Raw genomic sequence first — 228,644 nt, forward strand, 5'->3', positions numbered from 1 at the left:
CTGTTGTCTCATAGTACAAAGGTTCAGGTTCCATGTGCAGAATCACTGATTTTTCATGTGACATAAACAAAGCTGTGAGCTGCTGCTTTTAGTCACTATTGAAATGGATGAAACCAAACAAGCGCAAAACCACTTTCCCCCACTAGATGGGGCCTTTCATCTATGAAAGATGCTCGATGGTAAGGCAGAGCAGCCCTAAGTTGGTATGGAGGGTTACAATGTTGTGAAAATGCTTTGTGGAAGTAGCTTGGCCTCTCTGGCCTTCTTCGTATGTTTCTGATGTCTCACTGTGTGCAGAAACGTGTCTGAGCAGACTTTCTGCTTTGGTCCATGTGCCTCCTGTGCAAAGACAAAAACTCATTCAGTCTAATATCTAGTGGCACCAGGCAATTACTTAGGGACCTTTCAGCAGATTGAACCTCCAGATGAGTCATCTACATCCCTCTTTGTCAACTCATCAGTCACCCTGCCCTCCCTTGGGGTCTGTGCAGCTTTATTCTACTCACTACACTCACTTTTGGCAACGTTCTGCCTTGGCTGATTTTCACAGTATCACACAGTATGAAAACTCTTGAAGTGGCTTCTCTGCAGCTGATTATGTTCCCTCACAATTACTCCGAGTTACTTTGAGTACAAAGCTGTGGATCACATGCAGCCAGCTGACACCAAACCGTACCCGTTTTTAACATTTGTGCAATGATGGAATCAGGTCATGGGTTCATTTTATTGTATGTCAAGTGAAATTTTCTGGGTGTTCAGGACATCCTATCAGTTGTTTTTTCAGTAACATTTAAAATATTTTGCTTTACAGTTACCAATAAAAAATAAAGTCTGTGCAGTTAAGTGCACACACAGGTTCAGTGTACTTATCTGAGACCTAGCTTGAAGGGTACAGTGTGGATTAATCCTAAGAAAACAGCAGGAAGAGGCTTGTCACAGATTGGTGCACTTTCACACTCTCACATTAATTGGCAGAGCCTGTATAGCTTCAAGGCTTCAGCGTCATTTTTGTGTTTTTTCTGGATGTGAGCTCGGAGCTCTTTGAAATTTGTTGCTACCACTGGACTGCACAAAGTGGTTGGTGTGAATTGGCTCAGTTTGCTTTAGAGCCTCAAACAAATTAGAAAAGTTTTATTTTCAGGGACAAACTGCTGCTTCAAAGGAGCTTCGAAATGTTCGTTTCACCCCTGAGAATCATCATGAAAGGTGCTCCTCAGAGGGCTCGAAATGTTTACTCTTGCTTCTCCGAAGGCAAGTAGAGTTTCATGCGCGCACACACAGACACATGCTTGATATTGAAATGTCAACATGTTGTCCTCTCCTGTGTTTAGATTTCTCTCCGCCTGCCTCCCCCCTCAGCGCCTTGTACCCATCTTTCCATGCGGAAGGCGACTCATTCGGCGAACTGGAGCCTGTTTCTGCGTGGGACTGGAGCATGGCCTGGATGGAGGAAGTGGAGGCCCAGTACTCAGAACACTATCCTGGCAGAAACACCAGACCCTTCAACAGTTAGGGACTCTGCTACAATGGTGACTGAACTACCACAGCTGAAGTTTAAGAGCTGCAGATACACCTCCCAAGACCAAGGGACAGACACTGATCCATTCACGTTCTCAGAAGTGTTGGTAACAGTTACGCGGTTGCGTTTATTCAGGTTTTTATTTTTGTTTCTGTCCTATCTGGTTTCATATAGCTCATACTGTATATGTTTGGGACACCTTCGCAGGCAGATGCATGCCTCTCTTATTTTAAATACTTCTCCCCACTTATCTCAGGGTAGCATCCTTGAAATGACTTCCACAGAGTCGAAGAAGTTCTCTTTTTTCCTTCTCTACATCCTTTCCGCTCATTAGAGAAACAATAATGAGATACTTCCCTCAGGATATTCTCACCCAGTGTGTTTTGAAAAGGCCAGAGAGATGCAAAGGCAGGATGCTAGATGGTCAGAAAGCAGTCATTAGGCAGAAATCCTGTGCTGGAGGTTCCCTCTCAGCACGTCTGTATTTTTTGCAGGACATTTTATTTGGTGCTGAAGTCGTATGAGACAGAGGATTTCACTGATCAAACATGTGTATGTATGTATGTATATATATATATATATATATATATATGTATATATATACACATATGTATATGTGTATATATATATATATACACATATGTATATGTGTATATATATATGTATATATATGCAGCATATTAAGCAAATGTTATTTAAAGAAATCCAAGACACTGCATGTCCTGAGTTTATTGTTGTTTTTATAAACCCTGTTTGCAATAAGCTGTAGGTCATAGATACAGAACTAGGAAAAAAAGTTAAAGTAATTAATCGAGTTAACCTTTTATCACCAAATACCTGGAACTGTAGTAAGATTTGAAGTATTTAAAATGAAAATGCTGCGTGCATAGTTTATCCTTTTATATATGCAGGTATTTCACTAATTCTAGCAGAAATGTACTTGTATTTTGAATTTTATTTTGTTCACATGACATTGCAGATGGTTTTATAGTTTGGTAGAAAGTAATTTTATTGATTGAAAGCCACAAGAATAAGTTGTGAAATAAAATCATTTTTCTACTCAACAATATTTCACTGAAGCTGCTTTTCCTTTGACATTAGTAGTAACAAATCAAGCTAAAATGATCTTCATATGCTCCTTAAATAGTATATTGATGAAATTGTATTAATACCAGTACCATTATTGATTCTGTTTATGGCTTCCCTCATTGATTCCTGTTCACAGACACATTACAAACACTAAAAGTCTTGCTGTGTGCATGTTCTCAGTCATATGACGACTCCGTGAATTGGTTCTTAGTCATCAGAAATTTGAGCAGCCTGAGTGTGAGTTGGCTAACTTCAGACTGCCCCTCTTTGGCCTGTGGGCTGGATTTTTAATTGACCTCCTGCTGTTCTTCATAGCTGTGCAGAGCAGGAAGGGTGATGTATAGAACTCATCTGTTTGGCTTGAGTAACCAATAATGCTGCTCTACCTGATATTGGCTTCTAATTACAAAGCCACTGGAGAGAATAATTAAAGCTTAATACGTCTGTGTTTAGACGGGAACAGGAAGAGTGTAATTTTTAACTCTCCCACACTCTTCCTGTGGTGTCTCCCTGGAGATTGTGGAGATTATGTTGCAGCATTTTGACTTGATGTTTCAGTCAAAGTTCAGCTTAGTTGACGAGGAATCGGATTCCCTCAACGACTTTGAGTTCTGGATGAGTCAATAGAGCCACAAATCACAGTATGCTCCTTTTATTTGCTTTTTCAAATGTAACCCACATCTGTGTTGCCCTGGTCAAATCAAACTGGGACTGCAGAAAGCTAAGAGCCGTTTTGCTGTCTGTTCCATTTCTAAGCTGCACAGTAGCAAGCGCGTCAGGATCAGAATTAATGTGTGGAGTATGAAGAAAAAAGTGTGGGGCATGAGGCACAGGGGTCATTTATAGTGTTTCCTTTATGCAAAGAATGGGGAAGGCTCTTTAGTTCCATCCTAAAATCTAAAAGGAAGAAGCTGGAGCTCTTCTCATGTCAGCCTGCTTGATTTACTGTCAGATAAAGTGCAGCAGAGCAGCAAGCTAAAGCAGGCTGAAAAAACAAGTAATTAAGACAAAAAGCAGACTTTCGAGGACCAAGCTTTAAACGGTGTTAAACTCACAAAGCACACATATGCAGGACTAGATTATGTGTGTGTGTGTGTGTGTGTGTGTGTGCTAGACTGCCAAAGGGATTATCCTTCATCTGTCTCCCTCTCTAAAGACCATATGTTTTCTACATGAAGCCCCCAGCTCCACTGAGCAGCGCAGGCACACATTTCCTGGTAGAACAGACCACACACTACTTACATAGTAATGAATCAAAGCCTACTGTATGTTTTCTTGTCTTATTAGCTCACATTCACACACACAGGCACACTGCCTTTGGGATTTGTGCATCACAGATTTTGGCCCATGTCAAAATACCAGCTTTATATAGCATGTCAGCAAACCAATGACCCATATTACACATGGCCTGTAACCATACACACACACACACATGTAGATTTACAGTATCCCTTCCCTGTAGTCTGTTATTTTATTTTAACAAATGGATAATTACCATTCTAAGACCAGACGTGTAGACACAGGCAGAGTATTATTTGCTGGATTTCTAATTGTTTTACTCTAGCTGCCTATCAAGCATCGTGGGATATGAGACTACCATTTGTGTCACACGTATTTGTATTACCAGATTATGTCTAAATCCTCAGTTTGAATCCATAGCCACATTTGGATCCAGTTACAGGACCGAGAGCTTAAACAATACAATGGAGCTTTATTGATTCATTTACAGTCATAAAAAAACAGCACAGTAAAAGAGAATGTACACACAACACAAATGGAACCTAACGTAAGGAGAAAATAGGCATAGCGATAATACTAGCACAGTAATCACCCAAAAGTACATTTTCAAATCATACAGCACACTCACCGCATATTGATTTGATAAGTTGCTTTCATAAGCAGCATGTGCCTGGGGCAACACACACCAGCTACAGCGTTTGCACGTGTGTGATGCAAACCTGCTCTCGCTGTCACACAGACAACAGCTCAGGTGGCAGCGACGCACTCATGCTGATTGACAGCAGAGGTTGGCTGTGGTGGTGCATGCTAAAGTGGTAATCATTCAATTAACTGGAAATCAATGGCAGCCATATGGGTGGTGTGTTTCAAGATTGCTCTGTCAGTCACACCGCTACACTCGTACACCCCATATGGAAAAGATATATATAAATCTTATAATTTGTATCTGTCTTGTGTGAAACTTGTATGAAAAGCATACAAGAGTGAAAACAGATATAAGATCCCTTGAAAAATTATATAAATGAAACTTGTATGTTTTGGATACTTACTAAAACAATATATGAAAGTGGCCACTTTCATGAGTAAATCATATAAGCCTTATATAATTCACTATATGAAGTAGGCCAAATCTGATGCAAGTCTTTTATAAGTTTTTTCTATTTCTTTTCCGTATAGGAAACTTTCAAAGCTGCTGTACAGTACAACAACAACACATGCATCCACATTTTCATATTTACTTGCTGCGTCCTCTAAAACCCTCATATTTCCATAATGTCATGTGAAAAATAGCTCACAGCTTTCATTCTTTTTCTTTCTTTTGTGCCATTTCCCATTTCTTGGTGTTTTGTCTGTCGTTTGCTTTTGTCTGGTACAGTGAGACTGTGAATATTAGGCTTCTAAACAGTTATATGGTTAAAAAATACATGGAGGTGAAATATTGATCATTTTGCAACTTCCCCTAAATGTTGAATATTCCCTCACATATACAAACAACACACACGTCCTACTTTCAGTGAACTACCAGCCTCCTTAATAGCTTCATTTGAACTCTTCTATTGCTGCATCCCATCAGCCAGCCAGTCACTAACATCCATCTCTGCTGTCACAAAGCAAATTAACATGGAAATTGGTGTGTTGTATTGTGGAAGATGGGAATGTGGCTTTTAACGACGCCATCCCCTTTCTTTTAATCCTTCCTCCTTCGGTCGGTGGTTCTGTGCTCTCGGGCAGCCGGCCCCTCTTCCTTCAGGCTCAGTGGGCGTTACAGCCCTGACACTGACCTAATGAATGAGTGAGGTGATTTATAGTAGAGGAGGAGAGAAAGAAGGGAAGGATGGGAGGATGGAGGGGAGTCTGGGGGAGTGGTAGAAGGTCAGTACATACTAGAAGGTCAGTAGCGTAAATCTTCTTCTTATCTGCGGCTGTCCTTTGCTCTCTGTTGTTTCTACAAGCTTGCTTGTGTAGGAACTAATGAAAGCTAACAAACTGCAAACAAAAGCATCCTGTGTGTTTGGAGGACAAATTTAGACAACCAAGTTTATCACTGAGGCAGCAAGTTTCCAATCATTTAAAAAATTCACTGTGTATGTGTGTATACACTGTACTTTAGCAGGAACCACCATATAGATACTTTGATATACTCATTACTCATTTTGGAATTTATTCAGGCATTTATATGGGCATGAATCTGCCTCATAGAGTTAGCGGTGGATCAGGTGACCTTGAATCCTCCCTTAGTTATGCTGCAATCGGTGTAGGCTGCTGGGGGATTCCCATGATGCATTGAGTATTTCTCCTTCAGTCACCTTTCTCACTCACTATGTGTTGATCATCCCAACGGCAGATGGCCCCTGCCCCTCCCTGAGCCTGGTTCTCCCAGAGGTTTCTTCCTGTTAAAAGGGAGTTTTTCCTTCCCACTGTCGCCAAAGTGCTTGCTCATAGGGGGTCATATGATTGTTGGGTTTTTCTCTGTATGTATTATTGTAGGGTCTACCTTACAATATAAAGCGCCTTGAGGCGACTGTTGTTGTGGTTTGGCGCTGTATAAATAAAAATTGAATTGAATTGAATTTTAATTTCATCAAGACTGCATGTATAAAACTAGAAAGCGAAAATTTCAGAAGAAATTTTAAGTGTGCCTATGCCGCTGGTAATCAGTGTAGTTTGCCATTCATACAGCTACAGAGAGCAAAACTCAGCAGAGCAGCCATTCTCCACCATGAACTATGGTAAAAACAAACACCGCTCGCGCCTCACAGATGACAGCTTACAGTTTTGGGTAAAGATGAAGTGACTTTGTACAGCCCCGATTTGCAGACGCTGTGCACATAGTTTCATGAGCAGAAGTCCCATTGTACCACGGCAGACCCGACAATGTTTGCATGAACACGCTTTGAAGCATTACGTTATGGACCACTTTTCACACATGGTTGGTGTACCCACACAGCCGGCTGTAGCTTTTCAACTCACAGCCTGACACACACCCAAAAAACAGCCGAGAGAGCACAGACTACGCCAGAGAGGCGTGATTGCAGATGCCGCTCAGGTGGGTCCACCTCCCCTGCAGCGGCACTGCAGACCACGCCCCGCCACACACATCAATCACGTAAAATAAATATTTATGCACTTTTGCATTCACTTTTTGTTTTTTGTTATTTTTACACAGTGTTCTGAATGATTAACAATGGTCTACAGCCAATCTTGTGTATTATTATACAAACTTTGGTTGTAAGATGCCCTACCTGGCCCCCTGGCAAAAGCTTTGCTAAATCCGCCCCTGCACAGTTACCAGCTGTCAGCTAAATAAAAAAGGAGCTTGGTGTTTATTTCTCTCAGAAACAGTTCATAACTTCCCTTCAACTCATTCATGTCACCTAAAAAAAGGTAAACCTGTTTCTCCATCACCAGTTCAGCTCTGATGATCCGGTAAGGTCATCTCCTGGTTTCCACCAGCCGCTTCTACAGCTGTGGCTCCAGCAAACATCAGCTGATACTGGAAATTAAAATCAAATGAATTCTAACAACAGCTGATCAAGCTTAAACGTGCTGCTGTTGTTTAGCGCAATAAACAAACAAGAGAGAAAAGCCGATCATTGATCAGTTTCATGACTGAAGTTTGAACAGGCGAGAGAATGACAGGGGAGGCTGTCATAAAGTTCAACATCAGTAACTTAGCGCGCACACAGCTGTATAGAAACTCCGTCGTGCTAGCTAGCACGCAGTACGAGTTATTATAACTGATTGTAAAAAGTCAGCACAACGAAAATAAACTACACCTAAACTCGGTTTATATCTGACCCAAATAGAGTGCAGTTCATAACTTCTTACCTGAAATTCAGTTCACCTCACGCTCTGACCGGCAGCCGCCTGCTTCTCCTGATCCACGATCTACCACCGGTCGATCGGCGGTCGCCTCGCCGCCTCGTATGTCTCGTTCCCTGCATGCTCTGTCTGACACACACCGGTGGATAGCTGCCCTCGGTTGTAGCTCCGTGTCAGCGACCACCAAACAACTCAGTTATTTTTTCCACATCGACCAGCATCTGGACAATCCACCGCCTTTCACTGTTTGTACCGTTACTAAAAAAAAAAACCCTCATCGGCTCATAAAAACGAAAAATAAGTCCAGCTATAACCCTGAGTCAAAAAGACAGCCAACTCCGGTTAGCTAGCTAGCTATATAGCTCTTTGCAGGCACCGAAACCATCAGAGCTAATATGGGATGTCTTGGTAACACGAGCAGATATTTGAAGTTTACATCTGGCCAATCCACCACCTTTCACTGTTTATACCGTTACTAAAATGAATAAATAAATAAATCATCGGTCCATTTAAACGAAAAATAAGTCCAGCTGTGACCACGAGACTTTACGAAGGACCGGGTGTGAAACCAGAGTAAGCCGCTCTCACTGTCATCCAGGCCGGCTGTAGCTTGTTAGCAAAGCCGCGCTAGCCACACTAGCCAGCTAGCCTCAAGCAGAAACGACATCGTCAGAACATTGTCGCTAATATGGGATGTTTTGACAAAACGAGCAGATATTTGAAGTTTACACACCTATATTCTCGCCTGAAAATATCTTAAAAGTTTATTTTGTGACCTAGAAACAGTATTAAGAGGAAAATAAAAACTAAGTGATGGCCGCCATTGTTTGACTCGGCAGAGGCGTGCTATGAATTGTGGGATATTGAGTTTTCCACCAAGCATTACCGTAACTTTTGAATGATTTGCGCAACCTTAAAAATTCCAATGGCTCCTGAAAGCAGCGACGCTGTGCGCACCGTTGATATTGTCATCATTACGGTAATCCAAATAAGGGTAGACAGGCCGTACTACTCCCGGCATACCACTAGAGAGAGCCAACACACCACAAATGAAGTTTGAAATTTGTATCAGTGGGACCAAAAGATGGAGCCAACACACCACAAATGAAGTCTGTTTCTATGGCGCCAAAAGAAGAATCTTTCTAAATTTGCACTAAAATATTAATATTTAAAAAACTATAAAAGTCATAAACACCAAAAGTGTATACCATACTAGTCCAGCTCCAGCCGCACAAAATGATCTAACATATGTAACCCTATTGTCAAAACTGTTTGGCGCGGGAAAATTTTCACTAAAATATTAATATTTAAAAAACTATAATAGTCATAAACACCAAAAGTCATAGCACACCATTCCTGATCCAGCCGCACAAAATGAGGTAACATATATGAAGCTTGTCTCAAAACTGCGAGGCGAGATTCGCTGCAAAATTTCAGGCGGAAACTGAATAATAATAATAACTAGAAAAATTTGCATTTCCTGCGAAAATGCTGTGTGGATGCCTTAACGCTGAAGCTGTCTGCTGAAAAGCTGAAAAAGCTGAAAAGTTGCAAAAAGTTGTATGGTGGTGAAAAAAAAAATGTTGTCCTGAGCAGGATTTGAACCTGGCCCTCCTGGTCTCAAGGTAGCAACTCATCTCACTGTGCCTAACTCACTCTGTCAAAGAAAGAGATGGAGAGACTGACAATTATGGTGGAATGAGCAGAAGCTGCTGAGAATTGTGCTGATAAGAGGTGAAAAGGCTGAAAATTTTGCAGAAAAGAGGTGAATCAGCAGAATTTCTGCAGAAAAGAGGCAAAGAAGCAGAAACTTGCGCTGAAAAGTGATGAATCAGCAGAGTTTCTGCTGAAAAGGGTTTTTTTTTTCTGAAAACAGCCAAAAAAGCTGGAATTTGTGCTGAAAAGGGGTGAAAAAATGAAAATTTTGCTGAAAAGGGGTGAAGAAGCTAAAGTATACCAAATCAAAGTATTTCTGCCAAAACATAGTGTTTCTGCCATATTGTGGTACTACTACATTACAACATGAATACGGATTAAAGATGAAAGAAACGGTCAACAAATTCCTCCACTACAAACCAGTCTGATACCACTTCTTTGCAGTGTTCACGTTTACTAAGGCACTACCCAAAAGGCGCCACGAGAGGGCACTCCAGCACAACAGATGACCTATGTACACTGATGCACTTAGTAACAGTCAGCCTCCTTGAATTGGCAGAAATAATGTGATTTAGTAGTAATACTATAACATAACAGATATACTGTGATGTTGCAGACATAGTATGTTTTTGTACTACTCATTTGTAGTGAAAAAAATTAGCAATATAAATTACAGGTCTGTGATAGTGTATCAATTTTTAGTGAAAAAAAAATATTGACCAAGGTGGGATTGAACCCACGACCTTTGGGGTGCAGAGCCGTGTCAATACTGATTGCGCCACCTGGCAAGGGGGCGGGCGGCCGAAAAACAAAGAGATCAGCAATCAGAAATAGATCGCGGTGAGAGGCGAAAAGCGCCGTTTTTTGGAGTTACAAAACGTCGTGTAACTCAAAAACTAGGTGGAATAGAAGCATAATTCTTGTACTGGGTGAATCAGCGGACTTTGGTGTACTTTGACTGCGATTTTCATAGCTCTTTGTACCTCCGTCACGGAGATATGACGAGAGAAGAAACGGCTTCATTTTCAGAGTTTGAAAACTGAGAGGACAGATTTCCACCCCTCAAACAAACGTAATTTATGGCTCAACAGTAAGATGACTGTAAAAACTGCTCCAACCCTGAGTGTCAGCAGTGTCTGAAGATGAATTGGCACAAGCCTCTCGTCTTACCTTTGCTTTGTTAAAATTATTTATGATTTATGATTTGGCAGAAACACTGGGACTTGGTAGAAATACTATGATTTACATGAAATACTTTGACTTAGCAGAAATTCTATAATCTTGCAAAAAGCACTACAGCATAGCAGAAGTTCTATCATTGAGCAGAATTACTAGGATTTAGCACAAACACTATGATTTGGCTCAAAAACCTTTATTTTGCAGTTATATTGTGATTTGGCAGAAATACTATGAGCAATAATAATATAACATAGCAGAAATACTGTTATTTGTGGAAATACTATGCTTTGGCACAAATACCATGATTTGGCAAAAATACTATGATTTAGCAGAAATACTATGATTGAGCAGAAGTACTTAAATGTAGTAGAAGTACTTTGATTTAGCACAAATACTATTATGGAGGAGTAATACTTTAACATGGGAGAAATATTGATACAGACACACAAACATACACATACACAGAGCCTAAAGGGAGCAGTGGCTTTTAAGACTCTGCGCTTGGTATATCTAGGTCAGTTAAATTGGCTGCACCTGCTGCACCTGGGGTGAAGAAGCTAAAGTATACCAAATCAAAGTATTTGTGCCAAAACATAGTATTTCTGCCATATTGTGGTATTTGTGCCACAAAAGTTACTACATTACAACATGAATACGGATTAAAGATGAAAGAAACTGGCAACAAATTCCTCCACTACAAACCAGTCTGATACCACTTCTTTGCAGTGTTCACGTTTACTAAGGCACTACCCAAAAGGCGCCACAAGAGGGCACTCCAACACAACAGATGACCTATGTACACTGATGCACTTAGTAACAGTCAGCCTCCTTGAATTGGGAGAAATACTGTGTCTTAAATATTATGGTTCTGCCCCAAAACCATGATTTGGCACAAATACCATGATTTTTCAAAAATACCATGATTTAGCAGAAATACTATGATTGAGCAGAAGTACTAAGATGCAGTAGAAGTACATTGATTTAGCAGAAATACTATTATGGAGGAGTAATACTTTAACATGGGAGAAATATTGATATACACACACACACACATACACAGAGAGCAAAGTGTACAGGGCTGTTAAGAGTCTGGGCATGGTATATCTAGGTCACCTAAATTGGCTGCACCTGCTGTAATCAGCACTTACACACAATTTAGCACAACTACTGAGATTTGGGTGAAATACTATGATTTAGAAGAAATACTATGACTTCGTCCAAACACAGTGTTTTGGTTCAAATAATATGATTTGCAAAAAATACTATGATTTGGCACAAGTACCATGATTTAGTACAAATACTACGATTTCGCTCAAATACTATGAAATTGCAGTAATACTATGATTTTGAAGGAATACTATGATTTGGTAGAAATACTATGCCTTAGTAGTAATACTATAACATAGCAGATATAATGTGATTTTGCAGACATAGTATGTTTTTGCACAAATACTACGATTTTGCTCAAATACTATGAAATTGCAGTAATACTATGATTTTGAAGGCATACTATGATTTGGTAGAAATACTATGCCTTAGTAGTAATATTATAACATAACAGATATACTGTGATTTTGCAGACATAGTGTGTTTTTGCACAAATACTACGATTTTGCTCAAATACTATGAAATTGCAGTAATACTATGATTTTGAAGGAATACTCTGATTTGGTAGAAATACTATGCCTTAGTAGTAATACTATAACATAGCAGTTATAATGTGATTTTGCAGACATAGTATGTTTTTGCACGAATACTACGATTTTGCTCAAATACTATGAAATTGCAGTAATACTATGATTTTGAAGGAATACTATGATTTGGTAGAAATACTATGCCTAAGTAGTAATACTATAACATAGCAGATATAATGTGATTTCTACAGACATAGTATGTTTTGGCACGGATACTATGATTTCACTCAAATACTATGAAATTGCAGTAATACTATGATTTTGAAGGAATACTATGATTTGGTAGAAATACTATGCCTTAGTAGTAATACTATAACATAGCAGATATAATGTGATTTTGCAGACATAGTATGTTTTTGCACAAATACTACGATGTCGCTCAAATACTATGAAATTGCAGTAATACTATGATTTTGAAGGAATACTATGATTTGGTAGAAACACTATGCCTTAGTAGTATTACTACAACATAACAGATATACTGTGATTTTGCAGACATAGTGTGTTTTTGCACAAATACTACGATTTTGCTCAAATACTATGAAATTGCAGTAATACTATGATTTTGAAGGCATACTATGATTTGGTAGAAATACTATGCCTTAGTAGTAATATTATAACATAACAGATATACTGTGATTTTGCAGACATAGTGTGTTTTTGCACAAATACTACGATTTTGCTCAAATACTATGAAATTGCAGTAATACTATGATTTTGAAGGAATACTCTGATTTGGTAGAAATACTATGCCTTAGTAGTAATACTATAACATAGCAGTTATAATGTGATTTTGCAGACATAGTATGTTTTTGCACGAATACTACGATTTTGCTCAAATACTATGAAATTGCAGTAATACTATGATTTTGAAGGAATACTATGATTTGGTAGAAATACTATGCCTAAGTAGTAATACTATAACATAGCAGATATAATGTGATTTCTACAGACATAGTATGTTTTGGCACGGATACTATGATTTCACTCAAATACTATGAAATTGCAGTAATACTATGATTTTGAAGGAATACTATGATTTGGTAGAAATACTATGCCTAAGTAGTAATACTATAACATAGCAGATATGATTTGATTTCTGCAGACATAGTATGTTTTGGCACGAATACTATGATTTCGCTCAAATACTATGAAATTGCAGTAATACTATGATTTTGAAGGAATACTATGATTTGGTAGAAATACTATGCCTTAGTACTAGTAAGTTTGTTTTTGCACAAATACTACAATTTGGCAGAAATACTATTTTGGGCACAAATACTATGATTTGCTATAAATGCTATGATTTGGCACATATACTATAATCACCAGATATACTATAACATAACAGAAAGTCTACGACTTAGTAGTAATACTATAACATAACAGAAATTTTAATTGGGCCCAAATAACATGATTTGGCACAAATACCATGATTTGGAAAAAAAATACCATGGTTTGGCACAAATACGATGATATGGCAGAAATACTATGATTGGGTTCAAATACTATGATTTGGCACAAGTTCTATGACTTAGTACAAATACTATGATTTGTCACAAATACTCTGATTTAGCAGAAATACTATGTTTTAACATAAATAATATCTTTTGACAGAAATTTCTGCTAAAAGGTACTATTTCTGCTTTTTAACAGAAATACAGTAATTTTGCATAAATACTATGATTTTGGATAAATACTATGATTTGGCAGATATACTGTGTTCAGCAAATGTACTATAACATAACAGACATTCCTCCACTTAGTAGTAATACTATAACATAAAATAAATATTATGGTTTTGCCCCAAAACCATGATTTGGCACAGACACCATGATTTTTCAAAAATACTATGATTTAGCAGAAATACTATGATTAAGCAGAAATACTATGATTGAGCAGAAGTACTAAGATGTAGCAGAAGTACTAATATTATGGAGGAGTAATACTTTAACATGGGAGAAATATTGATACACACACACACATACACAGAGAGCAAAGGGAGCAGTGGCTGTTAAGAGTCTGGGCTTGGCATATCTAGGTCAGCTAAATTGGCTGCACCTGCTGTAATCAGCACTTACACACACAGACACAGAGAGAGCTATGGGTTTTCTTCAGTGTATTTCTCACATTCAGGATTCCCCTCGAACAAATGGCTATAATTTCCTAACCGTAGGAACTAGAACGGTCATTCTAACACCGTTTTGTTCAGAAGAGATGGGGGAATCAGCAGGTCTTCATAATTCAGAGATAGAATATAAATTATTGAAGATATATGACTTGTAATACACTGTAACTGAGTAGAGGCAAAGCAAAACTGCCTTGACTTGCCCTCAAACAACGTTTTGTAACTCTAAATCTATATGGAGCATCAAAATCATTCTTTCACCGTAAGAAACAGCAGGCTTTGGTGAACAGTCATGGAAATTTTCACGTCTCTGTTGAAATCCATCAAAAAGATATGACGAGAGAAAAAAGTGCCTCATTTCCAGAGTTTGAAATCTGAAGAAATCTGAGCGAGGGACAAATTTCCTACCCTCAAACAAGTGTAATTCATGGCCAAACGGTAATAGGTGAGGAAAAGATTCTTGAATTGTGAGCATCAGGGATGTCTGAAGATATATTGGCACAAGCCTCATGTCTCAACTTTGTTTCATTAAGGAGATATGACGATTTGAAAATGCCTCTCATTAGAGAATTCCAGCGCTGATTTTGAAGAAACTCTCCATTGAGTTTCTATAGAGAGTTTTGAGACTTTATGTTACTTTGAGGAGATTTGCAAAAAATCTATAAGTCCCACAACCTTGATAGTGCCATTTTCTGAAAGCCAGCAAAAATACCTACGTTTTGATGTAAAATTTGTGGGGGTTGAGTGGAAATTGAGCGAGTAGCAAGAAGTTGTTCAGACATGAAGAGAAAATTCAGAAAGGACAAGTGCACACTCTGAGTTAATTGCATAGCAACCATAACAACGCATGTATTTTCTGAAAAATCACAATTTTGCACCTGAAAACTTAAAGAGGTATAAGATTAAAACGGTACAAGATCTGAAAAAGCTGAATCATACAGCAATAGCCCCATAATCTGAGAACATTTTAAAGTTTGAATGGAGTTTCTAGGTGAAAGTATGAGGAAGTAGTTAAGTTTCAAAAACAAGCAAGTTTTAGCAGAATTTCTGAAGATTTCCATTCATTTCAATGGGACAAAAAAAAGGAAAAAAGTGTAATATTTTAAAAAGTATAATAGTAATAAACACCAAAAGTCATAGCACACATTAGCAGAAATAGCAGAACAGTTTAGAGTTTGAACTGAGAAAATCGGCTGAAAACTGAGGAAGTAGTTAAACGGCAAAAAACGTACGGAAGCAACCAGAATAAAGTATAAAGAATAAAGAGAAACAGGAACTCAATAGTGTGGAAGCCCTTTGAGGGCATCCACACAATAATAATAATAATAACTAGAAAGCGAAAATTTCAGAAGAAATTTTAAGTGTGCCTATGCCGCTGGTAAACAGTGTAGTTTGCCATTCATACAGCTACAGAGAGCAAAACTCAGCAGAGCAGCCATTCTCCACCATGAACTATGGTAAAAACAAACACCGCTCGCACCTCACAGATGACAGCTTACAATTTTGGGTAAAGATGAAGTGACTTTGTACAGCCCCGATTTGCAGACGCTGTGCACATAGTTTCATGAGCAGAAGTCCCATTGTACCACGGCAGACCCGAAGATGTTTGCATGAACACGCTTTGAAGCATTACGTTATGGACCACTTTTCACACATAGTTGGTGTACCCACACAGCCGGCTGTAGCTTTTCAACTCACAGCCTGACACACACCCAAAAAACAGCCGAGAGAGCACAGACTACGCCAGAGAGGCGTGATTGCAGATGCCGCTCAGGTGGGTCCACCTCCCCTGCAGCGGCACTGCAGACCACGCCCCGCCACACACATCAATCACGTAAAATAAATATTTATGCACTTTTGCATTCACTTTTTGTTTTTTGTTATTTTTACACAGTGTTCTGAATGATTAACAATGGTCTACAGACAATCTTGTGTATTATTATACAAACTTTGGTTGTAAGATGCCCTACCTGGCCCCCTGGCAAAAGCTTTGCTAGATCCGCCCCTGCACAGTTACCAGCTGTCAGCTAAATAAAAAAGGAGCTTGGTGTTTATTTCTCTCAGAAACAGTTCATAACTTCCCTTCAACTCATTTATGTCACCTAAAAAAAAGGTAAACCTGTTTCTCCATCACCAGTTCAGCTCTGATGATTCGGTAAGGTCATCTCCTGGTTTCCACCAGCCGCTTCTACAGCTGTGGCTCCAGCAAACATCAGCTGATACTAGAAATTAAAATCAAATGAATTCTAACAACAGCTGATCAAGCTTAAACGTGCTGCTGTTGTTTAGCGCGATAAACAAACAAGAGAGAAAAGCCGATCATTGATCAGTTTCATGACTGAAGTTTGAACAGGCGAGAGAATGACAGGGGAGGCTGTCATAAAGTTCAACATCAGTAACTTAGCGCGCACACAGCTGTATAGAAACTCCGTCGTGCTAGCTAGCAGGCAGTACAAGTTATTATAACTGATTGTAAAAAGTCAGCACAACGAAAATAAACTACACCTAAACTCGGTTTATATCTGACCCAAATAGAGTGCAGTTCATAACTTCTTACCTGAAATTCAGTTCACCTCACGCTCTGACCGGCAGCCGCCTGCTTCTCCTGCCTTCGGTTTCCCTGATCCACGATCTACCACCGGTTGATCGGCGGTCGCCTCGCCGCCTCGTTCCCTGCATGCTCTGTCTGACACACACCGGTGGATAGCTGCCCTCGGTTGTAGCTCCGTGTCAGCGACCACCAAACAACTCAGTTATTTTTTCCACATCGACCAGCATCTGGACAATCCACCGCCTTTCACTGTTTGTACCGTTACTAAAAAAACCCCCTCATCGGCTCATAAAAACGAAAAATAAGTCCAGCTATGACCCTGAGTCAAAAAGACAGCCAGTTAGCTAGCTAGCTGTCTAGCTCTTTGCAGGCACCGAAACCATCAGAGCTAATATGGGATGTCTTGGTAACACGAGCACATATTTGAAGTTTACATCTGGCCAATCCACCACCTTTCACTGTTTATACCGTTACTAAAATGAATAAATAAATAAATCATTTATTTATTTAAAATAAGTCCAGCTGTGACCACGAGACTTTACGAAGGACCGGGTGTGAAACCAGAGTAAGCCGCTCTCACTGTCATCCAGGCCGGCTGTAGCTTGTTAGCAAAGCCGCGCTAGCCACACTAGCCAGCTAGCCTCAAGCAGAAACGACATCGTCAGAACATTGTCGCTAATATGGGATGTTTTGACAAAATGAGCAGATATTTGAAGTTTACACACCTATATTCTCGCCTGAAAATATCTTAAAAGTTTATTTTGTGACCTAGAAACAGTATTAAGAGGAAAATAAAAACTAAGTGATGGCCGCCATTGTTTGACTCGGCAGAGGCGTGCTATGAATTGTGGGATATTGAGTTTTCCACCAAGCATTACCGTAACTTTTGAATGATTTGCGCAACCTTAAAAATTCCAATGGCTCCTGAAAGCAGCGACGCTGTGCGCACCGTTGATATTGTCATCATTACGGTAATCCAAATAAGGGTAGACAGGCCGTACTACTCCCGGCATACCACTAGAGAGAGCCAACACACCACAAATGAAGTTTGAAATTTGTATCAGTGGGACCAAAAGATGGAGCCAACACACCACAAATGAAGTCTGTTTCTATGGCGCCAAAAGAAGAATCTTTCTAAATTTGCACTAAAATATTAATATTTAAAAAACTATAAAAGTCATAAACACCAAAAGTGTATACCATACTAGTCCAGCTCCAGCCGCACAAAATGATCTAACATATGTAACCCTATTGTCAAAACTGTTTGGCAGAGAAGCGCGGGAAAATTTTCACTAAAATATTAATATTTAAAAAACTATAATAGTCATAAACACCAAAAGTCATAGCACACCATTCCTGATCCAGCCGCACAAAATGAGGTAACATATATGAAGCTTGTCTCAAAACTGCGAGGCGAGATTCGCTGCAAAATTTCAGGCGGAAACTGAAGAATAATAATAATAATAATAATAATAATAATAATAATAATAATAAATCCGACGAATAGTAATATGTGTGCCTCTTGGCATAGGCACACATAATAACTAGAAAAAGTTTGCATTTCCTGCGAAAATGCTGTGTGGATGCCTTAACGCTGAAGCTGTCTGCTGAAAAGCTGAAAAAGATGAAAAGTTGCAAAAAGTTGTATGGTGGTGGAAAAAAAACAAAAAAAAAAAAACAAGTCACCCTGAGCAGGATTCGAACCTGGCCCTCCTGGACTGAGAGCAGCGATTTATCTCACTGACCCAAACTGATTCTCACAAAGAAGAGGTGGAGAGACTGACAATTCTGCTGAAATTAGCAGAAGCTGCTGAGAATTGTGCTGATGAGAGGTGAAAAGGCTGACAATTTTGCAGAAAAGAGATGAATCAGCAGAGTTTCTGCAGAAAAGAGGCAAAGAAGCAGAAACTTGCACTGAAAAGAGATGAATCAGCAGAGTTTCTGCTGAAAAGATTTTTTTTATGAAAACAGCCAAAAAAGCTGGAATTTGTGCTGAAAAGGGGTGAAAAAAATGAAAATTTTGCTGAAAAGGGGTGAAGAAGCTAAAGTATACCAAATCAAAGTATTTGTGCCAAAACATAGTATTTCTGCCATATTGTGGTATTTGTGCCACAAAAGTTACTACATTACAACATGAATACGGATTAAAGATGAAAGAAACTGGCAACAAATTCCTCCACTACAAACCAGTCTGATACCACTTCTTTGCAGTGTTCACGTTTACTAAGGCACTACCCAAAAGGCGCCACAAGAGGGCACTCCAACACAAGAGATGACCTATGTACACTGATGCACTTAGTAACAGTCAGCCTACTTAGCCACTAAGTAATACAGCAATATTACAGTGTACAAATTCACATAAATTTGCAGGGGGAACAAACAAAGCAGGAACAAGCCCAAAACAATCAAATAACTGGGATGCCATAGCTATCGCTAACTAGCACATACGCTAAAGGTAACTAAAACCAGTACACACAAGTAGCAGGGTAAACATGTTAAGCATGGAACATTAACTCACGTTTATGTGACACACACCATCCCCAACAAATACAGGATGGGCTATTTGCTCCCCTTCCCAGCAGCTCTCTCCTCAATCATTAGCCCAGGAACGAAGGAAGACCATCTAGCTCAGAAGTCCCATGAATTCCCTCACTGCTCAGAGGCTGCTGGGTAATGTAGCTAACACTAACACAGGTTTTTCTACAAGCACAAATACTATAACATAGCAGAAATACTGTGATTTTGTTGAAATACTATGCTTTAGGACAAATACTACGATTTGGCAGTAATACTATGTTTTAGGACATATACTATGATTTGGCTCAAATACTATGATATAGCAGCAATACTATGTTTTGGTACAAATGCTGCGCTTAGGCACAAATATTATGATTTGGCAGACACTATGATTTAGCAGAGATAATATGATTTGGCAGAAATACTAAACTTTGCCACAAATACTATAATTGAGTGCAAGTACTTTAAGATAACAGAAATACCATGATTTAGCAGAAATACAATGTTTTTGCAGAAACACTGTAATTTCACTCAAATACTTTGAAATAGCCGTAATACTATGATTTGGCAGAACATAACAGAAATTCTACGACTTAGTAGTAATACTATAACATAACAGAAATATTAATTGGGCACAAATACTATAATTTGGCACAAGTACTATGATTTGGCAGACACTATGATTTAGCAGAGATAATACTAAACTTTGGGACAAATACAATAATTGAGTACTTTAAGATGAGAGAAACACTATGATTTAGCAGAAATACAATGTTTTTGCAGAAACACTGTAATTTCACTCAAATACTATGAAATAGCAGTAATACTATGATTTGGCAGAAATACTATGTTTCAGTACAAATACTATGACTTAGAAGTAATACTATAACAAAAGGGATTCCTCAAAATACTATGAAATTGCAGTAATTCTATGATTTGCCAAAAATACAGTACTTCGTACAAATACAATGCTTTGGTACAAATACTATATTTTGATTTGAATACTATGATTTGCAACAAATACTATGATTTGGCACGAGTACCATGATTTAGTACAAATACTACGACTTGGCAGGAATACTGTGACTTAGTAGTAATACTATAACATAACAGATATACTGTGATTTTGCAGACATAGTATGTTTTTGCACGAATAATACAATTTCGCTCAAATACTTTGAAATTGCAGTAATACTATGATTTTGAAGGAATACTATGATTTGGTAGAAATGCTATGCCTTAATAGTAATACTATAACATAGCAGATATAATGTGATTTTGCAGACATAGTATGTTTTTGCACGAATACTACGATTTCGCTCAAATACTATGAAATTGCAGTAATACTATGATTTTGAAGGAATACTATGATTTTGAAGGAATACTATGATTTAGTAGAAATACTATGCCTTAGTAGTAATACTATAACATAGCAGATATAATGTGATTTCTGCAGACATAGTATGTTTTTGCACGAATACTACGATTTCGCTCAAATACTATGAAATTGCAGTAATACTATGATTTTGAAGGAATACTATGATTTGGTAGAAATACTATGCCTTAGTAGTAATACTATAACATAACAGATATACTGTGATTTTGCAGACATACTATGTTTTTGCACATATACTACGATTTTGCTCAAATACTACGAAATTGCAGTAATACTATGATTTTGAAGGAATACTACAATTTGGCAGAAATACTATGTTTGGGTACAAATACTATGATTTGCTATAAATACTATGATTTGGCAAAAATACTATGATTTAGTAGAAATACTATGTTTTAACATAAATAATATCTTTTGACAGAAATTTCTGCTAAAAGGTATTATTTCTGCTTTTTAGCAGAAATACTGTAATTTTGCATAAATACCATGATTTGTGATAAATACTATGATTTGGCAGATATACTGTATTCAGCAAATATACTATAACATAACAGACATTCCTCCACTTAATAGTAATACTATAACATAAAATAAATATTATGGTTTTGCCCCCAAACCATGATTTGGCACAAACAACATGATTTTTCAAAAACACTATGATTTAGCAGAAATACTATGATTGAGCAGAAGTACTAAGATGTAGTAGAAGTACTTTGATTTAGCACAAATACTATTATGGAGGAGTAATACTTTAACATGGGAGAAATATTGATACACACACACACATACACATAGAGCAAAGTGTACAGTGGCTGTTAAGAGTCTGGGCTTGGTATATCTAGGTCAGCTAAATTGGCTGCACCTGCTGTAATCAGCCCTTACACACACAGACAGAGAGAAGTATGAGTCTTCTTCAGTGTATTTCTCACATTCAGGATTCCCCTCGAACAAATGGCTATAATTTCCTAACCGTAGGGGCTAGAACGCTCATTCTGACACCGTTTTGTTCAGAAGACATGGGGGAATCTGCAGGTCTTCTTAATTCAGAGATAAAATATAAATTATTGAAGATATATGACTTGTAATACACTGTAACTGAGTAGAGGCAAAGCAAAACTGCCTTGACTTGCCCTCAAACAACGTTTTGTAACTCTAAATCTATATGGAGCATCAAAATCATTCTTTCACCGTAAGAAACAGCAGGCTTTGGTGAACAGTCATGGAAATTTTCAGGTCTCTGTTGAAATCCATCAAAAAGATATGACGAGAGAAAAAAGTGCCTCATTTCCAGAGTTTGAAATCTGAAGAAATCTGAGTGAGGGACAAATTTCCTCCCCTCAAACAAGTGTAATTCATGGCCAAACGGTAATAGGTGAGGAAAAAATTCTTGAGTTGTGAGCATCAGGGATTTCTGAAGATATATTGGCACAAGCCTCATGTCTCAACTTTGTTTCATTAAGGAGATATGACGATTTGAAAATGCCTGTCATTAGAGAATTCCAGCGCTGATTTTGAAGAAGCTCTCCGTTGAGTTTCTATGGAGAGTTTTGAGACTTTATGTTACTCTGAGGAGATTTGCAAAAGATCTGTAAGCCCCATAACAATGATAGTGACATTTTCTGAAAGCCAGCAAAAATACCTACGTTTCGATGTATAATTTGTGGGGGTTGAGTGGAAATTGAGCGAGTAGCAAGAAGTTGTTCGGACAAGTGGTGAAAATTCAGAAAGTTTCACTGTCCACTCTGAGTTAATTGCATAGCAACCATAACAACGCATGTATTTTCTGAAAAATCACAATTTTGCAACTGAAAACTTAAAGAGGTATAAAAGCTGAATCACACAGGAATAGCCTAATAATCTGAGAACATTTTAAAGTTTGAATGGAGTTTCTAGGTGAAAGTATGAGGAAGCAGTTAAGTTTCAAAACCAAGCAAGTTTTAGCAGAATTGTGGAAGTTTTCCATTCATTTCAATGGGACAAATTAAAGGAAAAAAGTGTAATATTTTAAAAAGTATAATAGTAATAAACACCAAAAGTCATAGCAGTCGTTAGCAGAAAGAGCAGAACAGTTTAGAGTTTGAACGGAGAAAATCGGCTGAAAACTGAGGGAGTAGTTAAGTGCCGAAAAACGTACGGAAGCAACTTTAAGAATACTAAAGAATAAAGAGAAACAGGAACTCTTGGCATAGGCACACATAATAAATCCGACGAATAGTAATATGTGTGCCTCTTGGCATAGGCACACATAAATAGGCACACATAATCAGTTCATTATGATACCACAAAATATGAAAAGTTTCAAGTTTCCACTTTTGTTAGCTCTGCCATGGCATGACCCAGCATGAACACATCTATGTTGCTGATGGTATTCAGCTAGCCATGAAAATGCTGTGTTTGATTAGAAGTCTCTACTTTTTTCTTTCACTAGCACATCATTCTCAAACTAAACTAAAAAGTATATTCCAAAGATCCAGAAATAAAACATTATTCATTATTTTTGGAGTAGTACATCCTATTCATGCTGCCGTTCATGGTTTATCAAGTATATTGTCTATGACCTTTGGTCACTTTCCTCAGTCTATACTTTTCACTGTCAACTTCCAACCTGATACTTTTCCATTCTGCCGGGGTCCTGGGTTTTTGGTTTGTGGACTTTGGATTCATTTATGTTATTATATAGATGTTCTATTTGATCTCAGCTATATACGTTTATACTTGTTGATCATGCCCCTTTATATCTTTGTTCACTGTTTCAGTTGCTGTATTCTGCTAAGTCTCTTGTTATTTTCTTAGCCTTCTCCTTGTGGCTTTCTGTGTCAAGATTGTGTATCACTCTGTCATCTCTGTTTATCTACCAGAGCTATTATAGTTTTATATCTTATTTTTGAAAAACAAATTATTTCATTTTGATTTTTTGGTTTCAGTTCAGTTTAGTTTCAGTTAGTCTCCAGAGTGGATTTTCCATAATGACTGGTGGATGGGGGGCATGACAAAGGATACACTGTGCAGGAGAGCCAGAGATGAATAATAATTAATGATAATGATTAAATGCATAGTGGTGAATAAACACATAATAATTGAAAAAGAAAGTGCATCATGGGAAGCCCCCAGCGGCCTATTGCCTATAATCAAAAAGGAAAGTTTTAAACCTAATCTTAAAAGCAGAGAGGGTGTCCGTCTCCTGGATGTAAACTGGGAGCTGGTTCCATAGAAGAGGGGCCTGAAAGCTGAAGGCCTCCCATTCTACTTTTACATACCCTGGGAAGCACAAGTCTGAGAGTGAAGTGCTCTCAGATGTGGTTGGTGATCTGATACACATGCCTACTGAAGACTACTGTGAGTAGAAGGATTTAAATATTACTGAGTCCCCCTTAGTCTTTGTCAGAGTGTCTGTTTTCATTCCCCATGTGTTTCCCTGTGCTTTAGATTCATTTACGATTCTCTTTTGGACTTTGTCGTTTATGCTTCTTTTTGGAATTCATTTTTTTCGCGTTGAACTCAACAGCAGCTCGCTTTTTGTTCTTTTCTTTTTTTTTCCTTTTTTTTTAGAATTTCTCATACAGCCCGTCTCACCGGACCTGATGCATTTCATCTGTAGTCGTTCTGTAAAGCTGCTCTGCTTTGCAAAATCAGGTCTAAATCTGATTTATGCAAGTCCTTCAGCACAATCTAAAACAGAAGCTTTAGCAATCTATATTTTGGTGAATCAAATCTGTTTTTATGTAACTGAGACCATCATGAAATAAAGCCTGTTGAGAATCCCATCTTAATAAGCATGGAAAAATCAATTTAGCACCTACAATATGTTCCCCTAAGGCTGTGTGCATTGCTCACAAGAATACACTGTAACTGTGTGTGGGTTATTGTAGTTTTTGCCAGTCAAACACCAACACAGTCATCAAGTTTAAGCTCATCCTGCATCTATCAGAAGATTTCTTAATGTATTCACTTGGTTTCCACCTCCAGCATCTTTATCTGTGGAAGTCAACAAAGCTGTGCTGCAGCATCTTATCGTGCTCCATTCAGGTAAGAGCTCTGAAAGAGGAAGCATACCCCTGGCTATTCATGTGTGTCTGAGCCTGCAAGCCATGATGCCAAGACACAGCGAGCATCTGTAGAGCAGTGGAGGGTAATGCATGCCTTGTCTCTGGTGGACAGAGGGGAGAGTGTGTTGAACTCTCCGAGAAGTGAATTTGGCCAATTTCATGCTCTTTGGCGAGTACACTACTCACCCAGGTGCAACGCACTGTGAAGCTGGAGAAAGAATGAGGCATTAGGAGAATAAGAAGCAAACAGAACTTCAGCAATAAGCAAGAGCTTTTGTTTATTTATTCATGTAGTTCTAGCTGGAAATGGTGGATGGGGAGTTAAAGACTGCATGCTTAGATGATGCATGTTTTTAGAAGTTTGCACCAGAGTAAATAATTTTCAGCCTTCGTTGTATTGATTATTTTCTGTATGTCAAAAGAATCTACTTGAATGTGCTGCACATCCAGGAAAATCCCATAAGAATGACAGTGAAATACCAGAGTATGGCTGGAAAACTAAGAAAATTACCTTTCCTATCTTTAAAAGGTCTTTTCAAGAATTCACACCATCAGACATGCCCCAGCAGTATGACTTTTTAGTAGCCCCTGAAAGAAGTCCATTGTGGCCTTATTTTCTTTTTTTTGTTTTTTTGCTGCAGTTGTCCCCTCAAAATCAGCTCCAACCCGTGTCTTATGGTATCAGACACCAACATTAGCAGCAGATGTCAGGAAGTCTCAGAAGGTGTAAGAGTGGTCTTCCATGGATGGCACTTGTCTTTCGTGCACATCCCCAAGAGTAGAAATGAGATGTGGGGAAACAGGAAACATTGTCCCAAATTGTTTGTCATGTGAGCAGCATGGACACAGAGCCTCACCCTAACAGGGGTCAGTTTTTTGCTTTTATGGTAAATGGACTGGTTCTTATACACTTATGGTCAAAAGTTTTAGAACACTCCAATTTTTCCAATTTTTTATTGAAAATTATGCAGTTTAATGTCACATTGCGCTCTGAACTGAACTTACAAATAAGCAACTGGAGTGAAAACAGAAATCAGTGAATCAATTTTTAGACCAAAATGTTTTCTAAACTTTTGACTCATCAAAGTAGCCACCTTTGGCAGATATAACAGCTGAACACACCTGTGGCATTCTTTCAACAATAGAAATCAAATATTCTTCAGAAAGTTCTTCCCATATCTGTTGCAGAAGTTTCCATAAATGTGGCACTTGTAGGTTGCTTTGCTTTCACTCTTCTGTCCAGTTCATCCCAAACCAGCTTGATGGGGTTTAAGTCTGGAGACGGTCTTGGGCACTCCATGTTTTCAAGCTTACCATCTTGTTCTTTTTTCCTGAGGTAGTTCTGGCATAGCTTAGACTTATGTTTTGGGTCATTATCTTGCTGTAGGATGAACCCCTGACCAACTACATGAGGGTATTGTGTGGTGCTGCAGAATGCTGTGGTAGCAGTTTTGGTTCAGGGTGCCTCTCACTCTGTAGAAGTCACCAACCCTGGATCCAGCAAAACAGCCCTAAACAATCACACTTCCTCCTCCATGTTTGACAGTTGATGCCACCCACTGAGGAGCCATCGTTTCGCCTACTCGATGGCGTACACAGATCTTGAATGATGAACCGAAGATTTCAAATTTTGATTAATCCGTCCATAATACCTTTTTCCCGTCTTCAGTAGTCCAATGGCAGTGTTTCATGGCCCAGGCAAGCTTCTTTGTCATATTCTGACGTCTTAGCATTGTCCTGTCAAACCTGGAGCTCAAAGTCTTCTCTTCACAGTTGAAACTGTTACTCTTACTATGACCACTATTAAGCTGTGCTTCAAGCTGTTGTGAGCCACCTATCACGCAAGCTGTTAACTCTCAGAAATGTCCTCTGATTCAGTTGTGGCTTTGAGTCTCCCAGACCTCTTCCTTTCGTCAAAGTTTGGCCCAGTTTCTGAGTGCCTTTTGATGGTGAAGGAAACTGCACTCACTGACATCTTGACTTTCTTTGCAATTTCTCTGTTGGAAAGACCTACATTTTTAAGTGTTATGATGGTCTGTCTCTCTTCCATTTTTATTTGCCTTTATCTCACCATTTTTGTAGCATCACACTACTTTCTGCAGTACAATACTGTTCAACTGATGCTTACGAGGGTATGGTACCATAGTGTGTTCCAACACACGAACACTGTAAGTAATCCAGAAAAGTTGGAACACCTGTAGGAAGTAGTAGCACCAGCTTTTAAGGCTTTGAATTGTTAACCCATTTTGTGTTCCCTGAAGGCCTTTTTGTATAATTCTGAAATGTACATTACTTTTCAGTTTTGAGTAACCTTACCTTTTTTTTTTTTTTAATCTCTGGCGGTTTACCACTTACACTTTTACAATTTCAAGCTGACTTGAACAACTTGAATTGCAATAAATTGAATTGCCTGTTTACATTCTGAGTCCAGTGTTCCTAAAAAGAATGATGATTCATAATTTAGCAGCCTATCCTCTTGTGCAAATACGATCACCTTAAAAAGTAAAATAAAAAACATGACAGTTCCCACAACACAAATACTTACACTTCAAAATCTGTAGTCCATAAACCAACGGGTAACATACATCCTATATACAGTTATGGGCAGGAGTTAGACTAACCAGGCATTTCATTAGGTACACTTGGCTAGTATCAGTTTGGATCCCTGTTTGCTTTCACAGCTGTGTTTAATATTCAGTGCATAGATTCAACAAGGTGCTTCAAACCTTCCTCAGAGGTTTCATCATAATATGTTCATGATAACATTAGAACACTTACTGCAGATTCATCATGATTTGAGTTGATGTGAACCTCCCATTCATTAACATCCCAGTAGTGCTAAATTGGATGGAAATCTAGTGACTGTGAAGCCCATTTGAGTAGTGAACTCATTATCACATTAAAGAAACCAGAAAATTGTGACTTTGGTACAGTGGTCGTAAAGGAAAGGCAACGTCAGCACCAACACACAGGTATGTTGTGGCATTCAAATGAGGCTCAACTGGTACTAACAAGCCCAAAGTATAAACCTGATATTAAGGCCAAATAAAAAGATTTGCACAAGGATTGTTGTTACAGTGAGTATCACAAGCTATTGTTATACGTTCATTCAGACCTGAGATTACAGGTTATGATGCGATGTAGTGATGTGGTAATACATTATATTTAAAAATGTTCTTTTAAAAGGTTTTATCCACAGAGCTGAATGTTGTTGAACTGAGTGGGAGGATTTAATTTGATTTACGTAAAAAATATCATAGAGCTCTTATAATCCCTGTGGAAAGTTACGATGCCAGTTTGCATAAAATTGTTTTTCTACTAAATAACTGATTAGTGTTCGAGGTTAGATTCCGATGTAGATCAGTTATGAAGCACGGTCATTAAATAAATAAATAATAGTGAAAACCTTTCAGAAACTGACTCGGTGTGCGACAGAACTTACCTTCACCTAAGGTAACTTTGTCATTCACTGCAACACAACACAAAAAATCCAACACACATGCATGCACACACACACACAGCTAAATGCAGACAAAAAGTCTTAATACCCTTGATATAGAGTTTTAAAAAAGCCACCAACTGAGGCAACTAATGGCAACTGTGGCATGGTTAAAAACGAACCAAATGCATGCACTGTCTTATGCTTTCTGAAAAAAGAATGAGTACAGGCAGAGGTCATCAAATGTATTTTACTGTACATTTACAAAACAACAAGAGTACAAAAAAGTCAGTCCACAGACATTTTTTGTTTGTTTGTTTGTTTGTTTGTTTTGGAGGGAGTATATTGACATTTCATCTGACAAACACAGCAAACAGCCTCTCAGACAGACAAGAGGGGAAGCAGAGGGATTACAATCAAACTTTCATAAAGCCTGTCTGTCTGTCTGTCTGTCTGCAGAGTGGAACACTTTGCAGCAGAGAAACCAGAGGAAACATAGAAAAATATGACATTCGTAGCGGACAACATGGCAGCAGGGATCCTGGTGGGGAAGCGCTGGGGGGCGGAGACGTCCATCTGGGAGTGAGACCCAGCTCGTTTTGGTTTTTCTGACCCCCCCACCCCTCATTCTCGACCAGAAAACACACTTTGTGCTTCATATTTTCTGTTGTTTTGCCATCACAACAAGAGTGCAACAGTAGTTAATGCTTTTCCAAAAAGTATACATTTTGAGAAAAAAAGTTGGCACATTCAAGAAGACGTTTGTGTTTTTTTAATCCTCATAAATACAATATACATCTTTTACCCCTGTATCCAGAGCTCACAAAATACAGACACAGGTATTTACAAACCAAAGGTGAGGAGTGATCTGAGTGGCTCATAAATATTCGGAGCAATACCAAAAGCAGAATGTAAAGTCTGTTTACAGCAATAACATAGGGTTTCAGGAACCTAGAGTCAAACCTAAGCTCCATGTCTTGTTCAGCTTATTGTCTCCACAGTGGTTAGATGGGCGGGGAGCAGGAGGGTGATCAAAGGTACACTGATAGAATTTCTTTATCTTAATTCCTGAAAGAGAGAAATATAACATCAGTAGCTTAAACAATCAGTCTCACAGAACGAGTTATCAGGACACCGTAGTACACAAATTATTCTAGCAGTAACTTGGTATAAAGGGCCAATTTAATCCATCCATGAAGATTGAATCAGTTTTTATCAAGACTGTTTAGCTGTCAGGGTGAAGAACTTCAGCCAATTTCCTCTTGATCTGAGCCACATTTCTGCAGTAATCACCTATCTTGCAAATTTTGAGTCAGCACCACTTAACAGGAAGTTAAGTGACTTGTTGACATTTCCACGATGTACCGGAGGATGCTGAAAACAGCTTCCAGCTAAAATCTGTTTCTGGAAGCTCTGCAGTAACACAAAACACATGCAAGTGTTGCAAATAATATGATGCAATGTTTAATACTCATCTTTTAATGTAAAAATTAAGCTTTCAGCTCCATGCTGATCACAGTGAAGTTGCTACTACAAACAGGAATTCCTCTCCAAGTGGATCTAAAATGCATTTCCTTATTTTGTTTAATCACATATACAGTATACTGCTACAGTTATGGATGTAAACCAAAAGCCCGCGGGGCAGCCAATCAGAAGAAAATTAGCTCAAAGGGCAGAGGGAGATAAAACAGCTTGTCTGAGGCAGTCTTTTATGTATGTAGTGCATTTTACTGACTGTCAATCAATTTATTTATAAGCACATTTAAAAACAGCACAGATTGACCAAAGTGCTGTACAAACAATCATGTGAACTATGCTTGAGCAGACTAGGTTCCCCATATTAAACACATATTAAAGCACTGCCAGTTGTTCCAGTTTCTGATGATCGTGTCATGTACTGCATTTTGATTGTCATTATTCTGCATTCAGTCCAGAAAGATTGTTTCAAAAGAATCAAAAGTGATGCTACTTAACAAAAATCTAATTAACTTCATACAAAGGTCAGGATGGATGGATTTCACAAAACACGCTATGAAATTAAAAGGAGATATAAAAAGTATGAAAAAAACTTCAGTGTCTCAAACGTTCATACACACCTCTCTAATGCCACTGTTACAGTGGCCTATTTAGTTCCTAGCCTCGGAGCATTTTTTAACAGGCTTGAAGACATCTGCTGCCCTTCCGTCGCCCATCCTAGACTGGCCGTCTGGATCAAAGGCCACATGATAAGCAGGCAATAACACCACATGAGGAAGAAGTAACCTAATCCAGGCTTCCTGTAACTTTAAGGAGGATTGTGCTTTCATGTGCCTGGGAAGGTGTGAAAAAGGTCAGTGTGGGTCAGTTAGGGGCATGTGGAGCAGGGGTGAGGTGTTCTTTAGTTCTCCACCGAGGGGGTGGAGGGGAATATAAGGGACCTTTGTGTGTGTGTGGCAAGAGAAAAGAGTGATTGTGCATGTGTGTCACTTTTACAAGTTGCTTTGCGACACTCATGTCTGATGTGCACTGAGAAGTGACCCGTGACAGGGCCATCCTTTCTCTGTTTCCTCACACATGCAGCTTTATAGTGATGCCTCGGGTTACAGCTGTAAGCTTAACAGCTACAGCATTAAAGGAATGCATCAAAGCTGCTGCACTAACCATGTCTCATAAACCACTGCGTATGTAGGTTAACACTGAATTTTGAAAGTAACCAGAGTCAAAGTTGTGGCTGAAAGCTATTTTATCCATTTAATTACATAGAAGAAAATATTTGCCCTGATCCTTTTCAGCATTGTGCCTGCATGAAATTAATTAACACAACCTTTTCAGTTTTTTCCATGCAGTTAACCAATCCAAAACACAGATTACAAACTGAATTTACATACAATTTGAATTTCACTTTAAAGAGCTCCCATCACTTTGGATTAAGCTCCTGTTGGGTTACCCAGCTTGCTGCCTACCTACAGTAATGTCAAACTTTGTAAGCACAAATTCCCTTCAGAGCCTTCCATTCAGCTGGCACAGCGTGCTCCACCATAAAAGACACTGGCACGTCGCAAGGGAGCCTGCAGGGGGTGCATTTAAAAGAGTGCTCCCATAGTTAAGTGTGCCCTCAGAAGTGCACTCCAGAGAGAGCAGTGGTTGTGTAGGCCTAACATTGTTTCTTACTGTAAAGGTTTTGAAGCAAATGGTAGTGGCAGATCTGTATGAATGGGCCTGAGAGAGTGACGGTGTGAGTGTGTGTGTGTGTGTGTGTGTGTGTGGGGGGGGGGGGGGGGGGGGGGGGGGGGTGTAGAAGCCCTCTCTGAAGTGCCTTCACATATCAGTAATGATATGTAGATTAAACTGAATCCCATGAAGAGGCTTTGTTCTCATATTCATGAATATATAAAATAATCAATTATTAAAACCATTAGAGGTGCACAAAACTCTATAACTGTTTGTTTTGCAGAATTTTACCTCATTGTGTTTCCTGGCTGAGTTGAGCCCCCGGGAGCCTGTGGAGCCTCTCGATGAGGAACTTCCTGTAGTTGAACAGTTACTGGACATCTGACCTCTGGAGAGGTAACCGGCCTTACTGCTGTACAGGATCATCTCCTCATCTGGAGAGACAGATGCAAATGGGAAAATAAAGGTGCATTTGGACATTTTGCAGCTGATCTGGACAACACTTTTTCAGATGTAGGCTACGTCTACACTAATCCAGATAAATTTGAAAACGGCGTTTTCGTCTAAGAACGCTCCACGTCCACACTATCGTTTTTAATCGTTTCCAAACAGTTGTTCATCCACACTGAAACGACTGAAACGCTTATGGTCCTCTATTGCGCATGCGTGAAACGTAAGATGATTCGACCTGCGGTAATTCTGTCTGCTGTTTATTTACTTTCCGGCTCTTTAAAACGCCGTGGCAAAATGTCGAGAAAAAGTTTTTTAAATGGACTAACAATGAGGTGGAGGTGTTGCTGTGAGTAACACAAAAGTGTTGCAAAAGTGAGTGAGAATTAAAGAATTTGAAGAAAAGCTATCTGGAGCTTGTACAAACTGATATTAATCTTTAATAGGGCTGTCAAAATTGAGAGCAAACAAAACAACTGCTGTATAACGCCCTCCGCAATCTTAGTTTAATTGGTCACATGACTGGATAATATGACTAAAATGCGTCATCGTTTCCGAAAGCCTGCGGTTACGCTGTCCACACTGCGACGCGAAAATGGCGTTTTCAAATGTATCCACTTTGGAGAGCGTTTTCAAAAAGCTCAGTTTTCCTTGACCATAAACGCCGTCTCAGTGTGGACAGAAGGCCAAACGGAGAGAAAACGATGCATTTTCAAACGAAAACGTATTAGTGTGGACATGGCCGTAATCTTATTGTTTTGTCTCTCAGCTTCACTTCACTCTCAGACCTCTGGTTTACTGCTGGTTTCTAGAGTATTCAGAATTAGAATAACAGGCAGAGCCTTCAGCTTTCAGGCCCTTCCTCCGTGGAACCAAGTCCCAGTTTGGATTCGAGAGACATACACCCTCTCTGCTTTTAAGATTAAGCTTTAGACTTCCATTTTTGATAAAGCTTATATACGGGCGTACAGGGACCCTAAGTCCCTGTACGCTGCAATAGGTCCAGACTGCTGGGGGTTTCCCATGATGCACTGAGTGTTTGTGTCTTCTTCACTCACAAATTTAACTCAGTATGTGTTTATTCACCACTCTGCATTTAATCATTAATCTTTAGCTCCCTTCCACAGCGTGTCTTTGTCCTGTCCACTCACCCCAAAAGGCCAATGCAAATGGCCGCCCCTCCCTGAGTCTCGTTCTGCTTGAGGCTTCCTGTAAATGGGAGTTTTTCCTTCCCACTGGTACCAAAGTGCTTGCTGATAGGGGGTCATCTGATTGTTGGGGTTTTCTCTATTTTCACTGGTCTTTACCTTAGGACAGGGGTGTCCAACTCCAGGCCTAGGGCCGGTGTCCTGCAGGTTTTAGATGTGTCCTTGATATAACACAGCTGATTTAAATGGCTAAATGACCTCCTCAACAGGTCTTGAAGTTCTCCAGAGGCCTGGTAATGACATAGTCATTTGATTCAGGTGTGTTGACCCAGGGTAATACCTAAAACCTGCAAGACACCGGCCTTCGAGGCCTGGAGTTGGACACCCCTGCCTTACTATATAAAGCACCTTGAGGCAACTGTTGTTGTGATTTGACGCTATATAATTAAACTGAAATTGAATTGAATACATTTCCATCCAAATGAATTCAATAACCACACATTTACCCAGATTTATTTTTGGAGTTGGGTATGGAAAAACAACACTGAGTTTTCACATGATATTCTGTGAGGGATACACACTGCAGGATTTTTAGATTCTCTGAGCCATGCCTTTTGTTTCTGACAATGGCCAGGAGAGCTGGCTTCACGGTTATTTTGCAAAGTCATTTATAAAGAATGACATGTTACAAACAGACCCGTTTCACTCTCCCGTGTAATACTGCAGTGCAGTAGTGGGCCATGGTGCATCATTATGTGGAAGAGGCTTCATCAGCCGAGTGCATAAGTGCTGCCTTTTCTTCCGCTTTCTTCTTCTGCAAGAAGCACAACATTTCCAAGAGAGCCCACACTCTCTGTCCTAAATTTGATTTGTCTAACCTTAAACTGCATTATGGCTGAAATACAACACACTTACTGTCAGTGTGTCTCTGTCCTGAGCCTTTTCGCTGCTGGCTATTAATGCTATATTCAGTCCTCTCCAGGGAGGACAGGGTGCCGTTTGTCACACAGTTGGCCTCCATGCACCCTTGGGGGTCCTGTAACCTGCCCTCTTCTGGGGGTGGTTCTGGAGGAGGGGGCAGGTCTAAAAAAAATGAGATACAGGGAAAGAGCATTTAAACTTTAAGAAAGAACTTTTTTTTTTTTTTCATTGTCAGGTTTCTGTTAAAAAACAGTTTTCTTGGTTTCCAAAAAATGACAGCTTTTTCTTATTTCTCTCTTTGTTTTCTTTGCTAATTGAGAAAAGTGAAGAGACTTACAGTCTTGATTTCTTGATGGAAATTGAAATGATTATTCACTTATTAAGATGAAAGGTCTTGTTCTTGTTCCTTCCAAGGTTATGGATTCACAGTAGACTGCAATTTCAGATTTTTATTTCCATTTCCAGTGATAATAATCATGCTTATCCAGTAAACATATTACAGTCTGTAAGCTGAGATTACAATTTCCATCCATAGTCAGGAATACCAGCCTCTCATCTTGCCTTTCTAACAGAGCTGTGGACAGTCACAGTATCTGTGATTCACATATTTGAATCTGCCCACCTCCTTGTATGTCTCTTCTGTAAGCTGAAGTCTTGGACGCTTTTTTTTTCACTCTTGATTTTTGGTTGGGTGGAGTACTTGTATCAGCGGGGGAGGAGCGACTGTGCACTGTGGGTGAAAAGGGATAAATAATCAATAGCAAGGAGACGATGCAGAAGGATTACTCACATGACAAACACTAAATCAACTTTAAATCAGCTTCCAGGGTGGGGGCTGCTACTCTGTATTCTGTATGCGTGTGCACGTCAGCCACTTTACCTGGTGTGGTCGTGCTGATGCTGTCTTCATTCAGAGCTGGGCCCTGGCTCTGGAGGCAGCGATGGGCAGGACTCTGGCACTGCAGCATGCCAACCTCTGATGAGCTGTGATGCTGTTGGCCGGAGAGGTTGGGGTTGGACTGGGTGAGCAGCGGGCTCGGTGCCTGGGGAACTGGCATGGGACCGCAGGGTAACCTTCTGCTTTGGGAAGTGAGGGCAACATGTTACTGGAGCAAAAAATAAACTGAAGCAGAAGCTAAATCTTGTAATGTTTAGGAGTGAGGTTCACTATACAGCTAAACACATGATTTTTGGCATGATTAATAATGTGATTTTATTGGTTTTGTCGTTTTATTCTGTCTGTCATATCTGACAACAGCACTCAATTTAGCTAGGCTGCTTATCTGTAATTGTGAATTCTACTGAGAAGTGAACGAAGCACTAAACAGTAAGCAGTAAAATGACTGTGATTAGCAGAGAAATCCCCTTCCATCGAAACAGTCAGAATGTGACATGATACCCCATCAGCACATTTGCTGAACTTAAACACATTGACACAGTGCAGTCAAATGGACACAACCTTTAGAAAATACAGTAAGTACGTACCGTGACAACTGCTGGCTGTTTGATTGGTTCTGACGGGGGAGGTCATGGTGGGCTTGGGGCTCCTCGTGCGGTGACGGAGTGAGCGTGGCGGTTGACTGGTGACTGTAGGAGGTGGCTGGAGAGGAAGCGTTGTTCCTCTGAGGGGGCGAAGGTCTGTCCTCGCAGCCTTCCATCAGGTATGTCCTCTCAGGGAGGGGTGGACACCATTCCTCATCCGATCTAGATACACAGTGAAGCAGATTACAGCTCAGCGAGGCCGTGTGCGGCTCTACACCTCGATGTGTTGCATAATTATTGTCGAAGGACAGCCTGTTTACTCAGTGATACCTTCAAATCCAACTAGCTAAGAGGCTATTTAAAGATTAATGATGTTCTTTCAAGTTAGGAGGCCTCGCCAACGGCAAAACTGCAGGAGGCTAAGCTTCCCATTGAGTGGTACTGAAGCTATGAGTTTTGCTATGAGGCTGCAGAGTGCAAGTGGTAAGGGTCAACATTGCTAATTGCGTTTCATGGGTGGGGAAAACAGCTAAATCACTCAAGGAGTTGACCAAGGCTGAGATAATTGAGTTGTTAAGGGCAGGGCCTTAAGAGCAATGCTGGCTTTTATACTTAATGCAGCTGTTAGAGGTGACACTAAGTCTAAGTGATGATACAACAGTGTCATACTAATTCAGAGAGATGTGCATCTGAGGAGGCAGGACTGTGACTCACCCTAGGTCCATGTTCTCTGGAAGTTCGTCATCTTGCTCACACTGCTTCAGCTCTTCTATGGGCGGAGGCGGGGGCAAGGACTCCATCCAGGTCAGAGATGGGGTCTTTACAGCCTTACCCATCACCTTCTGCTTGGGCTTACCTAAAAAAATGACATAAATAAATAAATGCAGCGATTCAATTGAAGGGGAGGTTCTGGCACAATGAGCTGATTCGTAATGACCGTATTTTGACACATACCCCAGCAGGCCTGTGGCTCACAAATAGCAACACGGAGGCAGCAAAGTGGGATTTGTAGCACGACTGAGTGCATGTCGGCCAAACTGCTTCCACGAATAAATATTAAAAACAAGGAGAGCACAAACCTCAGTTCACTCTCTAAGGGAGTAGTTTTGTATTTTGTACATTTTCATTTTGTTTTCTTATGAAGTTTGCAAAAAAGGCAGGTGTGAAATGTAAGAGTGACATCACTACATGCTTTTTGTCAATTTTCAACCAATATATCCAAATAAACAGATAAATAAAGTTGACTGTGATGGACCATTGGTGGACGTAAGGCAACTTTTCATGGATTGTTAGCACAAGCCCACTTTACACCCCTACAAATTTTTATCACTTTTCGATCTATCACGTTTGCAGATAGAACGATTGCTCTCTTTCGGTCTTGTTTTTGTGTTCCTTTGTCTTTCATTGTTACCCAAGTCCACTCTTACTTTCTTGCCCAGATTCAGCTTCATCCCCATTTTGATGTGTCTTCCTGTTTTACGTTGGTAATGGTTGTTCTCCGTGTCTCAAGTTTTCTTCGTCATCTCGTTATGTCTGTTGTTGCATCCCACCTGTTATCTCTCCCCTTGTTATTCTGTGAGTGTGTGTGTTGTTTCTGTCTTCCTCTGTTCATTGTTGCATTGTCCCTCATCCTTCACAGCTGTGTGTACCCTTGCTTTGTGCCTCCCTGCTTCGAGTTTCCCAGCTATTCTATTTCTCCTTGTGATTCTGTTAGCTTTTGATTCCCCTGCTCACCTTGGTTCTGTGTATTTTGGACTTTCAGAATTAAATGCTCATTTTCAATTTGCTCCTGCCTCTCTGTATTCAAGTCCACAAACAAGCTTTTACATAGCCCACAAAGGACAAAAACACTATTTTCTGATTAGTATTTTTCATTAGAAAAGCAGAACAATCTAAAATCTGAAGCGATTCTGAAGGCAGTTGCAGACTGTTTCAAATCTAATATCAATAATCCATCCATCCATCTTCATCCATCTTCATCCACTTTATTCGGGGCCGGGTCGCGGGGGCAGCAGCCTAAGCAGAGAAGCCCAGACCTCCCTCTCCCCAGCCACCTCCTCCAGCTTATCCGGGGGAACACCAAGGCGTTCCCCCGGATAAGCTGGAGCTGATTTCATATCACTCTGTTGTATATAGCATTTGTATTCTATTTTTATCCTATTGTATATTTTATTCTATTTTATTCTACTGTATATAGTATTCTATTTTTATTCTATTCTGTACAGTTGTGTACTGTATTTATTCTTATTTTATTTTATTCTAATTGTCCTTCATAACTTTTGCACTGTCCACTTCCTGCTGTGACAAAACAAATTTCCCACGTGTGGGACTAATAAAGGTCATCTTATCTTATCTTATCTTAACATGTGATGCGAATGACAAATAAAGCTCCTCCTCCTTGAATAAATGATGACAAAATATCCATGTAAAAGGAAGGAAGGTAAGGAAGGAAAGTAAGGAAACACTGGAATCTAAAGCCATATTTTTGGCATATTTTGGGTTTACATTTGACTGTTTCTTTCTTATTTCCTCTAAGTAATCAAAGCGACAGGAGACAGAGATGTGTATTTCAAATTCACAGAACTGAAATCCTTCCTCACCACTGCAGCGGTCCAGCTGGGCGTACTGAGCTCCAGATGGACCGGGCTGGGTAATCCAGTGGCCGTCGTCTTGCTGCTCACCGCCGTGGGGTGGAACTTGTGTCTGGTTGGTGAAAGGCATGATGGAGGTGGAAGCGTAAGGAGTGGTGGAGTTGTGCTGGGCATAGGTGAAACTGTGCAGGTCCTCGCTGGTGGCGTCAATCGTGCTGTAGATGGGACCTTCGGTGGAGCCTCCCATGCTGTACTTCTCAGTCTGATTCAGGTAGTTGGAGATGCCAGCTTCTACACAGGGACGGAGGTAGGATTTAGCAAAGCTCCTGCTTGTTGTAAACACAGCATCACAAAAACAGACATTCCTACCGTTGTAGTATCTCTCAGCTGTGTCGGGATTGGCCGGGCAGCAGTTGACGGCCTCTTTGCCATTGTGAACCAAGTTGGTGGTGGGCCAAGAGTCTGCCAGCCATGGGTAGTTGCCCATGTTGCCCCCAAGCACTCCTTGCCTACAGAGACACTCTGGCATTAGCTGAAGTCGTAGTAGGGCAGTACAACATCAAGTATAACTGTCCAGATGGAATTAAGTGGCAGAGAAAAAGCTGCATGCATGCACTGAGAAATGTAGTGTGAATTTAAAAAGATTCACATAATAAAATATCACAAAGTTCAGAGATATAATTCTAGAAATGTCTGTATGTCTTTGCTTAGCGACCCTATCCTACTAGTTCACACAGAAACAGCACTAGTAGGATATAAACCAGTTACCTTCCATTTAGTCCCGGTCCTTCTCCATGAGGGAAACCGACTGCAAGAGGAAGAGTGTGATGAGAAGAGGAACAGGGACTCACAAACGAATTATTCTGTTGTCCTTCTTACAGTATCCTTCAGTCTATATCCTATTCTAATAATGTAGAGTCAGCTGTTCTCATGTCCACCAAAAAAGCACAAATAAGTGCATCTATGTTTTTATTTTTTGTTTAGACTCAAAATTATGTGAGTTCATACATAAACCTATAGTCATGTATTAAAGCTTATACTATTGCAGTACAGAGAACAAAACCTAAATAGTAGGTATATAAAGATTATTAAGTATTCAAGCCCAAATTTAGCCTAGGGGGGAATTACACTGAAACTATTTGTAAGTTTTTCCTTTTATTTGGCTGTAAATATGCCAATGGCAGCATTCTGGATTCAACTTCCTTCACAAGTATCATCCCAGCTTCAGGTCATCTTCATCATCCTTCATCCTTACCTGCTGGTGTGTAGGCGAAGGAGGCCGTGTAGTGGCTCAGCTCCTTCCTCTTCTTGCGGCGGCAGTAGATCCAGACACTGAAACCCATCAGGATGACCCAGCAGGCTCCTCCAATGCCTGCGATGAACGCCGGCTGCTTGACCACATCTGTAATCTGTTCAGCTAGACTCACGCTGCTCTCCTCACCACCATTGGTCTTGTCACCACTGCCTCCGCTTCCACCTGCTAATGAGGGCTGTTCAGCTGGCAGCTCTACGGGAGAAAAACAAGACAAAAGATTATTGAACCATTTTATTTTTGGCTGGTTTGTTTAGTTTTCATACTCCAAAAAACAGCAATCAGTAAACCGTGTGTGTCTTTAATAAAGTGAAACTAAACTAAACTATTAACCGTGGACATAATTACCTCTTTCCTGAATAAACCTGATGCAGGTGATGATGACATAACCTGAGATGTAACATTAATTAGCATCTTCCAATAACTTCTAATAACAAGTTTTTGGATGTTTTAGGTATGTGATTGCTGGAGCCGCACTATGGACTTCAATATTTTCCTACGTCCTCTGGGATTAGTGTCTACTTATTCATCTACTTTCGCACCTTGGCCCACTTTTTATTCTCATTATTTTTGTGGACTCACTGATGAGGACGGGCACTGGCTGACTGCGAGTGCCAATCCCAGCGCTAGTCACTGCTGCCACCTCCACTTGGTAAAGCACTCCGGGCATCAGGCCCTTCAGCAACGTGGACAACGTGTTTCCATCCACTGTCTTGTTACTGTAGTATCGGGTCTGGTTGTCACCACCAGTGCTCATGCACCAAACCTGTTTGCATACAGAAAAATTTGCCATTAACTTTTTTTTAAATACTTCACATTTTAATTCAAAGATAAACTAGTTAACTACTGTCCTTTTTTGCTTAAAACTACATCAGAGTCAAATATTTTTCCTGTACCACATTCGAGCTTCTATATGTAAAGTTTTCTTTTCCCATTTACCCTGACTGAAGAAAACATCATACTCACAATCCACCAATTACCCGGTGTTTCCTTTATATCTATATCTTATGGGATTAGCAGTGATTTCATAAGAGAACCGTCTTAACATTTGGATCAGTGAGTACACATTTTGTGTGTAAGGCACTACTTAACTGTCAGCTATGATGTTTTCTTGTGTGAAGTGTCTGGGCAGCGAATGGAGAGTGGTTACTACACATTGCAGAGGTGCTCCTGGGCAGTCACAGTGCTGCCCCCACTTATAGCTTTATTTAATTCAATTCAGTTCAATTTTATTTATTTCTATAGCACTAAATCACAGCAGTCACTTCAAGGCACTTTGAGTGTGAGACATGTGACTTGACTAGGCTGAGGTTTGTTTACCCTGTACTCCTGGATGATGCCATTTTGCGTGTCACTGCGTGGCGGCTCCCAGGAGACACTGATGCTGGAGCTGTTGCCGAGCTTCACTGTTGACACTGTAACAGCTCTGGGAGGGGCACTGGGTACTGTGAGAGGTGGGAGGAACATTTATCTCATTTCATCAAGATGAGCAGAGTAGTTGAGCGCAGTAAATTATGAACATACGCCCATATAGATACATATACATATTAGGGCTGGGTATCATCACTGATTTCTAGAATCGATTCGATTCCGATTCACAAGGTCCCAAATCGATTCGATCCACAATTCGATTCAATTCGATTTGAAAGTCAGAAATATTATAATTCACATCATGCAACAGTACATTTTCATATTTTTATATCTATAAAAAGAAAGCTGACACTTGCGAGACTTTATCAAAGGTGTAAGCATCACAGCAGATGCCTTTGTGTCAAAGTAGCTGAGGATAACACACAGAAAAACATGAAGGCGACCTTCCTGGCCTGGGATTTTATAAAAATATTCTGCAGTAGATCAAAAACAAAAGAAAACCATTAATCAACATATGAACACTACCTGATGCTGCTGAAGTGAAGCAGAGCAAAGTTACAGAGGTTTTATTAGAGACACAGCTAAGCGTTTTGCAATTTTGCATAATTTTAAAAAGTTTAAATTTGTTCAGTAGCCTATTGAAAAGCAGAAATGAGGTTTTCTTTTCGGAATTAAGTAAAAGGAAAAAAAACAGCAGCCAACAGCGCTGTAAACAGCTGTAGACTTGTGCGTAATAAGCAAGCGAATAATGCAGAAAACAGATTTTTAGACGGGAAACTGTTCTTGAAGTACAGAGAGAGAGAGAGAGAGAGCTGTGCATGAAATGTGATTTTATCGTGGTGGCAGCAAAACAGCAAAAGTAAGAGGGAATTCATGACCATGTTTATGTGAAGCGTAGTTTGGATCTTCTTTTGCTGCTGGTTCAGTCAAATAGTTTGGAGAGAGATAAAACCTGCAGCTTCAGAATCTAGTGCAAAAAGGGCGGAAACACAAAGCGCGGACCCGCCGAAACATCAGAATCAGTGAGCTGTCGGCTTTCAGCCCCGACCGTGTCCGTGCCATCGGGTGAGAAAGGCGACATCTCACTGATTCTGATCCGTTGGCGGGTCCGTGCTTTGTTTTTATGTCTTTGTGCGGAATCCGTGTACCTGCTCTCATTTACTGTTTTAGCTGTTTGGTGGTTGTTGAAATTTTGTGAGGTTTAACCTGAGATTCTGGCGTTTCGGGCAAAGTAAATTTATACTAAAAAAAATAGATTCAGGATTTTAATGAATCGATATCACGTTATCCAAGCTAGAATCGATTTTAATCGATAAATCGATAATCAAAACCCACCCCTAATACATATGTATATGTATACAAAATAGAGCATATATACAGGACGGAAATACAACCTGCGCTTGAAAAGGAGTGGGAAAAAATAACACTTGTGTGCTCCTAACCCCTTCACATATTTATAGTTCAGTCATTATTAACAAATACATAAAGTAATAAAAGAGAAGAAACATGACTATTTAAGCTAATGATGTTCCTTATTCAGGCAGGTCAATCCATAAGTGCTCATGGCACTTCCTTGTGTTTTACTCTGGAGTTTGGATCAACCAATATAAACCCCTGGCTGCCAAAACTGCAGCACACAAATTTAATGAAAACAGGGATCAGTATAGATGAACTTAAATTCCAGAGGATATAAAATTAACCTCAAAATTAGATAACACAACGGAGATTCATGTGGTGTCATACAGGCTAATGAAAATGCCGTACAGGCCCTGCAGTGTCAAAGAAAACCAAGCCCAGTTTATTAGAAACACTTTTCTTTGAAGATTTCTTGATTACAGACTTGTTTCTTCATTTACCAGACTTATTACCTTCTTCTGGGGTCCGGAGTAGCAACGTTCTGCTATCTTTGCCCTGGAATTCATCAAAGTAGGGACGGATCTTTATTTCGTACTCGGTTCCTTTGAGCAAGCCGGTGAGGACGGTGCTGCGCTCCGAGGGGGAATTGATGTCCTGGAGGAGCCACATTCCCCCGCTGGGCCGGTAGGACAGACGGTAGCCCTGGACGTACTGAGACTGACGGTCGACCTGGAAAAAATTGAGGTCCGCATTGGGGGAAGATGAGTGAAGATGACGGAACAGTGAGATGGAGAGGAAATGGAAGATTATTTTTCTCTCTTTGCTAACCCCAAATGAATACTTGTTCCCCAAATAGCAGGGAAATATGTGCCACTCACGTTCCAGGATACTCTAATGGAAGCTGCTGTTAGCATCACGGGGTCCTGAAGCTGAACAGCTACCTCTCCCAGCTCCCTCTGCACTTGCTTGTGGTCCACTCCCTGACCTGTAGGGCTCACATCTGAGGGAAAACACACACATAGAGTGATGCTGTCAGCGCAATAACACGCAGTCACTGTTTCTAACAACTCCAGGTGTGAGTCTTGCTGTATTTGGTGAAAGGGGGGTGCAGGCTGACCTTGTGTTCTGACGGGCTCAGAGATGGGGCTTGGGTCACTCAGGCCGTAGGTGTTGACAGCACGGACGATGAACAGGTAGACGGTGTTGGGAAGAAGGCCGGTGATGGTGTGTGTCTCCATTTTAACCATGTCAGCTACAGTCTGCCATGTGCTCCCTGCTGATTGGCTGTAAAAGCACAGAAGATGAAAAAAAGTCAGATAAGCAGTGCGATATTTAGTGGCAGTATATTATTATAATCAAGAAAATGTACTCAAACTACCTAGTAGAGATGTGCACGACTAGTTGACTAGATGACTAACTGTTGCTTTTGTTGATGGTTGGTACCAGATGTACTAGTCATTTATTCTTAACATTTTAAATGATGCCCAATGTCGATAAATTGTTGCGTCCCAAATGTTACGCAGCCATCTATGACCAGCTGCCATAGAGCTACAGCCCTGGTATTGTTGTAGAAAACCTCCATAACCCAATTAATCTAGGTCTGATCTTTTTGTTAAGCCTATTATTGTTAGTTATTTTGAAAGCAGAGGAATAAGATCAAGCAGCGGAAATGAGCTTTCTCCGAAGGGTGGATGGGCTCTCCATTAGCGATAAGATGAGGAGCTGAGTCATTTGGGGGGGATGGATGATTTATTGTTTTGTTATTGTTTTAAATTTGAACTTTTATTGAGGTAAAACTTGTTATGAACTGTATAACAATGTGTATCATTCATAATGCATGGCACAGTGCGTCACTCTTTTCAGCTGTGATTGATTAGTTTTTTGGAAGTTAATTTTTCATATTTTAGTAACACTAAAATGTTATATTTAACTTTGTGTTTTTCTTCTTCTTCATTGTCTGCTTGGTGTATAACATGCAATGTTCATAATGCACAAGATGCCACAAAGTTAAGCAGCAAAGTGTGATTAATGATTGAGGAATGTGATTTATGGTTCCATATTTTCCTTATTTAGACACTTTTTGACATTATCCATTAAACCTTTGTCAAATCTAACTTGATATCTGTCTCTTAGTTTGACTACACAGTTACTCTCATGTTTTTCCTCGTTAAGTCGACAAAATTAGTCACTAGGAACATCCCTAATAACTAGTGATTTAATTCAATTTTATTTAGACAGCTCCAAATCACAACAGTCGCCTCAAGGTGCTATATATCGTAAGGTAGACCCTACAATAATACATACAGAGAAAAACCCAACAATCATATGACCCCCTATGAGCAAGCGCTTTGGCGACAGTGGGAAGGAAAAACTCCCTTTTAACAGGAAGAAACCTCCAGCAGAAGCAGGCTCAGGGAGGGGCGGGGCCATCTACTGCGACGGGATAGGGAGAGTCAAGGAAGACAGGACAAAAGACATGCTGTGGAAGAGAGACAGAGACTAATAACAACAATGATTGCATGCGGAGAGGTGTATAAACACATAGTGACTAAAGGAGAAATACGCATCATGGAATCCCCCAGCAGCCTACACCTATTGCAGCATAACTAAGGGAGTATTCAGGGTCACCTGATCCAGCCCTAACTGTATGCTTTAGCAAAAAGGAAAGTGTGGAGCTTAATCTTAAAAGTAGAGATAGTGTCTGTCTCCTGAATCCTCCTATAGTATAATTAGCTTGGATGTGCCTACTGCTCTTTGTCTCTCAGCATGATTACTCCAAAATTTCCAAACTGAATTGAATGAAAGCTCCACCTGAAAAGTGGAGCAGAGAAAATGATGAATCTCATGACACTGATGTGAAGATTCTCGCGAACTTGTGAAATACGTCAGAGACCTTGGCAGATGATACACTCTCTTAGTGCCCGTCCAGTTATCCATGCATTAATGTAAGCAGGGGTTAAAGTGCTAATAATTTTTTTGAAAAGGCTGCAACTAAAGATTATTCTGCAACCTAATTCATCTGATGATTATTTTCTGCTTTGTTGACAATTATCCAGGGAATAAAGACCACCAGGGTCTAACCAAAAGATTAAGAAAACAAAAGTAAATCATTAATAAAATCAATCATCAATTAAAAAGGGATTTTTAACCCACTTGTTCCACTTACTTGCTCACACTGAGTTTGCTCACTTACAAAGAAATGATCAGTCTCTAATTTTTACAGTAGGTTTTTTTTTTCACTAATTAAGAAAATATCAACTAAAGGAAAAACACATTATTCCCATATTTCTCCCACAGTATGAACTGAACTACAACAATAGGTAAAATAAACAACTGCTGTAAACTGATGACTAATATTCGATTTAATTATTGTATTGCATAGCATTTTCCACCATCTTAGACAGTGGCTAACAGTAGCTTAACCTTCATATTATTTTCACTATATGAACAATTTCTATATCTTCTATAACATGCTTTTTAATGTTACCGTGAGTAATTCACATTACTCAGTCATATTGTAAATCTCCTCATAATATGTTTGAAACCAAAACAGCAAAAATGTAGGGCTTATCAACAAGAAGGCAGAGTGACAAGCAGCTTCAAGCTGCTTTGTAATACTGACTTGATGTGCAACCTCATAATTAATCAATGCATGGGAAGCTCTCTGGGCAAGAGCATGATCTATTTTTGGTTTCCTCTAATATTCAATTCAATTTTATTTATATAGCGCCAACTCACAACAACAGTCGCCTCGAGGTGCTGATATTATTTATGAAACAATAGCAGATGTAAGCTGAAGTTTTGCAGCTCACACAACTTTGTGCTTGAGAGATCTTCTCCCAGTGATACTATTTGTTGTCCTGATGAATAATGTAATTGGGATTGCAAGAAGGCACAGCTGCTGACATAAAATGAGGGCATGTTGTTGGCCTTGTGGCACTGCCCCAGACAGATGCATTATTCCACCACCGCCAACCACAATTCCTCCTCCTGCTGCCTTTCTCTGTTCCTCTGTGAATTTACCATCACCTTGGCAGAGAGGCAGTCACAAAGGCCTCCTCAACCATGAACTACCTTTATGCTGAATTCTAACAATTAGACCAACGGGGAAGTGGCTTGAGAATACTGTGTGTTTGTGTGTGTGTGTGTGTGTGTGTATTCATATCTTTGTGGGGACCAAACATTGGAAGTTTACTATACTTGTGGGGACCAACAGCCCTTACAGAGACCAAAATCCCAGTCCTCACAAGTTTGAAGGCATTTTTGAGACTCAAAATGTGGTTTTAGTCTCAGGGTTATGGTTAGGTTTAGGGTTAGGAATTCATTTTTTATGGTTAGGGTTAGGGTAAGCAGCTAGGGAAAGCATTATGTCAATGAGATGTCCCCACAAGGATATGAATACACACACGTGTGTGTGTGTGTGTGTCTGGGAACAACACCCTGAGTACTGGATTTAAGGCAACTTTATGGTGGAAGAGAGTTCACACAGGTGTACAGAAGACAAAATCGATACAGCATCAGCAGGAAAATGGAAAGTGTACCTTTGTGCATTAAATAAACCCTATTACATACCACATATGGCATAAACAGACATACTAGTGCTCCTACAAACAAGCCTTAGGACCTCAGGCAAAGAAATGTTATTGTAAACATCCCAGTGGTCCCCTCCAGCTGCTTTAGAGAAAATCCGTTTGCTTTATTCTGAAATTTTCAGGCGTTGCCATGGGACACAGTGGTCATCTGGATCTGATTAAGCGCTGCCGGTGTCCCCATCTTTATCAAATTGGAAGGACATATTTCATTCGCCTATCTTCATCTAGAGGCTTCCTTCCGAACCACCCGTCCTGTTTAGCTAAATCTATTCTGGGTCTAATTAATCCAAGGCTGACCTCTGCTCAGGTGAAGATACCTGTAGGGTTCTGTGGAGGTCCACTCAGATTTAGATAAGCCACAAGAGAAAAGACAATATTATTTTAGGTTGTTAATCAAGGTGGTTTTTAGCGACTTATCAGCAACTTGTCATCAAATTAATAATATTATTATTTCCAGATTATTACTCAGTTTAAGTTGGAGTCACATTAAAGAAACTGTGGCTAGTATTTAGTATTTCTTGGTTCCAAAAGGAGCACGGCTTCTGCAGAAAAAACCCTAAAACTGTTAAATAAAGAAGACAAATGTAAATGGACTTGTACTTATATAGCACTTTTCTACTCTAACTGAGCACTCAAAGCATTTTTTAATTTCAAACTTCATTCACACAAACACAATGATAAAAACGCTCTTTTCTGAAATTCACACACCCACTGATTGATGCATCGGGGCCTACTTGAGATTTAGTATCTTGCACAAGTATACTTCGCTATACAGAGCCAGGTATCAAACCACCAACCTTCTGATTGGTAGATAACCCACTCTACATCCTGACACGCAACCACAGGTGAGAAGTGCAAAAAGTATAAGAGAAATGAAGAGCTCTGGATTAACATAGCAATGTCAACTTACCTGAAGGCCTCGATGATGTAGGAGGTGACAGCAGCTCCTCCCTCATGGGCATTGGGTTGCCAGGTCAGAGAGACACTGTTCTTGGACACATCCGTGACTATGGGCTTATGTGGCGGGCCCGGTAGCTGGAAGGGCTCAGTGGCCTGAGCTACCGACACGTCTGCACTCTCTGAATGGAAAGGGAAGCAAACAGGAAGAAGGAGGAGTAGCAGGAAAGGTGGAAGAGAATAGTGCACATTTAATTATAACAGCCGGCTTTAGTGCTACTGTTTCATTACGTCCTCTCTGTAGTCCCGCTAATGTTGACTGAGCATTAGCATCCTCATCGCCGCAGGTGGAGCTCCTCACTTCTAACAGACTTTGTGATTTTGCTGTTAGACCCGAGCCAACTGTTCTGACACTAATAGTCAAATAACAGACTTAGGTGTTATCAGAGTAGCTTGTTAAGTCGTTAAAGGCTTCATTTAATGTCATATAAACAAATCTTTTACTGCTTGAAATATTGTATGTGCCAATGCCTGCTCCACTGCAGAGAAAGTAAAAAAGGGCAGAGCCACACAAAGCACTTAAATAAATGGGGTGTTTTAAGACAGATGATATCTCACATTTGCACCCCAAATTTGGTCATCAGCATATTCTCACCTTTGCTTTACCTCTCTTGCCCTTTCTCATCACCCCAGGATTCACATGCATACAATTACTGACATTTAGATTTGCAGTTGGCTCAGGAACAGCAGGGGCTAAGTGCTTTAATTAGACCCAGCTACTTGTTTCATTTAAGCAATTACACAGACATGAGGAACACTACCTACACTCTGGCTTTTTACAGTGAAGTCACACATCCTACACTCAGTCACAGCTGATGAATTTTAAGTTACCCACATTTAATAAGGAGACATTTAACAAGTGACAATCAGCATTACTATTTTTAAACAGCACTGCATATACATAGACATTTTCTTTCTCGTCACATGGAGCATCTCTGTGTTATATGCAGCCACTTCATAGAGCTTCCATTTGCATGTATTTAAATCACACAGAGACAATTTACCTTTGACTGTGAGCACTCCACTCCAACTCGTCTCTCCGCTGGAGCTGCTAGCCAGGCAGGTGTAAACCCCAGAGTCCGTTTCCTGGCAACAGTAAAACGTGTATCATTAGTTTATTGTGCATGCATGTGAGAGTGTGATACTGTGGTAATGCACCCATTACCAGTGATTGAGACTAAATGTCATATCTCTCCAACCAGATTGTTTGCACAGAGAGTGCTGAGCAGTTGGAAGTTGGTGTGGATGCAAAGCTTTTGGAGCATGGAGAATTTATTAACGCAAAGCCAACCAGGTAACTATACCTTCAATGAACTTTCACAGTACAGAAAAATGTGCTTATTACTGTCAACTTGTAGCATCATGCAGCTCCCATTTGTGGATATATGTCTAAGAAAGATGCACCTTCTTTTAGCTTTGTGTATATACATGCCTAAAGACCTTTTGAAAAGTAGAATATAGAAAATTGCTACCTTCATCAATCTGCCGTACAGGTGGCTTTCTCTCATTCAGACCTGGGCCACTTAGTGCCACTCTTGTTTTTATTCAGGTACCAAGAGGAACATTGGAAACCTTTCGCCCCATGTTGCTGACTCATTGTGCTTGGACAAGCTGTTGTGGTGTGCCAACATAAAAGGAGATATGAAATATACTTAAATAAACTTATCTGAAGGCACTGTTTTCAAATTCCTGGCTCTCCGCCCTTATATTACTATAAGGATAAACTAGTTTAGTTCAACATTAGTTTATATTAGTGTTGCCACAGAACAATCTGTCATCAAAGACCTAAGAAATACTAAAGTGTGATTCATCCACTATTAAGAACAACTATAAAAAGCATCTAAGTCTGTTTTCAGCTACAGTCTCATTCTGGCAGAGACAGCCTGGAGGCTAGCTTTTCCCATGTGTTGTCTGTTACACTGGCTGATGATACCCAAGGCCAAGGCTGCCATTCTAGCAGACGTGCCACAGCACGTTTCCAATGAAAGCCATATTAAACTACCCAGAGCAGATGAAGAGGGCAGCAAGTGAGACACAGTAAAAGCGCAGACAAATAAATGAAGTTTCAAAATAAAAGACAGCTTCTGCCCTTTGACCAACATTCATACTAGTGATGTGTTGAAAATGCAACACGATTGTTACTGTAAGTGAGACAGCCGTTGCAACTTTTCCAAAATAAAGAGTACTGAGTGAGTCATAACTAGGGATGGGTATCGAAAACCGGTTCTTGTTGAGAACCGGTTCCCACTGTTTCAATTCCTTGGAATTGTTTGCCATTTTTGCAAACGATTCCCTTATCGATTCCAGTCGCCCCGAATGACGTCACCACGTTGCGGAGCGTCATTTACCTGGCAGGAAACATGGCGGCTCAAACGCTAAAAAGTTTGGTTATACTTTACGAGAACGGAAGACAACAGGGCAACTTGCAATACTTGCAAAGTAGATATTTCATTTAAGGGAGGAAACACTACGAATATGCAAAAGCATTTGCTCACAAAACACGCGATAACCTTAAATGAATGTTGTGTTTTTAATTCCGCTCCGGACTCGTGAATCTCAACCCAGCAGCAGCGGTAACGTTTGCACGTCCTCTCCCGTTAATGCAGCAGGTAAATAATCAACTAACAGTGCATATTATGTTAGCGAGATCTGCCTTATTACAAAACCTGCCATTACTGTGCGCTGCATTTAGGTGACCATGATGAGAGAGACAGACAGAGTCTGGCTGGCGCTCGCTGGCAGTTGTCGCTGCAGTCTACCGTTAGCGTCTCCTTTCAGGCCAGGATAGACGAATGTCACCGAGCAGTGACTAAGTTTGTGGTAAAAGGCTTGCACCTATTTGCCACAGCAGATGCCCCCGATTTTCGGTAAGTGAATGTGTTTAATTGTAGGCAGGGACATTACTGGATATTCTTGTGTAATTGCTACAGAATAATTTATGTTATACTTTGTTATTGCTACAGAAGAATATTTATTTTATTATTTTACATTTACAATTTTTTTTCCCCGGGGACCCTGTGACACACCATTGAAGAGCCATAGGCTGTGGATCTCTTAAGATCTCACTGTTGGGTTTGTAAGGCCATGCTACTCCTAAATTTCTAACTTGTTCAAAGAGAAGATATAAAACAAAGTTCTAAGCTAATCGACCTTAGTGTTCTCCTTTTTTTTAAAAAAAGAATTGATAAGAGAATCGATAAAGAATCGAATCGTTAAACAGAATCGAAAATGGAATCGGAATCGTGAAAATCTTATCAATACCCATCCCTAGTCATAACACCAACACATTCATATGTCATGAGATTCTTGGAAGGACGCTCATGTCTGAATGCTGGGATTCTTTTAATGACATCTACTTCTGACAGCAGCACAGAGTCACTGGTGTGTTGATTGATGGAACAACTCACAGATGAAGTTTAAAGGCACATGGGCCACATGGTAATTCAGATGGAGTTCATTAGTATTGTTTAGACCTATAGTGATCCTACAAGCTTTATCATCTACAGTTCAGTACCTTAAAAAAAATCAAATTTCTGTTAAGACACTTGAAATAATATTTACAATGTGTTTATCTTGTTCTGCTTTTATTCATCATAACAGTATATTAAAAATCTGTTTCTCCCAGGAATCACTTACACATGAGAATCTCCATTCTGATTAGGCTACCTCAACATAACATCTGTTTTAATTAACTTCTACTTCAGAGATGTTGTCAAATGCAGTTATTTTATTTTCCTCCATAAATGATAGAATCTCAGTGGACCTATCTGAAGTCAAAGCTAAAGTCAAGCTGGTGGCTTTTATGTTTCTCATCTAAGGAGGGGAGTTAAAGCAAAGGATCAAAGGACAGAATTTTAATGACCAGCTAGAGGTCTAGAAATGTCTGAGGCACCAGTCTTTCTACTCAACAGCTACTTAGCATTCTGGACAAGCTATGAGCAGATGTAATTAAGAAGTGTGTGATAAATGTGCCTGTGTGTGCGAGTGTGTGTATAGCTGAATACTATTAAGTTTTTGGAAAAGCAAGCCAAAAGCTAGGTGGGCTGTGAAATTGCTTACAAGAAGGAGCTGCTAGGGGGTCTTTCACTGTGACACTAAAGGTAGCAGCAGTTTGCAAGAGCAGTGCCTCTAAACGTGTTTTTTAATAACTTTAGCTTCATCGCTTCAGGTTGACCACTTATTCATTTCATTCATTCTGTTGAAAATCAACTCATCTTCAGTGTTAGTGTTAAACAGTGCTAAAACATGAAGAAAGGGGTGGGAACATTTACTGTGTGTGAGCCATAACATACTGAGATGTGTACTTAAGTAAACGGAGCACCTACCACTTGGCTAATCAAATAGCATACATGCTGGTAAATAACACAAAGTCCTTCTAGATCAGAGGAATCTACATCACCAGATGTCTTAAATTTCCTATTAGCTCTGACACCAGGATAGGTCTGTAGCACACTACTGATGTGAAGTGATTGGTGTAAGTAATAATATAGCTAATAATATAGCACTAGCAACTATTAAACCTATATAAAAAAAAAGAAGCATAAAAGCATGTTTCTCCGACTCTGTTTTCATCATAAAACCTACGACACAGAGCAAACACACAGCTCCAAAAATGACATGACATCTTTGTCTTGTTGATGTTGTTGTAGTTGTTACTGTGCCAAATTCCAGCTGGCTATTACGTCATGTTAGCGCTCTTGGTGAAGAAAGAGTGCTTATAATGTCAGGGGTTCTTGGGCTGCACCTCAGAAGCCAATTACCCTCTGCTCCCTTGAACTCCTTGGCGATTGTTACTGTATTGATGGGAAAGAGGTAATACGTGCTTTTATGTGAGAAAATATGTCAAACAAACTAACTGCATTAACACAGATTTAAAACTCCATGTGCCACAGCTCAGTTTGCAATAAATGATGAAGACAAAAGACTGTGGTTAATATAAGTTACGCCTACGAGGCCTCCTGGCTCTATACATAATTATTTCCAGCTCTGTGTGTGTGTGTCTGTGGTTGCAGTTAGTTTTTCAGCTGCTTGCTGCGAGATGTTTCAGTAGTTCATCAATTTACATGGCAATTGATAAATCCACTGCAAACACAATCAGCCTTCCCTTACTCACTTATTCTGCCAACTCAGCCCATTTTACTTGCAATGAAAACCTTATACATTATGCAGAGGATGTGGACAGCAGAACCTCTCACACCTAATGCCTCGCTGATCACTGTGCACACGCTCAGTCCCTCTCCCCTCCTGCTCAGGGTGACTCTTCTCTCCTCTTTCTAGAGGCCCTGACCTTGAGTTGACCTGTAGGCCGGCTGGTGCGTCTGTCTGAGGGGAAAAAGGGGGCCCCCAGATGGTAGCATTTGATCGGTGGATAGGGACTCGGCACAGAGGGTGGGTGGGGTAAATACAGTGGCTTGCAAAAGTATTCGGCCCCCTTGAACTTTTCCACATTTTGTCACATTACAGCCACAAACATGAATCAATTTTATTGGAATTCCACGTGAAAGACCAATACACAGTGGTGTACACGTGAGAAGTGGAACGAAAATCAGACATGATTCCAAACATTTTTTACAAATAAATAACTGCAAAGTGGGGTGTGCGTAATTATTCAGCCCCCTGAGTCAATACTTTGTAGAGCCACCTTTTTCTGCAATTACAGCTGCCAGTCTTTTAGGGTATGTCTCTACCAGCTTTGCACATCTAGAGACTGAAATTCTTGCCCATTCTTCTTTGCAAAACAGCTCCAGCTCAGTCAGATTAGATGGACAGCGTTTGTGAACAGCAGTTTTCAGATCTTGCCACAGATTCTCGATTGGATTTAGATCTGGACTTTGACTGGGCCATTCGAACACATGGATATGTTTTGTTTTAAACCATTCCATTGTTGCCCTGGCTTTATGTTTAGGGTCGTTGTCCTGCTGGAAGGTGAACCTCCGCCCCAGTCTCAAGTCTTTTGCAGACTCCAAGAGGTTTTCTTCCAAGATTGCCCTGTATTTGGCTCCATCCATCTTCCCATCAACTCTGACCAGCTTCCCTGTCCCTGCTGAAGAGAAGCACCCCCAGAGCATGATGCTGCCACCACCATATTTGACAGTGGGGATGGTGTGTTCAGAGTGATGTGCAGTGTTAGTTTCCACCACACATAGCGTTTTGCATTTTGGCCAAAAAGTTCCATTTTGGTCTCATCTGACCAGAGCACCTTCTTCCACATGTTTGCTGTGTCCCGCACATGGCTTGTGGCAAACTGCAAACGGGACTTCTTATGGTTTTCTGTTAACAATGGCTTTCTTCTTGCCACTCTTCCATAAAGGCCAACTTTGTGCAGTGCACGACTAATAGTTGTCCTATGGACAGATTCCCCCACCTGAGCTGTAGATCTCTGCAGCTTGTCCAGAGTCACCATGGGCCTCTTGGCTGCATTTCTGATCAGCGCTCTCCTTGTTCGGCCTGTGAGTTTAGGTGGACGGCCTTGTCTTGGTAGGTTTACAGTTGTGCCATACTCCTTCCATTTCTGAATGATCGCTTGAACAGTGCTTCGTGGGATGTTCAAGGCTTGGAAAATCTTTTTGTAGCCTAAGCCTGCTTTAAATTTCTCAATAACTTTATCCCTGACCTGTCTGGTGTCTAAATCCAATCGAGAATCTGTGGCAAGATCTGAAAACTGCTGTTCACAAACGCTGTCCATCTAATCTGACTGAGCTGGAGCTGTTTTGCAAAGAAGAATGGGCAAGGATTTCAGTCTCTAGATGTGCAAAGCTGGTAGAGACATACCCTAAAAGACCGGCAGCTGTAATTGCAGCAAAAGGTGGTTCTACAAAGTATTGACTCAGGGGGCTGAATAATTACGCACACCCCACTTTGCAGTTATTTATTTGTAAAAAATGTTTGGAATCATGTCTGATTTTCGTTCCACTTCTCACGTGTACACCACTTTGTATTGGTCTTTCACGTGGAATTCCAATAAAATTGATTCATGTTTGTGGCTGTAATGTGACAAAATGTGGAAAAGTTCAAGGGGGCCGAATACTTTTGCAAGCCACTGTAGCTGGGACACCTGACTATTAATCAAGGCCGGCAGCTTTGGGCAAGCGCGCAAAACACATTTCTAAAAAATGTATGAGGCAAGAGGAGAGCAGAAGGGAGGAGCGCCAATCCTAAAGAAGGCACATGTCAATGTTTATTTTTTATGCTTTAAATAGCACATATTTGATCTTTGGGATATTTTTGTAATACAATTTGCAGAAATAATCTGCCAGTCCTACAGAGCAATGTGAACATTGGTGCCTTTTTCATTTACCCTCCACCTGCACCCCATCCCAAAAGCACCAGCATGAACATCCTGCACATCAGCAGCCAGAAGGGTGATAATGATGTCAGAGCCTATTTTTGGGTGTGTGCAGAAGGAAAATCTGATTATCAACTATAACGCGTGTATGCCGGGATTTAAAGTCAACATAGGAACTTGATTTCCTGCTTTAATCTGATTACTCCCAGAAATCTGTTTAGCTGTGTCCATGTAGTCCTTCTCACACTCCCCAGACTTGTTGGCCTTCACCTGTTTCCCTTCCTTATTTACCTAACATTAGTAGCCCCTATAACGTACCCCACGGCCTTAGCTACGATTTAGCAGTGCCATACACACACATACACGTCCCGTCTGGCCAGGGAGTCTTGGCACCAAAGTGACGGAGAACGATAGAGTGTGTCTGGCAGAGATCCCAGGATAATGGCATCTCCTCATTGCCAGGGTACAAGGAACAAACAGACCATCTGTCCTACTACCAGGGGCACAGATGAAATTGACTTATTTATACTGAGTTAAATGTCTGATTTCATTGTTTGTCCATTTTGAAGGTTATGCTTTTTTTTGGTATTTAACATGTTTAGACTTTAGAGCTAATTCATAGAAGAGCTTGCTTAAAATGAGCATTATGAGACTTTTAAACTACCCCAGGTTTAACAATTGTCAGTGTAGATGGCAAAAAAAACAAATCAATCACTGAAAAAGCATTGTAAACATTTCCCTTTACTTATTTTAATATATATTATTAAGAAAAAGAAAATCTGTTTCTTAGCAACTTCTTTTCATTGCTTTGACACGTTGTCCATAGCCAATCCTTGTATAATAAAAAATATCACCAACAACAAAGCAGTTTAGTCCCATTATCTAAAACATCTTGATGCATGCTCAATCATCCAGGTAAGTAAATCCCCAAAGTTTGATTCTCTTCATCTGGACGTAGCGTTTTCAGTGGGAGAAACGTTTTCTCACTCATCCAGGTGACTTCTATGGTCATGAGAATTTGCATATTAATGATGAAGGAACTGACCTCCCAGCCCATTGTTCCTTCAGTGGGTTAGTTTCAGTCATTATGCAAATGTACTGTTTATAAGGTTGGGGAAACCTGCAGTCAGCTGAGACTGCAGGTCACTTGGATGAGTGACGAAACGTTTCTCCCACTGAAAACGCTACGTCCAGATGAAGAGAATCAAACTTTGGGGATTATCTAAAAGACTTTATTTGAATTGAATCTCTTATAATCCTATGCCATGGGTCAAATGGATGTTTAACCACAGTGTGTGTCGCTTGGTTAGCCTACATGAGAAGACTTATAGCTGAGTCCCCTGAGATATATAGTGGCAGGTGCTGCAGCACCCAGAGCTGATATGTCCCCTGTTCTGTTTTTCATCATCATCATCAGTAACAGGTTCCTTTCAAAACAACTGCATTTCATTTATGGGACATTTAATGGAACTGGACTATGTTGATAAAATGTGTGGACATTTGTGGCAATGAATGAAATATCTTTATAGCTGATGGATTATCAATGTAGCATTGAAACTATGATGTAACAAATAGCATTACTTCCTGTCACAATGGCATCTTTTAAACACATTATTAGGCAGCATGTGAATAGAACAGAATGAAAAGTTATTGGGTTTTTCTGAGACACTGAGAGGGAGTATGGCTCAAAGCATGTCAAAAACTCGTGTCGGTGGTTCCAGTGTGGGTGTGGGTGGGCACCTACTGAATCCCATCTCATGACGTATGTGACCTGAATGATCTGCTACTAAAATCTTAGTGTCCAATACAAAATGTGTTTTTTTAAAATCCAAACTTCAATGTCAAAATAATTATTTTGTCTTTGTATTTGTTGCCGAAATGTCAAGATATCTACTTAGATATCTTAAGATTACTTAACGATTACTGGGTTAAACATTTACCCAGCCCTTTAGTTCGTTACCAAAGACCTATAAAACATATTATATATCAGATCTACATCCTGTTTAGTGACAGCTAGGTTAAATATTCACATGCTGTCATGCTAACATAATCAAAATGAAACAACTGTCTTTTCAATGCACTTTATCGACTCTACAGGTAAATTCTCTACAAATTAATATTATAAGATGACAAGCCTGTGTACTAAATGATAGGATGTTAGTTCAAAGCAGGAGAGCTGCTTGGACGACTGTATTTTGGGATTTTTTCTACCGTCATTACAGCTTAAACCACTTGCCTGTACAGCAACACAGACGATGGATTTCGACATGACTCTGGGTCTTGATTCCTTGTGTTAGTGATGGACTCCACGAAAAAATGTATGACATCACTGACAAGGCATCTTCTTAAGTGCATGGAACAACATTTCAAAATGAATAATTTTTATGTGTAATTCTGTGATCTTGTTCCCGCAGTCTTAGGCCATAAATACCATTGGTTTTGATGTTCCAGATCAAAATGAATTGAAGTCTGATGAGAACTTCAACATGCTGTCTGACAGCTTCAAATGAGTTCCAAAGGCTGAGCACTTCCAAGATGGTGCTCTCAGCTGTCAAGACATTGCCTTTTATTCCACCATGACACGAATGCATCTTAAAATGTACTTTAGGCCTCTGAGTCTCAGCTATTTCTGCTTCTATCCTCTCCCTCACCCTTGTTTCTCAGTTTCTAGCCCTCTCTTTTATTCATCCAGTCCTCACTTGTACTGATGCATTGAGGATTTAATTACAAGTCTCAGCGATCGTTAATCATTGAGAACCCACAATCAATTAATGCGCACGCCTCCTCGAGTCTCTTCGAGGCTGCGGTGACCTCAGGTGCTGCTTCGTACCCAGGAGGGAATTCTGGGCAGAATAGATTTCATTAGCATGGAGTAAGACAGCGCTAACGACCGCTAATGGCCTCACACGCTCATTGTCATGTTGATCACACCTCAATGTTCCCCACCTCTCCTCCGCTCATGAAAACTCATCGTCTGAGTCAACCGTATAATTGTCCTCTGTTTAAATGCTTCATACTTTCCTGGAATTAAAGCTGTTGTTTTATCTCTTGGATTAGGTTTATCTTCTGTAAACTACATCATGTTTGATGTGCTAATACTGATACATGCAGACAGTGGATACATTTTAATGAGTGTGGTGGGATTAGAGGGACTATAAAATACACACTGCTGAATGTCATCATAGAAAAGCCGTGAGTTTAAAAAGCAAAAGGCTTCGTTAACATGGGATTGGAAAAAAATTAAATGCACTATATTTGCATTGTTATTAAACAGCAAATGAATGTAAGAGTATAAGTCTTATTCCAGTACCTGGAGGTTGGTGATCTGAAAAGTTCCATTTTCCATCAAGCTGATTCGACCATCATTTCCCAGGATCCTTTGGCCATCTTTTTCCCATTGTATGCTGGGCATGGGGTTGCCCATGATGTGACAGTGTAACTGAGCCATGGATCCAGGAGCTAATGTGTGATTGGCTGGTCCTTGGCGGATGATGGGAGGGACCCGGTCTGAAGGTGCTGTAGGAACATAGAACATTCACATGAGGATGGGATTTGAACCAAAGGTGATTACTTCACTGTACTGAAGCGTTTGCACCACTACACTTTATCTAGCATAAATGCAAATGATCAAAAGCCTAGAAAGTATTCGAAGGGACGCAAACCTCTAAATCATTTTATATGTAATGACACCTAAGATTTTGCTCCCTGGGTAAAATGCTCAATTTAACAGAAGAAAAAGTATTTTTATAGGTCTGTAAAATTAATTTTTTAAAAGTTAAACACTTGATTTCAAATTGCGGGCACAGTTGCTTGACTGACAGGTGAAAGCTTACAAAGCCAGCTAGAACTTAACCTCTTGACCATGTTTGTGGTATTGGTGCCTTCAATTTCACAATTTCCCCTGGTTTTTCTGTGTGATACTTAATATAACCAATAATTAGCTGGTATTTCATCAGGCCAACAGTCTATCAATCCAGTTTATTAATTTATTAACCTAGCTTCACTTCTTGCACCAAAAAACACAATATTATAGCAGCATCAAGTTGAAACTTCAGAAAACAAACTTCACAAACTGTCCCACTGCCTACCATCACGAAAGTAGCAGAAAGTTTATTGTCATTATTCAAAGGATCTTTGTGATCTATCATTGTCTGTCTCTGTGTTCTGCAGAAAGTAGAAATCTACAGATAGTCATGTCTAAGACAATGAGACGGACATATAAGTTTGTTTCAGTGTTCAATAAAACTACTATAATTACTGGTGTTGCAAGCTCTTTATACTTTTACGTGTAGAGGATCTGTGAAAGAACAATCTTTTGACGGATCCTTTCAAAAAGTAAAAATTACTATTCTCAGATGTCCACATAATTTTGATGCATTGCCAGACTCGTCCAACAACACACCAAATCAACAAACAACAAATATTACAGGGATTCCAAACAGTATCATTATTTACTTGTCAAGAGGTTACTATTAGTAAATGTTGAGTTTTGGGTCTAGAGTCTTTGTTAGATTTGTGGCAATTCGACAAGAAAAAGTTTCCAGAACCACATACAGTACTGCAATTTAGTAGTAAACTAAGGCAAATCCACACTTTTCATTGGCTTCATCATCATCACCATTGACACAAGAGATTGGTATAAATCTTCTAAGCAGCAAGACAAACAAACACAACTATTGAAATTTCCAAAGATGCCATTACATTAAAAATAAAAATTAGATCTAATTTTGCTTTAGATAGCTTAAAATTTTTTCCTAAAAATTTTGCAAGTAATCTGATGTGACATTATATGGGGTTTTTCATCAGAAAGAATCAGAAAGACTTTATTTATCCCCAAGAGGCAATTAAGGCACTGTGACAATGGTGAAGCAGTTGTTTGCACTATCACCTGACAACATGAGAGTTCCTGGTTTTAGCCTGGCTGGGGGATTTCTATTCAGAGTCTGTGTGTTCCGATCCTGGGTCATTTGACCCAGCTCTTTGAGTTTTATTCTATTTTGATGTTTATGGTTTATGTTTAAGTTCATCAGCTTATCTAAGTTCATTTCTATTTTGCCCGACGTTGCCCTGCCATTCTTCATTGTTTATTAGATTCCCCTTGTGTCTTCACCCCTGTGTTTAAGTCTCCCTCGCCCTTCATGTGTTTCATGTCTGCGTGTCCTATGTTGTCAAGCTCATAATGGCATGTCTGCATCTCATTATGTTTCCTGTTTTATTCTGAAGAGGGCTGGTGTTCCATGTTCATTGTGTCTGGTTTCACTTCCCCTGTAGTGTCATTATATTTATTCTAATCAGCTGCTTCCCCATGTGTTTCCACTTCCCCTGATCACCTCCTGTGTGCATTTAATCTGTGTGTTTTCATTCATTCCTTGTCTGTTGAGTTCATGTCATGTTTCCATGCCTCCATGTTTCCTGGTTTTCATCATGTTCAAGGTTTTACGTTCTTGGTCTCTTGTGTTTAGCATTTAGTTTCTCACAGTTTAGCTCGAATTAGTTTTGCCTTAGTGTTAATCTGCCTTTTGTTTTGTACCTTTTTCCCAGCCACAAATAAACGGATCGCCCTTTGTTAAATTATAGATTTGCTCCAAATGTCTACATTTGGGTCCTCCTCCTCTCTCCACACAGTCTGCCAGTGCAAACTGTGACACACTATGCCAACATGATTTCTCTGATCTGATAACCTGATAAGCTTTTTGAAAATAGAAAAAGTTTGGAATAGTGAATATGCAGGACATTGTCACAGGCTAACACAGAATTATGGTTCTCAATAATGGACAATACATTTTGTCTCTTATTTGATATGAAATCTTTCCAAATAAATGTAACATCAAATATTGTCATTTAAAGGTGACCTTCGACCAGAAGAAAATGCCTCATCAACAGGGTTTGTCTTTGTTTATATTACAGTGCCAGCTGTGGGTGATATTTCCCTCTAAGTGAGGTCTACTTTGGTTTCTGAAAGCAGTTATACATGAAACCAAAGTCACAGAGAAAAACACACTAAAGTCAAGCGTGTGCAATCTCGGGGTTACAGATGTTCATACTGACCCATGAAACCACATTTTCTCTCATGTGGAATGTAAAGTATCACTATAAGAGAACATTTACTGCCAAAGGCTCTCTGGTTACCTTTCTCTGCTGCTGCTCCACTTCAACATGCAAATCAATGGCACAGATTTGTCTCAGGCAGGAATGTGTGGCTAGAGTGACCTCCTGTCAGTCATGGACCGCTGCATTGCACCGAGTAGTGGCTGAATGAATTTTTATATTGGATTTTAAATGTCTTTAGGTAACCATGCAACGTAAGATATTTTCAATAACTTTAAACCAGTTAAAGTATAGATATTAATTAAAGAATATTTAATTGCATAATTTATCTGTTAAATATTTCATGAGTCGGTTTGTTAAAGACAAAATACTGACAAGCATGTACTTTATATCTCCATCTCATCCAGCAATGAAAGCTAAAAAGTCATTAGATTAGGTTAGATTAGATTATTAGACTCCTATCAAATCTCCCTCATCTACAAGGCCACTTTTGGGCATGTGGATGTGTGGCTATGCATGCAGGCAAATTGATTCTCACACCCTTTTGACTCTTTGAAATGAAGATGCGTGTGCTGAACAGCTTCACTGATCCATTGTCTCAAAATGAGAGATAACAGAAGGAATGTTTTATCGTCAAAGGTGTGGTGAAGGGGAAGAAGCTTACAGGAAGAGGAGATAAAAATGAGCTCACATTTTTATAAATAGTTTGAGTTAAATTTTCCATTGATTTGAGGGTTTGTTTTGGACTGTGTTATTTTTAAGTCCTCCTTGCCTGTGTGGTTTGTAATGATTATCATCATAATTATATCAGGCTGAGCGTTTCCTTCTTTCACTTCCAGTTGAGTATTTATGGAATTTATTATTAATGTTTAGGTTCTTGTATCTCTTTAGAATTTTTGTTTATCAGATTTGGATCTTAGTATTTGGAGCCTTTAGTTCTTGTTAAATTTTAGTTTGACAAGTTGACAACTGTGCTTGCAGAATTTAATTTTCATTTCCGTTTGTGTTCCTGTGCTTCCCCACTACTATTGTTATCCAGACTACACTCATGTTATGTTTTCCCCAGCTGCGTCCACTCCCCCTGACTGGCCCCAGTGTGCGTATAAATAGTCCTGTCTCATTTTGCATAATCTCTCTCATGTTTTCTCAGTTATTCTTGGGGCGTCTGGACTTGTTTGGTTTCCTTTGTGAATTTTGTCCTTGGCATCTGACCTTAACAAAAATATATATATATAAATATTCAGTCAGCCTTGAGAGTTTGCATGTGGGTCTGTCACCTGCAAATTATCACACTGCCTCATTACATCTGTGTTGCAGCCATAGACGGTGATCTCAGAGAAAGTCATAGTCATATATGGGTGTGCTCCACAGCTGCACGGCTGTAGGCTCAAGCTCAAATGTAAACAGAATGGCACACGTGTTGCCAACTAGCAACTGAGTTATGATCAGTTTAGATAAGCCAAGTAAATTCCTGCACACTTATAAATAGAAGTGGAACAAGTTGAACACAAACCCACAACATGATACTCCAAAATAGAACCTTACTATTTACCACTGGCCCACAGTCACGTTGTATACCCTCATTTGTATTCTGAGCCGTCAAAAGCTCTGATATCATCAGCTAACTGAAGCTAAACTGAAAATGTGAACACACCCAACACAGGAGTCTAGATGGAGCTGAACAAAATCCCTGTTTACTGCCACACTGGAAAGGATGCAGCGAGGAGAGCATATGTTGCAGCAAGGTTATTTGCATAGAACTATCATCATATGTCCCTTTTGATTACATCAGATAGGGCTCCTGCTGTTTGTTTATTTGGGAAAAAAGGATGTTTAATTTAAGATGGATGACAGCTTTTTCGTACTTCTACTGGTGCACATGTGGGGCATGGTCGTGAAGAATGATTAATCAAATCGGAATCTGAAAACAATGTAACAAGACAACGTCAAATATGACACATTATTAACTTCAGCACTTTTTTTTTCTCAGAGTTCTTAAAGTATTGGGTTAAACTGGATGCACAAGTGTCAGTGATATGTGCACAGTTACCATATGTCAGTTTCTGCTGGTCTTTTGTTCAGTAGTGTCCTCTCACAGCTACATTTTCTTGGAAAGCATATAGGTTTTGTAATTATATTACTTTGTAGGACAGTGATTGTTATGATGTCAAGATGTCATTTTAACTGAATTTAGATCTTGAGTATATGTATAAATGCCTGAAGCCAAGAAAAACACTGATTTTGAACAGAAAATGGAGACTGAATCAATATGAAAGGAATGAGTTTTTCTCCATATATAATGTAGCTGTCGTTTTAATGTTATCACCATTAAGTATAATTTGTTTATATTGTGAGCTATGATCTCATATTTCTATACTCACCGCTTTCTACCTCGAGCAGGGCTTTGGTCAGGATGCTTCCAGCCACGCTGATGGCCTGGCAGATGTAATAGCCAGAGTCTTCAACTTGGACATCATTGATGGTCAGCTCACCACTCAGTGACACTGTGAATCGTCCTGACTGTGATGGCTCCTGGACAGGGAACAGCAAGATCTGGAGAAGAAAACGACCACAGGAGTCGTTTTATTATTTTACGTGGGCTGAAACAGGGCCAACATTAAAATGGCAAGTTGTGAAACTATCAAGCAACCATTCAACAATTTTATGCGAAGTGTCTTAAAGACACAATTTAAATAGGATCTTTTCCAAGTTGCCTGTTTTGCATGGACACAAAACTGCTTCATCTCATGCATTATGTGCCATTTTTATGATTCATATGTCAGTGTTAACTAGCTTAACATACGAAGAGTTCTCTGAAAATACTCGAGTACAAGGACTGGACTGAAAATGAGTTAAGGACAAGCTGAGAAGTTTGAAAGGTATTCAGAGCCTTGTGCTGGAGCCTTAGGGTGAGAGGCAGGGTTTACCCTGGACAGGTCTAACCCAGTCTGTTGCAGGGATAACATATAGAAACAGACAACCATTTGCACTCACATTCATACCCTCATTTACACCTATGGGCAATTTAGAGTTTCCAATTAACCTTTCCTCACTAAATGCATGTCTTTGGACTGTGGGAGGAAGCCAGAGTGCCCGTAGAGAACCCATGCAAACACAGGGAGAATATGCAAGAAAGACCCTGGCCTGCTGGTGAACTCAAGACTTTCTTGCTGTGAGACAACAGTGCTAACCACCATGCTGCTATTTCTGTTTTTTCTAATTTTTTTAATTCTGCTTTTTTTCTACTCAGGCAGGTGAAAAGTCAAGCTCTGCACATTAGCCGATGACTCAAAAATATGATATAGGGCATAAAAAAATCAGAATTCATCTTCTTGTGCAGTAAGGTTGGATGCACACATTTTGAGCTGCTGCCGACAAACAGGGTGGAAAGGGGGAAAAGCTCCCATGCTCCCCATTTCTCATGAAAATGCAACAAAACGTCAAGAAAGGTCCGGAGGTCTCCGAACCAAGCCATACTACCAAATAATGAATTTGATAAGTATCAAATATCAAATATGAGATACAATATAATAAGTGCTTTTGTTGTCATGTTTGATTAGATTTGGGTGCCAAAAGTACTTCATTAGGTTTAGAAAAAGATTATCCCTAGAGTTAAAATGCATTCTTTTACAAAAAGGACATCTTCCTGTGATCACAGGGTATCTTTCTCAGGTGATCAGTTACAAAAAAATATATATATGCATTGCAATACAAGGTAACCCATGCTGTGACAGCATATAATGACTTAAGAGTGAGAACAGGTTGATTCACAATGAGCCTTAGACACTTAGCATGTGTTATTGTGCAATAATAAATGACAAACACCTCCCTTCATTTCTACTTTTCTTTGTCATATATCACTGTGTAAACCCAGTAAAATCTCAGCATTTCACTGAATGCAGGGCCAAAATTTCGAACAAGCTACCCACATTCTTCTTCTCTTCCTTCTCCTCGTCTTCCATGCTTTCTCTTCTTTATCTCTCTCCTCCACACTCGTTCTCCCTCTCCTACACATTCTCCAGCCTACCCTGCCACCCCCTGTTTCCCTAATCTGTACCTGGAAGCCAAGCTACAGGCACCCACGCACCCACGTCTCATCAGGCCTTTCAGTGCATTCCAACAGGCTGCAATGCTTATCACAGGGTGACTCTCCCACAAACACATACACGTCTCAACACATCTGAAGACGTGCAGGTCTTTGGTAAATAATACACTGTGTGGATGATGGGAAAGTGTGTGTGTGAGAGAGAGAGAGAGAGAGAGAGAGAGAGAGAGAGAGAGAGAGAGAGAGAGATAGACATTCTTGCAGTAAACTACAGCACACAGCAAAGGATGATAAAAGCAGAGACCATGACAAGGAAGGGAAATGTTGGCTCTCTTCAAAGCACATGTAGCAAAGTGGCATGCAAACAAAGTCGGTAATTAAAATCCTATAAAGGCTCATTTTTTAATCTCGTCAGGTGTTCTTTTAAATTTAGAAAATGTAAAAGTTGCATAAAGTTATATTAGGATTTACTTTAAATTTGGTAAAATAAATATACGAAAAAGTAATGTATCTATAGCACATTACAATATGAGAGTTTACTGTTTCCCCCCTTTACCAGAGCCCTGCTTGTGATGATGCAATTCACCTGTAGGTTTGTCTTTATTTTATGCTAATGTTATTGTGCAGCTACATTTTCAGATAGCTTAAAATCAACATTTTTTGAAAGAAAAAGGTTTAAAAAATGCACATAATACTGTTAGCACCAAATCCCTTGGAGTTAAAAATGTAAAAGTAGAGGTCTGCATGTACTTGGTAATTAAAGGCTTTGTGATGTTTGGGGGCCAGTACTGGTACTGAAATGTGGAAAACACCTGATGTTTTGACTTTACATAAACTGTACATAAACAAGCCTATTAAATCTTTATAATAAAGCTATAAAACTCATTAGAGTATGTTTCATAACTACTGTAAACAAAATCATGGAGCTTTTCCCACCTGGCTGCCTTCTTTTTGCCAGAAGACGGCTGGCGGAGGGTTTCCTTTGGTGCCACAGAGGAAGGTTACGGTACGACCTGGAGTTGTGATCTGGTCCCGCGGTCGAACCACAATCTGAGGAGGCACTGCAATACATAATTCAGAAAAAAAAATGTTGAAATCCAGTCATTATGTGCCATTATTTTATCAATATGTGACTGAAGTACAGACATTGAAAAAATGAATTCATAACATTAATTCACAAAAGTTATTCTAATTCAAGACATTTAACAAAAGTTTTGCATGAACTACTTAAGAATTACAACAACTTTTACACACAGCCCCCCATTTTCATAAACATAAATTTAAATGTAAATACACCTTTTCAGTACATGGATGAAAAATGCCTGCAGCCAATGCATACCTGAAGCCTAGAACCCACTGACTTCACCAAATCTTGTGTTTCCTGTCTTGAGCCTTGAGTGGCCTTTACTGTAGCCACCTGCTTGTTGCTTGTTTGTGGGTCTTTCTCCATTCGGTTTTGTATTTAATAATGCAAAAGGATGCTCTGTTGGGTTGATATCAGGCGACTGATTTGGCCGTTGAAGAACATCCCATTTCTTTTGAGAAACTCAATTAGCACTATACACTTCAAAATTCATTGCATGCATTTCTATCAACAGTCAAATCATCAATAAACACTAACGCCTGATTCCATGACAGCTTTCAAACAGTCAAGGCACAAGAGAATAAAACATTTTAGAGACAGTGACAGTAAACAAAGACAGTAGAGAAATGAGATTAAACCTACCATGTCATTTCTCTAGGGGTCTGAGAATCAAAGCAATACTAAAAGATGCAGTTTGATGCAATCATGAAATATGGTGGGCTCATGGGAAGCTTTACCACCACTGAAAATCTACCTGACGTGACTCAGGCAGAAATCATGGTTCTGGCTGAGATAATGCATTAAAGTTTTTTGTTACATTAAAACATTTATTTTCAAATGAATTAATTTTAATCCAAAGAAACAGCTGGACACATTAGCCACATTAGCTCACGTAATATTAACTAAACCTTTGATGCATCAGCTAAACATAGCTACTGTAGCTAACATCATCTGGCAAACACGGTTAACTGGTAGGGCAGCCCTGCTATGTGTGATCAAACAAATCATACTAAACATAACTTCATAACTTTATGCTTGTGTTGAGCATCAACTCAATGTTATAAGAATACCATACGCACTGCCTTAATGGTTAGGACTTTATGTAATTGACAGGCGATTAAATGCAATGCATAGTAACACAGAATAAAATGTCGTATTTTTCTTGGATTCATCCAGTGGCATTAGGTGACTAATTTTTGCCAAATTGAAACGTGCCCTTTTTGTGCTGCCTCTTTTAGTTCCTTTATATATGCTAACAGTACCGCCATACTTGTCAATGCTCTTATCACATCTTGTTTAGATTAACTCTCTTCTCTATGGTTTACCTCATAAATCTCTCCATAAACTGCAGTTAGTTCAAAATACAGCTGCTCGTATTATATCCAGAATGAGATCTACTGAACATATAACACCATTGGCTTCTAATTCACCTCCGTGTCAATTTCAATATCCTGTTTCTTACTTTCCACGCGCTTCATAACCTCGCTCCTCCATATTTATCTGATCTTCTCCATATGTACTCACCCCCTCATACCCTCCGCTCTTCTTCAGCTTCCCTTTTGTCTGCTCCAACTGCTCGCCTGACTACCATAAGACTCAGAGCCTTTAGTTGTTCTGCCCCGAGGCCTTGGATGCACTTCCACCAGAGCTCCGGACTACAAACTCTCTCTCTACTTTTGAACTGTGTCTTAAAACTCATCTATTTAGAATTGCATACCCTTCATCATGACTCCACCTTACTCTGTTTTACCTTGTTTAGCTTTTATACTTTCATACTTGTTTTCATTTTTTGTTTACCTTGTGTTTTTATTTTGTTGTACCTCGAGGGTCTTTAAAGGCACCTATAAATAAAATGTATTATTTTTATTATTATTATTAAAGAATTATAAAATATTATTACTTCTGGAGTTAAATAAATATTTACTATTTTACTATATAGTTACTATAAGCTGTGGTTCCCCACCACTGTTATATGAATTAATATTACTGCTGCAGATGTTTAAGGCTAAGCCCATTTTAAATACTTTCTGTTGTTTAATCTCCAATAGTGGATGATATTCTATAAAATCATGCCTGTAGTGTGACTGTCCTGCGGTGACCACATGTTTTCTGGACTCAGAAAAACAGGACTAATAAAACTGATTTTAAAAAACGTATTAAATATACATAATAAATCAAATCAGAGCTCTAATAAAAATGTTTGACCGTTATATTAAAAATATACATGAAAAATGAAGGTGGCTATTAGCAAAACCACTGGTTAAACTTTGTAAATTCATTCAACCAGACATGTTAGCCAGACATGCTAATTTGAACAACTGAAAAAGAGAACATTTGTCTTGTTTTTATACATTTTTATGTGAAAGCCCATATATTTATCGATTTAATGACATTCTGTCTTCATCTGCAGGGCTGATATATTGGCCAATATTAGTTATTTCCTGATATATCAATATCTGCACTTATAACAGACAATAAATGAAAACTATCCACCCACTCTCATTCTCCATTTCAATATATCTATTACATTTATCAGATACAAAAAGGAAAACAGAATGTGACTTTAATGAGAGAATCTGCAGGTTTTCAGTCGAATACCTAGCTGTGTCTACGAAGAGCGAGCCATAACAGACCTTGATTGATGATTATTGCCTAATCTAGAGGGCTTGACTGTTTATCCCACACTATAGCAAACAGCCCATCAAAAAGGTCAGCCCAGACCCCACAGGAGCCTGAATCCAGGTTTGTGGGTCAGCATTCTGATTCCGAGCATCAGACATCTTTGAACACAGATGGAGGGCAAGGAGGATAAGGGACTGCAAATAAATGGTAAGCTGTCTCGCTTTCTCATTGCTGTACCATGCCACTGTGTGCGCGGGCGTTCATCCACAAAGACACACATCTTTGATTTCTATTGATTCTGTAGCAAAATGACAGTCCTTCCTCCACAGAGTGGGGTGTGAATGCATAATGATGCACCGGGCCTAATTGATTTCTCATCTTCCCACCTGATCTCCTGCTTCACTTTAATTCTGACTCTCTATTAGCTTTGAGAGAAACACAAAGAAGGAGAAAGATGGGGAGGAGGAGAGCCTATGGAACGGAGAAGAAAGTAACAGTAAAAAACACTTAACAGTCACAGTGAAAGACAGAATAAATAACTAATGTCCTTCTACTGTTTCTCCATGAAAGGAAAAAATCCAGAATAAAGAAACTCCTAATCCTCTAAATATACCCTCCTTAGAATATTGAAGTAAACATAAAATAACGTCTTTTCCTCAAATTTTCTTCCACTGACTGATGTTCTGGGGGAGGAAAAAGCTTTGTTTGGTTACATTGCTGGGACTCACAAACGCTGCTTTTTTAAGTCAGCTCCTGTGTTCAAACACAGCCCAACATATACTTTGAGAAATGCTTCCAGACATTAATTATCTCAGATGAGGAGAAAGCAGCAGAAACAAAAATAAATAGCAGCAGAGTGTGAAGAGCTGAAACATTCCCAATCTCTCCCACTGACCCGCCTGCTCCCCCTAATCACTTGCCTCAGATGTGCATGTGCAAGCTTAATTTCATGCCTTGTATACAACTTATGCACTTTTAAAACTGCTTCCACCACGGGCCCCTCCGCACAGCAGGAGGACATCCGTGTGTCAACTGCGGGATAAATTACAGCTAATGGGGGGTCTTGGCTGAGCTAGTCTGGGTCATGTCCTGGGATCAAACTTCCAGCCCTTTGCTAACCCTAAAGGTTAATGCCCAAACATACACCCCTGGTTTTTGTCAGCAAGTGATATGGGACCATCTGCCTCCACTCTCCAGTTACCTCAAGGACAGGCCTCCTGTCACAGCTGATGCAAGGCCTGAAATATTAAAGAAACACTGTGTAATGCTCACTTCTTATGTAATTCATATCCATGCTTGTGCACATACACGTAATGAAAATACATAGAAAAATATGCTGGTGCACTTCTCAGCAGGGTATTTAACAAAAGCATGTCAACACCTGAACGTTTTCTCCTCACACCTGACACAACGCCATAACTTTGACCCAAATACACTGACAGCTAGGAATATTTGAGCTATTAAAATGCTGTTTTTGGCCCACTACACAGCCGTGTCTAGAGAATAACAGTGTTTGATTTAAGGAGGCAAGCCGGCACATTGCCTGAAGCTGTAATAAATAATTAGCAATAATGGGTGCACCCGGCATGACACTGAGCATTAGATTTAGGGCAGGGAGATACATTAGCATCCTCAAATGGGATTGAAATGGGAGTATGGCTTGTAACAGAGCAGCTGAAATATAGATGAAAAACATGAGGGAACAATGCCTGCATGTCACTCTTATAATAATTTAACTTTCAGAGATGCAGGGGTTTTTTTGGTAAGTTAATTTTTGCTGTGCCTTAAACTGACTCGACTTCTAAAATACCACAGTATGTTCATTTACTAATTTTATGAAACACAGCACACATTAAGCACCGCATACTGCTAACTGTTGTTGACGGTGTCTGGGAGGTACATTGGGAAATTTCTAAATACAGAATGCAACACTTGAGATAGGAACTCAAAGGATCTTGCAGACTTCTTTTGTATGCTCCGTATACTGCCAGAACTGTAGAACAGATAACAAAGCTAATATGCCAAGAGGAAAGTAAAAATAGACATCAGGCTGTAGCTTAGCTTTCCACAGCTTTTATGAAAGGAAATGCAACACTCAAGGAGGAAAGTCTAGTCTACATGTAAATTGCTTGGTGTCATTGAATGTTTGTGGATGGTTGTAAATGTTCTCTTACAGATCAGAAATAATGTTTAAATTTGAGGTATTTGACTTGTTTTAACTTTATTCTTTAAGTTGAGTTTAATGAAGGTTCACATGGGAACCCTGGAGGTCTAGAAAATTTAGCAAATTTCTTATAAGTTTGCCAAATCTTCCCAAAACAATAAGATGATGCCATAAGATAAAGGCATGTAATTGGACAGAGCGGACATTATAAAAGTTTCCTGCAAGTGATCAGCATATGTGCTGATTAGGGGTGCAACAATACTCGTATCGATATTGAACCGTTCGATACAGTGCTTTCGGTTCGGTAGGCATATGTATCGAACAATACAAAATTTTTATCTTATTTTATCAACTTTTCTTCTGACGATGCTGTCTGTGTTGAGAGCTCAGTGGATCTGCGTTCGACTACTCCGCCTAGGCTGCACTGTCGAGCGCAGATCCACTGAGCGCAGCGCAAGCTAGCCAGACAGAAGTTAAGCCCGTTGCAACATGGCAAACTGAACCTCCCCCACCCTCATTCAGATCTGGCGTTTGGAACTATTTTGGTTTTTATGTGAAGTATGACCCTGAAGGTAAGCGCGTCATGGACAAAAGTAAAACAGTATGTGGGATGTGCCACGCAATGCTCAATTACATTGGTGGGAACTAGTGCGTTAGCGCAGTTAGCTTGTTAACGTGTTGTCGCCGTCCAGCCCCACGCACAGGGCGATCCGTGGTAGCTCGTTAACGGAGATTTGCCGTGTTGTGGCGTTAACGTCATTTCAACGAGATTAACGCTGACAGCACTAGTGGGAACACAACGAATATGGCTGCACATTTACTCCGACATCATCCTAGTGCAAAGACAAGTGGAAGCAGACAAAAACAATAAGCACGCATGCTACAAACTTTACCCGAGTCATTTAGACAGCCGTTAGCACATGATTCTCCTTATGGGGACCTGATATGTTTAATATGCTGCTGAGAATATACCCCAGAAGAAGTGTATAGTATAGCTTTTATTTTGGAAAGAGCCATTTCTCTGTAATAAACTCACTTTTTCCAAAGATGAGTGATTTCTCGATCAGATAGATTAATTTTTTTATTACTTTGTTGTTTCAGCAACATTAAATTTAAAAACTGTACTTTTGAGTTAAAATATATATTTATAATTTTAATAAATGACAAATTAAAAAGGCATGAACATTTTTTTGTATCGAAAAAATATCGAACCGTGACACCAAAGTATCGAACCGAACCGAACCGTGAATTTTGTGTATCGTTGCACCCCTAGTGCTGATGTCCTCCAAACCCACAGAGCTCCTCCAATAGTCAAACGTGCTCAGATTTGTAGCTTTTTATTCAATTCAGTTTTATTTGTACAGCTCCAAACCACAGCAACAGTCGCCTCAAGGCACTTTATATTGTAAGGTAGACCCTACAACAATACATACAGAGAAAAACCCAACAATCACATGACCCCCTATGAGCAAGCACTTTGGTGACAGTGGGAAGGAAAAACTCCCTTTTAACAGAAGAAACCTCCGGTAGAACCAGGCTCAGGGAGGGGCGGCCATCTGCCGCGACCGGAGTAAAAATATTAATGAAAAATTTCCAAAAGGTATAGTCACCACTTCCTTGAATTTCATGATATGGAGGAACTATAAATACAGATATTACTGGACTGATAATCTATTTGGATCTATTCCTTTAGTGGGAATATACAGAATCAGTCCTTCTGCCATCCCTGATAAAATAACTTTCAATCAGAAAGGTTTTTCCACACAACTTGATTCTACTTGTGGTGTTGGTTGCACTGCTAATATTTCAGATTTCAAGTACTGTGTGACAAACAATAGATTTGGTAGATGGTAGTCCTTGTTCACTTCCCAGCCTGCAGCACAACAAGAAGTACGATCAAGAAAGGGTCCAAAACAATAAAAAAAAAAAAACTTAAAATGCTTTTAAAAAGCAGGAAATGAAGATCATCTACACTGTGGATAAAGTGATTCTATCTATTCATCAGTGATGGAAACTGTCGAACTTCATTCAGTCAGCACTGAATTAGAAAGATTTGAAAATGGTCAGTGTCTTTCATGCAGCTTTCTAATGTTTAGAAACAACAGCCCCGCCCCCACGGCCAGACAGTATTGAAAGTATCGAAACAGCAAGATGGTGAAAGAGTGTGGAGATCAGTATGGTGAATGAGCAGGTAGCAAGTGTGATTTTGATGCAGGAAAAAGCCTTTTTTCAGTCGAGGTAGTAAAAATCATCAGTGGAATATCCTCATGAACAAGATGAAGCAAACCAGCGTCAGCCTCAGCTGTTCCCCACACACTGCGCTCCCACTCACAGTGTGTGTTCCACCGCTGTCACATGAATACAGGACGTTGCTCAATCACGTAGCAAAGCTAAACAAAGTGCTTACAACGAAAACATCTCACCTCCCCTGCTGCCCCCCACCCATGCTTGACATATGATTTTCAGCAACACGCTGAAGATATCCACACTTGTATCAACACAATCATACACACACCCCTCGCTCCCTAGGGGCGTAGATGTGACATGCAGCTGTCAGAGTCCCGTGGTGATGCAGCTCTGCGTCTGCTAGAGTAAACACACTCCAGTGCTGTTGCCGCTGCTGCTTCACCTTTTACGAAACATCACACCCCCTCTTAAGTACACAGACTTCATTCCTGAGACTGTTTCCATTCTGAAATGATGATTGAGGAGGTGATTATTTCCAGGGCATAATTTATTATAGCTGGACTATATCTCATTTGTGCTTATATTCAGTGTGAAGTTTGTGCCTAGAATTGTATCCCATTTGTCCAATATCAATATATAAATTGGAAGGCTGGTAAAGTTTTAAATAGGCCAAGAATAAGCTATGGAAGCAGCCCTGCAGGCAGTCCTTACATAGTAAATGGGACAAAAATGGAATTGCATAAAAATAATAGGTATGTAGAGAACCTCATAATTCATAACATTTTGTGGTTTCAATGTTTCTTCCACTGAACACTTTTTTAGGGGTTTTTTTTTTTCATTCTTCATCCCTTTTTCTCCAAACATTAGGCACATTTAGAGATGGGAGTACGCATTAAACCCCATTTGCTTAGTTTATGCCAAAAGCTGGCATTTTTACTTTGGTAAGTAATCATCAGTGCCATTCAGGGCAGAGTTCAAAGGTGAAACCACAGCTCACGAAAAAAAAAAACCCACAATAACCCAATTCATGTTCGCCAAAAACGTCTTGATGATCCCCAAGACTACTGGAAAAACATTCTTTGGACTGATGAGAATTGAGTTCCCTTACATCAGATGTAAAAACAGCACAGCATTTCATAAAAAGGCTGTCACACAAACAGTTCAATACGGCGGCGGCAGTGTGATGGTCTGGGGCTGCTTTGCCTTATAACTCTTTTTTTTTGTTGTTGTGTGGATTAATCAGCAATAACCATTTATTTTTCAAAAGGTGAGCGTTTGTGCTCTAAATCAGAGACTCCACATCTTACAGTGGGGTTTTTCTAGTAACTGAAGCTCCATCTATGAGTGTAACGAAAGGTCAAAGCCCTTCTACCCTTCAATTTTTTTGTTTTTTGTTTTTAGGTTTAATACTTGGCTGTCCTAACTGGCAGAAAAAGCACCTGTGCTAGAGGGTAGAGGTTTGGGTCTCTAATGTAGCAAACAGCTTATACCTGTAGGACTGTATTAACTCTCATAAACAGACACACACACAGACACACAAAACCATACACAGATGGGATGAAATGGAATACTTACAGGATGGGCCGACTGTGATGGAGTGATGCAGAAATGGGTGGAAGAAAGAAAAGAGAGAAAGAATAACATGATGAGATGACGATGGATGGTGAAACTAGTTCAAACATTTGAAATTTTGGAACACCATACCTACTTAACCGTGTAACTAGCTGTGGTTTAATACAATATATATTTTCCTTTGTATGTGTTTGTGTTGCATTCCTATGATGCCCACTGCAGCTACAGTGCTGCAAAATTTGCCATCTCTTTGCTCTTTTGCACATTTGCAACACTTATGACAGTGATTTAGATCAAACAAAGATAATGTGAGTAAATACAAAATTAGGTTTTTAAACAATGATTTCATCTATTGACGGAAAAAAAGTTATCCAAACATATTTGATTCTATCCTCCTGAGAACCGAGGAAAAAAAAATCTTCCCATTGAACTTTTTTTGGTATTTCCTTCCTTCTTTGGAGCCAAAAGAAGCCACCCAAACACATGAGATATCATTGGAAAGCCCAGGATGTCCTCTATTTAGTACATCAGGACTTAGTAGGGTAGCTCAAATAATTCAAAAGGTACAGACCAAAAACAAATGTCCATTACAGAGGACATAAATGATTAGGCTGGTTCTCAAGAGGTTATGTCACAAATTGACTTCCCCCTAAACCTAATGACTGGTTGTACCACCCCTGGCAGAAAAAACTGCAATAGCTGGCAATGAGTCTTTTTTGTCCCACTCTTCTTTGCAGAATTGTTTTAATTCAGCCACACTGGGGGATTTGGGACTTTATTTTACCTAGCCACACCCAGGACTGATTACTGCCAGACCTGATGAATCAAGAAATCACTTTAGTAGAACTTCTCTGACAAAGGGAAGTAGTCTAAAAAATCTCAAAAACTGACATGTCATGCCATGATATAAAAAAACTCAAGAACAGATGAGAAACCAGTCAGTAAAGGTTTGCAAAGTCATTTCTAAGTCTTCAAGACTCCAGTGAATCATGGTGAAAGCCATTATCCACAAATGGAGGAAATCTGGAACAACTTCCCCAAAAGTGACTGGCCTACCAAAATGGCTCCAAGGAACCCAGAACAACATCTAATGAACCGCAGGCCTTGCTTGCCTCACTTAAGGTGCCACCCATGGGAGAGTTCTGTGGTGAAAACCGCTGCTGATGTCACAGCGAGGTACGCCAATGTGTTTGTTTGACGGATCCAAGAGCAAATACTGCACTCAACTTGAACCATCTTGTGCTGATGGCAGAAGCACAAGAACATGAAAACTAAGGCGAAAAAGGTACAATAACTAAACTGAGAAACTGGCGATAAAAACTGTGAAACTATGAAAACTGTGATAACGATGGTGTGGCATAACAGACAACCTGACAGTGAGTGAACAGAAACATGCAGACTAAATACACACAAGGGATGATCAGGGGGAGTGGAAACACATGAGGAAACAGCTGACACAAATGAACCTAATGACGTCACAGGGGAAGTGAACCTAAATACAATGACAAAGACACAGCAGACTCTCTCAAAATAAATCAGGAAATACTGAGAAAATACAATGATCAAAGACTAAAAACTAAAATACACAAAACCCTGGGTCGCAGACGCAGTAGACAGCTGACTAAAAAGAACACAAAGGCCGATTTCAAGTTTGCCAAAAGATATCCTGACAATCCCTTTATGATTATTCTGTGGTGTAAAAAATTACATCTGACGTAAAAATAACAGCATTTCAAAACAAGAACATCGTGCCAACAGTCAAACACGGTGGCAGCAGTGTTATGGTCTGGGGCTGCTTTGCTGCTTCAGAAGCTAGCCAGCCATAAATTCTGCTCTTTACCAGAAAACCCTGAAGGAAAATGTCTGGCCATCTCTTCATGCCCTGAAGCTCCCTGATAGACACCACCAGCCTCTAAATGGCTCAGAAAAACAAAAAATACACCTTCATTTTTGGGCCTTAAAAGCTTTGGCATGACTTTAAACAGGCTGGTCATACTCGATGTGGAGGAATTAAAAAAATTCTGCAAAGAATAGTGGACTAGAACGCCTCGTCAGTGAAAGACTCATTGACAGTTACTGCAAAGGCCAAGGGTGGCACAATCCTTGGGAGATGTTTAAGGGGCACTTCATTTTTCACACAGGGCCAGGTAGGTGTGGATAGCTGTTCTTCTTTAATAAATGAAATCACCATTTCAAAACTGCATTATGCACAGGTAGGTGCATGATGTGTATTTCTGCATGTTATTTTTTTTTTTAATGTATCTGCCTGTCTGTTCGCCGCTGAATTTTTATACATATACGAGCATAAGGTGTGTGCGAGTGTTCAGGAGTACCAGAGGGCCCACTCACTGCACCGAGAGTTACAGAATAAAACTCTAAAAATTCCCTTTTATCATCACAAATGACAGCTTTCTCATTTGAGCATCTCTCTTCAAGGGACTGACTTTATTCCCATGCAATTTCAATTCTTTTTGATCTCGGATCTCTCTCCAGAGGAATGACGAGCTGAGGCTTGAAAGGAACTTAAAATCCATTTTTCACTTCATTTCTCTGTAATCTTCAGTTAACAGTGGATTACCAATGGCATGATATGGGGGAGTTATAACCAACTCATGTCTAGCAGCCTCTTTTTCTGATATTTTAATAGGCGGTGTCTCCACGTAGAAACAATGTTCTTAAAATCCTGGCTGTCTGACATAAACAACCAGAATGAAAAGAACAACAATGAAATGAGACAGCATTCCTGTAGGTGACAAGTGGGCAGATTGTGGTGCATCATAGCAAAACTGCCCATCTGTGCAAACAGTTTACTCGTGCGATCATGGGTGTTCAAACCGTATTTCTAGAAAGATTCTTCAATAAGTCCGTGCACTTTTGGAGCAATTGTTGACTGTTTCCTAATTTTCAAAAAACATCTTACATAAATACGTGAAATGTTTAAATATAGCCTTTTACACTTTGAATCACTACGAATGCAGTAAAACTAAAATATCTTATACATAAGTGTGCCTGTGTACATCTGTACTTTACCATGTACTTGCAGGGTAGCCGACGCCTCCGCTTTGCCGACACTGTTCTCTGACACGCAGGTGTAGGTGCCCTCATCTTCAGCTCGCACCTGGGTCAGACGCAGACTATTCTCACTGCGGATTTCAAATCTGGGGAAAAAAGTCAACGCAAGTGTTACATTCATGTTCTGAAATCTTCAAAAGATGGTTTGAATGAATATGACGTTGTCTGGTTAAGTAAATGTGTGAGCGTTGTCACTACTAGAACAATACATTTTGGTAGTTTTCATGTTTTTTAAAAAACATGGCTGTTTAAATGTTCCAGTCAGATTTTTAAACATACAGCTTTGTGTTTACTGCACAGCTCTGTGGACACAGGCCTGAATCGTGCTGTCGACAAAGGAACATTTTACCTTATTTCCCCTGACAGGTCATTAAAGTTTCATCCAATCATGCAGACAGGTGTGAGAGAGTAGGGCTCTCACAGTAACACAGTGATGGTGTCATGGTGCAAACACCACATGATACTCCTTTCTGAGCATGTCTCGTGGTACTGAACTCTACTGATTAACAAATAAGTAGCTTACGACTGGGATGGTTGTCCATCCGTTACTAACACAAGCTGCTGTGCCACAGGACTCACACATTTAGATTCTAGTAATAACTTTCTATTTGTATTGTAAGCAGCACAGCACTTAAAAAGCAATCATTACGAGCTCAGCAGGAGCTTTGATTTGTTTCCGTTTCTCGGTCATACAAAAAAGCGAATGATAGTGTTTTCTCTTTTCTTTAATATGTTTTTTTATACATGCAATTTTTGGGGCAAATTCAAGTCAGCAGGACTTCCTCCACTCACAGAAAATCATCTGAATTACTTTCCTTCACACCTAACTATAAGAAAATCGGATAGAGAAACAGTTGCTCTCTAATTGGAAGCTGTTATATTATTAGTGAAATGATAGCAACAAGTGCTATTTGGAGCAACAAATGATGTATCTAAGTAACAGTGAGGCAGTGGGGATTGAGTTTCAGTGCAGTGATATGTGCGTGTGCAGCAACGGCACTGCGCTGCTGTTGTCGGACCTGCCCCGAGGCAGCTCGCCCTCCTCTCTGCGCCAGCGGACAGTCGGAGTCGGGTCTCCGTGTACCTCGCAGGAGAAGTCCACTGTATCGTCTGCCAACACCACTTGGTTCACCGGCTGTTTGGTGAACACTGGCCTCTCTGAAATTAGACAGATATGAGTGCAGAAAGAGGATAAGAATTCATACCTATTAATTACAGCTTGACTTTTCACATTTGTTAGCACTTTATAGGACTGCCCATGTAATGGATGAGTGGACACATTTGGAATAGGCTGGCCGTATAAAGAGAATAATTCGATGTCCATTTGCTGCACCCTAGCAGTTTACTCAGAATGATGTGGGGGGAAAAAAAAACTACCACTGAGGGATTGGAATTGTTAAACCTAGCACTAAAAACAGTTTCAAAATGGGCTGCAGTAGGTTAAATTCAATACCCAGCAAATAAAAGCTTTTAAATACCAAAGTCGAATCATCACAGTGAAACATGTTGGAGAATCAAGTAAGACTAAATAGACTCAGTCTCAGAGCTGGAGGTATTTCCATGATCATAATCAGTGTGAAACCATTCCCCACAGCTGGAGGTATAAAATGTTGCAGTGGTGAGAAATGTCTTGACAACTTTGCTCAGTCTGTGATTCGGGAGCAGAAAATGGATGGGCAGAAAAAACAGTGCAGATGTGCACTGGCTATTATCTTTTAATTTTGCAGATGGCAGTAATATTAAACATTAGGGAAAGTGCCAAGCCATACATTTTAAGGAACCATAAATTTATAGATTATGCATTACATGCCAGGGTTTGAGTTTACTGCTGCACTACAATGTGCAGAAGAAGCTAAATTTTGTGGCAGTGTGGGTGGTGGTGAACAGGAGATCCAAGGGACTGAAAAGAAAATATCCATTCTCCATCCGTTTCCTGGGATCGATACACACTTTGAGAATGCCTGTGGTACCGCTCCACTGAGAGCACAGCAGAGAATCAGAGAAAAGAGACAGGAGGAGAAAAGTCAAGAGAGCAAAGCAAAGAGCAGCTGGGTGGGAAAGATGAATCTAATCCTCCAATATCAGCCAAGGAAAGAATGTCCAACCCCAGAAAAATACAGACAGGCACAAAATAGAAGATACTTTCACTGTTTTTTGGAATCTTATAGTGAACTTTTTAACACAGTTGAAGCGACTTAACTCAAAGAATTATTTCTGAAAGGATCAGTGGAATTATATTGATAATTTAGCTTAATATATAAGCCAATTGGCTAACAGCTGGAAGCAAATTAGCTCCAATTTATTCTGTTAACAATCTATCTTTTGCCATTGTGTTTGTGTGACCACTACAACAATCAAGCATGCTCCCAAAAGGATATATGATACTAATTAGGTTGACTGTATGACTTCATGTTTAGTTTTCCAGATGATATTTGCTAGCTGAGTGTCCTTTGATTGATTACAGTATAATCCCAGTAAAAACAACTCACCAAATACCACTAGTTCAGCAGGATCACTGTCTTTTTCTCCAACCATGTTGGTTCCAACGCACACATACATGCCAGCATCACCTTTCCTGGTGTTTGAAATCATCAACTTTCCTCCACGGATCTGAAATCGAGGGGCACCGTAAGATAAAGACAGAAGGAAGAGCAGGGAGATGAAACAGAAGGGAACAGATGAGTGGATAAGTGGACAAGGACGAAAGGAAACACGACGGTGGAGGAGGGGACAGAGAGAAGACATGGAAAGATGTTGGAAACAGGATATTGAGGCATGTTAGCGAAGAGAGAGAGAGAAGCCACTTTGTCATTTTCAGTGTGTGTTATGACAGATGGCTCTCTGGCTAGTTCTTAAAATTACTTGACAAGGGCTCTCGCTCCAAGCCAGTCGTCACACAAGCATCACTCACTGCTCTGTTTGTGGTAACTAACTTCAATAAGCCGCAATTCATCATTTGGTCATAGTGGGTAATGTGTGTGGAAGTCTGGTTTTAAATATATTCTAAATGTGTCTTTTAACATCTATCAGCTCAGTGTCTTCTATTAATAGTAATACAAATTAATGAGTGAAAATTACCTGAAATTTTATTTTAAAAAAGTATAAAAAGCTGACAAGTTGGTAATAACTTCCACCAGAAGTAAAATGCAATTTAACCTTAAACCAGACTTGTTTAGGTTATTTTTAACTTACAGTAATTCTTTCATCTCGATCATTGACCCGGATGTTGTTTCTCTTCCAAGAAATGGTGGGCTCCGGATGGCCCCTGGGAGGGATACACTCCATGACAGCCGGCTCCCCTGCTGCCACCACCACATCACTGGGCGTCTGACGGAAATCATCTCTCAGAACTGGGAAAAAAAGGTGAAGATGCGAAGGCAAATGGTAAATGGACTGTCATACAGTGCTTTTCTACTCTACTTGAGCACACAATGCACTTTATGCAAAAAATTTAATTCACCTATTCGCACAACACTTTGGTCACCAGTGCTTTCTGTATAACACTCACACTCCAGTAAATGCATTGGAGAAAAACTTGTTTTTGAAAAGCCAAGTATCCTGCTCTCTGTAGCTGGCTTAGAATGAGTGTAAACTTTTTGCTGTTTAAATGGGTTTATAATTGTCATATGTGGTAACAACGATATTTAGCCTTTAAAATCAACAAAAAAGGTGAAAAGAAAATCTTAGGGTCGTCTTTCACCGAGTTGAATAATAGGAAACATAGTAAGGCACTGCTGTTGATAATATTGATACTGTATGAATTTAACGTAGTGTGCATGTGTCCCTGAGGTCTCCATTGACTGGATGTCATTCATGCTTCATCATAGTACATCAATAAAAAAGGCTCTTGTAGGTGGTGCGCACGAGTAGGTAAATAGCTCATTCTGAGGTGAACACACACATTCCCTTGGCAAATATATATACATAAATACACACAAGAAAAACATGAGCATTCAAACAAACACATCGAATAAATCAACTACATCGACTGCAGGAAGTCACTTTGAATTCAGAAATAACTCCCTTTCTTATGCCTTGCTGGAGTCTATTCATAAAACATGAGAGATTTTTCTTCGGGTCACAGTGCCTCTTTTCAAATTCATCCCTCTGTAGTCAACATCTTGTGGCTTTTACCTGAAGGCACCGGGCTATTTTTTTCTCAGTTCAGTCTCTAGAGCTTTGTGACCTCTCAGATTACAGATGTGGAAGATGGTTTAGTTGTCTGGGATGATGTACTGACAACAATGGTCCACGAGGAACAGGCCAACACCAATGCCGGCCTGCAGGCTGTAAGTCTGGCCTAAGCCACTCTAGAGATTTGCAAGCAATGAAAAGACTTCTGTGTCATTCTTATCTGCTCCAGACACCCTCCAAAAAGCCTCTCTAACTGATCTGAAAAGTAAATCCAGCCATATTTTCTTAAGTATTTATTAAGAGACTTCCAAAGTCCTTCAGCAACTCTTTCAAAGTACAATTTTGAGTGGTTTTACAGTTCTGCCCTAAAATATTCCACAACGTTTTCTTTGAAGGCATGAGGAGACAAGAGATTTGAACATCAAGGAGCTGGTAGATGATTAATTGATGTAAGAGGATGGTATGTCTGATTTTTATACATTATGGGGGTCTCGCTGATATCAGTGAGTCATATCAATATAATAACATTCCAATCATGTCTCTCAAGTCTCTCCTGAGTGTTCAAAGATCTGCATGGCTCTTATGGCTGTCAAGCAGAGAGAAAGCTGTTACTTCATCTTAAAAGTGCAAGTCATGTCAAAAACTGGCATCCTAATTTACACTGGCAGTTCTTCACAGACTACTCAGAAAAGCTGTCGAGTATATCACCTCCCCGTGAAAGCACAAAACTTCTTTAAAATGCCCTGCGCACAAAACTGACAGATATGTTTGTGACGTTCGGGGAAAATTTCAAAGGGTTGTCTTGCTGTTACATAACATGTACAACAAATTAAATGCAATTCTATATTAATTTCTCATCTTGTGATTTCAAACAGACAAAACACAATTTTACGTTTTTTTTGAAGTATGAATAAGTTGGAGATTTTAGACCAGAGAAAGAAGTTGCATTATTGTGTGAGTGCTCTTTTTACTGCAGTGGTCCCCAACCCCCAGGCCACGGACCGGTATCGGTCCGTGAGTCGTTTGGTACCAGGCTCAGGTGTGAAACTTGTGGTTTTCAGGGTTTTTACTGGTTTTTATCATTATTTTTTTTAATCATTTTTATCGTTTCCCTGGGTCTTTTTCCGTGTGTTATGAATAAATCTCCTTTTTTTTGCTACTGGTACTGGTTTTATTTTGTTGTATTTATCCACGACCCCTTAAAGCCCAGTCCGTGAAAATATTGTCGGACATAAACCAGTCCGTGATGCAAAAGAGGTTGGGGACCACTGTTTTACTGCTATAGTACCAGTACATTTCTACTGGTCTCCCAAGTGTACATCACATGGCTTGTGCCACTATATGCTAAAGACGGCTACTGAATATAGAAAAGAATGTGTTTCCTGCTGCTTCCTATTTAAAACGGCCATTTTCTATTAATTACCAGTTGCGCCATTATGCCAGACACAGACTGGCTGTGGTTTGTAATACCCACCTGCTGTGGTGGAAACTACAAAAATCGGTGTTGAATGTGTGTTACTCTTATGCTCAAAGATATCAGATCATCAATCAGATTAGATCATCAGGAACACATAGTTGTGGTGGCTGGTGTAATCCCTAGTGTTTAATTTTAAACTCAGCACCAGTGCAGAATTTATGAAAAAGTACTCCAATAAATACAAGATAATCTCTACATTTAAGAACATTATGAAACAGGTGGTGGGCTTAATGGTCAAATGACATCTTTACTGACACTAAATTAAAAACTAAATGTTTAAATTTAATCAAAATAATCTATCCTAAATTTTCAGCACAGTACTGTAAGCTATTACGTAAGATATCAGATTTCAGGACTGAGCGAAGATGCTTAAATATATTTATAAGACATGAGTGTCTATGTACACGAGAATATGTGATGGACCTTTGGAGTGAAACAGCAGCAATGTCGCAGTAATGTCACAGGCCAACAGGGGAGGGTCACTGGCTCATCTGATTAATGACACATCTCCCCTCATGTCAACGCCCACAGGCCAAGAAAGCCCCCAGGATATTATGGTTATCATCACCATCCATATATCTATCTGCCCATCCATCTATCCATTCATATGAGAGCATTTCTTTATCTGAATCACCTGGCTTTGTGTGGTATCTCAGTGTCAGCCTGTACACCACAAAGGCTCATTCTTCTTCCTGTCAAGATAGCGTGGTGTCCTCTTTGAATGTGAGAGTGGGGATAACTCAGTCAGCTCTGTTTGTAATCAAGGTCATGGGAAACGGGCATATTGGTGTTTCAGCAGAGAATAGGATATTTTTCATTTCCTCATTAGCTAACACAGCTGGCGCTTATCTTTGCCTTGATAAAATACATGTCTACTCAGTTCATTTGAACTACTATGTTACCGTTGTCTTTATCTGTGCCTCTTTCGGGGATGAAATGACAGCTTATGACTGCATTCTGCCCCATATCCTGATGGCCAATTACTTTGCCACAGAGTATTTGGGGCTTGCTGAATCCCACTGGTCACTCCAATCCTTGTTTGATATGCCAAACTACGCCCCTGACCTTATCTATGCCTGCTGCCAACATTTCTCTTAACCACTATTCATAGCAGATTACAAAAACCTGACTAAATTGCTCAGGATCCCATCTTGTCACGCAAAGTGAGAAACGAAATAGGACAGCTGATTGGACTGCAGGTCTGAATTACCATGCTGTGGGGTTAAAGGACTGCAGCGATGACCTGTCACACACCACAGTGAAATCATGGCTCCAGGGGCCCCTGATCCTTCCCATTCTACCCCTCCACAAGTACAAAACCTGAGCAAAAAGAGGGTCTCTAGAAGTTAATTAGGCACCGGCAATTACCTAGAGGCCCTTGGGGGCCCAAATTAAGAGGGTGCACTTTGACCCTTTCTTTAAACCCCTTCAACAAAGCCTGAGTAATCCCCACCACTGGGCTTGAACGCTGCACTTTAATCAAAGCACAGACATACAAAATAAGGAGATAAGAGACACAAGATTAAAGTGAAAATCCTGCAAATGGACAGTGAAAAGCTTCTCCCATTCAAATACATACAACTATGACAATACACATTTATCCAAATTCAAACAGTTGTGGACAATGTTGTGGCAAAATGGGATTCATAAGATCAATCCATGAAGTTTCTTTATTTGTCAGCTATTTCATTCATTGTGGTAATTAAACCAAGCATTACTGATCATTTCATATTTGATAACAATTTTAAATTTCAATTTTATTTTAGATATATATTTGTCCAGCTTATTATCCCAGCAGGGTACCTGATGACCGCCAAGGCGTAGGTTCTGAATGAAAGAAAGATCTTGAAGGAAATGAAATATGTTGTTCTTCCCATTCAGCTGACTCCTCAGGACTTGCCTTATTCTCTGCAGGTATTTGGTGGTTGCAGCTTTCCTAGTGGCCTCTTCATGGTTCCTATTTTTGTGTGGTTTCAAGGTACTTGTAGACCATCCTCAGTGTCTGCAATGTTGCTTTCTGGTAGTGCAATCTCCTCAGTTCTGTCTGTTCTGGACAGAGCATCTCCTTGATAAATCCCATACTTGATGTTAACTCATGCAATTGGTTTGAAGTTGGCCTAGTATTGTTCTTCACATCCCATTGAACTCTTGATAAGGACTCTTAGGGTCCTGTTGATCTTGTACAGTTTTAGGCATTAATGTGTGATCCATGTATGGTCAAAAAGACTCTCAGTTTTAAGGTTTTATATGTCAAAAGATAATTACAAAAACACATTCCTTCCTTCTTGAACCTTGCCAAATTTCAAATTATTAAAATACAAACATTAGATGAACAACAACACATGACTTGTTACATTGTTATGTAATATTTAACTGCATGATTTATTTATCAAAAATGAAGCCAAAACACCAAAAACACTGTGTGATCCCATATTTAATAGCTTGTAGAACCACCTTGAGCACTCCAAGTAATTATGTTCTATACAACTCTTAGTCTCGTCCATCTTTGTGGAAGGATTTCTTTATAAAGTTACTTTAGTTCCTTGAGATTTGCAGAAATTCCTATCTTAAGGTTCCGCCACAACATTTCAATGTGGTTGATATCTGGACTTTGATTAGGCACCTTAATTCTTGTTTTGTTTGTTCTGATATGCTGTTTGTTTTTTGTCAAACATGGCACTGTGCATTATGGTCAAGAAACAAGAGGTAGTCACACTTGCTGATGATTAACTGACCATTTAATAATCTGATAAGAAGCACCTGGCAGCTTCTTTCTCTCTTAATTCCTACACACTTCACACACTGTTTCTGCATTTTGGCTTAATTTTTGCAACATAAATATTGAAATGGTACAATATGTCATGGTTTGTTGCTCGGCTAATGCTCTTTTTATCTCATTTTAAGACTTGTTAAAGAGCAGAGTGCTCAGCAGATATTTTGTGTTCATTTCTTAATTGAATGAGCTTTAAACATCTTAATTCATATACTTTTAAGCAATGCTCAATGGTCTCTATGGATTCATTCAGAACCCTAAAACCTAAACTTTTCACCATACTGCTCTCAAACAAAGTTCCCAAATAGACCAGTTTGGGTATTTTTAACAAGAATTTTATCAACAAAAAGCCCAGACGAGAAAATAATCACCCACTTAAACAATAGTTAAAGAGATTTCTTTTTGCATCCACACTTTCAATCTCTTGAAAACAGATTTACACATCATCACCCTCTCTTACGTGCTACCATATCTGTTTGATTACTGTCAGCCTTTCCACACCTGCTTGTAGTGTACACAATGATTGATTTGAAAATTATAGAGTACTCATCCTGAAAATGAAGCCATCATAGGAGCTAATCTGTTTCATAAAAAACAAAGTACAGAAGTAATACTTATTTGTGACCAAGAGACTAGTGTGATTTACCACGTGGGCAAAGTATAAGGACCCTTCTGTATATCAGTGCACCATTTAAGCATTTAATTGGACATAAAAAACACCTCTGGGGGTGAGCTCTGGCTCACTTTTAATTAAATGCCTTTATCACTGTCATTAATGTTCCAAGGAGTGAAACACACACACACACACACACACACACACACACACAAAAGAATAAATATTCATATGGTGGAAGGAGGGGGAACTGAAAAAAAGCCTCAGGTTCAAGCTCTGGGGGATTGAGCTGGTCATCTGTCAATCCATCAGCTTACATCCTTTCCTGACATGAAGCAATCTGCTTTGGTGTAAACACACGCAAAGACACGCTGATGTTTTTTGCTCCTTTGCTCAAGTACAACATCCTTCTTATCCCTTTATCAGGCCTGCTTAGACACACACACACAAAAACACATATACATACATCTTATCTGTTCCCTATAGGTGCTGCTTGTTCCTCAAGGCAATATCAGTCTAGGCCCTCGGGCCCATCAGGGGCCCTCATCAGAAGCCACCTTCTATCAGCCACTGTCATTACCCCGAGTGGACCCCCTCCGATCCCTATCAGCCATTACACCATGATGAAACGGCCCACGCAGGATATTGGTGTGTATGCGTGTTGCTTCCCTGGTGATGGAAGGCCTTTAGAGGACGTGGGGGAGGTGGGGGTCTCACAGTTGGAGACAGATGTCCTTGTAAGCACCCTCCTCCTCCTCCTCACCACACCCAATACAAATACTCACACTTGTGCAGATATGCTGCACAGCAGCTGTAGCAGCAAATACAGTAAAGCACCGTCTGCATCCAATATGACCAGCTCAGAGCAATCTACAGGCTGACTGGAGATTACAAATCCCCCTCAGTGCACGCACACACACACACACACACCCACACACACCCACGCACACACACACACACTGTGATGAAGCTCTTACCATTTCTTTATCTACATTCTCTGACCTGAAATGTGGAATGTCATGACTTGGTTTGAAGTGCAATTCCATTTTGTGTCATGGTGCTGCCATTTAGTTTTTTGACCTGTGTATTTTATGGCCTTGACTAAACGACATAATGTGGTTTAGGTTCCTGGAAATGCTCGTGTGGCCAGTAGTAAAATTGAGCTGAAGTTAAATGAATGAGAATCACATCAAGAGGATATTTCAGTTATTCCTTTGAGAAGCCCACAAGGGTCACCTTCTCAGCCCAAGTAGTGCTGCTTGATGCCTCCCCCTTCAAGAACACACTTGGATAACGTGTTCACTGATGTCAGGTCCACTTCCACCAACAAATGTATTCCCTCCATCTTCTTTTGTTCCTTAATGTGCCATAGCACGAGCGCTACTGCTGAGTCCATTTAACAGCCACAGCAGCTGGCCCACCCCCACCCAGCCAACCCAACCTTAACAAGACTCTCTCCATGCAACCACTAAACCTAATGGCTGCTCTCACTAGATATACTGATAAGAGCACGAAAAATTATTTCCTTGTTTAGATGAAAAAAATTAGGTCCTAAAGCCTGAGAATTAAGTCACTTTTTTCTCACTGTGATTAAAAGGGTCATGCATTGAAAAGAAAGCAACTCAAATAATATATTTGATAGAGCACTGAAGTGGCTACCAATCCTGGACAGAAGCTGACAGAAAAATCTCTGCAGTCCAAATTAACATTACATGAAAGCCCTGGCATTTCTCACAGCAAACCCCTGGAAAACCAATTATTAGCCACTGTGCTCAGACAACACTGAAATGACATCCACAAGTCCCCATGATGCATTACAAGCAGATTATAAGCCTGTTATTAGCATAGATAAACCTCCTCTTACAACACAATCATGAAGCGAGCCCAAGAAAATTACATTGGATTCAATATTCATGTCATGCTCTGATTCTGTTTACGATGCTTTAATATATACTATCACAGTCACTTAATATAAATTACCACCCAAAATTGAAATAAGTGATAAAATGTGAGAAATCAAGAGTCCCCCCCCCCCCCTCTTTGGGGCAGGGGGAAAACAGATAAAGTTATCTGTCAAATGGTAAATGGTAAATGGCCTGTATTTGTATAGCGCTTTACTTAGTCCCTATGGACCCCAAAGCGCTTTACACTTCAAGGTGCGATGTTTCATGGCTTTTATTGCAGCCTAAATGCCCAGCAATGTCAGTGGTCTCAGTGTCTTATCAAACCCAGACGTGTGGAAAAGGTGATAGTGTAGGGATGGATGAGGGGCAGCAAGTACTGGGTAGTAGTAGTTAAGAGGTAATGCTTGACAGCGGTGAAGTCTAGAGTCAATATGACTGTGAGGCCACATCACATGCATCAGCGAGACGACACAAAAGGTGCTCATTATCTCACACAGACTAGAGGGACGCTAGTGTGTGTGTGTGTGTGTGTGTGTGTGTGTGTGTGTGTGTGTGTAGTTGGAAGATCAGACCAACTTGGAAGCACAACGTTAGTTCGAAGTTGCATCGTGACATGTACCTTGTGACATGTACCTTACTTGATGTGGTTCATGCTTTGCATTTTTTTTTTTTTTTGTTTGTCTGTTTTTTCAAAAATGACCTCAAACAAGAAAGCCTCATTTCTGTTGTTTACTAACGAAGAAATGTAAACTTTTTAAAATTATGCCAAATTGGCAATTATGCCAAGCCTTTGCTCTGCTTCACTTCAGCAGCATCATGCTAACACCTCTGATGAAGTCTCACAAGTGTCAGTTTTCTTTTTATACATAGATATAAAAATATAGATATGTACTGATAAATTATCTGAATTATAATATCTCTGATTGTCTGAGTAAAAGTCGAATCAAATTGAATCACATCGAATCAGGACCTTGTGAGTCGGAATCGATACCCAGCCCTGTTTCCAGCCATCGTGGAGTGGGAGAAACTAAAAACTACCATAAATATCAATTGAATCAAATGGCATCAGTACATATTAAATGGTTCTGGTTCTGATGGCAGACTTAACCTCTTAAAAAGGAGTTCTTCTTTCCCACTGTCACCAACTAATTACTCATAAAGGATTCTCACATTTTTGGGTTTCTTTCTCTAATGTGGTGTTTATTTTAGAATATAAAGAATCTTGACAACTCTTTCGTGAATATCATTAAGTGGCACTCTATAAATTCAACTAATTCAATTCAACTGAAAAAATAATCTTTGTAATAAAAATAATAAAAATAAAATAATAAATAATCCTGGAGATGGTAGGACGTAAATATAATATTTGTATAAACAAAGGCGGGATTTTCCAGGTGATAGTCAGATCTAGCCAATGTTAAGCAGATTAACGGTCGTTTAAAAGAAAACCCCACAAACACTGTGGTGCACGTGATTCTGGAGCACCAAGACTCAATGTATATCATGCTTATATGATATCAAAGGCCTTGGCAAACCCTGCATGTCTCTTGCTGGATCTTTGCTCTCCCTCCCTTTCTTCCCCCTTACACTTGGACGCACACTCATGAACCCACTCAGAGCTGAACAAGCCTGAGGCAATGCTAGGTCCATTTGATTGAAATAGCCATATTTCAAGTCAAGTGGGGGGCCATATTAAAATACTACTTGGCAGGCAAAATCTTCTCACACTGAAGAAGCCCTACAGCTCTCCTGCCCAACCCTAGTCCGGCCCCTCCCACTACCAAAAGACTAATAAAAATCTCCCAAGTTTGTGCAAATAAACACAAATGAAGCCAGTCTACTGTAAACTATGACACACAAACATATTCTCATTTGAGTGCAAATCCTTCCAACATCAGAGAATGGGGAGTGTTCACCTATGTGTGGTTCAGCAGAAGGTTCTCATCCCAATTCTGAGCATGCTGAATCTCTGGCTGTGCTCACCCACCCAGCAACCTTGAGGTTAATCCACTGCAAAACTCCGCTGGCATGTCATGCCATGTGTGTCTGTGTATGTGTGAAAGAGAGCACACGAGTCTCTGTGCCTTTTTTTTTCCATCTTCGTGTTTCAGTGCAATTCCTGGTGGGATGCACATGACTCCCCAGACCTGGGCAACGTGCAGACCAAACTATGTGCTGACACTTTAATGCTTTAGGAATTAAACTAACACCGGTGGCTCCCTGGCTCATGAAAGTAATAGGAAGCCATAGCATGGACCAACAGAGGTATTCTTTAAACAGAGAAGCCAGCTGTCCCTGACTTCTGACCTTTCATCTGCAGCTAGAAGTAAGAAAAAAACAATTTCCTGGTGTGGATCAATACAATCACATTATCAAAAAGCTTTAGTTAAGATTTATTTCTACACTGCCATATTGTCCTTACAGGAATTTATGATATACAGTGCTAGATCGTGACCTCTAGACGGGGTATGGTCAAGGTGAATGGCTGTTCAATGTTCAGTCTATATCAGATCTATCAACTAAATGAAGCTGTGTACTGGTTTAGTGGTTCATGGTTTCCAAAAGTCTATGTTTGATGATAAAAAAAGAAGGCAGATGATTATCTTGGATCGATAGTAAATGACTTTTCTTAATTTGAAACTGGTATACATCGTCTAGGGAGCATATGAAGTTGAATCCTGAAGCCACACAAGGGTTTGTTCCCCCAAAAAAAGAATGCTCCTCTCATGCACATGATGATGAGATGGAGACATATCATGTCTCCTCAAATTACCACAGCTATTTGTGAAATAGTCAAACTGTTTGACAATATTTAATTCAGCTTGAGTGGAATAAAATGGTCAGGCGATGTAGCTCACACGTGATCCGACAGGGTTGTGGGGAAAAAAAACGCTTGCAAGAACAATCTCCCAGCACAAACATACACACACATCTTGGAGAGGGTTTAAAGGCCATTTTCTGCTTCAGTTGGAAATGTGCCATGCCTTTAGCAAGCAAGCAAAAGAGGAGATGAAACAGCATTTTGATGAGAGTCGTTTGGCAAAAACAAGATGGGAAAAACAATTCAGAGGAAAAACATTTGGACCACAAGTTACAAAAAGCAAGAGAAAGTAGAGGAGGAAATGCAAATATGCACTTAATGTAATATGATGTGCAATTCAATGAATATGTCGACAAATATGAGACTTGGTAAGTAAATGTTTGTATATTACTTATGAGACGTATATGTGTCATGTTACGATTTAATGAATGAAATTATTCCGTTTAAAATGTTCCACATACCAAGGTATGGTGCAGGAATGTGTGTTCATCGATCGCTGAATCATTTAATCTCCTCTACCCAAACACTTACAATCAGAGAGCATACAAAAGCTTAAACAAGGAGAATTGGCGCATTGGTAATGTATGCATATCATTGCTAAGGAGAACTGAAATGACAATCCTCCTCTCTCCATCTGCCCACCCGCCACCAATACCACCCTAAACGGTTCCCAGAGGGTCCCCCATGACAATACAGAGGTGGTTGTACCTCCTGTGTGTGGTCAGCTAATAAAACAATTGTCTGGCCTTGAAAAGAGGATTACTTTAATCTAGCATCCTGCTGCTCTAGGCGCATAACGTGAACCTAGAGCAGCAGAATAAAAGGGTCCCTGAGAGCTATTGAGACGCCCATTGTAAAGCAACTGAAGCTCCCCCATCAACCCATAACCCAAGATGCCCTGAACTGACCCTCAGGTCCAATCAAGGCTACTGTAGTTCATCCATCTGGAAAACCATAAACACTCTTTAACTCGACCTTAAGTGAATTGGGGTGCACAGTCAACTATGAACAATGGATGCCCCTACACAACACTATTAATTATTGACTATTGAGTGGGATGGTGGCAATGAGCCTTATTGTTAGAGCTGAATTCAGCTCTAACAATAAGGCAATTCAAGTGAAACTTTATGAGAAGAATTTAGACTATGGTCAGACCAACAATAGCACCTAACCTTAACATAAAACTTGCATAAACCCTGCAGTCACTGAAAAGGAAAAAACACTCTTTCTCTTTTCTTTTTTTTTGTAAAGTTTTGGCATCTGCTTTAAAGTCCCTTTAAATTATTCACTTACTGTTTACTTGGAAATACACTGACAAAAACCAAAGCAAAATCTAGAGAAGCCGAATCACAACAGTTTTCTCAGCAGTGTTGCCTGGACACACACGTACACACACAGCCCCGTCTCTTTTATGCGTCCATGTTCTTTCACTGTTAGGTCGCCTTTCCTGCCACACAGTCGAAAGCAGAGAGGTGCAAACCAGTCATTGACACATGCAACATAAGCATCTTTCTGTTGGAGACAAGCCAGTGTCTGTGTCAACTAACCCCTTGTTAGCTCTCTCTGTCCACTTAAACAACTTATGGCTGTTGCCCAACTGATGCAGCAGCTCTCCCTATTGAAAACACTCAAATGTGTTCACATAGCTGGAGCAGATGGTCCAAACTTGCATCCTGCCATGTGCCCAGCACACTTTTTAGCCTGTTTGTGTGCCATGCCTGATCATAACCCTGCACTTACAGGGAAGGGGTGGCTGTGGTAGGACTGAGGGAGGGAAGAGCAACAGTTTTAATTTTCCGCCCTGTCAACAAACTCCAAAAACAGATGGATCTTGGAGCAGAAATCCCTTTAGCTCTGCTTGAATGACTAAAGCCCCTGTTCACTGACCTTTTCTAACACAAATGCATCCTAAGCAGAAATGAATCTTGTGCAAATACACACCAGTAGAAATCAATAAGCATTCTCCACAGCCGTTTGCCCTCATAGCTACCATTTGCACATAGGTCAAATATGCTTAAGTCCCCCTGAAATGCCTCTTTTACCACAAAGAACTGCTGATCTGTATTATTCTGGCATTGAATAATCAAAAAGGAAAACTTTTGTGGCTAAATGAAGATGTAAACCAGTAAGGACTGTGACCATGCAGGATCAGAGTAACACACCTCACATATCTCACAATGGCACATATCAAACTACGGAAACTTTCCAAAATGAACTAAATTGTGACAAATGGGTAGGAGTAAAGACCAAAGCCACTTTGACAACAGCCAAATACCTGAGTGCGCCTCGTCAGCACCATAGAGTATGTGTCAAGAGATGTCAGAGAAGGAAACAGTCACGAAACCAGCAACAGGATGCTGGCGGATACACTCAAGTGGGACATTCAGCAAGGCTGATGTTAAAACTCGAGGAATTTATACAGTAAAACATGATTGAATTGCGAAAGAATTGAGAGATTGGTCTTAATAAGACCACGGCAGTCCTTAGGATACAAGTGAAGAACATAAACTCCTTATTTATATGGAGACAGGGAGCAATGATAATTTAACATTTAACAGTAGTGATTTGGGACAGAAAGATATTTTCTGCTAAGAAATCGTTAGAATCATCATATATATACTTTACCATATTTAACCTAAATTTAGCTCGAGGGGAGCAGTAATGAGAAGCTGTCCAATTACTAGAGTGAGATGACTAGTAATTGGACTGCATAATCGACTGACAAATAACAAGGATGACTCTTAAGACTACTTAAGATGGGCTATACACCAATTGAAATGAGATTCCTACTGGAATCTATGATCTAATGATTTTAGGGTTTTCAGTCACCAGGATAGGATGGAACATACTGACTGCACTGCATTGTCCAGCGACTAAATAAAGTCAACCAAAACTAAATCTTCAGTTCTGACAGCCGTTTTCTGCTAATACTCTCCACTGACCTTTCCTTTAATTAAGATGTGCTCATAAACGACAACAATCTGTTGTTTAATAATATAATGACATTCCCAATAGCTCTTGGTTTAGTTACAGCAAAGAGTCCTGCAAACTGCTCTATTTTGAGGCTTAATGTCTACTTGGATACTTGTGCCTCTGTTGCTTTAACAAGCTCTCTTTTTATCTGCTCTGTTATAATACTCTGATTGCATTTGATTGATTTCTTTTGAAGCAAGCATTGATTGCGTTTGCCTCTTGTGCTCACTGTATGTCATGAAAGATGCCCGGAACTCTCCAGGATGTGCACTGCTTCATGTTGTTTCTGATGAATTGATGGATTTGTTTTACGCTATCCCCTCCGTAGCTCTTACCAAACTGCCACTTTCCATGATTCTTGTATTTGTCTTGTTTTTTGCCTTGCCGGCTATTCCATGGTTGCATCTCATTATCGCTGTCATTATAGTTGTTGTTCTGCTTTCTCTCTAGCTGTGTTTTATCATGATTCCCCCCTACAGACACTCAGATCGACATTAGCAGCACATTAAAAAACACATAATCTTTATTAATTTCAATGAGGCTTCTCCATTGGTGCAGTAGGAGTGCTGCTACAGGGGGCTCAGGCTCAAAAGAGCAGAGCAGTCTGGGTAAAGGTTTATCCTAGCTCTACTTTTGGCCTGTGCAGAGCAATATCAGGCAATGCAAAACAATGGCCTGTCAACTACATACAAGCAATAATTACAGGAATACATTTAGCATGTAACCTGAAACCGAGTAAATGATTGGTGTTTTATCACCCTTTCAATCTTTGTGTCTAGTAAGCTACCAACTTCCAGATTTGCTTTTCTTTCTATTATTCTGTGCCCTGGAGCAATACATTCACACCACACACCCCTTGTGTAGTTCTGCCAGAGGGCTATTGTTGGCCTCAATGAGCTCAAACAGGAGGTCATTATGCATCCTGTAAGACTGCCAACAATGAATTATATTCTTAACCAAATCACATGACTAATACATATATGCAGACTAGGGGTGCAAAAGTACATGTGTTCATTCCAAATTGTTCACTGTGATGTTTGGTTTCCTCCATAAGCCCTGTTAGCCAAACTCTTAGAAGCCTATTTACTTTGGCAGCCCTACAACAAAGCAAAATTGTTTTTGCAGTGCACCAGTTGTTGTCCATTGGCCCTAACATTTTTCAGGCAAAAATGGCAAACATTATCTAGTTTCAGTTCCACACTGGTGATTTCTTCTTCTGGTTCTTTGTGTGACTGTTGATAACATAAAATAATGCACACATGCACTCTAGGCAGTAAATTTTCTTGGATATGTGTAACAGGCACAATCTGACGTTGTTCCTAGACCATCATAATAATGTTTATAAAGGATCAACAGTGCAACTGAACAGTTACGTTGTCGGAGCATTCAGTTAGCATTAGTCAAGAAGTTAGCTAATGCTTTTAAAAACTATCACTAGCAAACCAACATGACTAAAATGAATTTGGGTAACATCACTATGATGATGCAGGAACAACACCAACACATGGGTGTATGTAGTGAGTGGGTGCCATGTTTAGTCAGTTGAACCTTCAAAGCTAGGTCTTCACAGACAGAGAAAACAACCCTTCAGTTGTGCTGATGGCTCAAATGGTTAATTTGAGTTCATCTTGAATATCTTAATGGACAAATGCAACATATTCATGCTACCAACTAGCACTGTGATTTAGCAGAGGACCTTCTGTATAAGGCAGTGCAGTGCCTGCGATCAGTAGCGCAGAGACACAATGGGGCGTGATTGGAGACAACAGTTGGAGCACGGGACCTTTATTGTTGTCTGCATCCCCCATGGCCTCTGTGTTACACTGTTGTTGAAGAGGGGGAGGAGGCTACATCACCTGTTGTCAATGCCCCCCCACCCTCCAAAACCACCCCCAACCCCCAGTCTAACCCCTCACCCTTTGGCTTTTGTCTCTCGGAACACACACGCGCGCACACACACTCAATGGTCTAATTAATTCATGGTTATCCTCTGGAGAAGTGTTTGGCTAGTGGGTCTGGCTCAACGACCAGCAGACGGTGGGATCATACAGAGGGGGTTAAGCTGACGGCCTCACTCCGGCCATCTGATCCCCCCTTTCTAAGATCAGAATAACCACCAGCTCTGTGCTCCGCAAGGCCGAGACCTGCAATCCCATTAGTGAAGCATGGACACACCTCCGAGGTCACACAAATACACACACACACGCAAACACAAAGAAGATGGGTCTGTTATCTCTGAGCAACTGAGAGTTCTGCTGCTGCAGAGTTTAGTAGGAGTGGTGATGGTAGTGTCACTCTGTCAGTGCGGTGAATAAAAACAAACACAAACCTTTCCATGGTAAGTATGTAGGTATAGTAAAGGATATTGACCCTGAAGTCCTCATGGAGTCTCATCCACTGAAAAGCATATTTTTCATATCAGGCAGCTGGTGGAGAACATTACTATGCTGCTGTGGATGCAAACAAAAATGCTGGGAGGTCTGAATGTGAGACTCAGCAAGCAAATTCTTTGCTAATGAGAGGACTGCTTACTAATGCTATGAGCAACCAATTATGGAGAAGTTACAAGCATCACACTTATTTAAGTGCTGAAGATTTCCAGCTCAATTTTAGATATCAGCATATGTCAATAACCTCTCTTTGAAAGACATCTAAGACATAATGATATGATAACATCAGCTGATTCAAATAGAGTAACAGCTTTAAAAGGCTAACTGAAAAATCTGAAAGGTTATTAACAGTGTAAAAGAAGCTTAAGTCTATTAGTAATACAGCCTCCACACACAGGCATTTGAGTATTCTTTGGTCGATGTGGCAAGCAAATGACGAGAGCTGAATGGGGGATGAAATACAATTTCAGAAATCATTGACTATTATGTGACAAGAAAGTGACTTTTTTGTCAGCATTTATAGTTGGACTGCAAACAGATGTCCAATGGAACAGGAGCTCTTGGCCCAGACATCTGCTGATATACTGGAAGACCTGAAACATTGGCTGTTACTCAAAGATACTGAGTCATCAGCTGATAGTCAGTAGGTTTCCAAATTATGCTAGCTTGAACAGCAAAACCTTCCACCAGCCTTGTTTCATCTTTAATCACTTGAAGATTATGTTGTTATGTTATGTTTTTATACCTTCTTCAAGTGGAAAGCACACAAAGCACACTAAAATGTGATTCAGCAACAACAGCAGCTTTATTTAAATGTCCATTTTCATTCTGGTGTTAACAGCACTGACCTCAGCCTCTGTTTACACTTGCCTGGCTGCGGTATGACTGCGGGTCAATGGCCACTTAGCCATACATATACAGAGTGCATAAATCCACGGATCAGCACGGCTGTACTACACTGTTTGTGACACAGCCTCGACAGAACTCCTATCACGTCCCATATGGCTTCAAACCACCGGGGTTACCAGCAGAGATGCAGATCAGTTCTAGGACGGCACAGGCAGCGTGGAGAGCGAATGCTCTTTTAAGAAAGCCACACCACACCACTTTTCTGTCCTGCTCTCCTAACTCCCCTAAACCCACCAAAACCTTTTCTCATTTCCAGATTCATAAACCTTGAAATCCATTTTTCTGCACAGGAGTCACAGTGATCAAAGCCAGTATGACAGGTGTGTGTACACACACACTGCGTTTTGTTTTTGTGTGTGTGTGTGTGTGAGAGAGAGAGAGAGAGCTGGAAAAGGAAAGCAGCATCCAGCTGGTAACAGTGCAGTTCAGCTGTTTCTCCCACACTGGCACTGCTGTAGAGGATTACAAAGGGTGAGAAAGTTGGCCTGGACTATAGGTACAAATACTTACACATGTTTACACACACACATGAAATTCACAAAAAAGAAAGAGGAAGACAATTTTATCATGTCTCCACCTGTTCACTCCCTAAAATTTTCAAGACAGCTGCTATCCTGAATCTGTGATGGTTAACCTCAAAATGACCTTAGAACAACGGGTGTGAGTTGGTTTGGGGGGCAATAAAAGTCTCAGAGTTTACCACAGTCAGCTTTATTTGAAGTTCCTTTGACTCCGCCCCAAGCACGTTGGAAAAAGCGCCATTTCCCCTCGCCAGTTGGTGTGAATATTCATGAGCAATAAAGCCAGGCAGAGTAACAGGCATAATAAAAATGTCAGAGTTGTAAAGCACTCAAAGTAAAAAGCCGCCAAGAGCTCGGGCAAGTCACTCTGAATGTCAAATCTCCGCCCAGGGGTCTCTGGCCCGTTAGGACTATTGTGCTGACTAGCTTCCAACAGACATGCCATACAATTGTGTATGCCACATTTTCAGGATCGAAGGATCCTTTTTAGCTTGCAAAATCGGATAGGATTGGGGTGAAAAACATAATTTGGACGGATATACTAGAGATGGAGGATGTGCTCTTAAAGCAGGGCAGTGCTACATACAGGCTGGGACTATAGAGATTGACAGACCACGTGACTTTCGCGCATTGCATGCCGGGAGGTGATGGCAAAACATTCAAAGTACCGCATTAAATGCAAGCATTTGCAGCACCGCAAAACGTTTATTCTCCGGATCCAATACCGTCTTGCTTTTTCTTTCCTCACCAAAAAGGGAATGTACAAAACGAAGGAGAACAATGCCGGTCCGTACAAAGACAGACTCGATGAAAAGGCAAAGAAAAGATACGAGGAAAAAAATCAAAGGAGTGAAAGGGTCAGACCCTTACGAGCACACAGAGTGGACAAAAGACGTTAGCGTGCTGCCCAACTTTCACCACGCTCATATTTATAATTATACGGTTCTTGGAGTGAGTGCATACACTCATGAAGTTTTTAGTAACTTCAGGTCACTGCAACAAGCCCAGGTACAGTTTACCGACGGATGGGTACAGGACCTTGAAATGCACAGTGTAGAACGAAAGACCATCGTACAAACAAAGGTAAGTTTACCAGTCTCACAAATCGTCTTCATAAATACACATTCGTTAACCGTTTATTAATAGGACCTTTGAGCTCACGGTAATTAATTAGTAGTGGAAATAATTTCTGGTACGCATTACAGAAATGTAACAGTGACAATAATATTGTATGGTGTAATCGCACTGGACAATTAGTGATACAAAACAACTGTTTTATCCTGTGAATAAAAGTATATGTTTTTGTCAATGTACCATGGTAATAACAGAAGCGAAACGCAATATTGTGTCAGGACAATTCACTATTTATGCATAATAAACAAAGGAGCATAGCGCGACAATTTCTGTTCAGCGCCAGACTTGCTTGTAACCTATATCACCAATTATGTTAAGAAAAATGACGTATTAACTACTACAAAACATTGACCTTTGTGGGAATGCTTGGAGCAGACTAACATGTGAGCTGGAGTGTTCTGGGACGTTATATTTGGTATATCCAGGCCATCCGTCAGCTCTTACTTTGGAAACATCGCTTAAAAAATTTCTCTTCAACGACGTAATCCGATAAAAAAAACGATCTCTTTATCCGTCGGCTTCCTGTGGCTGTCATGCGACCGGCTATTGCAGTTAATAATACAACAGCTTCTTGCCATTTTTTGTGTTTCTTTTTATCGCTGTGTAACTGATTTCAATTGAAAGCCTGTGTGCGCTAGTACCTCTTGCCACAAGTTCCCAGAATCCTTTGCGGTTTTACCCCTGAATGACGTCACATTTTCAATCTCTATTGCTAAATAACAGCTACACAAACAGCACAAAGTGAAAGAAATTGTGCAGTAATTCTGTTGGTATGACTACTCCCTTTTGTTCCAGCATTTTTTTAAAAGCTCTCAAATGTATTATGTAGCAACACATCATCTAATGCAAAAGGTTTTTTTTTTTAAATGTAAAATTACTTTCAGCTGCTAGCAACATCACCTGTGAGGTTTAGCTACATCTGCTGATACTTCAAAAGGCTAACAGTTCTTGGATCCAGAATCCATTCATCAAATGTGTCATTAATAAATGAAAACTAAGTAGGCAACTAAGTAGAACCATCCTTAATGAGGTATTGAGTGTGTAATTAGCACGGAATAAATGCTTGCAAAAGAACAATGGTCTGTTTACTGCTGTGAAAAAATGATTAAACACAATCGTACCTGCAAAAAACTTAGTCGATGTGAAAAGAAAGTTATTTAACTTCTTCTGAATAACTATGTTTATTAAGGGTTCATAAATTCAACTAAAACTTTCTAATTTTAGCTCTCATCATCATTTGTAAAATTCCATTCCAAAACCTTGCTGACCCATAAAATTTTTTCTAAGGCACACATAGATATCTTTTTACTTGGAATACTACTCTTTGTACTCACACAACTTCACTAATAAGTCATATGTGGTGATTTTTTTGCCTTCTAATATGTACTTTATATTATGATCGGGTTTATTTTAACCCAAAGGCTTTTTTCCCCTAAACCTAACCCTAACCAAGCAGTTTTTTTAGTAGTCAACAGGTAGTCTGTGGGAAAAAAATAATCCTACATGGAAGTGCCAAAAGCCGTAGTCCTTGGCTCCAGACTGAATCAGCCCGCATGTAAAAATGCCCAAATTCACAGAATTAAAAAGATTTTTATGGATTGGTACAAAAATGGTTTTTCTCTCTACAAACACCTCCACCTTTCATAGCAACTACACAGTGGACGAACACATTTGGATACTCCTAAGGTTTAAAGTTTAAAGCGAGCTTTGGTTGTTAGCTGTCTAGGAGGCTTAACTTTAGGTAATTTGAGACACTTGTATGTACCTCTCTGGCATGCTTGTGGTGTCGGTGCTTTCTGGGGCTACTATAATCGAATTACTTGAAAAATATTGTGGCTCGTTATAAGGTATAATCTCAGCCTCCGTTTCTAAATGACATTGTTGTCAATCTTTATGAGCGGTGCAAGGAACGGCTCATATATATTTCATGAGTCACTGGTGATCGACCTGTTCTGCTGTTTAGGCATGAGGATGTGCTGTGAGGTGTGGGAATTATGGGAGCTAGTGCAAATAATATGTGTTAAACATTGCAGACTGAATCTGAGCTGACGACAGCAGATGTTCTCTGTCACTGAGGAACCGATAAACATTTTAGAGCCATCTTTTTAAGCCTGAACAGGTCTTTCATCTTCAAAAGAAGATTTCTGGTGAAGTATCCATAACTTCCAAGCTACAGCTAAGCTGAGGGAGTGTTGCTTCAATTCTACATGAAAGAACGTCTGGTAGTAACATATCTACTTTTTGCTCCTGTCACTTTTGGTGTATACATAAAGAACATTAAGAGACTAACATGTGATATAAATCTTTTCAAAATAAAGCAGTTCCAGGCATGTTTGTCAGCGCTGGAAAATTCTGCCAGTTTATCCATACTGCAGCACACTGGCTGTCATCACCCTGCCTGCTTCTCAGCTTACAGCAGATGGTCCGTGAGGGGTTAAACCTCCTGAACCTTCCACCCTTCCCGCTGTGTTGGCTTTCACCTCAGTACCAAATATACACACCAATACACAATGCAGCTCTCTCTCAGTTTGCCCTCAGTGCTTCCAAGTCACCGGCTGGGGAGCAAAGTGACACCATGCCACCAAGTGCCATCTTGCGCCTTTTTGGTGCCATGCTGAGCCCCCCAGGCAGCTCCAGGCAGGCTTATGTGCCTCTGGCCTCATCTCAGGCCCCATTGGTGCCGTGCAGAGGGGCCTGGAAGGAGCTGGCACTGGCCTGGCTTTGGCTTTGGCAACTGTTTGTTCTATACAACCTCCGTCTCTGTCTCTCTCTGGGGGCGATACTCCAAAAGTGTGTCTGTGTGCTGGCATGAAGACACAAGTAAAAATACATCGGTTTTCCCTCTACCAACATGGATTAGGGATGCTTATCTGTGAAAGCAACCGCTGTGTGCCAAGTTATGTCCATGTACATGTGTGTGTTTGCAGGCAGCTGTGCACAATGTCACCTCATGACACCACAGTATTAATGGAGGAAGCTGGATATACAGAAACAGGACTGATCAGCTAGTAGCACCGCAGGCTGAAATCACACTGGTGTTAAAGATAAACCCTTGCGACCCTCCACCACCTCATAGAGATTGAGTGTTAGATTTTGTTGATGTGGGCCTACAAAGAAGATTAAACTCTCTGGTAACCTTTGACAGCTGTCAGATATATGGTAAGGGTGCTGGAAAACATAATAACTTTTGGTTAAGCGCTATGCTAATGTGATGAATGAAGAAAAGCAGGAGGAGCATCTTTGCGTGTCTTAAGAAGAGCTTAAAACTAGCACAGCACGAAGAAAGAGTTGAGGAAAACACTGGGGATTATTCATGTGGAGCGAGAAATGTAAGGCCTCTGTCGCTGATTCATTCCTTTCCACTTTTTGAAAAGTGAAAAGTGATTCACAACACCTCCACCTACTCTACCTGTCCAGGTTTCCACATACAGCTTACACCTCAAAAAACACCCCGCAGCTGATGTTGATACTGAAACAGAGCGAGACCAAAGTGAAAGGTAATTCTTCACGCTACTTGAGGAACGCTTTAGTCGGGGTGACGGACACACTCTGCAGATCCCAGCTGCTTATGGAGGATGTAGAATGCTTCATGGGCCGTTCTTCTGTTGAGGCGGACGGGGGAATTCAGTCTTATTATAAACTTTGTGGGGAGAGCATTTCAGGAAAATATGACACCTGGCTGCAAAGTGTTGCACAAGAAGCTAGGGCTTTGCTAGTTTTTAGTGGGGATCAGGGTTTGTTTGACCATATTCAGCTGGTTTCCGTTAGTGCAACAAGAGATGGTTATAGTTTTAAAGGGAGGTGGATACTAGGAGAAGCCTGAGTGATGGGGATTAGAGAAAATGTGAATCTGCAACAGCTGCTGGAGGCAGGTTTGTCTAAATGAGCAGATTAAGAAAGATATCAGAGGAGCTGTAGAGCCTGGCTATCACTGTCACAACAATGATTCTGCTCATTATAGATGCCATCTGACAAGTCATATTATATGTCTACACAGAGAGAGCAATGAACTAGTCCCCAACTATGTTTGTATTATAAACTGACAGGATTTCTTGAAATTACCGGCTGCTGCTGTCAAAATAAACTTTTACTTTATAATGATTTTCTAAAACTAAAGAAAATAAGTGAATCTAGCAGCAAAGATTTAATTGGCTCTGCCCAATCTCACCGTTAACAGGAAGCATGGTTATGGGGAAAAAAATCAAGAGGTGTTTGTTGGAAACCCATCTGACAGGAGATTGTTGTATTTTAAGGATCGAACATCTGCTAGTGAGAAGCTGCCAACTAACAGTGGCCTTTGGTCCCCTCCCTGCGAGACAGTTTTTCAGCTTTCCTGTCCAGTGGCGACAACTGTTATCTCTGTTGTCGGAGCTAGCTGTCATCTATCTACATTAACAGGCCTGGTCACAGAGGCCTGGGCAGTGGAGGCTGGAGAGAAGGGGGAGTGGGCCATTTGTGGGGGGGTGGGCTCCGGGTAAAGCTGCCAGGAGATCTGACACCAAGGTCAGGGGTGGTGTCTCAAGTTAACTCAGCCAAGTGAAAGTGATGATAAGAGAGCAGAGTGTTTTTGAAGCTTCCTCAGCACACCTCTGCTTTTAAAATGCAGCTAATGTTATTATTCTGTGAGTTTTATCTGTGGTTTAGTTCATTTTTACTGAAATTACATGATATTTGACACTTGTTATGTGGACTGCTTTTCTCAATATACACCATATTCTTTTGTTTCTTGTTGCCTCTGCTGCTTAGTATTTTGCCAAACCAGCAAAGCCCCTCTGCTGTGGAACCAGCTCCCAGTTTGGATTCAAGAGAGAGAGGGCATTCCCTACTTTTAAGTTAGACTTTAAAGGGCTGGAACCTGTGATGCTATAGGCTCAGGCAGCTGGGTGACTTCTCATGACGCACTCTTTTTTCTGTCTTCCCTCACCTCCCAGCCAACAGATCACAACAGATGGTTGCCCCTCCCTGAGCCTGGTTTTGTCTGTTAATGCCGAGTTTGTCCTCCCCACCATCGCCCAGTGCTGCTCATAAGGAACCATCCTTTCTCTCGTGCTATAGGCTTTTTAATTTATAATACAAGCATAAAACACTGAGATCACGGTTGCTGTGAACCCACGCTAAAACACACACACACACCTACACACACTCACACAAGCTCCACAACTGAGCCTTATAGCAAAAACATCAAAGACACTTACTTGCCACTTCCAGCGATGCATTGCGACTGACTGCTTCACCCAAGTAGTTGCGCGCCACACACACATACACACCCTCATCAGGTTTGCTTCGCCTTCCATGTACAATTCGCAAAAAGAAGAGGGAGCCGCTGGGTAATAGCATCCTGTGGGACCGAGGGTCCTCTCGATCAGTCTCGACCCGCTCTCCGTCTTTGTACCATTCCACCATCGGAGTCGGACGCCCCTCAGCCTTACAGTTGAGGGTAGCTGGCTCCCCCTTGGACACAATTAAATCAGAGGGATGCTCTACAATCCGAGGGGCGGCATCCTCTAATCTGGGTCGGGATCCTGGTGGGAAAAAGACACCACAGAGGAGAGACGAGTTAAAGACTACATTTGTGGTGCATGTTTTATTGTGATACAGCCAATTTGGCTGTATCACGTCATGAGGAACACAGCATCTGCTTAGTCATTAATGCCAAATTATACAAAAACCTCATTTCAAGGTACTGAACTGAGTATAAGCCAAAGTTTATACGATGGGAATACCGTAAAACTACATTGCTCACAGACTATGGATGTGAAGAGCATGGTTACAAAAGCATACCAGTGGAAAGGATCGCACCTAACGAGCCTAAAAGTCCTCAGCCTTTTTTTTCCTTTTTATATATTGGCCACTACACACAAAAGGCAAGTGGGCGGCAAAACTTGTAAAAACACACTCAGCTCGCCTATTTCCAAACCTCTTGAGCTGGACTGCAGCTGAACTTGTCATTTTATCACCAACAACACGACTGTGTGAAATGAGCACATAATGTTACATTTCAAGTATAACTCGAGAGGACGTATGAAATTACATGCTCTAAATTCAGCATCTATAAAACTAAAAGCAAATCCTCGAGCCGTGGATGAGAAGCATGAAGGCAGTAAATGCGCAGGAACCACTCTGATCTCAAGCCGATGAGAAAGTAGGCTGACTGAACCGTGCACATACTAAAATACTGAACACGTATAATCAGCTCTGTACTTTACTTTCAAAGAATGCTTTGCTGAATGGTCTCGACAGGTGTTTGGGGTTCAGGTTTGTGCTAATCTGTCCAAATGTATTGAATTCTTGTTCAGAGCTCTGCAAGTTTTCTCTTTCTCTTCTGAAAGTTGGATTGAAAGACAGAAGCAGAGAGAGATTAAAGTGGGGTAACTCCCCCAGGTTCTTCTACCACCTCCAAATGTTGCTCTCCTTCGCCCAATAATCAACCTCGCTCCAGAAAAAGTCGGGACAACTAGTAATAAATCCATATTTTTTTCACAATGAAACATAGAAAACACGTCAAATATGTAAACCGAGACACTTTAAAAGCACAATAAATGCTGAAAGGTTTATGGAAGTTTAGGATCAACATGTGCACCCATCTATACCGCATACTGTGTCTATTACAACACCATGGCATCATGCTGAACTGCCCTGCCTGCAGTCCAGACCTTTCACCAGTTGAAAACATTTAGCACATCATGATGTGATCTGATAACAGACAAGAACAGGACAACATTCCAGCAGCTGGTCTTCTCAGTTCCCAGACTTTCACAGACTGTTGTTCAAGTGGGGATGCTGTTCCTATCAAATTCAAAGTCACATTGTTTTTCTCTGTTTAAACATTTGACGTGTTTTTGTGTTTGAATTTAATCCAAATCATTACATTCTGTGTTTTTTTGTGTTTTACATTTTAGACAATGCCTGATTTTTTTTTTTAGAATCGGAGTTGCAAATGATAGCATGACGGTTGTGCTGTAACGTTAGAAAAGCAATAACATAAACTCAAAAACCACGAGGCACAACTGAAACATCACCCTGGAGAGCAAACAAAAGCAAGAGAAGAGGAGGTGCATCATCGTCTGTGTTTTTCAGACGCTTGTGGGATTCATGAGTGTATTTCTGATTTGTCTTGCCTCACCACTATACTACCAAGCCATGCTGTTTTGTAAATTATAAGAGTGCTGCAATGCTTAGCAATATCCTAATGTTGAGCAGTGTTGTCTTTTTAGAACATTCACAGCAGGAGATTAGCCCGAGCACTGTGCATATAACAGGAAAACAGAAAACATGAATTGCTGTTTATTTTTTAGGAGCGTTGCAGCTGAGCTCCAGACTGTAGTTTTATTCCACACCACTGACGCCATGATTGTTCAAGTAAGACTTAAATAGGTTTTGTCTAAATTGCTTTCAATCATGAAAGCTTTTGTGTAAATTTGCATGTAAAGAAGACGGAAAACGAAAAGAAGACAGAGCTACAAGCGAGCAGATAGTGACACTGTTGCATTTGGACGAATCTTTAACCTAGGAGGTGATCAGCTCCCTGTGCTTATCCTCTAATATTGAGAGATAGCTTAAAACGTGCCTGCAGCATAGGAAAGTTGTAGACAGTGTGCTGCAGGGTGACAGAAAAGAAAGATAGCTACAATAGTTCATCCCACAGGTGCATGGATAAAAGAAAGTTCAAAGGTTAAGACTTTCCTGATAACGTCTGATAAGAAAAGCAGTCAAAATTCTCGCCTTCAAAGCGACAAATCCTCAAGAAGGTTTTGGGGGATTAAAAACTCCACTTAAGTGCGTCTTGCCGATGGGATATAGAGTACCATATGACAGTCTTGCTCTCGATGAAACTACATTCAAAGAGATAGGAAGCTCAGGATAGGAGGAAAATGTGCAAAAGCTTTGAAGTTGCTTTTAGTTAGAATCAAATAGAAGCTGGAAAGCATGCACTGAAAGCATGACACAAGATAAGGATACACCTAAAATTACATTTAAAACACTGTTATTTGTCATCTTGCATCAAACATTACCACTTTCTTCACATTTCAGTTGACTAAAATGTTTTTACAGTTTTAGTTTTTTGATGACTTTGAACTGGGGCTGAAAGTGGTTGTATTTTAATTCAAGAATTTATGATAGTTTAATTTATACAAACTATTCCCAAAAAAGCACCTTGTGACGGAAAATATAAGCCTGAACTTGCACTGATCAAATTTAGAATCAGCGCTGTCGTTTTCTTTGAAAACCCAAATGGAATTCTACGCTGCAGCACTACCAGGGAAAACTTTTGATGTGCAGGATTTCTAAAAATGAATCAAATAAAGTAATATTGTTAAAAGGTTGATCTTCTGTCGAATGCTAACAGAAAACAGTTTGGTTAAGTGCTCTCTGACCTCCCTCAAGGCCTCTGAGCTGTAGACTGTTCATCTAATAGCTTTAAGGTAGTAGCATCGTGGCTGAGCTGAGCCTGTCTGATCGGGGATATCTGGAAGAGAGGAAGGGGGGTGTCTGTTGTGAGAACTCAGCATTGCACAGCCTTTAAGAGCTGACTCATAAATTTTACAGTAAAAGCTGGTTGGAACAAGTCATGTGGAAATGTAAAGCAAAGGCTTTTAAGGAGGACGAGACCATCATGTGCGACTGAGCTAAATATTATCAAGAGAACGTCCAAGTTGCAACCACTGAAGACCAACTCTTGACAGATTATACACCTGCTATCCACAGCAAAGCAAGCTTGGAGAAATGATCTCTCTCCCACTGTAGGAATACGTGGCATGTCACACAGAAATCTACGGCTCCACTGAAAGGATGGCAGCAAACTGTCACCGCACCCAAGAAATCTTCAACAAGTATTATGGAAAAATGTCATTTTCTCAGCTTATACAATACCCACATTGATTCTGACATAGATATGATGTTACAGAAAGGCAATATGGTTACAGATCAACATAACAGAAAATGACTATACTGCTATGCATACAAGGATATTTGAATTTCTAAGGCAAGCAGTACAGCTCAGCCACTGAGCTCAAAGTGAGCGTAGACGTACGGTATGTAACGGATAAGGGCAAGGCTGGAAAAGATGAACTCCAATCAGGTTAAATGGACAGTTTGGAGTCTCAACAGTCTGACTGCTTGTCTTGAGAAGACTTTCTAATAGGAACGTCTAGGCCCTCTAAGGACCTATTAGCTCCCGTCCATCGTGTAATACAGCAGGATGGCAGCAACTCTCAATGATACATGTGAGATAATAAAGCCACAGGGATGTTCTAGGAGTCTATCCTGTGAGAAATGCAGTCCGGTTAACAGAGAGTGAAGAAAAGATGCAATACTGTCTAAATTATCAAATCAAAAACAGATACTGTGTGAGAGTTCCTGTTTAGATCCTGTTGCGAAAATTGTTTATTGTTATTTCCTAATTAAAAAACTGGACAAAGAAATACAAGAAATGCAATATGAAACTTTCTGCAGCTTTGCAGTCACCACATCCCACCTACGGGAGAAACTTCTAGACATTCTCATCACGGCTAAAGAACAGGACTATTGGCAATAATGAAATATGTAACGCTGTACAATGTAAGGATAAAGGCTGTGCAGTGTTGTTTTGTTACACTGCTGAATGAAGGGTAAATTTAGACAAAGGGTAAATTCTTGGGAGTAACCAAGGAAAAGTCAACAAATTAACATGTGGATATAATCTAAGTGCAAAATCTCAGGCTTCTTAATGTCATCCTCTCCAAAAAAAAGAGCAACGAAGCACAGGTATGGGCAACAGTTCATCAATAGTAACATTTCTGGCAGACTGAGAATTGCAGATTGAGCCCAACCAATACATTAGCGGGGGTAATATATAAGATATCAGCTATTTGCTGATATACTAGCCTCAGCACATAAAGAAGAGACAAGAGAAACACCTTATAAGCACGTTAGGAGGGTTGATATTGCAGTCTGTTCCCCAGAGGGCAAAAGTAAGTAACTAAGTACAGTAAGTTATTAATTCACTTGTTGTAAGATTAAAACAAAAAAAATTTTAAATTGCGTTATCATTTTATCTTTGTAAGGACTTGTAAATAACTACACTTGACAAATGATTTGAGTGTCTAAAAGATTCAGATCAAGTTTTTAACTCACCAAACGTTCGGGTCAGTGTTGATCCTATATCTGTATCAGCTGACACTAATCTAGACCAACCAGACTTTCTAATATTTCCAATTATTGTTATCTTTACTTCACTTTCTGCAAATATCTCTCAAGACTATGTCTGAAAAATGCCTTTAATTGAACTGTTTCTGATGCATGAACTGTAATTTTTGTGAGAAATCCTCATCAGCAAATCTCTCATCTATGAGGGGAACCCCCCCACCCTCACTGCATCTACAAACTCATTAGCCTATAGTGATAATGCTGGCAGGGCTGCGATCAATAGCGGCTTCTGGTAAACCTAGTGGAGTTTTTCTTTTTCAAGTTTAATCAACTACAAATGTGCTACAGGTGTGCTATCTATCTGCATTGTTACTACATCACAGTAATTCAAAGCGAGCAGATAGTTGGACATCTTTACCATAAAAATTTAAAGTAAATAAACGGAAAAATAAGTAAATAAATCAGATCTAATTTTTTTTACATGTCAGTATGTTAACATATATGTTATTATGTATTTTGAAATTTTAGGAAACCTGTTGCATTTGAATTTGCCTGCCACTTAAAAATGTTACTCCCTTTACGTTCGCTTCTCTTCTGTAGCACTAGCTACACTGAAGCACCATAACCAGAACATCTCTGGATTGTTGATGAGTGGGTACAGTAAATGATATGCAAGTAAATGTACAGTAGATGATTTCTTAAACCTCTTACGTCTGTAGGATTCTCTTTTATGTGTTATTGTTTCTTAAAATTTGGATTCAAATCGGACTGGAAGGTGGACAATGATGTAGAATATTAACTCTCCTCAAATGTGCTAAACACAAAGTAGCAAGTCTGTTTTGAAAATGTGAGCAGAAAATAAGGATAACTTTCTCAAAGTGTAGGAAGTAAAAATCGAATGAATTCAGTCGCCTCGAGGCGCTTAAATAAATCCTCAAGTGCAGGTACCAAAAAATAAAACACTTAAGTGCAGTAACAAAGTATTTGTACTTCAGTACTTCCCACCCCTGCTTATATACTTACAAACAGTTAAGTCTGTATATATTTATATCATTCCATAACAGCCTTTCTTCAGCTGTAAAGTGGGATGATACAGTAACTTGATTCTTACTTGGTGTAACTACAAAGCTGCTTATTCCAGGAAATAATTCTTCCTATTCAGCATGAAATTTCACTTCTTACCTGATGAATCTGAAGTGCCAGACTCAAAATCCAAGAGCTCAGCCCAGAAAGCACTCTGTATTTAGAATATTTAAATATATATCCTGATACATCAGTAGAAATGCATAAAAACTTTCAAACATCTTCAATGATTTTCACAAACAGGGGGAGTGAATTAAATCCGTGAGGGTGATGGGGAAATAGCGAGGACAGTGAGTTCACAAAACAAATGAAAAACTGGGAAGAAAACAGCCGAGGGGAGCACCAACCACCACTGCAATGTCCTTTCTGTAATGGAGCCAGAAAAAGTACCGAGCTAGAACTTTGTCTCATTTAGTACAAGAATAAATGTCTTGGTGTCTCCTGTGCTTTTAAAACGAGTACAAAAGAAAAATCACAGATATCTACAGTTGATTCCGAGCCCCAGTCCTGCCTTATTGCACAACAAACACAAGAGACCTTTCATCATTTACTTCTTCTTAAATGATAAAAAAATCAGAACACCCAGTAACCCGGTATCTGTCCAAATGGTACAAGACTGGGGCTGATAATTGATCTGCATTTGATCACCGCACCACTGGCGTCTTCCAAGACATAAAGTAGAAGGATATCTATTCTGTATCTTTCAAGAACACCTGGGCAATTAATTGAAAATGAATCAAAGCTAATTCAGAACCTCTAATTGTGCTCTAAAGTGATTTTGATTTGAAGGCACATCACCCATTGCTGACAGCATTTTCCAAACACAGATGGTACAGTGATAAGTTGGTGGTCAGACTCATGCAGCAAATCCAAGAAGGGTCCTCATTTTGTCTGATATTTGTACAAGGCTCAATCTTGAGGTCAACACAAATCTTGCGCTGCAGCCATAAGTACAAGCTGTCTCCAGCATGCAGCCCACCCCTGAGCAAACCACAGCGACTCACAGAAGGTTTCAGCGCATTGGTGGAGCGTGAATCCAGTCCACTAGTCAAATTATAGGACACACAGAAAACAAATATTATATTATGGAAAACCGTGTAAGGAGCTCTGAAAAGCTCCTTACTTAGTTTGTCAAAGAAAATTCTCACTAAGAAGAATCTTCACAATTAATAATTGATTTATTTCTGGTTTGCAAGATATAAAAAATCTAAACTATGAATAAAAACTAGAGCAACAAACTGAAATCATGAAATTTAGAACATTTCTATATGCAAAAGTATAATAAATAACACAATAAATAAATTAAAAAAGGATCAAAACATGCGATAACTGAACTTCTACCAATGGCCCGATGTGTGTAATCACCTCACTTGTATTTGTAAATTTCATATTATAAAGTGCTGTGAAAATGCAGCAAGGAAGTTAGGTATAAAAGTTCTATTGAAATACATAACATGAGTGAATGTAGCACTGTGTATGTATCAGAAACGTTTGGTTGACGATGGCCTTGGAGGGAAAAGGACATAAAACGTGGACGGCACTCCAGCCCAGCGAGTCTTCCAAACCAGACAGGCTGAGAAATGCCTTTCATTTCAATGTGAAGGACTTGAAAATAAATCAGAATACTGCAATACATCAAACACTGCATTCCTTATCGCTCTGTGGTGATTTGTGGTAAAGAAGACAGATTAACCCAGGCTCTGCCTTAGCAAGTCAAATTAAGCCTAAGATGAGCTAACCCTCACACTGCGCTCAAGATAACTGACCTTCCCTCCAGGGTCTGCTCCTTCTGGTTAGAAAAAGTCTCTTTCTGTTGAAATAAAAGTACCTCTGACTGGCTAACAGGGGGAGCGTAATAATCTTTAAAGAGGGAACAGAGGAGTGAAGAAGATGCTGTAATTGCTTTTCCTCTCCTATTTTTCTTTGTAAAGATTTCTTGTTTTACAATTCCTCCACCTTCTATTTACTGAAGCTGCAGGAAGTGATTTGGAAATGTGTATTCAAAGTTAAACTGGCAGCAGCGAACGAGGCAAGCTGCAGTTTTTTCCTCCAGCTTTGTACTCTTTAACCCTCTGGGGAACATAAAATGAAGTACTTGCATGACAATACAAAGTGCCAGCCATAAAGAGACAACGGCTTTAACTGAGCCTGTGTTGATGCTAAGCATCTAAATGAGTGGGGTCAACTTTGGTAAAGGAACTTCTGTGTTTTTTATACTGTCTCTGCTGAGGCCGTGAACAGTTTGGTGGGAAAGGGGCCGAAGCTGCTTCGTCCTGCTCCTTTCTTTGAAAAGCAGGGATCATGGAAATGTGAGTGAGAATGGCCCTGTGAGTACAGCCTCTTCCTCTGGTGAAGAACCTGTATGAGCTGGATGTTCGTGCACGCTGACCAGGCAGAAGCTAGAGAGCAAAGTGCATTTTCTGCTCCAACAGGAAGAGAGCATTTTCCCACTAAAAATGTTCCTGGTGGTACAACATGCCTGAGAGACTAGGAAGTTGATTAAGCTTTGATTTACTTCCACCTACAGAAACAAGACTGAAGGGCTGTGAAATGTCTTAAAAATTGACATTTCTACTGTTTACTTTGAAACATACTTCAACAAGACTCCACCTGACATTTTGGTATGAATAAAAATAATAATGTGGGGGATGTTTCAGCTAAACTATTCTTTCCAGCCCAGCATCCTTCAAGTTATCACAGACCTTGTCAGTTGGAGCTCCAGCAGCCCGCTGGTAACAAGCATCGATTTTGTTTTCTGCTCACTCCACCAAAGCGGTTTCAAGCTTTGAAAGAAGAAGAGAACAGCAACTGTATTTGGTGACTGAACTCCCACACTTCATCCCATTTCACTGTAAGTGCTCTTTGTGATGAGCGCAGAGCGGGGGTAGGTGGGTGGGAAATATAAGCATGGAGATAGTTAGTGGATGGTTTGGCTCCAGAAAGGCTGTATGATGATGGCACGATTGTTCATTATCTCTAATTATCTGTCCATTAGTGATCGCTGACGAAGGTGCAGTCTCTCAGTCGTGTCAAAGAGGAAATCCTCGAGGGGACTCCAAGACAGGAACAAGGCTGGTTGTGGGTGGCCAAACACATCAGTGAGGAAATGCCACTGGTTTCCTGTCCCACAACTGCATATTTCAAGATTAGCCCCTATTGGATGTGTGTCCCCTTATACAAACAGACACAAATGTGCAGGCTGGCTGCTCTCTCTGAAAACACACATCACACCACATCGCATTTTGAAGGAGGAAAGGGTCGAGACAACGACTTCCTGAAGAGGATCCACGACATCACTAACATGGCAAAAGTAAACTATGGTGTGTGGTTTGATTTTGTTCTACTGACTCTTAGCTTGCTAGTCAAACATGAAATAATCTACATGGAGAGTGCCTGTATTATTAAAAAAACAGTTCATGAGACCATGATAGCAATTAGCTCAATCATATATGATACACATTTCCAAGACCCTTTATTTAAGTGGTAAAATGCAGCCTTGACATACTGTTGAGGACATTTCAAGTAACACTGGTCCTGATGTATCATTAAGTCATGAAGTGGAAAAACTGTAAAGAGCAAGAGCTGGATTAACATCCAGCTGCTGTCACTTCTATAAGTGCTACAAACTCAAAAGATTTTTGAGGTGAAGGTAAGGTGCCTATTAAAGAAGTCAGTCAATTAGGCATAGCTATCAATCACCCAACAGGGCAAACAAACAGCCATAGAGACACTCAAAGTCCTCCTATCCCCAACTTGATGTGTGTATCGACACCGTCATCAGAAAAAAAAAGCTGTCCCTGTCAGTTTTTACCTTGCCATTAAATCATCAACAGTAGTTGTCAGGTTCTGGCTACTACGGCATCACCTTGACACATCCGTGTAGAAAATAATACATTATCAGGTGGCGTTTTCTCATGCAGAGCTTTTGAGTGCCAGACTCACAAATATATCCACAGCACTGAGTTACTGCTCTGACAGCTGTGGCAGTACCCACGGGCTTTTTCTTTGACTCTCCAGCAGTCAGAGTTATGTCACTGCTTCAAACATCGGCAGATAATATACACAGGATAAACATGAAATCTGACTGGCTGCTTCACCAGTCAGATTTCATGATGACCTCACCCTTTATTAGACAGATAGTCAGACACTGAAGCAATAAAAGGATGAGGAGTGTAAGTGTTTGTAAGAACAATGCAAACACTGCTTAATCATCCAGGTAAGCAAATCCCATTAAGTTGAATGTGTTCATATGGGAGAAATGTTTTGTCACTCATCCAAGTGACTGAAGGTCAGCACCACTGACTAACAATGGGCTGTGCGCTCAGATTCGTGTCTCACTGCCAGCCTGAATGCAATTCGCACAAACAGTTACTATATTTAAGGGAGAATTATTTTTTTACAGAGGGCAGGTAGGTTTGGATAACATATTTCCCTTATTAAGTGAAATGATTATTCAAAAACTGTACTTGGGATATCTTTGTCTCTCTCTCTCTCTCTCTATATATATATATATATATGTGTGTGTGTGTGTGTGACAATGTGTCACACACACACACACACACACACATATATATATATATATATATATACACATATATATGTGTGTGTGTGTGTGTGTGTGTGTGTGTGTGTGTGTGCAATGTGTCACACATACGGGAGACACAAATACAATCTGAGGGGAAAATTTTAGACACTTTTGAATCCTTTTTGGTCTCACTGAGGTGAAATACTTGCTATTTTATATTATTATTATCTATATGAATTTTTTTTTTCCTGTCTCAACTCTCTTTGGGAAAAATGCACACACCAAATGCCTCTTTGAAGCCGGCAGACATCCCGGATGTGTCCCATTTTTGCGGGCACAGAGGATGCAGGAGGCCAGCCTCTCTGGAAGTTGTCAGATGCTGCGTTTGGCAGGGACTTTTTGACACAGCGTGTGAATTTATGCATGTCACTTTAATCATTTGCTAATGACAGCAATGAAGACCACAGTGACTACGATACAGAAAACAACACCTCTATCACATGAAGTGTCCAATCACAGGCTCCACAAGAAAGCCTCATGGCACAATACTGCTTTGTCTCCTTCTGTGTTGTGACCAGCTTTCCCTAAAACCACTGAAATCTAATGTTAGGGGTAATCCATCTGTCTGCAGCCCAAGGCTGGAAGCTTAGGTATACTGTGTTGGGCCCTAAAGGCAGTTGCACTTGAGACCTTCAAGGAGTAGGGAGTGCTAACTTGTCCTGTCAGCACCTGCTGCTAAATAGAGATGAGTTTAAGTCCTTTCCCTTCATGCCTGATGAAGAAGGAGCTCAGTGTTTGTTGATTTTGGCTCGCTGTGGTAGGAACATGCAGCATAGATAATAAGCAGTGCCATTAAGAGAGGGAGCGCAAGCCTTAGTTTGCAGATGAACGAGCAAAAACACCTCACTGACATGTTTACAAAGTGCTTTCATTTATTTACTACAGCCCAGTACACAAATAACTTGTTATTAATGCATCATGAGGTGCAGTCAATCTGATGTGTAATGGATATTTGTGACTGTGAAATTCTATTATCATGGGTACACATAATGAGCGGCTGTTCAATGACTAGCATACGCAAATTCACCTCATGTTTTTTTTAGCATTACTTATTATTCATTTCTAGAACTGGTTGACCAGCAGCTGGAAAAAAAGCGAAACTACTCAAATAAGATTCAGAAAGTGGATGGATGATTAACGCTGCTGATTCTGAGGTAACAGGAGGAGGAGGTTTAGTTCCCTGCCCCGATTTCGAGTGTTATTTTTCAACCGCCGCAAGTTAGGATCTTCTTGTAGCTTGAATGCTACACTGTGCCTCATTTCAGTGCATCATGCTTGAATGTATTGACAGCCTAATTGATCTGTGCAGAACAGATGGGCAGGCAGGTGGGGGGAGGAGGAAGGTACGCTCACTGTGCGAGTGCGTGTTTGTTCTCGGAAATGACTACAAAGCTTTTTGTGTCTTTTTTCTTTCTGCAGAAAAAAGAATGTTGTCAATATTCCAAAAGCAAAAACAAAATGAGCTACTGCATATTGGAGTGCTGTTATGAGCCATTCCAGTCGGCGGTGATGACTGTAACATATAAAAATAACAAAGTAAATCTGGGTTTACAATGTGGAGTGCAGCTGGTAAAAGTCTCGCGCTGGGCTTCCATCTGAATAGCCACCTAAATGGAACGGTGCTATCTCATTTTTGAAACACTGTACTGATTACTGACTGCCAAAAGAATTCACAAGAACTGTTTTGTATCAGTGTGCATTAGTACGTCCATGGGTTTGTGCAAAAAGCATTTTTCAAACAGCACATTCATCTCTGTGGGACACATCTTAGAAACTCGGAGAAATAAAAATACACATCTTTTTACTTTCAGTTTAGTCATTCACATGGTTTTGGTTTTAGAGTGAACTGGTCTTTTTGCCACCAGGATCTAGTGGTTGTGCCCCAACTTTAAAGAGGACTACTCAGACGTCTCAATACAATCTCAGCAGCAGTTATAACTCCTGTCAAACTGTCCTTGATCAATCCATTAAACCCCTCCAAACCTCCTCCACTGTAACTCATTGAGGCTGACAGCATGTCTGAAAAGCCTTGTGCGCAAAATGCACAACTGCCAGAAACAGAAGAAAGGGTTTTAAACAATGGGCATCTCGGTAATTGTGCTATTTCAGCCACATTACACCCCACGGTACTTCCCTCCCTAAAGGAAATTGAGCTGTGTGCTCAGACTGTAATTACAGAGTGGTTATCTAGGTTTGGTGTCGGCTATTTCATCTGGCAACTAGTCTGGTGAGGACATCCACATCGCAACAAAGCAGCTGTTTTCAGCTCCTGCCTTGAAGTCACATCAATAAAGTACATTGTAAACACATGAGTCACTGACAGTCATTGGAGAAGAGTTTCCTGAGGTCATCGTGGTGACTGATAGTGACAGCGGTGATTGGCAGATTCCAGTGTCATATTACTGGAAAAACAGTCTGAGACCAGACTCTGTGACTCTGGCTCCGCATGAACGGCCCCTTCACACAAAGACGAGGGATGGAGAATCATTCCTAAACTCTTCTTCATTGCATCTTCTTCTCCACATATATCTGTGCTGGCACTGATCTGAAGCTTCTTCTTCCTTTTAATCTATGCCACTTTGTATAACAGTATCAGAGTGTGACAAGAACACACATTTAAATGTAAATTTACCGACGGGGGAAAAAAAAGTCTGCTGCTAAAAACAGTACAGTCGGTACAGTTCTCTTTTATTTAACTCACCATGTGTTTGCTAAAGTGAAAATAAGCAGCTTTAATCCAGCCTTTATAGTCCCAGAGGAGCATCTGGAGTCAGTGAAGGAGCACTTTCACAGATGCTGAGTTCATAGGCAATGTTTACAGGCTTGTAAAAGGGAGCCTCAGCAGTGGGGCTGGGCCCAAAGACACCACACTGTCACAAACGATATCATCCCACTTGTGTCAAAAAACATTGCTTTAGTACATCGCACATGGAGGTTCATCTGTGCTGAACACAGACATGCATGTATGTTGACAAAGAGCCTGTAGCCAACTGGCAGCAATTTCAGTTATACACGTGTGATTGATGAAGGATCTGAGGATCCAGCAGTCTCATTTAAACATGTCTCTATCATCCCAGAGGTGTCTGTCTACAAGAAAGAGCCATACTATGACTCGTAGTGTGCGTATGTGGCAGATTTCGCTTCTGAAAGCTGAACTCAAAAGCACCATATGCATACGTCTGAAGGCAGAGTCATGAAACAGCAAAAGCCAATATTGTGCATCATACATTTATATCCAGGGATTCGGTGACACTTAAACCTACACTGTTTGGTACTCTCCACCACACAGACTGGGACATAGAGGAGCTGCTTAACATTTTACATGCAGCAGCAGCTGGTAAAGGCTTTTTCCACCAAACCTTGTACAGTAGCAAGAAAGCATGCATTTTTTAGCAATGCTGTCCACAGAGGGACTCAAACTTTCAACCCTGCCACACTCACTTACAGTAGCGGAGAAGGAACTGAAGGGTTTTTGTTTCACAATTGCATTGTGCCCATAATATATGTTCATCTAATGGGCCCAATGCTGGAGATAAATGAGCCAGCAAAGTCAGATTTCTGTGGGGAGCAGATGCTGGTGATAATCCAGTATCCCCTGGGCAGGTCACACAGTAAAGCTGCATATGGGCTACTCTGCTGTCTGTTGTTCCTAAGTGGCCTTTTAAGTGACATCATCTAGGAGGATTACTCACTTATGCACAAATGCTGACATAAAGGGGGGCTTCCTACAAGATCAGCTGACTGATGTGAAATAGTAACTTTGTAAACTTTATAACGGACATTGTACAAGTGTTTTGTTTGTTTATTTGTTAACCATAACCACAAAACAAGCAATTTAAAACTTACCATATGCCAAACTTCCGAGTGCAAATACAACCAGTAAGGGAACCAGAGCCGGACGGTACTCCATTATACAAATGTGCACATAGGTAGATAAGGTTGGTGGCAGTCTTTAGGCTGTCCAGCAGCAGCAGCACTTATAATTTCCACACAGACCCACAAATGAGCGCCAGCCTATGATATGAAATGTCAGCAACTAGCAGCGGACTCCGCAGGCAGCATCTCAGCCGCTCTACAAATAAACCATAAGTTCAAACTTTAATCCCTCAACGCTTCTGCAAAATCTGCGCTTAGTGTCGTACAAAGCAAGCTGCAGGTGATGATCGGAGGGGCGGCTGAGAGTGAAGGGAAGGCAGCGCCCGGTCAATGAGTCCCGTTTTTTCCTCTTTTTGTTTGTTTTTAACAGAGGAGAAACATTCATCAGGGCTTAGTCCTATAGAAAAACAGCCCCAAAGTAGCCGGAGTCATCGTACCAGGAGGAAACGTCCACTTTGTTAAAAGCTCAGCTCCATGTGTGTCACTGCTCCGTCCCTCTCTGTCGCTCCGCCACCAGCACTGAGCCTCAGCAGCAAACAGTGCGCTCCCGGAGCCAAAGCGCACCACGGTAACAGTGGCCACAATGGCATTACCGGCTTCCGCTTGTGCTTTCAAAATAAAATTCTGATGAAGCAACCTGATGCAATGCCTACGGCTATATTATAAATTGATAAGTTAGAGAAGCATATCTTTAAGAGGGTAATCACTGGAAAATGAATATTAAAAAACAGCTGTGTTAATGCCAGTGGAGCCGGTATGTTTTTGTTAGGTCAGTCATTTTGTTGACTGACCTAACAAAATGCGAATGATTGGTTACAGAAATCATTCAACCTGTCAGGATTTTTATGCACCACATCTAATAGTTTCGACTCCGGAATATCTATCTATCTATCTATCTATCTATAGAGAGAGAGAGAATCTACACTATTAACAAAAGCACATCTCAGTTAAGCTGTCGGTTCTTTCAGCTGTGACAAAAGCTCCAGCCTGCTGTAACAGTATGCTGAAGGCAGACTCAGCATGCCTCCGGTTCATCCTTGTTTAATTCCGACTAACTTTACCACTCCAGTACCATTCTCTTAAAGGGCCAGTGCGCTCAATTTCAATGCGTATGTTGCGGGAGCCTCCGAGGGACCATTACAGTGAAACCTTGTCAGGCTATGTATGTAATGTTCGTATCCCTTCTAACCAACAAAACACGATAGGACCATGACCAGTTAGTCATTTATGTTAAATTCAGATTCAAATAAACTTCAGGGTCTTAGAGACACAACAGAGGCAACTACAGTTGAAGCAAAACGTTTGTGAACCTTCTCGTAACTCCCATAACATCTGCTTGGATTAATAATAAAATAGCAAAAGTTACTAGTGGAAATATTTACTTGGTTTTTTTTTCAGCCATTACTGTGAGTGATTACTCAGTGTGCTTGATATGGACATGAAAAGTAGATACGGTTAGTGTTTCGTCAGATTGTATTTTGGCTATAATTGTAATTTAGAAGAAGATTAGAGACGAGTAACCAATACAGAATCCCACAAGTAATCCAAGCAGTTTTGTACTTTTTCTCTGTTACTCCGTTTCTGTGTCCTCCATGCGCTGGTAAGATGTTTCCCACTCAAGCTGTGAATTTTCCTCAGCATTGAGAAGAAGTTACCATGGTGTTCAAAAAAGTCCAGATGTATAATATGCAATCAAAGACAGCTTGGACACTTTATCTTACATCTATATAGTTATATATATGAATATTTTGCATCCTTGAATACGCTATGAAGAGCATGAATGCTAACGTAGTGCTGCAAAGATTCATGATCTTTGCATTCATTCAGAAACCACCTTTTTTCTTAAACTGAACTCATAATACTCAATGAGGCGCAAATGTCAGCTTTTATCTCATGGCTGTTATCTAAACACACAGGCATAAATGATTTTGGCAATAGTTTGAATCCAAATGCAAATTTCTCTTACATGTGTAGGACCTTTGATTGTGCCGACTGTGATGCTATGTATACAAATAAGGCGATAGAAATGACTCAGGCACTAAAAGATGCAAACAAGCCCCCCACACTGCTGCAAAATGTCACTATTTATCTGAGCACAGGCTCTGCCTGCAACTGATGGAAAGCGAAAAGCAATATTACATGTGCCAGGAGATACGGCAAACTGCAGCCAATGAAAGTTGACTTAAGAGCCACAATTCTGCAATAAGGAATGATTGGCTAGAGTGCTGTTGAGCTGAATAAATATTAGGGGTCAGAAAGACCTGGTAAACACACAGCTCTTGACATTTATAGAAATGCATTGAATGGTGGTTTGCATCAAGCTGCGCATACTAAGTTGAGCTTTAACACATTCTGTCTCGCTGTGTTCTCAGCATTGCATGAAACAGAAATAATTCCACATCAGTAAGGTCACAGTGTCTGCTGCAGAGGGCTGAAAATAAATTCTCTCTTTTTGGGTTAACAGGAAAAATGAGAAGCAAGCGCCACTTAAACACCCCTGATATTTCTTTCGTGTTTTATGCATGTACATGTTTAATTTAATTGCAGAAACTGATTAATTGAGCATTGCTCTGTGATTGAATAAAACATGATGAGGCCCTCCACTTAAACGCATTTCCGTTTGTCTGTGACTGATGCTGCTACTTTGGTGCTTTCATCAAACATTTGGCATAGCTGTCAGTGGAATCAAGCACTCCATGAATTCAGACTAATTATCCACATTAGGAACTGAATTACAATGACAGCCCATCAGTGTGGATTGGTGCTGTGCAACACATTTGCAGCTGAGCCGTAGACCACAAAATTTTGCCCTTTCCACACACAAAGATTTGCGTGTGGAAAGGGCATAATTTTTGCTATTCATTTGAAAGCATTGTAAAGGCCACGTAGAGTCAACTTTTGTGAAATGCCAGCATTAAAACATTTCCTGGCATTCCTGGCAGCATAGGAAAAGACGGCCTCTATAATATATGGAGGCTAATTGATGGTTTGGTTGGCAGGAGACTTTTCATTGCCCTACCTCTAGACCAGCCAGTGTTTGAACAGTCTCTGGAATCTACAAACAATAAATGTCAATCCAAATAAAAAAGAGTGTTTCCACAGTTGTTTAGAACAGATCCACTGAAAGAGTTGAATTCAGCACATGGCAAGCACGCTTCAAGACAAACGTATCGTCATATTCAGTAATGCACTGGGCAGCTGAGCCTACATTTATAAATAAACTAATGACTTTAAGTGAAAGGAGCCTATGATGTATGAAGGATCTTTTTTTCCCCTCTTTTGGCCGAGGCTGCACTGTTTCTGCAGGCCGTTTAACTGTTCCACTCTGAATGGCTTTCAAATGCCTTTCAGAAGAATGAGAAATATCAAGTATCCCCCAAACATCAATTTATGGAAACCAAATAAGGCTTTCAGACCAACGTACCACACACATATCATTTACATATAAGCTCCAAAATAATCAAAAGGAAAGAGACTTGTTATTTAAAAGCCTATTCATTTATTTAAGATGAGACAGAGCTCATTTTGCATGCATGTGTGATGCAAACAACAAACTATCAGTGCTTTGTCATTTTAAGGAAAATTAATATCTTGCACTTATCACCATGACGGGTTTTCTAAAGAGTGCTTTCAGTATATGAAGCTGTCCCAATGGCATCGAGTAGTTGTGGAGACTGATTAATTCTTTAAAAATATACAATTTCTTTTGGCTTCATCCTTCTTCTTTAAGCAGCATTGTTGTAGGTCAAACCTGATGATTCATGAAGTGTCATGTAGAAATGTATTACTTCCTGTCCAAGGATGTCTATATATGTGACTGACTTCTTCACCTCTGAGGACAGAACAATAAATGACCTTGGAGATGTCCATTAAATGGAAAATGACATATTTTGTTCTTTCTTTGTGTCTTTTAAAATGAGGGTCATTTTAAGGAGCCAGTACATGGCTAGTAGAGGACCATTGTAAGTACAATCGGTGGATTTATTGTTGTGTTTTTAAAGAACGCATCATATTCATCATATGCATTGTGTTCCAGTTTTCCACTTTTAGAGTTGAACAAATAAAGACACAGTAGACATTGAGACACTGATAGTCCACATGATATGATATTCCCAGGGTGTGGTTGTGTTTTTGAGTTGAGCATTCTTATTATATTTTGAGTTGTGCTGCCAATTACAGTTTTTGTTGTACTGTTTTATTGTTTAACTTTGAAGGATAGTTTTGTTTTGCTTTGTTTTTTTTTTAAACCTAGTTTTACTTCCTGCTTTTTAAATTAGCTGCATGTGTACTTTTAGTTCTTTGTCACATTATTTCACAGCCTTCCTCCATCTCTTGCTCTTGGGTCGTCTCATCTAATTTCATGACTTTTTGATGTAAAGATGGAGCGCTACACATGGCAAACCTTGGTATTTTCTTTTCTCGAATTTGCCAACATAATTTTCTCCTGTTCGTTACTGGAAGGCAAACAAGATTTTCCTTATTTTCGTGCTTAAAAGACCATATGAACTGATGTATTGTTCTTCCCACAGAGAAATGGCCAACATCCTTTACCAGAACCACTTCCTTACTGGCTATAAATCACCATTAATGTATAAAAACAGTGATGGCAGTGCTGATATTGCTGGGAGTGTTCAAGGAGCAGTTTTGCATGCCTACAATTACAAGAGCTGATAAAGCTGAGGAAGAGGGAAAGTAAAAGTCTCTCAGATATATACGCCCACAGCTGTTGATGTCAGAGATTAGCCTCCTGTGAATTCATTGGCTAAGTGCAAATGTGCAAATGCTTAAAATAATTGCTATTTAGCTGCCCCAAACTTGAGCTCTGATTTAAAGCTAAAAATGTTTTTTCAACAATGCAAGTTCATCTTTTAAAGTACCTTTAAAATCCCTGAAAGGCTAACCATGAGAGAACACTTTTAAGTTGGAAATAGCCACTGCTAAACCATTAACAAAACTTGAAGCAGAAAATAACAGACTATTAAGATGGAATCAGTGGCACACTGCCTAGGAGGCACTCTGTACATTCTGAGTCACATGCATATGCCCCTATATCTGATGATGCAGCAGAGCAGGGAGAATAAGTCATTAAGACTATTGCTTATAATCTCGGTAGGCAGAACCACTCGTGGTGAAATCATTGTTACCTTGAAATGCCATTAAATGCTTATCATCTGCATCTATAGCGAGACATTTGAGCCTTTTCAAGGTTTCTTCTCCATTTCTAGTAATGAGACCCCCATATGGCTGCACCTTTTTTTAAACTCATAATGGGTAATAAGAGGACAACCCCCTCAAGAGGATCCAATGAACGAATTCTAGTATAGTTTAATTGATTAGGAGGGTGGCGTTCTAAGATGACAATATATCTCTTTATTGATCCACCTTTCAATGGGAATGGCTGTTATCCAACTTCCCTCAGGGATGAAAAGAAAAAAGAGGAAAAAATACGAGGGGGAGGTGGTAAAGCAGTCCAGCTATTAGGTGGGCAACTAATTTCCTGTTTCTCTTGCTGGCTTTTCTCAACTTGGATTCAGTCCCACAGTGTGAATAAAAGGAAATATGGGCAAGAGATCCAGTGGATTTCCATTCCGACTAGAGCTCTATTGTCTCTCTACTGTCTCTGCTCCTATAAGAATCCATTTCTTTATCTCCACTTCTTCTAAGAGACCTCTTTCTTTGCCATCACTCTATATTGAGAGCACCCCCCCACCCCCACCCCTCGCCCCAACCATTAATTTTAGGGCTGTGAAGCGAGACGCACCTTCTGCTTTCTCCAACGCTCTCTGCATATATACGAACTGATAGGGGTATATGACAGGGCTGGCCGTCCCGTCTGTTTGCCACCACACATTATGATGAGAGGGGCAGATTGTGGTGTCAAAGCAAACATTAAGCTCTTGTTTATCTGCTGGGGTTAACCATCCAGTGGGTTTCATATACTGACTGTATTCTGTAATGAGTGGGGATGAGGTTTGGCACTTGTACTATAAGCTGTGTGGATGTCTCTCTGAAGACAGTAGCTGAATGGGTCACCAACAGCAGAAACTGGTTATGATGAAGGACCAAAATGGGTAATAAAAGCGGTTATTTTGAATGACGGACAACAATTTTGCATTTTATGACTTGGCTGTCCTTTCAATTTGTGAGATGACGAGGACATGGAGGAATCCTGAATGCGTTTGTATTGGCACTAAGCCGTAAGAGCTTCAGCAAACCTTGAAATATATTACAGCATTGGTGTCACTCTACTCTCCTCTTTACTTAATCTCTTCCACTGGGTTTTGGAACAGCCGTGGCTGTAGTTTAAACCATGGTTTTCTTTTCTTGAGCGACTGATTCCTGAGAACACTGGAGAGGTGTTTTGAGGATTGATGTTGCCTCTGATGCATCACTTTCCTCACTGACAGGATTGAAACATATTTCCTTGGTTTCTAAAATGTCTGGAATAAAATTCAGCCTAATGTTACTAAAAGATGTCTTATCTTTGACACATCATGATATTCATTTTGTTGCTCTCTCCTACACAAAAACAAGCTCGCTGCTCCTCACTTTGTCAAAGATGTCTGGTGTCTATATTTCTGGTTTGTTGTCTCTATTGACTGTGTAGCAGAGACCTCCTATGCCCCCACCTGTGGTTTAGCTGAGAGAGCTTATTGGTATAATGGCAAGTAATGAATGGCATTACCTGACCTGACAAGACTGGACTTACTGTGATGTGGTCAATTTTAGAGCCAAAGCTTGTAGTAACGAGTGTTGTTCATGACTTTAAACTGTTGCTGTTCTTTTATTAATACATTTAGTAATATATTTGCAAATAAACCGTGAAAAAGTCATTTCTGTTTCTCTACTGAACAATGCAATTTTCACATGACTGCAGTATAGGATTGTATGAAGTTATGCAGGATGCTACTGTGCCCAACCTCTGCAGTTTCTGGCAGAAGATGCGCACCTTGTTCAAAATAGTCTTTTTCTCAGGCACCAAGTGGTGTCAGGACAAAGGGTCAGAGCCCACAGCCGGCTAGCGCACTGTGCTGCTCTGTAATTTAGCCTCCTCTGCTTCCCCACCCCACAGAGCTCCCATCCATTCCTTTCCTGTGAGATGAAATGACTCTTCCAATTCTCCCATTCTGCACTGGGGCTGCGAGGTGGCAGGGTAGCGGGGAGGTGGGTTGGTGAAGTGGCAACTGCAATTATGGCCCTCCCCACAACACACATACCCTAGAGAGCCTGAACAAAATTGTCTCTCCTCCACATACAAGCTCTTCCGACTCCATTCCTTCTCTCACCTGGCGTTAACAGGCAGCCCCGGCCTTTCGTACCAGCTATTACGGTGTGTGACAGAAGCCATTCATGCCTAGCAGCTAGCTGCCTTATTTTCAGTAGGACTACATGAAGGAAAGGAAAGGCAGTGATTCAGTAACATGCATAGTATTTCCAACTAGCAAAGTAATACTTTCAGTAATTTCAATTGGATATTAATAATTTAAAAGTGTAAAAAGGACTAAAAAAAAAGCTTATGAAACCAATTTTGCTGTAAAGAGAGCTGCAGATCACATCTTTCTAAGGATGCAACCAGGAAGCCAAAAACAAAATCTGTGAGACTGAAATGAGAGACTACAACCTGAAATAATTTGCCATTTCATACTCCTGTTTCGTCATATCCACTTCCAGGGAGCAGTAATCACACACATAGACAGATCAGACAATGCTAGATTTTACACAGTGATTACGAACAGACTGCCAGTCTCCTGCATTGAAATTGACCCCCCATCTCACTGGACTCCTGTGGAGAGGTAAGCTAATATTCTGTTATTACTTTAGCTATATTTCATGCAAAAAAAATCCATTATATTTCCAGGGCAGAGCTGTGTTGTCTGGCAAATTGGAAAGGGAAAGTAATTACACCATGAATACACACAGCTAGCTCATTTGTTAGAACCGCAAATTGATCTAATAAAGCAAAATAACATTCACAGCAGACATTCTCATTTTAATGGGAGATGGCAAACTATAGCACAATACTGAGTGCATACAATATCACAGTGGTCCACTAAAAGTGTAGCCTTTTACTGTTTGCCAGTCCTAGCCTCCAGTGACAGATCAAATAAGACTTGTAAGTATACCTTCATTGTGTCAAAGGTCACTGTGAATGAAAATGAAAGAGCATGAGAGCACATGTGCAAACAGGAGGGAAGATCAATGCTATTCAGACCACTTTGGTTTCAGACTGCAGTGCTCACAGTTGATTGTGGTCTTAATGTTTTCTTTGATTACATTTCTTCAGGGTTCTTCATCACAAATAAAGCTCTGAATACATTTTGGTTGTTTTTGTAACTCCTGCAGTGGTTTGCTGAGATTAGTGACCCATGAGTTTGAGATTCTTTACTTTTTTGTAAATACATCATCTGATATTTCATTTAGAAACATTCCCATGAAAATTTGGCATACACGTGTAATTAATGCAAAATAATCTAATACTCTATCTATGAAGATACTGTACGTGAGCTTTACCTAAGGTCAGAGATGAGCAGAACTGTTCAAACTGTTTTTAGAAGAAGACTGGAACAACTCCTTCCAGACCACAGGACAATTCTGTACAACCAAGCATTTCTGGATTTACTGAGAACAGTCCCACCAGAAAAAGGACACACGGGTCAGAGTATTTTCTTGAGTTTGTATACACCTATAATGTCACCCCTCATTCTACCACTAGTTACTTGCCCTATTTTCTCTATTTGCTGTTATATTGGGTGGAGTTCCAGCTTCCAGTTGATCAGACAACAGTCCGGGCTGTTTGTCAGGATGCATGGATGGCTGGGAGGTCACCATCTCCTAGAGAAAGAGGTCACTAGTACACATCAGTAGGAATGAGTCAACCAGATAAAGAGCAATGTTCTGTAGAAATAGTGCACTGAAAACTGTGGAACCAAGAGCTTTCAGTTGTACGTAGGGATGGGTACCGGTATCCGGTGCCATTATGGCACCGGTTCTGACATAAACGGTAGTAACCAGACCGAAAAGCAGCGCACATTTCGGTGCTATATTTTGGTGCTTTATTTCGGTGCTTTTTTTTTCTTGAAATGTCATACACTTTGGATTCTAGCCAATCATTTTACCTTTTCAAGGATAGTAGGCGGGCCCAGGTGTGTACATTCTTTTAGAGCAGAGCTACAGATTAAAAATGCCCAAGGCGAAGCAGTCAAAAGTCTGGCTGTACTTCACAGCAAAAGATGCAAACTCAGCAGCCTGCAACAAGTGCTTTAAGGTGATACTGTGCAAAGGAGATAACACCTCGAATCTGATGAAACACCTGGCGACGCATAGCGGTTTTTTAAAAACCGAGAAATGCACCGTATTTGATAGCTTGCTGCAAGACCTCACACCGAGCACATCTACTGCGGGTGTGGTGCCTGTTATCGGACCCGGAGTTAGCAACATCCCCCAAGAACCCGAAGAGGAGAGTCCTGGCCCCTAGCCCTGCCAGTGTAGCAGAAATGATGACGGATGATGATGGCAGCAGCAGCCGTTCTTCTCTGGGTGAGTAGCTTAATGTTGTTCGCATGTAATTTACGTTGAGTAGGCTAACCACGTTATTAAATTAATGTATGTAAGGTGAACTAGCAAACACCGTCGTAGTTACATGCGGCTGTCTTCTAGTTTGATAGAGTGATACCATATATGCCCTATAGCTGCAGAAAAGGCTAACATTGTTATCTTTTTACAAAAAAAACAGCTAAACATGAGAGGTTTTGGGACAAAGTTTGTGTTTTCCATTGTTTAAGCACCAGTTCCAACCAAAGAAGGTATGTTGTATCAACAGAAAAGGCTAACTTGGTTATCATTTTGCAGAAAAAAAGAGACTGCTAAAAATAAAAACATGAGAGGTTTTTGGACAAAGTTTGTGTTCTCCATTCTTTAAGCTCCAGTTAGAGCACCGTTTAAGCACCGGCACCGTTTCAAAAGTACCGGTTTGGCACCGGTATCGGATAAAACCTAAACGATACCCATCCCTAGTTGTACGTATGTTATATATGTAGCTGGGTGGTAAAACTTAATTTCATAATGTAGTTTCCCACTTGGGTTAAATAAGTATTCCCTCAGGATGTTGGGGTTGAAGTAAATGTATTATGTGTCAATTTTTCTTTCTTTCTTTCTCTCTTTCTTTTTTTTTTTACTATAACATTTGTTGCTGTTTTGTTGTTGTAAGGTTTAAACGTGCTGCCAGAAGTTACATTTTGTTCAAATGTAACTTGAACAAGAGTTACATTTGAACTACATTTTGTAGTTTGTTCTGTCTCCATTTGTTTTTCTCTTTATTTACATAGCTTTTTTTTTTTCTCTCTCTATGAAACTTATAGCGGGAGTCTACATTGTGATGAAGAGAGATAATTTTATTACCGGAACTGAAATCAGATCTATGAAACCCTGAGCTCCAATTAACCAACAAATACATGAATTTAAGAGGCACTCATGCTGCAATAATCTCTTATTATTCTCATCTCCAGTTTGAATAAGCCTTTAAGGTCCCTTTAGAAGCTTTCTTCGATTCCATACCTGTCTCCTTGTCTGATGAACAAATGTAAAAAGTCTGGGAAAAATGGCACCGACATTCCTCCTCAAACCCCCTCATAGACTGTCAGGGTTAAGCGTTACTGTCTCAAGGGGGAAAACGTGAGATAACGAGTGAGAGCCTAGTCCAAACACTCGAAAGGGAAAACAGCTGGAAATGACTGGTTTACATTTTCATATCATGACAGCACTGTTAGTATGGATACTAACGGCGTTAGCATGTTGAAGAAGTTTGTTTTTGCATTAGCATTTACCATGTGGTGGAAAGTAGAATGTCAGTCATTTAAATTTTTTTATCCAAATACTATCCAAAAAATGGCATTATACAAATATTGCAATAATATACAAATGATGTGTGTCACTCAACAAGTTGGAGGCGAAGGTGATCATTGTGTTGGCCAGTCATCCTGTCTGATATGATCAAAGTTTGTCACAGATACAGTAGCTGGCTAAGTTTATGCTATTTGTATAACTGATCTTCTAAGTGTCGTTACCTTGTCTTGTGAAAAATAAAATCTTATTGGTTGTTGTTGCTAGGACCAGCCCCAAGATGTGAGATGTGGCCATTCAACATATATATGTCCTGTCTTACTATCACAGTAACATGACTGGACTTGGCAAGTGTAGTACAGAGGAACATTTCCGTGAGTATCAGACGGTCTTGATTATGAAAGACGTACCTGAGGTTTATGCTAACATATTTCCAATTAGCTCCCCAAGAGAACTTAATCTCATGAAGGAATTTATATACACATATAAACCAAAGCATTAAAACCACCTGACCAGTGTTGCTTACATCTCCATCTTACTGTCAAAACAATTCTGACCCATCAGTGGTATCTGAAACCTGGATGCTGGCAGCAGATCCATTAGGTCATCTACAGTCCTCAAATCCTTCCTGCAGATAACCAGTGAGATGGGGATGAGTATGTTACACATTTTTTAATCACTTAATAAAGTTAGAGGTACTACTTGAGCTACATAGGTTGTGCATATCTGAAGATCAGCAGATAAGGAAAAACAATTATCAAAGTACCTTTTTTCTTTACTTGCCTTACAGTCAGCTGACCTACACTTTAGAGGGCTGGAAAAATTGGCATTAAGTTTAAATTCATTGGATAGAAGGAGAAGAATGTGATGGTAAAATAAGCCCAGGCTAGTGATAGCTGCTGATGACACCACACTGACTTTTGTGCATCTGCAAAGACAGCATGCTAACGCAAAGTAGGGAAAAACCCAGAGTGATGTTAAAGCTGAATGTGTGCTCTCTCCAGGCAAACAGTCAGACTCTGATCTTAAATACAGCATTGTAGCTTCTACCTGTAACTTTTCAATCAGCGCGGCAGTTGAAGTGCTCTTTGAGCTAGTTTTCACATTTGCTGCAGACTTTGGCTCAAAACTAAAACACTAAAGCTTCTGTCCTCATTAGGACCAGCATGGTGTGTAGTATTATAGCTTTATGTTGTTAAATGGTAATTATGGGACAGTACATGTTAGGTGCAATGCAGTAGTAATGTACTAAGCAGTGTAACAAATTACTTTCTAATGCAATGTACTACCTTTAAAAAACATAATGAGTAATGTGTGCTTCACTGTCAGTCACATTGTGTTGTCCCTCACTCTGCTCTGGTTGTGGCTTCACCTTGTCCTCATGGGGGAGGCTGTTGCAATCAGAAGTGGCAGGACAATGGATGTGTGTATTTGGACTCCAATGATGTTTAGATGGATGGTAGATATCAAGCTCACATTTACATGAACGTCAGAACCCAAGACTTCCAAGCAAGTCACTGGACCGTAATGAGATGATCAGTGTTATTGACTTCACCTCTCTTTAATGTTCTGCTGTAAATTTGTCAGCTTCCTCAGCACACGTGTAATTTCCCAGTCCAATTTGGGAAGTCAAAAGATTTCACCTTTTTTAAACCATGAAGAATTCTGACCTTCAGCTTCTGTGGCCAAATAGTATGCTGACGAGTGTGAGGATGGAAGCTGTGTCTCTATGTGAAATTTTCTAATAGGTTTTTCACAGTATTTCATAAAAGGAAAAAAAGAAATATATGTAAGAGGGTAGACTAAGACATATGAATTAGAAGTTACAGCAAAAACATACATAAGTGCTGTGCTAGAAAACCTCCACTGATTCAGAACTTAACCTTAAATATAAAGTATTAATTAAGGTCATTACATTTAAAAAATGTAGCTGTGTCAATGGAAACACAGCGACATATTAAGACGCACAAAAGACACAAAGGTGCAACTATTCAGCTGTCGCACACACACACCTACACACACACGAATTCAGCCTTATCCCTTTCATCACTGCTTCACTTCAGCCTCTTTCTTCTCCATCAGCAATTCTTTTTTCCCATCATTGTCAGAGACGGCTTTATCCCTGTGAAAGCAAGGACATTGCTTGGCTGTAGGCTAGGCAGCGCTGCACTAGAAGAAAGCCCTTCACAGATGATTTCGGCTTTCTCTTTCCCTAACGGGGGGAGAAATCACAATCCCTTGTTCGCTGAAAATTATTGCTGGATTACCTGTGTCCCCGTGCAGCAGAGCTATCACAGCTAAACCAACCCAACCTGGATTTATGACTTTCATGATTGACGCAGAAAGCGCAAGAAGAATTACACACAAAATCTTATTTTCATTATTTACGTTTATATATATACCACTGCCAGACCCCATTTCTTTCATCCTGCCTTTGTCTCCTGTCTCTTTGTCTCTAATGATGACAACAATGACCAGGACAGGACTCACCAGGCTTACAGAGATCCAGGTTTCCACTCCTAGCCTTACTTACTTGCTCTTGGCTTCAGTTTCTCCCCACCCTGCCCTCTGACATACAATGTGCCTGTGGCTGATAGGGAGAAGAGACAGTGCTGGAAGCAAGGGAAGGTGGTGGAGGGGGTTGGGGGCTCATTGTTTTCTTTCACTCTCCTGGATCTCTCTTTATTTATGATACCTCCTGCACGACCAGGGACATGCAGCGACCCCAGGAACAACATTCAGCCATAATGTGCTGGTGATTGTGTCTTGCAAAAGCAGACTATCCTCTTGTGTGTTGACTTTCTGGCTGATCACAAAACAATAGCCCCCCCTGCCCATCACTCTGAGGGAGACAGTTGGTTTGAAGTTTGAGTGAATGAGGGCCACTGGGGGATGGTATCCAAGGCTGGACCATGAGGGGGAATAATGTTTCAGAGGGAATAGGGGGAGGTTTAATTTTAACAGTTAGTGTTGCCTTCATCTTCTGACAGAGTCCCTCTGGGAAAATGATTGCAAACTATTCAGCTTTGTTTAAAATGTATTTGGTTATTTAGGAAAAAAACATTAAACATTTGTGAGCAACTGTCCTCACGCCCACCATGCACAGCAGCACTGAGTCAGCAGCTTATGTTAAAACTGTATGCCTGTGAAAGAGCCCATGCAGGTAATGAGCTATTGGCAGTTGTTAAACAGACTGTGTGTAATGGGTCGTTGGAGCAGTGAGTGCCCTGCTCACCTGTTAGCCTGAGCTTTGGACCAGCTGGACAGGCCAAAGAGCAAAGGTGGGCAGTCTGGGGGAAGGAGTTCAAAGCTGGTGTTGCTTAGCACATTTGAAGTTGTTTAGAACGGCCTCTTCAATAAATGCAACAGCTGATATGAATCAACCTTACAGCTGTTCATGCAACTGTTGTTGGACATTATTTCGACTCCATTACCTCTTCCTCAGTTCTGTGACTATGCTGTCATGACAGTAAGCACCTATCCAGCCTGTGTTCAAGAGGGCAGATAGGGTTCATCGCACTCTCTATATACATTTACACCATATGCTTCATGAATATTTTATGCTAGATTAAAGTTTTTCAATTTCCTTTGATTTCCTTTTAAAAACAAACAAACAAAACAATAGTTGGTCACTAGTTTAGGTATGACCTTCCTGAGAGTGCAAAAAGATTCAGGGCAAAAGTTGGATTTGCAAACAGACAGAAATGTCACATGTTTATAAAAGATTAAGATAAAAGTATTAGTATTGGTTTCTGTACTTAAAAGTTTTCTAGCATTTTGAAGACACAGTGTTAGCTGGTAGTGTGTGGACCAGTTCTGTTTACATTATACATGCTTCCTTTAGCCAGTATCATTAAAAGACGTAGCATACATTTTCACTGTTATGCAGTTGGAGTCATTTTTGAGCAGGATATGTCCTTCAATGCACGCATTAAACAAATATGTAGGACTGTGTTCTTCTATCCATGCAATATCTCTAAAATTAGAAATATCCTGTCTCAGAGTGACGCTGAAAAACTAGTTCATGCATTTATTACTTCTAGACTGGACTAGTAGAATGACAGGCAGAGCCTTCAGCTTCCAGGCCCTTCTTCTGTGGAACCAGCTCTAAGCTTGGATTTGGACAGACAGACAGACACCCTCTACTTTTAAGATTAGGCTTAAAACTTCCCCTCTTTGACAAAGTTTATAGTAAACGCTGGGTCAGGTGACCCTGAATCCACCCTTAGTTATGCTGCAATAGACTCAAGGCTGTCGGGGGATTCCCATAATGCATTGAGCATTTCTCCTTCTCTCACCCCTGTTCACTCACCATGTGTTTATACACCACTCTGCATTTAATTATGACTTATTACTAATCTCTGGCTCTCTTCCACAGCATGCCTTTTGTCTTGTCTCCCTCCCTTCACCCCCAACCGGTTGTGGCAGATGGCCACCCCTCCCTGAAACTGGTTCTGCTGGAGATTTCTTCCTGTGAAAAGGAAGTTTTTCCTTCCCATTGTTGCCAAAGTGCTTACACAAAGGGGGTCATTTTCTGTATTATTGTAGGGTCTTCACCTTACAATATTAAGCACCTTGAGGTGACTGTTGCTGTGATTTGGTGCAATTTAAATACAACTGAATTGAATGTAACTGAATTTTGAAGCCAGGAGTGACCATATTTAGATTCAGATGCCGGTAAGCTTAGCAGCATCCAATAAAGTATATGAGTGCTATACACAGACACTTTGACTTTGTGTTCTTTATACCAACTGGATGTTATATCCCCACTACCTTTTCATACCAGTGGCACTGATTCCAAATAGTAGAAGTAGCCTTGTAAATCAAATGTAAAAAATAGTTCACATGTTAATACCTGTCCTAGACTAACTCTAAAAGTTGTTCACCTATTAGGAGTTGCAGACAAACTTTGATTATCACAGTCATGAAGGAAAAAAAAGTCCAATCTGAACTCAGAAATGGATTCCTTAACCAAACAGAGCAATGAGAAACATTACAGATCAGTGTCACTGTGAAACATGGTGTCACATCTCAAGACTGAACAGTTTCTTTCATTGCAGCAACTCATTGATTGATGTCAGAGCCACGACTCATTTGAAAAAAAGATTAGTCACCAGCTTCAACAGACACAGTGAGAGTATGAAAATAACCACTAGACAGTTTATCTCATTCTTTGGATTCATATTATTTGTAACTTTTAACAGCTGCCCTGGGGCGCACTGACAGAGGCGAGGCTGCCAGACACTGGCGCCACCGGGCCCTCTGACCACCACCAGTAGGCAGCGGGTGAAGTGTCTTGCCCAAGGACACAACTACCAAGACTCTCTGAGCCGGGGCTCGAACCAGCAACCTTCCGATTACAAGACAAACTGCCAACTCTTGAGCCATGACCGCCCCAACAACATTTTCCAAGTCAGTTTAGTTCAAACTATTTAATATTTTTGTTTATGCTGATTATGCGCAGTAGAAGGGTCAATAGGAGAAACTTATAACTGGTTGTTAGCCTTGAGCTCCAGTCTGCATGCCAAATACCCCATCTAAAGCATTGCATGTATTTAAATATAAATATATTTAACAGATATTAGTCAGTCTAACTGTCTCTCTCACTAAATGCCAGCTGACTCTTGATGCAATCAAAGCAGACTGCATAGCTCATGTCGGAGCTCACTGTGACAATGAAAAGTTCTCCCTGCTAATGGCAGGCATCATTAGCTTCATGTAGTGTCATCACTTTCAGTCTTTTTGTTTTCATTTGAACTGACCCGTGATATTGTGATGGTCAGCTCGTTAATTCGCAGAAGCTTAAGCCAGAAAAAGCATCCCAGTTATGAAATTGGCCAATTATCTGGCAGTGTTTTCATTTTGGACGGGCAAAGCAGTCCCAGCCTGCCAGCAGCTCATTAGGAAATGACTGGCTGCATCTCCTGAGCTATTCTCTATTTTGATATCCAAAACAAGGCTGGGTGAGCAAACGCACCAGTCTGTTACATGTGGCATCTCACATTGCAAACAATGATTTCATTCCTCTGTTAAGTTACAAGTGATAAAGCTCCAGGAATACAATGGATGGGATTTAGTTTGGATTGAGGAATCCAACCTGGGGAGTGAGGGGTTTGCACACACCAAAGGGCCACAAGATAAATGTGAGAGGTCACAAAATGTTTATATATAGTCAATCATTTAAAAACAAAGCAGGAAACATTCGTCTTTGTGTGTCTGAATAAGCAAAAGAAGAATCGAGGACAGTGGAGGAGGGCAGCTTGCCAGCAGATGGATATAATATACGTAGATAGTGGCTTTGCTTGGCTCACTGTATAAATAAAAATAATAAAGGGTATGTTTGAGAGAGATGTTAAATGCTATTTTCTTAACAATAATTCATAAATAAAAACACCCTCTAAGAATGCAATGCAAAAATCAGTGTTTTAGGGCATTAGGTCTAAACCACAGAAGCTAGCTTTGATCTTTAGTGGGCCGGACGAGTGAAACTCCCCTTTTCAGTCAAAGATGTTGTTACCAACGTTCATGAAGACATTCTCAGAAAACCTATTGGTGTTACACTTTTTTCTCTTCACAGAGTTGTGTGATGCTGTCCTTATATACAATTTCACTATTTCTGGAGTCTAAATACAAACATTTTTTAATCAAATATCACTTACAGAATAACAGAGCTGATCACAGGTTGTGGACATGGTGGAGAAAAACATCAGAAGAACAGTATGTGATTAAATGTAATGCTAGATGAGCGATGCTGAAAATGACTACTAATGTAAAACCTTCATAGCTTGATGCTGTAGGACGACTATAGCACACATACTGACATATCATTTTAAGCACAATATTTGTTTCTTTGGCTCCCACCAAAGTATCTAACTGAGGCCTAAGTGAACTCAGCTCAACATATAGTCTCTAAATTGGTGTAAATTGGTGCTGAAAATACCTTCAGCACCAATTTACACCAGAGAGCAGAGTGAACCAGCACAAGAAAGCTGCAACTTTCATGAATTAAGGTTTTTTACAATATAGATTATATGCTTTTCAAGCAGTGTTGTTCTATCAGGACAAACAAGACAAGCAGCACTTGCAAAAAAGAGCCATAAGTTAAAACACACCAAAGTAAAGCCATCGCGCTTCTCTTTCATCTCAGACAGCGCTGTCATGAAGCATGTCGCCTGTTTACATCCATCCTTTAAATTACTGCCGTCTTGCAGTCGCAGATGACTATTGTCGCTAAAAGCTCAGTTTGTGTTGTACTCATACAAAACTGTAGCTCTCTGCATTTTATGCGTCTGCGCTCCAGGCTGAGAGGTCAGCAGCTTTTCCCGGTGGTTTGTGCATGCATATTGTGGATAAATCTCTGTTTGTTCACAGTACAGGAGAGCAGCTAGTGAGAAAAGTTGCCGCTGGCTCAGTGTTCACTGTTCTGAGATCAGTTATGATCTGGACTTTGTGTGGAAACACAGCTACAGGAGCATTAAGTAGTAAATGAGCTTTAGTGATTAAGCATCATAACAGATTACTTAATTAGTTGAAGCAGTCGTTACTACTAACATTCATTAATTTGAAGTACAGATCCATAATAGGATGCTTCACATCCTGATTTACCTAGGCCTGTGAAATTCTGTTTATTTGTTAGAACTATTTACATTTTCCAAAAACAAAATTATTTTAACAATCAGTTTAATACTTGGTTGGCCGTTATATTGCTATGTGTGCATTGGGTGCAGGAGAACAGAACACCTATGCAGGTTATTGTCTTTAGGAAGGAGTCCAATGAGAGATGCATCCATTTGCAGCTTTTAAATGTCGGGGTGCACAACCTACACAAATAGTTCAATTCAATTCAACTCAATTTTATTTTTTACAGCGCCAAATCACAACAACAGTCACCTCAAGGTGCTTTATATTGTAAGGTAGACCCTACAACAATACATACAGAGACGAACCCAACAACCATATGGCCGCCTATGAGCAAGCGCTTTGGTGACAGTGGGAAGGAAAAACTCCCTTTTAACACGAAGAAACCTCCGGCAGAACCAGGCTCAGGGAGGGGCGGGGCCATCTGCTGCAACCGGTTGGGGTGAGAGAAGGAAAACAGGATAAAAGACATGCTGTGGAAGTTCTTGGTCCAGTTCTCAGATATTATTAATGAATTCAAATATCATCAGTTTTATCATCCGTTGATCACGAGGTCATCTTGTCAGTTAGTTACCTCACTAAGTGCAACAAAAGTTATCATAATGTGACCTCACTCCAACCTGCCTTTTCTTATATGTACATGCTATAGAGGTGAATTATTTACCAAGTTGAATCCTTAAAGAGACAGACAGAATAATATAAATGATGAAATGATAGAAATCGCCTTCATTACACCACCTGTCAAAGGACTTGGCCATTTAGTGTCAGTATATTCATCTTATTATCCACACTAATATGACCTAAAATAGCGCAATAAATCTCTGACAGTTTCTGGAAAAGCTGCATTTACCAAAAAACAAAAAACACAAAAACATGATTCAGCGACGATTAATGTATGGTAGTCAATTAAATAATTAACTGACCACTTCTTACACTGCAAGCATATGGTTACTGAACGTCATTTCCCTGAGAAAACAATTCATACGTTCTGAGTTATTCCAGTTACTAAGATATTGGTTTCATGCTACTGACTTTCAGTGCTGTATAATACTAATTTCCCCTGTGCCACAAGCCACGGTGAGAATGTGGAATGAGTCCATCGCTCTGATAAAAGGTCTAAATTAACTGAGATACTTGTATTTATTCATTCATTGCTATTGATTCAGGGCACGTATATGTAGCCAAGGTAAGGCCTTGCGCACGAGTCTCTCTTTAATAGAGATATCCACACATGGAATCATCAAGCAAGAGCGCGTAAATAACTTCCTGCAGTGTGCAGTATCTGTGTAAAATGAGCTGCAAAGAAAGGAGGAAAGATGGCAGTCATCTAGTCCTTGTGAACTATTATTATCTAATCCACATGCAACACACACTGAAATAAATTCCATTAATTACAGCTTTGCTCATAGCCTGCAGAACAGACTGTGCTTAAACCAACAGGAGCACGCCTCTGACTGAGCCTCACTACTCTCAGCCCAATTAAATGAAGCTCGTAAATAACATAAACAATACTTCACACCCTTCAGGCACCGTAGTAATCAGGCCAAAGAAACCCGGGCATAGAGGTAACAGTACACACACACACACGCACCAAGGTAACATATACAGGTGTTTCAGGTGATGATGATAAAAGCACAAAAACATTCTCAATTATCCTTTCTATTATCATAATTGTGACAATCACTGTAGTGCATACTCAGCCAAAACTTGCTCATATTGGATAAGGTGATGTGAACCCATATCTGGAGTCAATCAAATACAATTTATAAAAAAGCAGAAAAGCATGATATTCAAGAGTCTAGTTGTAAAATGTGATGCTAAATAACTAAATATGTATTTCACCCTGCTCACTAATTGCACGAGCTAAATTTATTCTACTGCCGGAATAGTTAATGAGTCGTTTGGGACTGCAGATCTCTGGAGTCTGTGTACAGTGGCTACTTTTTTTCCCAGCTTTGTTCGACTTTCTCCCCAAATGCTATGCAAAGCTAATGCTTACTCACAGCCAAACCCAGACACAGTCCATACTGAATCCTTGTACTTTCACAAGGTTCCCTGGATAAATTGGCTGAGGCTTATGCATACAGATTGCAGTTATTTTAATTGGCTGTTGTTTCCCAGTAAAATTATGAGGAATTTCTATGAACACAGACAAGAGTTGCACATAACTCACACACACACACATAAGCATTCACTGAAAGCAGCAAAGGCAATGTGCCTGTGGCCACATGGCTGAGTGTAGCTGTCAAATTACGAGTCCCAGATGGCCCTCTGTGGCCCTGGGCCCTCTGCTCTCACATCAGTGGCACGTAAACACGTTCACATCATTCACTCCTGACGCATTAGATACAGCCTAGCTTTTATGATTTTCCTTAGCTGCTTAATTCCCCTCGCTGCTTGTTTTAAATCAGTGCATGAGTGCGATTAAATTTTAATATACTGCCTCTGTGGTGACCTTGAGGCTGATTCTGCCCTTGTCAGCTTTAAAAGGGGAAATTAGCAAAAATGTATTGCTAATTATTGATATAATGAGAGAGGCAGGCTTTGTTTTGGGACAGCGCGAACTGAAGCTACACAAGACTGAACCATATATACATACCTGAATAAAATGTGAAATTGATTTTCAGGATTCAGCTCCCAAGCTTCTGGACATAAATTCCTCTGAGCCAGGATAAGGTAGGAAGTTCAGTTCTGCTAGAACCAGTAGATGGATCATTAGGCTAAATGTCACCATGCTTCATGTCACAGCTGCATCATTATTGGGTAATTGTTCCTCTCTCAGGTGCTCTAATAAAGTTCAATAAGCAAAGGCTAAGATCAGAAAATGTTGAAGCCTCGGGACAAAATTTTACATACCCAGATTTAGGCATGCAACAAAAATACAGGTAGAATCCAAATAAATGTAGCCCATAGTGCTAAATATGGGATGTTGTAACAACTATCCTTTTTCTCGGGCATGGTACATGTATATTCCCAAGCAATAAAAGGTTCATATTTCTGGATTATACCAGCCTTTCCTGACCCCGTACCTAGTAGATATAAGAAAGGCAAAGTCATAAGTTCACTAGCAGGGTCCACATCTGAATCCAAATCTGAATGGAAAAAAGTGTTCTTAATAATTTATTAACAACCTAGGTGTAGGTGTACTCAATGTATTTAATGTACTCAAATGAATGGGATACATACAAAAGTAGTAGTGCAGAAGGTACTGCCCCAGTGGCAAATAACTTTACTTCAAATCTAACAATATCGAACTTAATTTTCTGAGAGGGTGTGGCAAAAATGCAAGATTTTAGTCATTAAATATGTGAGTGTGCATGCATATAATATCTGTTTGCCAAGAAAGAAGATGTGTAACCTTTAACACATCATTCTATGTGCATGTTTGCCCTCTGAGACACACACATGCTGTCATTCTGGGCTGTTGCCTTTTTTGCTCACATGGGAATAGTTTATTGATCAGAGAGGAATCTCCCTAATTAGGCCTGAACTGGCAAGGAAAGAGAAAGGGTAAAGCGAGGGGGAAGGGGAAACAGTGAGGGAAAGAGGAAGACAAGAAAAAACAAAGAAGAAGAGAATGCAAAGAGGCACTTTGACTTGTTGTTCTACGATGGATTGGGACATGAGACAGAGCAGAGGAGCAAACAACAAAGGGGACGTGCAGGGGATGGAAGCGACAGGAGGAGGGAGGAGGGAGAATGACAGCAGAGAACACAAGAGAAAAGAGGAAGAGCACAACGCAGAGGGCAAAGCGAGACAGAAATACGATGGGCTGCGAAGTGTGGCTCTGAATTTACTACACAGACTCTAACATGACCACATCCCAGAGTTCATTGCTCTAGTTTTAGGAACAGGGAGGAAACAAAGGCTCCACTCACCCTCTGAGCATTTCAGTACTCCCGGGATTTAATTAAAAGATGCATTTAGGTTTTTCATAACACCCCCAGCTCCTTTTTCTTTTCCCCCTGCAACCAGTCATTTTACAAGAGTAAAATCAGCAGGTTTTTCGATGCGTGCTGCTAGCATGAACACAACGTAAGCTAACACCTCACCGTGAGTGCACGTGAGTCCTTTTCAGGCCTCAATGAAAAACAATGGTTACCCACAGAGAGCAGCACTGCTGCATCTCATCTTACTCAAACTGAATGTTCCACGTAGTCATTTTAACTTTTAATTCAATCAATTCAGTTTTATGTATATAGCATCAGGTAAGGCAAAGACTCAACAATCAACATTTTGTAATGACTTGGACAAATCTTTTCCACTCTAAATGCTTTCACTTCACTCTGAATCTATTTTTTTAAGAGTTCACAGTTAGATTAACTACAAATTGTCTTGTAGTGTTACACAGCAATGTAAACACAGAGTGTAGGGCTTCTTTATTTATGCTTGTGTTTGTTGATTTGCATTTCCAGATCCATGTTTATATTCTTAATTTGTTCTTATAGGTTAGCTTTACATCATTCACATCTGAAAAACACTCTTTATTCGTCTTAAACTGGCACTCAGTTCATCCTCTCTTTCTTTCAGCAGTAGGTGTGCCAGGCTGCTGTGCTCATGGAGACAACTGTATACCAAATCTTTAAAGCATCCTGAGGGTTTACTTATTCATACAATCTCATTATGTTGAACATTTTGTTATGTTTCATATGCATCTCCACCACTAGAATGAATATCAAAAGCATAATATGTCAAGTGGTGCATCTGTCTTTGGGACTTCCTTCCTTAAAAACCTTGTGGGCTCAAACTGAAACACCCAACAAAAATGGTTTCTATTCAAGATGTCTGTGTGTCCATGTCAACACACGTGAAATCCTGCCTAAGAAATTCTGTCTTTTGATCACATCAGGAAACTCAGTTCTGGCTGTCCTATTATAAAAGCAGGGGACTGTGTTTCCTAATTTCAATTTTCTGCCACAGATCAAATTCACTTTCTCTCTGCTAATTGTTCAGAATGTTAGAAGAGGAAAAATTCAGATTACACAAGATCTAATGAAACAAATGTCAGACAAACAAAACAAGACAAAACAGGTAAAGTGAGTTTGTGTCTATTTGTGTCTGAGCAGGTGATAGTTGAGACAGATTGAGAGTTCCAAAATGAGGCGTACGTCATGCTTGTTGAGGAAGGCGGCATCGGTGCCGAGCTCATCAAGCAGCCCATTTTTACACAGTCGGTACACTCCAACTAAATCTAATAAAGCTCCACAAAAACACTCTGCAGCAACATCAGAGAGCTGTCTCACAAAGCTCTTCTCCCCCCCCACCACCCCCGCTCATGTCTCTCGAATATTGCACGGGCATACTGCCTGAAATGGTTTGGAATGTTGAAGGCTGGTGTGCTAAAAATGTGTTAATTATGTGGGAGTCAAAGCAAGCTTTCGAGTGTCATTGGTCTGGAAATGTGGAAAACTGAAGAGCTTGGAGCCACCAAAGGCCACAGATGTGATTATAAACTTAAAAAAAGGTCTCACATTTGTTACCTTGTCACGTTCTAAATTTTTCCTACTGTTTGTCTTTAAATGGCTGAGCTGACCAAAATATAGCCAGTCTTCACTTAAATTGGGATGAGGTAGAAATGTGGGCAGTAAATAGTGAGAAAATGAAAATGAAAAGCATTGTTTTTTTCATGTTAGACACCTCTCTTTCATCTTTTCATCTAAATGAATTTTTCGATCAGTAACAACTTTCAAAGTCTAAGCTTGTGAGTCATTAAAAATGATGGGTAAAAGGCCCCCCCCCAGCCTCCTTTTGTAGGTCTGTCGCTTTTTTCCCAAATATTTAATAACTCTGAGATGAGGGCATCCTCATTTAAAGAGGCAGGCTGGTGTTAAGACACGTTTTTCTAATCTGAAATGTTCGTCTGACTCCTCACATCAAACCCCTGCTGTTTACAGCCCAGTTTCGTGTTGGTGGATGTTATTATTGCCTCATGTCTACACCTCAGATCTAGCTCTGATGTGCATTTGAAAGGCTGCTTTACACTGAAGAGTCAAATAAAACAAATTCAGAATATTAAAACGAGACGCTGCTGCTTTTTGTTGCTGGACTCTAATCAGTCTGTTTAATATACAACACACAGAAATTAATACTAAATTATTATTATTTTGTAACTGGAGAGCATAGTGCTATTGGAAAAGAAGCACAGCACACATCTCTATTGTTGTCGCCCCTGCCGGCGTCATTATGATTTTGGTACCCGTCTATTTGATGGTCAGCGTGATGCCTCAGAAATCAGCAGATTTCAGTGAAATTAGGTGGAAAATGAAACGACAAGCATTACAAACAAGTGATTAGTATTTGGTATGGATTCAGAGCCAGGTGTAGATGGAGGGTTTGCTGCACCGGTGAAAGTGTTAGTGCCAAAAAAAAACGTAACAAAAAACAAACAAACAAACAAAAAAATTTACATTAACATTCAAGTGACAGCTCGCGGGGTCAAGTCAAGTAGCATTAAAGAGCATGAAAGCTGACACAAGGTAGATCAGGGTCGATGTACGAATAACAATATGGCAATAGTCTTTTGAACTGCCCCAATTCTATTCAGTTCAGTTTTATTTATACAGCACCAAATCACAACAACGGTTGCTTCAAGGCGCTTTATATTGTAAGGTAGCCCAACCCAACAAACCCAACAATCATGTGACCACCTATGAGCAAGCGCTTTGGTGACAGTGGGAAGGAAAAACTCCCTTTTAACAGGAAGAAACCTCCAACAGAACCAGGCTCAGAGAGGGGCGGGGCCATCTGCTGGAGACATGATAAAAGACCTGCTGTGGATTTCCTACCGATAGTCATGTTTTTTTCTTTTTAATGTCACAGTGACCCCTAACATTAGACTAATGGTCTGATCCCCGATCCTCAACTTGTTTGGTGAACTTCGACCAAAATGAAACTGACACAAGCTGGCTGAGATCAAGGAACAGTGTATGTACAACAAAAGCACCTTTGTTGAGGTGGGAAAAATTGTGTATGCAAATAAATATGGTCCTCAAATAATAAATACCCTCAGTTGTCATTTAATATAGCTGTACAACAATTTCTATTAGACAGAGCTACACCGACACAAGGCGACAATCCAGAAATCCATCTGTGTGTTTGATGGAATTAGAAAAGCAGTTCATGAGATCTACTGCCACCTGTCCTCAAGGCTGCATGTGAGCCAGCTAAATGAAGCTGCACATAGTATAAACATTTGTATGTTGTAAAGTTTTATGTGACCTGCTAGTACAGATATAAAATAGCAATTTTGCTTTAATCTCTCAAGTTTGCATCTTAAACAATTATTACTGATGTTCATTAGGATTCGCTGTCCCCTTCTAAATAAGTAAAATAAAGAAAGCACAAATCTTCATTGAACTGAGATAAAGTTTATGCAAATATAAAATATTTATACAAAATGTTTAGAAATTTTTTTCTTTCTCTTTTTTTCTCCTAAATGACTGTACTGTATATTGTTTAGAAGATTTGAATAAAATGACAAAACCAACACATTTACTATTTTAATTATCCCCTCAAAGCAGAATCAGCTCTTTGATGTATAAAAAATCGGTGTTTTTAGTACTTTTTATACATCTTTAATGTTTTCATACAGAAATGGCAAACATATTGTAAGCAGCACTGTAAGGTAGATTGTTTCTGGATCTTATGTTTGTCACTTCTTTTAGGATTAGGTTACATGATAAGTAATTCTTTCCTTGACTTAGACGACAGGGAAAACATTGTCTCAAAGAAGAGGCGAGAGTTAGAGCAGGCTTTGTCCTTGTCCTCCAAACCAGCTCACTTCTCTCTTCCTCCTCTACTCTTTTTTTGTTTAAAAACTCAGACCACTGGCGTTTATTCTGGACTGAATTGTCTATCACAAATTGTTTTGCATAACTGCAAACTAAATGCAAGACAGAAAAGGGGTTTTATAAAACATATTGTTAGAAAAGGTTGTGCTGCATTTATCCAAGTGTGTCTAACAGTGCTACACTCTCTATGCTGCTTTGAGTGCTTTAGTGAAAGTATACAGTGTACTCTGTTGCTGTGTCTGTTTTCATTGTACAGCAGACGGAACCAGGGGGACCTCAAGAACTGCCTTCTGTCCAGCCTTCATACATCATTGATTACTTATTAGTATTGATTCAGTCTGTCCTTCAACATGGGGGAGACCACTCACATAAATCCAAACACACACAGAATGCCTGCACACATCACAACCTGTGCATGTCGGCCATGTTGCAGGCACACAGAAGCAAATAAAAAGAATTAAAGCTCTTTAATGTTTCCTTCTCTTTCTGTGTGTCCATCCCTTTTGTCCCTTTCATTCCTGCAGGTAACAATGTGTACCAAAGTCACGCAGCAAAGAGTCGTGGCTTCCTTGGTTTAATTTGTGTGAGGGCAAAGTGGAAATCTCTTCAGTTTCAATTGCCCCAGTCAATGGGCTGTTTCCAACAATGAAACGCGAGCAGATGACCTTGTAGAGCCAGTGACCAAGACAGGAAGCATTAAAATTTCATTCTTATATGGCCTGTTCTTCACCTCTTCTGTCAGTCTCTCTTGAAGGGGGGTGGATTGTGACTGAGGCCTGCAGCAGACCTCAGGCTGATGAAATCTTCCCAAGCTTACATCTTTCTTTCTGATTTGTTGTGTTCAGATGAATAACGACATTTATACGCTTCCTGTAATTGTGTTTATGCAGTGGATGTCTATGTTGACAAAATAAGTATGTGGAAAATGAAGTGTCACAGTGATACTGCTTGCTAAGAAAAAACACATATATACTCTCTTTTCATGTATTGTATGTAAGCAAATGCAACAAAGCTATTACACAAACCCTGCTGCCATATGTGAGTCCACGCTGTGATATTCACAAGGCTGCTGTTTGTGTCATTCAATTACAAAAAACAGGTTGTAATTGTATTTAATTGAAATTTAGCCAATAAAAACCCATAGCTCTGCCAAATTACTTGCTGCAAATATATCCTTGGGGACTTGCTGGGGAAATGTACGGTAACACGCTACAGGCATGTCAAAGAAATGGCCTTTGGGAAAAAATTCGATTTAGCAGCAAACAGTTAGAAATTAGCATATCCAGATGTAGCCAGCTAAATTTGATTTCATTGCTTTAATTGGATTTAACCTGCTTTGCTGTAATAGCTATAAAACTAGAGTCTTGGATATGCACCACCTCCATAGTGCTTGGATAATAATAAGACAATATGAGCTGGGAATATTGATATGAGCATCATGACAAGTGTGGGGAAGCAACACTGGAATTGCAATCTCTTTATTTAGAAATGAAGGACAGGTGGAAGATAGCAACAGCAAATTAAAATCTTCCTGTCATCTGACACATGTACCATGTATTACATGCTCGATAAGGGTGTAGCTCTGACACAGCAATCACAATCAAAATGTCAGAATACATTTGTAGGTCAAGCAGTGAGGATTGGCAAATAATGTCAGGTCCTTTGTACTGAGGTTGGGGTTAAATGGCTGCATGATCTGCAAGTCAGTCTGTTTTCACAAAGCACAGAACAGAAAAATGACATAAGATTTCATTCTAAACCAAGTCTGTAAAAACATCATGCTGATGCTGCCAACTATGACTAAACAGCAGGTATGGTATAGTACATTGCATTTGTAGTCTCACTGACTATAATTTAAGCCCCTTTCACCCTTTCACAAGCTTTGTTCTTTGCACTATATGAGCTTCATTTTTTTATAAACATTAAAAAAAATGCATCAGTTGCAGTTTTCAGTATCTGATCGGTTTCATGTATATAGAGAAAAACTTACTGTCAGTTTTTTAAATTATTATTAGGCAACCACTGTCCAGAAAAGACAAGAAGGTCACATTCAGGAACACTAATAAATAGATGAGAAAGTGATATAGGCTCTATAAAGTGCCTGTCGTGTCACCTTTGAGCATTTTTTCTGTGTTTCCGCCTTTGTGTAGAAAGACAAAGAATCTGAAACAACCTTTTAACATGAAATGCTCCCCTAAACAAAAATATTAGCATTTTCATCAGCCTCTTCTTCCATGTGCTCACACATGAACTATAGGTCTCATCGTGGAGCCTGAACTACATCATTCTTCACTCGAAGGCCCAGCAGGTAGCTTTCACGTCCCCTCGACCATAACTAAAAACCAGTGGTCAGCCGCCTCAGTGGTCAGCTCCTCTGAAATCATTACTATGTTAATAACTGCAAAATACTCTTTGGTAGCAGGAACAGGGAATAGTCGGACAGCAGGACACAGGGTTAGAGGGAAAATATAGCTCCTTCAAACCAAAAGGGAAAACAAAATGGGAGAAATGTAATGGAGGTGGAAAAATAAACGTGCAGAGGGAGATGTGGGGTGGGCCCAGAGAGTGCTGCGGTTTTTAATTCCAGATGATTTCCTCCAAGTTTTACCCGAATCAGGCCAGAGAAGCACTGATGGAGATAGCAACCCCTACCCTCATTAGCCCTCTCCAGCTGCTTCACTGACATTTTGCACTTCATCCAAAGCCCCAGCGTCCCCCCAAACTACCGTCGCTACCAGAACACTTCAAACATATGAACAGTAATTTGGTCCAATCTTAGACCCTTCTGAAGCTATAATGGAGGCCTCCTTCCAACACAGACATCAATAAAATTGCTATGTGTGTCTCTGCGTGTGGACGTCACATTTGTTTTCTTTACTTTCATACCTCCCACATAGTCCCACCGCCATCACCTCCACCACAGCCGATATGGCTGCTGCGAACAAAGAGATGGTCTTCCATTAATGTAATTGGCCAATTTAGCTGCAGCAGCAGCAGCTGAGGGCAGCTTTATACAAGTGGCTTTTCATGAATAACAAATTAGCCGTTACCTGGTGACTGAAGGTCCAACAAGTGGGTTTGTCTTCAGTGGGAAAAGACACTTATCAACAGCTTCATTTGAATAGAAATTTACTGCTTAACTTTTCTAATGTGTAGATATTGTTGTAGTTAGGCGTGTGTAGTCAAATAACATTTATATTACACATTTTAGAGATGAAATAAGTGAAGGCTAAACACGTTACTTCTGTTTTCTGTCCTTCTGGGGGTTTATTTTCTCTATGTACTACAGATTTAGCCATTTAGCTACACAGGAAATTCCACTTATGATACTGCATGTGGTCAGTGGAATCTCTTTGTTTTTTTCTCTTTCTGTTTCACAATAGTTCATAATTTGGGGGTCACTAAAAAACTTCATTATTTTATTGACTTCCAGTACATTTGTGTTTATTTAAAATGACAAAATTTTAATAATATCTACGCAGACCTACAAAGGCTTCACTCTTTCACTCTTTGTTCACTTTGTGCTACCTTTACATACATTTACAATATTAGAAAACCATTTTTCCAACTGTATCAACTGTTCCCACCCAGAACAGCAGAAACTGGATCAAACCAGAAGAAAAAGAACAGCGGCAGACCCCAGTGCACAACAAGAACGTCAGGGTGTGTAGTTTGAGGAACAACTGCCAGTTTCATTAAATGGTAAAACTCTTCTCAGTGTCAGCAGAGCCATAAAGAAAAGGCCATATCTGAGCCTGTCCAATAAAAGTGAAAAATGATGAAGGACAAAAGACGAGAGACACTGGACAGAGGAACATTGTGATACCTGGAAGAACAGAAACAATGTTGGATTCATTTGTTAAGGATTTGGGAGAGGGAAAAAGATAATCCAGGACTTCTGGTGGTAAAGTGGGAGTTTGTATGGGATCAAAGAGGACTTGAACACGAAAGGTTACCACAGCGTTCTACAACAGTCTGCAACATCAATTCATTTTCTGCTTAACTGCTGCCAATTTCTTCCAACAACAGGATAATAATCCACAACACAACTCCAGTCAGTGTAGTCGGCTGGCATCCTGTGTCACCAGATCTCAACTGTCCTGTTGTGTGAACAGCTTGACGGTTTAAATCAGAATAGTTATCAAACCAATCTTAACATGGGAGGTGGTTCAGGAGGGGTGAAGAGTGAAAATCCCCAATTGTCTACACATATTCACAGCTATGATTTATAGTTAATGCTAAAGTGGACTGGTACTCATACAGCAGTGTTCCTACATGCTTGATTCACCCAGTCACACACAAATTCATGCGCCTTTTCCTGTGGCTAACACGTCTAACACTTACACGCACACACACTCCAGCGGATGCACTGGAGCAAAGGCCTTCTGATTGGTAGATGACCTGGTCTGCCTCCTAACCCGCAGCTGCCCTGAAAACCTGTAAATCTGTGATTGGTGCAAATGCACAATCTTTTTTCCTTTTTCAATTTCGCAACTCGTTTAACAAACAAAAACTATGAACCGTGAGAAATGTGAAATTTTTGCATTAACCCAAATGTTTCAGCCTGGGTAAAAATAAATAGACAAACACAGTTATAGAATTATATGAAAAGCCAATAAAAACCAACAGATCCAGCATATCTGATATATATCATCAGCTCCAATAAAGCCTAACAGTCAGTGAACAAAAGGTTACCATGTTTGAACACATTTTATTCTGCTTCTCTCTGATGTTTGTGTGTGTGTGTGTGTGACATATGAGTGCACGACTGCAGGGGCCAGCCATCAAAAGGAAATGACCTTTCCCACCTCCTCTTTGGCCGCCACGTGTAAAAGGCAGTAACCCTTCAGGTTTCTTCAAACAAGCCACAATCAAAGCATGCAGGGAGCAGGGTGTCTGTCTGCATGGTTGTGGCACTGTGGTTTATTTCAATTCAATGCAGCTCTGATAAGCAACTTGTGATAGCCGTTTCCTGCCATTTTTCCCCAGGCAGACAATCAGGCAGGCAGATAACAAAAATAACAGAATGTGACCTCTACCTGTCTTGATTCACACAAAAATAATTACAGGAAAATCGCATCAATGTGCTGAATGATTGTGCTGTTAAAATGAATTTGTTCACAGTTAACTTCTTTATCGTGTTTCACATATCATATATACAGCACATCAATATTAAACAACTAATCCTCCACTTTCAAATCTGTTGACATGCTATCATTTTCTGATTTTAAAAAAATGCCTTAACCTGAAGCATACTGGAGTGGAAGGAGCGTTCAACGCAAGCAAAATCTACCTAGGGTGCAACTATTCTTATTGGCTCTTGGTTTCAGTTTTGCCCACTTAAATTCTCAAAAGAAGATTGCTTCTGTTCTGTCTTTATGCTTTTATCTGTGAAAATGTGTTAGTGTTCTGTTTTCTCCTTCATTCCTGATCTCACTTGCTCTCAAAATAATTTCATTCACAACTTTTGACGCCACCACACTCATCCATTGATCTTTCTGCACATAGTCTCGGTAGCCTGTAGGCCATAGGCAGAGCTGTGCAGACTATCGTGTGCACCTTGTAGCTGTCTACTGTCACCAAAGGGCAATACATAAAATGAGTGAAGCGACTTGTATTGTGGCATTCTCTTTCTTTTTTATCGTTGTGATGTTATTAGTCCCTTGGCCTAACCCCTGCTGCACAGAGAGCTAGTGATAATATACAAACTGTCTGTTAAAAGAAATGAACACTATTCACTGAAGCAATAGCCAGCGTTTCTAATCTGCGCTATTGATCTTTGATGTGCTTTCCTCTCCATGGTAAACTGTGCTGTCTACAAATAGCATCACTACTGTAAAGCATCTACTCTACATTTGTGTTGGAGTACTGGATACAAGTGCCTGTGCCTCAATAACCTCTGTATTGGTTAAATTCCCTGATTTCCTAAGCAAATGAAGACATTAATTTTTTTCCTAAAATTGTATTTAGTACCGTGCTGAATAAACTTTATTTATCTGTACTGCTAGGTGGCAAAATTTCTAAAAATGACTGTATATCAGGTATCATTGAGAACAAATATGAAAACGTGGAACATGACTGTCTTCTGTAAAACCATCCAAAAAGAGTTTTTATGTAGTTGACAAATTATTATTATTGTTATTTTTATTAATTTGTGTATTTAAAACAGCTTTTTATAATGCTATAATGCTAACCAGATGTTTAGCATAAATCTGGCATTTGAAACACCACATGCATTGCAATATAAGATCATACATGTAATTACTGTTCAACACTGACAAAATGATAGATTCTGTTGTTTGTGCTTCATTCTTATTCGCAAGTTCTCTCATTTTCCAGTGACTTGCTCCCAGTTAGTATCAGCTGTACAAATTCGCAAAGCGTCTAAAGTCAGTCACATTTATATATGGTCTTGCATGCCAGTCACAGAAAGTGGGAGACTGTGAGTCTCTTAAAGTGGACGCAACGTCTGTGATCAGCTACTGGATAATCCATCAGCTCTCTACAAACACAAACGGGTGTCAAAGCTCATGTGAGTGTGCACTTTTTCCTGTGTGTCAGTTCTAAACCTGATTTATTACTTCAGTAAACATGGAGATGTAAGAGCTGAAGTCATCATATTGCAAGTCACCACTCTCAAGTCCTGTGATCACAGTCGAAACAGCCAAGTAGACAACATGTCAGCCTTAACACAGTCACAGTTTAAGACATCCAGTAATTCTAAACAGTTTCTTAAAAAACATCTGGACAGTGTTGCATATCCCGAGCTTAAACGACATCTTAAATGATGAGCAAAACTGCCTAGCTTGCAGAAACAGATGCATAAGCCTGTGGACACCAGAGACCGGTTGGCATTGCTATTATTATGCAAATAGGCTGTTTTTCAAGTCCACTTGGAGTCAACCTGAAGGATGTACATGCAGTTAATGACTGTAAGGTAGTGTGCTGCAGATGAGTCTGCACAGTCACAAAAAATAGCAGCCATCTGTTTAGACCCTTGTGTTCACCCTCTGACAACAAAATTGACATCACTTGGACCCAACTGGACCCATCCAAAATTGTGGTATTTTATATTGACTTAAGTCCAGTCACAAATGTAGAACCAGTTAATTTAGAATGGCAGACACTTGCTCTGGTTGACATCCTGGTTAATGGTTGAAGTGCATGTGTGAAAAAGTGGTTGCAGAACTGAATTTACTTCTAGAATAAGAGAAGTTACTTATTAGGTATTAGAAGACTCCAGTGTTTGACATACAGTTCTTTTCTGTGTTTAATTAAAGGCATCAGAGAAAAGAAATACTTAACTAAAGAAGAATATCTGACCCCAGCTACTGATAGGGTGACTGTCACTTTCTCAATGATAAGCTTTTATTATCTGCAACACATACCATTTATAAGCTGATAACTTTGTAAAAGGCCAACATGCTAATAGACTCACATTAATGAGAGCACATTTAATGTGCAAATCACATTTGGTTGCACTGCTGTTTAAACTGCTGTGAGACACAGCTCATTCAACTGTTAGCTTCTTATCTAATCTCCCCATATCTACAGAGCCTGATGACAGCTCCACTCCATGCACAAATGCTGTCTGGTTTATGGTTTTTTTTTTTGTTTTTTGCCATCATATTACCTAGATTTGTTTAGCATTGCCATAAATCAATGAGACCACTTAGAACTTGGACCACAAAATAAATTACCCCAAATCCCCATCCTCAGTGACACTGCCAAAACCACTGGAGAGAGCTGTTTACCCCCCGTTTCAGTCAAATTGTAATAAGATAATTTCTTTTGTGCCCAAGACATATTCAACAAACCAATACTTGATTTGTTAAATTAATGTGTCAAACTGGTTTGCATAAGAAAAACTTATATAGACAAACTCATAGGCATATATATATATTATATAGTGAGATGAGGCCTATGGTTTATAAACATTTTGAAAAAGTCAGAGTGTGGTGCTGTATGGCTGTGGATCATGGCCAGATGGACCAACACATGGTGCAGGCATTGTCATTCAGATGTGGCGTGGGCTGCTTCATTTTAATAAAGGACAAATAAATGAATTCAAACGCTTTAAAGGCCACTAAGGAAATGAGTATCATCTGTTACTGTGTGATCTGGGAGCTGAACATGTGTTTGCTCAAGTTTATATCAGGTCCAGTATTTTTATCATAGAGAAAATCCCTTATCATTATACATTTACAAGCCTGCCTCAAGGAAATTGTATTTGTATCTTAGTTTGTATTACAAAGTACAAATGGGAAATGTAATCCTTGGATATTTTGAGAACTGGGGGGCTTGTATTTTTGTGTTTGGGTCAATTGTAGCTGTAGAAAGCAGAGAACTATGATACCAGAGAAGAACAGGGTTTGTTTTAAGTCCCATGTGTGATCTGGTTTACACCAGGATTCATATGGCACTGTGTTTTTTCTCTCCTTTGGTCAGATTGTCAGATTAGCCGATTAGAGTTATAGTTTCTTGTCTTTAGAGTGAGAGAAGAGAGAGGAGGGATGTTGGGGACACAGGGGATATCATTTTTTTTTCATCTTAACAAACTCAGAAGACAAATATCTCGCTCTTTGGCTGCTTTCTGCTCCATATAGTTAGTCTAACTGGTTTCTAAGTGTGTGTGTGTGTTCTTTGCTGCTGAGCAGATGGTGTACAGTGAGATTTTTGAGCTTTCCCTTAGAAAACAGCTGCTGCCAAAAACAATGTTGTGAGTGCAATGACACCGAAGAGCAAAATGTGAGCTGAACAGCTAAGTAATGTTAAATGGACTGTAGAGCTTAAAAACTAATTCTAGTGGTTCCAAAGTGCATTACAATGACAACATAGATGTCATTCAACAGGCTGATCTGCAGTTGGGAAAAACTCAAATTTGGCACATGGAAAAGCTGTGATGGAACTGCAAACCCTCCAATTAGAGGACAACTTGCTATACCACTGCAGCTCAGTCAGCTAACAGGACCAGTAAGCCAAGGTGAGCTTCAGATTTATAGTTAAATCTTTTTAGATTCATTTAACTCTTACATCACATTGTTTTCCCTTTTAATTTGATTCATTAGCTTAAAAATATGCATTGTGGTCGGCTTGACCTTTACTGAAATGTGTCTGTATCTGCATAAAATCTTTTCCTTTACAATGTTTTCTTTAGACATGAACATATTTTGAAATACACATATTCCTGTGTATATTTCTTTGTGGCTTTACTTTGAGCATGTAATCCTTCCTGTCCACTGAAGCCCCGTTTCTGTGGCAAACACTGCTGTAAGCCCAGTACACACTGTAGGTGAATGAAGGAGAGGAAGCCACGCTGCTGTTGGCACACATTCTTCTATGCCATTCCTAGTTGAGAATGGAACCACGGCTCTGTGAAAGCATGACGAAAAACAGCAATTTGCCTGACTATCATTTCCACTGAATCTGAATTAAATTGCCCACTAGCTCTATACGCGTGCATGCATACAGCTGCACACACAGACGGACACACACAGACGGACACACACACACACACACACACACACACACACACACACACACACACACACACACACACACAATGTTTGCTATAAGCAGCTGGTGGAACCGTTATCATCGTGCTCTCCCACTGAACTTGGTTTACTGTAGACTGTAAAACAAAACTGGCAAAGCTCATAGCAGTTGGTCCAAACCAAAAATCCATGTCCACAATACTGGAGAAATCGTCCAATGTAAAGCTGAAGCTTTAAATGGACCTTTTTCTTTTCTTCTAAATTTACTCTCATACTATCAGCTTTGGTACCTATATTAGCAAACTTTGCACATTTACAGCTAGTTTGCATTTATATACAGTGACTTGCAAAGACACTTTGCACACAAGTACACTTTGTACTTGAAAGACCAGTACAAAGTGGTGTACACGTGAGAAGTGGAACGAAATTAATACATGATTCCAAACATTTTTTTTACAAATAAATAACTGAAAAGTGGGGTGTGCGTAATTATTCAGCCCCCTGAGTCAATACTTTGTAGAACCACCGTTTGCTGCAATTACAGCTGCCAGTCTTTTAGGGTATGTCTCTACCAGCTTTGCACATCTAGCGACTGAAATTCTTGCCCATTCTTCTTTGCAAAACAGCTCCAGCTCAGTCAGATTAGATGGACAGCGTTTGTGAACAGCAGTTTTCAGATCTTGCCACAGATTCTGGATTGGATTTAGATCTGGACTTTGACTGGGCCATTCTAACACATGGATATGTTTTGTTTTAAACCATTCCATTGTTGCCCTGGCTTTATGTTTAGGGTCGTTGTCCTGCTGGAAGGTGAACCTCCGCCCCAGTCTCAAGTCTTTTGCAGACTCCAAGAGGTTTTCTTCCAAGATTGCCCTGTATTTGGCTCCATCCATCCTCCCATCAACTCTGACCAGCTTCCCTGTCCCTGCAGAAGAGAAGCACCCCCAGAGCATGATGCTGCCACCACCATATTTGACAGTGGGGATGGTGTGTTCAGAGTGATGTGCAGTGTTAGTTTTCCGCCACACATAGCGTTTTGCATTTTGGCCAAAAAGTTCCATTTTGGTCTCATCTGACCAGAGCACCTTCTTCCACATGTTTGCTGTGTCCCCCACATGGCTTGTGGCAAACTGCAAACGGGACTTCTTATGGTTTTCTGTTAACAATGGCTTTCTTCTTGCCACTCTTCCATAAACGCCAACTTTGTGCAGTGCACGACTAATAGTTGTCCTATGGACAGATTCCCCCACCTGAGCTGTAGATCTCTGCAGCTCGTCCAGAGTCACCATGGGCCTTTTGGCTGCATTTCTGATCAGTGCTCTCCTTGTTCGGCCTGTGAGTTTAGGTGGATGGCCTTGTCTTGGTAGGTTTACAGTTGTGCCATACTCCTTCCATTTCTGAATGATGGCTTGAGCAGTGCTCCGTGGGATGTTCAAGGCTTGGGAAATCTTTTTGTAGCCTAAGCCTGCTTTAAATTTCTCAATAACTTTATCCCTGACCTGTCTGGTGTGTTCTTTGAACTTCATGGTGTTGTTGCTCCCAATATTCTCTTAGACAACCTCTGGGGCCGTCACAGAGCAGCTGTATTTGTACTGACATTAGATTACACACAGGTACACTCTATTTAGTCATTAGCACTCGTCAGGCAATGTCTATGGGCAACTGACTGCACTCAGACCAAAGGGGGCTGAATAATTACGCACACCCCACTTTGCAGTTATTTATTTGTAAAAAATGTTTGGAATCATGTATGATTTTCGTTCCACTTCTCACGTGTACACCACTTTGTATTGGTCTTTCACGTGGAATTCCAATAAAATTGATTCATGTTTGTGGCTGTAATGTGACAAAATGTGGGAAAGTTCAAGGGGGCCGAATACTTTTGCAAGCCACTGTATGTAGTTTACTTTCAATATACTTTTCCTTTCCCCGACCCAAGTGCATCCAGTTGAGGCATAGGCTTTGTTAGTCACTGTAACACTTCTCTTTGGATAAATGAAGTGCAACTGTGTTTGTGATTTCAGTGTTTTCAGTGTGTCTTTGTGAAATAAAGACTCATAGTTATGGACAACTGACATTAGAAAACATTGGTTTTCTTGGCCTTCACTTATTATCCTGCAGTTTAATAGGTTAGCTGTGTTTCTTTGGAGTGCAGTGAGTATAGGTAGGGGTTAAAATGGCATTTGGCAGGTGGGGGAGCCCTAAGATCAGCTGTACTAGCTCAGCATGGGGAAAAGAATATGTACTGTGTGTACTGTGAGCTTCTTCATGTACAGGTTGTGATCAGCTGACTCATGCTGCTACTGATGCTCTGAGGTTTTCTGCTCTCTGTGGATTTACATAGCTGAATTCAACAGGATGTAACCCAATATTTCACATGCAGATTTTCATGAAAACATCAATTTTATCTACGCTGACAGTATATTGCTCATACTGTCTTTATACTGGACAGTATAAAGTTAGTATAGAAGTGCAACTCAGTGAATGACTCTGAGCATCATCAGCTTAAATACTAATTCATCTCTGCTACACTTTATGTGACCTCACATTGACTGTGAACAGCACAGCCTCTGTGCACCCATCCAACACAGTGCTTCACCACAGAAAGCTAATCTATTTATCCTGCACCCAAAATACTGTCATGGAACCGCTGAATAACACAAAGTACTCACTTCAGCATTTGCACTTGTTACTTCTGGGGACAAGCTCTTGGCCTTCTGTTCAGTTTTTTGTATACTGTTTAACAATATCCACCGGATTCTGTTTTTTTCATTTTCACTGACTGAGTGCCTCTACTCTGTTACTTTACTTTTTAGCTCTAGGTCCCATGGCAAATATTAAGTGAACAAATGTTTCAGGTTATTAATACTGTGTAGGAGGGACTGAGTGCTTTTGAACAGTGTCCCCTGACACCAAAACGTTTGTAGCTTTAAAAACACTAATCAAAACCGAAATAGAAAACAATTATGTCACATCATTAGGCACAAAGACTGACTTATAAAATGAGATATGAAATGTACTGATGAGACATGACACCTGTAAGGTATGACAAAACCGAACCTCCTGGATCTGCATGGAAACTGTTAATGAAGACTAAATGGGGCTTTAATTGTTCATTCATTATCTAACTGACATATGTTGTGTCTGCAGTTTGTAGCTATATGCAAAGCAGCTTTAGATACTATATAAAAATCATTTTCTTAACAGGCCTCATCCGTTCAAACAAGGTCTACACAGACAGGGGACATATAATATGTGTCTCAATATTGCAGTTTTTTAAGACAAGAGACTTTTATGAAGAGTGATGATGCTTTTGTCAAGACCAGTAGGGGTTGAAACATCATCAAAGAATTCAGGATCAACTGAAATTTGCATGTGCTCACATGGACAAACCTTTTGGAAAAAGGTTTTATGGTCAGATAAGGCAATTAGGCCACAATGACCAGATGCGTGTTTGGAGTGAGGCTTTCTAACCTAAGAGCACTGCCAGCTGCCAAGAATGTTTGTGGTATCATTATGCTCCGGGGCTGGAATAATAATGACGAAGGTGGATGCCTCCATACTCTTCAATTTCACCTCAGGCTGGATGATTGAAACTTACACACAGTTGGGTTTTATTAAAGGGCAATGATGCCAAATATGCATCAGGACTGGTTTTGGAATGGTCTATGGCTATTTAATATCCATCCAGAATTATGCCACAATCTTGTTGACAGCTGCCAAAAACATGTCGTCAAGGTGCAACTTGCAGTGGGACATTTAACCAAATATCAGTGGAGGTGAACGCATGTATCTGAGCCTGTATGTGTGGATTGGGGAAAAATCACTAACCCTTTTTTGTAACAATAATGCTGTCTGTGGATCAAAAACTAACAAATGCATAATCGCATTGGTACATACTACAAGGAAAAGCTGTAACAACATAGGGCTATATTAACAGTAATATGTTAAACCAAGGTCCATGCCCATGAGTAGACTCCGAAGGAGAAATTGGATTTCTGCAGTCACAAATCCTGCTGTATATTGTAGTTTGGGTGTAAATCCAGGGGATGAGTGTTCTCCCTGACCTCAGCAACAATGCTACCCTACAATCACTCTCCTGTGAATGAGGCCACCCCAATCCCATCTTTTTTCATTTCACTCTCCTTCTCCTTCACGACTTTACAAGGCCAAGTCTTGCATTTGAGTGCTCACAGAAAAGCTCTGTCAACACTACCTGTGGATGAGGGTTTCCAGAGGTACTACTATCAAGGTGGGCGGAAGGGGGACGAAATATTGGGGACAAGAGAGGCAAAGATAATACATCTGGGAATAGAGAATGGATACAAGGTGGAAAGGTCCAGTATGAGCCTGTTCTAATTTCCTGGGCATCAATTACTGATGTTTTGTCAAAGCTGCTGGCATCTCAGTGATACACACAAGGTGTCCTTTGGCATCAGTGCCTTGATGGACTGGCCACAGTGAAAGCATTGTCGACTTGTCATGTATGGATGTTTGTTCAGGTGCTCATCTTGGAGCGTCGATGTTTTCCTTACACATTTGATTTAATGTTGGGAATGGGTGTATTTGGTCCTATCAGATCACATGTCTTGTCCTGTTTTTCCTCTGTTTTAGAAATGGGTGGTTCACTAAACTTCAATGTTTTCTGGATGTTCTTGTCTTTCTTTACACTAATAATGAAGTTGTTTGTTAAACTAATTAGTCTACAAAGTGGTTTTACAGAGTGTGAGACCTGCCTCAACCTGACCTCTGACACAGTTTTGTAAATTACTTATGTTCATAAATCCTCCAATACAATACACCGTAATAATAATACACCATGAAACTGTATGCAGTGAGACAGGAACAGAAAAAAAAGTGGAAGGAAAAAAGTAAACAGCAACAGATGCAAGAGAATAGAGAAATATGAGGAGAATATGAGGAAATGTGTTTTCTATCCAATCTCTGAGGGGAACAGAAAAACAAAACTTTGGTGAATATTGTCGGTTTTCAAAGCCCGCTTTCTCCTCTCTCCACTGTTGCTGATCGATATCAATGGCTTCTCAATTTTGCCGTGCAATGAGTTCTCAATAAAACCAGTGAATGGGCATCGCACCCCCTCCCTCCTGTTACTGAATCCAATTCCTCAGACAGCTTCAGCCTTGTCCATAATGGATTCTCTGTTTCATAGGCTTTGGCTTGTGTTCCTGTGGTGCTCGGTTAATATTTCAGCCCACTGTCTGTCTTTCCAGCACAGCCCACTTTGTTATATTGATTTATTTGTACTTCCCTCTACATACCACCTCTGTGGTGGGAAGACGATCTATTATGGAATTTAATACCTTTCATAGAGCTCATTTTCTTCTTTTTTCTTCTCTTTTCCTAGAAAATGATGTGTGTGGGGAGTAGTGGGTGTATGCACTCCAACTAAACAAGAGTAGTGAGGAAGTTGAAGTCGCTTATTCATCCTTTTAAATCTAATTTTAACTAACAAACAGGATGGGCCTTATAGGCTGAGGTTACTTGGGCGAACTGTCCTTTTTCTTATCATGTGTAGTTTAGGGCTGCACTAGTAGGACTTTGGACAAGGATGCACGGTGCACAGGTGTGAAGAAGGAGGCCTGAACTCGGGACAAACAGCTGCTATCCTTCCTGCATCCTGCATGTTAGATGTGGCACCGCTGTGTTTCTACATGCATCAGTAGATTTTAGGACACTTTTTTTTAGGATGGAAATTTAAAGTTGATGTTCAGTGGAAACCAATAGTGTGAAATAAACACTCTCATATCTCCCTCTGCAGCATGACATAGACAAGTCTAAATAAAAGCAAGACATGAATCTCTGGAGAAAAAGTGATGGTGGTAAAATAACATTTAAATGACTGAGCATGTTACGGGAAAGCACTTGTTATGGAGTTGCATCTTCAATTCAGCAATATATGAGCAGATGTATAGCTGACTTTACAAGGCTTTGACTGCATAAAGTTAGAATAAATGGTAGAATCTAGTGAGTGAATCTAATCAACAACATCACCTCAAATATAATACAAAAAAAAGATGCAATGATGGGATGGGGCCCATGGGATGCCATTATTTTCTTCTCAGTTATTTTCTAGTTTCATATCTCCATGCTGTCATTGGAAGCAATGCCAAGCAACACCAAGCTGATTTGAAAGTCATATGCATTCATCTGTTTATCAGATTTAATTGCTAACTATCTAAAGGTGTTTGAAAGCCATTATGAAAGACCTCTGTGTCAAAGTAATCTTTTATGATAAAGAATTGCTACTGAGTAAAGTACCTCTCATAGTACTTTGTATCAAATAGATAGTCCCCTCTTTGCACTTAGCTTGTGCATGTTAGGTGTTTTACTCAGAGGGTGTAATAGACTATAGATGTTCTTTTAGTGTATAGATTTAACTCATTGTGTGGTGAGTTCGTATTAGTAGAATTTACTCCACTGCACAACCAGCAACAAACTCTCTCAGAGAGACAGCTTGAGCTAAAAGTTAGCTGGTGCATAGGTGTGCTACAGGTGAAATGTGAAGTAGAGCTTCTTAGCAGACGATGATCACTTAATATAAAGCATATAAAATCTTACATCCTGACAGAATCACGATTTACGTTTGCCTATGCATGCCACTGCAAATGTGCTAAAATTGTACCGCTGACAGTTTGTTAGAAAAAGTAAGTAACTGATTACTTGAATTGCAAAGCTAACACTTTATGTTCCTACTTACAGCAAAAAAGTATCCTATGGCACAACTTTGTACCAAGTCACCAACAACATTCTTCATGTAACTGATTCAGAAAGAGAGAGAGAAAAAAAGAAGAACAATTCATACAGAAACACATTTCCACAATCTCACTTTTAGTAACAAAGCAGGAGCAAAAAAGATACAGCATAAACTCTGAGAACACTCAGATATTACAACGGGGAAACACTAAAAGGTGACCTAAAACCACAGTCTGATCCTGTCAGTCTGGATGGAAGCCATTACTGTCAGTCAGCTGTCTTTCCTGCTGCTTTCATGGTAAAATGAGGGCAGCACTAAGGCAGGCTATTAACACCCACATCATCACCTAAATGAATTATTGCATATTTTCACTGTTCATCTCATAATGAGCTCAGACTGGGCCTTATTTTGGTAGATATATGAGCAAACTAGCCGCTGAGCACTAAAGCTGAGTGTGCAGATAGCTGCTGCAGTGTAAAGAAGGCATGAGTGACAGAGAATGGACAGCTTAATTCAAACACATTGGGAGTTTGTAGACAAAAAAGGATGGTGTCTGTGAAATGTTTCTGTTGAGTGCACCTTTCCTGTCTCTTCATCTTGTCACACGCAATAACATCCTTAGTCATCGTAACTAAGATGGAGACAGCTATGGGGATGCAATATTTAGAATACATTCAAAATATTGTGTGCCTACAGTAAAGAAAACCATCAATATGGTCATAAGAATAATCCAGTGTGTTCCCATAACTGGGCTTTTCTCTGTGTGAAATATAGAGATGGATTCAGGGCTGAAGACCTTTTTTTTTAAATTTATATAGCACTTTTAGAACAACTCCCAGCTGAACACAAAGTGCTGTACACCTGACATTCCAGAAATGATACATTGAATAAGTTAAAAAAAAAATACAGATAAAAATAAAAAAAATAGATGATAATTTAAATGACATTTAAAATAATAAAATTTGCACAAATAGCAAAAAAAAAAAAAAAATTCTCAAAACAACTTAGGTTACTGGTAGTAACAGTATATATGGCATGACACCAAAAGTCAAGAAAGGATTAGTCTCTTTTTTTTCCAACTGCTGTTCTTCTGCAGGCTGCAAATACAGCCTAAGTCATCAGGAGTCACTGAAATGTCTTGGTAATGTGTGAGAAGCTGAAGGTGTGCAGCCTGTCACCTTTATCTGCAGGATATCAAATTGATGTGCTGTGCAGAAAATGACTGTTGTTTTGAGGTAAGTGACATGCACATTGCAGAATTTTGGAATTTTGCAACACAGTTCATAATTCAGTATACTATACCCGTTGTATAGTGTATCAGTAGTGTACTACTGTACCAGTAGTACAGTAGTACTGTACTAGCAAGCAAACATCTGAAATATGGCACTCAGACCCAATCAAACCTCCTCTTCTCAATCAGTCCTTTCAGAAACTACACCAAACTGCACACACTAAATATTCTTTTGGTGGATCCCAGTAACATTTGAAATTACTTTGATTAAAACAGCTACACATCTATGCTGTCTGCAAGTGTCCACAAGCTAGCATTATAGAGCCTTTGCTCACAACGACCAATAACAAATCAAAAGACTTTGATTTAAATTAACAGGTTCAATGTTGCCAGTTTAAAGGTTTTCTTGATAAAGGTAATTTTAGCAATAGTAAAATATCTCTAATAATGACAATGGGCTTTCTTAGGAGCAAAAGAATCACAAAGAATTACTGGTTAGGGGAGTATTAAAAACATTATGAATGTTTTAATTATCACAAATTGGAGCAACAGGTTAATCACCTCGCTCCAAAGCAACTAATCAGGGGACCTCTCCAGTGTGCAGCTCCGAAGATACTGACACTCTGAAGCTGGAGATCCACTGTGGCCCATCACCTTTGTTAAGAGATTTTATTTAATCAACTGCTTAATGTTTTGTCAATGATGTTCACATATTTTATACTACATGTATCTTGTCACTTACACATGCACGTGAGCCCTTGCTGACTTCTAAGAAAAATACATAAGCCTACTCTGCCGTTGGAAACAGGAACCAACTGGCTTCTGTTCCCCTTAAGATAGGCTTGACCAGTTCCTGTTGTGACAGTTGAACGTATATGTTTTATGCTTATCACCTTGTAAGGAGTTGTATGTTATCTCTTCCTACATGTGTCTGTGACGTAAACATGCTTGAGTATAAATAAAGCTGACTACAACGCCTCGGTGTGAGTATCCGATCACTCACCCGTGCACGTAGCGCTGCGAACTAACTCTGACTGTCTTTGTATTCTTTCAATGTGTTTTCATAATGTCTTACCACTGACATTTAATTGGTCCTTCGAGCCGGATAATTGATTGATATTATTATATCATCTAACTATTCACAGACGGAGCCACCGGATCCTGACGTCGTGAGTACCTGCACTGCAACCACCGCTTCCAGCGAAGCGAGGAAAAGCCCAGAGTCGTAAATTCGCCTACTAGCCAGTGTCTTATACAGGTTCACGACGCCAGGACTCGGTGACGCCGGAAAAAAGAACACAGCGCAACATTGAAGGTGAATATAAAACAGCCAGAAATACTTCGCGATTGAATAATCGATTTTAGTTTGACACTGCTCAGAATAGACGTGTCCTGTGTGGGCAAAAGGTCCTATTGTAAAACGTCCTGTGTGGACCGGGCCCTGTGTGGACCCGCACGTAAACGCTCGCCTGTGTAAGACGGGATAATTCGCCCTGTGTGGGCCCATTCCGCAACAAAAGTAGAGGTTGGTAGCTCGTGGTTTCATTTCACTCCGGGAGTGAAAGGTAATGAGAGTGTCAAATAAAAATAGGATTTTTTCTAAGCGCGCTGTATGTTTGTTGAGGAGTAAGTGCTTCATTGAATAGGAACTCTAGGCTCCTGCACTACTCCTAGTGTTTTCATAATGTCTTACCACTGACAACCTTACATTCACCTTTCATTTGAACACTCTATTGAGTTCTGTACTATCAATTCTGAAAAGGCATCTACTGATGACAGAAGAAATTAGTGAAACTATAAATCGCTGAGTAAAAACTTCTACGATCACTTCTAAGGAATAACAGCAGTCTCAGTTCATCAAGTAACAGCCTGATGTGGTACCTGACTGGCTGGAATAATCCAATCACCCAAAAGGAAATTCCAGTTCCAGCAAATACATCAGTGTAGGAAGAGAGATAACTGGCTAGATGATAAAGAGATTCACAGTTTGTATGTTGAATCCCTTCAAATAATGGTTGATGTTTGGACATGATAACTGCAATCTGTAAATTAGCTCACAATAGATTATTTCACTGCTCGTTGTATCACTTACTTTGACTGGAAGTTATCAGATTGTGAGTATACTAATTCAGATAACAGGATTTCAGATTACAAATTAGCAAATAAATATTTGTTATCAAAAGGACAGTTATTACACAGAATAGGGGTCTTTCCATTTTGCACTATTTTAAGGTTAAAAATAGAAAAAGGAGGAAGAAAACCCAATATATATCTATATAAATTTCTCTGTCACACTTACACAGACACACATCACAAAGGTTTGTGTTGCTCACTCAGACCTTGTTCTTGCTGCACAGCAACCCTCAGAAGAGAATGCTTGTTTCTTTTATGCTTAATTTAATGTTTTCAGTTCAGTTTCCTGCAGACGTTCTGATGCATGCTGTGCTGTGCTGTGATTTATGCACGCTTTATTGATTATCTGACATTTTAAATACATCCCTTGAAGTTTCAAAGCCAGCCTGAAATTAACAGCTGTCAGAGTTAACAAAGACACCATTATGTCCTGACACTGTTACCTCCTGCTCAGACACCAGGAGCTAATGATGGAACCATAACCACAGCATCGTATTTCTATGAAAGCTTTGTTGTTCATTGAGAAAACAGAACGCTAGCAAGAGTTTTCTTCCCCAGACACAATAAATGAGAGCTGATATGCACACTGTGCTGAGCCTCCAGGTGAACTGAAGATGGAGGACGAATGATAAATGTTAAACACCACCATGAGTGTGTCACATATACGTTCGAAGATTTTTTTAAAATGGGCTGGCACCGAAACAGGGGGACTAGTGTCTGCATCAAATATATTTAAAGGTGCATAAAAAGAAAGTACTTTTTATGCAGAATTATACACATTCTATTAATGGATTATGACTATTCATTCATGTAATGTTGTAGCTAGAGATGATTTTAATTAGTTATATACTGCTGGGTAGCTTTATCTATATTAATACTGCATCTACATTTATTAGTAGTTTTCTGTTTTACTAAGGTTGCCATAAGTTACTAAAGCACAATAAGAACTACTGAGTACAAAGTACAATATTTGCATTAGAAAATATAAGTATAAAGTATAACATATACACAGAAACCCAGAAATGCTTTAATAAAGTACAAATGTACTCTAAAATTGAAAACAATGAACATTTTAATTTGATTCCTCTAATGGCTTTACTCACTCGGGAGTAGCAGAAGTTGCACACAGCCTGTCCACGGGACAGCAAGCATACATCATGCCCCACTGGCAGCAGCATATATCAGAACTATAGTGCCTGGGCATCGATTGCCTCTCAGACAAAACTGTGATGGGAACTGTGTGAGGGGGAAAAATGAATTTCAGCTATTGGCGTTGCGATACCCCCAAGTAGCCAAGCAGTGAGCAGGCAAATCCTTCCCCTTCTCCACCCATGTCTTTTTTAATCCATCAGTGGCTGCCTCCTTGCAAACGCACAGGGACAGGCTCTCTTTTTCTTTTCTTTGCTTTTCTTTTTTTGCACCACACCACAATAAAACTGAAGTCTGGCTGGAGTGGGATTCACAGGTACTGTGAGCGCTTTGTGACTGTTTCATTACTTCAGCCTGACCTGGAGAAAGGGTTGCTGCAAAGGATGGTGTAGCCACCTTCACACTGTCATTATTTAGCTCTGTAAGAACACTAGAGTGGAACAGTTTCATATCCTGGTGAACTGACTTGGATATAAATTCAGTCTGTGCTTCAAATGACAAATATTTTAATTAAAACAGGAGGAGAAACAGGATTTGACTGAGAGATAAAAGGCATTTTGGTTTCAGTAGCTCTTTTCATATGCTAAGCAAAGGAGCTATTGTGATTTGGGAGGTTCATGTGTAGAATGCACACCCTGATTCAAAGCAGTGTCCTGCTCAAAGAAGAGCACAGCTGTCAAAGTCTAAAGACTCTGTCAGAGACATTTACATTTTAGAACTCGAGAGCAGAACCAAAGGGACACTAGGTCAAAAAAAGCCCAAAAAAGGAAAAGGAAAAAAATCAATTTGCTAAATCTGGAGCACACATTCTCATAATGTTTGTGGATCTGCATACACACACCTCCACGCAATCAGAGAGGCACTCATGCTTAAACCCACACAGTCACACACAGATAGTGGATTTCAGATCAATGCTAGAAGAGAATCAATGCACAGTGGAGGTGGGAAGGCAAAATGCTCAGGGCAAAGATATATTTAGAAAGGTAAAAGACCTGCAAGTGGGACGGCTGCAGAGGAGAGAGAAAAGAGAGAAAATGAAAGTGGACGAGGAGAGGGGAGGGACACTCCTGGATCACATCCAATCTCCCAAAAGTGCTCAATGATACCAGATGCTGCTCACCTATAGCAAATTATCTTATGATATGCATCTCGCACATTAGAAAAACAAGCCAAATGTGAAGAGCAATATTCTGCCATTCCTCTCATGTCTTCTATCTCCTGTTGCCCGAACTGTTAGTGAGAACGTGCTGAAGGGAGACGCACTATGAGCATATCTGTACAGAGACAGGACGTGTTTACAGGTGGAGAATCACAGCACTCGTTTTCTTCTCTGTTTCTCTAACTCTACTGGAAAAGATGCGTACTCACTAGAAGTCTAAATGAATTTGAGCTATAGAAGAGTTTGTACTGACATGTGAACATATAGTATCTTTATACCCTCCATCTTTGAGATTTAGCTTTCAGGTGCAGCAGCAACTCTACATCCTATTGTTGAGAAGTTACAACCTTCCAAAATGTAGAGTGTATTTTCTTTGAATTTAACAAAGACCGGCAAGTAGACTGAACTCAAAACTTCATGGCAATCTTTTCAGGATACTGTGGCTAACTACATTTTAATTGCAGCCGCTCTCTCAGAATGAATAAAAAGCTTTAAAAGTCTGTTAGAGTGACTAAAGTGGAAGAGTCACTCAAGGCTAAAAGCGACTCGTTCCTCCAATCAAGCTGCTGCTATTATGTCTTGTACTTCACTTAATTTAAACGTTGCATAAAACATTAATAGTGCTGGTGCAGAGAGTGCATACATATGAATGTATATTTTCAAATTTCCATAAGGAAAGAACAGTGGGCCCACCCACACAAATGCACATATCCATAATAGATGGAGAGGGGGCGTGTCAGCATGCCAGGGAGAGTGATGGATGTAGGTATGTCTGAGAGTGGAACGGGTTAAGAAGGGGGTATTTCAGATCAGTGACGCCCCCTCACCTGTCACAGCTATCCAACAAAACCCACCAAACATCAGACAAATTAAAGAAGAAATGATCCTTTAATATGCAGAAACAAATGAGAGGAAGGCAGAGGTTTATAGTCGAGCTACTATGACAGACAGTGCTCTTAAAATAGAAACCAAACCCCCCTCATTTTTCTATTAAACATACAGCGATAGGTTATAGTCTATGGGATTGAAGTTCTAGTTTCTAACACCACTAAAAGATCTCTGTCACCACCTAGTGGTCAAATGTGAGTTGGGCACACAGTGGGCTGTTTCCACTGTTTAGAAAGACAAATTGGGCCACAATAAAACATGCTGTCGTGCTGACTTTTATTCATTTAAATATGCTCACAGTCCACTGTAGCTCATTCCTGGCTGAAGAACTATGAGCAGACGATGAGGGTAACTGTTTTAGAAGCATTCATTCAACAAAGGAAGCCACTAACTACACATACAACTGTATTACTGGTAACCCTGGACTGGATCTTACTCAAAGCATTTTTTACAACCTGCTCCATTCACGCTTTCACACAAGCTCTTCTTTCTATGTCTGAGTTCCATCTAGTGTCAAACACACGGTTACATTCAAATGAAACCATCAGAGAGCAACTTGGGTTTTCACTATCTTTCCCGAGGATACTTAGGCATGCAGGAATCAAACCACCAACCTTCCTTCCAATTAGTAAATGACCTCCTCTACCTCCTGAGTTACATTCATCCCAAATTGTACATAAATTATCCAAATAAAAATACTCCTTTTCTTCAGAAAAATGCTCCCCTGCAGTATTATGTGGACTATTATTTTTCATCAGTTTAAATACTAAATAATCCCTGCCATCTAACCTAACAGTGACCATCAAATAACAGGCCCTGAACCAATCCAACATAGCCCACTGATGAAAACTTCCATAATGCTAAACAACCCAGGTTAGTCTGTTCAGTTTCAACATGAAATAACCAGATAATTTTACACACATGAAGGACAGATCTAATGTCTGATCACAAAAAAGAAAAAACTAAAATGAGATCTGATGCAAAAATCATTTGCTGATCCACTCACTTTCAAAATAACCTTACATCTTTCTCTCCTGGCGTTTGTCCATCTCTGAGTGAGCTTATTTCTTACTTATTGCTTTCTGATGTACTGAGTTACTGGAATCTGCTGAAAAGAAGTGTGAAAAATGCCTCATGCAATGCGCCTTTCCCAAGAACTGAGGATACCATAAATGTAGAGGCCAGTTATCACAATCACTCAGGATACACTGTGTTAAATGATCCGATCCGGTCTTTTTACTTTTATTCTTCTTAAAGGCTTTTTTTTATAAAGGTATTTGTCATGGCTGTGTATAAAAAACACTATAGCCATGGATTTGGACCCATTCAGATTTGGAAATACACATACATACACAGGGATTTATCGCTGACATCTGGTGTTTAAAACTGGTATTACAGAGATAAAGTAGCCAGGCACATTAAAAATTCCCGAGGGAATTCCCAAAGGACCCTTTCCTTGTCTGCTCCTTCTGCATTCATGGATGAGTCCAGCAGCTGCTGCAGATTTAAAGCTCTGCATCCAGTGTGTCTCAGATGTTTTCCTGCTGGTCTGATGAGACTGAACTTCACTTATCAAACCACTAGAGGGAACTACAGATGTACAAAATACCTCACAGTGACATGACTGTGTCACTGTGCTAGTGTCATATAAAATTATTCATTTTGTGCTTCTTTTTTTGAGTTTATGACACTGGTTGGATACAGACCTATTTGAGATGAGATTCGGAAAATCAAGTTTTGGAGTCGGGTGACTGACAGCGTGTCAGAGGCTCCTGTGAGCCACTGGAGGACACGCTTGTTCTTATAACCAGTGCTTTTGTACCATAGCTAAAGGACATAGTTCAGCATGGCATCAGCTCATATAAAGTGACTAAACACCAGCAATTAGGGATGGGTATCGAAAACCGGTTCTTGTTGAGAACCGGTTCCCACTGTTTCAATTCCTTGGAATTGTTTGGCATTTTTGCAAACGATTCCCTCATCGATTCCAGTCGCCCCGAATGACGTCACCACGTTGCGGAGCGTCATTTACCTGGCAGGAAACATGGCGGCTCAAACGCTCAAAAGTTTGGTTACGAGAACGGAAGACAACAGGGCAACTTGCAATACTTGCAAAGTAGATATTTTATTTAAGGGAGGAAACACTACGAATATGCAAAAGCATTTGCTCACAAAACACGCGATAACCTTAAATGAATGTCGTGTTTTTAATTCCGCTCCGGACTCGTGAATCTCAACCCAGCAGCAGCGGTAACGTTTGCACGTCCTCTCCCGTTAATGCGGCAGGTAAATAATCAACTAACAGTGCATATTATGTTAGCGAGATCTGCCTTATTACAAAACCTGCCATTACTGTGCATTTAGGTGACCATGATGAGAGAGACAGACAGAGTCTGGCTGGCTCAGATGCTGGCAGTTGTCGCTGCAGTCTACCGGTAGCGTCTCCTTTCAGGCCAGGATAGACAAATGTCACCGAGCAGTGACTAAGTTTGTGGTAAAAGCCTTGCACCCATTTGCCACAGCAGATGCCCCCAATTTTCGGTAAGTGAATGTGTTTAATTGTAGGCAGGGACATTACTGGATATTCTTGTGTAATTGCTACAGAATAATTTATGTTATACTTTGTTATTGCTACAGAAGAATATTTATTTTATTATTTTACATTTACAATTTTTTTTCCCGGGGACCCTGTGACACCCCATTGAAGAGCCATAGGCTGGATCTCTTAAGATCTCACTGTTGGGTTTGTAAGGCCATGCTACTCCTAAATTTCTAACTTGTTCAAAGAGAAGATATAAAACAAAGTTCTAAGCTAATCGACCTTAGTGTTCTCCTTTTTTTTAAAAGAATCGATAAGAGAATCGATAAAGAATCGAATCGTTAAACAGAATCGAAAATGGAATCGGAATCGTGAAAATCTTATCAATACCCATCCCTACCAGCAATGTTCTGTTTTCACCACAGAACAAACTAATACTTGTTCTTTTGTTTTGTTCTGAGACCAAATAAATGGATGTAGAATGAAACAAGAAGCCCTTTCCTACTTTCCTCTCTGCGCCCAGCAGCGGCTAGAGACTACAAACAAAGCAAATGGTTTCCACCTTTTGCTCTGAGTTTGACTTTAAACCACAAGTGTTTCACTCAAACTCAGAGCGGTCCTCTTCCTTTGATCGAGTTCTGTCAGAGGTGGACTTTGACCCTGACATGAAGGGGATTATATATTTATTTATTTTACTGACTCAACTTTTTCAAATGCAAAGTATGAAGGAACTGAAAACAGAGGGAGGAAGGGAGCAGCACACAGAGCTTTATACTCAGTATGACTCTATGTGATCTTTTTCATGACAGTAGTAATTTGCCAGAAGTTTATCCAAAAAGGCTGCTTTGTACTACAATGTGATAAAGTTCCTGAAAGAATGATTTGGATTTGAGAAAGTCAAAATATATTTTTTTGCGGAAGTATCGGGAATCTGTGCATTTTATTATAATAATTGAAAAATCCGACTGACTGGGAAAATGCATGCAGATAAACATTTACACAACCAGAATCTGGGTGGAGCAGTGCTGCATAACAAACATCAACACAACACAAACTGAGCATAATGAAACAGAACCTTACACCACATCATCAATTCACACGTTACAAAATAATAAATAGTCAACAAAAAAATCCAAAACATATGAAAATAAAATATGTATTAAAATAAAAGTTTTAAAAATGTCACACGAAGCCTGTACTCATCCCACATTCATGGATCAAAACACTTGTTTTCCTCTTTTGTGTTTTGCCCATTTTCCTATTCTGTTTCATCTAAATGTTGAATTCATTATCCAAACACGCTGGCAGCCACACATGAACATTACTTTGTGCACACTGATGTGGTTTTATCCCCTTCCCCCCTACTGGCTGCTTTTCTGCAGCTTCAGTTGTTTTCAGAGAGATGAATCATTTTTAATTTTTTGAAGGTAAATCCACCTTTATAATAACAGCACTGTTTGATATGCAGCGCAGTGGACAAGTCAAAGCAGATGTGGATTTATTTTCAGTAAATCTATCTGGAACAAAGGCCCAGGTTGTCAGTCAGGTGACATCATATATGACTCATATTACGCCCGAGGTGTAGTTGTAGAGTGTAGGTGTAGAGTAATAATACTCCAACTATTATTACAAAGTAAGATATATGCAAACCGAGGCAAAAAGGCCAGCAGCTTAACCAACTACAGTCGTCTTCCTAAAGCAGCTTGTTTTCTTTGTGTGGAAGTGGACGTAACTGCAGCTGATGAGCTTTCAGGCTGTGACATCACCTCTGTTAAGCTTTCAGAATATCACATCCTCACAGTGATGAGGTCAGCCCAGCACAGCTGCTGGACATTTCTGCACTTCTCACCTGTTCTTTTCAAGAGAAGATAATAAGGTCATGCTCTGTGCTGCCCAACATGTCAGGAATTAGCATTGTTTGCATATTTTAAGCTTAGACAACAGTTTTATAAGCATACGTCTACTGCTTATGTATTTTACTCTCTTTTCCTAACTCTCCAAAGAAAGAAAGAAAGAAACTGCTTTTTGAATTTCACTGTTTTAGTCGCTGGCATTTTATATTTTCACAGTTAGCAGTAGTTTAGTGTTTTATTTTATTGATCTTCATATATATTTTGTTTTAAAGTATTTTTAAACGTTTGAAATTCTGTTTATATATCAGCAGTGTGATGGACCAGCTGTGACCAGACTGGTAAATCAGCGACACACCTCATACTATTAAGCCTCTAACTCAGAGTCAGCTGGGACAGGCTTCAGCCCTGCATGTAAGTGCTGTGAGGTCAGAAACAAGAACTGGAATCTGTCAGCCGTTGTAAATGACTGTGATGTTGGATGATAATAGACATTTTAAATACTCCAACTATTATTACAAAGTAAGATATATGCAAACCGAGGCAAAAAGGCCAGCAGCTTAACCAACACAGCTCACTTACAGTAACAGGAAGAACCCGTGGCATCGATTTGTATTAACTTATGAGCCTAACAGCACCGGTGGCAAGGAGAGTTATAAACAGAACGACCTGCCTATTAACTCTCTGTCTACACAGTGTGGGTGTGTGCGTGGGTGTATGTGAAAGCTTTCATCCTTCTGAGGTGCTGCAAGTTATGTTTTAGGTAAGTGTGTTAATTCCTCCTTTACTGCAAGTAAAACTGTGGACATTTTTTTTTTACTAAAATATCCAAATGGGAAAAAAAGACTTGAATAATTTAATAGATTATTACAGGAAAGAGCAGATCTAAGGTTAAAGAAAGTCTTTAGTAGCTTAATGTTTGTAGGACTGACCTCTAAAAGCATAAAATGATTTCTGTTCTTAAATTTATGATTTATACTTAGTTTTTAATCACTTTTAAACTATAAACTCTTAAACTTTTATGCACTTTTTGAGCACCTTGATACTCAGTTCAGTTCAATTCAAAAACCCTAAACTGCTATACAATAAGCAATCTGGCTAATACTGACACTGATATTTCCAGTATTCTGGATTAACGTGCATCCACACACCGCACACACATACACAGGCAAAACCTGATCACTAAAAAAAATGTTTTAATGTTTTGATTGTTGAATAATTGAATAAATATGTCAGCCCCTATATAAGTAACGTTATAAGACAATAATTAGAACAACTTCTGTTTAGCTAACTATCCCTCTACACATGATCTGTGCCAAAATCAGCATATTAATGACTTAAAAAATGTTATTTTTATTAGCTAACCACAGTTTATAGTTACAGTGTAAAATCTTACCAGTAGATGTAAGTTTATTGTGTTTATTTTCTTACCTCTCCCAGTTCAAGTGCGTAATCCTAGATACAGGGGCGACTTTAGTACAAACAGCTCTGGGCTCACCTGTAGTGAGTGCAGGCTCTTAGTCTGCTGTTTACCTCAGCTAATGTCCATGTTTATTTACTCTAATGGAGGCTGTAAAACCTGGTGAAAGTAGTCCAAGTCAGTGAGTCAGTGAAGCTGACGTCTGTCCAACGACAGCGACGCTGAGATGAGGTGTTGGAGATGTCCTTTACTTTACTGTCGGTAAGCGCTGAATGGTTTTGCTGATGATAACTGCTGCTAACCGGTGTTAGTGAAGCTTTCTTTGAAGCGGCTCTAACACAGAAGTAACACTAGCTCGCGTAATGCTTAGTGCTCAATGTTAGCTAGCATAATGTTAACTATAAACCAGCTCTTGTTGTTTAGCCAGTTTGCTGTCTACGTGTGTAATCTGTTGACAGTGAGTGATGGTGACACTATCCAGAATAAGCATCTTTATGCAAGTTTTTGTGTGTTAGAGCCCTGACTTCAGTTCAGGATATCAAGCTTGAGGTGAGGAGGCAGATGATGACATTTTATCCAGTTACATTGTCTCAACGTATTAATCATATGTGCAGTCCTTCATATCTTAAGTCTGAAGGTGCAGAAACAATGTATAATTTACCTCCAGAGCACCCAAACATCTAGGAGTTTGATGATTTCTAAAAAAGACATCTTGCTTCCAGCACCAAGTTTTAATTACTTAAAGAGAAAAACAATGCAAACCCAATCAGTCATTTCTTTTTTTTACAGAATCAAAATAATGCATTACCCCAACAAAATACAACCACTCCATCAACTTAAAACAATGTACTTTGCAGAATACATTAAGTAAACAAATTGCCAGCAATGCATCACCTGAATATGGCCACTCAAAGGTTGTGTATAAACAAAAGTGCCATTGATTACACCCATGGCAGGATAAAAACTGCTTTAAACTACAACTCAACATGCACTTTGCCTTTTCCTCCTTACTCCCTCTGCCTTAAAAACCATCAAACAATCATGTCTGTTTGCTCCTGCACTTCAGTCAGCTGATTTGTGTGCAAGTGGGAGAAACTGGCAGATGAGACATGGACATGATTTTTATTTTTATTGTACAAAAAGACAAGAGTGGAAACTGCATCCAGGACAGAAACAAAACTATACTGCTAACAGAACATCTCTTCTTTTCAAGCCACAGACAGAATGCTAACGCTAAGCTGACCAAACACCCTGAGTGGTTTTCAGGCTGAGGTCATGCCAGTCAGAACCTGATCTTCAAAAAGTAACAACAGCAGTAATGTCTGTCTCGCTGGGCTCGCTATCATCTTTGCTTTGTGCTCTCAGCTTTGTGTTCATACTGAAAAAATGAAGAATGATGGTACAAAATGTCCTCTTTAGGATGGGGATATTACATTACTTTTCTTGACTACTGATACTAGCACTACTCATAATCCAACTCTGAAGCAGCCAGTTCCTATGCATATGCATATTTAGTGGACAATGACACCCATGCAAGCATGCAAGCCTGTGCGTTGGCTAACTAAAGATTTTCCCAAATCTGGGGTAAAATAAAATAAATCTTGAAAGCTTGTGTGTAAAATTGCTCCAATGATGGTGTCTAGTGGGCTGTTGTTTATAATAAAAAATAAAATAGAAAAAACCTATCTAGTTATATCCTTAATAAATGAACAAATAAATATTTAAACTTTAAATGAAATAATTTTGTGGCAATTTAAGAAATAATAACAAACATAAGTGCAATTTGACACGAGTCACACATGGTCAGATTTTGTGATTTAAATATTATATACAGATTGCTGTGAAATTTTACCTTCATTATCAGATACTTTTATAGAAAAATGTATACATGTACACACTTCCAGCAACTTTACAAATCCGAGGCCAGTGCTCTAAATTTTTGCTGAACATCAATTTGTATAATATATTATTGCATGGAACATTATGTGAACAGTAAGAGACAGCAGTGGAAGTGGTGTCAGTGTACCCCGCTGTGGCCAGCAGCAAGCGCCTGATTAGCGCTAATGAAGACCTGCAGGAAGTGTTCATGCATGTGAGGAGGTGTACATAGATTAGAGTTGTGTGCATGGTAAGCTTCTATAATGAGACTAATTGCATATTAATTTTTTGCACGAACACTGAACTGCTTAGCCACCTGTAAGAGTCGCAGCTTATTTAACTTTCATGCCACCTTGAACTGGCTGCCATTACGGAAACTCCCCATGGTGTGCACACAAGACCTGATACTTATCTCTGACCCTTCACCTCATGCTCTGCATCTCTCCACCTGCAACTGGATGTCTAATATTTCCAATAACTCCCTGCTATCCTCCCAGTGTGTTTCCATGGCGACTTGCCCTTAACCTTCTGTCAGCCTTTCCCCGTGGTCTCGACCCCCTCCGCGCCTTTCCCTGGTTGTGGTTGCTCTCAGCCCGGGAAATCAGCCTAATAAATAGCTTTATGGTAATCAGGCTGGTAAACGGCAAGAAGAGCTCCCATCTTAATACATTTATTACAGTTCCTGAAAATATCAGCTTCCATTGTTGTCCTGTGGCTCTCAGCACACTCACTCTTTGCAATTCACTTTGAACTGTACTGTGAGTCACTGTTTCTCTGTCCTTTCCCTCACAATATGCCATGCTGCTGTTCACCTCAGTCTATGCCCTCTGCAATAATTCTTTAGCTTTGTCAGTGTGTAACACAATTTAAACACAGTCCTTATAGTTTGGTCTGTTTAACCATATACATTATAGACATATTCAGTTATGAGCAAATATTTTAGGCACCAAGGAAAAGCAGAAATCAAATATTTGTGTGAGCACCTTTAGCAGAACTTGTAGGGAACTCGTAGATTTATGTTGTTCCGGTGTCTTCTGTTTCTTATGCAATCTGTAACTGATGGACACCACAGAGACTTTTTTCTGTGGCTGGTTGTTATAGATATGCCAACATATTTGAATTTGGGACCCACCTAGATGTCTCTGTGGTGGTACTGTGTGATGGATTTTTGTTTTTCTTTTAGTTTTATAATAATTTTATAGAGGACATACAGCGTCTCAAATCGTCAGGTTACATACTGCCCTCACATAGGTTTTCTCTGTGGTTCGTCTTACCAGGGTTGCCCAGGTCTCTGTGGTTTGGACCTTTCAGCCACATCTCATAGCAATTAAAATATGACATTTGCGAAATATTTTTTAACTTGCATGTAGAACTTTGTTTCAAAAAGTGCTCCAAAATAAAGCTGAATAATATTATCATTGCAAATGTATTCAGACTTGGCCTTTTGATGATATTCTCCAATCACTGAGGAATTGTTTTTATACTTATGATAATAATAATGATCTCATTGTTTAGCTAAGATTTAAAGGATTGTAACCTTTAAAAAGTATTAACTTTAAGAAGTATTTACATGATCATAATGGGATGTATGTTATGCTATGGTTACTGTACAGATGGTGTTTCACTCTTACCTCAGAGAAGTGTAGTCTCACTGTTTAAAACTGGAGTCATCATGGCTTCTGCTCCATGAGAGAATTGGCCTCATGATATCAATCCACAATGTAACTGTGGAGAGCAGCTGCTTCCCTTCCAGTCCATTTGTACATTTGTTTTCATAGCATGTGTGCATTTACTGACCTTGTGTGTCAAACACAACCCAGCATCACTGGTCAAGAAATTCCAATAGCTTTGTCATCTTCCGTAGCTCTTTTATCTTTTCTTCTGGAAGTGTCTGGCTTTTCACCTTTAACATAATCTCGCTTTCTGAGATATTTCTTCCACCCATCCATCATCCAAAATTGTCTTTGACACTTGAAGCCATTTTTCAGCCTTCTCATTACATCTTCTGACTGTCACTTTTTACTAATTTTTCCCATATACCTCTTTCCATTTGGCACTTCAGAATTGGGTCAGTACGCTTTGGCTTTGAATACCAGATTGGATCCACTGGCAGGTTGGATTTGAAAAGGTTGGGCTGGTAACATCTCAGAAATGTTTAATATATGACTAACGTGTCCTGGTATTCTGCATTCTGCTTGAACAACATTTAAAAAAAACTGTGTACGTGTTGGGGGGCAATACAGAGCAATACACTAATTGCTCTGGTGGGACCCAGAAGGACAGCCCATGGTGACCCAACACAGTCAGTGACAGTGCGAGACCCAGACGTGCCCCACATTTCACACCAGTACTGGGACCCACAGTTTGCTGTCTACCTGGGCTCCACTGTATTATACATGTTGCATGGGCCACATGTGGGCACTGAAGAATAAAACTCACTGAATTCCTTCTTAGGGGCAAAATTACTATATATAGTAATATAGGTTTTCTATGGCCCGAAGAGAGGTTGCTCCAAGAAAGCCCAAAGGGCCCCAACGGGCAAAACTGCTGTTGATTTTATGTGGGCACATCCTCTTGGGGATAAGTGTGGGGTTGCCCCCACAGTCTCACAATTCACCACTACTGTGGCCCATACTGTTTGAAAGGGCACTGTCTAATTTGGATGTCAAAAATTTGGGCTTGTTATCCAGCAACGGTGAAGCCCACAGCACATCATTCACATCATTTTTATCCTCATCAAACCATTCAGTTGTATTGATAGCCACTAGCATCCCAGAAGAGACCACTCCCATCAGGATAGAAATCAGTAGAATAATTGATTTTAACTGAGCGATGTTTCTTAGATCAATCTTTCACTTTATGAAGTTTACCCGACAGTGGTGACGTCACTAAAAAAGGTTCAGGATATCAGTTTACATCAGCATTAAGAGTGTGACTGGATGGCAGCAGTTTTGAGTCACCTGACTCGGGGCAGCAGAGCGAGGAAAGTGGATGAATCAGACTGCCATCTGCTCCCAGCTTGGCCTACACATGGGAGACTGGTTATACTGGGCAGCTCAGGTGCAAATGTGTTTAACCCCTTACATAATGAAAAATAACAACAGTTCATTAGCATAAGAGGATCTGATTCCAAACCAAAAATATACAAATTATTTATATTTTAGCTTTTTCTGTATTTACAAAGCAGGACATCAAATAGTCTTTAGTGGAGGAGAAGCCAAAGGATTTTATGAGTTTATGAGTCATTTTCTGTTTATTATTTCACACAGTTAAATCCAATAAACTGTAATCGGAATAGGATTTACTTTATATTTTTTATTTTAATCCGTCCAAAGTCCGATTTTCACATAAGGCACAAGCAAAATTAACATAAATGCCAAAATTTGAATAATTTGCAAACATTACATTAAGCACCCAGTTACATTTATATGACAGCAATTAAAAGTTAACTTCAGTCTTTATGTGTTAGCCATTTGGAGTTGGACATAGAGGAGAAGTGAACATTTTTGATCAAGTAAATTCAGTTTAGGCTTTTTGTTTGTCCTGTGTGTGTGACTGCATTTGTGTATATGTGCATGTACAGGGATGCCAGGCAGGTCACAGAGTGACTGCACTGATTAATTAGGGTTTACTCAGTAATTACCAAGTAATCGTTGCACCACCAGCTCATATGATTTAAGCTCAGGCCTAGATAATGAATCATTATTGGCACGAGACAATGCAGATATTCTGAAGCATAAATTGAGATCATGCATCAAATAACATTGAACAAATCAAACCATCGATGAGGTATTTTCAAGTATACTTACTGTTATTTTTGTATTTATCTCGGCCTGTTTTCTCTTTAAAGATTCAAAGATTCTTTTTTTTTAACAGTGCAAGAACTCCTAAATGAGCAGCCGTTCTTCTGGTTTTAATTAATTCAGGCTTCGTTTTTACTCAGCCTAATCCCAGCGAAATCAAAGGTCTCATTTCCAAGGGAGATTTAGCTAAGACAAGAGTCTACAAGTGTTAGATGCAAAAAAGAAAAAAGTAATAGGAACAAAGAGAGATCAAAATCTTTAATCAAAGCAGCTCTGCGGATTGCAGTCGATTCCATGGTGTAACCATTTGTTGTAACCTTACAAACAGAGGCAGGAATCCTACAATTCAGAGGTATGATTTTATATTCCCCCTCTGCTTTAACTCACAGTTACATTAAAATGAATAGAAATTATTGAAAAAAGAAACAATGGCAGAACAAATTCCTTCTATAGCCTTGTTTAACATTTTAATCCATCACATCTGTTCACATTCACCTAGAATTAATATACTGAAAACACAGAAAAGAGCAGAAGGAAAACTTATTATGGTATGTGACACAAAGCCATCATGATCTGCACTCTTCACTTTGTTTTTATATCTTAGTATTCATAAGCATGCATAACCAATTGTGTTGACACTGCAGGGTTGTCATTGCATGTTTTCTTCCCTCCAAAGGATTCAGAAGATAATTGGCAATGGGGCTGTGATTTGAAATGGATTTTGGAGACAGCTATATGTATTAGATTGTGTGTGTGTATGGTTGTGAGAGCAGAAGAGAGGGAGATTTGTTTTCTGCTTTTGCTAATAGCTTTTGTGTTTTTACCTGTCTGCATATTGTTAGCAAATATAGAATATTGACATTTACTTCACTTTGTGTGTGCGGGAGACAGTGTAAGTCCTTTTACTGCACCAGCAATCAATTTGCATTTAAAAAACACGCACTTCACGCCTTCACTCTACTCACGCTGGGTTTCTGTTGTAACTCCATTTGTTAAACACAGGGAAAAAATGACTTTGATGAGAAGAATGCCATGCATACTGGTTGTTCCATTAGTCCATAATGATGATGCAAGATCTGAATTCGGGAAAGCAATGTTTGAGTTATGATGTGTGTTTCATTTCAAGTACATGAATGGTTTCAGTTTAAGACACATTTATGTTCCACTTTACTACATTCACTTAATTCAGTGATCAGCTTGGACAGGACAGTGCTTACACTTTGTCATAACTAATCACACTGATTGGAATAACAATGGTGTAAGGCAGATGTGATAAACAAAAGAACTATGTCATCACACTTAATATCCCCAGGAAGCTCCCTCTGTTATTATGTTGTCAGGGTTAGAGGGCATTTGTCGCTGGGTTAAGGGCCTCAACCTCTCTTGCTGACCCCTGAGTCGTCAACACACTTAACCCCTCATTTTGATTGACCTCCTCCTTGTCTGGGAGCTCCCAAATGAATCATGCAGCCAGCCTGTTTAATGCAATGAAGTGGGAGTCATTGAGAATGGAAGTGTAGATAATTTATAAGGAGTCCTCATGAAGGCCAAACCTCTTTTTTTGTCTTCTAGTGTTGAGGGATTTGATTGATTGTGCATCTGTGATGTTGTCAGCAAATTAAGATCTTAGTATAACTGGTGCATATAATTGAAGAATTTTAGGAATCCAAATGGCACTGATGGGCAGTGCTGATTCTGCAGAATACTGAAAATACTAAAATGTCTCGACTACATTTGGATGAACTGAGGATCTTTACTGTTTATCAGGAGCCATCCGTGGGTCAAATGCTGAGTCTGTCCAACTTTTCAGTTTTGAAGCTAATATCTAAGCCGAAGCAAACTATGAACAAAATTAAAAACATAATGAACCATATTTAAAATAGTGGTCAGTCTTCATTTTCCCAAGTCACAGCTTATGAAACACATTATTAGGTTAGGGCCAGGTAGGTTTGGGTAGTTTTTTCTCTTAATCGACTAAATCATCATTTTGTATTTATTTAAATACTTTTCACAGAACTGTACGTCTTCATCAGCATCCAGTCTGCTTGCGTTCACCACCTGGAGAAATCCTTGGTGTGATGGAGGAAGGTTTCCAAGTTGCTATTAGCATATGCAGAGCTCTCTTCTATTTGCAAAGTAGCATCTTTTGCCCTCTCTCTCTGTCTCTACTTAGTCCCCTCTCCTCCATGTTCATCATTGCCACAGATGCTCCCTAATTTCCATTCCAGCTCAGTTATGTACATAATTCTCAGACACAGGGGAGATAAGCATGAAAAGCATGACAAAAGGGTCTGTCTGGTGTAAAATCTCAGTGTGAAAGGAGAGAAAGATTTGCAATCAGTCCATTCAATCAGCCATTTATCCTTGTCGTAATGTCGAACAGTAAAATTTACCTTGATATATAAAGGTGTTTCAATTCTCAAACGGCAGATGTAAATTTACCTAAGCCAAAGAAACTTTTACAATCTTTCAAATCTGTGACGAAAATTGCGTTTGGAAAGAAAAGCTCGATGGGACCAATCATGCGAGCAGTTACGTGACAATTCTTCAACAGTCGCCCCCCCTACTGTAGCGACAAATTGGGGCTTTAAAGTGAAATTGTGGATGATAAGCTTATCAGTGATGCAGCAGGTAATGGAAACTGCGATGAGGAGGCTCAAGCTGACAGCAGCTGAAAATACGTGAAGATGATCTGGCAGTAATGGGCTACCTGGCCGGACTACCGAGCTGTTGTTGATCCTCCTCTGCGGGAGGAAGCTGAGGAGGTTTCTTAATGGGGAATATGGGAGGGATGGATGAAGGGATAAGGTGAAGGAGCACAGAATGGATGGAGAGGAACAGGAGATGAATATGCAGTGACTTAGATCCTTGAGTAGCTAAACAAACACACACAGATATATTCAAAAGGCAATCGCTGGCGTTTTTTTATTTCCCTTTAGTTATGTATTCACACAATGTGTAATACTGTTTATGCAACAGACATGCCGATAAATCAAGGTGAGCTGACGCAAATTGAAGTGAGGCAGAGCAGCTCGTGGGAGTGAGCAAGATAAAGGGATAGATGGCCAGAGCAGAATGTTCAAGTGATGATGATGACGGTGTTGTTTTTACTGAAATTAACATCATCCACCTTCAATTTTGCACGCGTCTTCATCTGCACCATCCTCCAGTTTCACTGTTTTATTTTGCCTAATGAGGTTGTGCAGATTTCTACAAAGAAACTACCAGAGACTCTAGTCTTGTATAAGTATGTTGGTCCTCTGATTATATCATATATTTCATAGCCTCCACTTGAAACCTAACTTTCTGTAGTCATTAATTACTCCTTGATATCACCGTTCCTATAAGTTGTGTACATGTGCCAGTTTGGCTATGTGGATGCTGTTAGCCTTTTCATGTTTTCAGACATTAATTGCTGCTTTTAAAAACCATTATGCCAGCTTCACAGTTGCAGAAATCATCATCTGATTTAGGCTTAATTGTACTTAAAATAACATTTTGTTTAGATGTTTGTCACACTCCTGCATTCACCATCCCAACTAAAGCATCTCTATATGACAAGAGAAACACTTTAAGTTACCTGATGATTTTTTTGAGTATTGTGGACCATGTCATGCTGATAGCTTTTACTACAGTTGTGCGCTGTAGCTGTCTTCATTTTGACAAGGTGTGATACAAACAGATCCTTTTTAAAAGGATTGTGTGCTCTGTTGAAGTACCTCATTCTTTTTAGAGACACAGTATTGAATCCTATTGTTTTTTTTTTAATAATGAGTGAGTTAAAAGAAAAGCTGGTCTATCTGACAGTGCATTGCCAGGTTTATTGTGATAGTGAGCTTGCTTTGGATTGATGCCATCAGTATGTGGTGCCTAAATATCTGCACCTCCCACCCTCCACCATAGTGTGCCTGGCCAGCCACTACTGAGCTCTCACTGGTCATCAGGCATTCTCTTTCTAACCTGCTACAAAGTCCCAGCTGCAGTCGCACTGCCAGCATCAGCACAAGCTCAAAGAGAAAGGTCACATCTAATGATCCAGACGTCGTGCTGGAGCTGGAACCAGCTTTGACAGTAAGTAAGGGTTCTAGAGGTGAAAAGGTATCTGTGTCTGCATTTTCAGTACCTTTAAATTAGCATGCATCTCAGTGTATTGGACCATCCAAGTCTCAAGTCTATGAGATGTGAGACAGAGAAAGAGGCAGAGACAGTGACAGTAGCTGAGGTGAAACAACTAGTGGTTCCCAGAGCTTTGTGCATACTATGAATAAAGATGTTTGGCTTCCCAAATGCTCCCTAGTCATTTATTAATAATACATCTATACTATCTAACCATTAAATGAGGAATGCAGGATGTAGAAGGTAAAGCATTTTTTCAATATCCATTTTGTGTTATAGCTCCAAAGCCCTCTGCACACATGTACTCTCTACTAGATTGACAGCCCCATTAACAGCAAACAGCCATCATACTTAACATCCAGCACAGCAGGAGCAAGTTTAATGTTCCTCCCGGTGGGCACCACATTTCTAGAGCTTCAATAGGCTGTTTTTGATTTCAGAGTGTTGCAAATAGTGTGTAAAATGAACAGAAGTGATTGTATTAAATACTGATTTGCCTTGATAAAGATTCTGCAGGCGACCCTGCTTCTGCACAAATAAAAGTAGTTTTGGACGTTGTTTGTTGGAGAGTACTTTTTTTAGGGGATTTTGCATATTGAAATATGATTTTGCATATTGAAATATGCAAAATATACGTATTTAGAAGTAACTGTACTGCACTGAACACACACACACACACACACACACACACACACACACACACGTTTATTCCAGAGTTGAAGTGAAAAAAGCAAAGAGGGACTAAGCTGACCTCCATAAAATGGTTAAATGGTTCCATTAGAGCACACACATACAACTGGACCATTAGGTATCTCCACCCACAGGAGCCCAAATTCAGAGGTCTTTATGTCTATAAAATTCAATAACTACATAAAATATATATCACAAGTACATTGATTTTAAATGTGGCCGTTCAGTGACAATCTTAAAAGAGAACATCTTATAAATTTTTCATTCAAAGATTCTTTTTAAAGGCTTGATTACATTATGCTTTTACATCTTTGAAAAATTAAAGTGATTTTGTTCACGGTACTCATGCATCACAGCTCCTGAACACTCTTCATATTGATTCACAAGCTGAATATCTCAGCTCTGATTCAAGCATCTGTTCCCTAAAGAGCACCTGTCTCACCTATTGAACCAAGTGGAGGTTCAGAAGTCTCCTATGGATTATGAATGTATCTCCATAGTCTGGCACTGGAGGCAGAGTGCAGCAGCAGAGAAGAATTGTTTTAATCCTTCGATTCAGGGAAGAATTATTTAAAGTTCATCATTTATGACAAAAATAAATGTCACTTTTTTGTTCTTTATTAAATGACTAAAAACATCCAAACAACATCTTTTGAATAAATTCTGAAACCAAATTGAACAACAATATAAGGAAGCAAAGTTGTAAACACAAACACAATAACAAACAAGCTTCCAACAATCAATTGCAAATGAATGAACCCCAATTAGTGACTGTCAGTTAAAGGAGTAAAAGAAACAGTCAACAGAAGAGGTGTGATAAAGAAAGAAACAGAGACAGAGTGAGAGGCAGAGAGTGAATGAACTGATAAATGTACCAGCAGTCCACTATAGTGCTGTGTTTGACTGAAATGTCCATTATTTCCCAAATTGGTTATCGGGCTGCATTGATTTTCCCATTGAGCCTCCCTCTGAGCTCCAGGTTGACCCACACGAGCTGTCCGCCCACTGACTTGCTATTGAGCTTCTCGCCTGGATACCCACAGTTTGACCACCCGTCCCCTCCCCAGTGATGAATCAGCACATGGTGGCCAGGAAAATATGTCTCTATTATGGTTTTTAAATATGTATGTGTCTTTGCGGCGTTGCAGTGCAAATCTGGACGATGATTACTTTTGCAGGATGTAATTTAGATATCAGAGGTTATCGTTTTCTTTCCTTTCATATAGTCAATCCACATCTCTGTGACATGTTCACAAAAGAAAAAAGCTTTTATACCTTCCCTCATTGATTATTGATTAGTCAAACTATTACATCTAACCCCACACGTCCTCAAGTGGCTGCCTGAATATATCTATATCACTTAAAGACTGAAAGGGGGTATTCAATTTCTGTGAGCTACAGAGAAAGATTCCCAAGAATATGAGGCTGAGATACACAGCAGGCATGTCTGTCTATCAGCCTATCAGACTGTTTCTCTGCTCCAGCCTCAATAGATTCATTGCTGCCTCTCCTGCTTACTTTCTCTATAGATTTTAGGAGTGAACCCCACAAACACTCAATCTACACTCCATTAGAGTTTACAGATGGCAAGAGAGAGAGAAATAGAAGTGTGATGGCAATGAAAAAGAAGCTATAAACTCGGCATTATTGAGGCTGTTTGAAGCTGGCTATGGGGACAGGAGGAAGGAGAGAATGGGGGGCTCAGAAGCAAATGCACCTTTCACACCCATGTCCACTCATCAAAGGGAAGCATCACTCCCCTCTGTGACAGTATACACCCACGCAAGGCATCACAAGGAGTGTGTAAGTTTGCTTTCCTGCTGAGAAGCAGCTGGATGTTTTACCAACTCGAGACTGAGCGATAAAAGAAAGATCACATTTCTTTTTAGGTAAATAACATATGCTGAATGTGATCGATGCATCTGACAATGATGTTTGTGTGTGTGTGTGTGTGTGTGTGTGTGTGTGTGTGTGTGTGTGTGTGTGTGTGTGTGTGTGTGTGTGTGTGCGCGCGCGCGCGTGATTGAATGTAGCTTTCATTGGTATACAATTACATGGAGACAAAGCTATGGTGCTCATTAAATCAGACATCATGCCAATCTCTGGACATAACTCTACCCCTGTACACATGCACTAACACTCTCTCTCTCTCACTCTACATATACATATATGTATATATATATATATATATATATATATATATATATGTAACGTGTAGACACACATGTTAACAACAAAACTCCTTCCAGAACCATAAAAAAGCAGACATTAATAAATTCCACCCAGAGCAAAAAGAACAAAACAAAGCCAACACAGCTGTTAACACTGAGCTTCATCACGGGGTAAAGAGGAGCTTGATGGCAAAAGTTAAAGAGATCTGACAGTTTGGGTACATCGTGCCTGACAGCAGACAGCTTCATTTAGCAGAGTGAGCAGGCTGCCACTCACGGTTCTGCAAAATAGGCGGTGTTATTGGGTAATACTGTGTCTCTGTCACATTTCACTCATAGCCCACAAAAACACCCTGACAACTATGTGATGCCAGTTTGCTGACCCCCAACTCCCCTTTTTAATTTCCCTGTAAGAAGAACGCATGAGGCAAGTGGGGATGCAGTATTGGTTCAGTGGTAACTGAAGGATGGACATGTGATTAGAAAGTTTAGATCATAAAGTTTACGCTTAAAGATCAACACCTTCTACTATAGTCTAGTAACAACACTTTATGTTTGCTGATCGTCATATACTCCTGGACACTCCTGTGTCCATTCTTATATGAATGATATGAATCCTGACATCACATCCGTTTATCTCCAGTGACCTCACACGAGGTCACATTTTCCTTTTCAGTTTCAGATCCCCGTTGCAAAAGAGACCCAGGTGTCTTGTTCAAGAATGCCATGTGTGTTTTGAAGAGGTTGAAGATGGGGGGTTAAAGAGGGGAAGATGCACTTACCGTTGAAGCCGGTGAAGTTTCCCCACTCGAACAGCGAGCTGTTGAAGGATGGCAGGGAGCCGTTGAAGGATTGCAGGGAGCCGTTGAAGTAGACATCAGTTCCATTGGAAGGGTTTCGGATGGTGTCTGTGAACAGATTCATCTGCAACAAGGTCTTGATCAGGTAGCGCAGCATCGTGGTGCACAGAGGGACCTGCACTCCCCCTCTCTGTACTTCTCACTGTCTCTCTCACTCTCTTAATTTTAAAAGTGTGACTCTGCCTGCCGCTGAATACGCTTTTCCTTAACGCGGGTTAAGAAGAGCTAAAGAGATGCTCTTTTCATCTCAAGTTTATTCAGACATTTCCAAACATTTTGAAGAAAAAAAGCAGAGAAATCTTGATTAAAAAATAAAAGTGAGTGAAAAGAAGTCAGAAGATTAGGAGATTAATTGCTTGTAGATGTCAGACTGAGTCAGGGGCCCCTCGCTGTGAATCCCTCCCAGCATCGGATTGTTCCTTCCTCCTTGTTTCTTTTGTTCTGGGATCAAATAACTTCACATGCTGTCTGCCGCCATACAAAACAACAGCTTCTCGCTGGTGTAAAAGAATCCAGCAATGTGATGATGACCCTTTCGAATTGCTCTCCTCTCTCCAACCCCTCCCTCTGGCTCCTCCTGTGTCCCTCCCTCCCTCTCCAGCTCTCCTCCTCTCTCGCGCTCTCTCTCTGCGGTGGGGTCTTGAGGGTTTCAGAGGAACGAGAGAGAGCAGGTGCTGTTGGCAATAAATGTTTAATTATTAGATTAATAATCATCCCAGGAGGCTGTGAATCAGGGCGGTGGAGAAAAGGAGGTGAAAAGACGCATCGTCACCATCTTAACCATACGTCCAAAAAGGTCATCACATATGCATAAATGAACACATACGGTATGTGTTGGACAAACAAACCTGGGACCAACTAAACTCCTGCTGGCAGTGTTTGTTTCCTGCTGTTCCACATTTTCAAAGCACATTGCATGCAGACTTTTTCCTTTGTCCACATCAACAAATACCAGAGTGGCTCTGTCTCTAAAATGACTTTCTCAGCAGTAAAGTGTAAGTTGGCTACAGCATCCTATCCTATAGCATCAGTGTTTGTTTTAAACTAAGCAGCAGAAAATCACTTTAATTCATTTAATTTTTAAAAAGTCAAAGAAACAAACTTACTCAGCAATTAACTAATTTTCAAACATGCATAGCAAACATAACAATAACACTTTATAGCAGCCATCTTTAATAAATGCTGAATTGCTAATTAAACTTTATTTAACACTTTTTACTGTGAACAAACAATGATATTATAATAATGTTTACCAGTTAATTTAGTTTCATTTTAAACTGTCTAAATCACAAGATTGCAAACTTTAACTATCAGTTTACAATATACTATAAAATAACAGATCAAAGCAATGCTTACATTGACTATTGATTAGGTAAAGATGCAGATATTTTTTTGAGGTTTTTTTGTTGAAAAAAAGCAGCATCTGCTTCATAATAGCGTGACTTTAGCCCCTCTATAATGCAGTTTCTTTTAGCTTTGTTGGCCAACCACTATATATCCTGTTTCTATCCTGTGTCTATGTGGATGAACAAAATGTAATCACATGCCTTCATGCTCAAGCATGCTATAGCTCTTAAAGCATAGTCTGCATATCATCATGGATACACACATGCGATCATAGCAGCACGGTCACATGTGGCTCCTGGACACCCCACTGACAGCCTCAGTGTGACTCCCATTAATGATGCCCATACACCATCCGGGGCCTGTCCTCCTGCTCCATCACTGTGACAAAGGGAGGCAACAAACCAACAAAGATGCCGTGACGACCCCCGTCCGGCGCCCTCTTCTTCGTGTCTTTTCCAGTCCCTCTTTATTTTAGGCTGTTTTCTATTCATGGGACACGTGTGCCAGCTAAATCCACACATACAGTGTTAATGGACATTCGATATGGGCATGCTATGTAAGAAGGCTGAGTTGCAATTGAGAATCGATAGCCACTGTCAGGCTACATTGTGTGTGAGAATCATGTTATCTTGTCAGGTTGTTCCAGGATTTTACATGGATGTACTTCAAAGAGTTTCAATGATGAGTATGGACCACATTGAAAGTCCATATATATATATATATGTAGATATGTCTAAAGTCCTGGCATATGATATGAAGAAATAATTCTTCTCTATTTCATATTAGTGGCACTGACCATGTTAACTTTTATTGCCACTTTTTATTTCTAACATAAACTAATGAGGCAGCAGCAAAGTGCCAATACAAATATACATCTATGATTGCATGCTCCCTGGGTGCTCTCCTTAGCCACTCGTAATTCTCAGTAATGACTCTCCTAGGCCATGGAAGCTGCCATTTTCATGATCATATCATTTCTGCAGTGTACAGATGGTGCTTTTAAAAAATTCTGTTGTGTGAATAAATAAAAGTAGCATCATATTCTCTTTCAGGTCATCTGATAATTATTTTCTTCAATCTACTGATTGTTCATGGTAAAAATACCTAATATTGTGAGACATTCTCACATTTTATGGTGTTGTGTGATGTCAAAGAATGCACTACATCCTGAGTTTAAGATCATACACATAATTCACTTATTATATACATGGAATAAAATAGCTTTTTGTATGTTTAGGAGTTCAGTGGCTTGGCCCCTGACCCCTGGCACCTCTAACTGTACTCTTTCATAGAGCAAGTCCACTACAGTGATCACTCAAAGCTGTGTCTACTATCTACTACTTGGTAACAGAATCCCCAGCAAACAGGACAGTGAAAACCCTGAAACACCTTGCTGTGAATGATTACTGTTAACTTGGTTAACAAGTTGGTTACTTCTAATCCATATGTGGCACAGATGTTCCTACTACTTTACGCTGGACTGTCTAAGCTTTTAAGCCTGCAACTTGGGAGAGTAAGCTGTGTTGAACTATAAACACTAACATTCAAGCTTGAGAGGATTGTAGAAACTCAGTTTTTGTCTTTTATAGTGTAATTAAATTTATACATATTTCATAATGACCAAATTTTGAGTGCAATGAGAAAATGAGGACTTTTACACTGTACTGTACGAGAGAGACAGAGTGTATTCAATGTTTTTCATAAACAATAAAACATTCAAATCTAAGAGCATCATTATTGCCTCATGGTACAAGTAAGTGCCTTTTACTGCTTGGAATGTTCTTTTTGCTCTTCAAAAAGTTACAAAGTTACAAATAGATTGCATTTATTCATAACTGCACTCACCGATCCCTCTGCCTCATCCGGCTGACACACAATTTCACTCAGTGCGGCAGACAGGCAGGTACATAACCCTATCTTCACTAGCTGCACAAGCAGAAGCACAACAGACTCGATAAAGGATTTTAAAGCATGACTATGGAATTTCACGAGATCAGAAAAGCCCCTGTTTTAGCAACAGCAAGTCATGTTGACCTCTCCTGCAACAACAGCTGCAACAGTTATTTCTTGAAAAAGCTAGGTTTTTAATTTGCATGTAATTTTTTTAATTTTAAGTAAGACAGGAATTATTAGTTTGTTATTATTAGTTTTATCAGTGATTTAGATTATTTAATTACATATAAAGTTAAAATGCACATTAGAATAATGTAATAAACTAGTGGTACAAAAAATAACACAAAAGCTAACATAATCACACATCTGAACAACATAATTGAATTTTGGATAATGTATTTTAATTAGGCTAAAAAAAACTAAACACTCTAAAACAGGAAAAGTCATGAAATATGAAATGATGGTGTTTTAATTTAACAGTTACAGGATAACTGTGTTAAACAGTTACCATAACTGTAGCTGTTTAACTATAGCAGTTACCTATAAACATTATTATTTAATTATAGATACCTTACCGACTCTATGTGATCAGAAAATATAGTGCCAGGTCTGTAACAGGGCTGTAAATGAACACATATGCAGGTGTGGGAGAGGCTCCCTGCCCCGGCTGATATTCTGATCTCATTTTTAAAAAAAAATTTTCCACCATTGAATCAAAAATGCTATCAAGAATTTGACATTCCTGTAGTATATTGTACCTGTAGGTTACCTGCGTAAAAAAAAAGAAAAGGAAATTCATCATTCATACCTGCAAATTTCTGCCCTTTTATTTAAACAAAAACAGCCAAACAAACAAAAAACTGAGGTTAAACTAGTCATTAACATGACTGGAGCTTAAATAGCCATAGTGCCGTCAGAGTAAAAGCATTTGCGACAATTGTACATTTAGTAAAATAACACCTGTTTTTAGACAGGTTTCATTTCAGTTTAATCCATTTCATTTAATAGCTGGACATTTTCTATCCAAGTGTGACCGTGGTGCTGAATAGCAGGTATCTGCATGGTGACCTTTTGCTTTGTTATGAGGATCCCGGTTTGAGGCATGAAACCAAATTTCATGCAAATCCATCAAAAGGGGGATGAATGGTGACACACTGGGTGTTTGGCCTTTCATACAAATGTTAATGCAGAGATGGATACAGATGGGTCATTAATGTCAGCGCCCTGTTGGACGGAACGCTCTGTCTCGCTATGGCACACTTTACAAGCCTTTTAGCATCCACACGCTGCTTTACAAAGAGAAAAACATGAAGTTATCCGTGCGATTCCTTTGATCGATACAATGCAGACTTTTTAGACTCACAGTTACATTGTCAGAGTCACGGGACGGTGGTTTCATCATGGTTACTATTCAGAATTTAACAATGGGAATTTTGGGCCATAGACTACATGCAAAATATGGACAAGTGTCTGGATTTGAAAAGTGGAGCTAGTGTGGAAGTGTCTTATATCTGCATTATATTTCAAATGACCAAACTGCTCCAGTCTTATTTAATATAATATGGCCCCATTTAGAGTGAAAAAAGAGGATTACCTTTTGACTGTCATCTCAGGTCACTGCTGCAAACCCTTAATCATGACTGCTGAACTGGAAGTAATAAATAAAAATGAATGTAATGGTTTTCTCTTGAATTATCATATGAGTGTGCAGTCCTACAATTTCTCAGTCAGATCCACCCTCCTGGTGATGGTGATACCCAATCTTCTCAACTCAAAGGTTTAAAACTGACCACAACAGGGACTTTGATATATATAGTGTGATGCTGATTAAATAAAAGTTCTGATCACCAAACTGATTAGGACACATGACCTTCTGACCATGTCTATGCAGAACTGGATGACCAGCTATACAATCAGTGCAAAGATACTTTACTAGACATGTGGAAACATTTATTTTCTGTGACTAGCAGATATAAATTTGGCAAATCAACAAAGTTATTACAGTTAGTCAGTCAACAAACAACAGTCAACACATAGCAAATCCCTCACTGAGAAGCTGAGTTTAGCATAGGAAGTTACAGTGATGTGATTCTAAGAGGTGAGAAAACTATCCTGAGGTCATCATTACAGCTGAAATCCTATTGCTCACTTGAAACTCACTATTGAAACAGAGCTCAGACCTGCTGACAGTACCATGCAGGTACCAAACATCTCCCAGACAAACGTAAGAGCATCTTTTTGTGTTAGCCAGGTTAACATAAGCATTTTTACAGTTTCAGTGAAACAATGAGAGATTGACATTGCCTTTCAACTCAAAGCACTTTCTACTGAAAGTTTCATTACCCCAGTCACACACACTGTTATCTACACCTAGTACTTTTTACCAGTCGTACACACTCACACACCAATAGATGCATATATTCTAAGTGTGCAGTGATTAAAACTCTAGAACTAGGACGACATTCATACATAACCAGGTGAAAAAGAAGTAGTAAATTTGCATAATTTTCATTTTCATGGACTAGAAAATGAAAACATAAAGATTTTCATTTTCTTGTCTAGTTCTACTAACTTTGGACGTGAAAATGTCTCAAACTTAAGTCCCTTGCTCAGAGACGTCCCAAAATAACCACGTTTAACAGGAGACAAATTTGATCACGAAAGTAATGATCACACAGGGACATTATTATTATTCCAGAGTGCTGCTTAAATTTTCTGAAACTGCATATTTAATGAAGGAGTTGTATCATGTCGCGCTAATGCATTAGCCATTTTAGAGTCATTAAACTTGAATTACAACAAGCTTCCCAGCCCATGCATCTTTCATTAATCTTACTTTTTTTTAAACACATTTTATCAAAAACATATTCTTTCAAAATACTGTAAATTTTTTACTCTAAGACTGAAAGTAGATTTAGCTTTGTGCACTTTGCCCTGGGGAGATTTACCTCAAATGCTACATAGTAAATGGTCCTCGCAGAAACATGTAAAGTTTAAAGTAAAATCTGTCCTGATTGCAGGAACTCATAGTCATATCAGTGCTTTTCCTGTCAGTGCAAAGACAAGGCGTTATTCTAATTTCCCCAAACGAGTGTCAGCTGGGATGAAGTGCAGTAAATGTCTGAAGTGTCCTGAGCGCCGAGACGCGGTTTGCTGCCAGCACCTTTAGGCAGACAGGCAGAAAGGTGATGCCTGTCTGGCTGCCACTAGACATCACACGCTACCAGGGTGTCACATCTGTGCCCAGGTCTGGTAGTCTTCATTTCTGGGGTCTGCTGCTGTAGTTGGCCCCTTGGGAACCTCTGAGCTGGGGCAAAGACAGCTGGATCCCCAACCCCTCTCTCCTGGCTGGAGAGTGGTGAGCTAAAGGCAGGCAAGCAGCCAGATTCAGCATCCCAACCAGGCTGCAGGTGTACTGCCATCAGGGAAGGAGGTGGCAGTAATTGCAGTAATTTTTTTTCTTTCTTTTTTTTTTGGCAGTAAATACCATGTGCCTCTGACCTGGGCAGGCATGCAGTTGGCAGGGTCCATCATTAGAGCTGGGTATTCGCTTCTGGCCATATGCTGGAGTGCCATAATTGGTGCTTCTGTCCTTTACATTTAGCTGGCAGGCCAGAAGGAGAGGCCCACAGAGCAAAATGGCCGCTGTCTCCCTCTGGGGTGCTGTGTCCAATCACACCTCTCACAAACTGGCTCTCCAGGAAACCCTGCGGCTCATTACCTCATTTCCTCCAATTGCCTCATAACTTCAAAGCCAACTTCAAAGCCTTTGGATGGCCTGCTATCATTGGTGAAACCTAGACAACCAAGCCCCTTTAAAAGCAAGAGAAATCTTTGTGTGTCTTCTTCATCTATTTCTGCCCACCGACAGTTAGCAGGAAGCATAAGTGGGAGAGACAGAGCCAATATGCTTTAGTCGGGGGATTATCTGATCTCCAGGGGCCTAAGTTACATGCAGGGCTATGAATGGAGGAAGTTAAACAAAACACTAGCTGCACCCCACACCCCAGCTGCAAAAACCTTGAGCAAACTCTGGATAATTGCACAACAAAAGCACAATTAGCCACAAGCCCATGGATATTAAGTAGGAAAAGATGGACCTGTCATTTATCCTATCACATATTTGCATCTCATGAATTCTCCTCCACACCCTTGCACATTTGTTTTCTATTCTTTCCTTCATACTATTTTATTTTCAGATGAATGCAGATAAATGCAAAGTACTCATTTAAATATGCATTAATATTAGAACTGGCCCCACCTAAACTGAAGGTGGTAATTTTGGTAAGCCCCCAACCACGTCTGCTCCCTCAGGTTATATTCCTCCAGTCCTGCAGTGGGCCACTGCCTTTTCAAGTGCTTCTTAGAGACTGACCCTTTGCACCATGCTGCAGTGAGACTTTGATGTGACTTGCCTGGAAAAAGACCTCGCGCCTTTCAATGAGATTGGTTCGCGTTCTCACAATCAGTGCCTGAGGACCTTCAAAACACAGGAGTTCATTCCAATCAGGGCTGGGGAGAGAAAATATTGAGGCGCCAGTGTGCAGAGGTCTGCGTTATATTGATTGGCGCTAAAAAAGATGACTTATTTGTCAGCCTCAGAATTTGAAGGAGGAGTAAACTTTTGAGCTAGATTGCTTTCCCACAGTGCTGTACGCAGCAGACAGCCAACTTCAAAGAGGCCATGCATTCCGAGGGAAAAAAATCAATGGCGAGTATCAGTCCCCGCTTGATAAGTGCTTTAACTACGACTCACCTGGTGAGTCTTTGCAGACATTCTCCTTCTTATCTGATGAACCTGAAAATCTCATTTTAACTATTAAATGCCAGACAAATGGTACAAAATTATATATATATATATATATATATATACATATATATATATATATATATATATATATATATATATATGAAAGAAACTATCAAATAAACGTGTCCTGCTGGGCCCTCTCTAGCCTCCATCTCACTGAGGCTGATGAGCTAGGTATATTCCCCAGGTGCTGAGGCCTCCTCCTAGCTCACTATACCATTTCTCCCAAGCTTGAAAGATGAGCATAATCTGACTAGGAGGTGGGCTGCTACTGACCAATAACCATCACCCTTTATTTCTTTTTCTTTTTTTCTTTTTTTTTTGTGGCAGTGAATTATGGATTTTAGCCATCTGGCCATCCAGGCGGGGTGGGGAGGAAAATGATATGCTTGACAGACGACTTTAACAAAGATGTGGCAAGAGAGAGGGGGCGTGTCTGAAATCACAAGCTGAATTATCGCAAGCACGACCGGGCTATTGTGTGCTGTGATGGGTTGGTTATTCACAGCTGGGGCAGTCCAAATTGTTCTTTTATATTCTTTTATTGTACTTTATTGAGGCCAGAGGGGCTCTGGAAATGATTAACAGACAGAACAACAAGACAGACCCATTGTTAGCCTTTCCGTCTTCATTTAGTCCCTATCCATTTATTTCCAACACCGTCTCAATGATGTAAATGCATAAGCTTTGCTTGGTTAACTGTGCCATCACTGGTCAGGTCCCGGAAAATTGGATAGGATAACACAGCAGGTGCAGTCAAATTGAAGAGGTCTGTTTTTATTACTGTTTTACAGAAAGCTTCATATTTTGGAAAATCTAGCCATCTCTACTGCAAAAGTGTAACTTTTTCTACATTTCACAAGTGTTGGTGGAATCCGGGGAACATGGAGTCACATAATTTGGAGAGACATAACATGATATAAGTGACATAACCGTGAGGGATATGGTGGAATGACACTCTGTATAGTCCATCCGTTGTTTTTTTTGTTTTTGTTTTGGGTTTTTTTGGTTTTTTTGTTTGTTTGATTTGTTAGTTTATTTCTGTCTTGTACTTTGTTTTACGTTCTTTTTTCCTTGATGAATATTATTTCATATTTCTGTATACAATTTATTTGACTTGTATTTTGTGTGCTCTAAAAACTCAATAAACATATTGTTGCAAAAAAACCTTTTTCTGCCTGAAACTTTACAAAACTATCTTGGTGACTTGATTCACTCATCGTCCTTTCTGCAGATGCCTAACACAGTACTTTGACATTAGAATAACAAGGATTGTGGAGCAAGCCAAGTCGCCCACTCTGTATGCAGGCCCCTCTTCCTCCTGCTCTGCCTTTCTGTTGTGCTTCTTCCATCTGATGTCCATTTTACAGCCCACCTCTTCTGAGCCTCAGGGGTGGTCGGGGGGTGAGAGCAGCCAAGACCAGCTTAACAAAACCTCTCAAAGGGCACCAGTCCCTCCTGCCACTCCAGAAACCAAACTAGACGAAATTTTTATGGCAATTAGGGTCGAGTGAGAGTGGCTCCTTTCCAGGCACCCACTGGCTTTCCTCTGCCAGTGGGTGCCTGTGTCAGTACACTGAAACCATTAGCACAGCTAGCACAGAAGGCCCACTGGCAACTACTAATTGTTGGCCTCTCAGGAAATGACAGAGGCTCTAATGGTGATGCCATCGTGTAGAGATCAGAGACAGTAACTTTAGAGTGACTGGTGGTGTGCCTAGACATTTTCACTGAGTCAATTTCATTCTCATTCATTCACATCAAAGGATGTTTGCATCACTAAATTCATGTTGTACCTTGGCCTTGCTTTAACAAGTAGGTAGGATGACTTTTATATGCACGTGTGTGTGTGTGTGTGTGTGTGTGTGTGTGTGTGTGTGTGTGTGCGCTTGCAGCCTGAATTCATAGGCGTGTGTATGTGTGTGTGTGTATGAGACTGCACTGTCTCACTGTTCATTCTGATGATTTGGTTGAGATGAATTAAATATCCATCAATTACTGTGTTTTCACACATTTGTCTTTACATCACAAAATCTAAATTATAATACCTTCAGTATTTTAACATATTTCAAATTTTCCACAAAGAAAACATTTGCCACACTTATTAAATTCAAAGAAATCCAGAGATAGAACTGCTTATGGAGTGCCTATCCGAAAATCACCCTTCCATCCTCACCACCACAATTCCAAACCTCCCAGCTCCTTTGCGCACACCTCCCAGGCCCAACTCTCTGGGACAATGCACAGCATATCATCTAATTAAGGCACCGACCATTTCATTGAAATCATTAGGAGAGTCTTGCTAAGATCTGATGCTTGATCGGATTTCAGGCTTGATCCTAGCATTAAAGTATTATCACTCGTCCATCTCTCTTTCTCGATTTGCTTAAATCATACATTTAGCCTCAAGTCTAAATGTTGTGAAGAATTTTGACATGTTTAATTTGTTCACGGCCAAGCGCTATTTCTTTATCAGATCTTCAGCTGAATGCTGTTAGGATTTTTGCTCTTTTCTGTTCTTTTCATTCAAAGCTTATGAAGAGTAGCACATAAGCTTGAGCGAACAGAAATCTTTTTTTTTTTTTTAAATACTGACAGGTCCACGTTTTAGCAGCAGATAGCATGATATGATCTCTAAACAAGACAATAAAAGCTGTAAAAGTTCAGTGCTGATATACATAATTAAAGTTTATTTAAAAACATGCACTAAATGCATGAAAAAATACTTCTAGTGTAGATTTTTTCATGCAGTTCAGTCTCAACTTTGTGTCTGATGTGAAATTGGGGTGAAATTACCCCTCCCCCGAGTTCAATGTAGCATGGTGATTTTTAATATTTAAGGAGCAATGGAGGAAGTATCTTGTCAGCCTTACTTCAACTGTGTTATCTCTTCTTAAGTTTTAACAATAGAGCCGGTATCCCCTGTTTGTTCATCCGTTCAAAGCTCATGTCTTTGTCTACCAAAGCTGTGAGTGATTACCGTTCATTGGAAGGGGCAGCCCTTTAATTAGCCAGGGGTCCCAGGGGTACCATTACCATGGGGTAATCTTGCCCCTCTTTATTATCCCATTTTAATATTGACTAAGAAAGAGATACACGGGGTGGGGCAATTTGGTTTCCTCATACAGGACACGAGCTCCCTTGAATATTCATGTGGTTTTGGAGTAGGTGTGTGGGTATGGACGACATGTGACAGGGATGATGGACGACCTGGGTCAGGCATCATCTGGGGTCCCTCACACTATAACAAAAGGGGATGTAAGTTCCACAGGATTTAATAAAGTGGATATGCCGCAAGATAAAAGATAAAATACTGGAAATCATTCCCGTCCATTATGTGAATATTAAGGAATATATGCACAAAAATTCCTGATTTCATCTTCGCCTGTGTTGCAAGCAAGATTCACATTGCTTTCCAAGGGAAATTAGGCAAAACCCATACCTGACAGCACAGGGATTTGAATCAAAGTCTGGGAGCTAAGGAAGAGTTATTCCTCACTGGCCTTTCCTCCCTGAAAATTACAAACAACTGATGGTATTAGGTTAAACTGTCAAAGAGAAGACAATTTCTTCAAAAAATAAAGTCTTTCCTGTCAAAGTCACCTTTTTCTCTGGTAACAAAGTTAAAGAAAGCAGCATCCATCAAAGCACAGAAACTAATTCCTGCCAAGGACAGAGCTGATCTCTTCCATTTTCACCCCAAGTGCACTTCTCTGAAACCTACTTTAATTAAAAGTCTGAGTGGAAAAGGAACATATTTCATTCAGAAACTTCTCTTACCTTCTTTTTCTCTCTCTTCAAGTCAATTTTCCTCCCATTGTTCCCTGACTCAGCTGCTCATTTCAAATGATGTCAAATCAAGAGGCACATCACAGGGCCTGAGTAATTACCAGCATCTATGAATGTATTTTAGCCATCGTGTTTAGGAATAGAAAGATTAAGGATGAAGAGACATATGTTGTCAAGCACTAACCTTGGAAGGACCTGACATGCATCTTTCACAAACATCTTTCACAAAGTGGCCTCAGCAGCCTCTCAGAAATCTCCCAAATGCAATTATAGCAGGGGATTAAGTCCCTTATTCAAATTCAAATTGGCCACAGTGTGTGTTTAAGAGTATGTTTTTTGCATGTGGAAATGAAAAAGGGTTGTTATTGGCAGCTGATCCCCTCTCAGGGCTTCAGGCATCCTGTTTGTGCTTGAACCGCCTGGTAAACAGTGTGTACACTATAACACTGTTTCTAGATTATGAAAATCTGCTGCTGTCAAAAGCACTTTGTTGCTGTATTCCAAGTGATAACAGTCAGGCCATTTCTGTGATGTGACTTGCAATCAGAGCATAAGTGTTTCAGTGCTTCAACACTGCACAACAACACACTTTATGCATCCATTAGTGCTGTCAGTATTTACAGGAAAGGAGGAGATATTTTATTAAAAACTATAACCCTTTTTCTATTCGTCCATCATCCATCTCTTCACGTTATCCTGAAGGCTGAATTCAGCCACTCTTTGGAGAACACTTGTATCCACCATCTCATTCTCAGTCTTTGACTTCCCAAAGGTCATGACCGTATGTGATAGCAGCAACACCTGCTGACACCATGCCAATCCGAGTGCCTATCTCCAACTCCACTCTACGCTCACTCGTGAACAAGACCCTGAGATGTCTAAACTCCTTAACTTATTCCTAAACCATATCCTTATCCCTTTCAGGGTCGCGGTGGGCACTGGAGCCTATCCCAGCTGTCATAGGGCGAGAGGCGGGGTACACCCTGGACAGGTCGCCAGTCTGTCGCAGGGCTAACACACAGGGACAGACAACCATTCGCACTCACATTCACTCCCGCATTCACATATGAGCAATTCAGATTTTTCAATTAACCTATCCCCACAAAGTGCATGTCTTTGGACTGTGTGAGGAAGCCGGAGTACCCGGGGAGAACCCACGCAAACACGGGGAGAACATGCAAACTCCACACAGAAAGAACTCAGGACCTTCTTGCTGTGAGGCAACAGTGCTAACCACCGTGCCACCGTGCTATTCCTAAATCATTCGAGAAGATAATTCTCATCCCAGCTGCTTTGCCCCAATTCGCCCCAATGTGAGCTGGAGATCATTGCTCAGTGAAGCACATCATCTGCTGAAGAAGAATCTGAAGAAAATGCCTGGATGGATGGAATGGACTGGTTCTTATATAGCGCTTTTCTACTCTATCTGAGCACTCAATGCGCTTTACAGTTACCCAATCTAAGTGCTTCCTATGTGACATTTACACACATTCATACTCAAGTGGACGCATTGGATTAGTATTTGCCCAAGGATATTTGGCATGCAGGCTGGAGTGGTGACCTGCTCTACCACCTGAGCTACAGCCACCCTGTCCATGGATGGATTTTTTAATTTACTTCTTGTGAATAAAGTTAGATTCCATGCTTGGTGCTATAGGTTGGGTAAAAAAATCTATGGAGTCAATGTGACATTAAAGATAGAAAGTTATGTAGAATCCCTGTCTGAGTGAAGATTTGACAAAGTTAAGCCGGAGCTTTGCCAGACCAGTCCAAATAAAAATAATAGGCTTGTTCTTTTTGCTCCATACTGCAATATTTCAGTTTGCATTTTGCATGCAATTCACACAGTAACCTAAATGTACCTCACATAGCCCAGTGTTTGCTGTTTTGCACAGTGAATGTTCTTTTCTTGTCTTTAAGGCTTGGATTCAGTTTCCATCACCTTCAAGTGTTTTCTTGGGTCAAGTGCCGATGACACGCTCCGTTTCAAGTATTCAGACTGGAATATAAGGTGAACACTTGAATAAGCAAGAAACAATATGAAATGCGGCAGTCAGGGAGGACACATAAATATACTCTTGATGGAAACAAACTTAGTAAAGTTGGCTTTGTGCATTTTGTTTAATGAGTCATTTCACTTGCCAAACATTTGAGTGAAACAGGACTTTCCACCCCTGAGCTTTCTCTATAAAAGAAAGAGAAAGAGTACTCTCTCTTCTTTCCTTAACCAGAGAGGGGTCACATGTGTGGCTGTGTTTGAGAGGCATTAGTGCTCCATGGTAATCAAAGACTCTGGATAGAGAGGGAGGGAAGAGGGGATATAAAGAGACTCGGTTGGGTGCCAGAACAGCCCCCTCTGCACCCGATGCCTTTTAATTAGGCTCACAGCAGGGACTCTACACCGGCACACACGCTGCTCATCGCTCACACACAGATGCATGATGGTCCTCATATAAGCTGACAGTCACATACCTCTTTCTGCTTCATTATTCCGGCATATGTGTCATCTCCATTTTTTTGTTAAATTGGGGGTTCAGATGTCAGCTGTCTAGGCATCAGAGAAGCAAAGAAGCACTGAGTGTTCTTAAGTCCGGTGACCCTTTTCCTTTAGGTAATCCTGCCATTGCATGGGCTTTTTGTCCAACAAGTATTATTTGTGATGTATCCTTTGCATCTAATTTCTGCATATTAATGAAAATATAGAAGACAAATGGGAGAAGTGATTGATTATTAACTCACTTTAAGGTTTACCATGCACCAAAGGATGTTAAAATTATGCCTGTAATGCATAAAGCTATGAAAGGGACATTGTTATTTACTATGTGCTACTTAATTTGACATCTAGAGTAATCATTTAAAAAGTTTAACAGCTTAATGACATGTCTACATCTTTTCCTTTGCCTCTACAGCTTCATAATTTCAAGCATGAAGTTTTCTGCTCATTAAATTTACTGACATGATCAATATTCTTTGATACAGAGCTCACCATCTGCCTGAACTCTTCTGATTGTTGATGTTTGGTCAGTGACCCTTAACCTTGCAGGGACATGTCATGACACTAAAAGTCATCCTGATGCTTCCTAAAACAGTAAAGGTAAAATCCTTAACCAGCAGGAGAATTCAACTAGACAGTTCAACCAGACCTTCTTCTAGAAAAGTCTTCTCATGAATATGAGGCAGGCACAGACAGATAGATATTTTTTCTGTTGGTTTCCAACTGGGATTGCCAGGAGTTAGCATAGTGGTGTGATTTTAAATTCAAGCTGCACACATTATCATCCACCAATTCATATCCATCAGGAGGCAAGGAAGGGAGTCTTTGACACATGAAGGTCATAATGATACACTCTTATCCTTGAGATTTAGTTCAATTATGGAGGGATGTAGTTTGGTATTTTAAGAATCTTTCATTTCCCTGTTCTGTCAAAAAACCCTGCATGGGGAATGTGGATTTTTTAGACTACTGAAGCTCATTCGCACATTTGTATAATTATGGTAAGGAAATCAGCATTATTCATGGTTTGTCTATTAGTCACTGACTGGACCTCTTTTCACTTGCAAGCAGAGCTGGGATAGTTAGAGCTGAGGTGGTTAGTCTATTTATATATTTATATTACATACATTTTTTAGATGTTTTCTTCTGCATCCTCCATATTCTTTCTGTTTTAATCTAAGCTCCGTTAATGAAGCTGATTTAAAAGGTACAAGTCATACAGGCCAAAATCAAGGAAAAGCACTGACCACCATCAATCAGTAGGTGTTTCGTGTGGAGCTTCCTGCATCTCACCTGGACCTCGTCGGCAAGCAATCAGCAGGAGGGCTACTGAAACCAGTGCAACTCGCTACTTCTCGCCAGTTCATTATGTGCTCCATGGCAGTAAATTGTAAATCTCCTTTACCTGCTTTTTCCCTGTGTAACCTTGTGTTTAGAGGTTGTTGTTTCTCACAGTTTGGACTCACCTGGACATCTGTTTCGCCTCCTTGCCTGCTTGCTTGCTTGCCTGCCCTCCGGCCGCCCATTACATTCTGACACTCTGGCATGAACCTCCCCTCCTCAGAGCTTTTAAAGCCCGGACCTGCAAGTAAGGAAAATAAACTCACCACCAAACATTTCTCAGTCACCTGCTCCTTACCCATACAATAACTCCTTCTCCGTCTGTTACAGAATCCTCTTGTTCCTCTGTCTCTTGCCATGATCTCCTCAGTGTCCCAATTTCCTAGGGCCACCCTTCCCTGCTACAGTCATCTTTTTCCCCGTTGCCATATCTAACTAGGATCACATGTTTCAAACATTCTCTGTTACAAAATAAACATTCTTGTACATAGTTATACTACATGTTTTGGTGTCTGCATTTGCATCCACTCCTTGGGCAAACCTTCAGTTCATGACAGATACATTAATTTTCATTGCATTAAAGGATAAGAGTGTGATGGTAACATGTAAACTGCATCCAGGACAGAAACACATGCCACCAACACAAGTTTGGTTCCTTAGTGTATTTAAATGGTTAAATATAACCCATTAATATCTCTATTAATGGGTTGCTTATAACAGCCCTTTAAGCTGGTAGTGATTAAACCATTACTTAAAAAGCCAACACTTTAACCAGCTTTCTTAGTTAATCATGAGCCAATCTCCAATGCTCCTTTCATCTAAAAATATTATTGAATGAGAAGATAGATGTAAAACAGCTATCTGATCATCTGCAGAGGAATGATTCACAGTTATGTTCATACATACTGGAACACTGAAACATGTTTTTTTTTAGCTGTTTACTGAAACATATTCCAATTTTAGTCATATATTGGACATAATGTTTAGACTCTCAGCTTTCATTTGAGGGTATCCACATTCAAACTGGATGAAGGGATTAGGAGTTTCAGCTCTTTAAAATGTGTCACCCTCTTCTTAAAGGGACTAAAAGTAATTGGACAATTGACTCAAAGACTACTTTATGGGTAGGTGTGGGCAGTTTCTTTATTATGTCATTATCAATTAAGATGAAAAAAAGACATGGAGTTCATTTGAGGTGTGGTGCTTGCATTTGGAAGATTTTGCTGTGAACAGACAACATGCAGTCAAAGGAGCTCTCCATGCATATAAAACAAGCCATCCTTAAGCTGCGAAAACAGAAAGAAATATCCAAGAAATTGCTACAATATCTACTGTTTGGTACATCATGAAAGAAAGGAAGCACTGGTGAACTCAACACAAAAAGACCTGGACGTCCACAGAAGACAACAGTGGTGAATGATCGCAGAATCATTTCCATGGTGAAGAGAAACCTCTTCACAACAGCCAACCAGTTGAACAACCTCCAGGAAGTTGGCTTATTATATCCAAGTTTAGAACCTCTGGAACAGCTCATGATCCAAAGCATACCACATCATCTGTAAAACACAGCAGAGGCAGTGTGATGGCCTGGGCGTACATAGCTGCCCGTGGCACTGGGACACTAGTGTTTATTGATAATGTGACACAGGACAGAAGCAGCCGAATGAATTTAGAGGTGTTGAGATATGCTGTCTTCTCAAATCCAGCTAAATGCAGTCAAACTGATTGAGCAATGTTTCATAATATAGATGGACAATGACCCAAAACATACAGCCAAAGCAACCCAGGAGTTTATTAACGCAAAGAAGTGAAAGATCCTTGAATGGCCAACTCAGTCATCTGATCTTAAACCAACTGAGCATTCATTTCAGTTGTTGACTAAACTTTGGACTCAAAGGCCTTCACACTGAAAGCCGCCAGAGTAATGAACATTTTATTTTCAATTATTTAATTTCTCTAATTACCTTCAAGCCCCTGACAAGCCCCATTATTGATTTAATTACAGGTAAAGTCAGCAGTGCACATCTTACAGCACACACTGCAAGTCATTTAAAAAATTCTCAATCAGCAGTAGTTCCCCCTGAAATTGTCACTGTTCTGACAGGCCCTTTTTCTTTCTTTTCTTTCTTCACCAGCATTCTCTCTTTTCTTCCAGGTGGAGCTGGGCAGGGTACTGGTCTTATCCCACCTTTGGATGGGGTTGCTCCTACATCCTGAGCCAGCCAGAACAGCTGTTTTAACCTCTTCTTCTGACTGTTGTCACCGTTGTGATGTTCTAGTTCTGTTTTGTGTGTTGCAAGCAGTGTTGGGCAAGTTACTTTGAAAAAGTAATTAATTATAGTTACTAGTTACTTCTTCAAAAAAGTAACTGAGTTAGTAACTGAGTTACGAGATTCTAACAGTAATTAATTACTTGAAAAGTAACTATTGCGTTACTTTAAAAAAAATGTTTAACCCTCTGGGGTTCAGGGTATAATTGGCCATTTAAACCACTTCTGATTTTCCCTCCACATTTCACCTTTAAAAACTATTTACTTTGCCTTGTTTGGTATCATTCTTTTCAGCACAACCTCACATGTCTGAATTTACAGTTATGTTTTCATTTTGACATATTGTATTAACACAATTGATCTAAAATCAGACAGAAAACATAAAATCCAAGTAGAAAAAGTTATATTTTTTACTGTAACAACCACAAACATTATTGAATCATATTTCATAACTTTAAATGCAAATATAATTTGTCAATTTTAAAATCCTATGCACAGTTTTGCAAACAACAAAGTTACCTGCAGCCATTTACCTTTTACCTTTTTTTAAAATAACCATTTCAAACTATTTACATAACAGTCAGCTGTTCTGCATTCAATAAGATGCCACACAAATTATTTGTGCCACTCCAAAAAAATAATTTCTGTCCACTATAAAGGAGAACATCACAAGCCTGATACCTGCAGGTCTGACAGCAGCAGGTGTATCACTGCTCCTGTTCTCTACCTGGAGACAGCAGTCACCTTATTGTTCTGACACACAACACAAAACTATCCACAACACCACACACTAACTACACAAGACAACACATTAACGACACACTCCAAACACGCTAAACGTCACAAATCTCTCACATCTCAAAACTCGCTCTCTCTCTTTTTCTGCTGTCTTTCTCTCTCTCTCTCTCTCTCTCTCGCCGTCACTCCTAAAACTTCCTCCTCTTCCTAAACAACCAAATGTCATGTTGCCATATCATTTTCGATTGGTCGACATGGTGCATTTTTCCACCAACACGAAAGGGCTGAATTTTGTTTGGTCATAAGCAGAGAGTGCTTGCTAGCGCTGTCCTTAGACAGTAAACGTGACGAAACTATTCAGGAAAAACACCGCGTATATATTGTTTATCATGACTCTGGTTTTACGTAGCCTATCAACACAATTTAAAAACTGGTATATATCATCTTGTTGCTTTGTCATCTTAACGTGGTCATGTGATTGGCTTACCACAACTACTTTATTCTTCCTCAGTCAAACAGCAGCACTCATGCGATTGTTTTGCCCCTTAGCTCCAGGTGTTGTGCCAAAAAGTGATCATCTGCAAGAAAGTGATTGCCGTCCACGGGAGCGCGCGCAGCTGCTTAAAGCTGTAGCGACCAGATTACTTACAGCTACTTCTGTGCAACTGATATAAACTGCGGTAACCTGAACACAGCTTCAACCATCTGTTTGTTGAAAAATAGTAACGCCACCGCGCCGCTCGTTGTTAGTAACGGTAACGGCGTTGTAACGATAGGAATAGTAATTAGTTAGATTACTTGTTACTGAAAAAAGTAACGCCGTTAGTAACGCCGTTACTTGTAACACCGTTATTCCCATCACTGATTGCAAGTTCATTCAACTAAATTTGGAAACCAAGAAAGTTCTTCTTTCTGAGACCTAAGGACTTATCAAAAACACTAAGCTAGCCGTCAATCGCCCCACTTCACTAAGTGAATCCTTTGCCTGTCCACCCTTCACTGTCACTACCACCTGGTAACTTCAACTATCTTCAGTGCTTACAAATTCACAAGTTCACAAAGAAATTTCAAACCTCTGGTGTCTCCCTACTTGGATTTTTTCTGCAGTAGTTCACAAGAGCAAAGCTAACATGTGCCCTGATGTCATTCTTGGTTGTGTAAATAAAGAACTTAAACCTTCATTGAACATTTGGGTCTTGTGTTTGAGTACATCTGATCTTGCAGATATGACAGAAAAACATCGGTTATGAAGACTTTGTATCATTTGGTTTGCCACGAGTCAAATGATACAACGCCGGAGAGTGTTTATCAGTCGCTCAGACTCTGAATGTTCTCAGAACTCTCTAGTCTCTCATTATTTCAGTTTTTTCCCTCCAGTCTCCATTTTTCTGTCTTGGTTCATGTAGATTCATAAACATGGGATGCTTTTTGTCTCAGTTTGTTCCACCCCAAATTAATTTGAATCTAATCAGTTTTGTGTACAGTGTTACCCCCTTTAGTTACTGTGTGTGTGTGTGTGTGTGTGTGTGTGTGTGTGTGTGTGTGTGTGTGTGTGTGTGTGTGTGTGTGCTTGCAGCCTGAATTCACAGGCATTCTCACCATGTTTGTGTGCAGCTCCAGACAAACTAGCCAATATTGAGAGTGGGCTATAAAGCCCAACATCCAGCCATCATTACTAACCACAGTCCTCAAAGGTCCAGCACCTGTTGTATTTTCATGCAAGTATGTTTATGAGACTGTAGTTTTTCAGAGTCAAATGCTGCTACAAAATGTGAAGGTCCAAGGTCCAAAACAAAAGAATAATGTGCACAAATTTGTGTTCTGTTGAGAGCACACTGCCAGGGACCGAGAATTTGAAATAAATAAGTAAATAAAAATAATGCTATTTTACTGGCATTCTATCAAATGAAAATAAAAGCATTATATAGTGCCAAAAATACTGCAATAAAAAATAGAAGGGAAGTTAAAATGTAGTTTGAGTAAATGCTAATGTCTTACATTTTATAGGGTATCAAAAAATGAAGGAAAACATTGTATGATGATACAGATACTTTATGATATAAATGTAGTGTGTTCAGATATCCGTGTATGTGCTTGGGAAACATCATTACTATATCACTACTGTGTATTACGTTGTTATATTATGAAAACGAGCACTTCACTCCCAGAGCAAACAGCATATTATAAACTATGAATACAAACATCCCTTTATCTGTAAAACCCAATTAGAATTAAACAATTAAAGAACAAAACCATCACAATGGGTTATAATACACTTAAATACATAAATAAATACATACATAGCTCACAAAACCAGGCCGGTTTGAAAAAATAAGAGCAGAATAATCAGCTGTCAGTGCCAACTAAAACAAGTATAAAGTATTTTAAAGCAAAATGAAGCTTGCCATGCTCTCACATAAAACACTGAATTGCTGGTTCTAGTCCTTGCTAGAGTTGTTTAATTTAAAATCTATTGTGGTAATGTACAGACCCAAACTAGAAAAATGTTACCTCTGTCCAAATATTTATGGACCTGACTGCAGATGCTAAACCTTCGGTATGTAAGTAGTGGCAGCCTGTTTTCATTCTGAGGTGTCAACTAAAGTTGCTGGTGTTACTTATTTATTCCTAAGGTGTCCTTGTGCCATGGCGCACAAGCTCATGCAATTTTCGTGACAGATCTTTCATTTCTAACTTGTTAAATATGGATACAAAAATGCACTGGTACTGCTGTCATTTAATTTTTACTACTTAGTTTTGATGTTTTAAGTTCCACAATTAAGTACATTTATAAATCTGCTGACATGCCATCTACAAACATGGTCAGTTGTTACTAGCAGTCTCACATAATGCAATTAAAATTATTTCTGCTACTCAGCTTTGTTTTGTTTTTTGCAGATTATTAAGAAGGCAGTCTAAAAATACAAAACACAATAATGAAATGAAGTGCAGTGATGCAGCAAATACAGATACACTTTCTCCTACATCCTCCTATATCACCAGTTATCATTTCTCGCAATGCCGACGACGAGTTGTGGCCACACTGATCAGGTCAGCTGCAGAGGCTAATGGTGTATTGAGCAGTGGACAGGCTCTGGGTCAAGAGGCCCTGGTGGTTCAGCTGTTCCACACCTGCGCTCCACACCGAAGGGCTTCTCTTCACCATGAAAGGATACATTCAAACCTCAACGATCTATCTCCACAGCCTTTTTATGAACCCCACTTCTAACCAAACAACTGTCACTGATTAGGCTGTGGATCAAAAGACAGCAGTGACCATTAGCAGTCCTTTGTTCATTCATTTCAACTTTTTTCCTTTGACTTTCCACTGATGCCTGATATTTGGGAGATTCCAAAACCCACACAAACTTCTCATATTGCCGATTGTAGAGATACATTAGGGGTCTCATTTAAAAAGGTGCATAACCAAGGCTCTTTATAGAATTGCATTGTTAACTGGACATAAAATATTCCACTGGTCTGTTCTACAATAAAATTCAGCTGTGTACCACTGGAATAACCTCACAAGTCAAACAAAAGCGTCACTTCTGCATTGTGATTTATAGATATCCTCTGTGGTGACATTGCAAACTATATAGACACAAACCAATTATTTGCATCTTGATTTGCCATTCATGAGATGTTAATGAACTGAAAAATGTCCCTAATTCAAAAAGCTGTCTGTGCTATTTTGAGTTAATTGGGTAATGGTACGCAGCTGCCGACCATTTTGGATTGCATAAAACTTTCAGCTACACTGGTTGGAACATAATTTTTTTAGGTCCATCATGGAAATTTGCTTCACTAACAAGACTGAACAGGCTGATTTTCAAAGAGGTGATGCAGATACTTTTTGGTGCTTTTCCATTAACACTAACTCAAGGAGCATAAATCACGTGTTTGCTGTTAAACAAGAAAGTGCAAACCTTAAACTGAAACCCAGTTCACACAAGACTTAGTTAAAACGATAGCTGCAGTAGCAGCTTTGAAGCATCCAGAAAACAAGCGTTTACCCTCTGAAGTGCTTCAACTTGGATTCCCTCACCTGGACACACTTCCTTTAGATGCAGGGAAGCATGACATGACTTTGGCCCTGACCCCAGCCCCTACCTAGATGTTTTGTTTGGAGCGGGTGGAGATCAGATGTTTCTGGTCATTACACCACCCTTCATTATGTCTCCTGTCACATCCAAACAAACTTAATGAGACATTGTTTAATGTCCAGAGTCCCTCCCTGCCCCTGATCTGTGTGTGTTTGGGTGCATCGAGCCAAATTACCTCAACGTCTCATTCAGTGAGGGCACCTGGGCCCCCTTGTCGCTCGGGGGAGGTTAGCTCAGGATAGGGGAATCCACTGGGAAGGTTGGGGCAAAGCTGGACCCAGCTGGAGGAAAGTAAAGAGCTAAATGCTGATGGGGAGGCTTGGATGAGAGAGGCTTTTGAGTTTCAGCATCAGGAGACTCAGCGGGGGGGCTCATGAGGGTTCTTTTGTTAGAGGACATGTGGGAGAATCCAACATAATTGTAATCTAGAAAATGCCAGAGCATCGGTGATTGGACAAACATTTTAGTGGAGTTGGAATAAAATAAAGAAAAAATGCATCTTAAACAGATCAGAATCTCACTGTGTGCGTGTGTGTGTGTGTGTGTGTGTGTGTGTGTGTGCGTGCGTGCGTGCGTGCGCGTGTGTTCTTAAAGTATTTGTGTAAGTAATTTCTATCTTTTTTTTCAATAATTCTAATAATGAATTCACTCTTACAGCACACCACTGTAGCAATACTATATGTATATAAAACATTTAATGACATGCAATATATCAGTCGTCCATATGATTTATTGTTATCTGCTCCTATTATTCCAGTTTTTTGTTATTCTGCTCTCTCAGTTCTATATCACAGTGGAGGATTTTACCAAATTAAACTTTTGTTTATTTGAATAATTAATCATTATAAAGTGTATACCAATCAAGTATATTTCATTTAGCTTGAAATTTCATTTCAGAAAGATTTCTCTCTTTTATGGATTCTCAGAGTGATTTTGCTGTCAGCTGAAAAGCAGATGGCAGAGGCATGATTTCCTCTGTTACTGCACTTCTTTTCACTGGTGTCTTTCAGACTGTGAGTCTACTGCAATCAGTGTCACTGAGGCAGTCTGTACACTGGTCATTTCACACCTATCAGGTAAGGATCCAATCGGAGCTCTGAGATGATGATGACACTGAAATGGATGAAGATGGTGAAAAGGCTTCTCTGGGACTCCCTCTTAGAGCTTTTTAGGAAAAAGAGGGATAGAACATTTTTGTTATTTTACTGAACAAAAATCAGTTTTTAGCACCATTTTGAAGTTGGGTGAATTTCTAATGTGATGATAGAAGACCATACTGTGCTGCAAGAGCTTACTGGTGACTGGGTACTAGTTTAGTTTTAATCATTAATCAAACTGCCCAATGTTTCCCCTTTACCATCAATTGATTAAGTTATGTGAAACAATTACAACGGCATTTTGTATTTAAGCCAAACACTCATAATTGAATCACAGTTTTAAAGCAGTAAAAAGAGACAGTCCAAGCCACCTAATTAATAAACATGAAATGTTATTATGTATTATTATTATTGCAGTATTCGTACCCAGTGTTTTATGTTGTTTCAGATTATTGTCAAGTGCAGCTTGAACCTAATCCTTTCAGAGCCACATTGAAATGCAAAAAGGTTGATGAGAGCACCTGAAAATGGAATATAATGAGCGTAGGTGTTTAGCCATTCCTAATACATGAATATTACATTTTTGCACAATGCTAAGAGGGCTACATCGGCCAGTTGTAGTCTCACAATCAGCCCATATTAAGAATTTTGAGCTTGAGTGCTTTCTGAAATATTTGAATGTGTCAGTCAAAGGCATGAAAGTAAACTGAAGAAGATGTGCAGGCACGTGCAAATTTGATAGTGTGATTGGTAAAAACGCCATCAAATTTAAGCTGACAGATCACACTTTGACTTCATAATCATTATGTCACCTAGCACATGTAAAATGATGAGTTTGGAGCGGTAAGTAGGGCTGCACTCAGATACGCTTAAACCAAAACACTGGAGGCCATTCCTGGCACTGTCATTAATACTGAGGCTCATGGGTAACAGATGTGACCTAATCAAAGATGAGCATGGTGACAAAAATAAATCCATCACCTGACTGAAGGGGGAATCAGTCTTGCAGCCTTCAGTAATATAAAAGTTCATTTTTTTGACCTCCTTTTATAATTGCCAGGTTTAGAACAATTACAGATGGATGACACTTTTTTTTTTACAGCCAACTGCCAGGTCAATGCGTCTGAATTGACAAGAAAATGTTTAGTTTTAAATGTGCAGTGACAGAAAACAAAAACACCTTGTTCAACTCTAAAAATAAATAGCACGAAAAAACATAATTTCCTCATAATGTTCTCCTTTATTGCTATCAAGTCCAGTGAATTAGCAATCAATTACAGTTTGAAATTATTTTGACTTTAAATTCATTAGGCATCCACAAAGGAGGTGATACTGAAAGGTGAAATCAATGTCCTGAAATGTGCAAATAAAGTCCCATCTCATTAACTTTAAGTTATGTCTGTACATGTCCCCAGAATATAATGGCCCTCTCTTGATGGTAGATTAACACAGATCCTTGCTATTTTGTTCAGATGTGCTTTCAGGAATATTAAAACACAAATGAGGCCCCAAAGGGCTTGACCTTCCTGCTTCACAGCCTGGCAGTGGCATACACACTTTTCTTATTATTGCTTTCTCACTGAGATCTCAGCTAAGAGAAATAGTTAGCAATGACACACCAACAGAGTGTGTCACTGAACATTTGAATTGAATTAATTTGTTGCAAAAGGAAAACCAGTTTTCAAAAGTGCACTTCACTTATTCTGCAGCTGCAGTTCACAGATGCCCTCTAAAGAGCAGCACACACAACATTACTTCTTTTGTTTATTAGATAATGTTAGCATATCCTGGGGACTATTTTTAGCATTTTCCAACTATTTTCAACAGTCTTGATGAGTGAGTCATATTGAGGTGAAATATACTAATGTTTGTGCTCTCTTTAATACTACATCTCCAGTACTTCTACTACTACTCTTCAGAAATTTTAATTTATTCCCATTTAGACAGTTTTACTGACCACTCAAAGGGCTTTATGCTTGTTTTATGATGCTGCACTTGTGTCCATTTTGTTTGCCTACAGAGAGCCTACAGATGGCTGCACAGAACAAACATGCTTCTATGCAGTCCTCTGAAAATCCAACATAGCTCAACTGTGAATAGGTCAAATGCTGATTGGCTGACAGCCCAGCCAGAAAAGGAAAGGGAGCAACAGTTCACCAGGATCAGTGAAAGCATGAAAAAAGCCTTCAAGGATCAAAACATACAGTATAAGAAGTACGCATAGTGTAGTAGACATTTTTCATTGTTTTTAGCATTTGGTGATGAGGAACAGTTAGAACGACCAAGGCCCTGAATGGGATGTGTACAATCGACAGATAGAGGAAGTGACTGACATCAAGTAATCCTACCAGTGTTAAGAAAAGGACAGCACAAAGGCTCTGATTGTGGCAGCATAAGAACATACTGTAAGCAACAGAGTCTACCACAGCTGACAGCACCCAAGTAGACTGTGCAGGGATCTGTGTTAATCTACAATAGGGATAAGGTAGGACTTTCTGTAGCTCCGGGGGTAGAGCACATCATCTACAAATCAGAAGGTTCAATTCCTGGCTGCTCCAATCTGCAAGCCAAAGCATCCTTGGGTAAAATACTAAACCCCAAGTTCCTCTCTGATGCATTCATCTGTGTGAATGTTAGATAGAAAGCACTTAGATAGAAAAAATGGAATACAAATGGGTGAATGAGGCAAGTTGTTTAAAGTGCTTTGAGTGATCAAATAGCTTCATAATAATTGTGTATATATTTATTTGATATTAAATTCATATTATTTCATTTCAGTTCAAACATGAGCTACATTCCCAGAAAGTCTAACCAGTAAAAATACTAAACCTATTGTCATTGTTCCAGAATACTTCATGCATCGTCTTATCCTGACAGGAAACATGACATGTTGTGTTATTAGTGGCTTCTTTTTCACACTGAAAGTTAGACTGTTGATTGTTTCCTGTCTCTGACCTTTAATAGACAGCAGTCCACAGACCTCATTCAAAGAAAATTATACAGGGTCCTGACCTATCTCTTTGGCCAGGTTAGGACTATGTTGACCACACACACACACACACACACACACACACTCACAGCCAAGCACTGGACAGATGGCAGAGCTGGACGGAATGACCTGCAGTCCCTGAAGAAAGCCAATCAAACACTGTCACAGAGAAGATGAAGTAAATAATGCCACAATCAATCAATGGGGCCATGAAATAACCAATTATATACTCAAAATCCAATAAAAATTCTTGTTCACTGCTGTGTCATGTTCCACGTTGCCCTCTGGGTGCAGTTGTAAGGATCAGCAGAAAAGGCACTCTGTCCCTATGTTTGTTACTCTGTTTATTTGGTATGTGCTGTGATGTTTTTTCACAAATATAGAATATAAAATCTTGAAGTAGATATACTGGATAAGATCTAAAAATGACTTCAGTTTTACCTTTGACATTCATTTGCCCATAATGAAGTATAACATTGTTACAGTGGATACATAGACTGTCTGTGTAACATAATTACTGACACTAACTGGTGAGAGTTTTTGGCATAAAGGAAAACCACTTTAGCTAACACTTGATCCACTGAGAAAGAATGTGTAGATAAAATTTTTACCATTTTTTAATCATTTTCATCAGTGACATAAAATATAAAAGAGATTGTCATTGAGACAAACTAAGCAAATCAACAAATCCATAAAATTATATCAGAGGGTTCCAACTTCGGGTGCCAATATAAAACCTTATCTCAAAGAGTGACTGTTGGAATTTAAACCTCTAACACAGGGTGTGCTGTTGTCATACCAAGATCTAAAATGCTTTCAAGCCTTCAGAAAATAGATGTGCACACACATGAGTCTTGTAGGAGATTTCATTTCTCCAAATTATTCAAACCATGTGCACAGATCTCGAAAGACAGTTTGCACAGGACACAATTCCCAGGAAAAATGTTTAGTGTCAAAGTCTGTGTGAATACAGTCAAAGGATATTGTAAAAATGTGACCTGCTTTGGAGATGTGAAGAAACAGACCATAACAGCTAAACTAAAGTTTAAATTTCAGTTTTAAAAAAAATCACTATTAGAGTCATAAAATCTATATTTTGGTGTGTTTGTGTGTTCACTTTTTGCTACTGAGACAGTTTTAGTCTGCTGTATTAAACTCTTTTCCAAACCTTGGTGACTATATTTACAAACTGAACTGAAAATGAGCAAAAGTCTCTGTGATGTGTTTTATTGTCAGTTTATGCTGGGACAAACACTTCCTGAATGGGAAATATAGTTTTGCATTGGATTAAATTGGACTCTGCACCTTATTAACTTCATGTTCACAAGATACTTAAAATATTAATGTAATTTTAAAACTGATAGGGTTTATTGTATAGTACTTATCAAAACCAGCAAATCAGTTTAAAAAAAGACTAATAAAGACACAAGTGGAATGTCAAAATAAGATACAATGTGATTATTATGGTGATGAACAACTTAAAATTAACATAAAAATCTAAAAGAACCAAAGAATGTCAAAAAATAATAATTTTTTAAAGAACAAACAAAAAGCGTATATGAATGAGTCTTTAATAAAGATTTAAAAGCAGACACTGATGACACGTGTCAGAGTTTTTTTGTTAAACACTACAGCCAACACAAAGTCCTAGAAGGCTTGTTACTCTTACTCTCTTACTTTCAGTCGTCATCCACAACAGCCAATTTGTTTACTCGGCTTATTACACCCCAATTTAGTTGCTCTAATGCACTGGGACGGATGATGATCACACACCGCCTCTTTGTCTACTGCAGCAAATTGACACTGAGAATTCAATCAACTTGGTGAACAGACAATTTAGATAAGCTCAAAAGTGCACACTTTGATTTAACAGGTGGTGCTTACCTTTATTTCAAAATGACCCGGGTCTCTGTTCGCTTTGCTGGTTGAGCTCCCAGATCGCGCCCAATCTGTCTTCCTTAGCCTCCTATCAGAATCCCGGACGAGCCCCCAATTGTAAATATCAACACTTCACCGAGTTCTTTTGATTCCTCAGAGGCATCCGATGGGAGACAAAACACTGCTCAGCAGAAAATTTAACACTTTATTACTCCTAGAAGGGAGATGCCTCCTGCATGACACGTTGTCGCGGATATCAAAATGGTGGTGTGCCCCTAACAGTTTTATTACAGAAGCTCTCTCAAACAACAGTGTCTCAGTAACTTTCCACTAGAGATGGTCCCCTCTTATCTACATTTTCCCAGGCAAGCGTGAGCGAGAGTCTACAGCTTTCTACTCCCCAAAGACACATGGTCTAATGCCTTTATTTTTCAGGGCTGTGTCCACTTAATACTATACTATAAAACTTTATAACACTTATTAATAAAAAAAGCATAGCATTATTGAGGCACTGCAAATTATTTAATCCCAACACCAATCAGCATCTCCAGAACTGATGAAGTCACTAAGGAAGCTGCGACTCCTCTAAATATATTTCATCACGGGCCACGTACAGCTGATTTTGGCCTTCCATGAGTCAGACCAGTGAAACTACACATTTAATCCCTATGATTAATTAGTATAAGAAAAAAAGTGTAATTTCAACAATACATGCAGTTTTTTTCTGCATGATAAAGAAATTCTGTTTTACTAAATGAAATAAATGAGAGTCAGAGTGGCTCTACGGGCTTAAATTGTAAGAAGTAAATGTTTAAAATTTACTTCTGGTAGCTCTTTGCCCAGACTGTCTTGTAATTAAAAAACAGAAAATTGTTTGTTAATTCACAGAAAATGTCCTATTTTTTCTACTACAGTCCCATTATTTAAAAAAACAAACAAAAAAAAAACAGTGAAAAATCTTTTCTGTTATTTAATTGTCTATCAATTACTTTACTACTTTAGTGTAGTATGAATGAAGCCTTGTGCAGGTCAATTAAGTCACAGTTAAAAATCTTATATTTATGCTCTCCTTTACTCCCAAAGCCATTCAGTAAGGCTAAATCAGAGTGTTTGCCAGGCCACTTCTGCTTCCTGCGGCCTTATGTTTGACACAGCTAGTATAACAGCCAGGTGACCGGATCTATAAGCTGTGTTTGAGCTGTTTTTGATGTCTAGATCATTTTTAACAGAATTGTTATCTTTTATCATTTTTGTAAGTATTATTGCTGACTGTTTAGTACCGACCATACAAGTGCGTGCATTTGTTTTAACTGAATGGTTTTTTAGTTTGTTACTAATTAACTGATATGTGCGTTTGCAGCTGTAGGTAATATCCTCCTGAAAAACAGCCTATTCATTCATGTCCTCTGAAATGGAGATTTGTTTTTGGTCTGTATCTTTTGACTTATGAGTCCTGATGTACTAAATAGAGGACATCCTGGGCTTTCCATTGATATCTCAGGTGTTTGGGTGGCCTCTATTACTTCCAAAGAGGAAGGAAATCCCCCAAAAAGTTCAGTGGGAGGGCATGGATGCAAGTTGTTAACCATGCTTGCTAGCTTTAGATGATACCAGCAGTCCATATGGACCAAATGCATTCTTGTCTTGTTATTGATCTCTGGCTCTCTTCCACAGCATGTCTTTTATCCTGTCTTCCTTCTGTCCTCCCAACCGGTCCTGCAGATGGCCGCCCTCCCCGAGCCTGGTTCTGCCGGAGGTTTCTTCCTGTTAAAAGGGAGTTTTTCCTTCCCACTGTTGCCAAAGTGTTTGCTCATAGGGGGTCATATGATTGTTGGGTTTTTCCTCTGTATGTATTATCATAGGGTCAACCTTACAATATAAAGTGCCTTGAGCCAACTGTTGTTGTGATTTGGCGCTGTAAAAATCGAATTGAATTGAACTGAACTGGTCTCATATTTGACTATTATTATGCTTATTATTATGCGACGGTGGTTCAGGGGGTTGGGAACCTCATCTGTAACTAGAAGGTTGCCAGTTTGATCCCCCAACTCTCTCTGTCCTGGTCGTTGTGTCCTTGGGCAAGACACTTTATCCTACTGGCGTTGGCCAGAGGGGCCGATGACGCGATATGGCAGCCTCGCTTCTGTCAGTCTGCCCCAGTGTGTGAGAGTGAATGAATAGTGGAATTGTAAAGCGCTATATAAATGCAATCCATTATTTTATTTTATTTTTGTCATCTTTCCATCAAATGTGGATATTTTGCTTGTAAATCCTGTTGGATATCATTTTTAATTAATTGTAGTTCTTCATCAGTGAGATGGCAACACAAATACAATAACTGAGTGCAATGAGAAACTGGTTTAGACTACATAATCCCTCCAGGATCCACGCCGTGCTTTTTTCCAAGCCGGACGTCACTTTCCCTCCCCTCCCCTTAGCAACAGAGGCAACATGGCGGCGTCCAGTAACACAGAGCATTCTCCAGAGATATCGACGCCGTTAAAGGTACCGAAAACCGAGGTGCCATCCCCTGAATCGGAGGATTTGAGTGACAGTAATCAATATCACTCTAATCCCTCGACGCCAAACCGCTTCTCGCCTTTGAACGTGAGCTCGGGGGCTGCGGGCCGGAACACGGCCTCATCCTCCTCCAACAGCTTCACGGCTTGCCGAGGGATGTCGTGGACGCCCTCCGAGACAAACGCCCTCATCGCGGTGTGGGGTAACGAGAGGCTGACGGAGGCGAGGATGCAGCAGCTGGAGGTCGCCGGCACCGTGTTCTCTGGTAAGGCCCCCGGTCCTGCCATGTACGAACGGGTGTCCAGAGCCTTGTCGGAGCTGGGATACGAGAGGACCCCGTCCCAGTGCAGGGAGAGGATGAAGGTAAATGAGCTTCAGAGGATGCAACAATAGCTTTAACATCACATACTAACCCTCCATCATCAGCACCTGGACCTGTAGCTGTGACACTGAGGTGGAGCTGCTACCTGTTAATCTACAGTGTGGCTCACACGCAGATAAACAAGTTCAATCATATTTTAACGTGTTGTTTCTGCTAAATACAAGTGCGCTCTGTGGACATGGCTGCACTCATCCCGCCTCCCTCACATGTACAGGAGGCTAATTGCGGCTGTCATGCCTGTTATTGTGCGTCTTCTGTTTATAACCACTTCAATTATCAGAAATGATATCCTTTATTAGAGTGAAGTCAGTTCAATCTAACACACAGATGAATGTTGCACACAAGTCATTAGAAAGGTCCTTAACACTTTATAATGATCATCACTCATATATGTTAAATAGAAACTCAGTCAAGTGTTATATTACTGTTAACAAACCGTAAAGTGATAATAATATTTACCAGTTGTTATTAATGTTGCAATTTATATTGATTCATGTCATTAGTTTATTCAATCAAATTTTATTTGCACCATCTGCTGCACCATTATTAAATGTTATTGTTGTGTCATTACTGAGATTAACATACTGGACAATCTGCCACTGGCTCTGCTTTAAACTGCTCTGAGATCAGCTTCCATCTATGCTTTGTGTGGCTACCATTAGCAAGTAAACAAGCCCTCCTCATCGTCACAGATGGGCTTATTCTTGTTAAGTACCTTGGCCAACATGTGTGATAAGCAAAACTTTGAATAACTAGGCAGGAAGTCAGCTCCTGCCATGCTCAGTTTAATAAAACAGCGGTTCACTTGTGGCCATTCCAGGCTCCAGTTGCCTAAGTGACCCTCTAATGCAGGGGTGCCCAATCCCAGTCCTCGAGAGCTACTGTCCTGCAGCTTTTAGATGCATCCCTACTCCAACACAGCTGAATCAAATGGTTTGATTGCCTCTTCAGCATGCCATCAAGTTTGGCAAATGCCTGATAACAAGCCATTCATTTGATTCAGGTGTGTCGGAACAAGGATCCATCTAAAAGCTGCAGGACGGTAGCTCTCGAGGACTGGGATTGGGCACCCCTGCTCTAATGTATTTACTAGCAGGTCATATGTCAATCAACGGTATTCTTCACTCTCACTGGTTGTCTCTTCAGTCGCTCGCCTGAAAGTTGAACACGGGTCCCACCAACTTTGCATCACGTGCAGTTATGGAGACTTGAAGTCACCAAATATCATTCACTTTCTAGAGTCTCTGGGTACCCACTTTGCTGTGGATCATGCATACGCAAATTAATGCTGTTCTCAGATTAGTTGTTCTAGGGTACTTACATTCAGTCAGACTCATTCAAACAAAAGTAAATTTCTATTTTTGGAAAGCTGCAGGGAGCTCTAGTTTTTTGGACAAGTTTTCGTCCATGTTAACATGGCCTGTGGAAACACTCTAGTAGAACCCAATGGATTTATCGGCAGGTAGATGTTAACAGCAAATGTTTTTATAATTATCATTATTTTTTGAAACCGCAAATGTTAGCTGTTTGCTAATATTTGCAGTCTTTAAAAAAACTTTTTCTTATTTTAACTTGCCAATTTAAAAAGAAAAGAGACGAGAGACACGTCCTTCAAATCTGAGCGTTGGCGTTGTATAGTTTGTCCACCAGATGGCACTGTAGAACTTTCCTGTTTGTAAACACCTATTTGGAAGACAGCCAGCTGTTTGGAGCAGGGCAGAGTGTAAATGAGTAAACAAATGATTACGCATAGCAAAGTCAGTTTATGTTTTGTGTGTATGAAAGAAGAAAACATATCGGTGGTATATCGGCATATTGGATTTTTAAATAATGAAATATCGGTATCGTTTTTTTTTTTTAAATCCTAAAATATTCGAGTGCTACAGTGCAATCGTAATCGCAGGGTTTTTTACTTTTCACAGATACATTTAAAGCGCTAACCTTTTTGTCCGTTTGCATACAGAGTGATTTTGATTTGTTGACGTAAACACATACATCACATTGGTATGCGATAAAAACCTGATAAAGTGGATGCAGGCAGTGTCGTTCAAATTTCGATGTAATCTCCATTTAAAAGGTGGTGCTGGGTTTTTTTTCTTTTTGGTTTCATTTCAGTTCGAAATGTTGATGTTTCATCATCAAAAGTGCTGTTTTGCATTGTTTTGTTTTTGTTGTTGTTTTTTCGGCATATGATAAGAACTGTCTCTGCCTTGGAGACCGATGAGGGCTGACCGTGTTGTGACTGGATTAGGCATCTTGCTGAGGGTAGGAGAGGCAGGTGGTGGCAGGTGGTGAAGGAGGCAGCTAGGTATGAGCTGCACCTTTCAGGGCCAGGCATAGGTGTAACCAGCACCACAGCATTTGTCATCACAGTGTTGTGAATTCACTTAAAGAGCAGTAAAAAGTGTGATTTCTTAAATAAACATGTACTTATTGTTCTGTGCATTTAACCAAACTAGATTATTCATCACCCTTAAAGCAACAGGTGGTCTTTTAAGAATGCATTTAGGAGAAATAATTGCTACACAGATACAAAAAACTTACCTACTGACTAGGTCAGCCTTTGGTAACAATGTAAAGAAGTGTAAAAATGTTCTTAATTGTGAAAGATGTGTTCATCCTCCCTTTACAAACAGACGCTGCGGCGCTGCTACAGCCGTGTGAAGGAGCACGGCATCGGTAAAAGGAAGAGCAGCTACACTATTGAGCAGCTGGAGAAGGTGTTCGGTCAGGGAGGCTGGGACTCCCAGAGCTGTGCCCCTGTGCTCATCAACAGCAGTGGGCTGTATCAGGAGATGGAGTCTGATGGTAGCACCCTGGAAGACTTCTCACAGGAGGACTGGTGCAACCAGGTGCTGGACTCGGCATTCCAGGAGGGAGACATGGAGACCGGTGAGTTTGGTGTTAGTTAGCGGACAACATCCAAAAAATATACGACACAGCAGGTGGTTTTGAACTCAGATTTGTGCTTTTTCCTACCAGAAGAAATCCAGTTGCCTAAACACAGAGTCCTACAGATCCAAGCGGAGCTGTCAGAACAAACACAGTAAGTCAACGAGAATCAAGACTTATCCATCTTTGTAAATGCAACTGAGATTATGTTGCTGTTTTTAAAATCTGCATGACCTCTCAAAAGCTGACATCACTGCTTTTTGATATTACACACAGAAAAAGGGACACAATGCAGACAGTGATCCGTATTCTTGAGTCTGTGCAGCTGAAGTGGGAGCACTTTCAGACGTGGACTGAGTTTTCGCGGCTACACCTCTCCAACAAGCTGGCCATCTTTGCTGTGGGGTACAACACGCGCTGGCGTGAGCATGTGCGTTACCACTATGCTGAAATCAGCTCACAGGTGCCGCTTGGTAAACGGCTACGTGAGTACTTCAACCCAGAGAAGCCCGAAGGCCGCATCATCATGACCAAAGTTCAGAAGATGAACTGGAAGAATGTCTACTACAAGTTTTTGGACATTACCATCAGCGAGGCGCGTTGCCTTGAGCTGCACATGGAGGTGGACTGGGTCCGTGTGTCCCAGTCAAAGGTGACGAGCTGCAGCAGAGGCACATCCCACTACCTCCTTCCTGGGGACATTCCCAAGGCGTATGGACTATACGCTATTGGCTACGAGGCAGCGTCGCCCTCTCATGGCACTGCTCAGACCTCTTCCTCGGGTGACAGTGAAGACCACAGCTTACCTCAGAGTGGGTTAGAGAATGGGGCTCAAAGCCAGTTTCATGGAGAAGGAGTAGAGCGTGGTGACAGGACTGGGGCTAAAGTCACTTACTCCTACCTGGGCATAGCTGAGGACAGGACCATACAGCAGTGTCTTTTTCAGCACTTTCAGGGCTCTGGCAAACACTATGTCCATGGTGAGCCCTCCGCCGTGACGCGGTTCCTGCAGGAGAACTGTCACGATGCTGGAACGAGTCAGACGGACGAGGCAGGTGAAGACTCACCTGAGCGTTGTGCCATTTACATCAAATTTATTGAGGTGGAGCTGGACTTCCTCTCTGCAGGCTCCCTGGTGGAGTGCCTGGAAACTGCTGTTGGCTATTCCTTAAAATACAACAACAAAGAAACGTTGTAACCACCCCTCACTGTTTCAGATTTGTACTGTTATAACTAACTTATACAGCCAATACGGCAGCAGGAAAGGTGTCTGTAATAGAGCATGGATGTGGAAGTTTTATGATTATCGGCGGTTATCAGTGATCATAGTTTTTCAAACTATGATCTAGTGAATTGTCTGAAAATTGTGAAAGGTGACCAGGGAGATAAAATGTTGTTTTTTTAAAGGGGACCTGTTCTGCTCTGACTGTAGGATCAGAGCAGCTCTTCAAAAAGAGCCTTGATCTTATACTGGTCCTTGGTGCAGCTCATCCACTGTCAGAAACAAACTGCTTGAATTCCTCATACCTTCATCTTACTTTCTCCTGATTGGCTGCCCCTCACAAACAAAAAGTGTGGCACTTCTGTTCTCTCAGCCAGAACTGTGCACCCACGATGCCCAAATGAAACATTTCCACTCTTACTGGCATCTCTGTGAGGCTGATTATTTAGAGCAGTGTGGTTGACAGCGACTACTTGCACATGTCACGAATACAACGGTCTACATTTATTTATTTTGTTTGACAAATAAATGCCACAAATGATCATACCTGAAAAAGTTCAATGTGTTTGAAAGCAGAAGTCAAAATTATTGTATCACTAAAATATGTGCAGGTGATTTTCTGCAGATGAGTCTGATTTTCTTGTTCGTTTGTGTTTCAGTTGCCTCAAGTTGAATTTTTTTTTATCAAGTCTAAAAGGAACAGTATACAATACAGGAAACATAATGTACAGACACGTATGCCTAACCTGTTACAGGGAAAAACAATACAAGAAGTGTGTGTACTGGTTTTTTTAGGCTGAGGTGCATTATTTAAGGATCTGCTGCTTTTCCAGTGTAGATACATATTGCCTCATCAGGGAGTGTTTGGTTGGCAAGGTGACTATTGCAGTATGCATCTGTCTACCTCAGTAGGATGTAGCAAAAATGGCAGCAAAGGGACCATAGTGTGTATTTATTCTGAAACTGCCTTTAATTTGACTGTCACAGTGTGGATACGAAAGTGTCTCAGAGTGATTATTGGTGGAGTTATGCCTTAATTTTGCACATGTAAGAGGGCTGCAGGTCGGGATGCTTCGGTTAAAATTTCAGGTCAGAAACGAAGAGTAAATATTAGCAAGATAATCCATCAGTGCACCCTTACCTTTCCAAACAATATGCTCTAATAGCACTATATGTTCTTTGTATTTACAGGATAAGACTGATGAATCTAAAAAACGGGCTTTTAAAAAATCAAAAATCTTACAACATGTAAATTTGACTGATTTCCATTAGAGGTCTTCTCACCAGGCATGTTTGCTACCAAGTTTATTTGATATTATTGGCAGTAGAACAAAGACTGAACCACTGATTAATGTGTTGTCTCTTTGCCTCATAAATATTTTTCTTGATTGTAATGTTTAGAAATTAAAGACACCATTGGAAAAGTAGTAGTAAAATATATAAATTCCCTGATATCGTTCTTTAACTGAACTGCCCCTACTAACTGAACTAAGCAGCAAATGCATCATACACCATTTTAACAGGAGTGTAAGACACTGCGCAGTACCTGGAGCATCTCTGTCTGCAGCCATATCCTTGTGGATAATTAGACACTCTTCAGATCATACTGAGAAGTTATTAGCACCTCCCACATTCTGCTTTTTGCAAAACTAAATGGTGCCTGTGTTTGTGAAGTGTGCTCGCTTGCAGGTTTAAACCAGGCACAGCTATAAGACTATAAGCTGAAGAGGGTAACTGATCCTTGACCAATAATCCTTTCTGAACAGGATTTCTGAGGGTATGTGCAATGTGCCAGGAAACGACTGTGTAGAAAAGAAACAACAGGTAATTCCATTGTGAACTCATGTAAATGAAATGTAATATTCATTTATATATATATATATATATATATATAAAGAAAATTCTGGCTTTAGCAAACTTGCAGTGTTCATTTGTTTGGGTATACAGTATAAAAAGATGAATATGATATTTTCTATTTTATTGGTTGACACCATGTCCTGTATGTGATTGTTTCAAAGTCACTGTCTTGTATGTTTACATGTTTGAAAAACAATAAAGTGGACACTCACTGTCATTTGCCACACAGTGAGAATGGAGTTTTTGCTGGTGTGTGTGTGTGTGTTGAGCTTTAGGTCAGTGCCTTGCGTACACCACACATATGCTATTAGAAAAAAATCGGTTATTGCTACTGGTAATTCATATTTGAAGAGTTTTGCAGGTAAAGTGTATGTAAAGACGAAGAATGACAAGGCAATGAGCTCATGCATAAATCTCAAGTATGTTTTCAATGAATAAACAGGGTGAGAGTCTGTCACAGCAATAACATGAACAGATAAACAGAATCACTAGTTAACCTAAACCAGCTGTAGGTGGAAGTTGAAGCACCCAGACACAACTAATCCGGAGAACATACATGGATTCAAACCAAGGGCCTTCTTTCTGCAAGGCAACAGTGCAACCACTACAACCTGGGCATCCCTGGACAACTTTCCTTCAGGATGAACTGGAGAAACCTTCTCTCAGTGCACTTTTTGTTCATCAGGTCAGTGTATTTTGCAATGGAAGGGAAAGTGAAAGCAGTTAGGCATGCTCAGACTAAACATGTCACTCCCCCATGAGGCCAGCAGATGGCCATAGCAAGCTACCACTGTAAAACAGCACAGTGTAGGGTACACCTGATGGTAATTTTGCATCCCTGAGAATTGACATGAAGTGTAGTCTGCTTACAAACAGTATAAACATGTGATGACATAAAATTAGTGACACAGGTGTGGACTAACATGCTGAAGGAGACCAAACAACAACTGACACTGTACACTACACTTGACGTGTATGCAAAGGGACAATGCCACTGACCTTTTGGAAAGCAGCATTTGAAACTAGGACAAATATCTAGAGATTTTTCAGTGTTCAAATATCTGAAACAATATCGAAATCAGAGCAGTGTTTCATGTTCAAATAAATTAAAGTTACTAATAAGAGGTTTTTTTTATTATCTTTTTAATCTTTTTATGATTTGTGCAGAAAGGCTCCAAATCATCCAGGCCATGACTATGTTTTGACCTGTTACATGGCCAAAAACAAACAACATCGCCACCTTTATAGTTATAACTGAATGCATTACGCTTGAGATGTTAGTAATGTTCCTCTTGAACATAAATCTAGTATTGTATCTCTTTCTGGTTCTTTCCATGGATAGCACTTAAATGTACTGTTAGGTGTTAGATAGGAATATTTACCATGTAAAGCCTGAACCATGAAATAATAATAATAATCTATTAAACCTTCTGCCATTTATTTTTAAATGAATTAAATATTGATTTGCATATACAAGTTTTTAATTTGTATCATAATTGCTACACTCTTCCTTTTTTGCAATTTATTGCTTAAAATGTATTGTGCAATTTATTTAGACCAAAAAAAGTATCAAAAGTCAAACTTTACAAAACTGTGTGTATCAAATCTATTACAGTTAAGAGGCCAGATCACTTTTCCTTTGCTGCAGAATGTATTTGTATCTAAATATATATAATAAACCATTACAGTGTGATTATGTATGAACACATAAAAGACGTTGGACAGTCATATGTTTTTTGTGTGTGTGTTCTTCAGGTTCTCTGCAGCACATTCAGTTGAGCAGCTCTTTGCTCCTATTACCAAAGAACAAAACAGAAAATGTGTACCATTCCAAATACTTCAGAACAAATACATACAAAACCTTGACGACATTGGTTTAGATCAGTTTTTATGTGCTTGCTGTTTTATTTCTTTGGGTTTGATTAAGTGTGGAGTGGATTGAGATAGGATATGTACAGGATATGTTTTGATGGGCTTAAAGAAAAACTAAACTGATAACAGAAGGAAGGAAATTTCTTTCATGTCTCGTTATAGGTCGTTAATTGGAGTGAGCAATATGTTCGGCCTCCAGGTGTCAGGTTTGTTTACCGTTTGACCAGCTCCTTGTAGCCATTTGAGTTAGAAGCCTGGCCCAGAATGCAGCATGAGCCTCACTGATTTTTGCTCCTAAATAAAAAACGGCATGTTTTGACAGCTTTTGCCTGAATGCTGTGGATTTGAGCTGGAGGCCCAGATGCAGTTTACAACAACACAACAAAATCTCATCCCCGCAAAATTTGGACACTGCTTCTTTAGATTTAATCACGTGAGCAACCCCTGTTCACCTCTCATAATTGAGCAGTCTGCCTGCATTAGCCTCACCCTTGTTGCTGAGGCAACTGGGCAACCTCAGGAAATGAAATAAAGGGGTATGACCACCTCGGAGAGGACAGGTCAGTCTTTCTTTTTGCAACAGGATGGTGAGCTCACCTTGGGAATTCACGTCAAGCCGTGTCGAGTCTGTTTCTCTGCTCTCAGAACTATGCCTCTTCACACATGATAGAACAGGAACTGAAGACTGGAGATTTTAAAGGGGAGGTGAGGGAAAAGGATGGAGCTTTAGATGTGGGGGGTTAAAAACAGGCTGATTGTTAGAAAAGCTTGAGCTGTGGTGTTTAAAACAAGCAGTTTAAAACTGTTTATATTCCTATTTGTCTTTTTTAAATGAAAATTCAAGGACTCAGTAGTGAAGGAAGTAATGCAGTTTTTTTTTTTTTTGTTATTTGATTTTTTATTACATATGCAATCATAGCGTGCCATTAGCTTCTCCAAGCAGTATGGTCATGGTGCTGTCCAGCAAATACAGATATTGTTGGATGTGTGTATTTGTGACGTTCACTGGCTTGTTCTGGGAAGTTGCTGTGGTCTGCTCTTAGGTCCATCAGCCACTGGCGTTGGTGGTGTGACACCTCTTTCTCCCAGATGTTCTTCTTGTATTGTTCATTTCATCTCTGCGTGGGTCTGCCATTGTGCTTCTCTGGTATATCTCTTCAGCCTAGTGGCCAGAGCTGTGAGCCCTGTGTCTGACCGTCTCTCCAGTCTCAGTTTTGGATATAATGTTGTACCTTGTTTTCATCCAATACCTGTCTGTCATAACGCCCAGCTACCTCAGTTACCAAGCTAACATCTTTAGGAGCTTCACGGAATTTGGTTTCCAGCCTTTTTCTCTATGCTTCCGCACCCATCCTTGATTTTATACCCATGTGCTCTAAGATCACAGTCACGGTGGCATATTGGTTTGTTAATTTCAGTGACACTGGTAGTAGGAATAGTGCATGTTGCAGAGACAACAACTGCAAGCATCTCTTCTGAGATGGGGAGTCCTGCTCTTGGTTGAGTGACTATAAAGGCCGGTATCATCTAGCCCAGTTACACTGCGCTCTTCCATCAGGCGTGGCTCAATACATCATTACTGCTCACTATTGTTCCAGCGATTGATAATGATAACAACAACTAATAACTAATAATTAAAAGCATACTGTAAGGGTTTTGGAAAGACTGATAAGTGATCAAGTTTTTCATTTACTCACCGCCACTTTGTTTGATTCAGCTGCTTGTTATCAGTAACTCACGAAGTCTGAGTAATTTTCCAATTCGTTAGCAAAGTGTAGAAATGAA

The 228,644-nt window shown here is 39.9% G+C and overlaps 3 protein-coding genes across 7 annotated transcripts in view; 2 read left to right on the plus strand and 1 right to left on the minus strand.

The window, feature by feature from the left end:
- The window catches only part of robo4 (roundabout, axon guidance receptor, homolog 4 (Drosophila)), a 21,723-nt gene extending 19,147 nt beyond the window's left edge, over positions 1–2,576 (plus strand). For both annotated transcript variants that reach the window (XM_063488079.1, XM_063488080.1), the window contains exon 19: positions 1,332–2,576. In XM_063488079.1, the coding sequence (XP_063344149.1) occupies positions 1,332–1,513 (182 nt within the window). In that variant the 3' untranslated portion in view covers positions 1,514–2,576. The remainder of the gene's footprint in view (positions 1–1,331) is intronic.
- A 26,456-nt stretch (positions 2,577–29,032) lies between these two features.
- On the minus strand, positions 29,033–187,837 carry robo3 (roundabout, axon guidance receptor, homolog 3 (Drosophila)). 4 transcript variants are annotated; one of them, XM_063485606.1, is made up of 27 exons: positions 187,288–187,837; positions 104,529–104,855; positions 80,877–81,034; positions 80,174–80,294; positions 78,704–78,842; positions 77,643–77,770; positions 65,920–66,044; positions 63,320–63,491; positions 58,201–58,406; positions 48,610–48,691; positions 47,559–47,727; positions 43,174–43,340; positions 42,935–43,056; positions 42,569–42,785; positions 40,650–40,774; positions 39,912–40,095; positions 39,273–39,524; positions 38,786–38,825; positions 38,387–38,526; positions 38,027–38,308; positions 36,141–36,282; positions 35,430–35,648; positions 34,825–35,021; positions 34,567–34,674; positions 33,939–34,106; positions 31,717–31,859; positions 29,033–30,481 (listed from the first exon to the last, which is right to left on the minus strand). In XM_063485606.1, exons 1-27 carry the CDS (start codon positions 187,460–187,462, stop codon positions 30,398–30,400), a joined length of 4,392 nt encoding a protein of 1,463 aa, XP_063341676.1. In that variant the 5' UTR covers positions 187,463–187,837; the 3' UTR covers positions 29,033–30,397. The 4 variants fall into 4 exon arrangements, with proteins under 4 accessions (XP_063341676.1, XP_063341677.1, XP_063341675.1 ...); XM_063485607.1 differs by having other exon boundaries at positions 29,033–29,343; positions 34,825–35,024; XM_063485605.1 differs by having other exon boundaries at positions 34,825–35,024.
- A 30,718-nt stretch (positions 187,838–218,555) lies between these two features.
- Positions 218,556–225,178, plus strand: LOC134636123 (myb/SANT-like DNA-binding domain-containing protein 2). Its single transcript, XM_063485950.1, has 4 exons — positions 218,556–218,997; positions 221,653–221,908; positions 221,999–222,062; positions 222,185–225,178. The coding sequence occupies exons 1-4, from the start codon at positions 218,566–218,568 to the stop codon at positions 223,104–223,106; spliced, it is 1,674 nt and encodes a 557-aa protein (XP_063342020.1). The 5' UTR covers positions 218,556–218,565; the 3' UTR covers positions 223,107–225,178.
- Positions 225,179–228,644: the final 3,466 nt, after the last annotated feature.

The sequence above is a fragment of the Pelmatolapia mariae genome, linkage group LG10_11 (assembly GCF_036321145.2).
Source record: "Pelmatolapia mariae isolate MD_Pm_ZW linkage group LG10_11, Pm_UMD_F_2, whole genome shotgun sequence".
Taxonomy (NCBI): domain Eukaryota; kingdom Metazoa; phylum Chordata; class Actinopteri; order Cichliformes; family Cichlidae; genus Pelmatolapia; species Pelmatolapia mariae.

Coding starts and splice junctions, on each gene's coding strand:
- robo3 (XM_063485605.1), bottom strand. CDS start 187,462: ATGCTGCGCTACCTGATCAAGACCTTGTTGCAGATGAATCTGTTCACA. Junction 40,775..42,568: donor ACTCCGGACCCCAGAAGAAG/GTAATAAGTCTG, acceptor CACCTCTCACAG/TACCCAGTGCCCCTCCCAGA. Junction 38,309..38,386: donor AGCTGAGAGATACTACAACG/GTAGGAATGTCT, acceptor GTCCCTGTGTAG/AAGCTGGCATCTCCAACTAC.
- LOC134636123 (XM_063485950.1), top strand. CDS start 218,566: ATGGCGGCGTCCAGTAACACAGAGCATTCTCCAGAGATATCGACGCCG. Junction 218,998..221,652: donor AGTGCAGGGAGAGGATGAAG/GTAAATGAGCTT, acceptor CTTTACAAACAG/ACGCTGCGGCGCTGCTACAG. Junction 221,909..221,998: donor GGAGGGAGACATGGAGACCG/GTGAGTTTGGTG, acceptor TTTTCCTACCAG/AAGAAATCCAGTTGCCTAAA.